Source organism: Drosophila willistoni, assembly GCF_018902025.1.
Source record: "Drosophila willistoni isolate 14030-0811.24 chromosome 2L unlocalized genomic scaffold, UCI_dwil_1.1 Seg139, whole genome shotgun sequence".
Lineage (NCBI taxonomy): Eukaryota > Metazoa > Arthropoda > Insecta > Diptera > Drosophilidae > Drosophila > Drosophila willistoni.
The window spans coordinates 1,804,779-2,071,169 of NW_025814046.1; the positions used below are offsets into that span (position 1 = coordinate 1,804,779).

The 266,391-nt window shown below is 35.0% G+C and overlaps 32 protein-coding genes and 2 long non-coding RNA genes across 39 annotated transcripts; 24 read left to right on the forward strand and 10 right to left on the reverse strand.

Moving 5' to 3' along the window:
- Positions 1-22,096: 22,096 nt before the first annotated feature.
- On the forward strand, positions 22,097-24,841 carry LOC6638504 (V-type proton ATPase 116 kDa subunit a1). Its single transcript, XM_002061451.4, has one exon. It carries the CDS (start codon positions 22,160-22,162, stop codon positions 24,809-24,811), a length of 2,652 nt encoding a protein of 883 aa, XP_002061487.2. The 5' UTR covers positions 22,097-22,159; the 3' UTR covers positions 24,812-24,841.
- A 56,683-nt stretch (positions 24,842-81,524) lies between these two features.
- Positions 81,525-81,959, forward strand: LOC124459797. Its single transcript, XR_006953806.1, has 3 exons — positions 81,525-81,669; positions 81,734-81,819; positions 81,901-81,959. It is a non-coding gene; the product is annotated as an uncharacterized LOC124459797 (long non-coding RNA).
- Positions 81,960-87,436: 5,477 nt separating this feature from the next.
- On the forward strand, positions 87,437-87,712 carry LOC111519102. Its single transcript, XR_002724244.2, has 2 exons — positions 87,437-87,517; positions 87,582-87,712. It is a non-coding gene; the product is annotated as an uncharacterized LOC111519102 (long non-coding RNA).
- Positions 87,713-88,244: 532 nt separating this feature from the next.
- LOC124459821 lies at positions 88,245-89,036 on the forward strand. The gene is made up of 4 exons (XM_047009538.1): positions 88,245-88,453; positions 88,507-88,589; positions 88,659-88,806; positions 88,898-89,036. Exons 1-4 carry the CDS (start codon positions 88,273-88,275, stop codon positions 88,984-88,986), a joined length of 501 nt encoding a protein of 166 aa, XP_046865494.1. The 5' UTR covers positions 88,245-88,272; the 3' UTR covers positions 88,987-89,036.
- A 1,420-nt stretch (positions 89,037-90,456) lies between these two features.
- LOC6638503 (diptericin A) lies at positions 90,457-90,863 on the forward strand. The gene is made up of 2 exons (XM_002061450.1): positions 90,457-90,573; positions 90,642-90,863. Exons 1-2 carry the CDS (start codon positions 90,457-90,459, stop codon positions 90,861-90,863), a joined length of 339 nt encoding a protein of 112 aa, XP_002061486.1.
- Positions 90,864-93,097: 2,234 nt separating this feature from the next.
- On the forward strand, positions 93,098-94,078 carry LOC111518850. The gene is made up of 4 exons (XM_023176813.2): positions 93,098-93,307; positions 93,376-93,458; positions 93,525-93,675; positions 93,753-94,078. Exons 1-4 carry the CDS (start codon positions 93,133-93,135, stop codon positions 93,839-93,841), a joined length of 498 nt encoding a protein of 165 aa, XP_023032581.2. The 5' UTR covers positions 93,098-93,132; the 3' UTR covers positions 93,842-94,078.
- A 6,253-nt stretch (positions 94,079-100,331) lies between these two features.
- On the forward strand, positions 100,332-101,122 carry LOC111518853. The gene is made up of 3 exons (XM_023176818.2): positions 100,332-100,642; positions 100,703-100,785; positions 100,858-101,122. Exons 1-3 carry the CDS (start codon positions 100,504-100,506, stop codon positions 101,080-101,082), a joined length of 447 nt encoding a protein of 148 aa, XP_023032586.1. The 5' UTR covers positions 100,332-100,503; the 3' UTR covers positions 101,083-101,122.
- Positions 101,123-102,443: 1,321 nt separating this feature from the next.
- On the forward strand, positions 102,444-103,228 carry LOC111518854. The gene is made up of 4 exons (XM_023176823.2): positions 102,444-102,658; positions 102,732-102,805; positions 102,872-103,016; positions 103,077-103,228. The coding sequence occupies exons 1-4, from the start codon at positions 102,511-102,513 to the stop codon at positions 103,163-103,165; spliced, it is 456 nt and encodes a 151-aa protein (XP_023032591.2). The 5' UTR covers positions 102,444-102,510; the 3' UTR covers positions 103,166-103,228.
- A 716-nt stretch (positions 103,229-103,944) lies between these two features.
- Positions 103,945-105,732, forward strand: LOC6638502. Its single transcript, XM_002061449.2, has 4 exons — positions 103,945-104,129; positions 104,184-104,266; positions 104,328-104,481; positions 105,643-105,732. The coding sequence occupies exons 1-4, from the start codon at positions 103,955-103,957 to the stop codon at positions 105,729-105,731; spliced, it is 501 nt and encodes a 166-aa protein (XP_002061485.1). The 5' UTR covers positions 103,945-103,954; the 3' UTR covers position 105,732.
- A 1,962-nt stretch (positions 105,733-107,694) lies between these two features.
- LOC6638511 (diptericin A) lies at positions 107,695-108,187 on the reverse strand. Its single transcript, XM_002061448.4, has 2 exons — positions 108,054-108,187; positions 107,695-107,979 (listed from the first exon to the last, which is right to left on the reverse strand). The coding sequence occupies exons 1-2, from the start codon at positions 108,165-108,167 to the stop codon at positions 107,740-107,742; spliced, it is 354 nt and encodes a 117-aa protein (XP_002061484.1). The 5' UTR covers positions 108,168-108,187; the 3' UTR covers positions 107,695-107,739.
- A 3,091-nt stretch (positions 108,188-111,278) lies between these two features.
- LOC6638510 (diptericin A) lies at positions 111,279-111,661 on the reverse strand. Its single transcript, XM_002061447.2, has one exon. It carries the CDS (start codon positions 111,658-111,660, stop codon positions 111,349-111,351), a length of 312 nt encoding a protein of 103 aa, XP_002061483.1. The 5' UTR covers position 111,661; the 3' UTR covers positions 111,279-111,348.
- A 4,870-nt stretch (positions 111,662-116,531) lies between these two features.
- On the reverse strand, positions 116,532-117,189 carry LOC124459822 (small ubiquitin-related modifier 3). Its single transcript, XM_047009539.1, has one exon. The coding sequence runs from the start codon at positions 117,071-117,073 to the stop codon at positions 116,813-116,815; it is 261 nt and encodes an 86-aa protein (XP_046865495.1). The 5' UTR covers positions 117,074-117,189; the 3' UTR covers positions 116,532-116,812.
- Positions 117,190-118,959: 1,770 nt separating this feature from the next.
- On the forward strand, positions 118,960-120,800 carry LOC6638509 (juvenile hormone epoxide hydrolase 1). The gene is made up of 3 exons (XM_002061446.4): positions 118,960-119,458; positions 119,539-119,743; positions 119,801-120,800. Exons 1-3 carry the CDS (start codon positions 119,058-119,060, stop codon positions 120,596-120,598), a joined length of 1,404 nt encoding a protein of 467 aa, XP_002061482.1. The 5' UTR covers positions 118,960-119,057; the 3' UTR covers positions 120,599-120,800.
- A 2,336-nt stretch (positions 120,801-123,136) lies between these two features.
- LOC6638508 (juvenile hormone epoxide hydrolase 1) lies at positions 123,137-124,976 on the forward strand. Its single transcript, XM_002061445.3, has 4 exons — positions 123,137-123,425; positions 123,488-123,687; positions 123,869-124,067; positions 124,139-124,976. The coding sequence occupies exons 1-4, from the start codon at positions 123,219-123,221 to the stop codon at positions 124,922-124,924; spliced, it is 1,392 nt and encodes a 463-aa protein (XP_002061481.1). The 5' UTR covers positions 123,137-123,218; the 3' UTR covers positions 124,925-124,976.
- Positions 124,977-125,553: 577 nt separating this feature from the next.
- LOC6638507 (juvenile hormone epoxide hydrolase 1) lies at positions 125,554-127,347 on the forward strand. The gene is made up of 3 exons (XM_002061444.4): positions 125,554-125,953; positions 126,011-126,210; positions 126,290-127,347. The coding sequence occupies exons 1-3, from the start codon at positions 125,744-125,746 to the stop codon at positions 127,302-127,304; spliced, it is 1,425 nt and encodes a 474-aa protein (XP_002061480.1). The 5' UTR covers positions 125,554-125,743; the 3' UTR covers positions 127,305-127,347.
- Positions 127,348-127,456: 109 nt separating this feature from the next.
- On the forward strand, positions 127,457-128,572 carry LOC6638438 (microtubule-associated protein RP/EB family member 3). The gene is made up of 2 exons (XM_002061443.4): positions 127,457-127,822; positions 127,881-128,572. The coding sequence occupies exons 1-2, from the start codon at positions 127,693-127,695 to the stop codon at positions 128,507-128,509; spliced, it is 759 nt and encodes a 252-aa protein (XP_002061479.1). The 5' UTR covers positions 127,457-127,692; the 3' UTR covers positions 128,510-128,572.
- LOC6638437 (coiled-coil domain-containing protein 130 homolog) lies at positions 128,183-129,594 on the reverse strand. Its single transcript, XM_002061442.3, has one exon. It carries the CDS (start codon positions 129,523-129,525, stop codon positions 128,569-128,571), a length of 957 nt encoding a protein of 318 aa, XP_002061478.1. The 5' UTR covers positions 129,526-129,594; the 3' UTR covers positions 128,183-128,568.
- Positions 129,595-129,815: 221 nt separating this feature from the next.
- LOC6638436 (methionine--tRNA ligase, cytoplasmic) lies at positions 129,816-133,534 on the forward strand. The gene is made up of 6 exons (XM_002061441.4): positions 129,816-130,050; positions 130,171-130,292; positions 130,373-131,208; positions 131,267-131,371; positions 131,429-132,580; positions 132,641-133,534. Exons 1-6 carry the CDS (start codon positions 129,948-129,950, stop codon positions 133,371-133,373), a joined length of 3,051 nt encoding a protein of 1,016 aa, XP_002061477.1. The 5' UTR covers positions 129,816-129,947; the 3' UTR covers positions 133,374-133,534.
- Positions 133,535-134,893: 1,359 nt separating this feature from the next.
- LOC6638435 (protein dopey-1 homolog) lies at positions 134,894-144,359 on the forward strand. Its single transcript, XM_002061440.4, has 9 exons — positions 134,894-135,046; positions 135,200-135,378; positions 135,944-137,203; positions 137,273-137,579; positions 137,638-138,533; positions 138,600-142,879; positions 142,943-143,138; positions 143,203-143,545; positions 143,610-144,359. Exons 1-9 carry the CDS (start codon positions 134,894-134,896, stop codon positions 143,829-143,831), a joined length of 7,836 nt encoding a protein of 2,611 aa, XP_002061476.3. The 3' UTR covers positions 143,832-144,359.
- Positions 144,360-144,608: 249 nt separating this feature from the next.
- On the reverse strand, positions 144,609-147,125 carry LOC6638444. The gene is made up of 4 exons (XM_002061438.4): positions 146,813-147,125; positions 145,052-145,119; positions 144,826-144,988; positions 144,609-144,766 (listed from the first exon to the last, which is right to left on the reverse strand). The coding sequence occupies exons 1-4, from the start codon at positions 146,931-146,933 to the stop codon at positions 144,675-144,677; spliced, it is 444 nt and encodes a 147-aa protein (XP_002061474.1). The 5' UTR covers positions 146,934-147,125; the 3' UTR covers positions 144,609-144,674.
- Positions 147,126-148,077: 952 nt separating this feature from the next.
- Positions 148,078-149,236, forward strand: LOC6638443. Its single transcript, XM_002061437.4, has 4 exons — positions 148,078-148,331; positions 148,396-148,481; positions 148,553-148,709; positions 148,886-149,236. Exons 1-4 carry the CDS (start codon positions 148,145-148,147, stop codon positions 149,017-149,019), a joined length of 564 nt encoding a protein of 187 aa, XP_002061473.1. The 5' UTR covers positions 148,078-148,144; the 3' UTR covers positions 149,020-149,236.
- Positions 149,237-150,758: 1,522 nt separating this feature from the next.
- On the forward strand, positions 150,759-152,065 carry LOC26529991. The gene is made up of 5 exons (XM_023177128.2): positions 150,759-151,024; positions 151,105-151,149; positions 151,222-151,307; positions 151,379-151,523; positions 151,724-152,065. The coding sequence occupies exons 1-5, from the start codon at positions 150,850-150,852 to the stop codon at positions 151,867-151,869; spliced, it is 597 nt and encodes a 198-aa protein (XP_023032896.2). The 5' UTR covers positions 150,759-150,849; the 3' UTR covers positions 151,870-152,065.
- A 193-nt stretch (positions 152,066-152,258) lies between these two features.
- LOC26529543 lies at positions 152,259-153,641 on the forward strand. The gene is made up of 4 exons (XM_015179279.3): positions 152,259-152,535; positions 152,604-152,689; positions 152,760-152,913; positions 153,457-153,641. Exons 1-4 carry the CDS (start codon positions 152,358-152,360, stop codon positions 153,594-153,596), a joined length of 558 nt encoding a protein of 185 aa, XP_015034765.1. The 5' UTR covers positions 152,259-152,357; the 3' UTR covers positions 153,597-153,641.
- A 2,448-nt stretch (positions 153,642-156,089) lies between these two features.
- On the reverse strand, positions 156,090-157,097 carry LOC111519024. The gene is made up of 4 exons (XM_023177617.2): positions 156,784-157,097; positions 156,638-156,723; positions 156,426-156,570; positions 156,090-156,366 (listed from the first exon to the last, which is right to left on the reverse strand). The coding sequence occupies exons 1-4, from the start codon at positions 156,953-156,955 to the stop codon at positions 156,236-156,238; spliced, it is 534 nt and encodes a 177-aa protein (XP_023033385.1). The 5' UTR covers positions 156,956-157,097; the 3' UTR covers positions 156,090-156,235.
- Positions 157,098-161,071: 3,974 nt separating this feature from the next.
- On the forward strand, positions 161,072-162,386 carry LOC111518960. The gene is made up of 5 exons (XM_023177350.2): positions 161,072-161,102; positions 161,206-161,556; positions 161,618-161,703; positions 161,774-161,927; positions 162,156-162,386. The coding sequence occupies exons 2-5, from the start codon at positions 161,412-161,414 to the stop codon at positions 162,323-162,325; spliced, it is 555 nt and encodes a 184-aa protein (XP_023033118.1). The 5' UTR covers positions 161,072-161,102; positions 161,206-161,411; the 3' UTR covers positions 162,326-162,386.
- A 2,945-nt stretch (positions 162,387-165,331) lies between these two features.
- On the forward strand, positions 165,332-166,375 carry LOC111518969. 2 transcript variants are annotated; one of them, XM_023177421.2, is made up of 4 exons: positions 165,332-165,508; positions 165,584-165,650; positions 165,726-165,855; positions 166,138-166,375. In XM_023177421.2, exons 2-4 carry the CDS (start codon positions 165,636-165,638, stop codon positions 166,281-166,283), a joined length of 291 nt encoding a protein of 96 aa, XP_023033189.1. In that variant the 5' UTR covers positions 165,332-165,508; positions 165,584-165,635; the 3' UTR covers positions 166,284-166,375. The 2 variants fall into 2 exon arrangements, with proteins under 2 accessions (XP_023033189.1, XP_023033186.1); XM_023177418.2 differs by having other exon boundaries at positions 165,565-165,650; positions 166,138-166,372.
- A 912-nt stretch (positions 166,376-167,287) lies between these two features.
- LOC6638442 lies at positions 167,288-170,725 on the reverse strand. Its single transcript, XM_002061436.4, has 3 exons — positions 170,453-170,725; positions 167,789-168,241; positions 167,288-167,737 (listed from the first exon to the last, which is right to left on the reverse strand). The coding sequence occupies exons 1-3, from the start codon at positions 170,499-170,501 to the stop codon at positions 167,430-167,432; spliced, it is 810 nt and encodes a 269-aa protein (XP_002061472.4). The 5' UTR covers positions 170,502-170,725; the 3' UTR covers positions 167,288-167,429.
- A 3,709-nt stretch (positions 170,726-174,434) lies between these two features.
- Positions 174,435-184,599, forward strand: LOC6638328 (kelch-like protein 17). Its single transcript, XM_002061435.4, has 6 exons — positions 174,435-174,640; positions 179,678-179,895; positions 180,164-180,347; positions 181,939-182,035; positions 182,091-183,423; positions 183,487-184,599. The coding sequence occupies exons 2-6, from the start codon at positions 179,870-179,872 to the stop codon at positions 183,698-183,700; spliced, it is 1,854 nt and encodes a 617-aa protein (XP_002061471.3). The 5' UTR covers positions 174,435-174,640; positions 179,678-179,869; the 3' UTR covers positions 183,701-184,599.
- Positions 184,600-184,636: 37 nt separating this feature from the next.
- Positions 184,637-187,299, reverse strand: LOC6638327 (prohibitin-2). Of its 2 annotated transcripts, none has more exons than XM_047009477.1 (7): positions 187,279-187,299; positions 186,995-187,140; positions 186,313-186,659; positions 186,018-186,251; positions 185,836-185,913; positions 185,669-185,768; positions 184,637-184,957 (listed from the first exon to the last, which is right to left on the reverse strand). In XM_047009477.1, exons 2-7 carry the CDS (start codon positions 187,125-187,127, stop codon positions 184,842-184,844), a joined length of 1,008 nt encoding a protein of 335 aa, XP_046865433.1. In that variant the 5' UTR covers positions 187,128-187,140; positions 187,279-187,299; the 3' UTR covers positions 184,637-184,841. The 2 variants fall into 2 exon arrangements, with proteins under 2 accessions (XP_046865433.1, XP_023032060.1); XM_023176292.2 differs by having other exon boundaries at positions 187,264-187,289.
- A 6,151-nt stretch (positions 187,300-193,450) lies between these two features.
- On the forward strand, positions 193,451-201,484 carry LOC6638326 (putative inorganic phosphate cotransporter). 2 transcript variants are annotated; one of them, XM_002061433.3, is made up of 4 exons: positions 193,451-193,937; positions 199,682-199,818; positions 199,888-200,973; positions 201,049-201,484. In XM_002061433.3, the coding sequence occupies exons 1-4, from the start codon at positions 193,835-193,837 to the stop codon at positions 201,217-201,219; spliced, it is 1,497 nt and encodes a 498-aa protein (XP_002061469.1). In that variant the 5' UTR covers positions 193,451-193,834; the 3' UTR covers positions 201,220-201,484. The 2 variants fall into 2 exon arrangements, with proteins under 2 accessions (XP_002061469.1, XP_015034710.1); XM_015179224.2 differs by lacking the exon at positions 193,451-193,937 and adding an exon at positions 197,965-198,060.
- A 10,739-nt stretch (positions 201,485-212,223) lies between these two features.
- Positions 212,224-217,950, forward strand: LOC6638343 (putative inorganic phosphate cotransporter). The gene is made up of 4 exons (XM_002061432.4): positions 212,224-212,715; positions 216,029-216,207; positions 216,273-217,349; positions 217,417-217,950. Exons 1-4 carry the CDS (start codon positions 212,670-212,672, stop codon positions 217,582-217,584), a joined length of 1,470 nt encoding a protein of 489 aa, XP_002061468.1. The 5' UTR covers positions 212,224-212,669; the 3' UTR covers positions 217,585-217,950.
- Positions 217,951-218,285: 335 nt separating this feature from the next.
- Positions 218,286-220,517, forward strand: LOC6638342 (putative inorganic phosphate cotransporter). Its single transcript, XM_002061431.4, has 4 exons — positions 218,286-218,466; positions 218,552-218,688; positions 218,756-219,853; positions 219,920-220,517. Exons 1-4 carry the CDS (start codon positions 218,406-218,408, stop codon positions 220,103-220,105), a joined length of 1,482 nt encoding a protein of 493 aa, XP_002061467.1. The 5' UTR covers positions 218,286-218,405; the 3' UTR covers positions 220,106-220,517.
- A 13-nt stretch (positions 220,518-220,530) lies between these two features.
- On the reverse strand, positions 220,531-235,775 carry LOC6638341 (mucin-5AC). The gene is made up of 6 exons (XM_002061430.4): positions 235,657-235,775; positions 227,451-227,492; positions 222,332-225,660; positions 222,105-222,275; positions 221,760-222,040; positions 220,531-221,699 (listed from the first exon to the last, which is right to left on the reverse strand). The coding sequence occupies exons 3-6, from the start codon at positions 225,647-225,649 to the stop codon at positions 220,880-220,882; spliced, it is 4,590 nt and encodes a 1,529-aa protein (XP_002061466.2). The 5' UTR covers positions 225,650-225,660; positions 227,451-227,492; positions 235,657-235,775; the 3' UTR covers positions 220,531-220,879.
- Positions 235,776-249,306: 13,531 nt separating this feature from the next.
- On the reverse strand, positions 249,307-258,247 carry LOC6638340 (multiple C2 and transmembrane domain-containing protein). Of its 3 annotated transcripts, none has more exons than XM_047009478.1 (12): positions 258,130-258,247; positions 255,334-256,004; positions 254,985-255,093; positions 254,710-254,852; positions 254,318-254,527; positions 251,501-251,652; positions 250,925-251,440; positions 250,502-250,861; positions 250,322-250,441; positions 250,059-250,262; positions 249,785-249,992; positions 249,307-249,678 (listed from the first exon to the last, which is right to left on the reverse strand). In XM_047009478.1, the coding sequence occupies exons 1-12, from the start codon at positions 258,218-258,220 to the stop codon at positions 249,598-249,600; spliced, it is 2,865 nt and encodes a 954-aa protein (XP_046865434.1). In that variant the 5' UTR covers positions 258,221-258,247; the 3' UTR covers positions 249,307-249,597. The 3 variants fall into 3 exon arrangements, with proteins under 3 accessions (XP_046865434.1, XP_023033045.1, XP_023033051.1); XM_023177277.2 differs by having other exon boundaries at positions 255,334-256,007; XM_023177283.2 differs by having other exon boundaries at positions 254,985-255,036; positions 255,334-256,007; positions 258,130-258,241.
- Between the last annotated feature and the right edge of the window lie 8,144 nt (positions 258,248-266,391).

Genomic DNA, 266,391 nt, shown 5'->3' on the forward strand with positions numbered 1-266,391 from the left:
GAATGGTTAAACCTATGATGATGAGGGAAGGCTCATTGTGAGGGAAAAATGGCCGCCAGGCTTGTGAAATTTCTTACTCTGTCGAATTGTCTGTCTGTCCGTCTGTCTGTTTGTCTGTTTGCTTCATTTCGTTGTTTGGCTGTCTACAGCAAAATTGAACAATGCCACTCAAAAAGTTAAAGTTCTGTGGGTCAGTAGAATTTTCTCAGGCCGCAATCAGTGGCTAGTCAGCCAGTCAGCCGGCATAGAATAGAGAATGGCTACGCATGCGCAGGCCCCGAACTGAAGATGACTACAACGACGACGGAATGGAATCCCAGTTGATGTTCGTTCGACTTGAAGTTGGAGTCATGAAGATACATCCAACATGCATGTGTGGTACTAATGAAACCATAAAAATCAACCGCAGACACAAAGTCAAGGTGCTGGCCGGCCAGGTAAAAGCAGGGTAGGAGTGGAAAGGGGCTAAAAAGAGGTTGAGAGGGCAGACTGAATGAGATGAAATCTTCTTTTTTATTTTAGCTTTTTTGGTTTACAACCCATACACTCAGGCTGGCTGGAAGTTTTGTGTTGTTATTAACGTGTGTCTTCTGTTGCTCCGTTTTTTCTTCTTCTCGTTTTTGGTCAGAATGTATATATGGGTAATTTGAGTTTTGAGAGCCAGACCTGGGCTGTTGACCACAAAATGTCTTACACAGAGAAAGAGCAGGGAGAGAGTGTGAGTGGAGGGGTGGGGGGAGGGGAACTAGAGTCAAGTGAAGTTGCATGCAAATAATTACCAAAGGAAGGGCAAAAGTTACCGCTGTATGTGTGTGTATGTAAGTAGTATGTCACTCAGTCAGTTGGACAAAACAATGGGAATGAGCCATGCGTTGAGATTAAACATTTCCTGCCTACACACACACACCACATACACAACACACACTCGCACAACATATACATAAGTGAAATCTGTCAAAATAATCTTACAGTGGCTGCTGCTGTTGTTGACACAGGTAATTAAGCTTAATTACGCCATGAGATCAGGTACATATATGCTTCAGCAACGGCCACTAAAAAAATTACCAGACTATGTGCGTGTGAGAGTGTGTGTGTGTACTAATATGCGTGTGTGTCACAGTGTTGTCAACTATTTTAGGGCCTAAAAATGCTAAATCAACAATAAAAGCCAAATAAAATGCTGATTAATTTCTATCTAATGCATACAATAACAATTACCACAGAAACTCATCAATAAAAAATCAATACATGAATTATATAAATTAAATAATTAATTTAACTAATTATCGTCAGCTTCATGTAAATTATTAAACTGAGATAGCTCATGGAAAATGATATTGTTTTATGATACAAATTAAATTAGAGCTTTAAGACTCTTTTAATTCCAACAAAATTTAGTTAAAATACAATTACTGAATAATTTAACTATTTAACTTCAAATTATTTGGAAAAACTAACTACAATATTATTAGGTAATATATTTTTGCTTGATTTATTTAAACCCAAAAATATACACTTTAAGACTGTTTAGTTCAAGTTTTATTCTAAGGTTATTGCAAAGTATAAAAATATGAAGTACATTTTCTACCAGCTCCTTTCAAAGTTATTGTAATGTCAAATATACAATTTTCATTAAAGCTCTATATATATACATATCTGGAGATAGAACTTTATAATTGTTTAACAATTGTCTAAAATAATTAAATGTTGTAGAAGGAAATACTGGAAGGAAAAGAAAATAAATCTTTGTTAAATAATGACAGAAATTTTAGATTTTTTTTTTGGTCTGGCATATTTTTATTAAAAATCTCTTAATTTTGTCTAACATAAATAAATAATTAAATTTACTCCAGCTAGTTAGACATTGTTTGGCTTTATTTTCTAAATCTAAATTTCCAACTCATTTACTTTTTAAAATTTTAAAAACAAAAAATAAAACACTATAGCTAAATTGCCAACACTCATTGTAAGTGACCTCCTAGATAGCGAGACAGAAGTTCCCAACTCTATTCACTGTGAGGAGGGGGTGTGGGTAGGGAGAGAAGGTGAGACAAAGTCCATATACAATATAAAATAAAATGAGGCTAATATGAGTATTTATGATACAAATGCCTCACCACATACAACTCCACTTTCACAAATAAAAACAACACAGAAAAAAAGCTGCAAAAACGTGTCATAATTTTCACTTTTTTTTTCTTGTTGTCACAAATTCTCGTATAACTTTTGCTTTCTGGCCGGGATTTGTGTGTTCAGTATTTTTTTTCTTTTTTTGGGTCGCTCATGACATAACAACAGAAATTTATCACTTGGCGAAAATAAACAGAAAATAAAAATTTACATAAGAAATTGCAGTGTGTGTGCCTTGTGACAGTATCGGAGGGGGCATATCTTTTTGGATTGAGGTTGCTGCTGCTGCTGATGCTGGGGCGTGTCTGGAATCATGGTTTGTGTGTGTGTGTGTATGAGTGTGTCTGGCTATGGCAATTATCATTTTGAAGGAGATCAGCAAAGAAGGCTCGGTATCCTGTGGCATACAGTACCTATGCATATATGTATGTATCCTGTCTATGTCACTTTGTTGATTTTTTTTTGTTCGTATTTGCTCTACGTTGTTTTTTTTTCTTCTGTAGCTTGCCACATCAATGGATAATTTACAAGTCACGTGTGTATGAAATTGAAACAAAATGCGCATAAATTTTGTAAAGACGGCAAGAAGAAGGTAAGACTGGGACAAGGCAGGGCAGGGCAGGGTAGAGAGTAGTAAATGCAGACCCAGGCCATGAGTCTTCGACCAGGTCTCAGTCTCAGTCGCCATCTCTGGATATTTTGCTGAGGGGCTTGTCTTGGCACAACATTTAATATTAATGAGTTATAGCACATAGCCTATATGTTTGACGATGCGTTTCTTTGGTTTGCTTTTGCTTTTGGGGGCTGTCGTGTCTTATGTCTTGTGTGTCTGGCCAGGCCTGTCTAGTCCTTTACTATAAACATATATATGTATGAGTGTATGTTGCTGTTGCATTTAGTTGCGAGGTTCTTAAAATGCGCGACGATGACTGCACTACATGTTCAAGTGGGCAACAATAACAACAACTGACTGACTGACTGAATGACTGACTGGCTGGCTGGCTGAGTGACTAACTGACTCCTAGCCAGTCTGACAAAGGCAGCCATTAAAGGATGTGTCTTGCTCTTGGCCATGGCCAAGTGTGTGTTTGTGCTCTCTCTTTCTGCCTTTGTCTCCCCTCTTACTTTATTCTGTTTCGTTTTCTATTAATGCAGATTTATACACTATCCACACCCTGCAGGCTTTTGTCTAAATCGCCCTCGCCCTACTCCGCCCCCTCCATACAGCTTACGCATTTTAAACCAAGTCATTTCCGTGACATACTTTGCTCTTGGACTTTGCTTGTAACTTTTACTTGTATATCATGTTGCTGTTGTTATTGTTTTGTGGCCTGCAGCCACGGATGACATTAACGCATGTTGGCCATTATAAAAAAAACCAAAAACTGGAAATCACTGACTATCACAGAGATCACTGGCAAATCTATAAACTCAATTAGATCAAAGAGACCAGCATTGCGTTTTGCCTCCAGGTCTGTGGCATTACAATAAAACCTGCACTAAAACACAAGCCAAATATAAATATAGTGGTACATATATAGAACACATATACTATACGAGGGGTGATTCATAAATATGGCATATCTACTTTTAGCAACATTTTAAGGAAGTAAAATCTTTTTATTTGAAGAAATAGTGATGCAATTTCAATTATGTGCTATTTTGAAGCATTTTTATATTATATCTTTAGTCCCCATTCTGATGCTTAAGTATTCAAAAATGTATAAAAATTTGAAGTCTTTGGAACGTTTACTTTAAAATGTCTGAAAATTGTGTTGGTATTAAATATTTATTCTAAGACTAATGATTTTCCAATATGGTTTCGAACAAAAAAGTATTGCTCTATTTAGTATTTGAATTAATTGGGTTCCTGTTGTAGGTAATAAACATAAATTTATCAAAAATGTTTCACATGCCCACTACAAATCTTTAGTACAAAAAAGCATTACTGAAGTATATTTTTAAAATTGCTTTTTAAAATTGTAAATATTATAATGTTCATAATTCATAATTAGAACAAAATTTCTAAAACAACAAATTATAATCTAACTTAAAGAATTCATTCAAAGAGTTTTACATTAATTATGTATCCATTTTTAATAATAGTTTTGAGATTGGTTGTAGTTGTGTTCATTAAATTTCTAAGTGATTATCTTTTACTTTTTCATAAAAGAGTTAGTGATATTGAAGTGATAAAGTGATTAAAAAACCAAGTATGTCTTTATCTATTCCAAATCAAACTTAAGTGATATCAAAAAGGCGTTATTGCTATCCATTCTTTAGAAATGATTTATTGTTAATATACTTTTCCACACACAATGTAAAAAAAGTAAAATTATCTTTATCTTTTTGAATAGATCTTTTAATCATCTTAAACCCAAGTTATATCGAAATGCTATTATCACTAATATTCTTGATAAGAATAATTGTAATTGTTGTTCTACTTTTAAGAAGAGTAAACTAAAAATAGTATGAATAGTTATTAAAACAAACGAATCGATTACATACTTTTTACTTTAGTAAATTTACAAGAAAAGTGAAATAAAAACTACTTCAAAATTAAAAACAAAATGAACTCTCAGATTTGCCAATGTTTAGATTTATAGTAGGAAATCGATTTGGTTGACATTGTATTTTTGTATTTGAATAGAAATAAGAATTCTTAATATATGTTTCCTAAACTCAAGATTGATTTGACGATTTTTGTTGATTTAGCGGGTAACTTTTTACTTTTTTTTTTTATTTATTTTGTTTCTTCTGATATTAATCGCACAACTCTCTTGCCAGCAGTTTGCAGCTGACAGTCAACTGACTTGGCGGAGGCCAAAACTGGAAAAGCGTCAGGCAATGTAATTGACACAATTTGAATTTATATACTTAGATATACCACCATATATATATGTATATATATATATAAATATATATATATGTATGTATGTCTAAGTATGTTTGAAGTTTTCAATGCGACAAATGTGCCGGCAAGGTGACTAAGCCCCCATTCAATGGGAGAGAGAGAGCTTGAGATCCTGTCTGTCTGCTGCCGCATTGGCTTGTCCTTGGATGTCGCCGAACATTAATCATCCAATGGTTGAAAGGGTGTGGCGGCAATGCTTTTCGGCTGACTTTGTTTTAGGCCAATTGCTGAATACATTTGCATACTCACATGATGGAACGAAACGAGTCAACAACGTATTGAACAAGCCCAACCAATGCCACATGCCACACGCGGCTCTCTGGCTGATTAACTTTTTGTAATTTGTATATTAATTAGCCAGGCTCGTGTGGGAGTTACTTAAAACTTTAATTGAAATTGCCCCCTCCCTCTACACCCCAGCTCATGCCTCTTGCCATTGCTTCGGCCAGACAATGCGGATGTAAATGAACCGCAACTAAAATCTGAACTTACGGAAGACCCCATAGGACCGGCAATTTCAACAAAATTTTCAATGCCTCACAATGATGGCAAAGGGCAGTGTGTCAGTTGGCCTGGCTTATGTATTTACTTCGCTCTTTTTCCCCATTTGTGGCTGCGTCATTGGCACCCACGAGTTTCCAGAATTCGAAGATGCCATGAAACCGATATGCTGAAACAACCAACCAACGAAAAAACAAAAAATAAAACCCAGGGCAGCGGCAATGTGGCATGAAACATTAGTGCGGTTGCTTAATTTATAACAATTGAACGGACATCAGAGAGGGTCGACCACATTCACACTCGAGTTGAGTAAAAGTCAGACGCAGAATAGAAAGGTGTAAAATGTTTTTTTTGGCAATTGCCACAAAACTTAAGTGGGCGTGTGCTAGAGAGAAACAGAGATACAATTTGGAGATGGAATGATGGAGAGGCGTGCCACTCAAAACTAAACAAAAAGGTCATTCACTTACGCTTACAGTTCTATACAAATCGATAAACAAAAGGGAGTAAAAACAAAAAAATAAAGTAGATTACTCTCATATGATTTCCATTATTATATTGTCAGTTGGCAGCGGCAGCAGCAGCAGTGAAAGTGTCAAACAAATGACACATAACTGTCACATGAATCTGAACATGAACATGAACATGTGGTCAACAATGGTTCAAGTGCTCAAATCAAAGGAAATGTAAGTACAAATTGATTTATTAAACTTTCCAGGGTTACATTTTTAATGACAAACCAGAAAAATATTTAAGTGTAGGAAATTAAATCATGATGGCAAAAAATTTATGATAACTTACTAGAGACTTTTTCATAGACAAATTCAATTTGTAATATTTAATAACTCAACAAATATTGAAAATGCTTAATAAATCTTTCATGATTAATCTTTTAATTTTAGTGTTCATATGTATATGTAAGGTTAAGATTTATATGGCATCATTTTCTTTTATAATTAAATGAGATTCAAAGTTTCTTTTAGTTCTTCAAACTTGTCCCTATCATATTAACGATTTCATCGATCAAAATGCATGCGTTTAAAATTTTAGAATTTAAACTTTGACATGCAAATCAATTGATTGCTTGAATTAATTGATATAACATAAGTATATACATTGTTTACATCTAAAAACATACACAACAAACATTTTCTTAATTTTTTGTTTCCATTTTCTTCATTTTTTCTTTGATTTATTAAAAAAATTTAGCTGATTCCACATTTTTTTCTGTATCTGCGACAATTTGTTATAATATTTTTCTCTAGTTTATTAAATATATTTAGCTTATTCCATTTTTTTCTGTATTTGCGACAATTTGTTATCAATTTTTAAAACTTAATTCACAAATTGAAAGCAATTTAGCATACTTGGATATGGAATCACAGACTTTATAAAAGTATTGTAAAAATTTAAGTTTCTCGCTAAGGAAAGTTAAAAAATACTAAGCGGCAAAATTTATCTACTTATTTATGACTTAAATATTTCATTTAACAAAATATTGTTAATGGAAGGCCATATCAATTTGGCCCTTATTCATTTTTGATTAACGGATTAGTCAAAGACCGCCTTAATTTGGTTAAAACATATGTTGTTTTGTTTTGTTTCTTTTTTTGTTGTTGTGTGTATTATTTCTTTGGACCACAATTTGTATTTAATTTGTATTCCATCAAAATTTTATTTTTCCAATTACTTTGATCTAAATCCATCAAACGGTAGAGGGCTTTTGTTTATTTGCCACGCCTTTTTCATGCATCTACAGAGCAAATGAATAAATATATATATGTATATATAGTCGAAATATATGTAGGTTTGTATGGTTATGTTTCGATTTTTCAATTTGGCTTTGTTTTGTGGCGTTATTTATGCGCATTTTAAGCTTGTTATTTTTTAATCACACGCCCTTTTTTTCGCCTTCTTTTTGGTGAATCACCCCCAACAACTACCTCTCCTTACCCACCACGGACTCAATCATTGGAGGATATATGAATGAATGTAGGAATGGTTGGTTGGTTGGTTGGGTCCCTCTACAAAGTGAGCTACATTTTCCAATTGGCGTTGCTGTTGTTATGTATTTTTAATGAATATCTTTTCAACACGTTGCAGTTTTTTTTTCTGTTCGCATTCGAAATCATATATTAATCAAGCAATGTTCGCTTCGATCTGTTCGACCCAGTTTACAATTAAAATTATGACAGGCCGTTTTTTTGTTTTGTTTTTTTTATTGTGTGCTCTTTGTTTCCGCTTGTAGTAAAGTAGTCGGAGTTGGAGTCGGAGTTGGAGTTGGAGTAGTAGCTGGCAGCTGATGTTGGGCTTTTCTATATATTCTTTTTTTCTAGGAGGGCCCGCAGTTAATAAAACGTAATTAAAAATTAATATTTAATGCGTGGCCCGCTGCTGTTGCTGGTGCTGCTGCTGCTGCGTGAGGCGTTGGTCAATCTATTAGTTAATCTGGTCTAATAATAGCCTCTAGATACAAGAGCATATTGGATACCTTTATATATATTTTTCCATTGATTAATGACCTCAAGTGGAATCTGTGTGATATACACACATGGTCATATACATATAGTTATACATATATGAGGCAGATCAAATCAAAAATCTTACTATTTGGGTCAACCATGTGGTTAAGTCAAATCGATAGCATTTGGGTCTGATGGGACTCTGATGCTACTTCTACTTCGACTGACGGGCTGACTGTGTTCCTCTTTAGCATATAAATCAAGTCAAAAACTCATGCTCATAGTCAATTGTAATAAAGACATGCCAATCGAGCAACGCCCGCGCCATGTCAGCGATGTCAAACGTTGACGACTCGAAAAACCAATCAACTCAAAGTAAATCAAAAATCATAAAATATTCCAGCCTCAATGCACACACACACACACACACATACAGAGTGTGTGTAGGTAGGATTTGCTAACTGCAGCTGACAACGAGGCAAACCAAGCCAAGTTATAGTCAAGTCAGGCCGTTGCCAATTCATGCCACAGGCTCAGAGCACACTCTCTAGCTCTCTCTCTCTCTCTCTCTCTGTCTTCCTCTTTCGCTCTATTCAACATTTTTGGCTCCCAGGCCTTCTGCCTTCTTCTGCATCTTCTGCTGACTGACTGTATCGTATCGATGACGTTGGTTGGTGTTCTTCCTGCTGCTGTCGCTGCTGCTGCCTTTTATAAATAAAATTTGCATAAATTTAATAAACCCTCTTCTCGTTCTCGGCAAGAGAGGCCACAAAAGGCAGTGATTTTTTGGGCCATGTATGTGTGTATGTTTGTATTAGTGTGTGCATCGCACTTGTTAGTTTTGTGTTGCCTTACGGCCATTTCGGTACCGGAACGGAATAGAACAGAACAAAACCGAATGGTTTGGGTATGGAGGATTTTGTGATTTACCGATTTACCGGTGAGGAGCGGTTTGTCACAAATGCTCCGTTGTCTCACCCAAAGACCCATAAATAAAAAAACAACAAACACACACACACACAAAAAGCCAGTGGCACAAATAATGATGACATTGCCTAGGGAGGAGGTGGTGAAGGTGCTGGGCTATACGCAGCCACGTTCTCATCATTTTGCACGCATAAATCGTTGCAGCTTTGCATTTTTGCCAGTAACCAGCTTGTTAGTCGCTCCAATGACAATGAAGCCCCATCGGACATAACCCAAACCGACCGAAAAAAAAAAAAATGAAAAACCATATTGTCTAGCCTCAGAGGGTCCAAAGCAAATGCTGTTCCTGCTATTTTTCGTTTTGCATATTGGTTCGATGATGATTTCTGGCTTGTTCAATGCTGGCATTTTAATTTGAATAGTTCCTACTGATTGTGTGTGTGCGTTAGTGTGTGTGTGCGTGTGTGTGAATGTGTCCGGGAGGGTTTTTGCTTTTTTTTTTAACATTGCGCGATATATTGTAAATATTTAACTTCCTGGTTTTAGTCAAAAGTGCGGCCACAAATTAATGTCAAAGCCAAAATGTGCAAAATGGCCACGACTGAGCGGTTACAGGGGGTACAGCGACAGCGGCAGCTTCAGACTTGACCATAAATTTTCCAAATAGCGAAAAAAAAATGACAGAAATGCGTTTATTGACCAAATGTGCAGCAGCTCATCGATTACGAGGCCAAGGCAGACACTACACACAGTGCAGTGCAGTGCAGTGCAATGCAATGCAATGCAATGCAATGGTATTGACTGGTGTTTCTTGCTGCCTTGACCATTGCGCATGCGTCGCGTCGCGTTTTGCCTTTTGGGACAAACAAGACGCAGGTTTAACTTGCACACATGTCGTATACGTAATATGTTGTCTATGTTATGTTTGCCATTTGTTTTGCGTCTCTCTCTCTTTGCTTTTCTCTCCTTTCTATCTCTCACTCATTCTGTGTGGCACTTGCATTGCACATACATAAATAAATAAAGAAATACTAAATATATTGCTGGCAATTTATTTATAAACATTTTCCCTGTGAAATGTCGCCCAATCTCAATACCAAGAAGATGAAGCAAGTCGTTTTAGCTTGCGTTGCATGTATATAAATGGCTAACCATTTAAGCCAGAAAATGGCTAACTGAACAGAAAGAAACAAAACTTTAAGGCAATATATAACTTATTTTTTTGTTTTCAAATAAGAACATATCAATTTGCGAGACAAGTTTATTTTAACTCGGTTTGTTAAGCTTGAAATGTAGAGCAATTTGCCACACTTGAAATAAATTCGATTCAAATTACACCAAAAAGAAAAAAAAAACGAGCTTAGCTTTAGTTTAGTTGAATATCTGATTTAAGTTCAAACTAATTGAGCTCAATTAGTTTTAAGTTTCCCCTGTTACTGCTTGCCAATTAAGGATTGAAAACGATATGTTACGTATTTGGAAATCGTGAGGATTTACTTAAATTTTGCGTGTTTTTTCCCCCTAAGCTGTTTTCAATGCATTTTAATGCTTTTAATAGCTTTTTGACTATTTAAGACTTATTTATTGAATAGGGCAAAATAAAATTTTTACATAATCACTTTGAAGTTTATGTTAATCATGATGAAATATCCCGCAAAATGTCAACATTTTTTTCTATTCTCATGAGTTATAAAATAATCGATTTAAGTTGTAAAATATATATTTTCAATTGAAATGATTTAGCATTATTGTTTTGCCCGTACAATTAAAAAAATTCATCAGGTTATTAAAATTAAAACATTTCTATGAAAAGGGGATGTTAGATCGGATCGGAGTAAAAATGTATTGACATTGGCCTTACAATTTTAGAGTGATGATCAAAGTCTGATGATGGGAGAACTTAAGAGAGATTCTTAGAGTCGTTCTTGAATTCTTTAATATTAATGAAGACAAGTTGTATATTCTATAATTTACTTTTGGTTGCTGATTTGTTAGTCATTGGATCTACTGGTAATTGTTTCTCAAACCTTTTTTACTCACTTGTTTTAATGTAAAATTAATATTCTCTTCAAGCGAGCCACCAGACTTGACACTCAATCTCGTTGAATTGAATCTAGCTTTTTATTATTTTATCTCTTACTTTACACAAATCTTTCTTTCATAACTTTAACTTTACACAAATCTTCCTTCCATATCAAATTAGATTACTAGGTCATGGATTTTGGATTGAGCAAACTTACAAAATTAAACGATTAACTAATAAAGCTTTGCATTCGAAACGAAAATAGATTTAGTCTAAAATAGTTATATTTCAAGAACATTATTAACTGACTTTTAATTAATACAAATTTAGCTTAACAAAAAAAAGACAAAACAAAATGGTAAATATGTAAATCTGATACCATTTTAGCTAATTTACCACATTTATTTGGTATAAATTTGCATTTGCAAAACCTTTTGATTTATGACATCTAACAATGGTTCAATTAAAACTTTATGGTAATAAAATCGAAACCGAAAAACATTTTTTTGGTTGTTCTTTTTTATTGATTTACAGATAGTCACCATATTAAGTTTAGCCATTAAGCACTTCTAATAGATTTTGGGTTCGTTTTTTCTTTTAGCCATTTCCTTTGGTGTTTCTCTTTTTGGCCAACACTGACTGTTGGACTTAAAGGCATTTTTTGTTTGCCAAAAACGGGTATCTTTTGCCATGCCAATCCTGCTGCTGCTGCTGTTGCTTGTCTCTAACTGGCTGGCTCTGTTACGAGCATTAGTTTATTTTACTTCTTTTTTTTTCTAAGATGGTTTTTGGCTGCTAAGCGCGCTAAATGTGTGTTACTTCCGAACGTTTGTTGGCAATGTCGTGAGTCTGGTTGATGGCCTGGCAACATGTGAGACAGGGAACAAGGCAGTCAGCCAGTCAGCCAGCCAAACCAGCCGCAAGTCTAATGCATGATTTATAGTAAAATATTTATTTTACTGTTAAGTATACATATATATGTATATAGGTATGTATACAAAGCCGCATCTTTTAGAGTTGGAGTTGGAGTTGGAGTTGGAGTCGGTGTTGGGAGTTTGTGTCTCATTTTGGGTGGGAGGGAGTGAAGACTGGGATGTGGGGACAGGTGGCTGGCTTTACGGCTGTCATTGTTTATGTTCTTATCAGACGTGCTGTGTGTGTGTGTGTGTGTGCATGCAAAAAACTAAAACTCTAACTGTTTCTCTTTAACTTTAACTGCAGCTTGTTAGTTGGTTGCTAATGTCACTCATACGACACGTTGCCACAACACAAAGAACAGAAGCAGCAGCAGCCGTAGGAGATAAAATATTAATGTCAAATGGTAGTTACTTATAAATCAAATGCTATCAGCTGATGACCCCGTTTTCTTTTTTGGCCAGGATATAGCTGTAGCTCTCTGACTGCCGCTTTGGTTATTTTTTCCTTCTTTTTTTTTATGGCTTTTCAATAGTTAAGCGTGTCAAGCATAAATCATTTAACCACATACACAACAACTTATCTCAATCGACTTTGGAAAGCATGATAGTGGGGGTGGGGGGAGGTATAGTGGGGGTCTAAGGGAGAACAGTAATGTGATGGGTGGTAGAGGTTTGAAATCTTTCACTTGCACACAAAATTAAGCCAAGCCAAGCCAAGAGCTGCTCTTGAGCAAAATTATGACAAGGCAAGCAACCCAGATACAGCAACATACACACACACACACACACAGACGCACACTCACAGAGATTGAGGGATGGAGGGATGGAGGTGAACATGTGGGGGTCTGGGGCACAATTCTTGATAAGCATCATCATCGATTTTGCATGAGTGAGCGACGAGCTCACGTTTAAAAGCATTTTGCTTGGCTTAAACAAAAGTGTCATAAATCTTGCAAAAGAGACACAAAAGAACTTGACACAGTGAAATAAATACGCAAGGGGAATTGCAGCACAGAGCACAGAACACAAAAGCCAAAAGAGTGGGCCCACAGCCAAAGCCAGAGACAGAAACAGAGACATACATACGTACATACATATGGTACATAGGTTCATAGCCAATGGTAAAGCCATGGCCAGACCAGGCCCCAAAGCAAGTGACGTTGCCACGCCATACCAGACCAGACCAGACCAGACCAGAAGGATACTAATGCACGTAATACGTTCCACTTGAATTGATAACAATGGGACTAGGGGCCTGGGGCCTCGACTCTGTCGCCCTGGCCCCTATGTCTCTGATGGACAGCTGCTGCTCTGGCTTCTGCTCTTCTAACTCATGTGGGCGACATCGACTCGACCAAGTTCGAGTGCGCGAACGTGAGCCTGCAACAATGGACACACACACACACACACATTCACACTAAAGATGGAGAGGGACCTAGAACAATCTTTACTGCACTATCCATTGTGTCATAAGATGAGAGATCCTTTGAGCAAGTGCGTTGCTCAGTCTATTAGACGAGTCTTTTGTCAACATCTCAGCTCTCTTTCTCTGGGTTGTTTAAGTTTATTCTTGGTAAATTTGTGATATATGTATGTGACTTCCTCTGTGCATGGTAAAATTAACCATTCTTGTTTTAAGCGAACAAACCAAATCCCAAAATTGTTAAGGCCTGGACAACAAAAAACAACGACGAACAGAAAAGAGAGAGACAAAGAAAAATGCTTAAGAAGATTAATGACAAACAACAAATTGCGCTCAATGTCGCATTAATTGAGGCAATGAGGTGCTTGAATAAATGCATGAGTTTACAAAAATAAAAAATAAAAACAAATTAACATTATATGGAAAAAAAAAAAACAGAAACAGAGATAAACCTCAAAAGACTTCTAAGAAAATGCTTGACGAGATGACAAAAGATTGTATGAAAACACTTTAAAATAATTGCCAAAGAACATTTAAATTTTTTACAATTCCAAAAAATGTTTGTATAAATTCAATAATTTTTAATTAGAAAAGTTATCTAAATATTTTGAGAGGCTATAAAATAGTTTTTTAAGTAAGTCTTTAACTGAATTTTTAAGTAATTTTCGCCTTTGGCCTTCAGTCTTTGATGAAGATGCAGAATGTAAATATAAAGACTTAACGATCTCATATAAACTTCTGAAATTCGTACAAGATAATGACTAATAACATTATTCCTTAATATGTTGAAGATTATTCAAAATATATTTAAAAAGTGAAACGTGTCCAAAAAAAAATTGGTAATCATTTTTTATTTCCTAAACTCCAAAACCAATTGTCTTTTTTTTTAGATTTTTCATTTTAACTTGCTTAACCTGTTTCATAAAGAAGTCTATATATAAATTCTTGATCAGCAAACAATTGTAATTACTTAATTAATGATAAGTCATAAAAAATGAAAATAACTTTAAGTCTAAAATTTTTTGCATCCTTCTAGTCAATTGTTTTCTTTCGTTTTCAAACCAGGATAAATAAGTTTCAAAAGCAAAATTAAACCACTGCAATTATATCTCACAATAAATGTCCAAGTGGACCGGGCTATAGTCTATCCATTAAATGAAATCAATAAATCAATCTAATTAGCGTTACAGTATTTTAGTACCGTAGCACTTTAGTGTTTGCTCTAGGATTGCTGTAACGTTGTTTTTTTCCTGGCCTATCTATGGCTTAAGGTCGAAGATTTATATCTCCATATAGTGGCGCGTGTGGCAAGATTCGGTTAGTGGTTAATAGACACCACACCAGCACCACCAACGCTCTTAAATCTCGTACCGTAACCCAACCCAAAACTCAAACCCGACTTAACTTGGCTTATATGTGCTGTCTATTAGCGAAACATTTATGAGCAAATTACGGGAGCGCCGCCAATGCTTGGCCAGGCCACAAAATATGACGGAAAATTATAAAAGAGCGGGTTAAAGATGGTGCAGGAGGGAGTCCAACTAATTGCAGCACCACAACATTTTGGGTGGTGACGGTGGTGGTGCGGCAGAATGCGGTGTGGTTGGCCTACGCAGCCTGCGGCTTTTGCGGTTTATGTATTTTCAGTGTTTTTTTTTTCCGTTTTGTTTCGTTATTTGCAATATTTTTATTTCGCTGTTGTTTTTTATACTTTTCGATATGCAACAAATCAGCGTGCAAATTGTAACATAAAATATTTACATAGACTACACCTCCCTGCCCTCGCTTCTGCACTCGGGGCATTTGCATTTTGTTTATTGCGTTTAATTTGCGCATTGTTTGTGTGGCTTTAGATAATTGCGGGCATCAATTGCAGCCTGCCACTGCCACCCACACGCCCACAATCAAAATTGCCAGGAAAAAGCCGAAAAAAAAAGAAAAACCCACTGAAATGAGTATGCCATGGATAGGGGGATAGAGGGGTAGGTTAAAATGAGGCAGCCAGAGAAACATTCGTTTGCTTTCATTAAGTTTTCAGCGAGCGTCGGCCAAAATGTATAATCAACGTCCAGCCAACTGTCCAAACTGTCCATCTGTCTGTCTCTCTCTCTATGTCTATCTGTCTGTTTGTTTGCATTTCACGCTCTATGGCCTATGGAGGCACCGTGTGATTAATCTCCCACACGGTATGGCTCCACAAACCACATGGATAGATAGATATACATATGTATCCAATGTTATATCTGTAGAACAAATGATTTCCCACTGTTATTGATGATGTGTTGATTAGGTTCTGGAAACCCACCCAACACTGGGTCCGAAAGACAGACAGACAATTTCAATAGATGAAAACTAATCGCGGTCATGTGAATATCAAAGGTTTCATTTTTGCTTTGTTTTCTGCTTGTGTTTTTCGTGTGTAAAGAATTTCACTTTGAACTCGTGCCGCAATTCAAATCCAGGCGCCCTGCTGACTTCTCGTTCAGCTGCATAGTAATACTACGCAAATTGGGTCATGTTTGCTCACAAAAAATATATTGCTGCAAATTGCAGAAAACACTGAACAAAAAAAAAAAAATCATGCAAAAAAAATAAAAGAGTAGGCAAACAGCATGTGTCTAATGAATTGCCATCGATGGGTTTTTCTTTTTTAGCGATTTTTGTATCGAATTACCAGCCACGCAGTTACGCAACATGTGAGAGGATTTATTAGACAGCTCTTGTCTTTATTTTATTATCTTTCAGCTGCTACCGCAACTCTTGTCCATTTTCCAACAGGCAACAAAAAAATATAAGAATTATGAGGAACATATTTTATATTTTGTCAAGGATACTTAAAATTGTTTAAGATAAAAGTTAATTATCGACAAAATAAAAGTTACCAGAAATGACGTCTACTAAAAAAGTTCTTCGACTTCACAGAAAAGTACTTTAAAAGATTGATTACCTTAATAAACATATTCCTAATTAAGTTTTTTTTTTTAACATATAAATAGACGAGATTAACAAATTATTTCTGAAGTGAACCATCTTAAGAATAGTAAAAGTGAATACTAACAAGAATGGTAACTAAAGAACATAAAGGTAAATATGTACTTTTAAGAATTTTAATATTTTTCTAATATTTAGTTCCATGGGTTTCACTTTAGATTAAGTAAACACGCCTTTTAAACTAAACCTTCTCACTAAATCTTAGAAAAGCTTCTCAAAAAATGGTTTGTTTAATTCTCTACATAAAAAAAAAAACAGGTTAAATAAGGTCAATCCATTTACTCTATTCTCCATTGGAGTACATGTCGTTAATAAAGGAATTCATTGACTTTAAAATTCAGTTTCAAGCTGTCTTCTAACTTAACCAGTTTATAGGGTTACTTGATTGATAGTTTTTCAGTATTAACTTTGCATACACGAAGATAATTCTTTTAATTTCAAACTCCTCTTTAATTTGTTTCTTTTTTTTATTATTATATTCTGAGAGAGGGAACATAAATGTAAAACTTTATTTGTAATTTCATGGCAGAATTGCTCGTTAAATTGATATGTTTGGATCTCTGTGATTGTTAGCGATTTTGCTTGCCCTTGATGGTGGGCTTTGGATGGTCACGCCCCCAACTTGCTGGTCAGTCAGACTGGTTAATGGCCTGGCCAATTGTCGCAAATTAGTGGAGGCCAACCTACACACACACACACACACACACAAAGTCAGAGAATTAAGTATACGCATACACAACAAAGAGATTTTTGCAATTGCTGTTGAGCAGGTGAAGTCAAGTGGCCAGCAAACAACACCTCAAGCCAATCACATGAGCACCAAACTAACGGTAAACGGAATACAGTGGGAGAGAGAAAGAGAGAGATGGAGATAGATGAGAGGGAAGAGCGTGCGGTGGGATGAGACAAAGAACCCCAAACAACAGCTATAAACTTTACTGCTACAATTGGCAAATTGAAAATTGCTCGCTGGTGGCAGCAGCCGCGTTGGAGTTGAAGTTAAAGTTGGATATTTTACTTCTTTTTTTTTTTCGAAGTCAAGGCGGAAGCTTTAGTCCATTCCATCGCCCAAAGCTAAGTCATGATGCGTTCCGTCTGCCCAGATAAGCCGACATCATCCATGCCCCAGACGAAGATGCATTTGCCCGGGCAGTACCCCATACTGCCGCGTCTCGACATAGACGTTTCAATTTCAACAAAGCCAACAAACCAAAGACTGATCACGAAGAGGGCGGTGGGAGGGAATCCAGTGAACGAGCAAACGGGCGAACGAACGGTTTTGGCCAATCTTCAAGGCAGACATTTTAATGAAGCCCCCAGCCTCGGCCTCGGTTTTGGTTTTGGTTTTGGCTTTAACATCGGCTACGGCCAGGTTGTAACGGTGCCAAAGTCAGACCGCAGACAAGTCCACGCACTGACGCACTGTCTGAGTCTGTCTCTTGTCTTCCATCTCTCAGCTCTCGTCTCAGCTATAGAATAATGATAAGGTCCATAGTTGTCAGCGGCGTATGCAAAACGAATGACTTAAGCAACAAACTTGATTGTAAGTTGTAAGCCATGTCCATGTCTATGTCTATTTCTATTTCTTATGAGAAGCTAACATAACTTAAGCCAAAACTAAGTATATTGAGAGATTTATGCAATTTAATTGGCATGAAATGAATATTCTTTCTTTTATAACGGATAACTTTAAAGATCCTTGACGCATTTAACACAAATGTCTAACAAAAAGGACTTGAACGAATTTTTGCTTGTGCTAATTAATACAAAAATCAGTATTTATAAGAAATTATTATTTTATATCGTATAACTACTCGTAAACTTTTAAAATGGAAACCATCTAAAAAGATTTTAAATACATTTTTCTCTCTTTTTATTTTTCTCCTTTTTATTTGGGAAGAAAAAGTTTCAAAATTGCTGAATTAATTAGGGAATAGTGGTTCAGCAAAGAAGGTTTTAAATTTTTTAAAGATTTGTCTCTAGGAAGACCTCAATATTTCCCTTTCATGCCACATTTTCATTACAAAAGCAAAGTATTCATATGCATATATATGTATTTATTTAAAGTAATTAATTAAACAATCAACAAATTATATGCAGTACCATTTTTTATGATTTTATGATTATGTTCGTACTGAACACTTTTAATATTTTGAAACTTTTTCAGCCAAATTTTTCATCAAGAAGTATTAGTCTTGATCAAGAAGTCTGCTTAGTCTAATTTCAGTTATTTAATTTATATAAAAAGCGTTGATTACAAAAAACTAACAAAAAAGTATGTAGAAGCATTTTGAATTATTTGTTATTAAATTTTACATTTTTAAGCATTACCCATGTCTCTGTTTTTATTTTATAATTTGCAAGGTTATGCATTAAACTAATGCTAACAAGAAGTAGTTCTCTTCAGTTTACTTTTTCAACAACAATTGAGATATTTTTAGCATGAAATATTTAATGATAGAAACATATTTTGCAAAAGTTTATTCAAACATTATATACAATTTGAATATTAATTGGTCTAATTGGAAGCAGGCAGACTTTCATTAAAGCTTTGATCTAGAGCATGAAAAAATCTCAAAGAGGAGAATTAACTTGGATTTTATTTATGGTAAGAGACCTTAAAACAAATACCGGGACTTGGAAAAAAGTTCCCAAATTACTTACATGTCCCGCAAATACATTTCCCCCTTTGAGCTCTCTATGCTATTTGTTTATTTTCACTGTTTTTGGGTTAAAATTCTTTTCCCTTTTACAGATATGAAACTTTTCTATAGCTATTCTATGACTAAACAATGGAGATTGTCACTTTCAACTTTCGCTTGATGCTTCGAACTGTGTACTGGTTACCTGGTGGTCCCCTCTCTCTGTCAGTCTCATCCACCTACACATGCTCTGGTATGTAATTAAAACGAAATGCTAGGCCAACAGAGGTCCACTAGTCCACTTGATTTTTGGATTACTTTTGGCCACAACACCACGCACTTAATTGCCATAATAAAGCAACGAGAGTCTTGTCTCGTTTCGTCAAGAGTCGGTTTAGGCGTTAATTGTGGGTTCTGGCAAATTACAGACTATGGCCGGGAGTACTTTGGCTGCACTTTCTCTCTTTCTTGGGGCGACCAACTGAATGGGTGTCTAACCGACTGGCTGACTGACTGACTGAATGAGTGAGTGAGTGACTGTTTCCATTGTCTCATTCTGGTGGGCGTGCACTTAATTGCTGTTTAATGCCAAAATCGATTGCTTCTTACCTTATATTGGATTTTGTTTTTTCTTTTCTTTTTGCTTTTCTGTTGTTATTTTCTATTTGAATTGTATAGAGTCTGGTTATTGGACTCAAGTGGACTCAAACATCACCACCACACACAAATATACACATACTGAAACGAGAAAGAGATGAACAGAGAAATGCAAATTAGTTTACATACAAAAAGATACGACTACTTCAACATACAATGAACTCCCGTCCACTTCACTGGCCATGCGCCTTTGGCCACAAATTGACATTGTTTCTAAATGCTTTTGTAGCTTTGGACTCACGCCCAAATTGAGAAGAAGAAAAAAAAAGTTTCAAGAAACAAAGCCACAGCCAACACCAATAAAAATCACTGTGCACGTGCTCCATAATGCCCATTCCCAAGACCAACTCTCATTCGCAGCTGCTGCTGCTGCTGCAGTTCTGAGCCAACACTTTGACTTTGATTTATTGCCTGCAATTGTCGCAAAGTACAAAATTGTATCGAAATAACAACAAAAGAAATAAAGTAAAAACATTGTCCACTTTTGCTTTCCTTTAACAATTTCGGTTACAAAGGTTCCCCATTTCCCCACCCTTCTTTTACACAGACAACTTTCAATTGGTGACTTAATTTCTTCGTTTTCTCTACAAAAAGAAAAGTGCTGCAATAAAAGCTAATGAAATCGAACGGAATCAACTACAGCTACAACAAATTGTCTGTTGTATAGCCCCGACTCAAAGTTTATAGGCAGTCTTAGTAAAGTTTGCCAAAGAAATTATCAAGTGCAGTTTTTTTTTTTCGGGGGGCTTTGGCACTTTTACTTTCTTTTGTTGACCAACCAAAACGAAACAAAAAAAAAAACCCAAACCTATTTTCATTCAGTTAACCATTTTGTTTGGTTTAGGCTATTTTCTTTTTAGCAGCAGCTAATGAGTTGAACTGCTTTTGGCATAAAATGCTCAACAACAACAACAACAACTATGGACAATGGGCCAGCACTCAGACAAATTACAAAACAATTTGTCTTAAACTCTCTTTGACTTTGACTTCGATTTGTATGGGAAAATCTGTTTGCCGCATCTTTTTTTTTTCATTCCATTTGATGAGAAAATAACACTTACAACTTACCAGCAACTAAAATTATATCTCACAAGTTAAACCGAGAGCTTAAATGGTTAAGATGTAAAAACTTTATTAGCTAATTTCTATTGCATTGAGTTATGTAGAGGCTTTCTGTTCCGAAGATTATTTTATGTAGGTTTAAATTTAAATTTTAAATGCTTATCCTTCTTATACATTAAAAGACAACTCAAGAAAATTCTTCAATAATTTTATACGAGTTTCTACATATAAACTATATGTAGAATATAATATTCTTTATAACTGCGTTTTAGCCGTCTTGAGGTCAATAAATCTTACTAATTTACAAGTTTTTTTTATCTTAGGCAACACAAGAGATGAGCAGGTTATCTGAAAGGCTTTTTCAAGTTCAATCATCAACCGATTTTGCTAAATAATTCAGAATTGTAATTGCCATACCTTATTTTGACGCTAAAACTAATTGGGAATTCAAACTAAATAAAGCGAAATATTCTTCATAATTTTTCAGACTTGAACCACATAAGTCTCTTAGTCTTATTACCTCATTGCTTCAAATTGAGAAGTATCCCAGGTATATTTTTTTATACCCTATCTATTTAACATGATTGCAACATAAAGAGCAACTAATTGTTCCATAAATGAAACAACAAGAAGATATATAATCTATCTTAAACAAATAGTTTTCACTTGAAGAACAAAATCGAAAATATGAATTTGTCTAAATTAAATTGACACATAGACTATTTATAAAAAAAAATTTAAAGAAATCAATGCCCTTTTATGTCTTTATTTAAACAAGGTTGGTTGTTGGGAGTGAATTTATAAACATATGAGTCGACTCCATGTAACTTTCAGATTGAATTATGGGTTTGTTAATGATATTGTGCTACTATGTCTAAAGGCTTCTGTGTAATTCTTTAAAAGGCATGTAATACATTCTATATATCCACTTGTTAGTGTCATTCATCTAAATATATGCATTATCTATTAACATAGTTATGGTTGCACATAGTTAGTACATGGTACTACACAGTGCCTTCTGACTTACCCAGGGCAAGAACAAAGACAGAGAATTGTCTGAGAAACACTTTGAGTTACAGAGAGTTACAGAGCTTGGGTATTATGGTTTTGGAGGCGGAATGCTTTTGGCTCACTGTTGCATGACATAGGCGTGGCTGTTGCTGGTTAGATCTTTGTTGTTTTGTTTTTCTTTTTGGGGTTGGGAGTTGCTGCAACTGCAACTTGGTTTTTGGACTCGGCATGCAAACATTACAATTATCGCCGTTGATCTGCAGTTTGTTGCAGTTGCGCTTTGACATGTTTCTTTTTAGCTACTTATTTGCCTTCAAAACAAATATCTAGGCTAAAGGGAGGGAGGTAGGGGGAAAAAAGACAGCAAGCATTGGCTTAAACGTATCAATTAGAAGTGGAAAAGCAAACAAAATCGAACAAAGAGTGAGAAAAAATAAACAAAAATCCCAAAAATACTTGTACACACACACACACACACACACAAATTACCAGCGAGATCATGGCTAAAGCATTTTTTCGGAGCGAGAAAATGGAATTGTGCCAACTATTGCTGCACATGGAGAATGCCTTCAATGTTATGGTAGAGGTTGGTCATCACGGTGGCATACAATTCAACAATGTCTACGATGAGGATCGCGTAATGAATGGTATCTATACCAAAAAAGTAATGCTATGCCAGGAACTCATGCGGATTGTTGATTATCTTCAGGATCAATTAAAGCTGATGGAAATCGATCGAGTTTTCTATCCCGAGGTCGACAGAGACAATCGTCCGTGTGAGAAGGATATTAAGGACTATGACGAACGTTTACGTCGCATGAATATTGAGGTAGCAGCGGTTATGGAAAATTTTCAGTCTCTCATTCGCCGTCGGGCTAGTATAACTGAGCAGAAATTTGCCATAGAAAAGGCTGATAAATTCTTTAGCTCTGAGCGTGGACAAATTGCCGCTCCTTTGTATTCGGAGAGTGTCATAATGAATTTGTTAAAGGACACTGCTGAGGCAGAACCATCTAGCGAACATTTGAATTATATCATTGGATGCATACGAGCCGATCAGTTTCACAATTTCGAATTACTACTCTATCGTTTTTTTGGCTTCAATTTGATGGTGCGTTATTCCGAATTGCCCAAACCCATGAAGGAATATCATGGGTCTAAGGCACAGGAAGTACGAAAATTTGCTCTACTCATGATTACCACATCGATCCAGATACGCACCAAGTTGATTAAGGTATGCCAAGCGTATCATGTTACCATCTACGAGTGTCCTGAGACCCCTCGCCAGAGGCAGCTATTGATTATGGACTTGAACCAAGAGGTTAGGGACTTGGATTTAATATTGCGAAAGAGTTTCGAGATGCGTAAGAATATCTTAGATTTGACTGCTGTCGATTTGTATGTTATGCGCATTAATTTGCGTAAATCTCGCAAAATCTATGATCTCTTGAATCGACTTAGGCTTGTGGGGGGAACGGAAAATCGAAATTATTTGCAGTGCGAGTGCTTTGTGCCAGAATCAGAGATAGATGGCATTCGTACGGCCTTAAAGCGTGGCTCACGTCTGAGTGGCGGAGCAGATGGAGACGCGCCATCGAAACGTGACAACGAATTTGCTCCCAATCCACCCATACTCGTGAAGAGGACACGCAAATTTAAACATATGCCGCCCACATATTTTCGTTTGAATAAGTTTACCAAAGGATTTCAGAATCTAATCGATGCGTATGGAATGGGCGATTATAGAGAATTGAATCCGGCTCCATATACAATTATAACATTTCCCTTTCTCTTTGGTGTAATGTTTGGTGACATTGGTCATGGCATTCTAATGTCTTTATTTGCCACGGCACTGATCTGGAAGGAGAAGAGCATTGAGCGAAAACGTCGCACCGATCCTTCAGAGGATGAGATCATGAATATTCTATTCGCTGGTCGTTACATTATATTGTTAATGGGTCTATTTTCTATCTATATAGGTTTCATCTATAATGATGTTCTATCCAAGTCAGTGAATATATTCGGCTCTAGTTGGAGTTGCCGCTATAATGCCACAACCTTGAATGATATGCGTAATGAGTTGATGATGAATCCAAGCGATAACAAATTCTTTACTGGTGATCCATATATACTTGGCATGGATCCTATATGGCATATTTGTGGCGAAGATTCGATTACCACATTTAATTCACTTAAAATGAAAATGGCTATTATATTGGGCATTGGCCAGATGATGTTCGGTCTAAGTTTAGCGGCTGTAAATTGTATTCTCCTGAAACGTAAACCGGATCTGTTCCTTGTTGTTATACCACAATTTGTCTTCATGACCTGTATATTTTGCTATTTGGTTTTTCTCATTTTCCTCAAGTGGCTAGTATATGGTGGACTAAAACAGCATCCCCATACCGCAGGATGTGCTCCATCAGTGCTGATTACCTTCATTGACATGATGCTTTTAAAGACTTCTGAGCCCTTGGATGAGAGCTGTGACAATGGAATGTTTCCGGGTGAACGAATTGTGGAATATGTATTAGTGGCAGTTGCCTTTCTGGCGGTTCCCGTCCTTTTGGCCGGTAAGCCCATCTATCTGACACGTCGCCAGAAGCAGCTTCACAAGGAGCGAGATATTAAGGATTTACAGCAAAAGGGACGTGATACCATATTGGATATGCGTTCATCATTGCGCTATTCTATAGACTATCAGGACGATTTAACTAACAGTTCAACTAACAAAAATCCAAAACCAGAAACAGTTGACGATGCCGTTGAATTTGATATGTCGGAAATTTGGATCCACTCGGGCATTCATACAATTGAGAGTGTTTTGGGCTCGGTATCGCATACAGCATCCTATCTACGTCTTTGGGCGCTATCCCTGGCTCACGATCAACTCTCTGATGTCCTGTGGCATATGATACTACACAAGGGTCTACATAACAAGTTACCCATTTATTTGGGTGCACCAGTTCTGGCATTTGTATTCTTCTTTTGGGCCATACTCACAATAGCCATTCTAGTGATGATGGAGGGTTTGTCAGCATTTCTGCATACATTGCGTTTACATTGGGTGGAATTCCAATCGAAGTTCTTTAATGGAGCCGGTGAACCGTTTGTACCATTTCATTTTCAACCCTCAACCATACGTGATTAGAATTTTTCTAATAAAATATTTGTAAGTTCATCAAACGGGAGTACAAAATATATGAGAGTGAGACAGAGAGAGAAATCTATAAAATACTTTGTATTAAGGCCTCTTTGTGCTGGTCGTCGTCTCAATCACCTTTCAACATCTTTAGAATTAATTGAAATCCTTTTCAATTAACAGCATACAACACAACCCACGCCACTTGGCCACTTCCTCCATTAGCATGGTGGACATTCCTTTGCAATTAGCATGAACGACTAAGGCCATAAACCAAAGCTAACTTTAAACAATTTCCATTTATTTGCTTTATGCCATTGACCAGCTGCAGTCCTCATGCTCCTCCTTCTCTACCTCCTCCTTTAGCCTTCTCAGTTTCCTTATAGACGTCCCTCTGCCTTCAATGCGGGCGCAAAAGTCGTCGACCCTTTTGTAGCTGAAATGTTGTTACTGTTGCTGCTGCTGTTGTTGTTGTTGTTGCTGTTGCTGCTGCTGCTGTTGCTGCTATTGTTGGTGTTCTTGTCGTAGTTGTTTAGCTTGTTTTCCATACACACAGCTGAGTATTTGCCTAGCTTGGACGTGGACTCCGAGTGTAGTTGTTGCCATTAACACCCACGCCATCTTTTCTGTGTACCAAGTACTGGTGGTGGTGGTGGAACTGCTGTTGCTGCTGCTGCTGCTGCTGATGGTGGTGCTGCTGGGGGCGAGTCTTGGCATAAATTATGAACAGCAACCGATGACGCATGCAAACCTAAGTAGACTTGTTCATGCATAAATAACTTTCGTTAGCCACATGGCTGACTTTATTAGATCTCAGTCAATTCAGCAAGACAAAAGACAGGCATACACCACTTCAATACCAAGAGCTACAGAAAGAGCTCTATGGAGAACGGGAAGGGGACACTGGGTGGTGTTTGGCGGGTGGTTGAATGCAGTTTCATGACCAGTGCAAGAATCGAGCAGGTTTATGTATGGTTTGTGCCTTAACTGTGGCTACGCAATGGCTGGCCAAAACAGGCTTTTAGCCTTAGCACGCGCCATTGTGTTTAAGAGATTGCTGGGGTGGTGCTGGTGGTTAGTTGGTTGGTTGGTTGTGGTTTTGTGGTGCTGGTTTGCTGGTTTGTTGCCTAAGTCTTTTGTTTATATTTGGTAGTTGTGCGTTCTAATGTGCAACGGCTGACTAGAACCCCAACAATGGGCAGCTGCTTAGCGCTTTTATGGCCAACAATTGTCAAGTCTCCTGGGATAAGCGGAGAGAGAAAGAGAGATAGAGTACACAGAACACAGAAACACTCGAAAGACACTGCAAGAAAAGCAAGGTCAAGATTTTGTGTTTTGTTTCATGCTTTGTGGTCGCTTGGGGAAAATCAATTTCAAACTAAAAACCGTCACATTGCCCACGGTTTAAATTCTAGACTCTACCAAGTCCCCGATCTGGACTTTTTGCAGTTGTCAGTCGCATCACGTCACGTTCCTGTGTTGGGTCATCAATTTTTTGAGTGCATTGCTCAGTCCTTTAAAGGGCTAGCTGCTGCTGTTGTCTCAGTTGCTGTTGTCATTGTGGCCAGTTGCCAGTTGGTGTGTGTTGTTGTTTTTTTTCTTTTTTCTTCTTTTTTTTTTTTTGTTGCTTTGCAATGTTGTTGCAGAAGCAACTTTGTTGGCCATTGTTGTGTGCCTGAGTTCTGGGCACTGCCTAGTTCTGCTTTTGGGTCTTTACATGCCGGCCATAACAAAAAAGGTGTTAAATTCAACTCACTGTAGCAGCAAGCGCACTCCAAAAGCTCCAACTCCAATGTCAATGTACGCTCAAGAATTTCTGCCACAGCAGAAGGACATTTCCCTCAGCCAACCTCAAAATAACCAACTCTGAAGCACTTCAAGTGTTTGCCTCACATCTTTAAATATGTACATACATCTATATTCTGTTTACCCAAAGTATCCCAAAAAAACATATACGAAAATCAACAAAAAGATCTCCCCCAAAAAGAAGATGCAGAAGAAGTCAATATAAAGACAAAGCATAACTGTTAACGCTCTTTTTTTTTTTGCTTTGGCTAATTAATTAACTTGCTTCGCATTTTCTTGTTTTGGCCATTTTTGCTGCCAAGTGGAAAAATGCCATTTAATTTGCCGCAAATTGTGCATTGTTTAATCTCCAAAACTGTTTGTTTATTTCTCTCTCTTAATTTAATTAAATTAAAATGGTTCTACACACATTTTTTGCACGTCAGCCGGAAGCTTGACAATTGACCATAAAATAAAACTAATTCGCTAAGGAAAAACTTTCACTCAACTAGCAGAAAACAAAAAACAAAAGCGAAAAAAACAACAAGCAAACAGAATGCATTAATTAAAATTGCCAAAAAGAAATTAATTTTCAACTGTGCGTTAACCGGTTAGATTTCAGATTTTTGATATGTTTTTGTTTTCTTCTTTTGGCCAAAAGGAAAAAAAGTGAAATTTCTCAACTGAGAATCCATTTTTGGCTTTTAGCAGCTTATTAGTAAAACAGTTAGCACAAAAAATAAGGAGAAAAACTCAAAAGTATAAACATACATAAATTTAATAAGTCAAAATCCAAATAAAGACCGAGGCAGAAAGTGAAAGATAAATATTTATAGTATTAGTAAGGAACTGGGGCTAATAATATTTCTACTAATGGCAACATGTTGATGCACTTTTGGCCATTAAATAGTAAATAGAAAAGCATTTATTATTTATTGGCCATTAAAGAAGTGATCTTAAGCAATAAAGTATTTTAGTTTTTTGTCAAACTTTTTTCTCTCAGATGAGAGAAAGATTTTAATTTTCAGCATTAACAAAAGTAAGTCGTAAGTTTTGAAACTGGAATATATTTTAGTTGTTTATTTTTTAATGCAATTATAAATCACTTTGATATATATCACTTAAAAGTTCTTAATTTGAAGTTAAAGTGGGAGTCTTGCTTTCATTATTAAGTTCCTAGAAACAAATAGTTAAATGTACTTTACATTCATTAAGATAACTATAAATAACTTATTTAAAAGAATTTATAAGTTGTTCCACATGTTTCATACATGATTAAAGTAGTTAATGGTTCAGCGACTACTAAATTGTTATTAAATTTGTTCAATAACTTTATTGTTATTAGAACAATACAACTGCTGCCTATGCCAGATAACTGTCATTACTAAATGACCTTAAAATAAAAGCCCTATTAAAAAAAAAAAGTTTAATAACTTTGAACTAAAGTCGAACTTCGAACGAACTTAAAATACTACTTGAGTTAATAATTAAATATTTATTACGTAAATATTTTCGTAAACAATTATAACATAATATGCACCCACATAAAAATGTATATTTCAGTTTTTTAATAACCAAAATTTCTACCTGAGTTTAATACAAAACAATTGGCAACAACAATGACTTAAATGTTAAAAATTTATTTAAGTAATTGACATTTTGATTAAGAAACTATGTGCCAGAGTAGAATTTTAAATTGTTTACTGCAGAATTTATAACAATTTTATTATACCCCGAAAGAAAATGTAGAGTATAAGAAACCTTTCTTTGATCTCTTAGCAAACCGACGACCACACAAACGCACATAAGTATGTATATGTATATATGTATCTATGTGTATATATAACACACAAAACGTTTTGATTATTTTCACATGATGCTTTTTTGTTGGTGTTGTTGTCCGCTGGCATTTTGCCATTCCCGACAAAGTTCGTTGCTTGAGTCTTTTGTTTGGCCCCCGCCATGCATAATGAGAACTTGATAAATTGTGTATATATTATACGCCCGTATATATGTCAATTACAGCACGATTTTTGGCAAATTTCTTACTTCTGTCTGACACATTTCCAGTTGGGTCAATTCTCTGCCTGTCTCTCTACTCGGTTACGACTGTTACCGATATTTATGTCAACGGCGACAATAAATTTGTCAGCTTTGCCGTTTTTTTTTTTCCTTAAATTTTTGAAGACCGTTAAGTAAACGCAATGCATGATTTGTGTTTTGTAATGAGGGCACAACCAGAAAAGAGGAAAAAAAAAAACGAAAACGAAAAAATAACAAGAAAACGTAAAGAAGATAATAAAGACAAAAGCAGAAAACGCGCGAGAGCAGTTCATAAAATATTCATGATTTGCCAAATGTATTTTTTATACCCTCTAACCTTAGGGTGAAGGTTTTGGGTATATATGAACAATATTAATGGTCACTAAAAGTAAGCACCGGCTACTAGATGGCGCCTGTGTGCCTGTTCGGGGTTGTTTAAGATTGTTAAAGTCACATAACTATCATTATAGAGTATATAAACGTCAGCTAAGTATCTTGTCCATTTTTTCCTTTCTTTTTAACAAGCGGTGTTTACTAGCTATTGAGTCATCAGGTTAAAAAATCATAATTTTTACAAATTATATATATATGTATATTCTCTCTCTGTTTCTCTCTATGCTTCACATATTTATTTAATTTAATTGCCAGGTTGCAAATCAAAAAAACATCACGAAATCTTGTTAATCAAAAGCCAAAACAACACAATAACTGAAATCAGAGTATATATAAACAATATGTTTACCGTTAGCATTTTGTTTTAACTACCTACCAGTGTATGAAGAGCGAAAAACAGAAACGAAAAAGTAAATACAAAACAAAAAATTAAATAAAAGTTAGCCACAAAAGCGTCATTGACCAGCCAAGTTTATACACACACACACACACACACACACACACACACACACACACACACACACAGACAAATAGTCCAATTTGTTGAGCTGTCAGGGATGGACTTAGAAGTGACTAGATGAGGCCATAGTCGAAATTTTCTATTTGTTTGAAGGCAAGTTGATGCCTGAAGTTGTAAATCAGCATACATATTATATAATTAAGATATATCAATGACAATTAGCAAATATATTTAATCAATGACATATCAATTTGCCAAAGCAGATATATACATACATAAGTATATATTATGTCTGTATGTCTGCATATGTATGTATAACTTATGTAAGTATCAGTTGTAGTGTAAAGTGAAGATTTGCTTAATATTATATTAAACTTCATACCAATTACATGAATTCAATAAAATATACAACTAAAATTTATAAATGAACATAGTTAAGAAAATAAAGAAACAAAAACTTTTATTATATAACTAGAACTTGGAAAAATCATTTAAAGATTGACTATATTCTGCTATAACTTGTTTTAAATACATTTTCTCCTTTTTAAAAGAAAATTAGTGAAAAGTTATAGTGGTAGAGTAATTATGACTATAGTTTATTAGACTTCCTAATCTAACTAACTAAAAGCAAGTAAAACAGACTTCATTTTCAATAAAAAAAAACCATGAAACTTTTTAAAAAATATCTAAATCTGCTGATCGAAAGGTCGCATACCAGACAAAAAGAAAAGTTTTTATTGTCATGATGCATATTTAATATAATTTGGATAAAAGATTTTGTTGAAACAATTACACAAAGTTTATTTCCGGGGTGAACTTAAGATTTATGAAGCCGCTCCTGTTTAAATTGAAGGTTTGCTGATTGCAATAAGAGAGGGAGAAGTGCAGGTGGTACCATTTTTGACCTTCACTAACGGGCACCCTATTAGAGTGAGTGTGTTTGTGTGCACTTGAAGAGTTTAACTTTACACAGCTTCAGATTCAACTTGAGCACGAAACGAACTTCGTTGGCTGTCAGCCATTTGAGTGACGTGCAACAACAGCGACAGCAACGGCAACAGCAACACTAACAATTGCCCTAACAATGGCGTGCAACAATTGGTGTCAAAGCGCCAAAATGCTACCGACTTGCCAACAAAAACGGAAAAAAATGTTTTTTAAATTGTATTACACAGCAAGGGAGACAGCAGCAGGAACATGGCTATTGGCAAGCAATAAATAATTTGATTATCAGTTTAAAAAGCAGCAACTAATTTCACTAACCTAACTGACCGCCCACGCAGCTCTAAACTTTCCACAAAAAAAAATGAGAAAAAAACTCAAAGTGAAAGAGGCAAAAAGATACGCAGCGAATGAGAGATAAATAGAGAAAGATATGGGGGTAGAGAATTCGTAACGATTTGCAACCGTTTGCTGCCGAAAAACGAGAAAAAGACGTAAAAACCAACTTTGCCCTGTTGATGTTACTGCTGCTGCTGCTGCTGCTGCTGCTGCTGCTGCTGCTGTTTCTGCCCACGCATGCCAACCATCCAACAGTCACATAAATAAGTCACCATCAGAATCGCACCATCAGCTCGTAGCTTGGATGGAGCAGGCCAGGCCAGGCCAAAGCAGAGCGAGCAATAAATCTCAAAAGCGTGGGTCGTTGTCGTCATGGGACAAACATCAGCAGCAGCAGCAGCAGCAACAGCAGCAAATGAGGCCACGCCTCACTAAGTCAATCGTCAGAGTGGCAGAATCAAGTGCGTATTAAGCACAGCATCTCTCTTTCTCTCTCTCTATCTCTTTCCACTACTATTTAAAAAGAAAAGTGAACAGCACTCACATATATGCTGATAATTTGTTTATGGTCCAAAGAACTAGGCCTCATTACCATATGACCAAAAACCAAAAATATAAATATTTAAAAATATATATTAAATAAGCCATTGGCATGTGCCGTTAAGCCAACGCATTTAAATTGGCCTAGAGCTCTTGGTCTAAAGTAAAAATAAATCAAGAACAGGCACATTAGTCATTGAAGAGCTTTTAATCGGCTTGTGGTAAGTATACTTTAAGTGACAAATTGGCCAAACGTCACAGATGAGAGGGCAATGTTTGTGGCAAGCAAACTTTCTTCACCTTTCCCTTGGGTTTCCCTTGGGTTTTGTCGTATACTGTTTTCTTATACCAAGAAAATGTTACACAATTTATTTTCGCAAAAAAACTTTAGTCATTTATGAATATCGATTTAAGTTTAAACTACTTTTTCAACTATTGTTAGTTGACTTACCCTAAAAATAAAGCCAGCCTTTACTTGAGCAAATTAAAAAAGTGCAGTTGCAGTTCCTGTAATGAAAGAGAAAAACGTAAATAAACAAACAATAAATTAGTCATTTGTTTGATTGGTAAGTAAAAACCAGTTTAAGTCAGCCACAAATCACAATTATAGTCAAAAGTTTGACTTAAATTGTTGCATACAAATGATCAATGGCTTTTGTATATTTGAACTAACAAAAACACTTTCTATGACAAATTTGTGGCTACCAAAATTAGACTTAAAATCATGTACACTTCAGACAGCAACAACAATAACAACAACAACAGCAGCAACCACACGAGCTTGTTAACTCATCCAAAAAGTAAACCACATTCTTTGGAGCATTTGAAGAAAGAAAGAGAGAGGGACAGCAAAAATCACACACACACACACAAATAAAACTAACTTACGGGCCATGAACAAACAGCAGCAGGAAAAATTACACATATTAAGACGACTTGAGCATACCCTATATGAAGGGATATGCTGTATTTCAAAATGTTGTATTGCAAATGCAGAAACTGGTACAAATTAACATGGGCCAATAAGAGGGCTAAGAGTTCCTTAGAGTCTACTTCTAGGGGAACTTTCTAGTTCGCCAAATTGTGAAATGTCTGTATATCACAATTGTGACCCATTCCAATTTAACTATGTAAATATTTATTTAAAATGGATTACAATTATACCTTTTTTTTTGCTTCTAATATGTTAATAGTTTTCTTCTACAAACACTAACAACTATTAAAAATGGTTAGTATAAGAAACAACGACTCATCTGTCTTTGCAGTTTAATGTAAAACATTGAGATTCTAGAATCAGGTATCCATCCAGTATAGTGGGTTCAAAACTTTTCGAAATTTCAGACTACACACTGAAAATACAATCTGCTTAACAACAATTTGAAACAATCTCAAGTTTGCTGATTTGAAAGATTCGGAATAAATTTTTGTCTGATCTTGCACGACAAATGAATTCCTGGGATCAACTTTTTTCCTTTTTAATGGCTTTTTTTTGGCTGAATATTCTCATAACTTAAGAAATCAAAGACAAGTTTGAGGCACTTCTTCTTGAGCGTAGATGGCTCTAATCACTTATTAATAGGTTGGTTGACAGACCAACTCAAGATCTATATAGAATTAACACTTTAATAAATGTTTCCTTATTTTCTTTATCTTAATTCATACTTGAAATTAATGATAACGTTTCTCCTCAGATATAAAATTGCATTCTCACTTCATCAAAAGCAGATCACATGAATAAATAGATATAAAATTGTTAGAGATTAAATCAAACATTTGCTCAAAGCTAATATGCTCTGATATCAAGTCAATGAGATGACAGAGTAGAAAAAATGCTTAAATAAAAAGAAAAACATGTTGAGCGCGTGTAGCAGCCAGCCATTGGTTAGATAAGGGGGAAGAGACGGTGGTGAGGCGGTATGTTTTTATTTTTTTAAGTCTTAGTTTTTTGGAGGCGTTCGAGGCGTGGCTGCAAATGCAAAACAACTTTGAAGACGAGAAATCTGGCTACTGTAATTTGTCTGCCCACCATAGACACGCGCTCTGCTCGGACTCCAACTCTTGTGGATGCCAGTTGCAATGATCGTTTGGTGTGTGTTTTGGGTCTCTGTGTGGCCAGTTCGCCAATGTTGCTCTACTTTTGACTAGGCTTACTGCCCCCACCCCCTAGCCACCTCTCTATGTCTATTACTTGGAATCTAACTAACATTGTGCTTGTTGTCGTTGTCGTCGTCGTCGTCGCTTGGCCGCCTCTGTTGCTGAGGTCAATTTTTATGTTGCAGCCATTTTTCAGCGACATAAAAAACACACAAAAAAATAAAAAAGAAATAAGTTCGTTTCGTTAGTTTCCTTAGGTCTGCTCTGGTTTGGTTTGCTTTGCTTTGCTTTACTCTGGTCTGGCCTGGGTCTGGCTCTGCTTGACTTCTATATATGTATTTATATATATACTTTTTATACAATTTTCATGTTGTCTGCTGCACTTAAAGTTACATATGAGAGCTTTGTGTGGGTATTTTTTTAGGGTACTTTCAGGTGAGTGCAGCAAACTTTTTTAACTTGACACTTGAACTGCAACTACCTCCATTGCTTGACACTTTAGTTTTGTAATTAGTTTTTATTTAATTGTTTGACGAAAAAGCCCTTGAATGAACAAAAATAGAGGACACAAAAAATTAGAGCATTGTATGCAATTTTTTCCTAGTTAAATCAATAATAGTTTAACATTGAACGAAAGTTGATTCCATTTTATCAAGAAAAAAAAATATGTTTACGAGCAACCTTGAACTGTATGTAAATTCTTACATATAAATAATAAATACTTTTTTTTTTGTTGTTTTCGAGCCATCCTGGCACTTTCAAGTGTCTGCCAATCAAGGCAAATCAAAATCAAATTATTGACAATAACAGTAATAATACTATCTATAACTAAGTAATAATAACAGCAATACAAGGAGTGTTGGGCTGTTGGTAGAGTTGCTGCTTGTGTTTTTTGCATGTAGCATGCAATGGTTATTGCCCCAGGGCCTCTCCGCTCAAATGGAGAAAAAGTGAAAATTCTTATTCTTCATATATATACATATATATCTATATATATACATATTTCTGCCAGGTGCAACAATAAAAATAACTAAAAGAGTTAGTCGTTTTTGTTTTTGGTTACCTTTTTGCTTGCATTTGATTACAATTTGTGCCGACGACATGTGCCACATTTGCACACAGTAGTTGAAAGTAAAAATGAACTAAAACTGTGAGCATGATGAGTGAGTATAATGATGATGATCATGATGATGATGATGGCATGAGCATAAATACTTTCATATATGTATACATGCAAACAAATATTACAAACTTACTGCTCGGCATGTGAAATGAACAGCAACTAACTAGAACACATGGCAGGCAGCAAAAGCAACAGCAACACTAACAACAACAAAAACAACAACAACTGTTGCTGCATCAAAAAATTGGAGTACAAAAATACAATATGAGCATAAGTTTTTACTTTTCTGTATGAAAAGTTTATAGGTACACAGAGAGGTAATTACCTGTGCACAGCTTGTTGCCCAGCATTTCCATCTACATACATACATAGGTACATATGGATATGGATGTATGTAGATGTATGCAGATGGGAAAGTTTATTTAAGGAGTAGTTATATAGAAAATCTCTTTGTGCAGCCATTACTTTTTTGTAAGGTAAGTTTCATGTTAAAATGGCTACTACATTCAGTTCAATAGAAAAAAAAGTTCTTGCATGATAAACACCTACAAAACAAATCAGAGCTTAACTTCGGGTAAAAGTGAACTGGACTGTAAGGCGATTTTTATTGTTTAATTTGCATATGAATTCATAGTAAGATTTTTGTGGTACTAGTACAAAAAGCAATCCAAACTCACTTTGCTATAAATACACCCACTTTGATATAAATCGCCTTACAAGCAAAATACTCATAGATGAGAAATAAATTGTTTAAAATCTCCTTGGGCATAAAATAATTGTATATTTTCTTATAAAGCCGTTTTATTTGTAACTTTTTCTTATTACAACCAAACGCCGGCAGAAGGAAGACTTAGGAAAGTGAATTGGGGAGAACTTGGTGCCCTAAAGTATGCAGCAGATTGGAGCACTATTCATTGTAATCAGCTAATTAATTTGAACATTTTCTATAAACAATTTTTTTCGGGTATTATTTATGTATTAGCTAGTGGCACTTAAAAATTAAAAATTAAAAATTTTTTTTATGTATGTTAGTAAAGTATGTTCCTTAAGGGGCTAAGTTTCCCCATATTTTCCTAGATGTGCCACTGACTTCATGTATGTACATAAGCGAATTCAATTGGTTTCTGGTCATAAAATATTTGAATATTTCATGGACTTTATGCTCCATTCCTCGTTTTGAATAGTTCTTCAAAATCAATGTTTATATCAGCATTAAGTGAATCATCTCAATCAATTAATCTTCTAAATCATTATTCATCTTAAATATTGGACAGTAAGTGAATAAATATGTATCTATGTATGTACCTCAAACTATGGCAATGTTTGACCAACAAAAACTTGAATTAAAACAGATTAAGACATTCTCAGATAAAGCAAATGTTGTTTCCACACTTTAAAAGCGGAAGTTGATGTTTGCCTTTAAGGTCAAGTTTCTTCTCTAACTAATTGTGCTTACAATTATTTTTTTTAAACAAGTTATTTCTTAATAACACGGAATAAATAATTCTACATAAACATAAATAAAATTGAAGAATTTCTCTAAAAACTATTTGAATGGTATACGATTACATTAATTGAGTAATAAATTGTTGTAGAAAATTTTATAGTCTAAATGAAAATTTAAACGCTTTTCGATCTTTTTCATATGCATTTGGTATAACTAGGGAATTCTACGTTTTCATTTGCATTTCATTGATGTCAACCATTTAAGAAACAAAGATAAAATCTATAATTAAATAATGTTAATTTTATTGGTTGCAGTACAAATTTAAAAATGACTTTGACAGTTTCTAATAACAACTGTAAGTAAAGAATTTTTAACCAGCTATTTAAAAACTTTGCATTGATGAATAAAATAAATAAAATCATCCATTTGTTTTCATTTAATTAATGTTAATTAGTAAAGAGATACAGAGAGAGAGAGAGAGCGAGGGAGAGAGAGAAAGATAGAAGTCCTTTCGACAAGGTCATCAATAGTTTGTTATTAATAATTTCTTGAGAAGAAGTGTAAAAACTTTTTCCTCGGAAAAAGTCTTGACAAGACTTTGGCAAACAATTTTCAAATGTTGCCAGCCATTATGAGTTGTTATTTTCCGCTGGCTGAACGGAAAAGTTTTCATGCATAATGTGAAAAATAAAGATAAAATGGCAATACGAAGGGGAAATACACTAAAAACAGTTTGAGGGCAAATAGAAAGAAAGTTTGAGGGTTAAGAAAGAAAGAAAGTTATTACTTGTTGCAAAAGCCGTGGCAAAGAAAATAAAAAAGACAAAGGTGAAAAACAAGGAGGAGAAAAAAAACTATTAGGAAGCTACTGAACTTGCATCGGTTCACGCATACAAGCATACTGGCTGACTGAGGTCATAAAACTAAAGTCATTGAGGCACAAAGTTCATCAAAACGGCATAACTGCAGTTTTTGGCCAACAAGCAACAAATGAAGCCAAGTCAAAGTAAAACTCAAAGCAGGCCAAAACCGCCCACTCTTAAGCTCCAGTTAAATGGGCCATCCAGCTGGATGTGGTTGCGGCTTTGGCTTGAAGTTGGCGTTCATGGTAAGGGTAATGGGTGTACACACACACACACACACATACATACATAGGACATGGGACACAGGACAGTATAGCGGATCGGGAATGGGCCACTTGCGCGCAAGCTCAAACAATGCATATGACAAACTTTTGTCAATTTATTAAAAAGTTTTCTTGCTCTCTCTCGCAGTAAAGTTAACCTGATTCCCATGAGAGATTGTTTGGGAGAAATTGCAATTGCAGCTAGAGAAGGAATCAGCTCCCAGTTGGACACTGATGCCAGATCATCGTCATCGTCATCGTCATCATCATCATTATCATCATCATCATCGTAATCGTCAACAGAGGCAGCATCATCGACATCAAACAACTTTCGTTGTTGTCGTTTATAAAACGAGCGCATAAATTTATGATAACAAAGGCTGGGCAAAAGGAGGAGGATGCATCCGTGTTGCAGTTGCAATTGCAGTTGGTCGTTTCACTAGCAAAACTGGTCATAGCACAAACCAACAGCAACAGCAACAACATCAGCAGCAGCAGCAGTTATGAATTATGTCAAATGGCATAATTGCCCAGACTCTAGCAGCCTGAGCCTCTCGACAGCTGCTGCTGTTGCTGCTCCTCGTTTGTCGTTGGCGGTTTTTGGTTTAGTTTGGTTTTAGTTTGCTTTGCTTTGGTTTGGTTTCGGTTCGGTTCGGTTTCGGTTTTGGCGTAAAGCAGGAAGCAATAAATTCTATGCATTGCACTCGATACAATTTGTAACTGATAGATAGATAGATGGATAGATGGTAGATAGATGTGGCTACTACGGAAATGCGCACAGCTGTTGCTTTAGCCAATTGTGGGCTCTGGGTTTATTTTTTGTTGTGTTTAATGAACGCTTTTTTCCAGGCCTCCATCTTGGTCTTGGCCTCGACTTTGGCCTGCCGCCCGAGCAGTTTAATTAAATTTACTTAGCTTTTTTTCTCTAACGGTATCGGGCGTTTAAATTGTTGGCAATTTGTTCTGCATGTCGTGGCCATAAATTTGCATTTATCAGTTACAGTTATAAAGGAGAGGTACACACGCACTTCTAACGCCCTCCCCCGAAATTCCTCTCCTCTCTAATGGTTTGAGATCTACATAAATGTATACATTTAATATTTGTTTTACTGTAAATTTACTTTCGCCTGGCACTGAAGCGATGCAAAACAAATTTGTACTCTAATTATCAAGACCATAACTAAGACCAGGTCTTATATTTCACACTCACTTTTCACTGACTTGATGAGGGTCTCTTACTCTCTCTGTCTGTCTCTGTCTCTGTCTCAGGCAGAAAGCAGCTGCCAGCTGGGTTGTCATAATACCAAAACCCCACTCTATACTCCCTGCCAAGATTTTCCCTCTATGTGCTTATGGTCATGCATCTGAATCTGAGAACGCGCGCGCGCGCTTGGTGAAAAGTGAAAAGTCATTATAAAGTAGAAAGAGAGAAATAATATAAATATATATACAAAAAAAAAAAAAAAACACAAGATGTGGAAAAAAACAAAAAAGGGAAAACTTGTGGCGAAATATGAGAACCCTGAAGACTTTTTTCCCCATTTTCGCCTGCCAAATGGAGGGTGGATGAATGGATGATGGCCTCCCATCAAAGTCAAGCCATCGACCAAAAGAGGCAAACCGCTGTGAGAAGCACTAAACTGCAGCCATATTGTTTACAAACTATAGAGTGGTGTGTGTGTGTGTGTGTGTGTAACTGTGTGTGCATTTTGAATTGAGGTTATTAGTAACAAGGCCGCATCTAGTGAGCTAAAAGGGATTGTGAGGGAGTTTTTGCGGAAAGCGAAAACTTTTTTATGCCTTACATTGATTTGAATACAATTGCCCCTCGACCGAGAAGACAATGCAATTGCAATGCCATGTGTAAACTAGGAAATTCATAAATCTACATGGATGTATATTGTTTATGAATAGGTAAATAACACCAGCCAAAACGTGAAAACAAAATATGTTTTCTAGAAAAAAAAATATCTTCACCTTCCCGTCACACACACACACACACACACACACACACAGACATTATGACATCATGAGATTATGAACATTATGATCATGCTACATCATTCCTCATCAAAATTCTTAACATTCGAATGACAATCAAAAAATAGTCATAATTAACTAAAATTAGCGGCTTATAAAATACAACAACAACAATACCATGGACAAAGACCGATATGAAAACAAACATAAATTTTTTGGCATCTGAAAGATATTAAACAATAACAATACAAAATTGAAGTTAATTTGCATGTTTCCAGGGCGTTTTCAAAAGAATCGCTGCCAATGCGAAATAAATTATGTGAGGCAGCATTTCGAAAGAACTTTATTTCGTTTTTTTCTTTTACGAAAATACCCTTAACCGAAAAGGGTATATGGATGTTTTTAATAAAGTTTTTTAAGGGCTTAATAACGAGATAACTAATTAGAAAGAAATGTTTATATAATAAACCCAATAGCAATATCTCGCAGATGGTTTTAAACGAATAGATATATATGCATTCGAAAGTATATTTCATATATTTATCTTAAAGAATATTAAAAATTTATAAACATATATCAATGAGTAACAAAATTATTGATGAATTTAAACTAGGCATATAGAAATAATCCTATATGTTAGGTAAGAGTTTTAATAGAAAATTTCAATGTTGCTTTTCTTTTCGATTATGGTTCTTGATAAAATCTGTCAGATCTTTTTATCCTCAGTATAATTGACTAACCAATTTTTTTATTATAAGTTTATAAAACTCTTTAGTTGACCATTTATAATTTTATACAACATTTTTAAGCACATTTTCCTGTCTCGTTAAAAATTTTAAATATAAAAATGCAATAGGTATTCTCTGCTATATTGTTTATATGTACTAATCAAATTAGTCTAAAACCTATTAAAAATTATAATGAAATAGCTATTATGAAAATCGTATTGAACTATTTTAAAATTTAAAAATATTTATTGAACAAACAATATTTCCAAAAAATCCTTTATATAAAAATTCTTTCCTTGTTATTTTAATGTCAAATGCTATGGAGTCATCGATAAATCTTCCATAAAGTATTAACTTGTATATAGAGTTACAGGTTAGACCTACATAACATAAGGCATAAAAAATGCAGACAAAGTTAGAAACAAATTAAATAAATTGAAATACTCATGAAACTAAAAACTATAACAATCCGAATACCAAATTAAAATTATGAACAAACTGTTGCGTATTTGTGAATAAATTATTAATATAAAAAAGTACTAAATAAAATATTTAATTTTATTATTAAAGAATCAGCAATAGTAAAAGAAAATATGATCTATGTAACTAGCAATTAACTAATCAAAAATTGAAATTAAAACCAAATGACTTCAATGCTCACAAGGGTATTAAAACTTCGTTGCAAATTAAGTAAGCGTATACACCTTTTGGATATATACTTTTTGCGGTCTGTTCTGTATCAGACTTTACTGGGCCACGCCCCCCTCACTATACATACAATACAAGGCCAAATGCCTTTTGTAGAATTTATTACGAAATTGATGCGGTCGCTGGGATGATGTTGCTGTTTTTGTTGTTGTTGTTGTTGTTGCTGCTGCTGCTGCATGTTGCAATCGCTATCAAATGTTAAATAATAAGCACTGACCAAACATTTAATTACAAAAACGTCGCAGAATCTGGCCATAAATTTTCTTTGCTTGCTGTTTTTTTCTTCTTTTTCGTTTGGTTTTATTTTCAGTTTGCCTGCCTTGAGGCAAGGAAATATTCTGAAAATACAAATTGCCACTTTTGTTTTACACTTTTTTGTTTTTTTTTTTTTTTTGGTTATCCATATCCTTACTCTTTAGTCTTATCCTTAGTCTTAGTCTTGCATAAATATGTTTTTATTTATAAGATGGGCAGAGCCATTGCCCAAATAAAAAAATGAAAACTGTAAAACTTATTCAAAGCCAAAAAATTTGTAGCCCTGGCCTCATGGATGCCTTTTGTTCGCTTTTCGTTTCGCCCGGCACTCATAAAGGAGAAGAGTTTACAGCACAAAAAAAATCAAAAAGGGGGAATAAAATAAAATAATAAAGCAAAAAAAAAAAAAAACGAAGGGAGACTGAAACAACTTTGTTGCCGCTTCGTTGCGCCTTTGCAGACTGCGGCAAAGTGTTTGCCTGCCGGACTCGGACTTGCCTTTGGTTTGGCTTGGCTTGGCATGGCTTCGTTTGGTTTGGCTTTTTGTGTAACTGAATTTATTTCGCCTTTTTTTTTGTTGGCCATAGTATATTTTGAGTAGTGTAATACAACTTTGTCGCAGTGCTTATAATGCTATGTAGCCGCTTTGCATCCGTTCTAGCAAAATGGAAATCTATGATTATCAGGAAGAGAAGAGAAATATAAAGCAATGTCCTCTGTAGATATATATATATATCTACAATTATAAATTTGAAAGACTGCACAGCAATGCCAGCTAAGAAGTTATTCAGGTACAAAAAGTAGGTATCATAAATTTAAAGGAATTTTTATATTTTCAAAAGACTTACAAATGGTGGCAAAACGGCATAAATTTGTACAAAATATTTGATCTAAAAGATGTGACTAAGTTTTCGTGATTTTTAAATAAAATTATATAAAATTAACAAGAGGATTTTGTTCTTTTTAATTAGTAAGAGAAATTTCTATTGCTTTCTTTGTTTTTCATTATTTTATTTTAATAAAGATTGTTCAAACCTGGAGCAAAACTTATCAGAAAAAAGTAAATAAAAATGCTTTTGATTTGATGGAAACCTTCCAGAAGCTTTCTAGCTAGCTTTCTAGAATTCTTCCTGAGTTTTTTTATGTGGGGATCATAACATTTATAATTTTTTCTCCAATTTTTAGCTTGAAAGCCGAGCTATAATTAGTTTAGACTCCATTTTTTCCCCTTTTTTCATATTTTGTTTATATCCAGAAAAAAAAAAGTTGGTGAGATATTGCTAAGTCAATCAATATTTAAACCAAGATGTCTGTTTTTCTACTCCTTTTAGTTAATATAGTTGTTTTTCAATTTGAAGCAACGTACTTTTTCTCTTCGCAATCTGTAAAATCTAGTCACTTTTTTTCAATTCTAGTAACTAAAAATTCTTTCTACAAAACCAAACTCAAATATATTTGCAATTCACATATTTTATTTTTTAAATTTCTAAGGGAATTTTATAGAAATAAACCAAAGAAATTTAAGTAAAAAATAGATGACATGTTCTTTTTTCCTTCCATTTAAAATTCTTTAACATTTTCATACTTAATAGTGCATTAAGCCAGAAATACATATCCTATAAAATGATAAAGCCAGATATCCATATCCATATCCTATAAAAGGATTAATTCTAACCATTTGTAAATAATTTAAGAAATTAATTTAGGTTGATTTGTTTTGCCACCTAAATAAATTTACAAAATTGTTTATAAGAACCCGGTTTTTCCCTAGAAAAAGTTTCTAGTTTTTAGTAGAGTGAATCAATTATAAAATTATCTACACAAATGGATTTCCTTCTTCTTCTTCAAAAAAACACACCCACACCTCAAACCCAAACTGATTTTAACTTTAAGTGAGTGTAGAAATTAAACCGCAATAGATTGATTAAGTTTAATGGGAAAAAGAAATAAAATAAAGCCGCTCTGAGAAACTATTTTATATTTAAGTCTCTACACGTTTCTTCCTTGATTCATTGTGAATGACTACTTTTCAATGAATTCTTTAAGAACTTTCCTTTTTAGTTGAAATGTTTTCTTTGCTCGCCATTTCTCTATCCTGTTCAGGTCTTTAAAGTTTGGTTTATTTGCATTCTTTTTGGGTTTTATTATTATTGTTATTAATTCCTGTGGGTGTTTCTCACCTTTTGGCAAATTGCATTCCATCACAGACAATATGCAAGTTATCACAATTTATATTAAAAAATGCGGTTTCGTAAATGAATTCCGCCCCGACAGGCTTTAACGCAATGTGTTTCGGGTTGGCAAGGAGTTAATTTCGTTTTAATTAAAACGCCAAATGTGCAATGACAGCAGACAAGACCAAAGACAACATCATCCCCGGAGAATCATCGGAATTGTCCCAGACAAAGACCTGAATCTTGGTTCCAGTCCCCGTCCAGTTTCAGCTCAATCCATTTGCCACATTTGCTGAGGCAGCTAAGAGTCAATGCGTATACGTAATGTGGCACTTAATGATCTCACAGCTTAAGCGAAACATTGCCCTACCCAAAGTCACATACATATAAACATAAGTGTATATATATACATATATATATGTATAAAATATATATCCACTTACGACTTGAAGCCATTTTAATCAAGCTCTAATAAATTTGAGACGAGTCACTTTATCGGCTACGTCACCAGCTCGAAGTAGTAGTTGTGGTTGTTGTTTTTCTGTGTGCATGTTTATGGCCAGAACGGAATGGAACGAAACGGAACAAAAGAGGCAATGTGGTAAAAAATACTTTGCATGCCTTTATCTCCCCGCAATCGCCCCCTGTCCCTTTCTTACTCACGCTGATACACAAACTGATGTCAGCCAAAGTTTCATATGTCATAATTTTATCAGGCAACATACAAAAAAGAAAAAAAGCAAAAAAAAAGGCACGCCGAGCCAAGTCAAGCCAACCCAAAACGATGATATGCCAAGGTGAGGGGTGAAGTATGAGAGGGTCGGCATGTGTGGTATGGTGCGGAGCGGTGCGGTGCGGTGTGTGTGTCTGGCAACCCTAAAGTGGAAACATTGCGATGCCATTCATGACACGCAGGCATTAAAATCTGCAAAAGACTAAGACAGCAAATGGAGAACGAAACGGAGATGGAGCACATAGAGGACCCAGGACCAGGCCGGGTCGTCGTCGTCGTCGTCATTGCGGCTCAAAGAGGCAGGTGCACATTCGAGTGGAGAGAGAGTGTGTTAGTGTGTGTGTGTTAGTATACATGCTAACAGGTACATTTTTGCCTTTTGCTGTTGACTTTGATTACCACAAGCTCAAAGCGCGACCAGAAACTTAGAGCCGCCGTTTGAAGTGGCAAGAAATGCTGAGTGAGTTAGTTGAACGGAGGAGAGGGAGTTACCACTTAAAGCCCAAGCATTTTATTAACTATTAGTTTGTAACCGGCAGGGTGCCATTTTTAGGACCCTTTCCAACCCGCCCCATCCCTAGTCCCAATCTCCACTGCCCACTGCCTTTTACACGCCAACTTGCAACATATTTCTTCAATTTAAAGGCAACAACAACAACCATGAAAAATATTATGTTATTTTTAACACACTGAAAGCGTGTGGAAAAGCTATTTTTAGTAGCTCGCAAACTGCAAGCCAACTCTATTACTTTGCCCTAAGGAGGCAACTTTTTTTCCCCCAACCCCAACCTTATTATTTTTTGCACTCTGTTCCGTTTTTTTTTTTTTGTCGCCTATAATAATATATACATATGGCCAATAAATTTCGCTATTTGAACGAAGCTGGCGGGGGCAAACTTTACGACTTTAACTTTGTTTTTGTTGCAAACTTATCAGCTTTAAAAATGAAATTTTCATTTTTGTATTTGTATTTACTCAAAAAATATGCATAAGCAAACAATTTGAAATTGAAAACAGAGGCAACACACTGAACTTAAAATGAACAAAAACAACAAAAAAAAAAAAGGAGAGAAACAAAACATTGCCAAGCGAGAAAAGCTCAGCAAACAGTGCCGCAAACACGTTGCACAAACATTGCCTAGACTAGCTAGGGGGGCGTGGCAGGAGGGTGGGTGATACATATCATATTGGAGAGAGAGAAAAATGTGCAAAAGTATAACAGAAAATCTAGTGACAAATGCATTTTGCAACCGCAAAATGTATTACTCCTTTTTTCCCACTATTTTCATTTTGGCATGAAAATTTAAAACACTTTTCATTCATTCAGCGGGAATCTAAATGTGCAAAGTTGGCCAAAGCAATATCAATGCATCGTGCAACAAACAAAATGAAACTAAACGCATAATAAACCACCCAGGTGAGTGAGAGAGGTGAATGGGTGGTGGAATGACAGGATAACAGGGCGGTTTGTTGGTTGGCAAGGGGTTTGGAAAGGGGAGGGGACATTGATTTGTTTTTAGTACAGACAGCTCACGTAATGTGTGTGTGTGAGTGTGTGTGTGTGTGTGAGCGTTAAAATAAATGCAAAAGATAAGGTTAAAAAACTACAAAAAGAAAGAAAAAAAACAAGAAAAGAAAGATTTTGTGGCTGCCACAAAACACACCAACACATTTACTTAGACAGACACACACACATACATATATACATTTTGTTGAAAAGGAATTTACGACTCTGCATATTAAATCAATTGAAAACAAGATGAAAAAACTCAACACTTACGACTTACATGCATTTACAGGGGTGGACTTGATTTCAAAAGATTAAGTAGTACTTAAATGGTAGGTATAATAAGTAATTAGTTGTTATTAATTTTAATAACAGAAAAGGAATTCTGTATGATTTACTAATTACTTCGGCTTACTAAGGTGTTGAGGTTTAATAATATTTGATATTAAGCAAGACTAGACAATTTGTTGTTTGTTGTTGTTAGTTTAGAAAATTGTAATGAAGAGATTCAGAGATTTGTCATCGCCTAAGACAAATCATAGAGAGATGTATACCCAGATGGATAGCTATATGGATATATATAGCTAGATGGGTAGATAGCAGGACAGACAGACAGATAGATAGATGGATATATAAAGATAGTTAGATAGATAGATAGAGGAATAGATTTATGTCTATCCTTAGATGTGTAGATAGATGGATAGATAGATAAATAGATCGATGAATAGATACATGAATAGATGCATGAATAGATGCATGAATAGATGCATGAATCGATGGATGAATCTATGGAGTAGATGAACACATAAAAGGACAGCTAGATGGATTAATAATGAGATGGAGAAATAGGTATAAAGATAGATGTAGAGGTTAAAAGATTTAAAGCGCTGTCTGCCAAATATCACGATGAAATCCTTTAAAAGATACGAAAACTTTGTATGAATACTTATTATGTTAATTATTTAAACTGTTGTCCTACCCATGAGCAGTTTTTTAAATAGTCTCACTTAAGACATTTCTTACTTGGGGACAAAACTTTTTTAAACCAAAAGCTAGCTCGTTTTAAAAGTGAATTACTGCACAAAGTGGAAAACAATTCCTATTGCCCATCTCTTTATGGTCGCCCTTTAAAAAAATGCCACCCTATGAGCACACACAGGCCCACCCTGCGTATGCGTACTTATGCAGAAGATAAAAAGGAAAGAATCAAATGTAAAGAATGTGAAATTGATGGGAAAAACAAACAATTGAAGATCAAATATGCATGGTATTTGTGTGTGTGTGTATGTGTGGGTGTATGCCATCTATGGAATGAAAACAAGAGATAAGTTGGGATTTGAGATTGAAATTTTTTTATTTAATTAAAATTTAACCTTTTCTACATACATACATTCGTATGGATGTCCATATTAAAGTATGTCCATATATTATGCAAAACAGAGAAACAAATGTAAATTAAAAATGCCAAATGGAACAAAGTTTATGTTTTGGGTATCAAAAAGTTACTTTGAAAAGTTTTTTTTAATCCATCTTATGAATCAGAATCTTTCAAACCTGTTGCCAGAATACCAATTTGCAATTACTTACGTGGAGACACAAAATAAAAATAAATTATTGACTTTTTGGTAGAAATTTACAATCCCGATTTATATTCGAGACGAACATTTTTATGGCAACAGTTAATTTGGTTTTCAATAAGTAAAGTTAAAACAGAAGCTTCTCTCTTATATGTTTCTGTATAATACATTGCAATCAGCTTCACTTTTTAACTTCACTTAATCATTATCTTATGCCTTGGACATTTCCGCAGACGCCCTCTTTCCCTTTTTTTTTTCTCTCTGTTGTGTCTGTTTTTTTTTTATTGGTGTTGCTGTCCATTTTTCATTGTAATCCAAAACCCACATCGTTGCTGTGGCTTTTACTTCAATTGCTCTGGCTACAAGGCCGTTGTCGGGCCGTTGCCGCCATCGTCAGAGCTGGGCATCGCCTTCGCGACCACATTTGGCCCCAAAAATTATAAATAATCAAGCAGCCACCAGTCGGCAGTAGTAACCACAGTTTTTCACACTTAATTGGTAATACAAAATATAATGTTACCCAACTCCTTTGCTTTGGTGATAAATTAATGAATATGAACTGCAACTGGAAATCAAAACTCGTTTCGTTCAAAAATTAAAAAAACAAAACAAAGTAAAGGCATTTAAAAAAAAAAAAAATAAATAACCATTTCAAATACCAGTAAAAAAAAATCAAAATAAAATACAACAAATAAGAAGTTGCGGCAGGTCAGTTTCTAAAAGTGTTGAAAAGTAAACTGAATTGGAAATGCAAAATTAGCATAAATTTGTAAATTGTATCAACAAATCTGTTTTGGAATGTTAAAAAGCAATAAATGGTGAATTAATAAGTAACTAATAAGTCTAAGCCTTAAAGGTAACATTTTAATATTTTAAACGACGGCGATTGAAATTAATTGAAAAAAATATTTAATATCCTTTTGATTTTAGTTTTCTTTCTAACTCAAACAAACATATAACTAAGCTAATTATCTTAAGATATAAAATTTTAATACTACTTGGAAAAACTTAGATGGTCATTAAAAATTGATTAAGACATTCATAAGTTCTTTATTATAAACAACTTTGCATCATATTTCATTAATAGTTGTTAACTTAAATGGTTAAGTACATTTATTCGATTTAGAACAAAAAATCATGAATATTTTAGATCTTTTATTGACAATTTGTAAGAATATTCATAATATGCTTTTAATATAAAATCAAAAGCTGTCACTTTTACCTCAATACGCCCCCAGGACTACTGATTTTAGTTATTTTCCATACGAATTAACAACAACAAATTGCATAATGCCATTTAAATTGCAGACGCATAAATGTCACACAAATGCTACAAATTGCCATACCAAATGAACATCAATAAAAGCATTTTATGTGGCAAGTCACTTAGAGATACATTCACATTCACATTCACACACACATACACAGTGATACAAATACATTCATACTAGCTGGCGGCAGCCACTAAACAAACATTTGCAACATGTCTATACATATAGATATACTTTTACCGGAGACAACTACCAAAGGTAAGGTATCGAAAGAGAATGAAATGAAATGAAAATTCCATCAATGATCAATGAATCAATGAACAATCGATTGGAATGAATGGAATGAGTGGTGAATCAATGCAAAACTCTGATGGATTTTTGGGAATGGAGTGTGTGCCTCTTGGCGGCACTTAACATTTCCGTTGTTCTTCTGGACTGAACTGAACTGGATCGTCATCCTGTTTCCATTTCTCATGCGGCATCCGGAAGCTAGGCTTAGTGGTTGCCCATGCACACATATGAGATGTAGTGGATAGAAGCCCACCGGATGTGACTATTTTTCACTTGTTTTGCACTTTTCTCATACAACTTTTGTTTACCTCTTTTTCGCTTTCTAGTCTCACTGTGGCAGTTCAAATATTTTTATTGCTCTCCAATGGGGCTCAACTCAACTGAACTCAACGTCATCGTCATCAACACGAACTAATCGCTTTTTGCAAATGCAAATTTGCATTTTATATGGCTTTTTATGTATGTGTATATATGTGTGTGTGTGTGAGTGTATCAGAGTGTTTTGGTTACTAGTAAATGGCAGACATGGTTGATTAGCTTTTGGTAGGTAGCTAGAACCAAAGCATATTAACTGAGTTGATTATCAACCAGTCAGGATGAACCAGAAAACTTAACAAGAACAAGAGAGTAGCAGGATCTACATAAGTAATTAATTGGATTTCTCAACGAGTAACATATATAGCCATATCATGACCATCATCGTTTGCCAATTGCCAACTTCCTGCACAAATACTTACATACATCTGTAGATATGTATGTTTATATACATAGATATGGATACATCCAGTTGGTGGGTTGGTAAATTGCAAATGTGAGCTAGTTACCATTTGTCTGGCTTACTAATTATGAACAAACTGGCTGTCATTCCCTCTCATGGGAGTAAACAATTGAGCCATATTCCAACCCATCTCATCCTGTTCTGCTCTAGCTCTCTACTCTTCGGAACTGACAAATGACGACAATTGCCTCGCATTTGAGATGCCAACGACAAAATATTTTGCAAATTAAGTCGCTGGGGAGATGTATAACAAAAAAAACCAACTACTAAAACTGCAATCAAATTTACCATGCATTCAAATGCTCATAAATTTCTATATATAAATTTTAAATAATAAATATTGACAATAAAATCACTCACTTTACTAATGGCAAGCTAAACGAATTGCATATTTTTTACTGCTTTTTCAAACCATTCATTTGGAATGGAAACTGTGACAAAATAAAGGTCATTAGATATATAAATGTACTAAAGTTAAGCCATTTATCTTAGCTCCTATTGTTAGGGTTTAGTAGAACAACATGAATTGCATGAAATCTGTACTTAAATAAGAGATTTGTTTTTCTCAATTTTATTGTTAAATTGCCCCTTGAATTTTTGTTGAAATTACATATAAATTATGGACTCCTAGGTCTTAGTACATAACAAACTCAATTTTCAAGAATAAATTAAAATTAACTAATATTTCATTTGGTCAATTTTATAGTAATATAAACTCAATTAAGATTTAACTTTATGTTGAAGGACTAGATATCAAATTTGGCCCATCAATAAAATTTACTCAACAAAAATTTGTTGACTAACTCAAATTGAAGCAATTCATGTTGATATTGATTGAAAAATATTCAATTCAACAAGAGGAAGAAATGAATTATAAATAATGTTAGCCAAAGGTTTCTGATGTAGTAGGAGAAGAAGACGTTTCTTACCAGTTAAATCTAAACCAAAAAACAAAACGTCTTATGTTACTTAAAAGCACCCTCTTGCCATCTGAAGATTTTTCCTAGAATTCTTTAGTAATAGATATTAAAAAAGAAAAACGGAAGTGAGAAAAAAACGTCCATTTCAGCTGTTGTTCTTTCTATCAGTTTCAATTGTGACAATTGAAATCAATTTTATCAATAGAATTCTTGACAAGCAGCCAATACTTAGATGCTATACCAAAAAAAAAAAAAAAAAGGTTTCGTCAGCTGTTACTCGAAGACTTCTTTTTTTTGACCATTTTCTTTTGCTATTGGTTAAGCTGATTTGCTAGGAAGAAAACAAACACGAGACCAGCTGAATGAATGACTGACTGAGTGACAGCTGCCTCTCCAATGAAATATGAAAAACCACAACAATAACAGCAGTAACTGGAAATAAAAACATGTTGCCTTATGGTACCGACATACACATACATACAAACATATGTATAATATTTAATGTTGACAGAGTGTGTGCGATGTGCGGTGTGTGTGTGTGTGCGTGTACATAATCATGACCTTAAACTTCAACTTCAACATCAGCAACCTGCTGCTGCCAGTTCATCATTATGATGATGATGACGATGAAGACACGCAAAAACAAAAAATGAAAAAAAAAAACAACATACAGTGATATAAACAGAGAGAAGGAGATAAAGATGGGGGTAAAGATGGAGAGCAAGAAGTAAAACGAGTGTGGCAAAAGCAAATAGCCGCCGGAGACCATGATGTGGCGACTCCAACTGCCTTTGCCTCTGTCTCTGCCTCTGCTTCTGCCTCGGCCTCTCAGCCGCAATTTGCCTGTTGGCTGTTGATCGGACGCGCAAACGACATGAGCAATTAAAAATTTGTTAAATTAATTTTTGCAAAAATTTCATCTCCCTCATCTACCTCAGGCCAGGCCCTTACCTCACTTTACACACACACACACACACACACACACACATACAGAGGAGTTGGTCCCGCATTTTGTGTAATTCATTAGGAATGGTTCTCGAGCTTTTTGTAGCTCTTTTGCCCCGTTTGCCGTTTATATTGCTACACTTGACATTTTGTCAGCAGTTGGAATATTTAATTTAATTTCATTTTCATTTTTATTAAATGCGGGCTGGTCTCAGGGCTCAGAAAGTGCTTGGGCAGCAGCAGCGGCAGCAGCAAACACGACAGCCAACCTAAGTTGACATTTATTTGTGCATATTGCGTATACGACATGTATGCCAGCATACAGGACCAAAATATTCGCTATGCTATTACGTCTAGAGTTTGGTTGTTGTGTGGCGGTTAGCCAAGTTTGGCAGAAGTTCCAGCGCGTTGGTTTGGTCATGTGGAAATGTGTTTGTGTGTGTGTGCGTGTGTGAGTGTTCGTGTGTGTGATTGTATGTGTTTATCTTCATTTGGACTTTGGCTGCTACTGTAAACTTTTAGACGGATTTAGCGCAGATTGGATTTTGTCGACTTGTATGCCAAGTTTTACCATTCCCTAGCATTGGCAATTCAATTAAAAGACGAAAAAGAAGTTCTAAAACCCTGTCGAATCTCTCCCCCCCTCTGTGTGTTTGTCTGTGTCTGTGTGTGTAATTAATTTAAAACTTGAAATAGGCAAACCGAAAATGTTAATGACTTGGCCAGGAAGTTTTGCAGATTAGCTTGTACCTACAATTAGAACCAAACAACAAATTGGGCACGACCATCACGACGTAATATGAGGGCCACGAAAAAATGCTCCAAACAAAAAAAATTGAATCAAAAAGACGAAAAAAAACCATAACTAAACTCAGTCCTTTTGGTCATATTGTCAAATGCAGCTGCAAAAAAAAAATCGTTGACAGGCCGATTTCTAGCCAAAAGCATTTTTTCCAAACATTCCAAGAAATCTTTTTCTTTTTTTTTTCTGCAAGCCGACTGAAATATTCTCTTTAACAAACCGAACAAGAATAATGAAAAAGTAATTAGTTCTTTTATTGTTTCTTACAAGGGGAACTTCAGGTATGCGAATCACCGATTTGGATGAATTTTGGATATGTTGTAGAATACCCCGTCATTTGAAGCTGTGTGAAATATTTCGGCGCACTATTCTATATTTTCCTAATAAATCGGCTTTAAAGTTATAGCTTTGGTGACTTATAAGTAAAACGCCGAGTGGTCAACAAGCAGGTCAACAAGCAGCTCGACGGTGTAAGGGGTAGAGGTCCTGCCTAAAATCGGCGGAACTATGGTTCAACCCCCGCCCGAAACTAGTTAGTTTTGGGTTTTCATTTTTTTTTGCTTTTTCAATAATTATTTTTGTCTAATAACGTTATAGGTCTTTTGATGATTTTTGATTGGATTCATTTTTTATGCCTTTACAAAAACATTAATATAATATAGACGCAAAAGCATTATTTAAACATGTTCATAGTCTTGAGAAAATATACATACGGGTATCATGTTTTTATGATTTATATCACAGCAAAAAATGTGAAGGCAGAAGTTAATTCGTCTATTTTGCGTCTATATTATATTAATGTTTTTGTAAAGGCATAAAAAATTAATCCAATCAAAAATCATCAAAAGACCTATAACGTTATTAGACAAAAATAATTATTGAAAAAGCAAAAAAAAATGAAAACCCAAAACTAACTAGTTTCGGGCGGGGGTTGAACCATAGTTCCGCCGATTTTAGGCAGGACCTCTACCCCTTACACCGTCGAGCTGCTTGTTGACCACTCGGCGTTTTACTTATAAGTCACCAAAGCTATAACTTTAAAGCCGATTTATTAGGAAAATATAGAATAGTGCGCCGAAATATTTCACACAGCTTCAAATGACGGGGTATTCTACAACATATCCAAAATTCATCCAAATCGGTGATTCGCATACCTGAAGTTCCCCTTGTTAGATTAAAAAACTAACTTATATCGAAGTCTTTTGCATAAAAAGCCAAAAACCCATATCTCTCCTTATTGGGGGATTCAGATAAAGTTTGCCATGGACTTGGCTGAACAAATTTATTTTGCCATGAATTCTTAACTCTTAATTCACTTAGATAGTGACAAAAAGATTCATCACTTCTGGCTAAGTGATATATATTTATAAAAGGAAAAACTCTTAGATAAAGGTGATCAAGGCAAATTAAACATTTCTCAGAATTTAAAAAAAAAATCATTTTTGAATTAAAACAAAACACAAATAGTTTATGATTTCAGAGTAGATCAGTTTAAAAAAATTTTCAAAATACATTTTCTTCAATTTTAAAAATTGTAAAAAATATTCATTAATATTAAATAAGTAACCAAATTTAAGTAATTTTTCCCATTTTTTAGCCCTAATTGCAGCTTTTGCCTAATATGCTCTTCGTTATCTATTAAATAAAGGTAAGACAACCAAAAAAACAAAACCCAAAAATTGCCAACGAATTTCAAGCTTCGATCACGATCAAAACTGAACTGAATTGAACCGAAGTGATCTGAACTGACTGACTGAATGGTTGGTTGACTGGCCGACTGATGGATCTGGCATCACCTGGGGCATTGTGTCAGCGAATCATAAATACATAATGCCAAATCGAAATGGACTGTTACTGTTGTTGCTGTTGGTTTTGTTGTTGTTGTTGTTGTTGTTGTCTGTTAGCCTGGATGGCTGGAAGCTAGGGAGCTCCCTTGGTGAGGCCGCCGATGTCAGAGGGCAACATTTGGTTAAGGTCGCTTGCCTAACGTTTTTTTATTTTTTTGGTTGATTAAAATCTACTAAGCCTCTTCCCCACTGTCTGGCAGAGCTAATGCAAAGAGGAAGCGAGACAATTGCACAATTAAAAATAACAAAACCTACGAACGAACAAACAAACACAAAATAAAAAAAGGCTAAAAGACACACAAACAGTGGAAAATTAATTCAGCTTATGCTCCACACAATTGACAATAATTTCTAGCAGCAGCAACACCACACACCAACAACATCAAATAAAATCCATGCCCATGCAGCTGAAAGTTGAGTCACTTTTAAACCGATTATCAGCCAAACAAAAATGCTTTCAAACCAAACCGGAGTCGAGCCGGGCCAGGCCAAAAACCGGGGCCAACAATTAAACAATTGCAGCTAACCAGAAGAAAAAAAAAACCAAAAAAATGAGAAATATTTATGAGCTAGATAAGCGAAATGTTGTTGCTCTCTCCCTCGCTCTCTTCATATGTGTGTGAGAGCGAGATAGAGATAGAGAGAAAGAAAGAGGGAGCAGTAGCAACTGGCCCCAAAAAAAAAAGCCACAATAATTAAGTCCATAGGAAAATCCGCATAACATGTCAAATGTCATTTGTCTGGCAATCACGATCTGATGATATTGTATTAGATAACTTGCCACTCGCCCTGTCGTTTGTTGTTAGTTGTTGTATGTTGTTGTTGTGTGTTGTTGTAGTTGTCGTTGTTGCCTGTTGTTAGCCAAATCCAATTCAATCAGTTTACGGTTTGGAAATCAATTAAGACTGACAACATTTTACAAAACCGAATATCCACGGGAATTTTGTGCGTTGAAATGTGTTTTGGTTACTCGATACAAATCTTTATTCATTCAGTAAATTGAATTGCTTCATAATTGATTTCAAACCTAAATACAAATACAAGTAATCGAAATAACTTTATATACCTACTTAATACAGAAAGTAATATTTGGTATTCTGCACTTTGATTGCAGACAAATTAAGGACAACTGTCGCCAAATCTTTTATTGTTAGTTTGGAGAAAGCCCAAAAACGTGCTAAATGTTTTGTTGAACTTTTAAACTATTATATAAATATTGATAAGCAAATTGTATCTTATTTTTTTCATTCACAATTTATGTTTAATGCAACTTTGTATATGATATTCATATAATAAAGATTTCCATTACAAAGAACGATTGTTGTTGAACTAAAGACAAAAAAATGTAAACATAAACTTTAAGAGTATTGAAGAAGTAAAAAAACAGCATAAGAATGTTTTTGTAAATATATAGAAAACTATAAAAATAGACAGTATGGAAGATGATCTTCGAAGAAGATTGTAAATAAATTGGAAAATAATCCAAAAAGGAATAAAATCTTATGTTTTCATAATCGACATCGTTCCGGCAAACAAAAAGGTTTAATATCACTCAAAAAACAACAAAAATAAAAACAGACACGTATCGAAAAATGAAAGGATATACATGTGTGCAATTGGAAAATTTAAATATCCTTCAACATCAACTTCAACTCCTTAGGTCAAAACAGTTTAAGGGCTGAAGACTGATCAATCAAAATGGAGATAAACAGTTTATGGTGATTCAATAGGATACAATAGTTCCTTTGAATTCCGGTAACCCAATAAAAATTAGTTTAATCGAATCGATTTCAAGAGCTTTGCATTATTAACTAAGAGTCCATAAACTAACAATTGTATTATTGAGTTGCATTCTTAGTGAGATTATAAATAAGAAAATATTTTATATTTAAAACGGCTTAAAAATGAAAATGATTTTTTTATGTGTTAAGTTGTTAAATAAAAGCTACTGTACATGAAATAATGCCGGAAGAAGGCCCAAGACTTTAGCTAATTTACACTTAAGTTTTATTAGTCAAAGAGTCTGTATGTGGGAATCGATGGCGAGGCTTCTAATGAACCAGAAGCGGGTCATGGGTTCTAAGGCTAAGTTGGAATGTTTATGTAATAAAAAACTTAAGAATAAGTAGCCATATACATAAAATGCGGTAAAGAACTTAACGGCATCTTCTTTTCTTTCCTTATTATTTGGCAAAAGTTAAAAAAAAGTAATAAAATTCTTTTAATAGATTGCAATTGTTAAAATCAAAAGATTTTGACAAATTTTTAACTATAACTAGAAATGGATAAGAAAACTAATTCAAAAATTCTTCTTTAACATCTATAAGAAAGAAAATTTTAAATTGCTCAATAGTTCTTGCTCTCTCGCTCTGTTTCTCTACCTCTTTGTCATGAATGTGCTTCATTGTGTGGCTTGCTTTCATTGAAGTTATTGAATTGATTAGCTTACTTGTCTGCAACACCTGTATCTGAATGGATGTGGGTACATTCGTATGAAGGTGGATATGTATGACAATCATCTCTAGTGCCATTTATGATGAGGAGCAACAGCAGCAGCAGCAGCAGCAGCAGTCGCATTCACTCAACAATTGTAATGCAAAGTAAAGCTCCCCCAGGGCCTTTGCCTGCACTTATGTTCATTCACTGCCTCCTGCTGCCTGATGTTGATGTTGCTGCCGTTGCTATCGCCTCCTGTCTGCCTTCCTCTCTCTGCTTGGCAGCCCTTAGCATCAACATCTCTCAACAATTGCCGACAAATCATTTGGCATTTGACTGTGCTCGTTGGCATCGTTTTCTTTCTTTTTTTTTCCACCATTTTCCCTTGCATTTTTTCTTCTTTTTTTTTGGCATTTTTCCGCTGCGGTTGCCATTTGGCATGTGCCACAAAATTTGTGAACACCATACCCGCGCATATGTCTGCAGACTGCAGTCGATCCATCTATCTGTCTATCTATCTATCTGTCTGTCTGTCTGTCTTTCGGTCGGTCTATCGGTTGTTCGAACGATTTCGCAACCACAACAAAGAACGTTAACCTGTCACAATGTGTATCGAGGTATTTGTCACTTTGGGGCCGATTTGCCTGGATTGTCGCTGTCGTTGGCAATGCAGTTGGCCATTTTTCACACTCCATATGTAGTATTGCATAGTTTCCACTCCACACAACTCCACCCCACCGCATCACACTTCACCTTCAACCTCACAACTGCATTTCTGCTGTATATCTGTCGGTGGTTGACTGTGGGCGCGTGCCCCAAATTGCACTTCATGTCCGGTATACCAAGTTATGTTATATGAAAAACAAAAATCACAAAAAAGATAAAAAAAAAAGCCAAATTCGCATACATATAAATATGTACATATATATGTATTTGACTGTGGAGAAAAAAAAGCGAACCGGCTTCTACATATTGCCAACGAGTGCAACGGCAGCTAATTAAATTATTTACTTAGCTTGAAAAATGCATTCTGTGCAGCAGGTCAACTCTTGTGTTTATATTGCATGTTACCTTTTTTGTTTATTTAAGGAGAGGGAAGGGGTAAATTGAAATGTGTTTGCTCGTCGCTGAACATGTTGGCTCTTCTGTTGTTCATATGTCCAGCTAAAAGGCCATAGACAAAGGGCAACAAAATAAACCTTAAAGCAATTACAATATTAACGTGTCAGCAGCAGTAACCAAAACAAAACGAAATTTTTCTGTTCACGTTTTAATGCAAATTGCAAATATTATAAAATAGTTTCAAATTGAATTTTCATACACTACTCAAAGTAGGAAAATTTTTGAATTTGAAGAAGGTTTGAAGGTTTGGTTTAAATTTGAAGATCACCAAGAGGATTTAGAGTGAAGATATTCATCAATATTCCTAATCTAATCTTGAAATTTACACAACTCTTTATTACAAATAACTCTAAAATGGCAAGATTATATTTATAAATGTAAACATTTTTATTTAAAAACTATCTAGTGGTTAAGTTAAGGGAGTAGAAAAGTTTTTCTTTGTAGTTAGTTAAGGAACTATCAAGTTCGATTGAACCATGATGATTATCCCCAGATATTGTTAAATAATTTGCGAAATATATACAGTTGTGTTAAAAACTGAAACTAAAACTGGTTGAGAATTTTAGATACATGAAGCATAAAGCAGAAAGGTGATTACAATTACGACCATTCAGTTATCTACTAAAGACTTTCAAGCAGGGACCCTAGAAGTTGTAAAGTTTATTTGAAAAAAATGATATACAATTATATATAATCATTGATTAAAGTTTTAAACAATTTCCCCAACTAAAATATACACAATTACAGCTAAAAGACTGATTGTTTTTATAAACTTTATCCATTTATTAGTATCCATTTATATATCCATCCATTTATTCATTTTCATTCTCATATAAGGCTCAATTTTGTTTTAATCTCTTGTTAAATTTTAAACACTTTTTCAAAGCTTAATTCTACATACAATTTGATGTATTTGTTTCTTAATCAATTAACTATACGGACTTATATTCAAAATTTCTCTGTAGGGCATAGAAATATCGTTATAGACAAAATTATTTATATTTAAATTGAGTTGTTTTGAGGTAACGATAAATGAGCAAAGAAAATTATGTAAAAATTGTAAAATGCAATGAAAAATCAACAAAGTTTCTTTTCTTTTTTATGTTGTTTTTTTCCCATTTTACTCGATTTGTTTTTATTTTTTTCCTTCTTTTTTTGTTATTGCCAAAACGTGCTCAAGTCATTGGTTTGCTTTTTTTTCCACTTCTTTTTCTATTTCTCCAGGTTTGTTTTTTTCTGCCTAAGTTTTTCTGTTTGCTGTCATCAATTGGCTTTTGTGTATTGTGTCGAGTTGGGCCTTTTTGTCTATGACTTTATGATGTCTTTGTTTCGCTATGGTTGTATTGATTATTACATAATTATGAGGCCAGGTGCTGTTATGTCTTAACCCTCTCTTTTTTGCTCCTTCTCCCTCTCTCTCTCTCTCTTACTTAGTCTGCATCTGGCTTTGTGACTTTTTTTTCTGTTCATTTTGGCTTCTTTTCTTTCACTTTATACAACAATTCATTCTTTGTTTTGTAATTGGAAGGTGCTGAAATCTTGATATAGAAACTTGTAATTGAATATAATTTGTTGAGATACATTTTTATCGTGTTATTTCTTTTTTTTTTTCTCTTCTTTCAGTTTTTGCCAAATTATTTAGTTAGACATTTTCATCGTATGACCTGAATCTAGAATTGGTAATGGCTTAAACTTTGTTAGAGATTGAGTTGAGGTTTTTTTTTTGCAATTTCTATCTTTTAACACAAAAATTCATTATCATGGCCTCAAGCTAGTTAAATAAATGTAAGATAGAGAGAGAGAGAGACGTGATGTAGGAGTATAAGGTGAAGGAGGAGGCACAGAATATTAAATGCATTTCCCCCCATCTACTACTTCTTTTGGCCACAGAGAGAAAAAGGTACGACGACATGCAACATGTTATTTAAGCGTAAATCATTTCTTGACTTTGCCCAGTTGAGAGGGTTGAGTTCAGTTCGTTTGAGTTAAGAAAAAAAAAATACTGAAAAGAAACTACAGACAACAACAACAGCAACAACAAAATGTAAGTATAAGAAGCCTGCAGAACTTGCAAGTCGAATTGGAATTTCGATTTTTCACAAGTTCACATGTTGCTTCTCAAGTGCGTTGCGCCCTGTGACCATGGAAGCGAAACGATGACGATGACGATGTCGGAGACGACCAAGAAGATGACTATGATCTTAATAATGATGTGGATGACGATGATGATGATGGTGCCGCCAACGCCGCCAACAACTTCTAGTTGTGGCATTTTCCATTTTCATTTTCACACGCGGTCATTAGAGTTGAACCCACTTAAGAAGAGAGTGAGACTTGGGGTCTTGGGATGGTACTCCTTTTGGCCATTTTTCACACAATCGCAGCAGAAATAAATTAAATTTAACTTGCATTTTTTTTCGTTGTTGTTGTTGTTGTTGTTGTTGTTGTTGTTGTTGTTGTTGTTGTTGTTGGCACTTGAAATTGCAAAACAACAACAACAACAACAGCAACAACAAAAGGGCCAGGGCTGTTCTAAGTACTCGCTGGCTGGCTGGCCATGCATGTTGTTGGATTGTTTGCTTGTATATACAAGAATGTATCTTGTAGATACTTTTGCTCTACTCTACTCTACTCTACTCTACTCTACAGAATTGCAGCTCTGAGGCTCTGCTTGAGCGCATTCTGCCATATGCAAATTAAAATTAAAAGCCTTTTTGTACTGCTTAAGTTATTTTCTTCGTTTTTCATTTTCTTCCTTCTCTCGCTAGCCTAGCCACTCAAAGCGAGGAGGAACTTGCTCTTGGACTTGGACTTGGTCTTGATATTGGTTGTTGGTGTTGGTGTTTGGTGTTTGGTATTTGGTTTTGGTCTTCTGCCTATGACTTTACAATTTGTTTGACTTTTTGCGGCCGCGGCGACGGCGGCCATGCCGATAGGCTCTGAAGTGTGAAACATGCCTTCAACTTGAGCCACACACACACACAAACACACACACTCACATAGCAACACATAGAGACACAGATTTAGATACAGATACAACTCAGCACAAAATGACTCCGTACTCCGGCCAGCGACGAGTCCGTCGACGTGAGTTTCTTGGCTTGTCATTCCGAACTCCAACTCCAATTCCAAGCTCCAAGCTCTGACTTCATTCGTCGTCGTCTGGCTGTCGTTTTGTCTCTTTGTCTGTCTCCGTTTGTGTTGGATTTTGAACTTCTTTAAGCGGAAGTTCAAGGCGTTCACTCAATTGTATCGTGTAATGAAATGTTTTATAACACAGACATCGTCTGGGTCTCTTCCTCCCTCTCTCTCTCTCTCTATCTCTGTCTACCTTTAAATCTGTTCCTAGCTTGGCATATTCTAAATGTATTTAACAGTTGCGTTTGGGTCATTGGCTTTGACCGGCAGCGGTCCACACGGCATTAGCTTGAATTTCCTCATTAGCATTAAATATATGTAATATTTATGCAAATATTTACAAAATAACAAAAACTCAATCACTCTCGAAATTCTGTTCACATCATTTGTCATTAGGCGACAGTGGGGTTAAAATCAATCAGTTAATTGATGGCAATAATTAAACTAAAGCAAAAGACCCAAAAAAAAGAGAGAGACCCACAAACAAAACTTCTTCTTCTACTTCTACTTACATTTTTTCTTTTTTTTCGTTTGTTTCGTTCGTCTGAAGGTTGTAGACCTTCACAGAAATTGACGTAACTTATTCGCGTTTATATCACTCCACACACACTCACACACACACACACACACACAGAGAGAGATAGATCCAGTGGATCCATACTGGGAGAACTCCATGGCTATAGATACCATCATCAGTGTCGGCTCACGCAATGAGCAACAAGCTGGCGCGTCAAAATTAATACGTTTTTAAATGCCAAGCCACGCAGCTTCCTGTAGAACCACCAGAAAGCTAACCACTCGCAGGTTCTCCTAAAGCCCTCAAAAGGCTTACGCACATGCGCGTAATAATTATTTTTATTTTCTTACATTTTTTTCATCATTTTTTTTTTTGGTTTGCTTTAGTTTTGCTTTTGCCTCTCAGGTTTCAGGCCTCATAAGTCTTTAAGAACCAAGTTGGCCAAGGTATTTTTCTCTTCTTTATATTCTTTTTTATTTTTTGGACCCAAATGTCAGCACAAAAAGATTACTTGCGAGGGCTAGTCATTGAGTATTGAATAGATTAGGAATAATTGCTTAACATCAAACTTATTTTCGGGGAAATTTAAATTCATTCTCTGCCTCGTGGACTCAAGCGAATAGGTTATTTAGAAAAATGTAAAAAGTAAGAATTTTGATTAACTTATGATTTTGATTAAATTTTTGGAAATTTTCTTAGAACTTTTTTCCAAAAATTAAATACCTTTAATCGAACTCTGTATTTAGACCAAAATATCAATAATCCTACCAATGTAACTCCCATGTTTTCTACCCACTTCATTCAGCGCATCAAGGAAAATGTTCAGGTATTCAGTGCAAAGCTTTTTTTTTTGGAAATTAGGACTAAAGCAAATAGAACTTACTATCTAAAAGCTTTTAAAACGAACTCAGTTCTTGCATATTCAGTTATCTGCATAAATTTTCAATACTTTTTAAAAGACTTCCAAATTTAAAATCGAAACTCTAAATCCATTGTTCGAAAAGTCAAAAAGAGGTCTTAAAATGGTTAAAGTCAAGCTCTTCCTCTCATATTGTCCCATCCATATACTCTCTACTATAGATTTTTTCTACTAAAAGACTCTTTGGATTAGAGAGACCAACTTTGCTTTATTTAGACATCCCTCTAACTAAAAAATATTCCCAATTTGGCCAACATCTCTCTTAATGAGCATTTCAGTTAAGATTGTCTACTAAATCATATGAAAACTCTGAAATTTTTTCGCATATTATTTCGATTAGAACCTTGTACCAATCCATTGAATATTTTAAAATTTTAAATATTATAAGTAGCTATGTTTGTGTTTACATAGACTAAGTGTAGTTTTAAGTGTTTAAACTCATTGTGTTAACCTCGCAAATTAATGATGGGTCCCGGCCCCCAAGACCCAAAAGCGAAACCGAAATGTAAATTGAATTTTAAAAGCCAATTTAAAATGTACGCTTACCTCCTTCCCTTCTCTTTCCTCGTGTACTGACCATAATTAAAAATTAACTTCAATTTAACACTCGCTGGCCAACTTGATTTTTTTCTCTGCTTTTCATTTATATATATACTTTTTTTGTCCAACATCAATTTGTGATAATACGCAATGGCAAATGTGTGTAGTTGTATCTTTTTGTCTTAATTAAAGCATTAACATTAGTCTAACATATAATATATTTTGGTCATTGTTAGCCTGACTTTTTGCCATTTGAAATTTAAAGTAAACTGCATTAAAATGAATGCAAAAATTAATTACCTGTAAAAGGGCAAAACACTTATATACTATTTCCATCTCTATCTCTCTCTCAGTATGCTAATCCAATACGCCCCTAATTTGGACTTCCACTTTGTTGATTTGAATTTAATTTGTGGGCATTCAATTGGAAAATTTTTCAACTACCATCAACCAATTGCTAAATGAAATTTTTCATGTAATTTCATTTTAATGTAAATTAAACAAATCAAAATATAAAAGTTAAAACATATCTTAATGAATGTTTTGAAAAATTTAATGATCTGCAACATTTTTAACAGATATAAGAATATAAGTATTAAAAAAAGATTATTCATTTCAAAAGGGGAGCATTAGTTATTTTAGAAGTAATAGTTTCTCTTAGAGCTTGTCCATTTGTCTTAAGAAATTTCTTTTTATATGATTTTGTATTTTCTATATATTTCTTTTAACAAAAACAAAAGACTTTGAGCCTCTTAACTAATGGGAAAAATAATTTTAAAGTCAAATTGCTCCTCCTTTTTTTTTATCGTTAACTAAAGTCACCAAACTCCCTCAATAATATTCCAGTTTAAGAGCTTATTATCTGTACCTTTTTTTGTATTAAATATATCAATTTGTTTCAATTCAGGAAGTAGTTAACAAATAAATCAAATACATAATAAACCAATTCATATACAAATATTTCTTTTGATCCCTTCCGGTTAATGGTAGATATCGTATTGATAATAATGTATTATTCAAATTTCACAAAACTTTACACTAAATGGTAACAATAAAGTTTATCCATTGTACATTTTCCCCCATTTGTATATATCCATATGTATATTTGTATAGTAGCTATGGTTCAGGCAATTTAAACAATTTTCAATTAACATAAATTAAGCCGACACACACAAAGAGGCACGCACACACATAAATGCAGGCATATCGGAATATATCTGTATATCGGAATTCAAATATCGACAGCTGCCGAGTAAATTTTTGCATACAATTTTATGATTAATTCGCTTGGAATTTAATTGCCAAACGGGCCCGCCAAAATGTTCGCCGATGCCAAATGTAGACAATATACGTTTTTGAAACCCCCCATTTGAAAAACAAAATCATTTCACAAAACATTGTTCAATTTGAAATGCAAAAATGTTTGCCGAGTTTTGTGCAAACGCAACCACCAAAAAAAAAAAACAAAAAACTGAAAAAAGACGCGCGATTTTATGCAAATTTTGCATGCTTGTTAACATTTATTGCCGCCTAGGGAAAGAGGGATGGTGGAGGGAGGTACAAAAAGGTGGCCACAACGCACCACAAAAATACAGTTTACCAGTTTACCCTGTTATCAGAGAAAGAGTCAAAGAGTTTGTTGAATATATTGAAAGGTAAGTTAAATATCAATATCTTTATAAAGTTCTTATAAAGTCTTGATTGGCATTAAAAACCATTTTCTTTATAGTCATAGTCGACTTTTTGAGTCAACTTTTTTTGGGTTGTAAACCAAGACCAATCAGATTGAATCAGATTTGTACTTACAGTTACTAAGATAAGATAATTCCTTATAATGGATAGCATATCGATTAAGAAGATGTAGATGTGGAATCTTTTTAGATTAATCCACGATTACTAGCTAGCATTAACTAGTACCTACCAATTAAAAATTAAACATTTACTAGGTACGGGGTAATCTATGGTCGTTGTTTATACTTCCTTGTTGTTTTACCATAGTTACATTTTGGGCTATTGTTTTGTAGATTTTATTGGTCATAAAATGCAGAGCAAAAGTTTAATTGATTCAAATTGAAGTGTCTCTAGAATGCTGGGCACGTTGTTGCCATCTCTCCTACTTAAATGCGATAAGAATTTTGGAGCTCACGTGTCGTATAAGCATTATTCATTTATGATTGTCTGCCTGTCTGCCTATCTATCGGATTGTATGTCAAGTGTAACTATCTGTGTGTTTGTGTGTGTGTGTGTGCCTATGATTAAATAATTGAAAGATGAAACAGATAGGAGAGCTTACAATGTTTGCTCATGAGTTAAGCATAAAGAGCAAATAATTTAAATTTAATTGCATTTTCTTCCCGAATGAAAATGAATTTTGATATGCAAATTGCAAAGTTAATTGATTGCGAGCAAAAATCGCTAGGGAAATATTATACATTATTAGGGGGGAGGAAAAGAGGGAGAAAGGTATTTAAATTATGCACATTCACATACAGATGAAAAGCAATCAACAAAATTTTTGCTTAAATTACAAAAATAATTTAACAAGGATAATTGAAAAGCGTAAAAATTTAGAAAATCATATAAAAACTGTTTAACAATTTATCACAATTTATCATCAGATGTGAGTAGAATATAATTCATTTTAATATGTCTCCGAGCATTCTTGAACAAATTAACACTTTAATCAAAAATACCATAAGAAACTGAAATTAAAAGAAAAGCAATTTATTTTCTATGCATCTTTAATAAGAGTTTCTCTCTTCGGGGAAACAAAAAGCAAAAACTTAAGCTTAGTTGGAATAAAATGCGGAATAAAATATAAAATAAAATTATAAAACTCACACTGTACGACAAGAGAATGACTTTATATAATAAAGATAGAACTTTGGAAAACAATATGCAATAAAGATTTTAAGCTATCAATCTTCCAATTCGTTCATTCATTTCTATATAGAATTTTGATTCGAAAGTTTTATAAGAATAATTGAGAAAGATTATACTTCGTCTGCCAAACCAAAAAACTTGTTTTTTTTCACGAAAATGTCATCGGTTCTGTGTATAAATTAAAATGTTAAGAATAAAATTATTGTGTATCAGGTCAGTTTATATTGTAGTCTAACTTCTTGACAAACTCACTTGATTTTTATTTTAAACTAGTTCAAAAAATTCTAATCACAACTAGCAACATTAAGCCAGTAAATTGATGACTTTCATTTGTTTATCACAGTTTGATAGCTCAAATTCTAATTACGATTGATACCATCAAGTTATTAAAAATGCGACTAACTGTTAAATACGTTTCTATAAACCGATGAACTTACAACAAATATACTTCAATTGGGGCTAAAATTCTAAATAAATTAAAAAATATTCGAATATTCTAGGGGTTTTCTTATAGACCATGTAGTAAATAATTTAGAAAGATGCTTAAAGAGATTTGCTAAAGTTATAAACAAATCAGAATATGCTGTTTAGTTTAAGAATGGTTTTAGTTTTCGAAAAACCACACAAACAATGCCTTAAGAGAGAAACGACTGAACTAAATATCCCATAACTTTTTCGCAGTGTATTCTTATGTCCCCGGAGAAGAAATGCCGGAAAAACACATCTAGCAAATTAATTGAACAATAAAACTGTTCTGCATTTGCAAGAGCTTAAGACAACAGTCAAAAGAGACAACAGGCTAAATGTTTGATATGGCAAGGTAATAGGATATATACGTTTATATATATAGATGTATGTGTATGTACATAGATGGGTACATATAGAAAACACAAATCCCAATTCGCTGTTGTTGTTGGTATTGAGTTAAGCCACTTTCCTAAAGACAATTTCACTTTCCTCTAGCCGAACATTAACTCACCTGTCTTAAGCTTGTGGCATGTCCATGTGTATCTATCTCTAGATGAGCCTCGTTTGCCCTCTCTTTCTCTCTCTCTTTCTCTGTTGTGAGTGTATGTGTGAGTAACTGATTAATGAGAATTTCGTCAGTCCTGTGTTTTGTTGCTATTATTGTTGTAAGCAAGCTAAAGGTGAAATTTGGTGATTTTTACCTTTTGGTGATAAATTCCAATTAATAATGCAAAAACCACAAATCGAACTGATGGACACATTTACATTAACATTAACATTAACACGCATAGACACACACACAGACACACACACACTCCCACACACAACTATGCGAAACAATATATATGTATATATATATTTCTTTTAGCGAATTTGTCAACTTTTTTCTTTGTTTTTTCGTACTTTCTTTTGACCTTTCCTGCAAGTAAAACGAAAGAGAATCAAATAAATAAAATAGAACAAAAAGGAAATATCTAAAAGATTTATATGGGAAATATGAAAAAAATATATGTTAAAAAAAACTGGCTAAAGTTTTTCCTTTCTATATATGATATTTTCCCGGTTAGTGGGTGGTAGTTGGAAAATGAACTGGGTATGACTGGCTACTAAAACTGTCTCAAGTTAATCGCTTTTATTTATTTTTACCCTGTGCTAAAACAAAAACAAAAAAAATTAAAAAAAAAAAAGGAAAAGAAAAGACTTAACTGCAACCGGTTTTTCCACTCACACACACACACACTCGCACACTTACACACAAACACACAGACACACGAACGCATACCATGTTATAGGGATTTTTGCGCGCTTTTAGCTATTTTCTTCTTTTTAATATGAACTTTTTTTCTTCTGTTTTCCGTTTTTGTTGTTGTCTTCCTTTTGTGGGCAACTGTTGCAGAATTTATGAAAATCATAAAACAAAAGCGAATTTCGCCTCACATATGTATGCAACTGTGTGTGAGTGTGTCTGTGTGTGCGTCCGTGTATGTATCTATCTGCAGATGTGTTTGTGTGGCTTAGGTTGCAGTTGCAACAACAACCACAACAAGCTTCCCAATGTCTAGCCAGGTAGCTGCTGTTGTAGCTGCTGCTCTTGGCCAGGTTAACACGCCAGGTTGGCGACGTCATAAAGTCAGCTGCCGCTTCTGTCTTCGTCTTTTGTGACTTGTGACGCTTTTCTTGTTGTTGTTGTTGCTGGTTTTGCTGGTGTTGCTGTTGTAGCTATATGGTTGACAGTGCACCAGCAAAAGCAACTGCGAAGGCAGCAGCAGCATCATCATTATCATCATCATCATCATCATCATCATCATCATTATCATCATAGTTGCTAAAAGGGAGGCAGCTTTCAAGGCTGTTTAGAAGCCCAACACAGTGGGCTACATTTCAAAAAATAACACTCTTAAATATAAATTTTGTGATCATTGCATTTAAAAAGCTTAACTGAGAATTTAATAGTTTTTTAACGGAGAAGCGAAAGTGCAACAAAGATGTGATCTATGTTTAAAGAGAGTTTACTGATATCTAAGTACCCAAGATTTTGCAAAACTAATTAAATAAATATTCAGAATAAACTTTAATTTGGACAACACTTTTCAAACTACCAAAGGTGAGATTAATGTAGCTAATTCCACTTTTAATTTTCTGATTACAATAAAAATCAACCTGGCGAAAGTTTAAACCATAAAAAGTCACTAATTTATGTGTAAGGCCAAAAGGCTGAGTCCACATTTCTGTGCAAACTTATTTAGAATTCGTTTTTGGCCCCTAAGACTAAGGTTTTTAATTGGGTGGTCTAAAGAATGACCTAGTCAATCTTTGGCTAACTTCTTTTAGCACTCTTAAAACACTTTGCTTAGCCCTTAATGCAAAGGTTTTTTTATTGGGAGATAACAATCATAAGCAATAACTGACCTACTCAATTTTAAACTTTCTTCTACTATTGTGATCTCATGTGCAAACATTTGAAATATCAAAAGAAAATCTTTTAGAGTTAGCTCTATTAATAAACACTATTTGATAAAAAAACGTCAGATAATACCACTACTAATTGTAAATACTAATACTGTTTATGTAAGATGCATCTACATGATTCATTCTCTCGCAATATATGAACACATTCGAATGTTATTTAATTAAATTAAAGGCAAATATGTATTCAACAAATAAGTAAGTATGACTATAATTATAATATACAAATGGTATAATACAATATTTTCAAAAGCACAAACAAGTGATTTGGTTTTTGAAAGTTCTGACAACTCACTTAACTCGTTGGAATGAGCTTTTAGTATTTGATATTCGAATAAAGCATGGAAATCGTTCCAAAATTTGAATTTTTCACAAACCTGAGAACATGGGACTCTGAAACCCGAGTTGAGTTTGGCAGTTACTAAATAGTATTCATTTTTGAAATTTGAAACAAAGATAAATATGAAGTATTTATTTATTAAATAAATTTTTTATTCTTGTCATTCATAATCATTCAATTCGTTTGTGTTTTGTTAAAATGTTGTGTGAAAGCCCTTCAGCTCACTCATTCGAGTTCCTTCAATTTGATTCATTTTCAGTGTCGCTTATACCCGGTCTATTCGAATGTGAATTGTTCTAGTTATTTAATATTCAAACTAGATGCTATAGAAGCTATAATCTATTCAGTTGACCCGCATAGTATTGCTTAGTAATTTATCACATACCAAAACATTCCTTATGCATATAATTCAATTAAGAATAAACGATATTAAGATATTAACCTTTTAAGTAAGGTTTTTCATTATTATTTCGATTCATTCAATAAACAATTAAAGAATAAAGTATAAAACAATAACAAGTCTTTAAAATTTTTCACATTTTTAAAATCTAAGAATATATAAAATTTTAATATTTTGTATTATGAGCATCTTTTTGTCATATTAGCCCAGTGTATATAGACAGACATCTCACACTCACTTAGACACACACACAGACACATCATAAAAACACACACACACACACACACACACACACATACACTCACTGAGACAGTACATACTTAATTTTTGTTTCTTGTTGTTGTTTGTTGTTGCTTTTTTTGTCTCAAGTTAAATGCATTTCTATTTGTTTAAAAGATTTGTCTTAGCATATTTGTCAAAAGACAAAAACAAAAAATAAAACATGTTATAATTAACTACAATTAATTGCTAAAAATTTTTGTTGTTATTTTTAATTTCCTTTACCGTTTCGTATATATTTTGTTGTTGTTGTTGTGTCAGCGTTTGGTTTTTGTATTTTGTTGTTCTTTCGTTTTCGTTTGTTGTTGTTGTTGTTTATTTTTTTGTAATTGCTTTTGGTTCTTTCTCAATTTGTTTATAGAACTTTTTTTGACGCGACGCGATCTAAGTGGTTAATAATGAGAAGACTACCAAACAAATATATGATCGGTTATGATTTTGTTTGAAACTATTTATTTTAATTTAAGCTTCTTCTTCTACTTCGTTTTGCTTCGTTTACTACTTCTTTTGGCCGTCAATATTTGGCTAAAAAACACATTCAACACGCAGCGGTTTGTTCGTTGTTCGTCTTTCAATGGCTGGCAAAGCTCAACTAACTGGCTAAAATGGACTGACTACTGACTCTGGCCAAGAGACCTGAAGCCAAAAACGGCAACGAACTGAACTGGTTTTTCGTAATGCGGCACGAAGCATTGAGTCGGCTAACACACACACATACACACAAAGACATATATTCTCTCTCTCTGTCTCTCTAAGTTACCCTGTCTTATTCTGTCTGGTGTCTGTGTCTAGTTTTGGCTTGTGCTCTTTTAGTTTTTCTTACTACTTATGTTACTATAGTATTCCTTTTTTTCTGTTTTTCATTTTTATTGTTTTTTGGCCAAAACGCTAGTACAATTGGCATTTGGCCAGAAATTGAGAATAACAATTCTTTTTGTGGCCACAATTCAACATAAATGAAGGTAATTAAGCTCTTGGCCTAGTCGAGTATAACCAAGTGTAATCCTTCCTCCTGAACGGCGTGGCCATTAATTATGTTTTAAGCCACTCTTTCAATTGGCTTACGCGCCCTCTCTTTCTCTCTCTCTCTCTCACGAAGTGTCTCCTGTCTCTCTTAAGTGAAACTCTCTTTTTGAACTCTCTTGCAAAACGGAAGTAAAAACTTGCAACTAGCCGGTTTGTTTACCTTTTTGCCCTGACTGTTATACTCATCAGCTGTTATACAGAGAGAGAGAGAAAGAGTGGGAGAGAGATAGAGAGATAAAACAGCTGTTTCACAGTTGTTGATATTTGTTAGTTAGTTAGTTAGTTAGTTAGTGGGTGGTTGCTTTGATAGTACAACAAGGTGAAGGAGGTGGGGAAAGGGGACGGGTTGCCATGACATTTTGACAAATAGGCAAATAAATAAATAAACAGCTTCAAGTGTTTGCACAAATTGAGTCAAATTTTCACTTTTTCTTTGGTGAGTGGATGAAAAAGGACTTTTGCCAGGAGAAAATGAAAATAAATTGAAATACTTTTTTTTTTTTTTTGAGGGGATTTTTATTATTTTGCTCGTTTTACAGTGGAGAGACAATTAGCCTCGAGTTTGTCAAATGGCAATAAATTAATCAATTGTCGCTTTATTCGAGTGGTGTGCATACACACAGTCTGTTTGTGTGTGTATGTGTGTGTGGGTCTGTTTATTTGATTACATTATTGGTTTTTGGCATTTAAATTACATTCAATTGTGTCACTTTTAATGTAGTTAAAAGGTTAATCTTTACCATTGAAGTTCTACTCTGATTGGGAATTAAAGTATTTTCTGGTTTTGTAAAGAGATATTTAAGCTAAAGGTACTCGATGAAAAAGTATTAGGGAGTTCTGAAAGTCGAAAGGGTCAAGAAATGTCAATGTTTATATAAAGCATTTAAATTCGGAATAGGTTTGAAAAGTTTATAAAAAATTGCTAGTTTTAGTTACAAATGTGTTAAGACTCGCCTTAGTCTTATTTATTGCTCACTCATCAGAACAAAATGAGACTTAAATTGCAAATGTGTTTTCCTTGTATATACAAATATATGTATATTTTTTCTATATCCAAAACAAAAACTACACTTCGGCATTTGCTTGCTGTTCGATTGCCCCCATTTAGACGTACTCCAATATCATAGTGACAACATTCCTTTGACAACTTCATTTTCCACATACCTTTTATAACATTCGATATAATGAAACCAATACACAGTTTTAAATTGATCCAATTGATTTGCCTGGCCTTACTTATAGATAAATAAAAAACATTTAAACAAAGAGTGATTTTAAAACAAATGTCTCATTTACAAACAAAATAAATTTCCAAACTGGTCTAAAGTCCTAAACACCTTTAGTAAATCGATCTGAGGATTAAAAAATAATGATATGGCAAAATATCACTCACCATAACATTTTTGAACATTAAAATATCCTACTTATTTTTGTTTCCCCCTTATTTTATGTATACTGTTTCTTTTCTTAAAGTTTTTTTGCTCAACTGAAATATGTTAATGTTTCACTTTCATTATTATAAGTTTTATTATAATTATTAAAATAACTTTTATAGTATAGCTGCCCCATGCTGCGTATACGTAATTTTCTGTTTTGGCAAATTTTAATATACATTCCTATAATTGGTAAAAATACAGAGTTTGTTGCTTCCGTGTTATTGACAAAGACTCATTGGGTCTATATTAAAGTTTATGTGTTTACAATTAACAATTTAGTTTATGTCTGAAGTGATGAGACTCCTTCCTAATCCCCTATAATCAGGTGTCGGATGAATTTTACAGTTTTGAACAGTAACAATCGTTCATTCCCTGATTTTCGCGTTGTACAATACCTAGAATGTATAGAAAATTTATTGAAATGTTATACTATATCGTTATCCTTTTCATTATCCCCAGTTCCACTCTCTATTGCTTCATCGAACGGAAACGCCATTAATGTCGGGGTTCGAACTCAAGAAGGACAGAATTATGGACTTTGAGCTCTCAACTAAGCCACTGCTTAATATATTCATATATTTATACATATGTAAATGAATATATTTGCTTTCTTTTAATGCAAAATTATAATAAATTTCCTAAACCTTGTTTTAAGGAATGTAAAATACGTTAGCTTAATATTAAAATCTCTTCCTGTATGCAAATTTATGTAGTGTGGGTTATATTTCAAATTAAAACCGTGTTATATGTAGTTTCAATCTTATAATTGCTGCAATCATTTAGTGTTAGCTAATTTTGTTACAAAGAAAAATAATTAATTAGGCAACTTAAATAATAAAACTATTCATATAAATTCTATCTCTATATTTGCATTGTTTCCTTTTTTTTTTTGCAATAAATCAAATTAATTGCAAAAGCAAAAACCACAAAAATCAATTGCTAACCTTTTTCTTTGCACATTTCATTGATTTCATAACTTTATTAACACATTTATTAAATTGTCTTTCATTTTGATGCTCAGCAATTTAGTTATTCAGCGAAAGGTATATTGAATTGAGAAATTTTTCCGGTCTAACTACTATATAAATACGTTATAGAGATATTAGTTAAGGGAAAAGAACAAGGCATTAAGTTAATCTAATAGATTATCTTTGGATCCAAAGACTTGTTCCCCGGTTGGTATATATTTTCTGGCTTGAAAAATCAATTTTTATTATAAAAACTTTCTTGAATCAGAATGTTTGTGTAAAACTATTTTCTTATTTACAGCTTTGCCTTACTCACTCGCTACACAGGGTATTTGTGGGTCGGTGACCTCAACATAACTTATTATATGCATTGTCTTTAGTGTTTGTCTGGTTGTTGTTGCTGCCCGTTTGCCAGACAGCATTCAAGCGCGACAAAAGCAAAGTTCGAAAGATAAACGAGAGCTACCGGGCAAAATTGGTTGGAACTGTATGTATGTATGGGTGTATGAATGTAATTTGTGGCTGGCCATAAAAACCTTCCACCTCCTTCTTCTGATGGTCCCAGCAGGAGCCATGGCAAAAGAAATTCCAATTAATGAGAATGGGTATAACAAGACTCTGGATGAGATGTCGTGCATTATTGGGGTTGCCCTGGGGGTAATAGAGGGATATCAGGCAATAAAATTATGCAAACAGCAGGTGCTTTCGACTCATTTGCCTCATTTTCTTTGGCTGACTGGCAATCAGCCAATTTGGGTCATTAGCAGGTGTTGTCATTTTGTTGTTAATGTAGCTAATATCCCCTCTTGCCCCATTGACTCTCTACCCTTCGGACCACCCGTTGATTCTACGAGGGGAAAACCAATCAAAGTTATTAAAACAAAAGAAAAGCGCAGAAACAAAAACAAAACAAAGGCATGTCAAAAAACAAAGTAGAAGAAGAAAAAAAGGTACCCTAACCAAAGTGTAGAAAATTTAATTAACTGCTAAATTAAATACACTTTTCGACTATCCAACTTTATTTTTCAACCATGATGTTGCTGATCCCCAAGAGAATCCGAAAAAAAGAACCACAATGGGGAACGAAGAAGAACACCCGGAGGCATAGCTTTTGAGTTGGAGGGCCCCACCAACCACCCGCGACGGTGGTGCGGACACTTGGTCGTATTCTTAATACCCTCTACACCAGAGATTTTAAAGGGTATATCAGCAAAAGGCAATTCGATCTTGGCATGTAAGAAAATCCTTGTTTAAAACAGCGTAATACTTCTTACTTATATAGTTTTTTTTCATATTTAGTTCTTAGTTAAATCAAAGTTAAGTTTATAGAAGTTTTTTAGTTATCTTATAGCTTAAGCTTATTCTTTTAAGTCGAAGTTCTTTTTTTTAAGATAATATAATTAATAACCTATATATAATATCTATATTTCTCTTGTTTTTTCACTACTTCTCCAATATATATCTTGTTTTATTCGCTCTTTTGATGCCAGCGACATTTGTTTTTGTCAAATATCAAAGATAGTTTATCTTTTCTTTGGGAAAGGGTATTATCAAGTCTATATCACTATTACTTCACCCAATAGAATTTTTTCCCCATTTTCATATTCTTATGGCTGTTGTTGTTGTTGTTGTTGTTGTCATTGCCGGTGCTGCTGGTGTTGCCGGTATTTGTTGTTGTTGGTCGTTTCGTTGGCGTTGTGCGTCGGAAGTTGTCGCCGGCAATCAACAAACCATAACGCACAAGAACCAACGGTATTTCCAACAAACTGCAGAACATTTAACGCCGCTTTGACTGCGGTTCTTATTTATTTGTTTTTTCCTTCTTTTGGCTAGTTGTTTGCATATTGAAATGTGGAAGGTGAAAATAGAAATTTAAACAGCAGCAGCAAAACAAAAAAAAAAAAATAAAGAAATTCATTAAAATTTTGTTGTTGAGCGCGCCCGCTTAACAAATTAGCCAACATTGCCCGAAAAAGAAAAACAACAACAACAACAACAAAAAAGGGGAGAACCCAAAATGAAAATGATTATTTTAATGTCGGCCTACGAATGGATAATAAAACTCATCAAAATTCATCATTGTGAAATTGAAAGAAATTAAACGAATTTGTTTTGTTAATTTTTTTAGATTTTGCCTAATGAAAGAACAGACATTTATAATTGTTTAATTGATATTTGCCTGAAAAGATATTTGTTTTATTTTTTAATTTACATTAAGATTGTCCAAAACCTTAGCTAGATGTGAATTTTTGTCTCGCTTGTTTATAAAACGACAATTTTTTAAAAATTTGCTGGAATGAAAAAATAGTTTGAAAAAGCCAACCCAAAACCTTATTTTTAGCGATAGCGATAAATATTTTCGTTTAAAAGTCTTCAGCAGGAATCTGACAAAAGAAAATGGCAAAGAGAAGTCAATTTTAAAAAAAATGAAAATTGGTTTTCTTTTAGTTAATTTATCCAAATTAACCCAAAAAAACTCATGAAATATTGAATTGCACGTTTTATTCAATTCCAGATCTTAAGAAATTAAATTTAAATCTCAACTAAAAATTTATAAAATTTCTTTTTTGTTGTGTACATTTTTATGAGAAAAAGATTGTCATTGACAAATTTGAGAAACTTGCAAAGACGTTTGGAGAAAACAAAACAAGTTTATTTGGACTATATTTTGGCCGATTTCTAATCAATTTTATCCTAGATTAATCTGAGTTTGACCGAATTTAAAAGAATCATGGTACTTTGTGAAAATTTACCAAAGATATAAGATTTCGATGTTTAAGTGAGAAACTATAATTTTCCCGTGAAAAAATTAAGTTTCGAATTTTTTAAATCGGTCTAAATTTCACAAATATAGTAACAGATTCCGAAAGCTAACAGGTTTTGAGACTTTTTTAACTTCGATTCTTATTGATGGTATGAAATAATGTGCATATGGTATGTGATTAAAATAAACGTAAAATTTAGAAAAAAAAAACATTACAAAATTTTCAATTACAAAGAAAAATGAATCGCTGGCAGTAGTTTATTTTAAAGGGCCCTTTTATTGACTAAAAAGTCAATATTTAAATTAAGATTTCACTCAGTCTTTAATAGATGTAGTATTCTTGTCAATAAAATTAGTTGTTTTATCAAAATATGTATTAACTAATACCTAATTTACCATTTTTAAAACTGAATTTAAATTTACTACAACACAAAATTTCGTAAAAATTTGTTCCTCACTGCTAACTGTTGTCTATGTATATGTGTATTTATCAATAACAATTTCTTATTTATCGATCATTATGAATTGCGATAGAAATCTTTCGAATCGAGGCCATGTATTTTTTTTTTTTTCAATTTTCTAGCCATAAGCTGTCAATTTTATGGCCCAAAGAGCAGCTCTCCTCTTTATGAGTTTCAACAGCCAAAAACAAAACCAAAATAAAAACAAAATATGAAATAAAACTATAAATATACCCCCGCCAGCCCCTCGTGATATTCGTTGGTGTGCCTTAAAACGCACTAAAAACTGAATTTATGTTGATGATTTTTGTGAGTCCAGAGTCCAGGCCAGAATTCGCCGCCGACGTTGGTCTGTGCCAGCTTCAGCTTTGGCTTCATTCCCTGGTTCCCTGGACTAGACAATACAGTTTGGGGCTTCGGTCATCGGACTGCCCACCCAAAAAGGCGGCACCAAATTGCCTAGAAATGCCGTTAGAACTATAATTGCGACGCGAAGATAGCAGAGAAAACATATGTAATAATGTTGGCTTCTCTCGTCTTTAATGTTGGGCTCTATAGATATATCGACAGATGAAATAAAGAAGCCGTTTTGCCAATTTATTGAGTTGTTAAATTGCATTTGATCGAGGTAAGAGCATATTAAAAAGAAATAAATTAAAATTGTGAGCCTGTCAAGTTGCTAACATTACATAACTAACTGAAGTTGAGAGAACAAGAGAATGCGAATGAGTTGAAAAAGAGTTAAAATTCTAGAAGTAGTAGACACAGACAGACCAGACTAATTGCCCACATAAATAAGCAGAATTCACACGAAAATTCATTTTCTGAGCACACTCCACGGTTCCTGCTGCTGCTGCTTCTTCTGCCGCTGCTGTTGAAGACAGTGACGGATGCCACTTCCTTATTGCAAGGTCAGTTGCATTGCCACTCTCTGTCCAGTGTCCTCGACTGTTAGTCTATTCGTTTGTCAGTCTCATGACGTCGCCCGCATTGATTGATGCGCTGCCAGCTGCCGTTAGAAGCAGCAGCAGCAGCAGCATCACCAGCAAATGCAACTGCAACTGCAACAGCAACAGTAACCAGCAATAACAACATTCAATGTTATGGGCCAGATCTGGCCACAGCCAATTCACACCAAATTGGCCTAATCTTCTGGCCAAAAATAGCAAACAAATTGCAATTGCTGCCTTAACAATTTTTGGCAATAATCATAAATTAATGAAATGCAAAGTTGCCGCCACACGCCACAACGCAAAACTAATGCCCGTTAGCAATAACAGCAAACAAAAAAGAGATTACCAGTTGTTGGCCAAGGGCAACAGAATTCGAGCGGTGTAGGAGGGAGGAAGTTGTCTAGCCAAAACTTCAAGTAGATAGTTTTCTCAAACACACAAAAAGGGGGGGGAACCAACTAAAATAATTCAACAAAAACTAAAATTTGAACGGCGATTGCAAAGTTAGTCTTGGCTTTTTGTTTAAATGTAAAATCTATTAAATATTATCTACTCTTTGCTAATACGGCTTAGTTTTTTATGATTTATATATAGAATATTATAAAGTAAAGTTTATTTTGGGAAAAATTGTTCGCTGCCTTTCAGTATTACTTCATCAGGGACGAAATGCCACCTACGACGGTGTTTAAAATTGACAAGAACGATAGTTTAATAGAGATCTAATCAAACTATAATAGTTCATTAGAAAATTATATACGTATGTATGTTGTATAGAATATTCAGAGTTGTTAAAAAAATTCATGAAACAGTCTATCACAAGTACAAAATTTTTTAAATTTCATTAAAAAGTTTTCTCATTTTATAGAATTTTTGCTATATTATCCAAAACATTTGAACTTAGTACTTTTGGATTATATTAAAGAAAATATCTATAGTTCCTAAAACTTATAATTCAACACATTTTATTTTCGGGCTGTGTATATACACAATGTGTATTACACATACATTTGTATTGTTTATAGATATATTAAAACTGTTTGTTTTTTTAATTTTATGAAAACGAAAATGAAAAAGTTTTAGTTCAATTTGTTTTGGGAAAATTATTTGATTAGTTTTGAATTAATTAAACGGCTTTAATATTTTGTTTTTATTGTTTATATTCTTAAAAATAATTTTAAAATATACTTTTAATTATTCTTTACCAACTTTTATTGTCCAACTTTAAAGATTTTGATCTTAAATAAAACACGTATTCTCCAAGCTGTTAATGAGAAGCAATTGGACTTATAGAATCAAATTAATGCATATTAACAAACGGCAGATAAGATTTTAGATTTAAATTAGGAAAACAATGTCAGCCCAGTTGCCAATTAGAAATGAAACAAATGTATATATTGCTATCCTTGCATTTAAAGTAGTATTCCGATATTGTTATGCAAATTCTAATCCCTTGTTTGGCAACAGCGACGCCACTGTTCGACGTTATCGACTATGCTAGCCATATTTATGGGTCCTTAACACTGCCATTGCTGTTGTTTGTGGCTGTTATTGTCCATTTTGGGTCATTTGTTGTATACAATATATAAACATATCTTCTTTTGTATGTTTGCAGATCTTTGGCTTATTGTTGCACATACATAGATGTGTATGTATGTGTATGTTTTTGGGTTTGATGAGGTCGTGTTGACAGGGAAATGAGTTTTGGCCATTAAATAATTAAAATGTTTGTGCAAAATGCACAAAGGAATTTTAACGACTCAATAAAGACATGCAAATAAATGTCACTTACATATATAGTAAGGTAGGGAACGGAAAAAGTAATAAATAGTTAGAAAGGAATAAGAATATATGCATAAATATATATACAAGAATGTACAACAATAACAATGCAAGCCATGCAAATCATTAGAGTGTGTGCGGAAAGAGAAAGAAAAAGAAAGAAAAAAAGAGTTATAAATGGAGAGAAGAAGTGTGCACAACACGGTAGTTGGTCGGTTGTTTGGTGCCCAGTAGTTGGGGCTCATCATTTGGATGTGATTAACTTAAGTACACAAGACATAAATATTTAAACGCTTGCGGTACGACGACAGACCCAAGACCAAGCCCCAAAGAACCTGGCCAAATGAAGCGTGTTAAGAGCCAAGGAAGTTTTCAAGTTTTGCTAAAGAAGAGAAAATAAAGAACTCGGCACTCAGGGACTACTGATGGGACAAGTGATGGCTGGTCGTCAGTCAGGTGGAGCATTAAGCATAAAATTGCAAAACGGTTATATACTTTTTTCTTTTCTCCTTCTTTTTTTTTTTTTTTTGTCTTATGCAAATGCAATTCTTCTGGTGACTTGACCACCTCATGGGCCTGATGGGCAACGGCAATTCTGATTCTGATTCTGGCACCTTGTTGATCAATAATTGCCACACGACAGCTAAATGGGCTTTAATACCATGGTGGAACCCCCCGCTAAACTCCAAGGAAATGCAAATCAAATTCTAATGATGTTGTAATGATGCCAAGACACCAAAACGATGAAGAAGCTGAAGAAGAAAAAGGAATAGAGCAAGGTCTCCTTGACTTGGACAATGCCCAGGCACGCAAATATTATTATATTATTAGAATTGAACATGCAATCTGACAAGTGTTTTGTACCAAAACGAAACATTTCCTGGTCAATTTTTTTACCTGAACTGGACCTATGTATAGCTGAACCTGTGTAGCTAAACCAGAATCAATGTGCCAACTAATTGCCTAGCCAACATAAACATTGTTGGTCATCATTCTCCGATTTATGATTGCAATTTCCTGGTTCCCCCACCCTTCTTTGTGCCGAAAAAAAAAAAATCTGAAAAACACCGTTGCTTTTGTCCGAACATTTAGTGGCCAACGGAAATGCGGAAAACTTGGCTCCAACATCACTCTCATTGATATTCCATATGAATGCTGGAACCTTCTAATAAGGTATTAATAGCTGCTTTGCCGTTGCATTCTCTTGCACTCTTCGTGCTGATGAATTTTAAATACAAACAACCTGCTCATGACAAATGCAACTTCACTTCACTTTGACTTCACTCTGATGCAATATGCTAAATTTAATGTATGAATATGACCAAAAGGTCAGCAGACGCGTGCTGTTCGTTCGTTCGTTGGATTGGAGACTTGGTCTTGGTTGAGGCTGCAATAGCCAGACGTGACCCATGACAGAATGAATATGTATATATGTACATGTACACTGATGGTGCCAAGTTAAGGTGATTAATCAGTTAAATTGAATGCGTCACCCGAAGGGGAAGGCCGCTAAAAGAAAAAAAATACATGTGTTCAATTCAATTATTGGTTCGATCATGTTTATTCTCATGCAATTTGTTATAATCGAAAGCACATAGAATCTATTATCACTGATAAATCTCTATTTTGACCACGAATACTATTTATACATATGTATGTTTATAGTCGGTCGACTTGTCGGTGCTTAAATAGACAAGTTCTAGTATAAAATACGATTTTGAAGAGTTCATTTTTACCGATTTTCAATAACTATTGATTTTATAAATTCAGGATTTTTATATCTCAAATTTTGTGTATATTATTTTTTGAATTTTTTTATAATTATAGGTAAGATCCTCGACATACTACTTCGAAAATCTGCTATATGTATTTAAAAAAGAAAAAAAAAACATATATACACTGCGCGTCATTAGCTTTAGAACTTATCCTATAACGACCAGAAAAAAACGTGCATATAATATCATTTACCTTTGCATCTTCAACGCCAAATTAAAAAATCATTTTGTTTTTGAAAAGATTTGCAAAGCATCTGTCTGATTAAATAAAATAAATTCGATAAATTCTTTATCGATGTATAAAAAATCGCTGTTCTCTTGGCGATGTTTCTCGATGTTGTTGATGTCAATGTTTAGCGATGTATCGATGTTTCACCAAAACATCGGTTTTTGTTTGTCACTTATCAAATTTTGTTATATAATTAAATGAAGCTTTCTTTAAAAAGCCCTTTTAAACCTTACTTAAGTTATAACATAAGGTGCATATCTTTTGGATTGACAACAAAGATAAAGTAAAATCTTAACAGATAAAATAAATTAAATAAGCCCAAATCAGGTAAACGAAATTTTATTTCGGAAAGTAAAGCCCATAAATGCTTTATCAAATAGTTGTTGAAAGCTAAGGCTAACAATAAGAAAAGAGAGACCTGCGGGTTTTAATATTTTATTAATAAATACCTTATTTATTTAACATTCATTTTAAATACTATTATGAGAACTTTTGATTATTAAAAAACAGTGATATTTATTAATTCATCAAAACATCGATGCATCGAGACATTAGCCCGATGTTTTAAAACACCATCGGTTATTAACATTGAAACCATCGATGAACATAGACATCGATGTTTTTATTGAAATTTACATCACTAGTTTCAAATCCCGACACAGAGAACGGTCTCAAAACTTTATAGAATTTAAACGCGTAGGTCGAACTTTTTATTGCCTTATTGAGATCAGTTTTAATAATATAAAAAAATCTTACAAAATTATTAGCGACTTGAAAACCCACAACACTACAAGAGTATATGAACATCGGCGCAAATTTAGCTTCTTTATCAACTTATGATAATCATATTCCGTCCCTGAAGTATCCAAAAAAAAAAAGCTTCGCAGTGTCTAAATTTATCAAAATTATAATTTGTCGGAAAATTTTTATTCATTTGCTTCCCGTTTCAGAACGAACTCATTCCTAGTTTACCGATTGAAAGAGAACTACGTCCAATTTGGAAATCTTGTGAACTTGAAAATCGTGAAAAATGTTACAACGTCTTTTCTTCTTGCAAATCCATACGGGCGGCAAAGTTATTGGTTGGCTTTGGAGTATATTATCGTTCTTGGCAATAGCACTTCTTTTGAATAGTTTAGTAAAAAGAAGCCACCCTGATGGTAATTACAAAATTGAAAACGGTTGTTTTGTATTTATAATATTTTATTTCATTTTATTTGTTAGTTATTTTTTGTGTGATGACCCTTTGTTTGTCTCTTTTTCTGTTTCTACTCATTGCGTCAATTCTGCTCATAGTAGGCATAAAGAAGGTAAAACTAATATATAAGCATGGGCAGTGAAAACAAATTCTAAATAAACATACATACATATAAATTGGTTTTTTTTTTCAGAATTCGCACGTGTTGCTGTTGCCCTGGCTAATTTCATTTGTGTGTTTCTTAGTTGTCAACTACCTTATTATCGTAATTGGGTTATTTGATATTATAAGACATCGCGCTATACATTTAGGCGATTGTGTTGGGGAGGTTGTCTTTTGTCTAATCTTGGGTAAGATCTTTGAATTTAAGAAAATATCGTAATTTCCTCATCCAAAGAAACGTTTTAAAATGTTCTGTTTTCTTTCAGTCTTGTCCATCTACATGTACTATGGAATATACTCGCTCTACAGACATTTAAAGAGTATTCCAGTTTCTACCACCGACCCAGAGACATCGTTGTCAAAATAAGAAACCAAACCCTGTCCAATAAATATTATTATCAGAATGCTATGTAAACGTAATAAAACTTAAAGAGCTTGAATTATTAAATAAAATAAAACACGAAGTTTAATTTCGACGTCAAGGATCATGTTTTTTAATATAATCGTAAGATATCTTTATTTGATAATTGTTTAGATGTAAGTGTTCAAGAGATAAACATTTTGGTCAATCTTGTTCTATTTGAGCTTTTAAAATTTTCCTTTTTAGTTACTACAAATTTAGACTCACTCTTGGTTTTATTCGCCCCGCTTAATTTAGAAAAGGTTTGATTTAAAAATCTCAACTTTCAAATACCTCAAATGTTTGTAACTGAGAAAATGAGATCTTTCCGACCCCATAAACCATAATTGAGTTCTCAGTAAAACAAAAACAATAAAACATATAGCTGACATGAAAACAAATTATCGAAAATGTTACAATAGAAAAATCTTACTTATCTACAATTTTCTTATAAATAAAAAAATCTTAGAAAATACAAAATATGCATGTATAAAGCGAAACTAATTAAAGTAAACTTATTGAGAGAAATAACGATTTTACAATGTCTCGCACTGTAATTCTTTAGCTTCTTTCTCGTCATCACCCTATAATAATCCCATTCCATCCCTGAAATATTTTTGTCATCTGTCTATCCCCAAAAAAAAAAAAAAAGCTTTGCAGTGTCTAAATTTATCAAAACTATAATTTGTCGGAAAATTTAACTCAGTTGCTTCCCGTTTCATTCCTATTCTACCAACTGAAAGAGAACTACGTCCAAAAAACTTTTGAACTTAAAAATCGTCGAAAATGCTAGAACGTATTTTCTTCATGCCTATCCATAAGGGTGGCAAAGTTATTGGTTGGCTTTGGAGTGTTTTATCGTTCCTGGCGATAGCTGTACTTGTGGCAAGTTTTGCAATTGATATGGAGGGGATTGGTAATGAGATAATTGATAATTGCTTTTGCATTTATGATATATTATTATTGCACTTTATATGTTAGAATCTCCTCTGTTATGGAGCATCTTGATGGCCTATTTTCCGCTTCTATTCATTGGTTCGGTCCTGCTCATAGTAGGCATACAAAAGGTAAAGATAATATAAATATCTGCTTAGTGTGAACTAATTTAATATATATAAATCTTTTCTTTTATAGAATTCGCACGTGTTGCTGTTGCCCTGGCTAATTTCTTTTACGGTGTTCTTAGTAACCAATTACATTTGCATCGTATATACCTTTTCTTTTTTTATATCAAATGGCTATGAACTATTTGAACTTTATGAACTGGTTGGCTTTTCTCTACTTATGGGTAAGATTCGTGAATTTAAATTGATATCGGGATTCCTTATCTCAATGAAGCAACGATTTTTTTTTTTCATTCAATCAAAACAACACACATATTGAAATGATCTATTTTTTCAGCTGTTGGTGTCTACATGTACTATGGAATATTTTCACTCTACAAACAATTTCAGCGTGTTATAGTGGCTACCAGCGAGCCAAAGACTTCTCAGCCAACATATGTCTAATATAATAATGGGTCTAACTGATTGATATTTATTAAATTCTTGTCCAATTTCATTTAAATAAATTAAACATTCTACATAATATACCGATTTTGGGTTTTTGATTCATTGACATTCTTAAACATTTTACATTCAAGATATCTTTTGATCATTGTAGATAATGTGGAAAATGATGATGATTTTTTCTATAAATAAATAAAATAAATTTCGTAAAAGTTACTAAATTTAATGTACTCTAAATGTTTTATATTGTCAAAGGTGTTTTAAGATTTTAAAGGGCTTAATTATCTAAACGAAACCTGACTAAATAAGTTATCTCAATTTCAGTTTGGTATTAGAAAAAGAGCACTCATAGATAGATTAAGTGAAATTGGTAGAGGAGTCTTAGTTTGGTTTGCCTTGGAGAATGACCTTACCCGTAAAATACCTATGAGAGTTTGAGCAATGTCAAATGCTGACCAATCGACATCATCGAGTGGCCACTTTGACACACTCAGACAAGGTACGTGATCCCAGTGCAGATGCCAGTCGATAGATAGTTACAGTCATAGTCACACACACCAACAAAGATACACACACACGGACACACACACAGAAGTCTTGGCATACAATTTCAATACAATATTTGAAATAATTGGCTACAAATCGTCATTACGATGCTGCATCGGCATCTAGGCAGCCTAGGCCACAAATTGCAGTTGGAAACTTTGCCGCAATCGTACTAGACACATTTCTTCGTTGTTGTTGTTGTTGTTGTTGTTTGCTGGTGATGTTGCTGCTGTTGACCTACGACACCATCATGTGCCTGTTTCTGTTTCTATTTCTGGTTGCTGCAGTCATCTCTTTGCCTCTATCTTTGGCTCTGCCTCAAACCATCCTGTCAAGTTTCTATTTTTTTTTTGTTTTTTTTTGGTTTGTGTGGCGAGTGAAACTGGAAATTAGTTACTATTGATACTGATAGCAACTGCAACTGCAGTTTTTCCTCTATTCTCTTCTCATTTTTGTAATGCGTTACGGTAAATAGTCATTTTTTTTATTGCTGTTAAGATCGAAAAAACCAAAAAAATATAAATGGTTATCCAAAAAGGTTTTGGGCTAATAGAGCCACTTTGGGTCAGCGAACCAATTAGCTGAACTTGCCAACTAAACCAATCCTAGCATAGGCCCATATATCAGTTAACAAAATGCGGGCTTAGCCCCTCATTCTTATTAGTTGGGGGCTCGGCCAGGTGCAAAGAACTCAATCAGTGCAAAAAAAATAAAACAATTGCCTCTGTTAATGGGCAAAACGTGATTCTGAGGCCAATTTGCATGGCATGGCGACAACTCACAACAACAGTTTACCTTCATTAGTTCAATAGACATTTGGTATTTTTTTGTTGTTTTTGCTTAACTGATTTGAACAGTTTTCACAATTTCCAACATTTGATGCCAATTGATATTGAATTTAATTCAATAAATACAACATTTATTTATTTAATCAGGTAAGCAATTTGTTCTAGAGATGATAGAGGAGTCAATAAAACAAATTATATGCTTCGAGAATTAAATTGTTTATCAGTTAGATCAATAAACAAATATTTTTTAGGCATCTTGTTTCGTTTTTTCGCCTACTAGTTGTAATTCTCAACTAGTTTTAGCATTGTCAGAGTCATATCTGCATAGAAAGAAGGTTTATTGTTAATTGATTAGCTTTTATGCTTATTACTTAAACTACTTGGAAGAGTAAACATATGAAATATAAAACTAAAAATAGGATGATTTAATACTTAAATTAAGGCTTGCGATTCTTAACATTAAACTAACTTTGCTGTTAGCTAAAGAGTTTTGAATTTCTTAGAATTTGTTTTAAATATTTATAACTCAATTTGTTTTTCATTATCTAAAATGACATTAGCCACATTGATTAACTTCCGGTTTTCATATGTTTTCAATGTAGGTTACATGTCACGCTTTCATCTCTAACTTCCCTCTCAATTTAAGCACTCAGTCAGTCAGTCAGTCGATTTTTAGCGCTGAATTCGCATAGGTCACGTGTTTCATGTGGCGCTGGCTCAAAATATCAGCAATTGAACTATAGACATTTTCGGCCAAATGCAGTAAGCCAACAAAATGCCGCGAAATGCTTTTCGGGGATAACCGCTTGAAGAGTATTTTATTTTGTTGCCGTTTTTGGTGTTGCAGTTGTAGTCGCATCTTAAGTTAAGTAAATGTCAAATGCAAATGCAAAAAGGCCAAATCTCTGGGATGTTGCCACCTGCTAACTTTTGCACTTTGCATGGCCAATTTCTTTTTCTTCTTCTCTCTCTGCCTCTCTTTCTCTCTCTTGATGCCTTTTGTTGTTGTCAGTCATAATTAATTCGCTTAAGTTGACTAACTTGACAAAATTTCCAAAACTCTCTTCATACTTTCCACCTTCATTAAAAAGCCATTAGAGACTCACCTGAGAGCAGGGCAAAGTGTGGTTCTAGCCAAAAAAAAAAAAAAAAAACTTTGACCAAATGCAACAGATACATCTTTTCAGTGAGTTGATGTTGGCTTGAATCTAGTCTTTGTACACTTTCCCATCTCTCTCTCTCTCTTTGTGTGTTTCTGTTGGCTGCGTGGGAAATGCCGTCGTCGATCGTCACGATCCAATGGATGTACGTTCCTTTTGTGTTGTTCATCTGCAACTCCTCAAGTACATGCAAAAAGGCAAGTTGATTTTTATCGCAATTGTTTTGGCCTGGCCTGTAACTTTTTCTCCTAGCTCTCTCTATATATCTGTCTTTGTTGTTGTTGTTAAAGCCTTTTGTTTTTTATTTAAACTGATTTGCCACTTGACAAATGAGCGCTGACTGCCACATATGCAATTTAGTAGACGACCCCAACAATTTGTGAGGCAAATTGCAAAGGGGGAAAAGTCAAAAGCAAATGGAACCAACAAACCATTGGATAGAAGGGATGGGTTGGGGTGGAGGGCAAGTACTTTGGCTTTGACAATTTGTGCATTGATTTAGAAAATGTCTGCCAAAATGGCCAAGAAATGGAGCAGCAGCAGCATATGAAAATGACATGGAAAATTGGAGAGAGCAGCAGCAGCAGCATCACACAACAGACAAAAGAAAATTGCCCAGAAATTGGCGGCTATCAAAATACAAAATAAAAATGCAAAAAACAAAAGGGGAAAAACAAAAGCAAATGCTGCAAGAAAAGACATTTCAGAGCAGAACGAAAATTTTTGCATTCAGCTTGCAAAACAAAAAAAACAAACCAAAATCATAGTTTGACCTTCATTGTTGCTGCTTCTAACATTTAAATTTGTTTTAGTTTTTTGTTTTTTTGGTCGTACCGATTTCAACACAAAACGTGCCAAATTTTAGCTGCTAGTAGTAGTTGCTCGTGCAACAAATTTAATACAGTTCAAGTGAGGCAGCATTATTATCAGTGCTTGGGGCTCGGGTGCTTGGCTGCTTGGGGCTTGGCCTGACCCCAACTGACTTTGACTTGGCCCAGCGGGTGTCTGGTGAAGGGCAGACGAATCATAGCTTATCTCCCTCTTGCTCTCTCTCCCTCTCTCTCTCTCTCTAAACTAAGCGGCACTGATAAGCATAACATTTAGAATTTATTACAACTCAAACACTTAAAGTCGACATTGAATTTTTAGACGCTTCGAAATGTTTGCCGTAATTAGACTTATTTTTATTTTGTATTTAATCGCTCTAACTAGAGTACGTTCTATATCAAATATTAACTGGCAGCAAGTAAGTATAAATAAATTAAAGAAATTATTTAAAAATAATTAAATAAATTTGAATTAATTTTTAGACACCAGAAGCTGATCCCACCATATTTGAGTATCATCCTTTTCCAGACTCAACAACAGACATAATTGATAATCAATGAGAGACTTTAATGATTTTCGTTAAAAATGAAATAAACAACTTACTACAATTGGATTTATAAATTGTCTCCTATAAATGTCACAAAAGTTGTTTATAATGTCTATTGCATACTTTTAAGGGTCCAAATTTTCACCTATTCACATAGAGTATCGAAATGCTCTTGCTCACATAAAAAATGTAAACAAAGTGAGTTTGTTTGAGTGGGAAGAAGCTTTCTAATGATGATGTCAACAAGTTGAACATTTGCTAATGTTTGCAGGAGGCTAAAGCTTCAGGACTTTCACTTTCACTCATCGGGAATATTTTCGTCAAAATTTGGATGACGTAAGCCTTAGAGTCCCGCCATAAAAAAAGGTGAAAAACTAGTCAAATTTAGGGTGAAAATTTCATTCACCTAAACATATAATTTTCCTGTATTATTTGATTTAATTGTTACTTTCTTAAATGTTTTTGTGATTTTCGGCAATATTTGATTTCTACACGGATATTCCTTTGACATAAACAAAGAAAGAAAGCTTTGTAATTGTTAGAAAGCTTTTTCTTTCCGAAACAGCCAACTTTGTTTATACTTTTTGTAGTAGTATCTCAGTTGTTGAACCGGAAAAACATTGATAATGTTGAAAAAAGTATTCTGCATGCGTCTCCATACGGCCGGAAGGGTCATTGGCTGGCTTGGGATTATTGGATCAATAATGGCTTATATCGAGGTGATTGTCTTAATGCGTAAAATTGATATAATGGGAACAAATCTCACTGGTGGCCAATTAAGAACAGAGACCAACAAATACATCATAGGTAAGACAAAGCATTGGCCATTACAGAAAAGTTAATACTCATATTGTTTATAGATAATGACGCTGATTGCATACTTTTGGCTATCAACTCCGTCTATCTTGTTTGCTCGATTCTTCTCATAGTGGGCACTAGGAAGGTACAGACTAGATAGTATATAACTGATATAAAACTATGTTTGCTAATTGTTTTCCTATTTACTATATAGAATCGTCATAAGTTATTACTACCATGGATAATCATCTGGGGAATTACCTTAGCACTTGCTATTTTTATAAGCATATTTCGACTATGTGTAGTCTTATCGGAGAGTGATTTTGAGTCTGTAACTCTGATAGGTTCTATTCCATTTACAGGTGAGTACTTTTTAAAGCTTTAAATTTCATTCGAAAACTGTAAAACAATTAGAACAAAATCATTTACACTTTACTTCTTTCTATTACTCAGCCCTAGCCATCTACGTACACTATGGAATAATCTCGCTCTACAAACATATTCAGACTAATAGGGGCGAAGAGGGCTTCTGGCAGGCATAAAAAGAGGTCATCCCAGAGTCACAATAAAACAAATATTGAAATTAAGGAAACTTGGCCAATATTGATCTAGAACAATGCATTTAAAAAATTGTGTATGTCTGTCCAACTCAGACAACAATCAATCATAAGAATTAATTTAGTACAAATTAAAATATATATAATATAAGAATAATAATAAAAGTAGTTATTAAGCTTACGACATAATGGAGAATTTTGTTTGATCGTTTTTAAATCCTGACTTCACATTTGTATGACTGTTGTATGACTCTCATTTGCAGTTGAGGCAAATGTTGTTAATCCAATACCAATATCAATTTTGACGCATGTAGGTAAATCTAAAAATAAAAAAGATTTTTCTGTAAAAACTTTATTTCTAATAAAACTTTTCTACAGATGCCATGTAAAATGGTGGTTGGATCCAAAATTAATCCAAGTTGTGTTTAATAACGCTATTCGGTGTGTTGTATCCCATGATAATTGCCCTACCCTCTCTTAATTAACAAAATTTTATTCATTTTTCCAACCACGTAATTTCTAGTTGTGGAATTACGTCATTTCCGTGTCGAGGTGGGCTTTCGTAGCTTTCAGTTAAGGATAGGTCAGGAATTATTGTTAAGTTGTTTCTGTTTGTTTATATGAGTGTATGAAGGAAAAAGGTATGGCACTAAAAAAGTGGTAGAGTGTGGAAAACCATGGAAAAGTGTTAACAAAAAGTTTTAGTTTAGACTAAATAAGAGACTAGAGCAAGTTGATTATTGGTCTAAACCATAATAGAAGTGAATATTTAAGTCTTGTGCTTTACTTGCTGTATGAACTGATATACATACATATAACAACAGCAAACTTAAAACTATTAATAGCTTGGGAACATTGTAAAACTACTGAAATAGTAAATTATAACTAATTGAGCTTTATTGCCATTCTTCCTTTGTCTGCATAGAAAAATGTATGCCTTTTTCTTTATCCGCGTAGAAAGGATTTTTATACGCTTCTTAAAATAATAGAATGTTGGCATGCCACATGCCATAAGGAATATTCAACTAACAATAAAAACTGTTTCATCATTCCGAAAAGTATAAACAAATATGGCTCATGAAGAAATTAACAGCGCTTGAGAACTGTCAAGTAAAGGGGCTAAATATAGGAAGAGAACCAAAGAGAAGAGAAACCAAATATCAATGACGACATTGACAATACTTTTTCATGAGTTGATAACGAGAAGAGACTTATATAAGCAAATGTCTGAATTAGTTTCTGTCGAAATATAAAGCGATTCCTTATAAATATAGTGAACTATTTATGGTCACTGGTCATTTTGGTCACATTGTCTGTGACCTGTTATACTTTCGTGTCTCAATTGATAACGCTTATAAATGTTCGGTTACTTTGTACAACTATGTATATAAAGCTTGGCTTCTTTCAATTGTCGAAATAGTCTCAATTACTGAATTCAACTATACACATCTTACTATGCAGTTCACTTTCCTTAGTTTGCTAATTCTTGGATTGGCATGTGCCCTTACTGCGGCCTATCCTCAGCCATATCCTGACCATGATATTGTGGTCACTAATCCAGAACCCTTTTCGGTAAGAACAAGAAAGAGAAGGAAGTTTAAAATGTAATTAAATTTCAATTTTTTATTCTTTCTTTTTAGTATTCGCCAGATTTCGAACCTCGTGTTCGCCGCCAATTGCAGTTGCAGGGCGGAGGCGGTGGCAGTCCTCGTCAGGGTTTCGAGTTGAGTTTGCAAGGACGTGCCCCCGTTTGGCGGAGCAATAATGGACGCCATCAACTGGATGCCACTGGTTTATATGCTCATCATTTGCGCGGACCTTATGGCAACAGGCGACATCAATGGGGAGCAGGAGCACAATAACTTAATTAAATTAATTTTTGATTTTTTTATTGTTTTCGGTATTTGATTTGGAAGAAACTAAAATACTGTAAATTAGCTTGAAACAGAACGTAAATAAACGTTGAAACATAACAATAAACGCGTGTGTTTTTTTTGTGACATTGTGCCGAAATGTATTGTGTGTGACCTGCTTTCTTGGTATTAATAAAAAACATGATGATTTCTTTGTATTCGATTGATCAAAGAGCTGGAAATACAAGTGATTTGAATAGGTCTCACATGCAAAGCCCAAAATGTAACGTATGCGTCACGTTGGTCGTTGTCAAATTTCTTGTCCTTTTTTAAGTATTGTAATTTGATTAATAAAACTGCAAAAAAAAAACTTTGCTTGTGTGGTTGACCAATTTCTGATTTCAAGAATATCCTATTTTATTTTGGGACAGCTCTCTTGTTAAAATTTCAGATTTTGTTGGCATTTTCTTAATAGAAATGTAATGTTTTCCTAAGAAAGAACAAAAACACTTGAATATTTTTCTAAAGTGCTTACATCTAGTAAGACTTAGATAAAAAAAACTATTATTATTTCGTAGTTCAGACATATTGGAAAAAAATATTCTGAAAATTTCAATTCAATACAGATATTATTTTTGAAGTTACGCTCACAATTGTTTCGGCGATTCTGATGAAAACTATTACCTTGTTTTTTCAAAACTGTATTTGAAGACGGTGAAGAAGATTTCTCGAAAACAGCTCAAGCAATTGGTCTGAAATGTTTACACAGGCTTAGAATTTAAAAAAGCAGATATTAATACTCATTGTTCAATATTTTAAAGAAATCCGTAGTTTTACATAATTTTGAACATTTTTGGATAAGGTTAAAATTAATAGTAGAGCTACTAATGAAAATATGGAATGTGATATATTCTTTAACTGGAATATATACAAAAGGTAATCCAGAATCATCATGCTGCTTATCCTTTTCTATGCTTAGAAAATTGTGGAATATTTACCAACAAAAATATTGAAAAATGTCTTTAATTAATTTATTATTAATTTAATGTATAATTTTTTTATACATTGAGGGACAAGATTGTCAGCATATCACATCGTGTTGCTCGCTTTACTTATATGCCAAAGTTGTTTTATGTTAAAGCCCACGAGCCACGAAATTGTATCGACGACATGGGAGCTATATAGAAATATTTTTGAGAAGATGTGGTTTGAGAAGCTTTCTGGAAAATAGAAATTGTGATGATGTCAGCTGTTGCTTATCTTTACACATCCAGTGGCTCGGATGTAAGAAAGGTACAAAGCTTCACCACCTTCATTTGCAGTCACTTCAGGACTATATGTGTGAAAATCTGGATTACGTAAGCGCAGAGTCAATAAACTATTAAATAAGTAAGTCGTCCTGCCGACTTAAGTTTACCATGCACCAAATATTTTAATTTATAATAACAAATACAAGTTTTTTTTTAAAAAATTCAGTTTACATGCTCGCTCACTCACATATACATAACTTGGCTATTTTTAGTCCAATTTTTATCAAATTTAATATGTTGCTGGATATTAAAATTAAATTTAGGTGTGCCAAATTTAATTGCATAAGATAGAAAATTAGGGAAGTAATCGGGAAGTAATAAGGAAGTTTTTAAATATCGTGGGCTTAATGGATTTTTACTCAAACAAAATTTGCGTGTTAAGCGAGTGTAAATACCAAATCAATATCGCTAGAATAGACTTTAAGAAAAAAAATTTTGTTAAAATTGAGAGAGTGAAAAGAGGCGTGGTATAAATTTCAAATAAACTTTATCGCTGTACATACTACACGAGTCTAAACACCAAATTTGGTGCTTCTGGCTCCAGGCTAAATGGACTCGGCTTTTGATGATGATCGAGAATAAATCAACTTTATGGTTACATACATTTTGCCAACTTTAATATACCATTTCAACCTAAGGGAGCATGGTATAAAAATTGGTTTAAAATAAGCAAAAACTATTTGGTTTTGTGTGCAAAATTTCATACAAATTTCATTTTTTTGTTTCATCCTATTCAATTTAAGCGTTGCTCTCTCTCTCTCCGAAAGAATATCTGTGAGAATTGGCAATATTCGATTGATACATATATATGTATATGTATATGTATCTACGCAAATTCTTCTGACAGATACAAAGAAAGCTTTGTAGAAGCAAAAGCTTTGTCTCCATGAAACAGCCAAGCTGCATATATTTTTAGTACTCTTTCAGTTTGCGTCGGAATATAATCATTGCCAAAAAAATATAAAAAAATGAAAATGTTAGAGAAATTATGTTGCATGCGGCTACCTACGGCCGGCAAAGTGCTTGGCTGGTTGGGAGTCATTGCAGCTATCTTGGGTTATATACGGATTGTGTTATTGATGAACGGAACTGAAGTTACCGTGGTTGTTGGAGACACTATACAGAAGCAATATGTGCAGATAGGTAAGGGCAAAGCAGTTGCAATTCCCAAAAAGTTCGGTGTGTTGTATGTATATATAATTATTTTCCAGATGCTGTGACCGGAAGCATTGCTTTGGTTATAAATTCTTTGAATTTACTTATCTCCGTTCTACTCTTATTGGGCATCCAAAAGGTATAGCATCATCACTTAATCTCAAATGAATATGTTATTATATTGAATCGCTTTAATTCCATATAGAATCGTCATGGCTTAGTATTGCCGTGGTTGATATTCAACGGTTTCGTTTTGGCACTTTGCGCAATTGCCTTTGTACTCGCGATAATAGGATTCTTCGCATCAGGCGATTCTACCTTACTGGCACTTTTATTGGGCTATTCTCTTGGTTTGGGTGAGTTGTGCTGAATGAAATATATTACATTCTTTTCTAAACTTAAATCAAATTACATTAATTACTTCTATGCTTAGCCCTGGGAATCTATATCTACCACGGAATACTCTCGCTTTACTACTACTTAAAGGAAAACGGTGGCCCTCAGGGTTCTTGGCCGGCTTAGATATCAGAATACACTGCAGATCCATAAATATATTAACTACGCCAAAAGAACAAAAAAAAAATATCCACTTGTGCATTTAAACATTCAACTTTTTTATCTTTGCTACTTAATCGTACTGGACAATATGCATAAATATTTTAAAAACAAGTATGTTTTGCATTTAATGCATTTATAAATTTGACATAATTATTTTCGCTATATTATTATAAGGAAAATTTGAAAATATGCATAAATGTTGTTTATTATGATATGTGTGTGTGTGTATTAAAAGTTTTTCAAACTCAGGGAAAAATAAAAATAAAATAAATGATTCCAACTGTACATTTTCTTGTTTTATATATTAATAGAATTAAAACGTTTTTTTTTTTTTGTTGCATTTTATAGAATTACGTCATCGGAAATAAGGTGGGGCCTTTCAAGCTTTCAAGGTTCTTTGGTTAAGGGCAGGTCGGAAATTTCTGTGTGTGTGTGTATATGTTTTGTGGAAGAATGATGCGTTTTAACCAGCTGGAAATCGGTTAAGCTCTTAGTGTTTCGAAATCGGTGAAATTATCGATGTTTTTCATGAGTATTGTAAGCGCTTCGATTACTGCTTTTTCACAAAGGGCATCATTACCTATAAACTATAAAAAAGGGCAGGTCAGTTTTATGAGTGATTCCATGACAGCCTGTTGCTATGTTGGAGCCACACTGTCTATGAAACCATCCATGAGCATAGAGAAATACATGGCAATGGAATCGAATGAAATGCGATTATTCAATTAACGAATTTCCAGCTGGGTTTCTTAAAAGCGCAAAATGTTTGGAATTATTCTTTGAAGTACAGGCGAATCGGCGAATATGATGTCACAATGTTTGATACACAAAAAAAGGCATTTAGGCGGCATCAATATGGAGCTTTCTGATAGACGCTGTGAAATTGAAAGCTCTTCTTTAATATATATGGGAAGAGCTAAGCAAACTCATTGAAATCAGCCTAACAGCTAAACGAATCATTTCGAAACGTAAACCGGTTTCAATTTTAAACCCTCTAAGAATTTTAAAGGCTATCCATATTGCAATGTATTTATTTAACAAACAAAGCAGACAAAATTCCCAATTGGCTATCAGAAATTGTCTTCTGTTGACCTTTAGTTTTCTCGCTAAAAAGTCGACCGATTTTAATTTCCGTTGCAGTCTTAAACATTGAGTTTCTCTATGAAGTAAGAAACAGAAAGGAACATATTTCTATTTGATAATTAATGGCAAATGTCTTTACTCTTGAATACTCCCATGTTTGTCCTATTTGTAAACATTGCACGAAGACAACGCTTCGTAATAAGACAGAATGAAAAAAAACACAGACGGAAACATTATTTACTAACCACGGTGGTTTCGCTTGTATTAACTTTCTCAGGTGGAGTTAAACCATTGCCAAATTTTTACTTTTCCCTTCGCTTAAGTCAACTTTGGAATGTTAATATAGGAAAGTCGGAAAGATCCATTCCCACTAATGTAAATTTATTATGAATCACAACATAAATTCTATGCTATATCTAACAAGCCGTTTTCTGAAAACTTAATTTCTATTTGTCGTTCTCAAATTTAATTCCTTTCCTGCAAATTGCATTTGATGCATTTTACAAATGAATTAAACTAATTTTTTTTTATTACAATTTCTTTTTACAACAATCTTACAATTAAATGCAAACAAAACATAACTACATATCAGTATTTCTTGTTTTTTTCTAAACATTTTATTCTCAGTCTATCTCCATCTGTCTCCATCGTCCCTTACAAACCTGTTAAGGCTACTCGTGAGCAGAGATATTCGTTGCCTCAATAAATTGAATTTCCCGTCGAATGAGATATTATTAATCAAAATTGGACAAATATTGGAATAAAAGTAAGAAATAGTTTCTAGACTGTAGATTATCGTCTATTAAATGTTTATGGGAAATCAATAAAGAAATATCTATTGTCTCGAATTAGGTAATTGTCCATCAGTGTCCTTTAGTTTCATTAATTAATTAAGTGAAAGCTTTCCAAAATATCGCCCAAGAGAAGGCGGGACTTCTACAAAACTATTAATATCTTAAAATAGTGTTCAGTTAAACCATGCATATACCCAACACAAAATATATTTGTTTTCTTTTTATTTCAGAGTTTCTGCATGCCGCTTACTAAAGCTGTTAATATTACAGGTTGTTGGGAATCTTTTCTTATCGTCTTTCCGCACATTAGTGTTTCCGGATTACTAAAAGGAGTAAAAAAAAAAATGGGAGGAACAAAGTGGTCATTTAACAGAGCTAACATCTTTGGGTAAGAAAAAATTTATTCATTATAAATTTATGCACGTTGCGCATATTTTTTAAATGTCTTTACATCACTTTATGTTTAATATTGAGAGAGCATTTAAAGCGCTATTGATTCATTTTTCATTTTTTTGAGTGGGTGACAAGGGTTTCGATTTGGGTTTGTAATTGCTAATTGTTTTTAGCTGATTAGGCGTTATCAAACTCTTGGGATTTTGAGGGAAGTATTTGCTTTTGTTTATAGTATGTTTTGTATATTCTTAAAAGCAGCAGATGTTTACTGAAATCGACACTTTGTATTGCTGGTGCCCTATTTATTTCTGTGATTGCTTTATTCATTTTCTTCATTACTAGCAGAATTGAAATTATTTTTTATTGAAATTTCTGAATGTAAATTGTAAATAATTGATTTCGGCTTTCGGTTTATTAAAGAGATACATGATTCACTTGCTTTAAAATTCCAAATTTTGTTTCGTGAAAAATTAACACCCAACTACTTTAACTGCCTAAAACTTCTTATTCGCCAAGCCTCGTCCAAGAATCTCTTCAATCTTTGCTAAATGAAAATGAAAATCTTTGGACTTCTTCTACATCCTCGAGTATATATGTATATTGAAAGCTTTGAAATATCAGAGGAACAAAGCTGTGTGTTGCTCTTTGTTTTATTTACATTGCAACATTTCAAAATGTTGACAAACGATAAACAACAAACGACGTATGAAAGCTTAAGCCCTGGTGATCTCAGTGCCGGATTAATCCATTTAGTTCTCAAGATTTTAACGCAGGATAAAAAGACATTATTTTAAATACATGAATATTTAAAACACTCAAACTTTTTTGTATGTATGTTTGTGTCTCACTTTAAAAAAATCGCTTTAAATTAATGATTCAACTATAAATTTCTTTTGAAAATTGGTTTAAAATTAACAAAGTTACACAGTTACAAGTTAGCAACATACGATCATATATCAGAGGCTCAAGGCTATGTGTTGCTTGTTGTTCTGCAGAACGACATACGATAAGCAACAAGCTCGCTTTTAAAAATTTAAACCCTGGTGTTCTCGCATAAGTTCTTATTTGTTTGAGTCACATCGGTCATATGCCATTAAATTTTTAACCAGTCTCAACATTGAACTCAAATCCATCGGATCTGTCTCAAAACTAAATTCAGTTGACAATTTTGTTTGGAAAAAATTGAAGATGTTGCAAAGTTGCTGCTTTATGAGTCTCCATACGGGTGGAAAGGTCGTTGGCGGGCTAGGAGTTGTTGGAGGAATCATTTCCTACATAATTACGATTTGCGTAATGGGCAGTCCAAATAACACGGCTGAATATGGTCGTTCATGTAAAGCAACACAATTTCAATTTTATTTCTGTTTGTCTCAAATGTAAATTTATTTGTTAGTCGTTGCGACTGGATGCTCTTTGTTGGTTGTAATTTTTGTGCATTTAATTTGCTCGGCTCTTCTCATTGTCGGCGCCAATATGGTATGAAGCAAACAAATGACTGAGATAAAACTGTGATTCTTAATTGCTTTTTAATTTTGCCTACAGAACCGTCCTGGATTTCTGTTACCGTGGTTGATCTGGAAAGGAATTTTCTTAACATCACTAATAATTTTACTATTCGATGAAATTTGTAAGAGTACAGTTCCGCCCAGACCCTTCTTTGCCGCTGTTCTATATTTGGAACTGAGTATTTACATTTACTATGGAATACTCTCACTCTACAAACTTATCAACGATACCGATGGCCGAGCTGGACATTTTCAAGCATAAGGATGTAGAACTTATTCATGCAAAATTAAACAAATTTTTTTTTTTTGTTCTTGAATAATGCATTAAAAATATTTGATTAAGAATCAATTAAATATATATATTAATAATATGTGTATTTTGTGTTTGTGTGTTTATCAAAAAAGTTATTTTATTAACCTTTCGCCCTTATTTCCGTTTTTATTTCAGTGACTAGAATGTTAAATACTATTTCCCTCTAATTGTAAAATGGAACGCTTATCTTATATACCCAAACTCTTGGAATTTGCTGATAAATGAGACCAATTTTTTTATTGCTCTCTTGCTTTTTTAAGAACAGGAAGCAAAAATACACTATGTATTTTAAAAAATCTCGAAAAAAAAATTTTTTTGAAGTGGAAGTGGAATATACAAAGCAACAAAAACTCACGTAAATTCTCGTTGCGTTAATTTAGAGCCGTGTTAACTTAAGCCGTGTCGTACATATTGTATAAACTAGCCATTTTTTCAGCTATTCATATTTTAGTTAGGGGCAAAATATTTGTTCTATCATTTTATCTAAAAACACAAATCCATGCATAAGAAAACATGCCACATATAATGAAATGGTATACTTATTTTGTAAGATAGCGAAATAATACAGTCAGTCTTGTACCTTTGTTAGTTGTAGGATAATCTAAAATGAATTCGTTTTTTGCCTAATCGTTTCTAGGGAAGCTATATAATTTGCGTTCATTCCAGCAATGCTTGAACTAAAAGTCAGCACTACAGTTCTAGCACATTAGAGGAATTTTGATTCACAGCACAGCTAATCGTTTCTAGGGAAGCTATATAATTTGCGTTCATTCCAGCAATGCTTGAACTAAAAGTCAGCACTACAGTTCTAGCACATTAGAGGAATTTTGTTTTGTTCCAGTGAGATGTCGAGTGCAGCTTTTGAGTCACAACTGCCGAACTCTTAAGCTGAACAAATATGCTGAGCATTAGTATTTACTTATAGTTATATATTTAGATTTAGATTCATATTCCCATTTATCTACTTAGATTTTGTTTGTTCGATCGATGACTACCCCTGACGAGGAGTAAGAACAAGATGGAACCAACATCATAATTTATATTTACATAAGTACGTCATTCAGGTGTTTGGGAATCTTTTCTTATCCTTCTGCCGCACAGTGTTTCCCTATTACTGAAAGGAGTTTAACAGATTTAACAGAGCTAACGTTCTTGAGTAAGAGAACAAATTTATAATTTCAACTTTTTCATTATATATTTATCCACCTTGCGCATATTTTTTAAATGTCTTTACATCACATTATGTTTAATATTGAGACAGCATTTAAAGCGCTACGTGCGAGACACAACAAACCTCTTCATTCAGCAGCTCAAGCCTCAATGACCTCTCGTTTCAATAACTGACGGAATATGATGCATTCTTTTTACCCATATCTTTATTTTATTAGAGTCATCCAGATAAGATAATAACATTTTAGAATTACTCAATGTTTTTCAAAGAAATTGGAAGGACTCCCTTCTTATTGCTAATCAACATTAATTTTTATTGAAATTTCTGAACGTAAATTGTAAATAATTGATTTCGGCTTTCGGTTTATTAAAGAGATACATAATTCATTTGCTTTAAAATTCCAAATTTTGTTTCGTGAAAAATTAAAACCGAACTACTTTAACTGCCTAAAACTTCTTATTCGCTCAGCCTCGTCCAAGAATCTCTTCAATCTTTGCTAAATGAAGCTAAATGAGACTTCTTCTACATCCTCGAGTATATATGTAAAATGGAAGCTTTGAAATATCAGGGGAACAAAGCTGTGTGTTGCTCTTTGTTTTATTTACATTGCAACATTTCAAAATGTTGACAAACGATAAACAACAAACAACGTATGAAAGCTTAAGCCCTGGTGATCTCAGTGCCGGATTAATCCATTTAGTTCTCAAGATTTTACCGCAGAATAAAAGGACATTATTTTAAATACATGAATATTTAAAACACTCAAACTTTTTTGTATGTATGTTTGTGTCTCACTTTACAAAAAATCGCTTTAAATTAATGATTCAACTATAAATTTCTTTTGAAAATTGGTTAAAAATTAACAAATTAACACACCAACAATGTTTTTAAGAATTTTTTAAAATTTATTTTGGTCAATTTACCAATTTAATTAAATGAATTAACCAGATTTTTTGCTCCTAATTGCTAATCCTGCTTTATGACTAAACCGGCACTGAACAAAAATCGGCATCGGAAAAAAGCACCCAATGATTCTTTGTTAGCAACATACGATCATACATATATCAGAGGCTCAAGGCTGTGTGTTGCTTGTCGTTCTGCAGAAATTGCATTGCAAAATGTTGACAGACGATAAGCAACAAGATCCCTTAAAACCCTGGTGTTCTCGCATAAGTTCTCATTCGTTTGAGTGACATCGGTCATATTCCATTAGATTTTTAATCAGTCTCAACATTGAATTCAAGTCCATCGGATCTGTCTCAAAACTAAATTCAGTTGACAATTTTGTGTGCAAACTTAATTGTATCAAAAATTTAAGGAATTAAACTCTTTGACCTTTTAAGCGAAAAGTTTCGAAACAATACAAGATGTTGCAATGCTGCTGCTTCATGCGTCTCCATACGGGTGGAAAGGTCCTTGGCTGGCTAGGAGTTGTTGGAGGAATCCTTTCTTTCATAAGCGTAATTTACTTAATGGCGAGTGGAACTAAAACGGCTGGTCATTCATGTAAAGCAACGCATTTTCAATTTTATTTCTTTTTGTGTCAAATGTAAAATTATTTTTTAGTTGTTGCGACTGGATGGTTTTTGATGGTTGTAATTTGTGCGATTTTAATTTGCTCGATTCTTCTCATTGTCGGCGCCAGTAAGGTATAAAGCAAACAAATGACTGATTGTGAGATAAAACTGTAATTATCAATTGCTTATTAATTTTGTCTACAGAACCGTCCTGAATTTCTGTTACCGTGGCTGATCTCGAACGGAATTTTTTTAGCCATATCTATAATTTCACTATTCGTTAAATTGTGTATGGGTATAATTCCGGCCGAATCCTTCTTTGGCTCTATGCTAGGTTTAGCCCTGAATATTTACTTTTACTATGGAATACTCTCACTCTACAAACTTATCAAGGATACCGATGGCCGAGCTGGACATTTTCAAGCATAAGGATGTAGAAATTATTCATGCAAAATTTAAAAAAAATTTTTTTTGTTTTGTTCTTGAATAATGCATTAAAAATATGAATTGAATATATATATTAATAATATGTGTATTTTGTGTTTGTGCGTTTATCAAAAAAGTTATTTTATTAACCTTTCGCCCATATTTCCGTTTTTATTTCATTGACTAGCATGTTAAATATTTCCCTCTAATTGTAAAACGGAACGCTTATCTTATATACCCAAACTCTTGGAATTTGTTGATAAATGAGACCAATTTTTTTATTGCTCTCTTGCTTTTTAAAGAACAGGAAGCAAAAATACACTATTTTAAGACATCTTGAAAAAAAAACTTCGAAGTGGAAGTGTAATATACATATCAACAAAAACATTGAAATGAACATCCAAATGTTGTTTCTCACGTAAATTCGTTAATTTAAAGCCGTGTTAACTTAAGCCGTGTCGTACATATTGTATAAACATTTTTTCAGCTATTCATATTTTAGTTAGGGGCAAAAAGTTTTTTCTATCATTTTATCTAGAAAGACAAATGCATGCCTAAGAAAGCATGCCACGTTGTATAATAATCTAAAAGCAATTCGTTATTTTGCCTAATCGTTTCTAGGGAAGTTATATAATTTGCGTTCATTCCAGCAATGCTTAACCTAAAAGTCAGCACTATAGCTCTAGCACATTAGAGGAATTTTGTTTTGGTCCAGTGAGACGTCGATGTATCAAGTTTCATATTTAATTGTCGAGTGCAGCTTTTGAGTCACAACTGCCGAACTCTTAAGCTGAACAAATATGCTGAGCATTAATGTTTACTTGTACTTAGATTTAGATTCATATTCCCATTTATCTACTTAGGTTTTGTTTGTTTGATCGCTGACTACCCCTGACGAGGGTTCACAAGATGTAAACAACATCATAATTTATATGTAAGTACTTTAATTCTCAAAAAATAACAACCAGACGAATGGTCTTACTTTGGCCTTCCATTGTTGCTTGTTAAAATAGCGAAAGCGATTCAATTCACTTTGATGTAGAGCCACCAAATTTCCTTTTCTAAGGTGAGCCAAATCAACCACTGCCAATTATACCATTAAGTCCTGTGATCAATAATAGAACTTAAGTTGATAATTATATCAATACATGATAGTATGGCATACGTAATATATTTACATACTTCACATAGTTGGATATCCTATCTTCAATTAATGCCAATTTCTATTACCAAGATCAATCTTCAAACTTAAGTTGGCAGCTCCATAAGAACAGAATTGCCACAAGGCTGAAAAATCAATTTAATGGTCACACTAAATTAAATAAATTTCACTTGCCGCTTAAATCAGTCTTAAAAATTATTGCGCCAGGTCAACGTTGCGCTAAATTCCTAATCTATAATTTTAAAAAAGAAAGTGTAAACTAATCCGAAATGTTAAATGGCCTGTTTTGCATGCGCCTTCATACGGCTGGAAAGGTCGTTGGTTGGCTACAGATTTCAGGTTCAATACTGGGAATTATTTATCTGTCGATAATCCTATCTGTGCATCCCCCTCCTAGAAATGCTGAGCCGGAACTAAGTAAGGCAAAAAATATTTATTCTTATCAAATTCTTCATCCAATAATTGCTGTTGTGTTTTATATAAATTTTAGTTATTGGCGTATTATTCACTGCACTCTCAATCCATTTTCTTTTCGCTGTCCTGCTGATAGTGGGCACTCATAAGGTAAGGATCAGATAAGCTATAGCAAGCTTTTCGTTGGGTTTTAATAAATGACCACATTTCTTTTAGAACCGTCATTCATTGCTGCTGCCTTGGCTGATCTTAAACGGTATTGGTGTAGCGATGGGTATCATTAATTTAATATTCCAAACAGCATTCCGACCACTGACAGCAAAATATATGCCCATTATAGCTGTGAATGCTGTAATCGCAAGTAAACTACTTAAAACATCGGCGTCATACAAACAAATGCTCTTACTTTCTATCCTTTCAGCTCTTAACATATACATTTACTATGGCATATACTCGCTATATAAACACATTCAAGCTACTAGGAATCAGGAGCGATCTTCTTTAAAATAAGGGATGCATCAGACTAGTTGGAATAATGTTATTTAAAGCATTTCCATTGTATTTCATAAAAATTAATGAGTAAAACAAATTCTGTTTCATACAGTATAAATTTTGGTTATTGGCTTATCACGAAAAGATGCGACTGTGTTGTTTGATTTAATCGAAAGGGCGACCCCCCTAGCCAAAAGATAATCACAATCACAATTGATCACCCTAGAGAGTATGCGAGAACATTCTCTCTCAAGACGACAGTTTTAAAAGTACAGTATATGCCAGCTATAATGATACTCAAGCAGTACTGCTTCTTTATCAGCGGAATATCGTCATGATCGGCATCTACTGTACATATATTTAGTTGTCCACCGTTGCGTATGCGTAATTTCAATAAGAACATGCATGTCTGCACAACATATCTGATAAATTATATCCTCGGCATAAGTTGTGTCTAAATGCTAGTAATAATAACGTAGCTCTGGGCTAAATCTAGCATAGATCTATAGGTTCTTTATAAATCCACAACATATTGGTCTCCGATCAGATTTATTGAATAAATTTGAAAGCCATTGAAATAATCTGCTTATATCAGATGAGATTTAAACAAATTTAACTATGCCGTTTAACAGTCAATGAACCTAATGAAACTTTCAGATAATCAGTTTCTTATCTCGATAGTGTTAGTGTTAGTGTGATTAAAAGCTTCACAGTAACAAAAAGTTCTCGCTCGTTGGTTATTAAATTAAACATTTGGCACCAAAATGAATTCAGTTGTCCATTAGAGTGAAGTGAAAACCAGGCAAAATGTTGGAGCGACTTATTTTCTTGCGTATCCGTATAGCCGGATTGGCCATTGGTTGGTTAGGATGTCTTTTCTCATTTGTGATGATGGTCCGCATAGGCATAGCTCTGGCATATGGTGATCCCATTGCAGACCATTTTGTGGTCACCTTTACGCCTGAGGAAAAAGTACATATGGGTAAGTAGAGAAATATGATGCAAATTGATTAATTAATTTAATATTTAATTTCAGATCATGTAATTGGGAGCATTGGCTTGGTATTCTTTGCCTTGAATATTCTTTGGTCTGGCTTGCTGATAGCTGGCATTATGAAGGTTTGAAAGAATTTTATAACCAAATTACAAATTTATGACAGTTTTCTGTTTTATTTTGCAGAATCGTCATCTAATGCTCTTGCCCTGGTTGATTAAATATGGCATTGCCCTGGTGGTTTTTATAAGCTACAACTTACATCGTGTGAATAGATTCATTGAGTTACAGGGATCAATCGATATGTTGGCATCACTGACACGCTGTGGCGTAGGCATAGGTAAGTTACCTCCGATTCGTCAGTGTTCTTTCCATGCTAATTTACGACTGCCTCAAAAATGAAATTAAGATAAGGGTACTATCAAAATTTCTAATCGTTTACTAATGGCTCTCAGTCTAGATTAGACACAATTTTACCGCTTATCGCTTAACTACATAATTTTATGTTAATATTGCAGACATGTCAAGTTGATAAGCAAATAAGTTTATTACCACCCAGAAATGTGCGCTCTGGCATGAACGACAATTTTTTAAGGGTGGACTTTTAAAAAAACTAAACAATCTTTTGATTTCTTGACCTATGCCAATGCTGAGTTCTAGTCCGATATTCCATAAAATGATGAAGCAGTGCCTTATTAAACATTTAGCTGGATAAGCAAACGCTCCGGGTCACGCAGAAACGTTTGATCACTTAAAGGATGATTTATCCTTTATCCATTTCACAAAACACAGTCCGAGCAAAATTTAATTCAAAAATTCAGAACAAAACCTAAAGACTTTGTGAATCTGTAATTTTTGAACCGATTTTCAAAAGTGATATCTTATTTTAGTGCTTTGAAATTCAATTTTAAATTGAAATTGTTGTCTTTTTATTTATAAAGTTATCTCTCCAAGCAAGACAAAATATTCAAAAAATCGTTTATTTCATGCAGCTCTGATTTAGTGCATTTTTGTAGTGTTAACAAATTCAAACTTTTATTTTAAAGTTATATTTTCAAACTGCATTCAAGAACTTAATTTTTTGCCAATTTTCGCAAATACATAAATATAAATATACGTAGGTACATACGAATTTTCGATTTAATTGATATATGTAGAATAGGTTAACCAGGTTAACCAAGAAATATTCTTTCTAATCGTTTGTTAGTTATATACAATTTTTCACACATGGAAAGTGATTTTATAATTTTCTGTAAACTTATAATTTTGTCATTTTAAAACAACACCCAAGTTCCTAGTTCGTCTAGGACTTCCAAACCAATACGTATCCTGAAACTGAAACTGATCAAATTTCGATATTCAAGAATGATTTCTGTACAAAAAAATCGATTGCCCACCTCAAATAACCTGTTTCCGTCACCAAAATTATGAGCTAGAAACCACCATAATCTAACCCTTAAATCTAATATGAACCAACTAAACTCTTAACTCCTTTTTTCAGTTCTCTGCATCTATATTTACTACGGAATGTTCTCCCTCTATAAGGATATACAGAAAGTCCGATACCAAGTTGTTCCTGTGAGGAAATGAAGTCAATTTACTAAATTATTCCATACATAAAGCTGCAGCTTGATTAATTTATTTCATTTCTCATTTACAAAATATTCATTAGTTTTTAAACTTTCAGTTATAAAATGAAAAACTAAACATGTTAATAGTCATAATTTTATTTTTAACTGATCTACCACCAAGTGTTTTCTTTTAACTATACAGAGTTTAAAAAAGTTTAAAAAGGAATTTATCGGCCTAATGAAATATTTATGATATGATATGGTCACTCGATCTTTATAAACAAAAGCATTCAACAGAGAAAGATGACGCTTTCTTCTACAAGTTGCACACTTCTGAACAAAATTTATATACCCTTTGTGCAAGAGTATAACACTAATCTTTTTGACAATTATGATTATCAAAAATGTTTATATATGGTTACCCTGAAAAGCTTTACAGATGCTCGCATTCATCAGAGAGGCCTCTCTAAGCAAACATAAAAGCTTATTAGGCTTAGAATCCAGCTCGAATAAAGACCACGTAGCGTACATAATATTAATTAAACAAGATTATTTAAACAAAAAACATTTTAGGCGACTAAAAAATACCTTCTTCGACTAGAAACCAGATATATTTAGTTAGCGTCTGAGTGGTCTAAGAGTATCGAAAATGTTGAAGCGTCTGTTTGGGATGCGTCTCCATAAGGCCGGCAAGGTCATTGGTTGGTTAGGATCTTTTGTCTCATTCCTAGCGATCATGGTTCTATTAATAGCTTATGGAAATCCTCATGTGATTGCAAATATCTGGGTTGTACTAGATCTTCCACAAGAGCTTATTTATATAGGTATGTCGATTAGATGGTAGTGGTAAGTTTGTTATCCGCGTTTTTATTTCCGCATTTCTATTTCAGTGGTCCCAGCTGCGGTGTGTGTTTTTATATTTTGCATATTGAACATATTTTGGTCGATCATGCTCATTGTGGGTACGACAAAGGTAATGATTAAATATAGATATTAATATAGTACAATTTTAAAATGAATCTTTGTTTTCGTTTGTAGAACCGTTACATATTACTGACCCCCTGGCTGGTTGGATTTGGGTTTGTCCTAATGCTTATGATAAGTTTTAATTTTCTTGCTTTTTGTATGATAATTTCGCATGGACTGACAAGTGAGATCTTTATGCTGATAGTGTCTAGCTTAGTCATGGGTAAGATAATAGTTAATACACTAGACAATTTAACATTTTTTATGATAATGCTTTTATTTATTTTTAATAGGATTGATCGGCTACATATACTTTGGCATATTCTCACTTTTTATGCATATAAAAGTTAGCAACGACCAATTCGAAATTTAAACAGCCCTTATGAGACTCGAATATTGCATTTTGAATTGCTTAAATGTTTTATTTCTATGAATTAGTTTATTAAACGTACATGATTCCATAACATGTATGTATGTATGTATACATTGTTAATCAGGTTCAATTATCAAATTAAAGCAAAACACATTATTAAAGACTTAAGACATATCCAAACTCCAGAAGTTCACAAAAAAAATCTTTTAAAACAAATATTAATTTGAAGATTTTATCCTACTTTTAGCTTAAATCAACTAAATTTAAGAAAGGATTATTTTGTACCATGTAATTAATTAACTTCCTCATTAAAAATGTAACTCATTTATTTATAACCTTTATTAAAGTATCCTTTTGTCTTCCGTTTTGTTTCTCTGAATTTTGGAGTTTCCCTTAAAACTGACAAACAAAAAAAGTCAGAGAAGTTTAGCTTGAAAATTGTTTCAACTGATTTCATTATTTCAAAGACAAGACTAAGTAAAAAATAAACTTTTTCTCAAACAGCTAACAGAAAAACTCTAAAAATTATTTAAAGATATGACTAAGTAAAAAGTAAACTTTTTGTCCAACAACTATCAAAAAAAAATGTTGAACATTATTAAAAATCGTTAAAAAGTTTTCTTTTTCCAAATGCTAGAACAGCTTTAATAATTTATTATAATTTATTTAATTTACTTCGCTAATTTTACTAAAACCTAAAAGTATATTGAGCTCCTGCTCCCCATTGAGGGCGGCTGTTGCCATAAGGTCCGCCCAGATGCTGAGCATATGAACCAGTGGCATCCAGTTGATGGCGTCCATTATTGCTCTGCCAAACGGGAGCACGTCCTTGCAAACTCAAATCGAAACCCTGACGAGGACTGCCACCGCCTCCGCCCTGCAACTGCAATTGGCGGCGAACACGAGGTGCTTCGAAATCTGGTGAATACTAAAAAGAAAGAATAAAAAAATTTAAATTAAATTTAATTACATTTTAAACTTCCTTTCTTTTCTTGCTCTTACCGAAAAGGGTTCTGGATTAGTGACCACAATTTCATGGTCGGGATATGGCTGAGGATAGGCCGCAGTAAGGGCACATGCCAGGCCAAGGATTAGCAAACCGAAAGTAAACTGCATTTTGAATTGCTTAAGGGAGAACAAAATGTCTTAGACTGATGTGACAAATGAAAGCAGTCGAGCTTTTTATAGATGCAGGCAGCTGGTTCGAAAATCTCTGAGTCTTATCTGGTTGAAAGAAAGATTCCCGCTCGGGATTCCCATACTAAGACTATGAGACACCTAAACGATGTGTCTCTGAATGAAAAAAAAAAAAAGATCAGTGGTTCACAAGTAGATCCCCGATGTGGTAATATAATATTATTGATAAGCCACTTGTGTAAATGTTGAGAATTAAAAAGTGATTCCCAATAGTGAACAAAGTACCTACAATTTCTTTAGCTTTATACATTTCTCAAAAATGATTACACACAATATAATCATATTTTTAATATATCCCAAGAACGATCTATTAATCCAAACATCTGATTAAACAAATTAGTTATGTAGATCGAATATGCATAAATTTATTTATTGAATAATTGTTGATTTTTGCGACCTTTTGATTGTTAGTTGTATGATTTGCCGGCTCGAGGTCAAACTGTCGGGTGAATAAAAACAAAATAAAAAACAGTTTATTAATATATAGGTTTGTAGGTTTGCGAATCAACAAAACATTAGTTTTTATTTTTGTAAAACTGCATTTTTATGTTAAGCAAATGGTAATGGTGGTAAAAAAAAATTTAAGTATTTTAATTCATAAATTAATTACATAATGATACTTTCGGTTAGTTTTTGAATACTATCGATATTATAAAATTTAATACATTATAATTATTGGGTATTTTTTAAACTGAACTCACAAAAATACAAATTCACACTCGATGGAACCTTCTTGGGGGACATACATATGTATATGTATGTATGTAATAATAAAAATTGTTATTTAATATCACACGAACAAAAATATTATTATTAATAACGTTTTTCTCTACCAAGTACCTCTATAGCTTTTTTGAAATCATTATCATCAACCATCATCAGCAACGATTTGAAATTTAAAACTAAACCACAAACTTTCATCAAGAATTCTCTTCTGATTAAATCTGATATATTTTACATACTTATATCAGATATAATACATACTTATAAGTATGAGATATAATACATACTTATATCAGATTTAATTGAGTATATGTTAGAACCTTGCAAAAATACATTTGATACTACATACCTTAAATTCAAATTTACATAGTTCATTTTGATAAACGAATGCATTTGGATGTATTCTTCTCTATGAATATTCATTACTAAATAATTAGAGTAGCCGAAATGTTGAATATAGTCATGCAGTTTTTAATATGAAAAACCTGGTTGTTTTGTAATAATAAGGTTCTAGAAATATTCAAATATAAATTATATGCGAACACCTACCCAAATTCGTATGACTGCTTAATAATGTCTCTTCTAATAATGAGTATAATGTCAAATGCGACTAACTTATTGCACATTTCGATGTGGACTAAATATTCCTTTTTTTCTGAACCGGGTTGCCATCTCGAACCAATTTCTTTACAGAATACCCTGCAATCTGTGATGATTGCTGTGGTGTGATGATAATTTGACTCAACCTACATAACTAGCTACCTACATATGTGAATATATACGAATATTTACTCATCAGTTCAAATATAAATTAATGAAACCATTACATGATAGTTATTTTCCAGCATAAATAAGACGGGAAAATGAAAAATATACATAATTAAAGCTTTTTACTTTTTTCTTGTCCTTACTTTGTTTAAAACTCATTGGAGAAAGTTTCGGTTCCACAAATATACAGACCATTAAAGGGGAGAGAGCGCAATGTCAATTGCGTAAAAATCTGACCACGTAACATTCCTTTTTGGATACAGGGTATAAAATCAATAATCAATAAAAATATAGAAAGGAAGCTGATTTTAATATATATACTAACAAGGGAAGTACCCAAACGAAAGGGCTTACCGAGAAATCTATTGCTTTTCATGTTATTGTTACTGGAAATAGGTGTGCTTAAATTTTTCTCAACCCTTAACCTCAACCCCAACAATTCATTTCATCTCAATTTAAAAGGGCAGCTCTAATAAACACAACAAATAAATAAGCAAATTACAAAACAAAAAAAAACCATTCTGTATTCAAATAGGCATAAGAGCATTAAAAGCAATTAATGGTAAATTTTGATTGGAAGATAAAATAATGTGAATGATATATGATATATGAATGATATGATGCTTACATCTATGGCAAACGTGAGTTAGAATACATTTAAATTTTATGAGTTTTGTATTCGACTAGTTTGTGCGCAATATCTGATATTTGTGTGAAGTACATGGCAAAGTACCTCTTCCCTTTCTTAACAACATTTTTTTTTGGTACATCATATGTATATGAGATCATCCACATGATAATGCATTATATATTTTCTACTATATAATAAAGCAAATCACATATGCAGAATGTAATAATCAAGTCCAGAATTCCTCTGAAATGTTCTGCACTATGATTTTGTGTGCGGCAAGGAACTATGCATATTTAAAGATAGACAAAACGAATCACAATACACAAAACTTGCCATTAAAAATTGTTGGCTACCTAAGAGGAGTCTGTCTACATAGGTTTGGTGAAATGTGACATCATCTGCCATTTGACAAGGTCAGCGTATTTCCTTACTTTAAAGTTCTTTATTTTTCTTAAGTAATCCCCAAATGGGAATCCAAAATTTACCCATAAGTTGAATTTTATTATGAATCAGCAATGGCAGCAGCAGCCGCAACGCCTACTACCTGAACCTTCGCTTTCGTTGGTCTGCCGTAATAGTTAATAAATGAATATTAACATTATTTGTTATACGTGTATGTGTGTTTGTGTGTGTTTTAATGTTTTAAACTTTGGCTTAATCTCTTGGATGATAAATTTTCATAGAAGATTCTTTTGACAGTTTACGCAATAAATCCAATTAGCAAAAAAAGCATTTTGTCTCGCCTGTCATCGTCATTGGCATGGGTATTGCTTAATTTCTTATTAACAAACAAAAAAACAAGAAGATAAAAAAACCAACCAAGCATAAAGCACAGAAATAACATGTACATTTAAACAAATTGCAAGATCATCTTTACCTAAGTAAATAGTAAATTCAAATATTAAATGTTCCGGGGTAACTGAACGTGTTCAAGGATCAATCTTTATTTCATTCGACAGTTCGAGAGATTACATGTAATCAAAAGTTGGGGAACCTATAGGTATAGATGGTACCAAATTCATGTCTGGCTGGTGAAGTGCCACCAGGTCCACCATAATGTTGACCATATTTTCCATATAAATCCACCTCATGTCGCTTATTATCACTGGTCCAGACATTCTCACGTCCCTGCACATTAATATGAAAGCCATCGCCACGCTGTCCTCCGCCACCGCCCTCGAGATTGAGGAAAGGACGTGGTGTGGTTTGATCCTCCGGTAAGGGAGAGCTCATGCCCATGCTCATGATGGCAAAGCAGCAGGCCAATCCAATGATAATTGTAGCCTTCATCTTGCAATTCGATGACTGAAGTCTCCTTCATTTCTATGCACTTTTATACGTGTTCCAATTGGTAGGGACCCCATAAAAAGTAAATCCCCCTGAGGGGATACAAAGGGCAACAAAAAATCCCCTCATTTGAACCACTTTTTTTTGCTGTCTGCTTCTTTGTTTGTTTAACATTTGCTTTGCATCAGTGCATATGCAATACATATGTATGTAAGCCTTTGACAATTTTACTTTTGCAAAAGTTCAATTCGAAAATGTAACCCAAAAGTTTTTCTTTTCTCTTTTTTTACATTATTTAATTCTCTTTACACTCAAGGGTATATTCAGTTTGTTTACAATGCAGAAATGGAAATTCTTTCAAGCATAAAAATAACATATTAAAATTGAATTTTGGATTTCAAGTGAATCCCTTTGTTATGGATACCGAAAGTCCAGGACGTCGTATTTTTATAAACATAAAAGATACAGGAATGGAGTAAAAAATTAAGTCCCAGACCTTATGTGAAAATATCATAAATTTGTATTTAAATTTTTGCTGGACTCTGAATTTTATTTGAGAATCTAAGACGAGAGCTATTAACGAAAATTTCTTTACTTTTAAGTCTCTAATTATAATTATAATCATAATTATTTAACATAATAGAAAAAAGGAAACAATACAATGGCATTAAAAGCTTAAAAAGTTTCTACAAAAATTTAAAAATTCTATATTCATTTGAATGTTCTAAGATACGTTGCTGGATAAGGACTTATTTTCCCAATCCAATGTACATATAAGAATTATAAAAATTGGATAAGCAATTTTTAAGAAATGCCTAAATACCTTCAAAGTCCGTTAAAACGTGACCCAATTATAAAAATGCTGTAACAGTGTTATTACATTTTTTTTTTAATCAGAAAGCTAAAACAAAGAAGAAATCAAAATGCACAATTAAATTTGTTTCGTTTTTATTTATGTAAATTATTTATTACAAATATTTTAAAGTACCGCTTTTAGGCTCAATCGCAGTCCTAATCCTTTGGGGCTTTAAGGCAATTAAAAGGCTTAAATATTTAGCAACATCAACAGATAACAAAAATATTCAGAACAACAAATGTATGTTACCCTCGTATACATTTTTTAATAACAATCGATTAGGGATTTTAGTGCATTTAAATGAAAATTAAGTTAGATTGGCAAAGGTCTAACACAATATTAACTAATCAAAAATTGTTTGTTATCAGAATTATGGAAATTAATGATTCGGTACATTAATGTACCCACAAACATGTATACATAAAATAGTCTAAGAAGTCAATATTTATAAAAATGGTATTAGATTAGATATTTAGATTTCAAAATCTAGTAAAATAAATATACATAAATATACATATTTCAGATGTTTAAAAATAAATTATACTTATTTAATAAATTAATAATCATAACTACTAAGGAAAAGCAAAGGCAATAATATTTAAAATGTGTTTCATAAAAATGTTCCATCAGTTCGATTCCAAAATACTTAGAAAGAGTATAAAAAATTCACAGAAAGTTGTGCTTACATTTGATGTTTACTTTTCATCTCACACAAAATACATATATATGTTTGTGTGTGTGTATGTTGGTATGTAAAATTATATTTTTTATTTCCAACATTTTATTTGTTCATTTCGATTTTTACCTCCGGCTGGCTGACTGCCTCTCTGACTGGCTATCAGTAAATAGCCGCCTGATAAGGCTAGGCCACTGAAATAAATATTGTATATTTTAATTTTGTTGAAAACAGTTGTGCAGCGGATCTGGCAATCGTTGGGTATAGAAAATGCATTCACAATTACAATTTGCGGCATATATAATTGCAATTTCATTGCTTGTTGTTCTCATCTGCGAATGGGTAAGTATACTTTGCAAATCGAAAATTCATTTTTAAAGAGTTTTCGGTCAACTGACAACATTTAATTTGCAGCCAACACTAACAGCTGCCCAGGATGATGACGTTTTACTGCACATCGGTGAGATGGGTACAAAAACGCCGGAGAAATCGGAATTTCCAGTATGGGACGATGCCCATGGCGAGTGGAATGTAATGGATCATTAATTAATAAGTTTTCAAATCAAGATATATCTAATTAATAAATAATTCATAATTTTACTTTTATTACAAGACTAGACAATCTTAGCTGAAAAGGAGAGCATATGTAAAGCTAATTGTCCACATCAAAAGCTATTCACAGGCTTAGTCGTAGTCAGGCAATCGTATAGCATCATTTGTTATACCCTTGCAAAAAGGGTATATTAATTTTGGTCAGAAGTGTGCAACGCATAGAAGGAAGCATCTCCGACCATATAAAGTATATATATTCTTGATCAGCATGACGAGTCGAGTTCATATACCCATGTCCGTCCGTCCGTCCGTCCGTCCGTCTGTCCGTCTGACCGTCTGTCCGTCTGTCCGTCCGTCTGGATCAACGCAAACTCCTCCTAGACCGTTGGAGCTACAGAGCTGAAATTTTGCATGTAGGCTTGTATATACTGCAGGCGTTGTATATCTCGGATTCAGCCGGATCGGTCCACTATATCATATAGCTCCCATACAAACCGCAAAGTCACGAACAGTGACTTTTCTCAATAACTTCGTTATTTTCTGAGCTATTGTCGTGAAATTCAATATTGGTGAGTTTATTATACATATAAACTGTGCCAAATTTGATCAAGATCGGCTGACTATATAGCTCCCATAGGAACGATCGGTCGTAAACCGTGACTTTCTTCAATAACTTCGTTACTTTTGACGCGATTGCTTTCAAATTAAATATTTGTTAGTTTAGTGTATCTGTTAATGACTGTGCCGAATTTGATAAATATCGGGTTACTATATCATATAGCTCCCATAGGAACGATCGGTGGAAAACAGTGACTTTGATCAATATCTTCGTTATTTCCTATGCTAAGATTGTAGGCCGTTCTTTCGCAAACATTAGCCTTTTTGGCTTAAACCTTTTTCCACTTTGATGGCTTTAGGTAAGGAAAGAGTTACCAAAAAAGTTGCAAGGGTATACAAACTTTGACGCGGTCGAAGTTAGCCCCGGCCCTCTGGTTTTTAATAGCATTTATATATTTCGTTTGAAAACTTCTGGATCAAAGTTTTTTCAATAACAAGGAATTTATGACTCATAACTTCATTAAATTATATATAATTGAAATATTTTGTATTTAAATCCCAAATTGATAGCAGATGCAAACATAATGTCTATCTAAGGTCATTGAATAATAAAATACAAACAAATTCTCGTTCAGAGTCTAACATTAGACTTTGTTATTGAATTTCTTGTTGTTTAGTCAGTATTTAATATTCTAAAGAAAAAGAATCAGTTTTAGATTAAAATAATATCAGGCAGTAGGTCCAAATTTTAATCATTCTGACTTAAAAGATAACAAAATGTGCAAAGTTTTAAGAAAATTCTTTGTTTTCGAAGATATTTGTTGCCTACTTTTGGGCTTACTCATCAAACTTGTTTAATTTCATTTGTGAATTTATTAGTTTGAATAATTAAAGAACTAACCCTAAAAGTAGGCAACCAACAATATAACTATTAAAATATTTTGCCCACAAAATTGTAGTTAGGAGGTTTACAGTTTTTTGGGCACATTTGCAATCAAACGTATCAGAGTTAATACCAAAATAAATAAAGTTTTTCGCTTTTTGTCCTTATGATCAAATAATATATGGAGGTTGACCCAATTTTCATTTCCGTTGTTTTGAAATATTTTGAAAGTATAGTTTTGGTTGTAGATGTGGATTAGACAATATTATAAGTAATTAAAATAAATATTTTTAGTCAAACTATTTTGCCATATTTCGTAGTTAAAATAAAGAAGAATGACTGACTTTGGTAGTAATAGGCCTTAACCATAAATTCTATACTGAAAGCTTCCTGAGATCAACACTATTTAAAATTGTTTAATTTGTCTTTGTTATTATAAACATTGAAGAAAAATCATCCATTTCACTTTATTATACCTGTAATCGACTTTAATTGCATGTTTTGTTTGTATGTAAAACAAAATGCATTAATAAAAATACTTTATTTCCTGTCAAAACTCTCATTAAATTTCAAGAATGCAACAAAGTAGTGTATAACAATTTTACTTTGACTAATGGTACACAAATAGTTGTTTTCGAAACATTTTGTTCAAATTCCATGAATGAATTTTAGTACTAAGAATTTGTTATCTTAAATAGTTTTTCGATAATCACCCATTTGTTTTTTGTATGGTGCGGAATAATGTGTGAAAGTTTTGTTTGAATGAAATGCGAAACGAACCCTAAAGAAAAATCAATTCCTTAGTTCAATGGACTTTTACGATGAGTGCGTGTCAGGCTGGAATAATTGTGGCCATTAAAATTCAAGCGTGGAAGAAAACGTAAAACACAAAACTGGCACATCCAAAACACTAAATAAGTGAGCCGAGAAGCCCAAAAACTAACAAATAAAACTAAAGGCAAATTAAGCGGCAATTAATGGTCGCCCAGGCATAGGAATAGGCTCCGAAATAGGAGCAGGAGCTAAAGCTGGAGCATTGGAATTCTCATGAAGCCTTGATAGCGATCGGTTCTGAGTTGTTTTTTCAATGATTTTGATTTCAAGCTGCCAAGTTTGACACGCTTTTGGGCCCAAGTGCTTAGCCAAAACGCCATCAATTCGATTTCATGGTGGCACGCAATCCAACAAACTGAAAAAAGAAAAAGTTTCTCTACTGCACTGCATCAGACGTTATAGAGAATATATCGAATGGTAGTCCTTGCGGCAATGTTGTAATTGCGTTAATTTTACCTCAATTGTTTTTTTCCCCATTCCTTAAATGCCACGCCCCGAAAACGAAACAAACTATGTATATATGAACGAGAAAACATTTGTATATGTATAGCAGAGAAGGCAAACAAAATCATTGTTAGGGGGTTGCATGACATCCGGCACTTTTGTGTCTAGCTAAGGGCTTTCTCCGTGCACTTGTGTTTGTGTGTTTGCATGTCGACGACATAATTGTGCGCCTTACAATTTAAACAAATTATCCTGCCGCCAGAGCGCCTTTGATATGACAAGTGCATGTCCTGGCCGGGCATGCCCCTTTCTAAGAAAACGTAGCACTTCTACCGCAAACAGTTCATTGACCTTAAGCAATTTGGCCAACACCAGGCCCATCGCCATGTTGTTCCACCTCATTGACCATGTCTATCTGATCTTGATCTTCCAATTGCAATGAATCGGCTGTGTCATTCTCTTTAATTTCATATCCATCGAAAAATAAACGTATCGAATCCGTAGCCACACCCTTATCCATACAATAAGATTCCTTCAATGGCATGAAACGTCCTAAGCGATATATCTCAGAGGTTCCATCTATAGTCTGTACTTTTATAGCTATAAGCTGCATGATTCTAATTTTGTAATAAACGAATATATAATGAATGTGTTATTCTGATTTTGTAATAGACAAATATATAATGTGTTATTCTGATTTTGTTTGGATATTATTTGAATTGTTCATTTACACGTGGCCTACTGATCTGTTTTCTCATTTGTTTTCCATTTCATTCAATATTTGGGCCACATCATCAAATGGGTGGAGAAGGGCAGAGATTTATAAGCGTCGCTACCAAGTGGAAACTAATAAATAAAAATTCTATTTCTCTAGACGATAAGATAGCGTTAAGTAGTTGAAGCTGCTTCAATTTGCAGGCGTACGCACCCATACACGTACAAACGATGAGGCTCATCGTATCTCAAATGAAAAATCAATCGACCATTCAGGTAACTCTCACACGAAATTTTACCATGGGTGATACATTCTAGCAAGAGCTTAAAAATTCAATTTTTTATATAAAAATTCAATATAGTGTTCACTGAGAATCTTGTCAAATTATAATTTTAATTTACGGTTTTTAGAAGTACATAAAGTGTTGAATATAGCCAAACGTAAACCTTTTGATTCGCTCATGACATCACGTAGAACTATAAGAGAATTGTGAAGTACAATCGAGAAAGAATGGATTCAAAATAATATTTGTACATATTTTTTAAGACTGTTATCAAAAATAATGATTTTTTCCTATAGAACTTATTTATTTCTAGATTTACAATATGTTCTTAGATACATTATCAGCAAATTTTATGGTGGATAGATCATTAAACCTTTTCATCGTATCATACTTATAACCACTACAAGAAAGTGAATAATTCAAAAAGTAATTTAAGTTATCTAAAACGAAAAAAGTATTTCAAGAATTGAATATGAATCAACTATAAATATCTGTTAAAGTGCCTTATAACTAAAAGTACGAAAATAGATCCAAAGTGGGGCATCCTCGTTGCAGGAAATGAAGGAAATATTATTTCTACAAAGCATTATTTTGCCTCTAAATCGACTAACAATAAGTTGTATATATCCCACACTGATTTCCACCGAAAGTGATTCAATATCAAAAACTTAATTTAGATTCCATTATATTTTTTAATTTGTCAATAACCAATTCTTTCATTGCCTGTTGCATACTTAGGAATCAAATTTTATCCCTTTTCTTATTTTTTCTCTAAATCTACTAAACTTTGTGTATTCCAGGCTGATTTTGTCCAAAAAATTGAATCCATGTTCTGTTTAAGTTTTAGTTAGATTCTCAACAACGAATTCTTTGACCACTTGTTGCTATATTAAGGGGAAAATTGTTCCCCTTTCATACTTTTCCTTTAAGTCTGTTAAAATGTATGTAGGCAAGACCGATTCCCCACATAAATGATCTAATTAACCCTCAAAAAATCAATGCTCCAAAAATTTGTTATAATTTGAGAGAAACTAATGTTGTGACTGCCGATTCCATACTTTATGAAGCAAACTTTTCCACCTACGTTTGCCCTGGCCTATTGGAATGTATTTTAGCACAAAAATAAACTTAATATAGTTAAGGTTTGAAAACGATAATAGATACTAAATATAACAGATTTTTACAAAAGTTATCATGACTCGTCAATATGAATTTCATCTATGAAGACAGTTTGTTGAATTATTGAATTAGGCTTCCCCCTAGCATCGATCAAAGGTTGAAATTTAAATATTAAAAATGCAAGTCATCCACCAATTGAGCCCATTGTACAGAGATAACTCACCGTGTGCTATCTATATGCCGCTTGAACACATATACTCACTGCTACATATATATATATATTTATAAATATTCTTATAGTATATTTTATTGTTTTTGTTTATTCTTTCGTATTTTTTGACTTAGTATACCCGAAATGAAACTTGCATGTGTCAGTTTGGCCACGACGCGCCCATCGTTCGGACGTGTTTGTGAGAGAAAAAAAGAAGACTGGGTCTTGGCCGGATCGTTTACTAATTTAAATTCTAATCACTAAACAGCATGAAGTGCTTGCTAGTATTCGGACTGATTGTGGCCGTATTCGGTGCCTTTGTTGGCTACGGATATTTGCTATTTACTGATTTTACACGGCCACTGCCAAAGCCCGAGTTCAATGATAATACCTATTGGGGAACCGGCGATGGCGACAACTATATAGCCGATGAGGAGATCTATGAATTTAAATTGCAAGTGCCAAGTGAGGATATCGAGGATTTGCGTAAACAATTGAATCGCACACTTCGTCTAACCGAACCTTTGGATGGCATTGCCTTTGAATATGGCTTTAATACCTATGCCCTGCAACAGTTTGCGGACTATTGGCGTGACAAGTATCTAACAGTTTGGGATGAGCGTGAGGAGTATCTCAATTCATTGAAACAGTTTACAACCGAGATACAAGGGTGAGTCTCTGTCTGTGTGTGTGTGTGTGTGCCGATAATTCATTATCTATAAGGTAAATTCTTATCGTTTAATTTCTTAGACTAAATATACATTTCATACACGAACATGCCAAAGAGGAGGCAAAGGCCAGAAAGCATGTCTATCCATTGCTTCTTCTTCATGGCTGGCCGGGATCGGTGAGAGAGTTTTATGATTTTATTCCCATGTTGGGCAAGGATCAGAATGTCTCGGACTATGCTTTCGATGTGGTTGCCCCTTCACTGGTGGGCTTTGGCTTCTCCGATGTAAGATTCAAGTTGTAAGAATTGGAATATTTTATTGACCTTGTTTATTTTTTTTAGGCTGCAACTCGTCCTGGTTTCAATGCTGCCGAAATGGCCACAGTAATGAGGAATTTAATGTTGCGTCTGGGCTATAAGGAATTCTTTGTTCAGGGTGGTGATTGGGGCAGCATTATTGGCAGCAATCTGGCCACACTATATCCGGAAAATGTGTTGGGTTATCATTCCAATATGTGTGTGCTGCATACTCCTTTGGCTTTCCTCAAGGGCATCTATGCCAGTTATTTCCCCGAAAAGGTTTTACCCTCTCGCTTCTTCATCGATCATCATTTCCCACTGTGGGAAAAGTATGAGGGACTGCTCAAGGAGAGCGGTTACTTCCACATACAGGCCACCAAACCGGATACCATTGGCGCTGCCCTAACATCTAGTCCTGTGGCCCTGGCCACTTATATATTGGAAAAGTTCCAGACCTGCGCTGGACCGGGTTTGGCCCAAGATTTTGGAGCCATTACCACAGTCTATGGCCTGGAGGCTGTTTTGGATAATTTGATGATCTACTATTTGAGTAATTCAGCAACCACGGCAGCTCGTTTCTATGCCGAGAATGTGTCCAAGGAGTACAGAGCATTGCAATTGGATCGCGTTCAATCGCCTGTTCCCATGGGTTGTGCTCGCTTCCGTAACGATTTGCCTGCGGCTTTCGATTGGCAGCTGCGGGACAAGTTCCCCAATCTGAAGCATAGCATGTATTTCCAACAGGGTGGTCACTTTGCCGCCATGGAGATGCCTTCCATGTTGTATAATGATTTCACAACCTTTGTACGCAAACTCGCTTTGCATGGTGAGACTTTTTAGGCCAAATTTAATTGATGTTTCCATGTACATACCCACCATATTATATTTAGTTAGAAACCTCCATCAAAGCGTAAAATGTTTTGTTAGTCAACTGCCTCATTTTCTATTTTGTTTTAGAAATATTTTGTTATACCTATAAATTTAAAAGAAAATGTAAGAAAAACGACAATCAAATACAATTTAAATAACTAAAAATAATCAACTTTCTATGTTTGAAATTTTAAGGAATTTTTTGGGTTATTTTTAAAGAATTTTTTATATATTATAGGACTTGGATATCTAATATCTGAGTTCTAAATCGAACTTTATAAATGTTTAAATAAGATTTGTAGTATAAGTAAATGTGGTTTAACATTTCAATATTTATCCTATTTTTAACTCTTAATCAGTTAGCAAAAGTTAACATTACGTAAATTAATACAAATGTCATAGTGAAAGGCAGGAACAGTGAAATTATTTTTAGTATGTGTTCTTAACGACATTAGTACCTATCTAAAAACAATGACAAGTCATTGTCAGGTTTTTGTTCTTAGCCCTTTTAATCTTTGGGCCAAAGTCAAAAGTAATCCGAAATGCAACAATCATAATTGCCTAAGTACCAAAGACCATTCCAAAAGTGAACGACCTGTTTCATTTCGCTGCTACGAGGGTGGGTTGAAAGGTTTTTGTTTATATCTTCACAAAATTCATAAGTTGTTTTCTAAATATAACTTAAACTAAGTAAAACTTTCTAAACTTTCTATTATTAGCAGAGTTTGCTAAATTACTGAGGAGCTAAAATGGCCATACTATATCTACAAAGCTAAAACTAGTTGGGAATTACAACTACATATAATGCAATTAAAATTACCTTCATCAGAATATTGACCTCAAGCTGACTTAAATGCAATTTTCATTTAAATTACACAAAGATCGTAATCTAAACAAATACATCGTTCTCTTTATTCTTAATAAAAATTAAATAATATGTTAGAACATTTTTTTTTTCAAATTACTATATTTCTACAATTTAGTTAGTAGTAAATTCAAATACTATTGGCACAATTTTAATTTGTGTTTATTATTTTGTCTAGCTGACGATTGATTAATTACCCAAGTATATATTTTAATACCAAAGTAAGCATGACAAGGCGAGAATACCCAGCACTTCAGATAGTTAGACACATAATGTCAATCAATTTAAATTATTTCCAACTTTGTATTTCTCTCGCTTAAAAAATTAAGTAACACTAATTTACAGTAAAAATAAAACAAACAAAAAAAAGCTCTTTTATAGGAAATGAAAATCAAATATTTTTTTATTGTTAAGTATATTTAAAATGTATCCAGACTTGGATAATGAATAAATTCGTTGACATCAAGAATGACTCTCTTTTTTTAGATGCTTTTAAAGAATTCATTTTTTAACTTTTTATTTTTATTAATAATAATTTTAAGTGGCTTTATTTATATAAATAATGTGGGCAATTGTAGTCTAAAATTTATTGACTTTACTATTGTCTAAAGACAAAATTTACGTTTCTTTACATTACCTTACATTTTTCACAATTGTTTTTAATTACAATTCTTGAATTTCCTCTTTGAAGGTTCACATTTTTCCTTTGAGAAAAAGGAGTAATTACAACAGAATTACAAAACCTTAATTTATTTTTAAAGGTAAATAATATATTTGGAAATATTTTTTTAAATAAAGTACAATTTGTAAGAAAAATTTTTAAGAAAATATAATCAAAATCTTAACAGTAAAGTAAGTAGTGATCGAAACTGTTCTGAAAAAAAGGAAATTCACAATTCCAGAACAACTTTTTTTATTTTTCTTTAAAATATATATAAAATACTAAGCTGATGTACGCAGTGGACGGCGGACGAAGCGGACGGATCGGTATACTATAACATATAAAAATTGATTAAACTGAAGACAGTGAAACATTGTACTCACTGTCGAAGTGATTTGTCAGTCTTAATACACCACATATTTACATATATACCATTCATACGAGTATATTCATAATTATACAATCAATTTTTTGTGATTAATTCTTACGAAATACAAAAAAAAAACAGAATTGTAGTTATTTTTGTATATAATTGGATATAGCATTTATATTCAGGTACATATGTATTTATTGTGTACTGCAAATTTCGGTTTCTAAGAAGCTTCTTTATATTTGACCTTGGCATAAACGAATTGATAGCCCCACAACGGAGGGGGGAATGCCATCCACAGTGTGGATCGAGTAGGCCAGTGGGCCAGTCGAGCAGAAAAGCTCCCCCCTGGAGCATTTTGTTTGATAAGAGTCTCTGTGATTGATCAATTGAATTCTAAGCGTGAATTGTACATAGACAATTGCAGATTATGGGGAATAATTTGGCAGAGTCATGTTAGCCGGCAAGCTTTTTGCTCTACCCCTAACCCAACCCCCGCCCCGAAACGACGATGAAATCAAACATTAAGCATGACAAAGCTTCAAAGCTTTCAAACAATGCCGATCTTACATTTTCGTCGTTTTCTTTCTAAACAATTTAGTTCAATTTGATCTTTCGTGCCGGGTGGACGCGTTTAGTAGTAGTTTATTTATATATATACTATACATAGATATTTCTGATCCCCTGATACATTATGGCAGGGGTGGGTAGCACTTTGGTTCGTATATCAGTTGCAGGCATTGCAATTTTATTTTTCGTTGGCTATAAAAACTATCGGGACTTATCAGCTCCTGGCAAGAGACCCGATTTAGATACAGAAGCCTATTGGGGTCCTGGAGACAAAGCCTTGTACAAAGAGAACAAGGCGATATTGCCATTTGATATAAGTGTTGATCCAGCAGTAAGTATCTATCCCATATCTGGTGAACACTTAGTGTGATATCCGTTCGCCTTTTTTCTCAGATCATAACCGATTTGAAGGGCCAACTGAGTCGACCTTTGAAATTGCAAGAACCTTTAGAGGGTGTTGGATTTCAATATGGCTTCAATTCCAAAGAACTGCGTAATGTGGTGAAATACTGGCGTGACACTTATCTAAACAAATGGAGCGAACGCGAGGAGTATCTTAAGAAATTTGAACATTTCCAAACAGAGATTCAGGGGTGAGTTATAGTTTTTTTTTTTTGTGTTATGCAAACCATCCAGCTCCGGGTCAAACTAATTATGCGAAATGAGAAAGCTGAAGATGGAGATTTAAAAATAAAATAGTGTTACCTAATGACTATATTAACCCATCGCCCATTAACCTTTTCCCCCCCAATATATGTATTTAATTTTTTGTAGACTCAAAATGCACTTCATCCACGCTAAGCCCACCAAGACGACTGGCAAAAAAGTGTTGCCCCTTTTATTGATGCACGGCTGGCCGGGCACAGTGCGTGAATTTTACGATTTCATACCATTGCTGACCACCCCGAACGATAAGAGTGATTATGTATTCGAGGTGATTGCACCCAGTCTGCCCGGCTATGGTTGGTCTCAGGTAATGAAACTTGTGATAAAGAATTATAAACTTTCTAAAAATAAATTTAATGGAATATTTCTCATCAACAGGGCTCCTCTAAGACAGGACTCGGTGTGGCTCAAGTTTCGGTGATTATGCGCAATCTGATGTTACGTCTGGGATTCCAAAAGTATGTGATTCAAGGCGGCGATTGGGGTTCTCTTATTGGGTCAAATCTGGCGTCTTTGTTCCCTGAGAATGTTCTGGCCTATCATTCGAATATGTGCAGCAATAACAGTCCCATGGGTAGCATTCAATTGATTCTGGCATCCATATTTCCCAGTTACTTTTTGGATAGTCAACATGCTCACTTCTATAAGGGAGCGGGTGATTTGTTTGCCCACATTCTGGAAGAGATGGGCTATGCCCATATACAAGCCACTAAACCAGATACTGTGGGTAGTGCCTTGGTGGATAATCCAGTGGGACTTGCTGCCTATATCATTGAAAAGTTCTCCACTTGGACGAATCCCGCTTTTAGAAATCTTGAAGATGGTGGCCTCACGAAACGTTTTACCTATGATCAGCTATTGGACAACATTATGATATACTATGTGACAAATTCTATAACCACATCGATGCGTCTATATTCGGAATCGATGAACAAGTCCCAGTTGGGTCTGAATGTGGATTCAGTACCCATTCAGGCCAAGGCTGGTTGTGCCCACTTCTTGCACGAATTGGCCCATACATCCGATAAGCAATTGGCCAATAAGTTCCCAAATCTTATCCATACCACACATTACACAGACGGTGGACATTTTCCAGCCTTTGAATTGCCCGAGACTCTATATGCCGATTTTACGGCATTCATTAAAAAAGCAGCTTTAGTTTAAGTTTACATGTTTGGCGTTGGTTTACGAAATAAACAAGAAATAAATAAATAAACATAGAGACTGTGTTTTATGAAGAATTCTTGCAGAAAACCGGTTGGAAACTGTTTGAAAAGACATAACAGCGAAAGAAAAAAAACGAAAGTTTGAAGAGGGTTTCGTTTACCTGAACGTTTTGTAGATACCTATGTATATATATGAAGAGAGAGAGAGGGGTGTAGGTACATGGATGGAATACACAATCGTTTACAGGAGCGGTTTGCGAGAAAAAAGGTGGCCCTTTTAACTAAAAGCCTTAAAATTCTGGCAAAGAGCAAAAAACTAGAAAGAATTTGGACAAAATTTATTTCGCCACCCCCCCACTTCTCTAAATCCGTCCCTGATCGTGAGTATATATTTATTGATGTGCAGCTGCGACGCAAAAAGTAACAAACAATTAGTGAGCCGGCAAAGTTTTAGGCTGAATACATGAAAAGCTTTTAGGTAAATAAACAAAATCTACCCGACCTACACTCGGTCTACAACGACCTAAACTACACACTACACTTAAGCAAAGTGATCATCATGATGAGAAAACTTAAGTATCAACTAGTCTCAGATGTAGGGCATTCAAAGTGGGCACAAAATGTGCCTTATCATCGTGCGCTGGTCGAAGTTCTATGAGCCGGCTCAGTTTTTAGGTTCTATTGATATGCTTCTAAGGCGAAAGCTAACTGCAATCTCAGCGAACTGATTAGACGACGACACTTCACACTCGGACACAGACACAGAGAGAGAGAGACAGTCGGTCGGTAGTATATTAGCGACTTTGAAACCGTCCAAATGTCACCTATAACACGGATTTTGGTGCTCCTCCTGGCCATTGGAGGAGGCATGGTCTATAAGCAGATTAATCAATTGTGGGGCGACTTGCCAGCCCCTAAATTGGATCTTGAAGAATGGTGGGGTGATGAGGCAGCACCAAAGGATTACGAAGCCTATGTGGCCAATACATCAGAAGTGATTAACAATCGTCTTAGCTACCCGGAGGCGGTAAGTTAACTAAACTCGTTAGCAGTGAATGGTACTAAAGAGATTTGTCTAATGTAGACTATCGAAGACTTGATCAAACAACTGAATCGCACTCTACGTTTGACTCCACCCTTGGAGGGTGTGGCCTTTGAATATGGCTTCAATAGTGACTACTTGAAGGAACTGGTTAAATATTGGCGTGATGATTACCTGCCGCGTTGGCGAGAACGTGAAGTGTTCCTCTGGCAGTTCAATCAGTTCACCACCGATATACAGGGGTAAGATAGCTTATCTAGAAATATTTTGTTGACGTCTTGTGTGATAAGTGATTATAATATACATACATACATATTTCAGACTACGCATGCATTTCCTTCACCTAATGGTTTATGATCAAAACAAAGTGGGCAAGCAACACTATCCGGTTTTATTACTCCATGGTTGGCCAGGTTCCGTGAGGGAATTTTACGATTTTATACATTTGCTGCATCAATCGAATTTGGATGAGAACAACAAGTATATATTTAATGTGATTGTGCCCAGTATGCCGGGTTATGCCTGGTCGCAGGGCACTTCCCGTCCTGGATTGGGACCGGCCCAGGTGGCCGTTGTGATGCGTAATCTTATGTTGCGTCTGGGCTATAAGAAATTCTTTGTTCAAGGCGGAGATTGGGGTTCTATTGTTGGCTCCCATTTGGCCACCTTGTTCCCTGAAAATGTATTGGGCTATCACTCGAATATGTGCAATAATCTGAGTCCCAAGAGTCAGGTGAAGGGTCTATTGGCCAGTTTCTGGCCTAGTTTATATGCTCCCAGTGGCTATGAGGATTTCTTCTTTCCCAAATCTCGTGAATTTAATCATTTGATTGAGGAGAGCGGCTACTTCCATTTGCAGGCCACCAAGCCCGATACCATAGGAGCTGCCCTCACCGATAATCCAGTGGGTCTGGCGGCCTATATTCTCGAAAAGTTCTCCACCTGGACGAATCCTGGCTATCGCTCGTTGGCCGATGGTGGCATCACGAAACGCTATAAATTGGATGCTCTGCTGGATAACTTAATGATTTATTATTTAACCAATTCAATAACCACCTCACAGCGTCTCTATGCCGAGGCTTATACCAAGGAGCAGCGGGAATTGCGTTTGGAACGTGTTCCCACTTTAGTTCCGACAGGATGTGCTCGTTTCAAGCATGATATAATGCAATTCCTGGACGTACAATTGGAATATAAATACAAGAATTTAATTCATAGCACATACTACAAAAATGGAGGACATTTTGCTGCTCTCGAAGTGCCGCAGGTCCTCTACAAGGACTTTATCGAATTTGTTAAGAAAGTGGAACGTAAATTTAAAATTCCAACATTGTAAATATTTTTATTTCTTTATGTGAAAATAAACAAAATATTTGTGACTGGAAAGGATATTTGGGAAATCTCGGAGAATTTATCGTTTCCATCGATCGTCATCTCTAGGCGATAAATTGTCCTGTTGTGTGTAGTGCTGTAAAACACCGCAAAGCTCAGATCAGTAGAAGCTTTTGCCAGAAGCGCATGTCTCGAAAGAAGGAAACGTAAAGAAAAGGAAGGAAGAGAGACTGCAACTAAATAATTTTTTTAATTTGTCAATTTTTTTTGTGTGATCCATCAGAGCAGGCTGGACCTTTTTCTTTGTCGTAATATAGTAAATCGTAAATAGAAAAGAGTAGTATATAGAAAATTGTCTTATTACTCCATAATATACAAAACAAATACTAAAGATGAGCGATCTCAAGTTAACTGTAGCTTTGACCAGTGTCAACTCGGAGAATATGTCGCGTCACGATATGCTTCAATGGGTCAACAATACAGTCGATGGACAGTTCAAAAAGATCGAAGAGCTATGTTCCGGTAAGTCGTACCCATTCTCTAAATTCGAAATGTCCTCTTGAATATTTTCTTCTTTCAGGTGTAGCCTATTGCCAGATGATGGAGTTAATATTTCCCAATTGCATTAATCTGAAGCGTGTCAAAATGGCCGCCAAATTGGAACACGAGTGTCTACACAATTTAAAACTCTTTCAAGCCGCCTTCATACGTCTCAAGCTGGACAAAACAGTGCCCATTGATCGTTTGATGAAGGGACGTTTTCAGGATAATTTTGAATTTTTACAATGGTTCAAAAAGTTTTTCGACTCGCAAGGAATTGGTAATTTGGAGAATTTAAAATCGGCAGCCAATACCGTGAAGCCGATTAAGCCGCGTTGCTTTAAGAAAGAGCCCTCTCCAGTGGCAATCATTGAAAATGCATCCCCAAATGTCGTCGATATAGACGAGTTAAATGGAGAACTTCAAACATTGTCCATTAAATGTGGAAGCACTGCGGAATCACGCGATGAATGCTATGCCAAATTGCGTAACATTGAAGTGCTATTGGATGATGTGATGAAGACAAATCAGCATATGGAGTTCTGTAAGCGTTTGTGCGCCGTTCTCTATGATCAAGCGCCGGAAGGGGCCAATGATAGCAATGGCAGTGCCAATGCCAGACCCAGCCTGAGTCCAAGACCAGAATTAGTCAATCAATGTACTGAATAATTACAACTTATAAGACTTATATATGTATTTACATTAAATTTTTGAATTATTATATACCATCAATCAGGTGAATTATCTTCATCCGAACAGGTGGAAGAGGAGGAGCTGGCATAGTCTCCTACCAAGCTTACAACGGGAGGTTTCCCAACTTCTTTTGACTTGCGCTTTATACCCAAATCCTGCAATTGCAACTGTGAGTTTAGAGCCTTTTGTCTCTTGGTGCCCCCAAACGTGGTTGTGGTGGCGCCTGGAAGAGCTGGTCTTATGAGAAGATCCAAACGCTGTTCAGCTTCCCTTTCCAGGGCTGTTTTGGTTTGCAATTTCATTAAGGCTGCCATTTCACGATCCTGTTTGCTCTCCGGCAGCAAAGCTATGTCCAGACTACTTTTGGCCAAAAGCTGACGATCCAGTTCCTGTTGCCCTTTGATCTCTTGCTTCTGTTGTCGGAATTCGGCACGTAGGCGACAATTTGCCTCATAGCTATCGTCCCAAACACTTTGATTCCGTTCCACAAGCTTCTGTAGCACTGGTTTGGCATCGCTTGCCGCCTTGACATCTTTGGCCTGATGTTCCAGCTTATACATGGCATCGTCGAAGAGCCGCTTTTGCACTTCTTTGGTTTCTGGCACCACCTGCTCATTTTGTAGCGGATCCCACCGATTCTCTTGGCGGCGTGCCCCGGAGAGTATCGTATAGTCCAAATTACCAGGATCTGTTTGAATCTCAAAGTGATTGTCGCACAAATGGCATTTCATGCGGAATTTGTAAATGGGAGTGGAGAAGTACATGCCCACCTTGGTCTTCTCGGCATTGTAGCGGACACCCATGCCAATGTGATTCTTGCAGCCATCACACCAGATATTATAAGGCATCTCGAAACGTATTATGATGATGCCCATGTGAATTTTACGTGCACGTTCCCGCAAGGCATGGGTGCCGCGAAACTTATTCAATCCGCCCTTCTTAGGATCATAGTCCGGCGGATAGTATTTGTTTTGGCCCTTGCGTTCTCCCATTTTTAATGATTTTTAGATAAATCGCTTCAAACGTATATGAGAATTGTATACAAATAATACAAATGTAAACAGCTGATAGTGGAATCCATCTAGGGATGGGTGTTTTTTACTTTCCACATGGACACGAAGCCATCAACTATCGAAAATGGCATATTAATATAATTATTGAAATATTAAATGAGATGAATACTTAAATCTTTTTTGAAATTTTTCTTATATGTAATGCATTTTTTCAATTGTCACTTTGGGTGTGTGAAGTCACCCATCTCTAACCGCAAAAATTGGCATGGCACTATCGAGTTTGGTCCCATCTCTAACAGAGCATGCTAGCAGACCATAGCGAAAATTTTTTTTTAATTTAAACCGCATTTATTGCCACGTAAATTGAATTAAAAGTAGTTAGATTGCTTCTTCGGACCACAATGATCATCTACACGAACGAGGGCAATCCATTGGGATTACAGCTGCAGATACTAGCCAAGTTTGCGAAGCGCGAGGTGCAGGTGCAGTTGGTTAACCTAAATGGTAAATTCTTACTCCATTGATGCGGCAAATCCAATTGGATTCATTCATATTGCATGTTTGAATATGCGGGCGATGACTCAAAATAGTTTCTGATGCAATAACTGATTAATTTTACCACAGATTCAAAATACAAGCATTTGCTGGTATTACCCACGTTGGAGCTGGACAATGGATTGCAATTATTCTCAACGGCAGCCATAGCCAAATATCTTCTAGCGGATGAAGGCCAGCAGAGGGATGAGGTATAAGCGGAGGAGTGACCTTGAGGGCAAGGTTAAATCAATTTTGTCTTAATTCTTATTCTAAACTCTTATTTCTCCAGTGGCTGGAATGGTCGACCACATTACTGGCTCCTGCTTTGGCCCATCACATGGGTGTGGGCCATAAGGCCGATCCCAATGCCTTGCCTGTGCTTAATGGACTGGTAAAGAAACTGGATGATCATTTGAAATCATCACCATATTTGGCTGGCGATAAAATAACATCAGCCGATTTGGCTGTCTGGTCACTGTTGGCCCCCGATGGCACTCTCAAGGGTGCCCAAAATGTGGATCATCTGAGGGATTGGTATGGCCGTTTGAAGGTTTTACCCGAAGTGCAGCAGGTACTGCAACAGCAGCCTCTCAAAGATCTCAGCTTCAATGCTCTGCAGCAATCCAATCGATATGGCGGCTTACATCACATCACTCTGAAGCGACCCAGTCTTGTGGATGCTGGCAAACTCCTTGCAGAAACTGGCAACACATTGGCCGACACCATAACCGATGAGGAAATTGAAGCGGCACGAACAGCCTTCACTTATGTGGAGCCCAAGAAACTGCTGGAGCCACGTACGGTTCTGCCCAAGGCCGGAGAACGCAATGTTCTGATCACTTCCGCCCTGCCCTATGTAAACAATGTTCCTCATTTGGGTAACATAATTGGTTGCGTTCTATCGGCGGATATTTTTGCCCGGTACTCCCGTTCGGCTGGCTACAATACACTCCTAATCTGTGGCACTGATGAATATGGCACAGCTACCGAGAACAAGGCTCTGGCCGAGAATCTAACACCGCGCGAAATTTGTGACAAGTATTTCGAGCTGCATAATGCAATTTATCGTTGGTTTGGCATTGGCTTTGATTACTTTGGACGAACCACCCATCAGGAGCAGACAGAGTAAAGCATACAATAACATTGGCTAAAGCTGATCAAAATAAATTAAATCTCATTCCAGAATTGTTCAAGAGGCTTTCAAGGATGTGCACAGTGCAGGATATATCATTACGGAGAGTGTGGAGCAGTTGCTCTGCCAGAAATGTGATCGGTTTCTGGCTGATCGGTAAGTGATTTATCGCCTTTTAGAAAATTCTTGTAATTATCTTATGATATTCAATAGATTTGTGGAAGGTACTTGCCCACATCCAGGCTGCGGCTATGAAGATGCACGTGGTGATCAGTGTGACAAATGTGGCAAGCTGGTAAATGCCACAGAATTGATACGTCCACGTTGCAAGGTGTGCAACAGTGCTCCAGTATTGCGTTCCTCGGATCAGCTATTTATTGATCTGCCCAAGGCGGAGCCCAAATTGCGTGAGTGGGTGGACAAGGCGGACAATGGTTGGACTCACAATGCTCGTGTGATTACCCGAGCTTGGCTACGTGAAGGTCTCAAGCCACGCTGTATTACCCGAGATCTGAAATGGGGTATTCCTGTGCCCCATGCTGGTTTCGAGAAGAAGGTCTTCTATGTGTGGTTCGATGCTCCATTCGGTTATGTGTCCATGACTAAGCGTTACACCAAGGATTATCAGCAATGGTGGCAGCCAGCCAAGGGCACTGACGTCGAGCTCTTCCAATTCATGGCTAAGGATAATGTGCCCTTCCATTCGGTGGTGTGGCCTAGTGTCCTCCTAGCCATTAACAAGGGTCACACTTTAGTGTCCCATATCATGGCCACCGAGTATCTGAACTATGAAGATGGCAAATTCAGCAAGAGTCGAGGCATTGGTGTCTTTGGCAATGATGCCCAAGAGACTGGCATACCAGCAGATGTCTGGCGTTTTTATCTCGCCTCGGCTCGTCCAGAGGGTCAGGATTCGAGTTTCAGTTGGAACGATTTGGCAGCGCGCAACAATTCCGAGTTGCTCAACAACTTGGGCAACTTTGTGAACCGCGCCTTGGTCTTCTGTGAGAAGAACTTTAACAGTTTGGTACCAGAAGTTGTGCTTACCCAGGATGAATTGATATTGCTGGCTCTAATCAACAGAGAGTTGCGTGGTTACATCAACTCCTTGGAGAAGGCAAAACTACGTGATGGTATACGTCATCTACTAGCCATTTCCCGTCATGGCAATGGCTATATGCAGACCCAACAACCTTGGGTCCTGCTCAAGGGCGATGAGACACAGAAGAAGAGAGCTGCCACGATTATTGGCTTGTCCGCCAATATAGCCTGTCTGTTAGCCAATCTCCTGTTCCCCTATATGCCATCCACTGCAAGAACATTGTTCGATCAGTTGAATTCCAAGCAAACAACTCTCAATGCCAGGTAAATCAAAGTTCAATTCGATCATCGAAGAAATAAATAAAACTTTGGATTTCTTTACAGCAAACCTTTGGCTACTCTGCTCCTGCCAGCTGGACACAAGATTGGAAAACCTGCACCGCTCTTTGCTAAACTGGAACAGGCCTTCATCGATGAGCTGAAGGGTAAATACGGTGGAGTTCAGGCCCAAACTGAGTCAGCGAAATCCGACCAATTAAGTGTTGCTGATCTAGAGCAGGCCATCCAAGCGCAGGGTAACAAAGTGAGAGAACTTAAGGCCAGCACCAAGGATAAATCTGTTTGGCAGCCAGAAGTCAACAAATTGTTGGAGCTTAAAAAGCAACTGGAGGCTGCCCAGAAAGCTGCTCCATCTGCTGTCCAAGCACCCACTAAATCTGGTACTCCATCGGTGCAGGATCTAGAAAAAGCTGTGCAGGCTCAAGGCGAAAAAGTGCGACAACTTAAAAGCAGCACAAAAGATAAGTCTGTTTGGCAACCCGAGGTAAATGTATTACTTGACCTCAAAAAGCAATTGGAGGCTGCCCAAAAAACTGCTTCGGCTGCTCCTGTTCCTGCGGCTTCAGCGCCAGCTACACCAAATGGTGAACAGGTTAAAGCGCTGGAAAATAAAATCGCTCAGCAGGGCGAGAAGGTGCGGACCCTTAAGGCCAGTGGAGATGCTACGGTTTGGAAACCAGAAGTCGAAATTCTGTTGTCACTGAAGAAGGAATTGGCCACACTCACTGGTGTACCAGCAGCTGCTCCGGCGCAGGGCAAAAGCAAGAAAAAGAAGTAAACAATGGAGGAGGCGGAGAAAGATTCATTTCTCTTTTCAGTACACTATTCATCCACTTTACCTCAAATATTTCTAATCAGTCAAGGACTTGCACATTTCTATTCATTTTGTTTAAGTTTTTCGTTTTGCATTAAAACAATTCTTTGTATTTATTTGCTTAATGGCTTAGTAATTTATTGAGTTTGTGAACAGAAAAATTAAAACTTTATAATTGACTTTCATATAACAAAACCGTTGATCCTTACAATTTGGAAATCTTCGAAAACCATATCCGACTGTGCCTATCGATAAACTTATCGAGGGCTCGTCTTGGTGGTGAGCTGAATTAAACGATATTTCATGTTTAAGCCGAGGTTTGTCGTATGCTTAAGGTTTGTTTGTATTATTTAAATATTATACTTATTATTAAATTTCAAAATTTAACACATAAAATTTATTTGTAAATAATAAACCATTTGAAGATATTTTTCTCGAACACTCACGAGTACGTGCTGTACAATAGTGTCATCACTGGTTTAATGAAAGCTATCGATAATTTTGCCATGTAAAATCAAACACTCGGGAAAAAACAAGAAAAGTGCAATAATTAAATAATGTAAAATGTATTAAATTTAAACAAAAAAGGAATGCTGTGAGGGTGAAACCAATTCAACAAAAAAGCAACAACAACAAGTCCGTTAGTGGTAACGAAATGAGATAAAAAACCAAAATAAAAACAAACAAAAGTAGTGAGAGCCTCTTCGTTTTCTCCCAGACTTCTCTTCCCTGCCCCACTTCTTAGGGACCCATCACGAGCAAAAATATTCGTCATCAGCTGGTCTCCAATTTGCCCCAGTAGCCCCCCTTGTAGTCGAAGTCTGGGGCAGTGTTAGTGCAATTTTTATAGTTACGATTTATTCCTGCCACGCGACGCGTTATGGCAACATCATCGTTAAAATTTCTAAAAGTTTCCCACAATTACACATTGTAAATAATTTAACTGTAAAGTAAAAAACAGACCAAAGAAGGTGGCGAAAAGCTACGCTTCGCTTGGGGTTAACAAGGTGAAATTTGAAATTTGTTTAGAGATTCAATTAAATGGAATATATAACACTTATCTATGTATACATTGTCATGAGGGGGTGTGTGTGTCTATGTGTATGTGTGTATATAAATTCACGTCAGTCAAGAAACAAAGAAGAGCAAAAGCTGCCCCTTCCCCGCCCCCTTAATCCACAATCTCACTCTGTTCATTTTTTTGGCTGCAACTTTGGTATCGGCAGATGATAAGACCATTTTTATTTACCACACTTTTCAAAAATGCATATGAAAAAATGGTGGGTGGACAGAAACAGAAACAGGAGGAGAACAAGTAGAAGGAACTGGGTTAAAAATTTCAAGGACAACTTTTCTGAAAGGGGGCAACAAGTGGTGTCTGCTTTGATTTATTGATTTATACTTACTCCTCTTCTCGTTAAATTTTTTCCTTTTTTTCGCAGACTTCTTAACAAATCCATAAACGAGTGGAACTGGCCGTCGCCATGGAGTCTGCAGACGCACTCATGGAGGAGCAAAAGCTCATGGCCGAGGCCAAATATCGTAATTATATGACGAACATAGACAAGGCACTGCGCAATTTTGAGTACTCCAGCGAGTGGGCGGATTTGATATCGGCCCTAGGCAAACTAAGCAAGGTAGTAAAACGTGAATCAACCAACAGCTATGGAGTCAAAGAGCTACTCCACTAATGTGTTGGTATTTATCACGCCACTGATTCATCATATATTCCCATGTATAATATGACCGAGCTCTTATCAATTTTGTGTGTGTTTTTTGTTTTCTCGCAGGCCATATCAAGCAATACCCAATATCAGGTCATACCCAGACGACTGAAGATTGCTAAACGTCTGGCTCAATGTATGCATCCAGCCTTGCCATCGGGTGTCCATCTCAAGGCCCTAGAAACCTATTCGGTGATATTTAGTAAAACTGGTCCAGAGAGGCTTGCCACTGAGTTCATTTATAGGTTCGTATCGCGGCTTACTTAATATATTAGTAATATGGACAAATATCTTGAGGGAAAAACAGTTTTACATTTGTTGTATTTGCGTTTTAAAATTGTTACTTTTTATTTTCTTTAAGCTCTGTTTATTATCAAAAAACTTGAACTTGCTTCTCAGTTTGTCTTGCGGATAAATTAATCGCAGTGGAATTTAAGAGATACATATAAGGTTTTAAATTGTTTACCCTTTAGGAAAGTGGAATCAAAAAGTAATATTTAAATCAACATTATAAATTATTAGTTTGCCAATTTAGAGTTGTCTCTGAAACTGTATCTTTTAAAGCAGCTAGCAACTTTTAATTGAATTAAATTTAGTCTGTACTTGTGAATTTAACATTTACAAGCAACACGAAACGTGTTTTACATAAAAGTTAGAACAGGAAATCAGATTTAAAATGTTATTTATTTAAAAATTTTGTTTAGCCCATGTTAATGAGAGAGCCAATAAGTCAGTGGAAAGTCTTTTATTCTATCCCAACTAACTATATCGTATTATCTTAATGTTAACTATATTTTCAATTCTTTACAGCGCTGGTCTTTTTCCACTATTGGGCTATGCCGCCATGAATGTACGACCTGCCCTGCTGGCAATTTATGAGACTTACTTTGTTCCATTGGGCGATAAGCTGCGTCCCGCTTTGAGCGGTTTTCTCAATGGTGTGCTGCCTGGCTATGATTGTGGTCTGGATCATTTTGAGCGGATCAGTGTATTGTTGAAGCAGGTCTGCAATGCAGTCAATCCCATGCACTTCTATACAGTACTCTGGGAATCGGTGGCCAATAATGCTGCAATACGCTTGCCCGCTATTACCTATGTCCTGGAGCATTTTAATAAGCGTCTGGATATGCAAGAGCAAATCTATATTATGGGTCACAACCATGAGATTATGATGTCGGCCTTGTGCGCCTGTCTAAATGATTCACTGATTCTGGTGCAGCGGAATACATTGGAGTTTCTTTTGCTAGGCTTTCCCATGCATACAATATTGCTGGGTGAAGATGATCTGGTGAAATTGGTGACGAATGGCTTGAATACCATACTGAGACGTGATATGTCCCTGAATAGACGACTCTTTAGTTGGCTATTGGGTAGTGAGGTAGCCAAGAATTCACCCACCTATGACACCTTATCGCTAGATACAGCCGGAGCAGGGCATCCTGATGATGAGCCCGAGCCATATTTTGTGAAACATTCGCGGAATATACTGATCAAAGCATTAATAATCACTCTGAGACTAAGTTTGGAGTGTGCTCCCATGGACTTGAAACCATATAGAATAATGCTATCGCTGCTCGATAAGGCAGAGATTGGCAGTGCTGTGCTGGATTATGTCCTGCACGATATCATACGCACCATGTACATCTCCAGTGGCAATGCAGAGGCTTTAAAGTCTGCAAATCTTCTATTTGCCACTTTCGATCCGGCCTATATCTGGAGTTATATGACAAATATTTTTGAACGTGCCTGCAAGCAGGCCGATTGCCATCAATCGGCTAATCCAGGCAGCGGATCAGGTGCAGCAGCAGAAACTAGCGAAACAAGTAAATATGCTTGTGAGGTGGGTTCTGGTGATCCATGTGTAGAGGAGATTTGCGTTCTCACAGAATTTCTGCTGGAAACTGTTTCTTTGGAAATGTACACCGATACCACACGGGTCTATCTGCCTAAAGTATTTCTGGTTATTACCCAATTGCTGTCACTTCATATGGATCAATTGACCAGTAATGAAATTACTGCATCCCTGAAGCTCTGCATGAAGATTGTGTCCCGAGTGCAGCCCATGATCACGTAAGTTAAAGCGCATCTATTGAATTGTTTGAACATAATTGCCTCTTACTCTCTCTCTTATTAACACAGTAGCCCCATCAAATTAAACAAACTGGTTGAACACTGTGGAGGTCCTGAAACTTTTCGATCGGATGAAAAGATTCCCTTATCTTCAGTAACTGGCAAAGATTCCGAAAACATTACAAACAGTAGCTCCTTGGAGAAAAGTAAATCGGATTCGCGTCTCAATCAATTCGCCGAGAATTCGCTCAACAGTGCAGAGCCAAATGATGAAGAGCTAATCAGGAGATCAGCATCTAATCAGAGCGTTGGTCGTCAAAGTCCCAGTAAAAAGAAGGCAAAATCTTTTTCACGTCTCAGTGAATTAGATAAAGATGTAAGTTGTATTCATATAAAAAAAAAAGGAAATTAAAATTATAATGTACTAATTGCAGATAAATGCCTCCGATACGGGTCAGCAGTCATCATCAGATCTGGATACTCCCAGAAGCATTAAGAAGATCAAGGCAAAAGCAAAGGTTCCCTTTATACGCAGCAGCCCCAAAAAACAGAGGCCCAAAGATATTGTATTGGCCCCACAACCTGTTGCTTCTCCTGCCGTTGAGGAAGGTGAGCCCAAAAGCGCTCCACCCACAGAGCAGTCGCCGCAATTCCAACTTCATCTTCTTGACGAGGAGACCAAGGCCACCCAGCAACGTGGATTTTCGATATTGGAGAAATGTATACGTCAATATGAGATCTTTTTCGAAGTTTATTTGTCTCGCAAATTGCTGAAAATCGAAGCCTCAGATGCTCCCGTCAATGAATGCTCGGTTAAGGTCCAAGTCCAACGTACTGTAAGCAATTCCTCACACACGTCCAGTATGTTTCTTGTGGAACAGGTGCTAGAGCATCATTGCCCGAATCGTATGTCACAAATCGAACGACTCTTTGGACTGCTCCGAGTGGATGTGGTGCCACGTTCGAAACAATTGCAACGTCTTCTTAATCGCTCACTGCCTTTGGCCAGTGCCAGTGAACTGAGCAGCGATAGTGAGGCTACCGAAGAGAAGCAAAACGAAAGATTGCCCATCGATAATCAGACGCAACGATGTGTTCAACAATTGGCCGAACTTCAGTTAAATTCTGCCCAACGTAGAGCTATCAAATTGGCTGCCAGTCTTCTAGTTGAGATGTCTACATTTCCTAATTGCAATAAGCACATTGTCTTGGATAAAAGTGAGCCCGAGTTGCCCAATTGGCTGAGAGTTTTGTGCCTGGTGGCTTGTTTTACCCAAAGCGATAAGGAGCTGCAGGTGTCGGCCATTACCACGCTTTTTGATTTAATTAGGTAAGTAAAAGAAAATCAATATAAAGATAAATAGTTAAAAGCTAATTTTATTATGTTTACCTTAAGCTTGCTACGCTCTCAAATAGAGCACACTACGAGCCCTGGCGTTACCTTTGTGGTAATGTTGCCTCTACTGAAGTTTGGTCATGTCAGCTATTTGGAACAGGAGACGCGAGTTTTCCAACTTGTTGGCTCCATACTCTGGGATTATCTGGGCACTCCCGCCGTAGATGCTGCTCAGATAGCAGCATTACTTCATCAATTGCATAGTTGCCTGGAAAGTGGACTTGTGGAGACGGTTATAGGAAATCGTATGCAAGCCCAGCATCTGCTTCAAGTTCCAGCTCAGCAGGCAATCTTTGGCAAGGCGGCATTACGGAATTTTCAAATGGAACGTCTTGCCGATGCCAAGTTGCTGTGTCCCAGTGAGTCAATAGACCGACTTAGGGAGAGTCAGGCTCGCAGCTTTAAGAAATTCGAACTGCTCTGGCATCTGGGCAGGGAGAAGCAGACAGTTTTCGAGAAAACTCTGCTAAAGGTGCTCGACACACTGGCTTTGCCGCATTATATGTCTGAACGGAGCTTTGTCACAAATTGGCTGCAGGCCTCGCTGCTACGCGGTGATTTGGCTAGAGTAACCAAGCCTCTGTATAAGATCCTATTGTCGGCCAGCTCCAAACGAGTAGGCATTGTCCATATGCAGCAGTTGTATCGTGAAGTGGAAACCGAAACTGCTCCCAGTTTTGAGCGGGATGTCTATGCCATTAGTTCGGAGCAAGGCAATGTAAAATACCATCATATGGAAACGGCTAGCACCGGCAAAAAGAAGAGTCCCATACGTAATCTGCCAAAGAAGATTTTTGTTACTCTCAGTGGGGGAAAATCAAATAAAACGTCAAACTTTGTCAGCGACAAGACTGCAGTTAGTGATGCCAATCAACAGCAGCAGCAACAACAACAACAACAACAACAGCAGCAGCAGCAGCTGCAAGATGTTAATACGATCGGTCTGATTATCAATCCCCTTGAGAATGCTCATGATTTCGATGATGAAACCGATCTGGAAGAGCCACGCATTGAGGTTTTGCACAAGACGAGTGCACCGCTGGAACAGAAATTGGCCAGTGCGATGAATGAAAACGAAAGTGAGACGCAGGCACAGCCGGAAACAGAGCCTGAACAAGAACCGTCACTACAATTCGACAATGATATAACAGACAATTCAGAGAGCACGGATGACTTTGAATCGGACTCGGAACTGCGTGCCACTAGCCTGGAGAAGGAAGATAGCTCCAGTGAGAAGATACCACGATTCGTTGGCGATGTCACTGATGTTTTGCCCAAAATCGAAGGCGTCAAGAGTTGTAAAACTTATCGTTTGATACGTGAAAAGACGCCTGGCGATGGAGCCGAGCAGGAGCCGGAACATGTGGATGCCCTGCCAGCAGATGAGTATTTCCGAGATGATAAAAAGGTTGGCAAACGCAAGAAACTGTTGACCAGCAGCGAAAAGAAACGTTTGAGTTGCATATCCAAGACATCCACGGATAGCAATCACAGCATGTCGCATGTCGAGGACACAGAGGCCACCGAACCGGATGAGGAGTCTACCATAAATGTGGAGGATAAGCGTCGTAATCTTAGCCTGGAGACAAATAAAGTGCAACCAGATTGGCAGAAAACCATTGAAAAAGGCAAACAAAATGTAGAGATCCTGCGACAGAATGCAGCCGCTGCAGCAGCAGCAGCCGCCGCAGCTGCCGCCGCCGAGGAGCAAGTCAGTCTGAAGAGCAGCAGTTCACATCAATTGGCCGATTCGGCACATCTCTATCACACGCATTTTCTTCTCTACTTGGGCATTTACGATACCCGACAGACTTTGTATGCTCTGCAGACGCTGAGAAATATCATTTGCTGCGACAAGAGAACTTTCCTGTGTCTCTCGATCACCACATCCTTCTCAAGTGCCAGTCTGAAGCAATTGCTCATACGCCATCGCAAGAGTATATCGGGCAAAGGATTCAGTGGCAGTGTTGGTAGCTCAGAATACGCTCAAGGCTATCGCGGATGCATGCAACTGGAGCTGCTGGTCACTCTGTGTTTGTTCTATGCACGAGGTTACTTCCAGCGCGAATCTCTGGATGCCCAGCGTCAGCCGCCGACATTGCAGGACATAGTGAATAATCGTAGTATCCAGCTGGAGAGCATAGAACTCTTGACATTGATTTGCTCCGAACTCATAGAGATTGTCAAGGGAATGGGCAGGGGATTGGCCTGTTATATAGCCGATTTGCTAGCCCGTGCAAAGTTGCAAAAGGTGATGCTACACTGCCTCAATAGCTCCGTGTGTAGTTATGCTCGTCGCAGCAGTAATGCCCACTCAGCTGGTGGTAGCTATGCGGAACAGGTTTTGGCCTTCAACGATCCGCAGGATGATCAATTGCATGCAGATTGCTTTCAACTGCAATTGCTGCGTCTTCTGCTCGCCGTGATAAGGCTGGAGCATGAGGTACATCAACTTCGGCAGGATACACCGCCGACGGCAGCTGGCGAGGATTCCGCTGGCAACGCCTCACCCACACGACTGTCCGAGGGAATGGCGGCCAATGTTAAATATTTGCCCAATTGTCTCATCAGTCAACAGCCAATGTTCCTGGCCGCAGTTCTAGGTGCCCTGCAGCAGGAACGTTTGCGTCATTTGCATCGCAATTGGACAGATTTGGTGACATCCTCGTTGAACTGCTTTACCTTTGGCTCCCTCACCAACATTGTGATCAGTGTGGTTCATCAATTGTGCAACAATCTGGATCGTTTGGGCAAGCTAACCCTTCACCAGCAGCGACATTTTCCCCCGGACTATGTGCTCTCTCAGTTGGAAGCGGTGACGATATTGTGTCACTACTGCCTGTTGGATAATACCCAGCAGACGGCTCTATCGCATCTTTTCAATCAGGCTTATCCACAGACAAGCTCCTCGGCCCAAAGTTCGAGCACGGGTCAACTTCTCAATAGTATTGTACACTCTTTCCTCTCGGCCAGTGAGTCGTCAACAACAGCGCCAGCGCCACGTAATCCTCAATTGCAGGCTGCTCGCAATGCTGTGCTCTCACACCTGCCTCGCATTATGACCAGTGTGGCAGCCATTTGGGATAGTGAACTGGGCCAATTGCGTCCAGTCCGTCAGCAACTGCTCGAGTTTCTATCGCCCGTCTCACTGCATCATGGGGCGAATTTCCTGGCTGCCATTGCCGTTACTTGGCAACAGCGCGGAAATAGTTACTCCAATTCGTCATGCAATAATTCAATAGCCGAGCAATTCCAACGCAATTCCACACTGCAGGCATGTCCCGCCCAGCTCTCATTGGTCTCGCTAGTGTCCAGCATCAGGGTAATGCCAATGGATTCGTTTGTCCAGACGTTGCATCAAGTGGTTAAATCACCACCGCCAATACATAGACCACCAGCCCATCTTAGCATTGAGGTTAGCTCACTGGAGTTGTTCTATTTCTATATGAAATCTGCTCCGGCGCCACAACTAGCCGATGCCTGGAGTCCGCTGTTAGTTCTTATACGGGATGGCCTTAATCTCACGCCGCCGGCCCAATTTGCCTTGCTGATGTTGCTCAATGAGTTTGCGCAGCGGTGTCCCCAAATGCCGTTCCAGGACAAGAAGGAGGTTCGCGAACTGCATGATGTGACGTCACGACTTGTGGACTCGCTGTCGAGTGTGGCCGGAGCCTGCCTGGAGCAGACCACATGGCTGCGACGTAATCTTGCCGTGAAAGAGGATACCGATGGCATGGCCAAGGACAACTCTTTGGGCGGAGGCATTCAACAGTACTCGCTGCAGGCACAGAGTGTCTTAGCGGGAATTCTCTCCAATCTTTTGGACGTGGCCTATGGATCACAGGAGAAGGACAAAGTGGTTACCATTGTGACCACATTGCTTTATAATATAACCCCCTATCTGAAGAATCATACGGCCCGGAATGTGCCATTCTTTTATGCCTGCTCCGCATTGCTGGCCAGTTTGAGTGGCTTTCAGTATACAAGAAAAGCCTGGCGAAAGGATATGCTGGATTTGCTACTAGATAATGCCTTCTTTCAAATGCACATCTCATGCCTATCCTTCTGGCGTCAGATTATGGACAGCCTGATGACCTATGACAATACAACATTCCGTGAACTTATGACCAGGGTGTCACTCTCTCAGGCAGGAAGTCTCAATATATTTGCCTCAAGGGATCAGGAATACGAACTGAGAGCAATGCTGCTCAAGCGTCTGGCCTTTGTGATATATTGCAGTGAGTTCGATCAACACAACAAATACATGCCAGACATACAGGGTAAGATTGAGAAGAGAATTCCATGGAAAGTCATTCCAATTAAATGAAATCAAACTTTTGCAGAACAATTGGCCAATAGTTTGCGTCTGGTGCCATTGGGTCCTTCTGTGCAGGCCGCAGTCTTCTTGTGTTTCCGTGTTTTACTTCTTCGCATGTCTCCAGACCATGTCACGTCATTGTGGCCCATAATCATAGCCGAGATGGTGCAAGTTTTCTTGCAAATGGAACAAGAACTCAAGGGAGAGAACGATAGCGCCAGGTAAAAGACACTTTGAAATTTCTTTACTCGAATGAAGCCTAATCCATTTCATGCTATCTTTTAGCCAACAATCGCGAGCCATTGCAGGTACCGATGCGTCTTGGTCTTCCAATTTGGGTGCCAGCAATGGTCTAAATGCACAGACAGTAATGCAACATTGGCGTTCGGTACAATTGGAGGCTTGCAAGCTATTGGAATTGGGCTGTGTCCTGCCCGCCACTAAGTTGCCACATTTTCAAATGTACCGCTGGGCATTTGTGGGCACCGAATTCGATGCACATGAGGAGGAAGTCCGTTTACCCAATGGCAGTATGGAGAATTTGGCCCAACTGCCCAGTGCTCTGTATGTGCCGCATGTAAGACGCGTGGCTCGACTCATGGACATGAAATACACTAGCCAGTCACCAGTAAGTTCCCAAATTGCTTTTTAATTTGACATCTGAAGCATTGAAATGTGTCGTGTTTTTGCAGCTTCTTCAACGTCCACGAAATCGTCACTTGATGCTTCATTTCCAGCAATTGCAATCCCTGCAAGAGCTTTATGCCTTCTTCACCACATTAGGCATCGCTTGCCCACAGCCGCAGAATTTCGCTGACACAGAGCTCGATGTGAGCAATTGTTTGCAAGAGATCGAAGATGTGTTGGCCCATGATTTTCTTGAGAAATTACCCAGCATCACGACGCCTAGATGAAAACTGGCCACAGCCTACAGGCAGACAACGCAACAAATGACGACGACAATGATGATGAGCAAATCTCAAATCGAGTTGGAACTTAATCTGGGTGGTAGACATGAATCTGGTATCAATCAGGGTCAACCAGCGCGCATTTTTGCTGCTGTTCAAGCGAAACTTACCACAACAACCACAACAAATGCCGAAACGAGCTTCATGCAGACCAACAATAATAAGAAGACCAACTTTCCATTCTATGTCTAAGTTACAAAAAAAAAAAAAAAAGAAAAAAGTAAAATCCCCAAGCAAAGTATGATATCAATATAGTTAGCTAGATAAAGGTATATATGTATACATCTATGTGAATGTAGTGTGATTAATCGTTTTAAATGTTTAGCCTATATAGCATTAATAATATTTAGAAGAGTCCCCTCTGTATGTAATTGTACTATACGTCTGAATGTACTATATCTATATGTAAAACTTACAACTGTTGATCGATGCGAATAATATAACGATGAATGAGCGCAATGTGTTTAACAATGAGCACTATAGTTTTATTATTTTAACAAAGTCGGGTGAAAATAAAGATAAGAATAAACATTCAACCCTTTAACCCAAGCAAAAAGATAATATAGTTCGGATTTCGCATGAAATTGCAAAGTAATCAAATTTCTGGGAATTGAATTTCCGTTTAGTATTCTCTGAATTCTCATATGAATCCCTCCCCTTAGAACTTATAACATCGTGCTATTTTATGTTAAGTAAGCATAATATTTTGTTTTATTAATTTGCAAAAAAAAAAAACAAGATACTGGGGATTCCCCTTTACAAATTTTATAATTCGAGAGAAACAGATTCTTAAACAACTGCGGCACTACGGGGACTAGAGTCACTGCCCTTGAGTTGCAGATAATAAGAGTAGACCAGTCGAGCGAAAAAGGCAAAGATGACTGCAAAAAGAAAACATAGAATGAAAACCTGTTCTCAGGTACATGCCCTTTTAACTTACAGAATTCAATAATATAAATTAAAACAGCAACCAAAACATTCGTTGATCCTGTGCTCTCGCGAAATCCTCCAAAATGAAAGATCGCTCCAAATATGGCAATGGGAAAACCAATGGCCACAATTACTGCGTATATCAACCAAGGGATAACCCACTTGTAATCGGGCTATAATAAAAGAAAAATGCGGATTAAGTATTCTTAAAATCGGGTGCATAAAATAGAGTTAACCTTTCTGCAAGCAACCAACAGGCAGACATTGGCAATCACGGTTAAAGCGAATCCAATAAAGGTGAGTGCTACAAAAAAGAAAAATTAGAAACCCAAAAACATTGTTAATATCTCTCTTCTCAAAATAGATAGCAAAAATGTAAGTAAACACTAAAACAAAAGTCCACAATCAATTTTACGATAATGGGGGCCAAAAAAAGATTTCCCAAAGAGATTCATTTGATGCCAAACTATTTAATATTATAGAAATATCCTTAATACTGTAACTAAACTAACTAAGATTTTAATTTTCAACAGAATGTAAACTTTGATTTTCTTGGTATTAGTACATACATATGTACATATGTATTTATCAACCATTACTTATTCAAGCGAAATGATTGATTTAGTGTTCTTAGATCCCATTACATTTGGCACAATGGTCAGTATTTCCGCCTGTACAATGTTATGAGTTTTAAGCGAAAAAAAATTTGTATAATTTATCAGTTTTTGTGAATTTAACAGGTGCGAACTTTTCTAGTAATGTATTGTTTCTATTAAAACCACATTATCTACATATAATTATAGTATTCCGAATAATCTGGCTGGATTGAAAAAGTTTAGAAAGTTTAGTTTTTATCGGATTTTCATTAAACATGTATTATTCGATGAAGAATTTAATATAATTTCATTCGTATTTAAAGAAAAAAGTAGTGTGGGATTAATTAAAATCGAAAAACGGGCCAGAGATAAAAAGAATTACATTTCCATTGGTCACAAAACGAATGCTGGGGTTAAATTTTTTACTTACTTTTTTCTTCAAAAGATACATAAGTGTATTTAAAATATCAAACATTTTAGAAGGATCGTGCTAAACACCTATCGAGCTCAAAATTGGGGCTATTTCTTCAAGGTTTTTTTCCTACAACGGAGAAAGTTAACATGACGACATTTACGAGACATCATCTATGTAAATACAATAACCAACAAAGAATTGAAAAAAATTCTTCATTAAGTTTCTTAGTAGCCCAAAGAAAAACGTGCTAGCCTTGTGACCGCGGCTGTATGTATGTACATATGTATGTATATACTGAGTCATTTGATATTACCTTTTGATGCATTAGTGTACCTATATGAATGAAGAAATACTATTTGTATCTTTGCAGGGTATATATATTTACAATGTTATAGCGTCACACATTAACTGCAATAGTCATCAAGAAATTCAATATTTTCGACTCGACAAGTTCAAGTTCTTTGGACATAGACAACGAGTTTCAAGTTTTCCGTAGAGTGTAATTAAAATGCAAAAACTTTTTGACTGAATTAATGAAATTAACAATGAACTCTATAGTATTTTGTATATACATATATGTACATTGTACATATATAGACAATGTGAGCTAATCGGTCTATGGATTTGTCAAATTATGGCGTCATTACTAAAAATTCCAAAACAATTCAGAAATAAAATAAACTCATCGCCAACCACGAGAACAAGTTTCGCCTTCACAAGTATTATCTCATGCTTTAAATTTGTGTCTAGTCAAATGTATAAATGTACATACATACATATGTACATATATATACGTATGTTTTTTTTAATTCTATTTCTTTTTTTGTTTTTAACACAATGGAACATGTATTTACATATATAAAAGAAAAAAGACCCATAAAATTTGTTTATAGAAAAGACACAACAGCAAATAGCGAGACATGAGGCGCTTCGCTTCAAAAAATTTTTAAAATACAAACCAGAACCACGCCTTCAATTTCACTTACCCGAATGGGAAATAAAGATGCTGAGTACAACGGAAACTAAATAAAATATAGAAATTCCTAGACACCAACTGCGTAACTCTGTATTACAGGGTCCCTGATCGACACTAAGATTAACTTTCATTTTGGATGCGGTGTTTATATTTTGTTATTAAGAAGAAATGACACTGAAATTTAAAACTGCCTCCCACACGCTGACACACAAACAAACGGCGAAAGTCAGAGAGAGAGAAAGATATTTCTATATATGTATATATAGATGCTTATATATATAGAAAATAATAAACGATACGAACGCGTCAGTCAACAAAATAAAACTGAAGCGGTCCCAGTCGGGCTAAAAAGAAGCAAAAGTTGTTTTACATATAAAAAAGATGGAGAGTAACGGAGAGCGCAGGTGTGAATGCAGAACGCGTCGGCAGAGCAGCGGTGGAGAGGGCAGAGGTTTGACACATCAGCTCCACTCTCCCATTGGGGGCCTAGTTTCACCTGGTCACTCTGAAAAAAACTGTTGTCTATACAAAATGCATTCACCCAATATACAATATAACAGACTGTTGGCAATTTAATGTAATTTAAAACGAATTTAACATTTTTAAAATTTAAAGTGAACAGCAAAACTCAAACTTATTGATATTTATTAATTGGTTTCGTAAAGATACAGTTTGCATATATTTTATGAACATAAAATTGATGGAACAACAATCAAGGTAAAAAGAACGAAAACGAAATAGAAAGTTAAACATTTCCTATGGTTTTCAGTTCTATAGCTTTTCTTCGAGACCTTTGAGAACAAAATTAGAAGTGCAGAGATTTAAAGTTTTCCTTTGAAACAAAAGCCAAAGAGGCTAGCAACAAATTACAATTCAAAACACAAATACTTTTAAAAAACAGGCAAACACTTTAAAATCAGAGTCAATCTAAACATTTGGAGATTCGATGTCGATTCAAGAAGTTTACTCTAGTGTCTGGGTTCCAGCTTATTTCTGTCGACCTGTGTAATATTTCAGCTTTTAGCCTATAAATAAATAATAGAAATTTATAAAAGTAGATTACTACTATAACTAAAGTTATTCACAAAGAAGTTTTAAGCCGTAAAATAACCTTTTAAGGTTGAATGATCTGTTGGAGAGGGCTAACTGTAACCATGGGTGATTTGTGTCATCTGGTCACTTTGCAAAGTAGCTTTTGCAAAGCTATTACATATACAAATGCAATTACCAATGTACATACATATATAATATATCATATCCATTGGGGCCTCTTTGTTAGTTGCAATCTAACTGCGCAGAGAAGTGTTGTTTCAGCTTTAACTATTAAAAATAACCGGTGAAAATGTTAACCAAGCTCTTTTGTTTTCGGCTTAATACCGCCGGTGTCATTATCGCCTGGATAGGGATAGTGGGCTCCCTATTCACGACCATCATTCTTGGCATTTGCCTGGGCAACATTGATGAGCTAGTAAAGGCAATGGTAAAGAGTTGGAATGACCCCGATATTACAGAGGCAGAAATTCGTCCATGTAAGAGAACGTAATAAAATAGGGTTGCAGGTGTAACTTTTATATGTCTTCCATTCTGATTCAGACGCTATTATTGTACTCAGCATCTATTTGGCTTTGACTGTGTTACAAATGCTAGCTTCGGGTATGCTGCTTATCGGAACGAATAAGGTACATATATATACATATATATGTATGCAATTTGACAGTTGATTCACATTTATTTACTTTTTTCTATATAGGAACGTCATTTGTGGCTCCTGCCCTGGCTGTTTAACAATGCCATTTCCCTAGCAGTGGGATTCATTTACAACCTATCCTTGTGGATAATGTTTTTGTCGAAACACATGTCCTTCCTTAGTGTTCTTCCCTCCATTATACTATATTTCCTGTCTACTGGTACGTACCTCTAAATGACTCAGACTCATTTATTATTGCATTTATTTGCAAAAAGCTCTTGTGAAATTATTGGCGTATAGCTGATAAGCTTCAGTTTAATTTTCCTCGCGTGAAGAATGATGATAATTGAGTTAAAAATTAAAATCTCTTCTCTCTTTACATTGTGTCATTTTCAGCTTTCAGTGTGTATATTTTCTACGGAATATACTCTCTCTACAAACAAATTCAAGCCACACGGGAGGAACAGCGGCCCTTGATTTCGAATCAAGATCAAGTTCATCATATAAATCCCAATTACACTTCAACTTAAAAGAAAAAAATATTCGAAATAATCATTTGGATATATGTATATATTTGTGGTTTTTCCGATATGTACCTACTGAACAAATATATACTTATATATTTTCCTTATGTTGATATTTAGCGATAAGCCAATATTTGTTTTTATTATACGCATATATCTTATGTACCATATTATATGTATACCTATTTTTCTTTTGTATTAAAAGGTAACCATTCTATTCATATCTTTTAGATTATTATTTATAAGTTACAGGTAATATTAAATTTTGAACATTTGCTGAGGGCGGTTGCTATCACAGATCCCCACTTGCCCTCTTGCCATCTGGTCACCCATGAAAAAGAGTTTAAAAAAGCTTTTAAATTGTAAAAGTTTAGCTAAGCCGGCAAGTTCGGAACAGAATCATAAAAATTAGAAGGTGTATATACTTATAGCAAGTCTATTCCGTGCTTATTTTAGAATTATAAAAAATGTTCAAACCTCGAAATTGGATGCGTTTACAAACGGCTGGCCATGCAGTTGGTTTCTTGGGAATGCAGTAGCTCAATTCCGATGTTTTTTTCCCTATTTTATGCTCTAAAAAAATCTCAAATGAAATGGCGAATAATTTCCAAGACATGGACAAAGACAAATTGTAAATTGAGGTAAGTCAAACAATACATAATCTTTTCTCTGTTGTTGTTTTATTAATTAGAGATTAATCAGACAGCATTGCCCTGACTCTCATGGTAATCAATGTAATATAGTCGATCCCACAATAGTAGGCACAATAAAGGTAAATAAAATGTAAGTCCAATTGTAAGTAGATAAAAATGTCTTATTGTCCTATTTTAGAATCTTCACTTATAACTTTATTTCACTATAAATTCCACTGTGGTGTTAGTGCTTATGTTTCTTCACAATATATGGGCTGTAATATCGGCAAAAGGATCAAGTCAAGTGTTGCTACTGATAATGTAAGTGCATCTATCTATGGGTAAGATACGAATTCTCTGATGAGTAATAGCATTCTTATCGCCCACAAAAAATACAAATCTATACACATGTTTATATAATATATACTATATATATTTACAAAATATGACAATGTATGTACATATAATAAAGTTAATCTCTCATATTATTATGAATGCCAGAGTACTCTCTACAAACCAATACCTATCCAATTTATGTTAGTCTCTGGGTAATCATTTCATAAGCCAACTCTCGTTTTTTTCTCTATTATTTCGCAAGCTATTTATTATACCCTGGCTCGATTTATGTTTTGTACATAAAATATTTCATTTCAATCGGAGAATAACTTGCTAGCTAGCTAGCAGGCGTCTGAAAAAGGTCCTTGAGGTGATATCCTGAAAAAAAATTTGAACATGAAAAAGCTGTCAGCTCCTTTTTATTTGCCAGTAGAGAAATAGATTGATGGTAGATTAGGGACAGTTTCATAGGAGCTTAAAAAATTAAGATCATTGACTATTTCTTTCTAGGCTGTAGTGACTGGGTGTTAACACTGGACTACATGGCGGATGAAATACATAAGCTCATATGTTCCATCTAAATTTCTGGTTGAGTATTAAAACTCAGAATGTTTCATTTATGTACAATTTATTTCTAAGTTCATAAATTAAAATGTTTGAATGTCCCATTAAAGCTTCTCTTTTTTCTAAAAGCTTTTCAATTAGCTCGTCTTTTGTGTTGTCTTTAGTATCTCTGGTTACTCTAACAAAACATGTTTGCAAAAGCTCTTCACTTTTGGCATTTTGCAACAAGTAGTAAGTGTTTGAAGTTCAACCAGATACATTGCGTGTCAGTTCAAAAAAAGTGCGAAAAAAAGTGAAAATAGAAATGGCAAAATTATTAAATGAAGTATTTTGCATGAGTCTTCATACGGCCGGCTTTGTCATTGGTGTGTTAGGATGCATTGGCTCAGTCCTGATGATGTTCATCATTGGCGTAGCTCTGTTTGGTGCCGACGAGTTGGCCAGATCGTTTGCCAAAGATGAAATGGACAAGTTTGAACGTAAGAGCACCCAAATCTTTATGGTAATAAGTTTGTATGTATCTGGTTTATTTTGTGTTTGTTTCCTACTTTTTCTACAGCCGTAGACGAGAGTATGCAACAGAGGGAGGAGCATTACCATACAAGTAAGATAAAGACATTTTTTGGTCGTTTTTTGCCAATGTTTAATTAATTATTTATTTTTATTTTTTGTTTAGTTATTGTTATTGTTTTCAGCTTTTTCTTAATCAGTGTTATCTGGGGTCTAATTTCTAACATTCTGCTCATTCTGGGCACCAAAAAGGTAAAATAACATAATAAAATTGTTGGTTGATACAATTGTATATGTTTTTATGGGTTTCTTCCTTTTTTCAGAATCGTGCCTCGTATATTTTGCCTTGGCTAATTACCTCAGCTATTGCCATGTTCTTGACTTTCATTTACAAAGTGTTTCTTTTCATAAGGTTGGCAGGATCTAACGAAATGCATTATGCCCTAGTGGGTTATACTATAACTCTGAGTAAGTTACTCTATTTCAGTAATAGCACATATTTTCACAGATTTCTTCATAAGCATACTGATTAGAGTATATAATATATACATACACGTGTACATCGGCTTATTGGCTTATTATACACACATATTTTTGACTGTTGGCTACTCTCGATAAACTTTAATCTTTTCAAAATTTAATTTATAAAAAATTAATTTTTTTTTCAGTCTTAAATATCTACATTTTCCGCGGCATATTTTCGCTATACAAACATATTCAGGAGATCCAGAAACAAGAGCAACCTTTGAATTTACAAATTGACAATGAGGCTGCCCATCCGACTGATACTTATCCCATTTACTCCAAACTTTAAGCAATTTGATGAATATTTTACACCACTTATACCTCAAAAATATCTATTGTTGTTCATATTATCCAACATATATACACATAAGTATATATTTTTTATACTGTTTAACAAGCGGCTTGATTTACGCAAATTTACAAATACAAACAAATTCAAATTTATTTACTAATAAATTAATGGGGTTATTCCCAGAAAATATTAAAATTTTGCACTTTCACTTCAGGGGAAATCTATATGAACTTTGAATTTTCCCGCAAGTGTTTGTCAGCTGTTTAGTGATGGCAGTTCTTCGGAATACATAAAGTTTTTGCGTCCATCTCTAAAATCGATGTATGTATATGTGTATATCTCGGCTGGCCTCTCTCGAAAGTTCTAAAAGCTTTTCATTTTTTCTCGCAGTCTTTTAATTGCGATCGAACTACGCAGCTAAACTGTTCTCCATTCGCTGAAATATTCGAATTTTTTCGGAAAAGTAATTGTGAAATTATTGAAAAATGTTGAAAGGAATGTTCTGCATGCGTCTCCACACGGCTGGCACAGTCATTGGCTGGTTGGGATCCATTGGCTCAATTTTGCTGATCATCGTTCTGTCCTCCGTTCTAATAAATGTAGACACTATTGTTTGTCGAATCTCAACCAATGATCATGTGGATCCAGATGCAGCTCATATGAGTAAGTAATCCACGATATCGGCAAATTTGCATTTAACTTATATGTATGTATTTTTTTTTTCGTTTTAGTGATTGTAACTGTTTGCAGCATTGGACTGGCTATAGTTTTATTGAATTTCCTATCTTCGGCACTTCTCATCTTGGGCACAATGAAGGTATTCGAGTTGTATATATATATTTGGGGGGGTGGATATGTCAATTCATTGAATTTTCTTTTCATTACAGAATCGTCATTTGTTCCTGTTGCCTTGGCTTATTAATTCTGGCATTGCCCTTGTCTTTAGCGTCATTCAATCCCTTGTCGTCTTAGCTCTACTCGCTCAAAGTGCTCCAGCGGCACCAATTTTAATGTACATAATGATGTCCGGCTTAGGCTTGGGTAAGTCCACTTCGCAACAGAAACAGCTCGTATCTTTAATGGTTGCACAACTCCCCCATTCATTTTTAAAGTACATTCGTGGCTACGCCCTTGTCTACATTTTTATTCAACAATTTCTAAGAATTCTCTCGCTTTGCAGAAAAAATCAGTATCAGTTGTTTTATATACTATATATATATATATTTCTATAAAGTATTATGATAACATTTCAAACCCAAGCATCTTGCCATACACTGGAAGTTTCTTATATTCCAGTATTACCCGGGGATTTCCATTTTGTTCTCATTGAATGATTATTCAGCAATCTGCCTTTCAATGGTGTTCCTTCATTGTTTACATTCATACACATTTTTGCTTAGTCTGCATTATATTAAATTTCAAAAAAAACACAGACACCATTATAAAGACTTTGCTTTGTTGTCGAAATCTAATGCTTTCTATCCTCAACTAAGCCAAATTCGAAATACTGATTGTCTCAGAAAGTGCAATATAAGAATAATGTCAAAATGAACTTTTGTTAATTTTCATTAATCTTTATTTCAGCTTTGAACATCTATATCTACTATGCTATATTATCGCTCTTCAAACACATTCAGAATATTCGTGACCAAGAAAGTCGTGTGGTCTTACAACCACAAGTCGCTCATCACACTGAGTCATATCCTAATTATGTAAAACTCTAAGCAATTAACTTTGCATTAAACATTGTCGAATATTGCCCTTCGAAATAATATTATTACTTAAATATTATCCAGTTTATTCTTTATACAAGCATCAAGATTATTGCGCCATATATATATAAATTTATATCAACATATTAATAATAATTGGCATTTTCCAAATAAATTCTAGGGGTTATTTCCAGAAAATTAATAAATTGTGTTGCTACATTAGTGTTATTAGGTGCAATTATAATTTACGTATTAAATGATGTATATAGAAATGTAGATACACGTCATTTATTAATCTGGTTGTGAAATTCTATAGAAAATAACAACAGATTGTACAACCTGATATTTTGTATATAATACGATTGTACATGAGTACAACCACGAGATGTGGTTAAAAAATATAGATTCAGTACACAGAGCAAGCATTTGGCGAGAGCTTTAATTGAAATTGTGATTATATAGACAACTCTTGAGTTACAATTACCTTATTTAACAAAATTTAATTGTTAAGCTACTAAATCTGGCCTCTAACTTATTAGACAAACTTAATTTACGACTCAGAGATCTTAGACCCATTTTTAATATCCCACAGATCAAGTCGCAGTGGATTGGAAAGAAAAGTTAATTATATAAAAATTATGATATATGTCTTAAATATATTAACTTTATTTGACAAGCATGTTTCTTACTTATAACTATTATTTAACAAGGCCTTTAAATGTATTCAAAGATTATAAGAGACATTTTACGGTAAGTTGACGCCTTTTAAGATATGTCAAAAAATTAACTGAAACTACTTGGTATGAAACATGCTTCAAACATAAGTTTATAATGAATTTAAATCTTTTCTTTCTCTTCTGTGAAGAAGAGGCTGTGGGCGATATTTTTTTATATATAATCCATATAAGGAAGTGATAGTTCACTTGAAATAAAAACAAGAAATGAAAAAGCTTCGCAACGCCACATTATTCGATTTCATTAAACGGTTCGATCAGCAATCTAATGAATAGTCGATAATTCTCCACCACTAATAAAGGTATGCATAGATTTATGCGAAATTAGATAGACAATTTTTGGTGTTGAATTTGAAGCTTGGTATAAATGACTAAAACGGAAAAATTTTGACTATTTTACTCTTACATAACATATGTACATATACATGTGTATAGCGAGCAAGAAAGCTAAAAAGTGGTTTGTGGACACCACCATCAACATCATGCAATAGCTTCCACAGTCCCCGAATCTCAATCCAATTGAGAATTTGTGGACTGATGTCAAGAATGCAATTCCCACCTGCAACCCAACATCAAATGAAGCACTTTGGATGCGTGTGAAAGAGAGTTGGGAAAGGATTCGTATTGCTAGATGCCAGGATTTAGTGGATTCCACGCCAAGGAGCGGCCGTAATAGCCAATAAAGGATACTCAAGCAAATATTAACAAACTAGTTAAATATTTGCCATTTATGTTACCGACTTATTTTGACCTAAACAATATGACAAGTGAATATATTTTGAAATACTTAAGAAATATGGAGTCCTTGTTGATTAGTTGAATCAAATCATTTTATGTTTAAAAAATTCAGTTATTTTTAAAATTTTACAACTTTGAATTTTGCAACATCCTATGCCACCCAGGCGTATACGTAATTATAGAGTTGTGCACACCTTTAACTTAATGGTTCATAAATAATCATTTGTTAACAAAGCTTAGTTCTTTTTCAATTTAAAATATAATAACATATATATATAAGAAAGTAGTAAAGCGATCAGGTAATAATACAGGTCATGATAGTCGATTGAATAATAGATTATAATCATCTCCAATTGTTTCTAAGTGTTATTAGTTTAGTTTAGTTTTATTTTTACATTAAACTACAAAAACGTATACGCACGGTATGCTAGGTAAGCTAAATTTTAATAATAGTTTTTCGAATGATCAGAATACTGTACGTACTAAAGGAAGTTTAAAATTTATTTGAAAGAAATCCATACCTAAAAAAAAACAAAATATTGAAACCTCAGTAACTAATGTTCCGGCAACGAACTCTTTATAACTCTTTTATGAAACATACCAATATAAATATTTTTGGGGCTAACGTATTCAGAACCATCTTATTGCAATTTAGTTACGAAATCAATTTGGAAATTTGGGATATTAACTTTTAATATACAAAGCGCGTTAGCTTTAAAATTTGTTAATGATTATGAATAAAAAAAAATGGGTATTGATATACTTTATCGAATAATTGTTAAGTTTCAATTATTTTTGTAATTAAAAGTTACCAAAAGAATTCTTTAACCTTAAAAATAAGAAACAATTTTGAGGTATTTGTTGAATCAATCCGACAGAGTAATCAATCGCGCTGTTTAGGAAACAAAACTTAAACGATAAAACCTTTTCCAGTATTATGATATTATTCGAATATGAATATTTATTGACAAACTCCATAACTCACCTTTTATTTTAATATTTTTCAAATATATATTTAAGAACATGGTAGACGAGATACACATAAATACATATATACATACATACATATACAGAAATTGCAAATGTTGGCCAACATCAAGAATATTTAGACATCAAGACATCTTTAAGAATATTTCTGCAGAGTAATACTGATTTTTTTTGATATATTTGATCAAGTTTTTAAATAGAATATAGTCCAGCAGCAGTTTCGGGATTATTTTGATCACTTGATTCAATGCGAGGATTGGAATTTCCTCGACATATCTGATGGTACAGCGTATACATGCCAATGTATATGTATATAGTTATACCTAAAAATAAAAACCCAAATTGAGGTAAGCAATTTAAAGAGCATTTAGCGAGTAAATACCTAGGTATAAAAATGAAATTGCAGTCGGTAGAAATCCGGCACCATCAAGAAGAACATTTATCAATAGACCCAGACAATAGCAAATATTCAAAACGATCGCCAAGCCTGTAATAGCCATCCATGGCAACATGAGGCCAGGTCGTTTCTACAACAACAAAATGGGGTTTAATGATATCATAAAAATCGTATATATCATTTGTGTAATTAAATACCTTTCGAATGCCCATTATCAACATACTGGCTAGCACAATACTAATAACAGATCCTGCCAAATACAATTTCAATGCGTATGCCAAATCTGTAAAAGATATAACTCAATTTATTTGGTCAGATTTCAACATCAAGGTCAATAATTTACCTGAACGCTTGACTTTTTCGTGTATATATTTCTCAATTGTACGCGCAACTTCATCAATGTTGGCCAATGCGATGACATTAAAGAATATAACTGTACTCGAAATTGCAATGTTCATGCCACCAATGACATAACCGGCCGTGCTGAGACGCATACAAAACAATTTATTTATCATTTTTAACAATTTTTTGAAAATTTGAAACAATTGTATTTCTCCTTGTATACCCTGTGCGCCGCGTAATCAGAAAGGAATAAGTCGATTATGAGTGCAACAGGTCAATTAGAGTATCGCCTTTGGACAAGTCAACCAATGCAAGTCCTGCTGCATGATGACCTAGTTATTATAAAAGCTTTAAACTAAGAGCTGTCAAGGTGGGTGCTTAGCTTACATATATTTGACAACGTGATTAAACTACTTTGGCATCGCTTATGTTGTTGTAATGTAGCTATAATCAATCAAGTTTACAGTTTAATTATTTACAGGATATCTTAAAGTCGATGCATTAAATAGTGTGCATATTCAATAGATACAGATTTTCTTGAGTTGCAATCAGAATTTTTCTACCTACACAAAGCTTCTGGGTGGAGCCGAATGGAGTCACTTTAGTGCATATCGTTTGACCATCGTATGCAACTGCCATCACTAAGGTCAATAAATAATAGCTAATGAATTTAAATTTATATCCAATATTCAGGAATATATTTGTTGATGTTGAAAGTTTTTTAACTTTACAAAACTTTCATAGTTATATGGCTTTTGTGTCTTTTCAAATAGTTTTAGAAACTATTAAAATCGTTTCATATTAAACAGATGCGGTGAGCGGTAATTTTTACAGTTAGAGAGCATAGCAAAAGCTTAATGCAAAAGCTCTCTATCTATCGAGCGGTCACACTACGTCAAATTAGTTTTCAAATTCTGCACAATTTAGTTGGCTCACGTTGCGTATACTTTATTTTCAAAAAAGTTACAAAATTTTTGGAAAAAAGGAAGTGCATAAAATTTGAAATGCCAAAAAAAGTCTTGACCTTACCAGTTGGGAAAATTGTTAATTCAAAAAAACCTTCAACTTAAGGCTAATTTGTAAAATTGTCGCTGCCGCTTTGAATTAAGTCTGGAATTTCGAGATTTATCTGATAAGAAGACAACAATTTAGGTCTTTAATCTTTTTGATCTAAGATAATGGTCATTCGTTTGTTGCTGGCAACTTTTTAACGTGGATTAACGTGGACATAGTTTTGGGGGGAAGACCCTGTATTAGGTTAAGGTTTGAGGTGGTTTTTTGACTATTTTTACAACTATATGTAAAAATAATTATTGATCAGTATTGATTACTGTAAAGCAACTTGTGCGCGTTTTCAAGTGAACTAACTTACTATTAATTCAAACCATTTCAAAAACAAATTCTGAAATAAGTCTCTGCCAAGAACTTTTTAAATGGAACCCAGAAAAATCATAAACACAAATAATTTTGCAGTCCAATTCTTAGATTACAAAACATTATCGTGACAAGTTTGTGATTTCTTTATGCTCGGTTCACCATTTGCACTCGAAGTTTTGCGACGACAAGTCGAGAAATCGTGCAATAAGTCATTTAGTTCAACAAAAATCGCATCTAAGGTCTATATCATCGTAAATGGCTAATAAAGGCCCGCAAGTGTTTGCCTTCAATGGGCTGGCAAGAATTGGATCACTTCTGGTTATTACTGGCTTGTCGCTAATTCTGTCTACAAACACTGAAATTGCCCCAAAAATGCACAATCTACAAATCTATAGTAAGTGGTAAACTAAATAAAAAATTTTCATTTGAAACATAATCCTTTACTATTCAGATATTCTGGTTAAATACAGTATTGCCTTGGCTATTATTGTTATGAACTTCCTTGCCTCATTTCTGGTCATAGTGGATAGCATAAAGGTGCAGATCAAATACATATACTCCAATATAAGTATATCAGTAGTTTCTTGTTTTTATAGCGAGCTAATATATTGCTGTTATCCTGGCCTATGATCTGTGGTATTGCATTAATGCTGATCTTCATTTATGACTTGCTTCATGTCGGTTTGTTAGCCTTGCTAGGAGTATTGACAATAACACAAGCCTTGTTGGCAATAGGTATCAATATTTTACTCACAGGTAAATGTAGACTTACCCATTAACAAAGTTCAAAGAAATAATAATTGAAAAATTTATTTCAGCTTTGAACTTATACTTTTACAAAACTCTAATCACAGTATTTGAAACATTTTCCTGCCAATATGGATATAATGTCAATGAAAAGAATCAAAATTTCAATATGGAATCAACGTCGCACTTACGTTAGTCACAAACATTTTATTGATAATATTTTTACCTTACCTTACTTTCACTCCAGATATTATAATTTTGTGATATGAATGAAAAATTTAAATAATTATAAATTTGGTTTTCTGCAGCATAATGTCGCTTTATAAATATAAATGGAATAGCAATATGGAGTACTATCATGTGCCAAGTCTACATATATTAAAACACATTATCCAGAAGAAGGGTATAGATTGCGAAGATGTCAGGAGGGCAAGTAATATGATTTTGTTTGCGACCAATAAAAATTTACTCATCCTCTCATCAACTTACAACTGTCCATTCTATGGGCAAGTTTTCGTCTTTTTAAAGAAATTAAATAAAAGCTGAAAAGGCAAGAAATTTCAGTCCAGATAAGCCACAAACGGAGTGGAAGAAACGAATGGAGAAACTTATTCTCTATAAGTAATTAAGTGATTTGGTGAGAGAGTCACCAATCAACCACAGAGTTCTCAACAAACTACAGAAACACGATAAAAATATAAATTTATAGATTATAGATTGATTTCGATTTCTCAAATTTCAATTAAACATTTGCTTAAGAGCTTGTGAGTTGCCAGGTCGTAGTAGTTGATTGAGGATAAGAAATGGACAAGAGTAGCATTAGTTCCTTAGGGATTTTTGGATCTTTACTTGGTGTCACCAATCTATCCATGGGCTTATATTACTTATTACTACTGCCCTGGATGATTAGCTTTGGCCTTACAATAGGACTCTTCTTGAATTCTTGCCTAATTGGCGCGTTACTGAAGGATTTCATACTAAACGTGGCTAAGGAATTGATTGAAACTTTAGTCATTGGTCTACTCACGGGTAAGATATACATAAAACAAAAAAGTGTACTTTTAAATTGAAATATTTTTTAAAAAGTTCGCAGTTCATGCTCATTTTAATCAAAATTGTGAAAGAAATGAACTACTTATCAGTTGAAGTAATTGTCATAAATAGAAAAAAAAATCCATTAAATATTATTATAGTTGGCCTTCAATAATGCCTATATCGCAATTCGATAAAATGTTGTGATTATTGTTATATTTCAATTATAATCATATAAACAATTTCATTGAAAGCAAAAACCTTTTACTTCCACAAATCATTCCATTTCAGCACTGAAAAGCATTTTCAAGGGAATAATTCCAGGCAAGAAATAGAATCAGATTTATTAACAGTATCAAAGTATTTGTTATGCAAAGGAACTCGTTCAAATTGATTGATTTTTCCTTATCCTTATATAATAATTTGTTCACCTATTTATATAAAATTAATAACATTATTTGTTTGTATTTTTGAGGGATTATTTGATTATATAATTTCTATAAGAAAGTCATATAGATTAAATAAATCTTCTTAATATTATAAAATTTTAAGTTTTTTTAGATTCAAGCATTTTAATCACTTGAATTTTTAATAATTTAGTTAATTATTATATTGATTTGTACACATTTTAATTAATGTAATTGTTAAACCTCCACTCAGAAAATAAAGAAAATGTTTTTTAAGGCTTCAACAATTGTCGTTAGGTTAATCTTAAGTTGTTATGTATGTGGTTAAACGCGAGGTTTTTTGTTTAATACTTATACCAAATATTGCTTCAGCAAAAGGTCATAAAAGTATTACTAATTTCACGTCAGAATTATACTTGGAAAATATTGGAGATCACGAAAGCGAAAAGAAATTCGCGAATAGTTGGCGATTTATCCTAATTCTCCTCCTTTCTCTCACTCCCTGCTGGACACCCTGTAGTGTGAATTGATGTACTTTAACTGGAAAATTTTAAATATATCTTTCGGTTTATATCACATTTTTTTCGTCCACACTTGGCATACAAAATTCTAGGTTAGTAAATTGTTTTTAAAATGATAATTTACCATAAAGTTACGGTTCATTATCATAAAAATAAACAACCAACAAATTATTGAAACAAGAATTATTCTCAAAGACTCTACCCCTCTCATCTGTTGGAATACGGAATTCAAATGAGTGAATAATACTTAATCAAAGTTTATGCATATAAAAAATCATTTTTGTTTTTGCGCTTTTTAAAATAATCAAATATTTTGCAAACATTTGACGCTTTTTCTAGGTTTTTGATTCTGCATTTGCAATCGAGCTTTTCTAGAGTGAAGTCGTTTCGTTTCGGCGGTCTGTAAAATTGATAAGAAACGTGAATCATTAGGTTTTGCCTACTTTAAACAGAGGCTTACAAAATTCAGAGAATTCTTCTTTAGTGAAAATACGTAAAAGTTTGGGGTTTTGTTTGTGCTGCATTTGGCTGTGAAATCTTTAAAAATGTTACAAAGTCTACTTTGTATGAATCTTCATACGGCCGGCAAGGTTATTGGTTCTGTGGGGACTGCTGTATCCTTCGTGGCCATAATTTTCCTTTCCACGGTTGTTGGGCATGATGTTGCTTTAAGTAGACTGGCGCTTCAAGGTAATATACACATAAAAGATTTTCAGAAATCACTGATCTCATCTCCGAACATATGTTTCAGATTATGACTATAACTCTGGAGTTTGGTTGATTTTAACTGTGTTGTTTTTCTTTAGCTCCATTTTGCTTATAATGGGCACCATGCAGGTATAGAATATATTAATATATATACACATATAAACAAAAAGTTTTTGTTAATGAAAAATTATTCTTATAGAATAAGCACTTTTTGCTATTACCCTGGCTGCTTATTACTGGATTTTTCATAATAACGTTTGCCCGTGTTGCATTCCCACTTTATTTCAAACTAATGATGCCAAAAACTTTTCGAGTGCAAATGATGTGTAATGTTGTTATTGGTATGATATTGGGTAAGTTGCTTATAATTTAAAAAAATTCCCATGATTCCTACTTACCTTAAGTATTATTAAAACATGCCAATTTAAGTGTGGCAAACGTAAAACAATGAAATATAAATGATTACTACTAATTATTAAATGATCAGTAATAATATACAATATAATAAATTTAAATAACTTTTCTACTTTTAATTCTTTATTAACATAATATAAATAAATATTCTTCTAATTATATTTCAGCACTAAAAATGTACGTCTACTATGGTATTTGCTCTCTCGTCTATCATATTAGGCAAATTCGCGCTGAAGGACATTCGGAAACTTTACAAAATAAAAATTTTTATTCTAGCAACCTACAGGATACTGGCTTTTATCCGATCGACGGTTATCCATATTATAGCAAAATGTAATTTAGTCATTTTTACAATACTATATTTTTTTTTTAAATGCAATGATTCCTTGTAGCCAATAAAAATTTTATTCATTCATTTCATTCCTGCATAAATTCGTGCCACTTTTTTTTTAGAAAAACTTAAGAGACAAGTTTTTATTTTTGCTAAATCTTTTTAATCTCTTCATTGAGATCCTCATTCATCACTTATTTTTGTTGATCTGGCCGATAAACCTCTTGATCTCTATAATTGTTTTTCGCCTGATCCTGATAATTGGAGAACACAAAAGGAGCAACTCGGAAAACTCTGCATATGGGAATAGTTAGTCATCCACAAAAGCGCAAAATAAAATTCTCCATACATATCCTTATAAACTTCTGAATATTTTAATTTATTTAAAAACCGATTATACTCTAGCAATAGGCGGAAATACAAACCGGAATAAAACATTCCTTGGTTTTTCTCCACATATTTGGGTATTAAATGACTCATGTTCAAAGAATTTTAATTGGTCCAGCTTTGCTGTGCGATATATTCAAGGCTTAGTTTTAAGCTGCTGCTGTTGTTCTGGTTGATTACAATGTTTTTACCCAACCAGTGTTCCTGTCTATTAAAGTAGTGACGGCTATTGGTCCACTCACATGTAAGTATTTTGTAAATCATTTCAAAATAAAATTTCAATGTATTCCTAAAGTCTAAGCAATCAAAAGCCGATAATACTATATGACTCATTTAAATAGAAATAAACAAAAATATGCTTTTTATCAACAATATAATGCCAAACGATTGGCCTTTCAGAGAAACAGGCATATAATTTTTGGGGGAATTGGAAGATTTTCAAGTTGCGCAGTTTGTAGTTTTCTTTAGTTGGGGTTTTATCAAACACAGTCGGGCTCTTGTATCGTGAAGACGTTTTACTTGGAATTAAGTGAAATTAATTACAAAAGTTTGTGATAAAATGTTGGAGCATGTGTTTGGCAAAAATCTCCATGCTGCCGGCAAAATCACTGGTTATGTGGCAAGTGTTCTAACATTGCTGATCATCATTTTAATGGCCATTGCAGTGGGTTTTGACATTGCATATCGTGGCGGACCTAATTATGGTAAAAATTATAATTGATTAATATTTTTGCTTAAAAATATATATATATAAGTATATATTTTTAGGAATTAATTATGTCTCCAGACCTCTTTTGGTTTTCGCAGTATTGTTTTACCATAGTTCGATTTTGCTTAAAATAGGCAGCAAAAAGGTATATGGAAATACAGACATATGTTCAGATGGGATAACTAATGCCAATTGATTCATTGTAGAATCGACACTTAATGCTGATACCTTGGATGATAAATGGTTGCATCTTAATGGTTATATTCTTTTATGTAACTTCTATCCCATTTAGTCAGTTATCTGGACCAAACAAGATAGCGATTCTAATTAGAGCGGTATTGGCCACTCTAATCATATGTAAGTTTTCGTCCACGCCTCTGATTTATTATAAACTTTTCAAATTATTATTCTATTAAAAGGACTGTATCTTTTAAAAGAGAGAACTAAAAGTTAATTTTTTTACATATATTTCAGCTTTGTTTGGCTACGTTTTTTATGGCACAATATCGCTATTTATTCATATCAAAGATCGTGCCACCAGGGAGAAACGAAAAAACAGACGAAGTGAAAATGATGATCACCAAGTTGACGAATTAGGAATGAATGAATTAGGATAACCTAATTATGTCAAACTCTAATTAATGTTTTGGTTTCAGCAGAGTTTTTTTTTGTACCACTTTAAATAAATGTTTTTTTTTCACTCTCTAAACTTCAAATTTTATTTTTCTAATAAGTATTTAGAATTTATATTTCTGCATTATGAAACTATATAATAATTTATTAAGTTTAACTAACTGAAAGGTGTCTTAATTAATTATATACTGAACGAGTACAAACGGTGTACTATATCCTATGCTTGGCGTTTTTAACTAAGTTTTCATATCAACTATGTATATTCATTGTTTGTATCAAAATTGAAAGAATTTTAAGTGTTTTAATGTCGAAGAATCTATTTGGTGTACTTCTCAGTACTATTGTTAAGGTTGGCTTTGCTGATCGTCATTGTAACCATTGAACTTAAACTAATATATAATTCGAAATTAATTTAACTGTTTTGGATTATGTAGGAAACTCATTTGAGACCGGTTTCAGAATGTACGGCCATTGGGGAAGAAAAAGTAATTACCAATATTCTCATTATTCACTCCCAAATATTTTAAAAGAGCTCTATTTAAAGATGTATTATGATATTGTATATTGTATTGTTGGCAAGTTGTAACGATTTTTGAAAGTGAAGCTTGTTTTTATGCTTTCAAACTTTGATTTAAATTGTAAATTACACAAAATATTAAGGCATCTATTTAAGAGATAAGAGAGACAAAAAATGCCATTATACAGCAAAATATTCCAATAATTCCTAATTTTATGAAACTCTAATTTGTTTAATTTTGAGAGTATTTCAAAAATGCATGTCTTTTTTTTCAAGTTAGAATTATGTCTTTTAATTCGTAAAAAATCATCTTCTAAATATCATGATTTTTTGATCAAACCGATTCGAAATTAACCTTTTCAAATATTCAAGTTTTTGATTTTATTTTAAAAATTAATTTTGAGCTTGGAAAACCTGTAACCCATCAAAGTTGGTCAAAGAAAAGTGTGTTGAACTTAACTTTGATAACGAAAACGATTTGAAATTAAGAGCAGAAAGTGCGAAAATAATGAAAAATGGATTTGGTAACGAGAGCTTCTGTTCAGCTTTTGTTTATTCCCTTATATGAGTAATCAGTCAGAATTTAACACACTAGTAACAAAATCTAATGATCTGGCAACACATTTTGAAAAATGAGAGAGAAACAGATTGAAAGCTTCGAACGGCAGATTGAGTCGTCTTTAGAATATAAAGCGGCCACACTACATGGAATCGGACTTGAACGTTCAGTTGTTTATACTTAATTATTCGCGATTTTATTGTTTTTTCCCTTATCTTTTTATTAAAAAATTTTTGAGAATGTTGAAGAGCCTCTTCTGGGTGAAGCTTCTTGCGGCCGGCAAGGTCGTGGGTGAGGTCGGAGGTGTTGCATCAGGCCTGGGGATTATCCTTCTGTCCATAGCAATGTCAATTGATTATGCATTGCCTAATTGCACAGTTCATGGTAATATTGACATATTCTTTATAGCTTCATCTGTTTGTACTAATTGGATTTATTAGAAACTTATGTTTTGCTTAGCATTGCTTTGGCCTATACCGTATTGTTTGGCATTAGCTCATTGTTACTTATAATGGGTATCAAAAAGGTATGAGACTTATACATTATGTATTAGTAGATAATGCTATTTATTAAAACTTTATGAGTTGATTTTGCTTTATAGAATTGTTATCAATTGCTAATGCCATGGTTGTGTCTTGCCGGTATTCTTCTAATTTCTATAATCTTGTGTTTATTTGCTGGACAATTAACTGTTATTGAACCTTTTTTGCCGTTCATCTGGCTACTTACAGGTAAGTAGGTAAAATGAACGTGATTGAGCTAGTCAAAAAGAGACTTGAGCAAATAAATATTACTTGAATCAATCAAAATGTGATGCAAAAATTGTTTCTGCTTTGCAATACTAAATATGTATATATTTTTTACCCCTTATCTTAAATTTTATATGCACATATACATGCAATGTATGGGAACAGACTTAATAATTTTTTTTAATAACACAAAGAGAGTCGAAGCTTTTAAATATCAATAAACTATAACAATTATGATATCATTTTATTTAACTTTCTGTTTAGCTTTGCTCTGCTACGTGTACTATGGAATTTTCTCACTCTATAAACGAATTAAGGCTATCCATCATGAGCGTCTTTTGCAACAAGAATTTGAAAATGTTAAGCAGACAATGAACAGGATGCATGGACTCTATTATAATAGACCTTAAATAGCCGTAGATAAGCAAGGTGCATTACTTTGTCTAGAAGTACCTAATAGTTGATAAGTAACCAGTATGCACCTATACTTATTTCTTGATTAATATAATAAATATATGAAAAAAATATTGGATTTTTGCTTTAATGCGACGTTAACACTACAATATATTATATGAGTCATCGCTGTAACCCGCTTCTGAATAATATGGTAATAAATCTCACAGCCTAGAAGGTAAGGTTACAGCTTCTGACACTTAAGTTTTTTTTAATTAAGTTGATTATTTAAATGATACTAGGGACGGATCTACGGGTAGTCCAAGGTTTTTAGAACTTTAGGTTTGATTCCTGAGTATTAAACTACTCAGAATTTTTAAGTCTTCGATTACTTTTGACCCATTAGTTTACGATTTGAGTTCCATTTGACGGCAATTTCGAATGCATTCTCCATTTTTTAATGGTCACTTCGGTGGCTGATAACCATGTAGCTTATGTGATTAGTTTCTTAACAAAATGTTTTTAATAAAAATATATGAAAAATATTGTTTCTTTTAGTTTGGAACGGGTTATAAATAAAATCCAAAAAGTTGTGAATTTTAATACCTTGATCAATTTTGAGAATCAAAAAAAATCTATAATAAAATACAGAAATTAATTTCAGCCGTCATTTCAAATCATAACATTAAAAACTGTACCAAAGTGAGCTAAGACATCTGATTAGTTAAAATTTATGGCGGTTGGATTCGGCCTTAGCTCCCCTCACATCATCAGATAGATGTCCTGATATGGACTAACCTGTTTAGCTAGAAGATCTAACACCACAGAATCAAACTTTCCATTTTTATTTGCTTACCAATCTGTATAGAACCACAATTTCCATATTTGTATAATTTGAATTGAACTAAGTATTTGGGTGAGGAATTGATTCTCTTTAGTAGAAAAAATTCATGCTAACCAATACACTAAATGAATTCGTTCCTTTGGATTTGCTTTGCTTTTGAATATTTATTGCTTTTTAAACTACACACATACATACATACATACAATAATTGAAATTTAGGATATTTATTTGGTGGGTTTCTGGGATAGGGGGCAATTATGTATGATTAGTTGAGGCATTCGTTGTAACCCAGACCAAGAGGCATCGTTTACTCTTACTGTCATTTGCCTAAACCCAGCCACATATAACTGGGATCAATGAATTGCGATCCGCGATATCCTTTGGGATTTCGTGATACCAAAGACCGAATCTTTTGTGATGGTCGATATGCCATGCGTACAGCTTGCAATAACTTGGAATTGGGTGGTTCCGACTCCTCTGTTTGCTGCGCTGTGGGATCCGGAACCTGTTGATGGGGATGTGTGCCTTCAAGCAATTGCGCGTCAGCCTCATTTAGCTGGGACTGCTCGGCAAAGCGCACATTCTCCTCGAGCCGATTGAAAAAGTCTCCCAGACTAGTCATGACTCCTAAAAGTACATCAAATGAAAAACTCGACAGCTTAGATTAATTGAACTCACCAGCACTAATAGAGGGCCTATATCGAAGACGCTTAGGATCCAATTGTTTGCGTTTTAGAGTGCGCAATTGACTTGGCCAGACATAGGCATAAGGATACCGTGGTTGCCCTGGTTCTGGTACATTTTCCAGATTTTGGGGTGGCCATTGGATGGGCGTTCGTTTGAGTTTCACTCTAGTCGAAGCCGGAGATTGATACATTTGTTCGAGTTGCAATTTCTTTAGATTTTGCCTTTGCCAAAAACGCCAACGCCGATTCAATGCTGGGAAATTGCTGTCCTCATATTCGCTGGCCATTTCCCCAACTGCTGAAGTTTTTGGCAATAGGCTTCCGTTGTCAACGAAATTGTCGGTTGGGTATGACGTTGCCATAGGCCAAGGCCATTGCCTGTTCTCGCCCCAATCTGTATCCCAGGGGGCACACTGACTGATGGGCATTGATTGCAATGGTGCGACTGTAAAATTGGGGTAAGGAGGAAAGAAGGTTAACCTTTTGTTAATTGTCTGCACCCCCAAAAGAATTGATTAGATCGACAGTCTTAGATATGGCTAGTCAATTTCCGTTCGAGCACTGAAAGATTTTAATTGCTGATTGTGCAAATGAAATGTACTTTGAAGGTCATGTCACAGAGTTTATAAATAAACAAACACTTGTTTATGGCTACATATAAATTGAAATTCTTAAATTCGATAGTATAAAGATCAGTTGTAAAGTAAAAATTAAAAACATGTAATACGAAGGATTCACTAAAAGTTATACTTCAAATTATGTGTAATTTTTTTAGTTCATTTTTTATAAGTAAACCATAAATCAACAAATTTATTTAAAACATTCATGAAATTGGAAAAATAATCTGTGGTTTATAAAAGAGAAACTTCTTTAAGCGCAGGAATATATATATCTTAATATATATATATAAATCTCGTGCCACAATGTTTGTGCTCAATGGACTCCTAAACCACTTAACCGATTATAATAAAATTCGCACACCATGTGCAGTTCGATCTAACTTGAGAGATGAGATAGTATAAATCTCAATTTATAGTCGCAATTTTAATTTTTCAAAAGCGGGCACAGCGAAGCGTGGCAGGGGTTCTAGTATATATATAAATGTTTGATAGTCAAAACTAATTCAGACTTCTTCTTCTTCTCTTCTCCACATAAAAGTTAGACTTCAGTTGCAGATTGCAAATTGAAAAAAAAACCAACTATTTGAATCCAAAGCTTTGGACTTTGCAAAGTAACATAAAACAAAATATTGTTGCCTACTTATTGGGGTGAATGGGGTGAGATCTTTATGACGTTTAGCGTCTTAATTAAAGCAACAGCAAAAAAGTAAATATAATATATGCAGCAAATTAATGAACGAATTATTATTAGCACATATCTTAGTTAGTACTTTAAGTAGGCTCAGAGCCGAATTTTATCTTAAAGCATGGACCTAGGACAACTTAATGTTTCACAGAGACTCACTCTACCGAATAAAATAAACTAAATTTATACTTTTCATTCATTTATTTTAGCGTACAAAAAAATATACACATAATTTTTGTGCAATATTTTTCATTCAATTAAATGAGACAAATACTTTCTATAGAAATCCTTGTATTTTGGATAAAATGTCTTGTATATTTGGTTTAGTTAGTTTTAGTTTTAACATTTAATTTAGGATGTAAACGGTCTTATAACTTAACGTGTATTATTTTATAATCCACTTCAAGTTTTGTAAAATTCGCGCAGGCAAATGAGTAGTAACTTCAGATAAATAATTTAATATTTATTTTAGAATTTTCATCACTAATTGTACATTCTAGTGTTATTTCTTTTTTTAACGATTTGTATTGATGAATCATTAATTTGGTTACAATTAAGATATAGTTACTTTTATGAAACCACAATAAAAGAATCGAAATTTTTGCACTTTTTCATTATAAATCACTTCGATTAAAATTAAAATTTTATATTTTTGGGTTCAAATAGTCTGAAGTAAGTTTAAAAAATTCGAATGCAAAGATGAATTTGTATGCATCATGCCCTATCCGCGTTTTAGAGGCCACAAATTGACCACCTTTAGAGTTCTATATATAAGTACTTCGTTTCAATTAGTTTTCAGTACCTCATATATTTGTCTTTATTAGAAGTGACTTAAACGAATCATTAAAAAAATTTTGATAGAAGTATTAACATAAAGCATGGCATTTCTTTAGTAATAATAAAAAAATAATTCAAGTTCAAAATTATAACATTACTCGGACTTTGCAATTCTCAGAAATGACGTCAAAGGGCAAGACATGTTAATTTGAAGTCGCAGGAGTGACTACTCTTTTGCAGTTTTTATCTCAAAAAATAAAAACCGAAGACTTTCAATTATTTGACCATTGACTACTACAAAAAAATATTAATGCAAATTATAAAAAATGTAATTTTGTTTGATTTATTTAATATATAACATGTTATTTTGCTTCCAAAAGTTATGGATTCATGACAAAGTCAAAAATAATTGGAGTTCTTTCATTTGTTGATGAAGTAAAATAACTATTAAATGCTGACTAAATTAAATACTAACTAAATAGGTAATTTGCTTCCATTTGATAAATATTTTCTATTTAACTTACACAATATTTCCTAAAGTAACTAAATTTTATGTATTATTCACTAAACTTACCTGCAATTAGCAAAACCAGCAACCAAATTTGTCGCATTCGTGACAACATTTTTTGTGTTTGTTTATTCTTGTGTTGATGTTGAAATTGAGTTCATTAATTTTTAATAATAATTAGACATTTTAAAGTAGTTTACACAAGACATCTTGAGTAAACAATTTCAAGATGATTTGCTAGAACTGAACCCCCACCAAAGATCAAGTTGCACGTAGTGAATGAGAGTGGATGTGCTTTATTAATGTAGCCGTAGCCGGAGCCGTGGCCGAAGCCTTTGAAGACATGCGACAACTGATACTGATGGCTCTGCCAATGCAGGAAGCTGTTTTTATAGCCAACCTGAGGACCAAAGACCAAACTGTGTGCCCTCGCACCTGTTGCCCGTGTAACGGTTTGACTGTGTTGCCGTGGGACATGCGCAGCAGCTGGGTAAAAGGCGGCCGGGTTGCTGGCAGGAAGTAACTCTAGCCACCATTCAAACGCAGAAGATGTCAAGCTAGTTGAGCTTCGGGAAGTTTTCACTTTTAATATGCACACCAAATGACTCGACGCCAATTGGACAATCTGGCAATGGGGGGTCGTATCTGGTTATCGTGTGTCGTGGCTCCTATAAGACACTTTTGATTTCTAGTCACTTAACAAGGCAATAAGGGCTCAGGTGGTCTAAAAAGGATTCAAGTGCCCAGGTTAGCAACACACACACACCACATACATACAATTATCCTGTCCTTTGCTTTACTTTAGTGTATTGCGCAATTTGATTTCAATTTGAATATTTAGGTATTGCATTTCATCTTGTCCCATGATTGATGCGGTGGCTTTAGCATTATTGGTAGCGGCTGCTTCTCCTGTGTCCCTAATGTGACGTCAAAGGATTTCTCAAAAGTATTTACATAATTGGGTCAGTGGCTGGTGGTTTACCTTTCTTTTTTGCTCCGCTTTCTCTTCCCAGTTTCGTTTTTGCTTTGTTTTGTTTAAGCCAAAACCCCTTTTGGGGACCTTCATTGTGGGTCCTTGTTCTCTTACATCCTGGCTGCTCCTTTGACTGCATCGGTAATTAGGTTTGTGTGTGTTTGAGTCTGCAGTGGACGCAACTGCTTTGTGAGGCGTTAATGGACAACTTCAATTTGTTGGCCAACTTTTTGTGAAAGCATTTAAAAAGTTTCCCTGCGAAACTAACTATCACAAGGGCATTAAAAGGCAATAGTTCATTCATTTTCGTTTTCGTTTTCCTACACTTACAATTAGAGTAAAGCAACGAATAAAGCACTTACTGTTTTCCAAATGATATATAATTATATAGTAGTTAATTGGATTTACTAGTACTAAGCCAGGTAGGAATGTAATTATTTTTTCTTCACCAAACATCTTCAATTTGATTATTTTTTGATATAACATTTTTACAGTTTTATTTGATTATATTCAATTTTAATTTTTTGTATTTCGTGGCGGCAGACAGCATTAACATTGTGTTATTCAGAAATTTGTATCTCCAAAATTTTCTCAAAAATATCTTCTCAAAGAATCTTTTGTCTCTAAAGTAATTTCTTATTTTCTATAGCAAGTTGTTCCAGACGAAATAGTCCCGGAAATAAACTTTAAAAATACTTTGCTTTCCAATGTCAATTAACAACATAACAATTTATCATAAATCTTTTATCACATCGGATATTGTCTTTTTCCGTCAACATATTTTAGCCATTTCATTAAAATGCATATATTACTCAAAAAAGCAAAGTTTTAGATCATTTCGATAATGTTTTGGTTTTGTTTCAGCTTCAAAAAAATATTTAGTTCCTATAACAAGCAACTTTATCATTAAGTTGAAATTATTAGAAAACGTAAAAAACATTTTATGGCATCTAATAAAATGACTTTTGCTTACGTTTTTTGAATGGGGTTGGCCGTTGGTCGATGGCGAGTGCTTTTGTCCTCGAAGAAGTGAGCGAGATAGCCTATGCCATGCCTTTAAGAATTTTATTTGTTTTATACGAATTTATACTTCATAAAATACATTTTATTTTTCTTCTATTCAATTGTCAGGCAATAATTAAATGAATAAATACAATTTAAAAGTGTTTCTCTTATCAATATAGTCACACAATTGTTCTTATGTAAACAAATCAAAGGAAACAAAAAATTTAGTCTTGTAATATTTTTAAAGTGTGGGAAATAGTTGTAGTAAACTATCAAACCTAACTATATTTTACAAGCACTGGTAACTAAGGCCTTCGGCTTAGGCGAAAACTACATCCACGCTTTAGCCTGGGACTCGAACTTGTTCAGTTGACTTAATAACTGGGCCACTTAGACAACTCATCTACCGAGGACTACCGTAGTCGTGTAAGTTTTTGCAAATTGTTTAAGATAAGGTCTAAGAAAGCAAGCGGAATCATCTAAAATTATTTATTGTTAATAAAAGTTATATCGCAATTTGAACACCCTTTAACACATTTTAAATCTAACACATTGATTCAGTATTAGTATTCATAGTATTCAGTCAAAAGTCTAAAGATTTACAAATTTATGTTTTTTTAAACTTTTATAGAAATTATGAAAATAATTTTTGATGGTTCCGACAATTTTCCTTAGACCAATTTCTAAGCAATTTTAAAAAAAGTTGTGTTGTGTGTTGTGTTGAATTTACCATATTTCAAGTTAGTATCAAACAATTACACATTTAAAAAAATTAATTCCGACCGGTATTTTTTTTTAAATTTACAAACAAATAAGGTAAAGTTAAATTTAAAAAAAGGGATAACTTGAAGGTAAAATAAGCTTTTTAAATACACGAAATTAATTAAATTAATAAACAAATAAGAGCTCATTGAAGTTAGGATTAGTGGGAAATACTTTGCTGCAAATTTGAAAATTTTTTGTGTAACTTAAAAAATATTTTTGCTAAAACTGCTTGCTTGTGATTTCTAATTTTTGGAAATAGAACAAAAACTTTCATACATAGTTTGAATAGGGATTCCCGGAGAGAAGGAAAATAACCCAATCTTCATTCGTTGAATTCAAAATATGAACTGATTTTATTTACAAAAGTACGGAGTTTATTTAGGAAATCTTAGGCTCTAGGAGGTAACAATTGTTCTTAAGGAGATCTTATTCTAGTACGACTCACACCCACGTATTCGGGGGTTGAAAGATTATTATTATTTTGGGCACGGCGTCGGCCACTTGACATCCTGCCGTTGTGATCGTTTTGGGTTAGTTTACAATTACAAGTGTTTGTTCCCACAACATGTGTGGCTGATTGTAATTCTAGTCATATGCTAGGTTAGTTGTTTGTGACAAAAGTACAGTTGTATTATATTTTCTTTAGTGCATCTGATTTGGTGAAGCCGCTTCAGATGGACACGATGTTTATTCTTAAACATAGTTACTTATTCGCAAAGTTCAGAATTTTTAAAAACTACTCTCGTAAAATTATAAACGAAATACAAATCGAAAAATTAAAATTATTGTACTTAATTTAATGCATTTAGTTACAGTTAATTTCGTATGCAAACTTCTATACGATTTCTATACTATTGCGATTCTTGGAGCCGACGTTTTATTTTCAAAATGTTATTGTTCCATTTCCAATTGAGAGCTTTCACTCAGTGTTTCGTTTGCCATGTTGGTTACAAGCTTTACTTAGTGAGAGAGCAAAAAAGCTTCGCATCAATCGCACTCGAGCTGTTCTCTTTTTTCGCTTTCTTTCAGTTTTTTATAAATTTTATCTATAAGTTAAGCTTAATTGTACATAAAAACTTTACTGTACTACAATTTGTAACAATTAATGTATTAACACTCATATATAATTAATAAAATATCACAATTTTGTTCGAAATGTGTCATATTTTTCTTCGAACCACATAGGGAGTGCCCACTGTTCCAAGAGAAAATTCGCTTTGGCTGTTAAAATCGAGTATTGCTCGTCGGGTGTTTAGCTCATCGTCGTCTACGTCGCGCTTCGCATCAGTCGTACTTGAGCTTTTGTGCCGTCAAGTCGTGTTGGCCAAGTTTTATTTGGCTTAAATAATTGGCTTAAATCAGTAGTTGAAATTTCAGTAAAGTGACAAGACAAACAAAAGTGAATCGAAGATAAGACTAAAGGACTCAAGAAATAAAGTGAAAAAATAAATACAACTTTTTTATAGATAAAAAGACAATCAAATTGAATCCGTGAATTGGTGATTAAAAAGGTGCGGCAGTTATAGATATATTCTTTTTGGGTTAAAGGTTGCACACACACATGATGATACTGGCCAATGCAATTTGCTGGGCCCACGAAAATGAACACTCCCAGACCCGCAGAGTGGAGAAATGTTGTTTCTAACCCACACAAATGCGCAGGCTCCAGCTGAAACGGCTGTTTTAACATTTCCCGCGCTGCGTTTTGGGTTGACGACCTGGCTCCGAGTGAGAAATGCCGGCTATGCCTTCTCTCCACCTGCCAGTTTTCCATACACTTCACTCACTACACGCTCATTCACTCACTTTCGTTAGGCTCATTGACCAGCAGTTCTTTTCTTTTTGAGGGTGTCAGACAATTGACCAGCTATATTCAGTTGGCCCACGTTGCGTATACTTCACATCACTTAACTAAGTATGCCTCTTCTCTGCCTGTGGGTGTTGCTTACTTAACCCACATACATTTTACCTTTTTGTCGTTTTTGGTTATGGTTATGAGAGGGAATTTCTTGGCCCAGCACGCATTGGCACTTGATTTTTGTATACTTTTTTGTTGTTGTTATTTTTTTTTGGTTGTTTCTTTGCTTTCTTGTTCGATCGGTTTTCAAGGGGGACGCTCTCAACAGTCGAAAAAATGTGCTAAATATTTGTACAATAAGAGAAAAAATAAATAAATGTTCAAGTTTAACATTTTGTATACTCTTTCGCTTGAATATTAAGCTAAATTCTTTATTGTTTCTTAAGATTGAGTGAAATTCTTCTTTTTTCACATAAAATCTAAAACTTGAAACTTAAAACATAAAAAATTATGTAAATTTTAGTTAACTACTTAATAAAAAGAGACAATAATGTTTATATTTTTTAATAAATTATTAAAGAATAATAAACATGTAATACTTATGTTACATGGTATTATTGCTACTAAAGTTTACTCAAAAAATCTCTTATCTCTATGTGTTTATTTATTTAAACAATTGTTTTTATCAGCCAGTATAAACTATGAGAAGAGGGAAAAGAATGATAGTTATCTTTACAAATGGCAAAAAGTAATTGAATTGGAAATCAGAAAAAACTAATTGATTTTTATAAGTAGGTCCAGCACGAAGTTCTTTTATTTCAAATCTATCGGTTTTTATAAGTAGTTATGAAATAAAAGAACTTAATGTTAAAAAAAATATTTGTTTGATGAATAATAATTACCTAAACACAATAAACATTAGTGATTTTTTATGCAATTTGTGTTGTTCATTCATCATCAAAGTTTGAATTACAAATTTAGCTAATTAGATAATTGCAAAGACTTTCATTTTCATATACCTAACAATCATTATAAGTATGTATTCATTTAATTACTAAGCTTCTTAATTTATGCATATTGTATATAATAGATTGCAAAATTTTTTCTAACGAAAAATTGCTTTGGTCTTTTGAGACCAATTCGTCTTGGCTCTCCCATCATTATGGCTTACTCATTCTATGTTAGCCGTAATTCAAGATGACTGGACGCTCGATTTCCGCTGCAACAAAAACAAGAAGAAACAAATGCCAACCAGTTAACCTTGACTCGATCAAAACAATTGCAATTGTAGTAGCTTACCCCTTTCTGTTGCCATCTATCACTTCATCATCAATGAAGCGTGCTAAGAATGAAGTCTTAGTAGGATAGTTACTAAACTTTTTGCATAACCCAAAGCCGTTCCATTGTTTTGTCTCAGTTTGTCACGTGGTTGGAGGAGCATAAAACAAAAAAAAAAAACAAAAACAAAAAAAATGCCAAATGTGCCGGAAAGTAGAAACATTCTCATAAGCAACCAAACAACCGGTTCAATGTTTGCACAATTTTCGCTCATTTACTACCCTATACCCGAAAAAGTAAAACCAAAAACTATTAACTGGGGTATATGAGGTGAACAGGCATTTCAAAGCAAGTCAATAGATTGGTAATTTCTTTATGAAAATTATAAGTATGAGATATAAGATGGTTGTAATAAATTTAAGTTCGTAATACAAATATTTAAGAAGTGTTTAGATAGATGAAAATACTTACTTCGTAAAGTAGTTCGTTTATTGTTTTTATGAAAAGTTTTCTGAGATTATGGCTATCTAAAATTGAAGATTATTCAATATAAATACATAGAACTGTGTTTAATGCGTGTTATAAGATTCGCAGATATACATAGTTTTACAAAATATTCAAGAGTCTTCTGTAATTTTTTTGAATACATGAGATTAATCATAGATTGAAATTTCTTAAATTACTTTATCGTGAGCATTCAAGATTCTTGGGAATTTTGTTGGAATACAAACTTTATATATTATTGAAAATTTAATTAGGAAAAGGTACAAAATTTCTTTAGATATGATTTATTTTCAATTTCAAAAACTTTTCAATTTCTAGACTTGATTTAAAATTTAATTTGTTCTTTTCAAGTCATATTTAAACTTTGGTTTTCATTTGAGCTCAAGTATTAAAAAATTCTCATTTATATTCTTTTAAAAAATTTTATCTAATTGAGCTTTTGCACAGGGTATTTCATAGTCGTGTCTCCCATTTAAACGTGTGTGAAGTTTTTTGGTTTCGTTTTGTCGCCAAGTATTAATATTTTACTGAATGGTAGGCAAAATGTTTATTTTTTTTCTTCTTTTTGCTATCGTTTACCCTCTATTATTGGGTGACTACGTGTGGAGCATATATATATATATATACGTATACCTAGTTAACGTTCAGTCTGGCTTTTTGGCTTGTTGTTGGGCTTGTTAATTTGAATTTCACACACAAGCAACCACACTCACACACACACACAAACACACACTTGATGGTGCAGTGAGGAAAAGTTGTTCAGGTTGGCGGCGTTTTATTTGATGCCCTTGCCAAGAGGGTAAATGTGTTTGGATCATAAAACATATACTCCAACTATATATACTTCTGAAATGGGTAAATAATGCAAGCAATGGCTAGTTTAAAACAACATTATCAAACAACTTTCCAAGACTTAATTGTAATTACTAATAGATTGTCAAGTAAAAGCAATTATTCGTGGTATTCTCTTTTAATACTCACTAAAATTATGAACATGGTTAAAGCAAATTCTATTTTAAAACTATGGAAACGAAATCAATCAAATATAAAATAATTATCTTTAATTTAAAACCATTTCAAGTACTTTTTCTAAGGGCATAAATACTTCGTTTTAATAAGAGTTACTTGCTCTCTTTATAGCCCATTGATCTTCCTTGTTGCTGCTTTCCTTTTGATTATTTTTAGTAATTTGTATGATAAACTTTATTTAGATGATTTATTTTTAAACGAAAGCTTAGCCAACCCCTCGAGGTTAAGCGAGGAAGTTCTTCCTGCTCTTAATGTTTCAGGGTGTGGGAAAATATTCATACATCATTTTTTATTGTTTTAACCACAATGTAAGACCCGTTACAACCGCAAGGTGTGTGCGTGTGTGTGTGTGTGTGTGTGTGTGCTGGTTAGTTTGCTGACCCTGGCTGAGTGCCTTTAATTACTCATACGCCATGTGTGACGACGATTGCTCTCAACTGAAGCACTGACCCCGCCCAAAAAAAAAAAAAAAGAACAACAACTAACAGCAACATGTGCAACGAGTTCTAGTTCTAGTTCTTTTGTATGTGGGATACGCCTTCGCGTTGGTGGTCTAATGGCAATAACTACATATGCCCAACAGAAATCCAAATGTATGCCTAATGGGGCTTCTTTTTCCATAGACGAAGGGCCATTGCCCTGTCAGCACAATTGCGCCCTCAAGCATGGCAAAAAACTACATACAACGCACAGCGAAAACAAAACGAAACCAAACCAAAAACTAAAAACCAAAAATTGTCGTTAATTTGTGTTTGTTCGTCTGCTTGCAAAGTGAAATTTGTGTTGTATATTTTTTCTTTTTTTTTGTCATTTTAATCGTCTGCTATGTTTTTTTGTTAATGCAGCAATAAATTCGTGACGTTGTGTCGAGGCGGATAAACAAATTGTTGACCCCAACACGAGAGACAGATAGACGGGCAGACAGACAGACAGACAGAACTTTCCAAGCGTGATAAGATGGAAATAAGTAAAAGCTTTTGATTTCTATATACCCTTACCCTTGATATGAGGTGAATGTATATACCTATATACTTCTTTAAGATTCAGGAAATATAAATTGTATTTTATGTTAAATAATATATATACGTGTCTGTCTATATATGTTCCTACATACATACTAAACAAAACACATTAAAAATTTATATTTATATTTAAGGAGAATTAGTCCTAATTATAGCTACTTAAGTTTTCCCTACAGAACAGACACGCATTTAAAATTTATAATAATTATTTTGTGAGCTAAATAACAAGAAAATAAATCGAATCCAAAAGGGAATTTATGAGAGAATATTGAATAAACATTGTATAGTTGTTTAAGCCATGGATGAATCTAGAAAACATTGTCAAAGGATTTAGATTTTCGGCTCGGTAATTGTCGATGAAGGTACTTTGTTAGTATGTGGAGGGAGTTTTTCCCTTCTGGATCCCTCTCTGGGTTAAGCTAATAACTAACAAAAGTAAAGCACATACAAAGAGAAAAACTAACCTCTTGGACTCGAAGTGTATATTCCTGGCATATGTTTCTCTTTACATTTCTCTAGATTCTAGAACTTTGTGATTAAACTTTGTTAAAAAGAAAACTTTTTGTGAGTTCTCTTTTTTTTTAAGACCAAACAACATTAAAACATGTAAAAGTTTCTCCTTGGTCTCGTTTTTCATTTGAAAATGCTTTGACAGAAATGCGCAAATTGCATGCGACAAGCAATTTGACTGAGCCATATCCCGAGCCACATCCTCTTTCCCCTATAACAATGCTTCTGTTATTTTTTTGAAAGGACACACTTAACCCAGTTCGGTTGTTTCCTCTTCTCAGATGCTTTTGCCGCATTGTCATAACGAAATGGAATGATATCATGTGACCTAAATTCTATTCTAGCTGCGGGTGGCTAACCGCTACAACAATTACCTCAGTTTATTGATTTTTGCCTCTTCATTACAGCTAAAGTTGAAGCTAACAAAAATACTGCCAAGAAGAAGAAAAGACTGAACCGAACTGAACTTACCAAGAAGGACCAAAAAGTGTGTGTATTTGTGCAGGGCCATGTTTTGAGCCCGGCTGCAAGTACCACAAATTGCGATAAGGAAGGAAGGAAAAACAAGAGACGCTACGGAAAAAAGAGCAACCATCGCAATGTTTTTGCCTGTGAAATCAAATCTGTGAGTAAATAAACCGAAAATGGAGACTCAAGTAGTAGACATTCAACCCTCTAGAAAGACAACGCTGGTGGGGTGTGTGTGGGGGGGTCAGCATAACATAACATAACATAAACATAATCCACCCCCATGTGCTCATGTATGCGGCGTCATGTTGTCGCCTTCTCATCCAACCCCTAAAAAAACATAAACATTGTCGACGTCGTCGTCATCATCATCATCTGTCTCATTAAAGTCACTCATAGGAATTCAACTTTGTTTTTTCTCATAGCTCTGCGGAGGCAAGTGGCAACAATGAGGATGTTACCACCACTAGCAATAATTCCACACAAACGCCCAGCGATCTTAGCCCACCGGGACCAAATGAGGAAGTATTGCCTCAGGCACATCATCAAAATCCAGGACATTGCATTGCCTCCTTTGCTGCCATCAATCAGATGAGAAATAATGCTCAGGTAAGCAGAAGAAAATCCAATTTCTTTCACCATTTGCTTATATGAAAAGGTGAGAAAGGCAAGTAGTCAGGTTTTCATATATGAATTCGAAGATTGGTTTCAGTTTATCGATTTATCTTTGCTTTTCTTTACGAAACTGAATTTTTGAAATCAGCAAATCAAGCTTGTCAAAATTTCTCAAAAAGTTATTAACTGATATTTCAAACAAAAAACATCAGTTCTTTAAAATATTATAAATTGCTGTTTATATTATTTAGTTTCAATGACAAACAGGTTTAACATTTAAAAAAAAAACGATGAAATTTTCCTTTAAAATGACACCAAGAATTTGAATACTTTTCTTTCCTTTGTTGAGACATGAGATTTAGGCATCCAATATAGACAAATTGGGTTTCCAATTTTAGATGCATATATGACAATATATTCTAAGTAATTCGAGAAACATTTTTGTCCATGTCTAGAATTTCTAATCTTTATACCCTGTAAAAAAAGAATACATTAATTTCGGTCAGATATGTGCAACGCTTAGAAAGAATGGAATATGAATGTTTCAATGAAACTTTCATTTGAATATATATAAATCAATTTAGATTCTTGTGGATAGTTTCACAATTTTAGACACTTAATTCAATAAATGTTAAAAACAAAAACCTTAGGGATATATCTTAGTTGCCAGTGCTTGTAAAATAAAGTTGGGTTGATGGTTTACAACTATATCCTATACTTATAATAATAATACTGACATATAGTTCTATTAGAGCTCTATGCCTCGAGAGTTATTAATCGATTGTCATATAGTTAAGAAAATAATGAAAACTCATAGTTTTTTGAACATTTTTGGGAAATTTTTTCTTGAGTCTAAGTCATAAAAAACTTAGAACTACTCATAAGTGGAATAGTAAGTTTCAGTATCTCAGCATAATTAGACATGAGTCCAATCAATTGTGACAATCTTTCTATTTAGTTTGTCAAGTCAACTTTAAGCTAAAAATAAGAATTGACTAATTTTATCAATTGGACATGGACATGTGTATCTTCTAATTCTGCTAATTGACATTGGCGTGAAACGTTTTGTAATTAAAATATGTATTTATTTAGAAGACGCGTGATTGAGGTCGTCAGAAGTTAAGTTTGTTTTTTTTTCGTTTTGTGGTTTCACATGGCGTATACATAATTTTTTGTTGTGTGTTCTTTTTCGGTGAATTAATTGCCCCATCCCCTGTGGGTGGGTGAGGCTATTAGAGCAAATTGCCGGTTCTTTTTTTTTTAGTGATAAAATGAGAAAAAGCAAAAGCAAAACGCCAAGAAAATAAAACACGAGCTTGAGTAAGCCCAAATGATGGGCGGGGGTGGGTGAAATTGGAGACCACCCACTTCTTGGAGGTCGGATGATGTAAGCGACACTTTGCCATTTAAAAATTTGTATATAATCGAGGGCAATGACTGGAGCAGAAGGCTCTGAGACTGAAGAGATGAAGAGCTTTTGTAAGGATTCGAGAGGGCGATGGGAGGATTTTAATCGGATTTTGTGTCTGTCTGGGTAGTGCTTGATGTGTCAACAAGATTTCACTTCCTTTCGTCTCGTTTACAGCTCTGCGATGTACGCCTGGAAGTGGGCGGGGACACCATCAATGCACATCGTGTGGTATTGGCATCCGTTTCGCCATACTTCTACGCCATGTTTAATGGTAAGTTCGATAACAAGTAAAATGGAACTCCGTATAGTAAATTTCTCTCTTTTAGATGACATGCTGGAACGTACACAGGGTCTAGTACGCCTGCACGATGTGGACAGTGGAGCTCTGCGTCAGCTGATTGACTATACCTACACGGGAGAGATAACCATTACGGAGCAGAATGTTCAGGTACTGTTGCCCGCATCGGGTCTCCTACAAATGCATTCAGTACGCGATGCCTGCTGTAAATTTCTGCTACGTCAATTGCATCCATCGAATTGCCTGGGCATACGTAGCTTTGCGGATGCCCATTCCTGCAAGGAGCTGCACACACGCTCCCACAAATATGCCCTGCAGAATTTCCAGCAAGTCGTTGGCACCGAGGAGTTTCTGTTGCTGCCCTTCGAGGAGGTCAAAGAGTTGATATCGAATAGTCAATTGAACATTAGCTCCGAGGAGAAAGTCTTTCGGGCCGTGATTAATTGGGTGAAACATGATTTGGCCACGCGACGATTGCATACGGCCGAGCTGATGTCTCATGTTCGTTTGCCCCTGGTGAGTCGTGACTTCTTGATGAGTTATGTGGAATCAGAGACTCTTATGCGTGACGATAGCGAGTGCAAGGAGCTGCTATTGGAAGCCATGAAGTATCATCTGCTGCCGGAGCAGCGTAGTCTGATGGGTAGCCAAAGAACCCAGGAACGTCGGCCGGAGGGCATGAAACCCTATGTCTTTGCCGTTGGCGGGGGAAGTCTGTTTGCCATTCACAACGAGTGCGAGGTATACAATCCGCGTAGTAATTGCTGGAGTCCCGTGGCCCCCATGCTGTGGCGTCGCTCCCGCTCAGGTGTGACGGCCCTGCATAAGCAATTGTATGTGGTGGGCGGCTATGATGGAGTCAGTGATCTGGCCACCGCCGAATCGTACAATCCGCTCACCAACAAGTGGAGCAACATCACTCCGATGGGCACAAAACGCAGTTGTCTTGGCATTTGCTCGTATGACGCATTAATCTATGTCTGCGGTGGTTATGATGGAGCCTCCTGCCTGAGCAGCATGGAACGATATGATCCCCTGACTGGCATCTGGAGCTCGTGTCCGGCAATGAGCACACGTCGTCGCTATTGTCGCCTTGCTGTCCTGGAGAATTGCATCTACAGTCTCGGTGGCTTCGATTCGACCAACTATCAATCGAGTGTGGAGCGTTTTGATCCACGTGTGGGTCGTTGGCAGCCAGTGCCCAGCATGACAGCCCGCAGGAGCAGTTGTGGAGTGGCATCGACAGATGGACATCTCTATTGCATTGGTGGCAATGATGGCACCATGTGCATGTCCAGTGGCGAAAAATTCAATTTGAGAAGAAACAGCTGGGAGCCAATAGCCGCCATGCATTCCAGAAGGTAATCCCGTGTGTACTTTTTGGGTAATTCCTTGTTTAATCGTTTGAAATGTCTTACTTTTAGATCCACACACGAAGTGGTTGAAGTGGAGGGCGCCTTGTTTGCCCTGGGCGGCAATGATGGCAGCTCATCGCTCAATTCCGTGGAACGCTATGATCCGCGCCTGAACAAATGGAGCGTGGTGAATGCCATGGTGGCCAGACGCAGTTCTGTGGGAGCGGCAGTGCTCGAATGTTTCCACCTTGAGCGTGGATTGGTACAGACGACGAATTTATGACCCTTGGCCAGCATCAGCGAATCCTTCGCCGCAGCTGCAGCGAGCGCCGCTAGTAGCAGCGCCAGCAGCAGCAACGGAGGAGTTGGAGCAGGGTCAACAACAAATCAACCCACCAGCACTTTGACAGTGCCCAGTCGGGCAGAAGCTGCCGCCTTTACGGCCAACATTGCTCTGAGCAGTTCAGCTCCGTCGGCTAGCTCGACATTGCGGCGCCATAGACGCGACACTCCCGGTCTGGGCGAGAGTCGACGGGCCAATAGCAATGCCAGCAGCAGTGGCAGCGAAAGTGGCGGCAGCACCACAACCAGCAGCTCCGGAGGTGGAGGTGCAAAACCTCCGGCAACTGCCTGATCCTGGTCTATGTCGCGGCATTACTAAATAAAATTAAACACATTTAAAATACAATACATACAACAAAAAGCTAATCCCACACGCCTAAATGCAGGAATTTGATTGATTGATTGTTCGAGTTCGTTATTATATGGAATAGATCTAGAATTTATGGAATTAACCTAAGAAGCGGCAGGAGCAGCAAACTCAAAAGATGGTCTTCTTTTTTTTTTATTATTATTATTCTAGAGGATGCGGAGGAGCGGTATGAAATTGCTCAACAAAATCAACTCAGACAACAGTTGAAGCTATAAATTGAAAACATCATAAACATATTGAAAAGTCTTTGGCTTCACACTTTACACAGACACCTAAACCTCTATATATATCTAGTCAAAATCTTTTATATACCCACAACACGGACACGATACACGACGACTTAATTAAAGTGCCGCAAAAAAACAGACCTGAGAGAGCAGAAGCCGCCGCCTGCTAGCAAACTACATACAACATTATGAAGCAACCTAATCTGCCTACAATTTATATAGAAGATAAAACCACAACAAATTTCTATACATACATACATAAATGATATACTATATACACTCTCTTATGTACTATTCTTATGTATTTTATACATGCAATTATATTATTAAGTAAATGTTTCGTATTTGAAAAAAAACAACCAGAAATTCAGATTTTACTTCAAGACTCATGTTGGTCAGTTGATTGGTTGGTCAAAAGGAATAAGTGGATATTCTTGATTTTGTACTAGGATCTGGAACTCAGCTCAGGTAAAAGTAAGTGGTATTCACATCAAGATCTTCGCCGTCGAATGGGCCACATTGCCCACACTTTTGTCCTCCAGCAATGTTTGGTTGGTCAATTTGCGTGCATCCAACCAATTTTTGGGCAAGGCCGTGCCAACTGTAAAAATTGATGATGAGGATTAGCTTGAATTTAGGGGAAAAGGTGGGTAATAAATTGTATATCTTGTTGATGTTGGTATTGACAGTTCTCAGTTACGCATTTATTATCAGTTTCCGTTTTAAGAAAAATTCTTGATGGGGACAAAAAGAAATAACTTTAAATGCTGCCGCCAAATCTTTGCCTTGCATTGCATCATTTTCTCATCGTAGTAAGGAAGGGGGCTACTACAGTGTCATCTCTTGGCCATATTTTTTAAAAAGTGATGTGAGATGAAGTTATTTTCAAAATAATATGGACACATGGATACACCGCTCACTCCACAAACCTTGACAATGATAAGATGAACGACAATGCGCCGCTTGGCTGTGGTTAAAACTAAACGGTACTTAGGCACTAAACTTGATAATAGTTAACAAATAGAAACCCTTTCTTAATCCAAATCGCCGGCTACTGTATTGGAGAAGCGGAGAGAATAGAAAATAGAACGAAATGTATGCAGAAAGAGATATTAAAGATGGAAACGTTTTTTTGTTTGGAAATTATGCAAATCACTAAGATCTAGAATAAGTGTTTGTTTGTTTGTTTGTTTTTGGGCCAATTACAAATGGAACCAAAATATTCTCTCAACTTATAAGTAAACTCTTATTTTTTTCTTTTTGTTGTTGGTTTCATTGTTTTGTTAGGTAAATCAAAACGAGAGCTATTTACTTTTGTAAACCTTCTCGGTCATGTCATCGAAGCCAGAGTCCTGAATGTTCAACATTAGACTGTCGGCCGACAGGTAGACCTTGTTCTGGGAGCTGGCAATCTGCGAAAAATTAATTAGGGGGATAATGTGTATAGGAAATTTTTTAAAAGAGTTTTTAATGTCTTACCGTGCGTGCAATGCTCTGGGCAGCGCGCAGCTTACGCAATTTCAAATAAGCTGGATTCTGTTTAACGGCCAGACCTAAGTAAACATATCAGTTAAGGTGGAAACCAAAAGGAAAATTGGCATAGAAATAATTGGCAATGTTAAGTTAATTAAGATAGGTTTAAGTTTTTTGTAAAAGGATATCATTTTAGCTGCCTCGGCTTCACCCTCAGCCTGGACAATCTTCTGTTGTTTCTCCTGCTTGGCACGCTCCACAAAGAACACGGCACGCTGGGCCTCCTGTTGGGCCACCTGTTTGGCCTCAATGGCTGCTGTGTATTCCTTGCCAAAACTCAATTCAGTTAGAGAGACATCATCTAGGATAATATTAAAATCACGAGCACGATCCACCAGCTCCTTACGGATCAACAGGGAGACCTTAAAACGACAAAATGAATTAGCATCTAATTGGAACCAATTGGATTGCAGTCTGACTCACCTGTTGACGCTGTGTAATCAACTGGGATGCATTAAATTTGGCAATCACACTCTTGAGGACTTCGTTGCAAATGGAAGGCAACACTTTCTCATCATAGTCCACGCCCAGTTGTTTGTGCAGGAAGGGCAGATTAAGGGAATCGGGACGTGAGAGTACACGCAATGAAATGTTAATCATTTGCAAGTCTTTGGATCCAGTGGGCGATGAAATTTTGCGTGGACGAGAGCGAATATCATAGATGATTGGATATTGGAACCATGGGATGCGTACGTGCAGACCCTCAGAGTAGATGTCATTCTGGATACCACCAAGGCGGCTGAAAATGATTGCACGGTGACCGCCCTCAACTACATGGGAAGAAAAAAACAGAGACAAAAATGATGGAGTTGGTTATGCAATCAACGAGACCAATAAGAAAAACTCATAAGGCCACTGGGATCATCTCCAATTGTCGCCAGATTTGCATTTGCATAAGTGTCTGTGTGTGTGTATGTTTCGTCCAAGTGTAGGCCGGTTCATTGTGCAAGACGTGCTAGACGTTATGAAATCCTACACAGAGATACCGCAGCACTCATACAAATGCAAACCTTGTTGAGGTTATGTCCATATGCCGCTAAGTTTTATTGTATTTTCCCTTTGGAAATACTCCGATTTACTATTTCATCACTTTTTGAATGCTTACCTGTATACAAGGACTGGCTAACACCATAGGCGGCAGCACCGACAGCAGCCAAAAGCTTTAATCCAATTCCCAATCCGGGTGGGCCACCTTTGCCCAGTTTACCCGCAAGATCATTTAATTTGCTTTGTGCCATTGTGATTTGTGTTCTATAAACGTAGAGAGAATTTGTAATAGATCTAGTAAACTATAAAATTAGACACAGACAAATGTCAATGCAATATAATGCCGGAAAATAATGAAATAAAATTCGGACGTAAAATTGCACGCACGTTATGTCTATTTACCTGCTAGAGATGAGAAAACAATAACGATAATATCGCTAGCTTGGCAACCAAATCTCATCGGAGTTAATCGATAATTCACTGCAAATACCGATAGCTAGTCATATGTATCGGAGTTTGTTATCGAATGGCGCCATATTTGAAAAACAATTTGATAAGTGAATGGAATTTTTTGATTCATTAACCAATTTAAAATCATTGAATTAAAATTAGTTTTTTTTCTCAGTTAATAAGTCACTGGCCGCTATGTCGATGAGAGTAAATCTGTATTTTTAGCATATAACTGCTGAAAATTGCTACAAATTAAATTATAATTTTTGCCCAGTTGTCGCATACTTCCCGTCTACCTGAGCGTAAAGGTATGTTAATCGTAACTTTTTTGTTCAACTGTTAGTTTTGAGCAAAATTTATTGGACAACCCAAAAAAACCTTATCACATTTTTTCGTTTCGTTCTCTAAGGCTTTCCCAGTTTTCGAATGCTTTGACAGCATGTTTAGTTGTATTTTTTTTTTGTTTTGGATGTTTTGGCTCTTTTTTTTGTGGAGTATGTCACGATACGTAGGAACTGATATGGTCAATTGTTTTATGACTTTTCGGTAGCCAAATTGTTCATTAATGGATTTGCAATTAATATGTAGTTATTTATTTCATGCTTTGCTTTGTGGCCATAAGATAAGATTAACCAATTTTTTTAAATACTGAAGTAGAGCCATGTGTTTATCAATTTACAAGAGCTACGTACTTGTCTATACCAGTGGATTTTTTGGAGGCCCTCTTCAAGTGCAAACGTTATGTGTTCTTATTTTGAATCAAAGTGCACTATATACCTATATATATATTATTTTTTTTGGGATTATCCAGAAATATTAGCCATCAATTGACGCAAATGACACTTGGCTCATCTAGAAAATTGATCCAAATTACGAAATTTTTAAAAACCTTTATTGTAAAGGTTTTTCACACATACTTAATAATTTTATGCTCTGTTTGAAGAGCCAGGGAAATCACAAGTTTACTCTTAACAATTAAGAACAATTGCAATGAAATAAAATTAAAGTACCTACCTGATTATATATACATATATAGAAATCCCCGCGTCAGAGAATCATCTGCATATCGAATGTAAAATGCATAAATGATGAGTTTGGTTGAAAGACCGCAAAACCAAAAAACCAAAATAAACTATACCTATATATACCTATTTATTTGTTTGTATGTATTGGCACAAAACCTGGTTGGAATAATTAAGTTTTGCCTAGAGTCAGCCTATATAAGGTAGATGAGGAAGGGCAGCTGAGGGCAGAGGACAGGTGGGTGGGGACCAATCAATGCCGGCGCTTTGCGGCTCTCCATCGTATCATCATGAAGTGAGTGTTTAGTGTGTTTGTGTGTTTAGTGAGCTGTTTTGTGCGTTAATCGCCATCAAAAAATCGTCTATCAGTATCAGACGGTAATTAACATGCGCAACAGTCCGCTCATAGATTACTTTTAATACTCGAATGCTTGCCAATTTTTTTGTTTAATTTTCCATTGAACGACAAAATACTTGAACTTGAATTTACATACGTTATATTTGACCAATTCAATAGCTTTGGCCAAAAACCGATTCACTACAGGAACTACAAAATACAAACTTGACCAAGTTCAGGCACGTTTCCAAAATTCAAAATCGTCACGATTCATGTCTGTGTGACAGGAAAAATACATAGAAAGAAGAGGAGATCCAGGGAGAGAAGGAGATGGGGTGGGGCATTATGCAATTACTAGTTAGTTAGTTGCTATGTAACCAATTCAGTTTCCTATAGTTTGTATAGAAAATATGTCAAGCATTCTAATTGTCAGCTCTCTCTCTACCTCTGTATGTAATTGCATTTGGCTTAGTAATTATATTTGAACCAATTCAACGCCCGTTTTTCACTGCTCTAACATGACAAGTGAAAAACAATAATAATAATAACAACAAAAACTGTAACTGCAACTGCAAATGCAACTAAAAACAAAATTCACAACAACAAAATAAAAAATCCCACATACATCTATGTCTATACTAAATTTAATTAGAGTTTTCAGTTCACTAGTTCAAGTTCAAAACATTTGCCGCATCATTCAAGATGCCCGTTGCACGGCCTTTTGCACCGTTCGATTCCCATCAGAGAGTTCCACTCGAGACCCCATCCCAAATGAATTGACTTCTGATTACACAAATGATTTAGTAGGTACAACAAACATCTTGACAAAAACATTAAGACAACATACTTTGTCTAACTTGACTAACAATAAGTACATACAATGAATCATCTAGTTAAAAGTTAACAGCTTTCTAAATACATACATCATTCACTAATAGTCGATCGTATTAAATTACTATAATGATTGATTTTTCACACTTTTGGGTGTTAGCATAGATTATAAACGAATTGTTTATGTCATTTCAATATTGACGCAAATGCTTAACTTAACTAAACGTATTTTGACCGATTGTGCTGTTATTTTTAAAAACTTAGAATATCATGAAAATTATTCATCAGCTGATTTACTTTGAATAGTTGAATAGTTATTTACTTCAAAAGAGAGGCTAATGTAGCTCATTTATCCTTATGTAAATCTATTAAAGCCATATATTCTTAAACAACTTTATCATCCTAAAAAATGACAAATATTATAGGTATTATATATTATTGCATAATAACTAGGTACTATTACAAGTATCTTCAGTGTGAAGTCTAAGTACAAAATATGTATTTGGTTAATAATAATACCTACACATACAATTTATATTAATATTTTTAAGATCTTTAAATCTAATTTTAAAAGTCAACAATTTTATTATAATTTAAAAACAGATGTATTAAGTTTAAAAACCAACATTAGTTTATGATTGAAATAAAACCTTTGTTTAGTCACTCAGAAAAATGGTTCTTGTTTCGTTTCGTTTGTTTAATTTTGTCCATAGTTTCAAAATATAAAAATTAAAGAATCTAACTTTGGCTCTGCTTAAGGTCATATACACTTGTAGTATTTTGAAATTTTTAATTCGATTTTTTCATACAATTTTCTTGAATGAGTTACCTTTCTTCTCAATTATATTTGTATTTCAACCAATTTTTTTACTTTCTTATGTGAGTTACAAACATCTCATAAGTCTTATAGAACCCTCTACAATGTGTAATAATACAGTATACGACTTTAAGGCTAGACAATAAGTAAATTTTCAAATGAACCGATAAATAACCCATTTTGCTCTACCATTTCTCAGCTTTTTTCCTGGGAACATACAGATATTATAGGGAAACCATAAAATATGGGGCCTGAAAGCAGACACCATTTAATAATCTAAAATCAAAATTAAACACCGAAGCATATTAGAATTATTACTTATTTTGTTGCAACTTAGATAAACGCTTTTTTCTTTCACTACAGAAATTAGCTTTAAATAATTAAAGTGATTTTAATGACTCTAGGATTCAATCTTATCAAATTCAAATATTGCCAAATCTTAAATATATTCCAAATATTCTTAATATTATTCTTAATCCTATGCTTAATATTTGAAATATTATTAATTATCGAGGATCGAATTTGTATGTCAAAGGTTAAATCATAGTTGCTTCATTTTTGAGTAAGTCTAATAGCACTAAAGTTCTAGTCAATTTTATACAAATATATAAATTTTTTATTAAGCGTTATTAGACTTAATCAAATATATTATGAATACCTACATATTTCATTCAATGGATCTTGAAGCTATAAACTTTTATATAGGCAAATTTTTTGGCACTTTTATTAATCTGGACTTTTTATTATCCGTATATAATGCGACCCTAACTAATGGCATTTAAAAGCTGAAGCCATTTATAAATGGCATTATATCTAATAAGTAGAAAAAAAGTTCGCGGGAATTCCCAGAAGAAATTGTTAAGTTTACTCGAAGCATAAATTTGAATTCGTGTAATTAACTTGTAATTAGTTAATTCAGTTGTAAGTTTCTTTGCTAAATGCTAGTCATCAAAATATTTCCACTTGCTATTCATTTGTTTATTTCTTAAATGTTTGTGTTGTTTTTTTTTGGAAGTCGTACATATTTGATCGTTCTATATAGTTATAATATGTGATTTAAATCGTGATAATCATTTTAATACCTAATGCCCGAGAACGAGATCACAAATAAGTCATGACAATGAGATTAACTAGAAGGAACATGTCCATTAAGACTCGAAAAAGGGGTCTGTGAATTGCCCAAAACATTTAGCGTGGACTTTAAAGATAATTCATTACCTTTTTGGTTTTTTATTTTTGCTACTATCTCCCTTTTTGAGTTGTCATCGAATGGGAAAACGATGTCAAAGTGGCTAAGACATGATTGCCACACAACGGAAAGTACGTCAAACGAATAGAATCGAAACGAATTGCACTTGTCTTTCTGTGACTTATCTAAGTGCTTACACGACCTTTTCTTATATTAAAAGTGGCAGATCTGATTGAAAGACTCTACCTACATATATAATTTACCTTATTGTTAAACTATCTTTTTCGTTTTCTAATGAATTAAAACGCTTCAACGCCAAAAAGCAATAAAGTGCTAAGTGCTTGCGGAAACAGATTTCGAATGTTATTATTTATTGATTTTAGAAATTGAAATTTTTGAATTGTAACGTCTAAAAACAAATAAATCCAGTAATAACTAACTGCTGAATAGACAAAATAAATAATACAAATAATAATCACTATTGCTCTCGTATAAATTCCATTGAATCAGCCAGGCATGAACTATGTATATACATATTTATGCCTGGCTAAGAATTTCTAATCAGCCACAACACACACACACACACACACAGACACACACAAAGAGTTAGTTAGTTAGTTAAGAGGGGAAAGCTTAATCTTTAGTATAGTTCTAAGTACTTGACTAAATTCAGGAGAAAGTGAAAGTAAAAGAGTAACGACATGAATGTCAAAAGTTTACGTTCAGGTATGTCAAATATGGGAAAGAAAAAAAGAAGTTACAAACACTTATACACACACACACACTCTCACACTCACACACAGTGATCACACGAGGCTTTTAAGTGATTGGATATATTAACCAGTTTGCAGCTACCATTAGCTTAGAGTCGGGGGATACCCCTCTCAAATAACAATACAAGACGTCACAAAATAATGAAGTAAATGAGTCGTAGCGACGACTTTGATATACCATGCACCAAGTAAAATAAAGACCAAATGGTATGTTAAATTCGTTTCAGATTCCTCTTTAGCGCATCAAACGCCTATTTTCCTACTTTTGGTTATCCTAGTTTCTGTGTAAAAACTACTAAAATCTATATACCAAGTTTAATAGCTGTAACATTTTAAATCTCGGAGATATAGGTGTCCTTACTTATGGGATTGTGACCATATATGCCTATTTTATAGAATTTTCATGACTTTAATATACCAATGCACTCCGACCGAGTGCATGGTACAAAAACTCAGACAAAAAAACAAGCTGTCTACCCAATCTCTTAGGTGGAGTTCCCAAGATTTCATTAACCGAAAACCCAAAAGCAAAATAGCCATAAATAAAAATGGTTTACTAAAAAATTTTCCATTGGCCCATTTCGAGTGCGGTGTGAGGATGATATGTATATATATGTACCTATGTATGTAGTGTTCTGCTATCATTATGTCAGTTTATGTCCATAGCAGCATCGACCACCTAATGATACACTTTTTGTCAATGTACATACGTAGGCACTTGAAGTACATAGAGTTCTATGCTTTGTGGTGTTATTACGGCCCTGGGGAGCCAACTGACAAGCTCGTGGTTCAATAATCTAAAGAAGATTCTGATAAGATTTAAACAAAAGTATACACGGATATTGACTACCCATCTACCCACCGGCCCACACGGACTGTCCACGGGCCACACAAGTGTTCGGCGCTCGCGTACCTTCGCTCAATTCCGACTCAATTTCAAGTGGAGTGGAGTCATTGTTGTTGTTTGTTGTTGCTGCTGTTGCTGCTGGTGATCACTGACAAAACTGGCAAAACGCTCGCTGAGGAGCGTGTTCAAGTGCGCGAGCGCAGAAAGCGCCACCAGGCACCACACACAATGAGAATACTCAAAACCAAAACAAAAAATCATATAAATGGAATCCCCAGCGTCGGCTCAGCGTTCAGTCGGTTCTGGAATTGCTAGCAAAGCGGGCGTTTGGAGCGGCAAAAACCTAAAGTAATAAAAAATAGTTAGAAAAATAAAACAAAAATAAACAATAACACAATTTGTTTGTTAACATGCTAGCAATTCCTCCGAACAATTCTCTACCTCAAATTCCAATTGCTGGGCAAAAGTAAGAAGTTCCACGCCAAATTAAGAATCAAAACTCGTAAAAACGACAAACACAAGCGAAACGAAACAAAACACAAACAACAACAAAAAATAAATAGTGCAACAACTAATATACATACATATATATATATATAGCAAGTTTACTATATTTATATATATAAAAACCAACAAGTGCCCATAATAATTATATATACACATAAGTAAATAAATCATTTAACATCGTCATAATGAGGATCATTTGCTGTGGCGGTAATAGTGGCAAAATGGACATGAAAAACAATTCGGACCCCAAAAAGGGTGATGAGGCGGTAGCGGAGACCGAAGGCACATGTAAGTATTGAATAATATTACATTTTTGATAACATCTATCAATATACTATTAGATAGTATTTATATATGTAGATAGTTAAGTGGGCATTAGATAAGCCAGAAGTGGGTAAACGCAACGGATGCACTTCATAGGTGAACCATCACTGGAAATTTCATTACACAAGTCGAAAACCACTTAAGTATACACACTTTTCTAAAATATATTAATAGCAGGAACTAGTCATGCTCTAATTTAACCTTTAAATATGTCCTATTAAACGTTATCAGACACAAGAGCTCCTTCATCATTTAATCGTGATTAAACTTATCGTAGCAATAAACATTATGCCTTTCATTTTGTTTAAACTATTTGAAAAGGTAAAAACTTTTAGTTGGCACGGGTAAATATTTAAAAATACATTAAGAACAATATTGATTCTTACTTAACAAAAGTCTAGCAAAAGAGATTTATTTGTATTTCAAATATTTTTCCAATTTTTAAGTGGTTGCAATTAAAGTTTTAAAATTAACTTAAAAGCCCCTAAAAGTGAAAACTGTTTGAATAAATGTTAGTCTACTGAATATCGTATTGACTGAATAGTTATTCTTTATAACAAATATTCAAAGTAATTGAAATTTTAATTAAATAGAACCACAGATAAAGAGAAGAAATACACAATTGATCAGCTTTTGGGGTTATTAAAAAGATAGTTAACAAATTAAATGTTTAATCTACTTTACATTAGAACAGTAGCTGCCAGGACTTTCAGCTCTAGGATTATTAATATTTTAGGTATTCAAATTTTTACTGTTAGTCAATTTCGGCTGATAAAACACTAAATTATTTTCATATTTCCAAAATAGTGAATCATTTTTCTGCTCGTTTTTTACTCTATGAAGTTTAAACATTTATTTGATGATCTGTGATCAAGGAAATGACTGGCCAACATATTCGGCTGACTGATCAGCAGTATTTGGCCTAAACAAAAACAAAAAAATGTGTTTCAATATCTAACTCATTATGGTTTATTTTAACTAAAATTTAATACACTCTTTTAGCCTTTAGACTTTAGTATAGATAATCATATTAATATGCATATAGAATTACAATTATAAAAGAATTTTCTAAGCCAACTCCACTTTAATATTTAGAAGTCAAGTCAGTTTAAACTAAGTGATCTAAAATGTCATTTTTTGAAGTAAATTTTTTGCTGCATTTATTTATTACATTTTCAATCTTTCTTATATAAATATAAGTCGATTTTTCTTTGTTCTAAAGAACTGATATTAACTTCACTAAGCCCTACAAAGTCTTCATACGTAAGGTTTAAGTAAAAGCGTATATAAAGAAGCTTACCTAATTCAGATTAGTCTAAATATTTTCTCTCCCTCTCTCTCTCTCTGTGTCGCTGCTAAATCTAGAGCAAAATAAATGGGTAAAATTGTAACTAATCAGCTAAATTTATAGCTTATGTATTGTATAGTCAGCCATTGATCAAAATGAGAGAATGTTAAGCCAATAAACATTTGTTTTTTAAGATCGTTTTACTTATAAATTCATTATTCCAATTCGGCTACTCTCTGAATTTCCGAGAATTATTTTGCGGCTGGCCAACTTAACAAACATTTGGCTGGCCATAACCAGATTTGTATTTTAAATGAATTGTGAAAGTAATTACTCAAAAAAACAAAGCAACACTCACACATAGACATTCTCTTATTTGGCTTATACAAAATTAGTTATGTGTGTGTGTTGATTGTGTTTTTGTCACTTCAGCGTGTGCCACACACGTTCCAATTAAAGGTGTTTAAGATTTTCATTATTGTTTGAATTAGTTGATATATATTTATTTTAATTATTAGACTGAGAAACTGACCTGGACCTGAACTTGGTTCAGGTCGTCTATGGCGCCTCATTCAGCTTGGCTCAGACAGACAGACAGGAAGCTAGTGGCACTTGTGGTTGCAGTTGCACTTGCTGCTGCTGTTGGCCATAAATTGGAATATAAATTGAAATTCATCGTCAAAGTTTAGTTCGTATGCAAATTTCTGGCAAACACAGAGTTTGTTTTGTTTGTGTTTTGTCTGGCCATTAGAGAGAGGGTCAAGTTAGGAGTCGCGCGGGGGCCACAAATGCTAACAAAATACGTAGATACCGACAGGCAGTCTATATCATACCGACAAACGACGCACTCTCTCTCTATCAAATAAAATCCAGTTTAGTACCGACGACTAATGAGCAATATAAACACACACACACACACACACACACACTCTAAATTGAGATTCTAGCTATAGATACGTTCTTTTAAACAATTAGAGCTTTGGGTGAAGGGGTTTTGGGGGAGGCAGGTATTTAATGTGAGGGGAAAGAAAGTTTCATATATGGCTAAAACATAAATCTCAAATAGTTCGTTTACAAGTTGCCGATTATGTTCCTGTTTTGACTAAAATATATATTGCATCAAAAGGAAAGTCATTACAAGGGCCCCTCCCCCCAACTCCGTCCTCCCACTAAATTACACCTGTTTCATGCATTATAAATTCTGTTCTTAATTTACTGACAAAAACCGCAAAATTTCATTAACATTTCATTTATTTATATATATTTTTATATCAAACTTATTATTATTACAAAAATCTTCCGTCAGTATGAACATAAATTACGCCTGGAATTTCAAACAATAACAACAACAACAACAAATATTCAAATTTTGCAAGGTAGGCTGGCGCCTAGATATATGAGGCGCCTGTTTGACGCATTTTCTAATGGTTGACATCCAGCCGTAGTCCAGGCCATCAAGTTTCTCTATACCCCCCAACGCAGATCACACACAAATCACAAATCATAAAAACTTGCTCTACGGGTTTTTTTTTTTGTGAAAGATATTTAAAGGTTTCGCGACGGCCGTACACATCGCCAAAAAAAAAACCAAAAAACTGTATTGAAAACATGGCCAAAAAGCATGATAAGCGCCATAGACACGCTTTGGTGGTGTTTCAACTTGATTGCGGTGACACACATTGATTTTGAGCCACTTAAAGAGAGTTACGGAGCATTCAATGGCGTTATGACTTAGACCATTAAGCAATGATAACCCTATTGACAGCTTGCCTATCTTCTATATCTTTGAAGTGTGTTAGCACGTCGCGTCGGGGCATTTCAAAGTCGTTCTATATACTTTTAGCCACCAAATGACGTTCAAGAGTTGTGTCTGGGAACCTCCAAACTTATTGGGCTCTTATCTAGCTTTTGGGCCACTTTCATTCATCGTTCCCTCATAGTCTGGGAATTAGCCTAATTCGTGTTCTAAATTGCCACAAAATGCATTTTCAATTGCAATTTTAATTGCACAAAACACAGAAAAAAAAAAAATAAAACATGAACTCTAATTGCCTGCTAATTGTTTATGCATTTTATGGTTGATAGCTTCAAGTTCGTTATAGCGCAGGCGTACCGTAGTCAAAGCTTTTTTCTGTTGGAGGGGTAAAAGCTTTCATTATGGTATTGCCAGGCAAGAGAAATAAACGTTGACATTCAAAATGCATATTCAAATTCAAGTTCAAAGCTAACGGCTAATAAATAAATTTCTATAAAATAATTTTTTTTAAATAATAGCAATAAATTATCAAGATTAATATGCGACAACAAATACAGATCAAAGTTTTTTTTTTCCATCATCATCATCAAGCATCATGCACCGATCATATGATGCCTTGCACTTGATAAGACACCAGACAAAAATAAAACCAGCCCCCAACCTCAGCCCCAGGCCCCGTTTTTAATCAGGTCCGCATCTAGAAATGAACTTTATTTGAGAACTGTGTCGAGTTCCCCCATCTAAATGATGCTGTTGGCGTTTGCTGCTGCCTCTGTTGATTGTTTTATATTACCAACTTACTCGGCTGGCACGAGGCAGAGCGATAGAGGCAAAATTGTGTAGCATCTAGAGTGTAATTGAGATTTGTGTTCACCTTTAAGATGGAAACGCTCTATCAAATATCCATCAGTTAGTGCATAGGCTCCCAACGGTACAGAACAGAACAGATCAAGTGTGCAACTATCTAAGAAGAATCTCAGTTTTTGATTTCGAATTAAACATGGTGAATAATGTGGTGAAAAATCGACGTTTTGAAGATGAAGGTGGGTTGTGTCATTCAATTCGAAAAAAGAATTCTAATTCATTTATTCTAAACTAAGTGTTTTCATGTTCTTTAAAGAAAGAAAGACTCAACTATTATTCGAAATAGTATAAAATTAGGAAAAATCCTCTCAAATTATCCAAAATCATTCAAAAATGTCCGAAAATCTGTTAAATTTTCAGAAAATTTCTGAAATTATGGAAAATGATTTAAAATTTAACCATATAAATTAATTATTCTTACAATAAATGTCAAAAAAATGGTGTCTAAAAGAAAATTTTCTTCAAAAATTCTTAATGTATATTATCCAAAATAATTTAAAATGATCATAAAATCTCTGAAATTATGGAAAATGATTCAAAACAATCCTACAATATGTCAAATTATATAAAATCCTCCAAAACTATGCAAAATTATGCAAAATTTTAGCATTCAAATAAATTTGAATTTGAATAAATATGCAAATAGATGAATTTCTAACGACTTCAAGTAGATTTTAGATTCCTTTTCTTTTTGTCTCACGTCATTTAAAAACGAATTGTCTTGACTTTCATTTTCTAAAACTTTTCGTGTTTCAATTCTTAACTATTTGCACAGACATTTTTTAATTTGTAAGCTCTGATTATAATTGAAGTTAATTTCGTAGTTAATTGCAGTCCAGATATAGCTCTGCTTACCCATTGTAGACGTAGGCTTGGGCCATTTGCCTTTGCTTATCAAATGAAAGGAGATAAGACTAGATCATCATTATATTCCATTCATATAAGACGAGCCCCCTTTTTCTTTATATTTTTTTTGCGCTCATCACTCCTAGAACGAGCGAAATTAACAGAAGTGTGAAAAATTTTAATCCTGAACAAATGAAGCCGACTTACAATTATTGCAGTCGGAAGCAGTTTGAACCAAAACAAAATTACATTGTTAAAATTACATATGTAATTACGTATGTATGTAGATTTGCTTATCTAAAAAAGCACTTGACACTAAGTCAACAAAATGCAACTAAACTTTTGCTGCCAGTTGATTATGACATCAGAGAGTACATTTGGTTTGGGGTCCATTTTCTTTTTTTTGGCGCCAGAGATAAAAAAAATCGTGTGAGAGGAGACACTCATAGTGGAATTTTTTCTGTATTCCCAATTCAACCCATTAAGCCAAAGTAGTCCAAATGTAAATACCAAAGCAAATAGATGATTATCTGCGAGAATCTGTCGTCGTTTTTGTCGTCGCAGATAAGGGATGATAAATTTAAATTAAAAAAAAAACAAAAAACGCTACTGATATATAATACAGAAGCAGTTAAGAGGTGGCCAAGTGACGCCTTCTGCCGAGAATGAGAGTCTTGTGCGATTTATGGCCTGCAAATCCAGTTAAAAGGGGCTGGTTATTCATTATGGCACTACGCAAAAAAGTTCTACACGCTTACGACCTACAGCTGACCTACATGAAGGTGGTGGAAATAGTTACTGATAGCTAATCGTCATAAGACGATTACCGATTAGATGAGCTGAAAATAGACAGAGAGTCAAATCGAAGATCAATTAATATATGTATTATACTCTACAAAATCAATATTAAAGATTACCTAAACTAATGAATGGCATAACTTTTCTTGGTTACAGATTCCGGATTGGGTGTACGTCATTTTCAAGCTTTCCTGCTTTTCTGTGGTCTAACTGTGGCCTATGCCTCGCGTGTCAATCTCTCTGTGGCCGTGGTGGCCATGACAGATGCTGCCAGCGTTAATCCCGATTATCCTGTAAGTATTAAGCTTGGATTAGAAATAAACAAAGGACTTTTCACTAAGTTGTATTCGTTTGCCTTGCAGGAATACGATTGGTCGGAGAAGACGAAATCCCTGCTGCTGAGTAGTTTCTTTTGGGGCTATGTCATCACACAAGTACCAGCAGGTCAGCTGGCACGAAAATTTGGTGGCAAAGTCACTCTATTGAGTGGTCTCTCCATTTGTTCGGTTCTAAACATCCTGACACCTCTGTTCGCCGATCTCGGTGGCTGGCAATTGGTTTGTGCCCTGCGTGTGGTTGAGGGCTTGTGCCAGGGCTTCGTCTTCCCATCGGTTCACACCATTCTATCGGGTTGGGCCGTACCCAGAGAACGTGCCACCCTGGGCACTTATGTATATGTGGGCAATCAGTTTGGTACCATCGTTATGATGGCCACCAGTGGTGTATTGGCTGCCTCAGCTGGCGGCTGGCCAAGCATATTCTATGTCTCTGGCGGAATTGGATGCGTCTGGGCTGTGGCCTATTATTTCTGGGGTGCCAGTTCACCTGCGCAATGCAAACAAATCTCACAGGAGGAATTGAAACTGATTGAAATGGGTCTCGCTGAGGAATCGTCTGCTAGTGCGGATCAACCCAAGGTGCATTTGTCTACCCCATGGCTGGCTATATTCAGCTCACCTGCCTTCCTTGTCCTGATTGTGGCTCACAGTGCTCACAATTGGGGCTTCTGGACACTACTCACCGAAATTCCTAGCTACATGAAGAATATTCTTGGCAAGGATATCAAATCGAATGCTCTACTCTCAGCTCTGCCATACTTCTGCATGTTCTGCATGTCCTTTGTCTTCTCAGCCATTTCGGATCAGCTGAACAAACGCAATTGCATCTCCACCGTTACCAGCCGTAAGCTTTTTAACTCGATTGGTTTATGGATTCCCATGGTTACCCTGATTGGTCTGGCCTATGTCGATACCGATGAGAGCACCACAGCCGTGGTCCTTCTCTGTTTCACTGTGGGCATGAATGGTTCCACCTATTTGGGTTACCAAATGAATCATATTGATTTGTCGCCCAATTTCGCTGGTGTTCTGATGGGCATCACGAATTGTGTGGCCAACATAATGAGTATTATTGCCCCACTTTTGGTTGGCTTCATTGTTACAAATGAGGTAAGTCAAAAAAGCTCTCAGATCTGACCATCTATATAACATTTCTAACAAATATCTTTCTATTTGACATTGCAGCACGATGCCACGCAATGGCGTGTGGTCTTCTTTATTGCTGCCGGCGTCTATCTGGTGGGCAATGGACTCTTTGTCATCTTCGGCAAGGCCAACATTCAACCCTGGAACGACCCACCAGCATCTAAGCAAGCTCGTCGCAACTCTTCTCCCCAGGTGGAGTCGCAAAACTAAACTGAATTTAATGACTTATAACTAGAGAGAGCCTATGTGTGAGAGAGAAAACCGCACTAGTCAACTAGTTCACTTTTTTCCAACCAAAACTCAGTTGTAATTTCCCTTTCCTTAATAGCTTCTGCCTCTGTGTATAAGTTTTTTTTTTTGTGTAAATTGTATTCCACATTATGTATATAAGATTAGTTTAAATTTTAGCTTTAAGGCCTTGTTGCATATGTGTATAAATGTTAACAAAATGTAAATAAGATGTATAAAACAAAAACCACAATGTTTTTCTATGGGAAGGTTTGGTGTGTGATTGTCCACTCGAAGCTAATGATTACATCAATCAAATGGAGAATTATTGCTCATTCATGTGTCCAGAAGCAAATAAACAAATGCCTACTAGACAAATCAGAATGTAAAGGCAGAGATATGGTTGTAATGTCAAAAAAGAAATTCGTCTAATTGACGAGTCTCTAGTTCTTAACTTGTTTTAATCCCCAGTTAGGAAGCCTTTAAAGTGTTTCTGCAATTTCATAATATTAACAAGAATGGAAATTCTAACTTAACGAATATAACTCAAAACTCTAAATTTTTATTGCAATAACCCAACAATTTGTATATTTTTAGAAATAATGTATAAGCAATATATAACATGGTCAACTTTTAAGTTGAAAGCTGTGTTATTCTTTTCTTGGATTCTTCCTAGTGGCCTAAACATGGAAGTAGTGGTAAGGCTGATTTGAAGTTGAGATATATTGCTCTATGTTCATGATTGTTTTTTTTAACAACTAAAATCGACCTTTATCATATATTTTATAGGAATATTTATAAATATGGCTTATTCTAATTAATTTTTTGAACGATGTTTACTTCATCCTCTTCCACTGCGTCAAGAATTGTTCTTACCTTTACACTCATTTTCTTTTTGTCGTACAGGATGCGTTAGCAACAGCTATAACAAGTATATAAAAAGTACAAGAAAATTGTAATAACAAATTGCAACAAATTCGGTGTTTATATTTAAAATGTTAATAAAAATTGTAAATATTATTATTCCTGATTTTGATGGTCTTACTTAAAGTAACTTTAAAAAAAATACTTACGTAAGTTTATTTATATATGGCAAACTTTTCCTCTTCATCAAAATGTCTTACCCAAATATAACGCATACGCAGCGTGTGCCAGCTATGCGATGATAAAACAATTTTAACACAAGAAATAAAGCTGAGATTAATGACAGATGAACCTTACCAAATTTTAGTTTAAGAAAAAACATGGAAAACAGTTATGGAAAAAACATTATAAATAGAAAAACTCTTAATGGGAAAAAAACATTTGCGTAATATGTGAATTTTGTACCCTATGTGCTTTAAACGAGCAATAATTAATGATTTAATATTTTTAAGCATATTTTTTTGCTACTTGGTAAGTTTGTTGGATGTTTTTGGACCACTCTAATGTATGCATATGTATGTGTTATGTGTATAACGCTTATTACCTACAAAATTAAGTATACGCAGGAAAGATTTCCATGTTTTTTTGCAAGTACATACAACTCTCAGCCTAAAAGTAGACAACAAAAAATTTTAACTTGATCATTTTACACACAAGCCAAGGTACTTTCTTTTGATTTTAAACAACCAATAAAATATATTTATTTAACATGAATTAAATTAAAAATTAGAAATTCTCACTTCATTGGATTGAAAATTCTAACTTCATATATAATCATGTAAAATATTAGTCTTTTTTGATAAGTTTAAAAAGTTCTTTAAGTTTTGTTATGTATTAATCAAACGAAAATCTTAATCAATGATCAATTACCAGCTAATTATAGAGATCTGGATAGAGGTTTTAAAATATATAACCCATCCCCATAAGTAAAATCACTTTGTGTAACCAATTCTAAAAATGATCATAATGATAATAACAATTAGAGATCTACAACTAACTACATAGCAAAATTTTGTCTCGCCAGTTGTCATTAGTTGCACACGTGTAGTACATAGACGAAATGTAGTAGCCGGCAAGCATATAAATTGCAATCACTTAAGTCTCTATCCATAAAAGAAACTCTCTACTAACGTGTAATAAAAAAATTAAGAGTACAATGTGTTGTGCACATTTTATGGTTTCGAACTTGCTAGTAGCTCGAACCACATGGAGCTCGAGAGCTTGTTGATAAGCAGAATTTAAATATTCTGAAGCACGCGATATAGTTGAGTAACGAGACCGGACCATATATGAATATTTATATAAACATTATATACTATATACCTATATAAGCCACTTGGCAAGCTGCTGGCATAAATAAACACACACACACACACACACACACATATACAGCTCCAATGGAATTATAATGATAAGTATTTAAAATTCAATCTCGTGCCAAGAATGCTGTCATTATCATCTGAGATTGAAAGTGAGCTGTGAGATGGTGGCAAAGGATAATTAAAACCTATAAAAATTTCCTTCCACTCACATTTACAGATAATAAAGCTATATACATATATATATATATACTTATATGAATTTATATATACAGTATAACAAAAAGTAAGACAAACAATCACAAGAGGCTAAACGATAACAAAATCCATTAAATACGAATTTTAAAGCATTTATTTATACGACTTTTGTCAAGTGCGCAAGGAAGGGAATGGACACGAGGAGAGAGAAAGAGAGATGTTATCATTCGTTGAGCTACTTGTCATATCAGCACTCCAGTAGGTTGCAAATACCCTCTAGCGGTAGAGTATAAATAAGGTATATTAATATTGTAATTATAGTATTAAGGAAATCACATCTGTCGTTAATTAAATCAGTTGTATAGGGAACAACTTTAAGGCATTTTCTCTAGTGACATCAACTTTTATTTGTTCTTATAAGTGCATACAAGTATTCCAATTTTCGGCCAAATTCTTTTTGTAGTTACTTTCTTTTGCACACAAAGTAATTAATTAAGACTTCAATAATATTGCAGGAGTATTAATTTAAGGGTCTTTTCACCATTTGCCCTCGAATGCAAGGGTTGTGATTTGCGCAAACCGGAAGTAAGGATACTTTCCATTCCTTTAAAGGGATTTGTGTATTATTTGGCTTAGTTTAGCTTCTTCATGTATGTAAATCTTTAAAATAATTCTCAATAACTCTATTGCTAAATCCAAAAAAAAGTGTTGAATAAAAAAAACTTTATAGTAAACAAAAGTTGGTTCTGTTAATCAACTATTTAAAACTTAGCTGACTTTAGCTAAATTCGAATACTTTCCTTTTAATTTGAGAAAAGTTTGCTTATCTGTCACAAAACAAGTGAGACAAATAATAATTTTTTATTGCCTCATTGGCGTGCTTTCTTTAGAAATGCCATATAGAAACTGAGTCAACTTGTATTATTCACAAGTTATCAATGGAACTTGAATGTATATATGACTCTCTAATTTCATACTTATACATTATACCATAACATTGTACTTATAAAACGTACACAATAACTAATGAAATGTATGAAATTAGAGAGCTATATTTTTAAGCGGCTCTTTAAATCAACAGCAACATGATTATTAGCCAGCAACTTTATTTGTTAGCAACATGTTTCACAACAGAAAGATTAATTCTTACTTAATTTCACAAAAATATACCAGCTAAAACGGATTTTCACATCTTACCTTATTAAATATATAAGACGAGGCTTTTAAAGTCATCAGCAACATAAAGAGGCTATCAAAATGTTGAGCCAGCAACATTTGTCGTTAGCAACATGCTAAAAAGAACATGGTGAAGAAAAGGGCTGGTCAGAATTTTAACATCCTTGCCTTATAAGCTTATTAAATGCATAAAAAGAGGTTCCAAAAAGTAAACAGCAAGTTAAAGAGGCTGCCAACATATTTAGCCAGCAACATTATTCGTTAGCAACATGTTTGGCTAGAGAAAAGGGCTGGTCAGCATTTTAAGAACGTGTGGGTATCGCAAAGTCGTCACCGCAAACTAAATTATGGACTTTGTTTTTTCTTTTTTTTGTTGGTTTTCATGTTAGTTTTTTTTTACTGGGCGAACAGCTTTATCCGCTCGTCAGATGCAATTCTTGATTTCAAACGATAACTGAATTTAAAGTGCGTGATTGTCTGCCGACTCAATATGAATCGGCAGTTTTTTAGTGTGTGTGCTTTTACCCCACCCCCAGTGGTGAAATCGTGAGTAACAGCTGGCCCCCGCCGCACTCTCAGCCGCCCATTTGATCGCACTCTCTCTCTCTTTCATTCGTTCCCTCGGCTCCACCAACTTTAGGTTTTACGTCAGCTGGCAGCAGGCGTTAAACTTCGTTTCAAAAATGGCAATTTCGCATACTCACACACACACAGACACGGACACAATGAAAGATACAGATACACAAATAGATTTTTTATATACATTTTGCAATATCATTTTGTGACTCGCTTGACAGCATTGAACATTTGCTTATCACGTGAACGACAAGTCGTTTCGAAGACGTCGTGTGCGAGTAAGAAACGTGATCAAAGATCAACAAGAGACTGAGAGAGAGAGAGCGAGAGAACGAGAGAGAGAGCACACTTGAGAGGGAGAGCACTAGAACGTGAGTGAGCATGGGGCGGGTTGGGACTGTGGGTGGAAGGGGGATATATTGAATGCAAAATGGCAACACAATTAACACAATGTGGCGCTTATATTGACTGCTCTTGACTTTGGGTGCGCTCTCTCTCTCTCTCTGAGTCTCTGCATTCCACTCTCACACTCTCTTTTAGTCTCTCTCTCTCAGTGTTGGGGCCGGTTATGGCCCGTGCTCTGGCTAAGGTTATCGCAAAATTATTTTGCACAAAAAAAAAATTAACAAGAAGAATAACTCAATGTTGTTTATTCTTTATATTTGCAACAAATACTATTTAATTATTTTCTATTTGTATTATGTAAAATTCTCTCTCTCTCTCCATCTCCAAATAGTCATCTCTCTCGCTTTTTATTTTATTCTGGTATGAATGTTAATCAATTGTTTAACTATTTCACAATTTAGTTTGAAACTTGTTGTCACTTTTGTTTTTTATGCCCAGTCATGGCAATAGTTTTTTTATTTTTTATTTTAATGAATAAAGTCATAGACCGTTGGATAGATAAAATGTACTTTGGCTAAATGATGTCACAGGCGCAATTATAAATCAAAAGCATGCCATCTAGCCGCACCTTCTATGGCATGATAAGATCTCCGTTGAAATGGATTTTCAAGTTAAATGTAAGATAAGCGATTCTGCAGGGGTAATGCGTCCGAGATTTGTACAGTGACTAAAGTTTAATGCACGTTTACCGGAAATCTTTTGGCTTTTACGGTTAAGAGATCACGAGTTCCCCTGTTCATCATATGAAGGCAGAAATACCCTGTACTAAAAGGGTAGGATATCAAAGAGCACAGCGACATTGCTCCTGAAAACGATTTTCAAGTAGTTTTTTCTAAGTAGAACTCGTCGAAAAGCCTAAACAAGCATTTTTTTTCTCTGTGTATCATTTTGGCTTAAAAGTCTGAATTGTTAAGGCCCTTTTGTGCCTTTATTATAGGAAAAGGAAGCGTCCTAGTTGCCACAATTCTATAATGAAATCTGCTTATCCTAAATTTTGGGGTCCCTATAAGAATGATTTAAGTTAATCGGCCAAAAGGGAGTTAAGATTTTGTGCGTTCCTCTTTGAAAAACTAGTTTCGACAAAAGAGTGCTTAAAGTTTTTCATTTCAGTCTAAAAAAAAATAGTTTTAAGGTTTTAAATAATTTGAACTTTGCAAAAACTATCGAAAAAAAAAACAAAGTGTGGCTAATAATTTCCATCGAAGGATTTACCAAGACTTGAGCCACATATGTATGTTTAAAGTTGGTCCCAATCTATTTGCATTCCCTTTGAAATTATGATCCTAATCGAATTGTCTGCTAAAGAGGTAATGTTTCCCCTTCAAGAGGTCTGATCGTACACGTATTAATATAACTTAAACTGCTAAACTTATCATTAAGTAATCCAATGTATCTGTTCCGAGAAGTAAGTCACACGGTCTTTGTTGTAAACAGGTGAAAGTAATTGCTGCTATTTAAAGAATATAAAACTTGACTTCAGACGCAACGGGCCTTATGTAAATCCCCTGGAAGTCATCTCCAATGAAGACCGAAATACATCGTGAACAATAAAAAAAGAATATAATACAGTTGATTTTATTTATTGCACCTGATAAAGCTAAAAACGGTCGATACATATGTAGTTACATATAGCAATTTTTTTTATTGCATAGCTCAAACTATTTGATTTAGCCTGGTTATCTACAAATGAACTGAAGTTATCACTATTGACATTTCGACTTTTCTATCCATAACTAAGTTTACTTTAAATTTGGCCAAACATTTTTTATAATAATAGAATATAATTAGAATATGTTTTATCTACCTGTCTGATATATTAAAATACATAATTGTCATTGCTTTAAAAAGGCAGAGGCCTGGACCAAATTTAACTATGACTATCTTTATGATCAATTATTTTGTGCTAAACATATCAAGCATACCTATGTATATTTCATCTGTCTGTAATATTTACAAGCCCGTCTAGGTCTAATTATTATTTTATGAAGACGTTCTAGAGTTTAAAACCCCACACCAATTAAAAGACAATTCCAACAAGGATAATGGAAAGAAAGACGAACTCCTTTAAAATGTTTACAAAAAGCAAACCGAAAATTAATATTCACTGATATTTTGGCAGTCTTAAATAAAAGTAATTTAAAGTCTAACAAATTATTCATATGAGTGTTTATTGTACCTAACGCCCTCCAAATAATGAAACGATCTGATTATAGATTTATTTATTATATATTATAATATATATAATATTTCTTAGCTGATTTTGAAATTTTTGATCTCATTTGTATTGGGTAATTATTATATATTGATTTTATCTTTTGAGCGAATTTGTGCGAATTTCATTGACGCAAATATTCCACTTAATCTCGAATGTGTTTATAGGTTTGACTATCCATTTAAAGATACGTTTCTAGGAATGAAATAAAGTCATAGTTTTGTAAAATCTTTAATAAATTTCATATTTGCTTTTACATAGTTAAAGTTTATTAGACAGAATTAAGCTTAGTTAATCTCTGAAAGGAATTATCTATATGACAGTATGACAGATATATTATATAGTCCTTTCAAAGCAAGTAGATATATATGCAGATAAATATTAAATAGCACATCAAAGTTTTCTATATTTAGCAGCAATTTTTTTATAGTTTAAAGTGACATTTGCACTTGATGCAGGGTATTTTAATGCATTATCATAGCCAAAAAGAAATCTCTTTATTTTTTTTTTTTTCAAAATTTAGGTGATATACAGACACAAATATATGTATATATATATTTTTGTATACGTATTTTAACTTGTTTATATATATACACGTATCTATTCTATTTTCAGATTCTAATACACCCACGGCAAATACATAGTAAAAAATTAAAAGTTTTCTTTCAATAATTTTTCATAGCCAATGCATTGCCATGCACTGAGAGAAAACTAAAGAGATTTTCAATGTTTATTTCCGGTTAGCAAATAAGAACATTTAATTTAAGTATTTCCAAAATATTTTTATATTTTCTTACATTTTTAGACAGGAAATGAACACTTAATTTAGAATTCGAAGTTTCTTTTATTTTCGTAAGAATTAAAAAAGAAGACAAACTATTTTTAACCCATGAGTTACCAAGTCCAATTCCAAAATTGCTTATTTCTATAGATATACAAGTATCACACTTTATATTTAATCCGATTAAAATATTGCTAAAAATATATGATGACATTTTGATTAACACTTTATTTGATTAACAACAAAATTTCCATTGACGAGATGAATAAACTGGGAAAATTTACGCATTTATTTTCTCTCGGTGTGAAAATAATTAAATAATATTTCTTTCCTATTCATTTCATTCAATGTTTGAGTGTCTTTGACAAGCTGCCAGCTGATTGACCTACAGACCTCTTATACGAGCCCCCTTAGCACAACCCAGCCCCGCTAGCCTTCAGATTTCTTAGACATATTTTTCCCTCCCCTCTCACCAATCGTATGCATATACTGGCTCTAATTGGCCATGTCCAAGAAAGGTGCTAACTAAAAATTACCAAGTTCCCAAGTTATGCGACACGCCCACCCTTTTGGCCACATTGCAAACAAAGCAAGTGCAAGTCTGAGCATAATTGTTTTGTCACACACAATATAATTTCCATTTGGTTTGCTGATCGATATTGATATGGTGGAACAATTGAACAATCGGCATATTGATTGGGTACAATTCAATTATGATTCCATTTGGTTAGATAAATTTGCGCTTAGAATTTGCACAATTGTCTGGGTCTGCGTGTAATGAGATATTTGCATAATCATTTAGATGTGCATAAATATAAAAGAAAAAAAAGAAATAATCAAATCAAAATTTGAAAATGTTTACTCGCTTTGTTTATAACATTTACACTAAGCATCAATGTGTCGCGGCGCCCCATCACCTCAAACAATGGACCCACGACAAAAATATTTCAGGAGGTGGAGTTGAAGGCGGATTAACACTGGAAGAAACCCAGAAAAGGAGCTGCTTGGTGACAGGTAACACACCTGTACGAATTATATTTGATTTGGCCACAAGGCGAATGCAATTAGAACAAATTGTTGTGTAGAATCAAGCATACAAATTTTATTGTTTGTCTAATATGTATGTATGTATGTATCTCTGTGTTACACAAGGCGTATACGTAATAAAAATAAGTAAGCATTCTGACTGGGCAATTTACATCTTTCAGCAGATGGAGACAAGCAGCATTTTAATTACCTCTTAAGTAAGTAAGGTGTGCTCTTACATATCAAAATGTTTTTTAGTCCCTCTCTATCTCTGACGTCAAGAGAAACTAAACGGATGATGGAGAAGATCGTCAGAGTGCCATTTGTCAAATGGCATTAAATAATTGGTGATAAGCGATACGCTGCTGGGTAATTCGTCTGACTGAAGTGGGCGTGACGCATCCTTATTGATTAGATTTGATTACATCAACCAAAAACAAAATGAACTCAATGTACCCTCGGAAATCGAAATCACAAAGAGTCAAATGACTTGTCAAGTGACATAAAGTTTGATAGATAGCATTAGCACTTAAAATTCGCACTCTATTTTTGTAATATTTATTAATAACAATTGATTGAAATGTCCTTTTTTACTTGACAGATAATAAATTACAGCAAATCAATTGGCACTTCATTCAATTCTATCAATTTCATTGAGTTGTCCCTAATGGCTTGACACTTAATTCATTTACAGAGTTCATCGAAGATAAGGAAGTTATGGATTAACTTGGAATCAAAAACTGAAATTCCAAAGTGTTCGATTTTTCGTTCAAAATAAATGTCTAATCAAAATCCTGGTACGAATGTTAAGGCTTAGCCCTGATAACAGTCTCGAGATTTATTATTTTTTTTTTTTTGTGTTTAGGTGATATTATATTATTGGCGAACGTGCATACACAAAACGTGTGTCGAATCGGGGCCTTATCATTAGAGAATATATAGAAACTGACACTGCATTTCCACTTGCCCCTATCTGGACACCATTCACCCGGCCATATTCATTATTATGCCTGTCCCAAATGATTACCAAAATGTTAAATGCCGCTCTTCCTCTACTCCACTCCTCTCCCCATTTCGCTCAATGTTCTATATAATGTATGTATATATATTCTACTGTTTGTCAGAATCAGAATGAATTTGCACGCACACTTCATGGCTAAGGGATTGTGGGGGCATGGTTCGGTATGCCGGAGGGGAGGGAGGGCTCGACTTTAAAATCAAAGTCTACAAAATATGCCGCACTGATAAGCTTGAATAATTTGTTTAAAACATTGCTATTGAACAAATATAAATACTTATTATTAATATTGATAACAAAACGCGGAGTAGAGAAAAATGCTTAAGAAAAATAATAAAAAAAAAACCAAAACAACTTTTGAAGAGTATTAATTAATTTTCGATAAAAATCATGTCACTTGGAATTGAAAAAATTGGATGACTTACTATATAGAAATGGGTTATGTAAGTTCATGATCACGATAATAATGTCTGTCGATCAATTAAAGGTTATTGCCTATCTCGCTCTTCCTCTTGAAAATCAATATAGACATACTATATGTATATAGTAAAGATTCTGCTTTTATCAGTAAAATGATGACCTCGTCTCATTCCAAGTCTTGGATGCTGGCACCTTCCGTTATCAGTAATATTAAATGGTTCGGAAACGACTAAGTAGTTCTGTCAACGGAGTAGACAATAGAAGAGATCTGTATATGGTGACCCCGACGTGAGTTCATGCATATTTCGATTTTCAATCAAGTGCATACTAGATGTAACTGCATTTTAGAGAAAGAGAGGCAAAGAGAGAAAGAGAGAGAGATAGTGATGGTAAGAGGAAGTTCAAGAGATTTGTGACTAATTTTACAATACCAAAAATTTTGTATATATGTACATATTACAAACGAAAAACAAAAACAAAATACTCAGAAATAACACACAGTGAGTGTGGTAGGGAAATGCAAAGAGTGAGGTAGGGTGAGAAGAGGCGATGGTGTATGTAGGAGCAAATTGATAACTCATTGATGTGAGAGTAAGTATAAGTGTTGGTGTTGTTTACATATTGACATTCGCCGGCCCGTCACCCAGAGCCAGAGAGATAGACAGACAGAGAGAGAGAGAGAGCGGGAGAGAACGTCAGCTATGCGAGCCAGAGAGCACGCACACACACACATGTATGTATGTGGGAAATGTATCTGTAGCTGCCTGCGTGTTCAGTTTTACTGATAGCAACTCGAAAATGGAATTCACGCGATACACATGTTGCTTGTTCGCTCACTAACTCACTCTCTTCTCTCTCGCCCTAGTCCGCCCCGTCGCCCGCTTTGGGCCGACGAGGCGATCTTATTTATAAAAGAATCGCCAGCCGTTAGCCATTCAAGCAGTCGCAAACGCTCACTAGAATCAACCGAACAGTAAATTCGTCCGGTGGTGTCGTTGTCGTCGTCCTACCAACAACAACACACAAGAAACAAAAAAAAAAAAAACTATACCAACCAGAAAAAGAAGAAGTAGAGGTTGTGCGGGTTCGTTAGAAAACGCGTGCCTAACTTTCCCAAAACCCAAAAAAAAGAGAGTTTTTTTCGTGAAAAACCCTCCACATGTGCTTCCAACCTAGTTAGATGAAGGAACCGGTAAATGAAACACGTTGTCCAAAATATTTCCAGTGTTAATTTCATAATCAACGCGTGCTAGACTAAACGAGACAAAACACACAAGTGAGAATATCTTTTGAAAGATCTTCTCCAAAAAATTCACAAAAACAAAAAAAGGTCAATTAAGCGTATTAATTAAATAATTACTCCCGCGCCGCACACTCATGACCACCACTCTGAATATGGTGAAGACTGGAAAATACGCCAATGGTAAGTACAAAAAGTATTTGAAACAAGATGCACGTGTCTTATATAAGCCTCGCCTTGAAACAAAACGACTTTGATCCGAGCTGATGTTGTTGTTGTGGTTGTGGTTGCTGAATGTGCCGGAAACAAGTTGCCGATTACGTTGAGAATTTTCAGAAATTTTTTTCCATTTTTTTCGTTGTTATGAAAATGCCATATAAAGCGAGTTAGTGAGTAAGTGAAGTGGAGTGGAGAGTGAGCGAAACGAAATGTATCTAACAGATGCATATATACTAAATGCATGCGTTGGCATTAAATTCAGAGCTAACTGAGGCGACCTCCACTGCAGCTGCACTGCATCATCATCATAACATGGCCGATTTGGATAAGAATCCAACAAAACTTTAAAAACCAATTTTTCTGAAAATGATTCTAACTACGACTGAATTTGAATTACTTTTTCATTTGTTGAGATGTGTTTGTGAATGTGAGAGATTTTTAGCACTTTTGTCACGAGAATGATAAAAAAAAACAGAAATGAATAAAATAAAAAATAGAAATAGAAGAGAAAAGAATATAATAGAATACTTATATCTATATGTGTATATACATACTGAATAGTAGGTAATCGAAAGCAGACAGCAATATTTTTTGTTTTTGTCGCCTCCTCGCACAAGCAAAGCAAAAGCGTGTGCCAATGAAAAACTGATGAAAAAAATTTAAATATAGTAGATCCGACATCTAACTGCCTGAGTTATGGCATAGTGTGTGTAGATTGTGTGTGTGTGTGTGTGTGGGTTTAACTTATAAATTTTGTCTTTGTTATAAATCCAGTGAGTTAAGTAAACTTTTACAATGTTCTTTTACACGCATTCCCTGAATGTTTTGTTAAAGAAGGGAAAAACTGGATGATAGACTGGGAATCTAGTCTGAAATCGGAGAGAGAGGGGCTGTAATAATTACTTCCTATCTTATCAACTGAACAGACATTTTGCTAGTATGTATATAGTATGTATGAGCAATCTATAGAAATGCTCTTTTGTTCATATTATTATTGTTTTTGTTGTTGCTGTTATTTTCCTTTCCCCTTTTTTTTTTTGTTTTTTTTTCTGTTTTATCGGACAAAAATATTATTATATAGCCTGTGGTATAGGTAGGTTATCTCTAACAAGTTTGATTTTAGTTATGTCCTTTCATAAAACACTCATACTCAAGCAAAAGTACAGTCAGATTGAGGCAATTAATCAAAGAAAACTGGCAAAATGCGAATAATTTTTTTTATATTTTCATCATAAATGTTGATTGATTGATATTGGTCGAGGAATATACACAAACATTTGTATATAAGGAGCTAAAGCAATCTTAATTGCTGTGAATTGAAATTTTTTTTTTTTTTGGAAATCCAAAAAAAGAAATGAAAACAAATAAACGAACCGAATGGCTAATAAACTATGCCACGAGACATTTTGCCACTTCACAAAAATATATTCTTGATCATCATCAACATATTATTTTGGGGAGTCCTACTATCTTGACCATAAATTTAACGGGGTTACAGTTACGGCTGTCTCTGTGTCTCGGAGAGATACCCGTGAAGGAGCGCCCCAATGGAGCACATTGCGTAAATAAATCTAAAAACGTGTCAGATAAAGCGTTTCAAGTCTCACACGACCAACACACAAAAAAAAAAAAAAACCAATGATAAAGTGTGATTCAGTTCAATAAACAGAGAGTGAGTGGGAGAGAAAACCATATCGAGAGAGAGGGAGAGAGAGTGGCAAATGAGAAAGAGCGAGAGTCTTCTGGTGGGTGCTCCAACCACACAAACTTTTTGGATCACAAAGTTCAGTTTAGTTTAGTTTTTGTTTCGAATTATTACGTCACAATATGCCAGATCTCTTAAGTTTTGATGTTGAATTCTGTAAATTTTAGAAATTACTTAATTACTTATTGTTCAGTTCAGCTCAGTTCAATAGACCCCAACGAAACGGCCTGGCAAGGCCGACTGGCCCACCCAACAAGGTTGCCTTTTTTTTTTCTTGTGCTGTTGCAACATAAACTTTGTTTTAATCGAACCAACTAACTAACTAACTACATACATATGTATGTATGTATATTGACCATTTATGGAGAGTTGAGTTAAGTGGTTGTTGTTGTGGTTCGGTTTTTAAAAATAGTTAAACGAAGGGAAAATCCCCGTTGAGTCCGTTTGAGTCTGTAAGGCACGTGAGGGTCGGCCGATGCTGTGGTCTCTATTGAGAGAGAAAGAGACAACAACAACAAAAACAGGTAGTGCTACTGCATGTACAGCACCGTCATGAGGCCGTCAGTAATTTGCAGTCGAGTGGGCGTGTGTGTGCGAGTGTCTTCACTCTCTCACACACACACACACACGTCTATATATGTCTCTGAGTATATTGTGTGTGCGAGAGAGTATGTGCGAGTGCGTGAACAAGATTTTGACATAGTCATAGTGTTTTATAAATAAACGCGCCCCACATACTTACATGGTTACCGGTTCGTTCGTACGACAACAGCGACGACGTGCAAATGATCAGATCGGGGGGAACAGAAAAGTGCAGAACATCGATAGGGTCCAACCTCTCGCTCACTCACTCATTCACTTATGTACCTACTCACTCCTCTGGCAGTGATAAGAACACAACCTTCTCCAAATTGAGGTAAATCGCAGGCGCCCCTTCTCTCTTGCTTTTTCTCTCTCTAATCTAAATCGGTCGCATTTTGGCCTTATCTATCGTACTTAGTTTACTTGTTGATACAACAATATATATTCAACAGAGATCTAAACGAATGCATTCATTGACAATTGAATAAAGAAGACATAAAATAACTTGGATTAGTATTTAAATTCATTCATTTGATTAAAATACTACTAAAGACTCTGAGCACTTGGAGTTGTTCAATGACTCATTCGGTGTTGTGAAAAGCAATCAATGAATACATTAAATATTTTGAGTACCAACTGTATGAATGCTAAAGTAGAAGGAAAAAGGACGATGACTTACTCAAAACACTAAAAATAATCAAAGTATGTTAGGTTTGATCCAATTATCATTCACTAATTCGTAATGTGTATTACACATGAAATGAATATACTCTTTTAAAAGAATTTACATAACTGATTGAGTAGAATTTTCGGTAGTTTTTTACTAGTACTCAGAGTAGAAAATTTGAATTTATTTGAAGGTATTCGAAGAACCCTCTAATGCACATATAGGGAACAACTAAACCACATAACCACAACCACCACATTGCTCAATTTTGATCAGCCGAAACTAATTAAACTAACGAAAAAAATTATTCATTGGTTTTGCAGAGAGATTCATTGGCGTGCGGCATGTCCAATGTCTTCTATGCTTTTTCTGCCTATCCCTGGCCTATGCCTGGCGTGTTAATCTTAGCATGGCCCTGGTGGCCATGACAGGATCAGATGCTCCAACGTCCAATGCAACCGCGGACAAAAATGAAACCAACAGCAATGCCACACTGGAAGAGGTGAGATATAATTTTCGATGTAATTAAGGATCTTCTCTAACTCTCTCTCTCTCTTCTTTTTGCAGATGTTTTTCTTTACGGAGACACAAAAGTCCTACATGCTGAGCAGTTTCTTTTGGGGCTATATAGTTACACAAGTTCCTGGTGGTTATGTGGCTCAGCGATATGGTGCTAAGATGTTGCTTCTAAGTGGACTACTGGCCTGTGCCATGTTGACTCTGCTGTCGCCCATGGCTGTGCAGTATGGAGGATGGCAAGCTCTCTGTATCGTTCGATTCGTTCAGGGTCTGACACAGGGTGCAGTGCATCCGGCCACCCATTCGCTGCTCTCCAAATGGGCACCAGCGCACGAGCGTGGCACACTGGCGACCATATGCTATTCTGGATCACAATTCGGTTCGATTGCCATGTTGGCTCTGAGTGGAGTTATTGCTGATTCGGCGCTAGGATGGCCAGGCATCTTTTATTTGGGCGGTGCAGCTGGTTTCGTATGGATGGTCTTGTGGTATGCCTTCGCATCGAGTACACCAGAGGAGAATCGTTTGATATCAGCAGGAGAATTGAAATACATTAAGGAGTCTCGAACCCAGGGAACTATTCAATCGGCAGAGACACTGGCACCCACACCATGGGCTCAGATATTCTCGTCGAAGCCTTTCCTCTCACTGACGGTGGTCCATTGCACGCACATGTGGGGCTTTTGGACTTTGCTCACTCAGATTCCCAGCTATCTGAAGTACATCTACGGTCAGGAAATTAAAACAAATGCCCTTCTCTCCTCCCTGCCCTATGTGGTGATGATGGTGATGAGCTTTTTCTTTGTCTGGCTATCGAAGGTGCTGGCAAATCAAAAGTCTCTGTCGTTGTCCTTTAACAGGAAATTCTTCAATTCCATTGGACATTGGATACCAATGTGTTCGCTGATTGCCCTGGGCTACTTGCCCCGGGAAAATTTCTACACAGCTGTGACTCTGCTTACGCTAACCGTGGGTATAAGTGCTGCCACCTATTTGGGCTTCCAGGTGAATCATATTGATCTGTCGCCAAACTATGCTGGAACCCTAATGGGCATTACGAATGGAGCTGCCAATGTTATGAGTGCGTTAGCTCCTCTGGCTGTTGGTTGGATCGTTACAGATCCGGTATGTATACTCTAGCCATTTAAAAATTAATGAAAATTGTGACTTATTGAAGAATTTATTTCTACAGGAAAATGTTAATGACTGGCGAATGGTTTTCTTCCTGGCTGCCTTCTTCTATTTCATTGGTAATCTATTGTTCGTGATCTTTGGACGTACAAACATTCAGAAATGGGATTCACCCAATAGTCCTGTGCTCGATGTGGAGGCTGCTGTTCCTCTGAAATCGAAAAACTAGTCGGAAATTGTTGAGTCACGTAATTGACTAAAAAATGACAATTATTGTCAGGTTATTCTAATTTATTAATTCTGGTGGAATAACTGACTCTTTCTGACTAAACCAATTAGTCATTTAGTGCGCTAAGGGCCTGAATAGTAAGAAAAAAAAAACAAAAAACTATCATATTATTGACGATCGCGTGCTTCCATTAGCGATATTATAAGTGTAAATTATTTTAATTATTAGTTTCGCAGTATTTTTCCAATTGTAAATAGTTTCTATTGAGCGTTGAAGAGTCCAAAAAAATGAATGATGAAAAACATAAAACAAAATGTTGTCATGTAAATAGAAAGTAATTGCAATCTTAATTTAGTAATTGTTATGTTTTAAAATATAAGTTAGTTGTAAAAAGCAATCAAAAAAAAAAACAAATATTACAAAAAACAAACCAACTTGTGATGAAACTAAAAAAGGCAAACAAAATGAAGACAATGAAACAAAAAAAGATAAAAACAAACAAACAAACAAAAAAACAAATAAAATCAGCTCAGAGTTAAGCTGAAAACAAGTCAAACTAAAAACAAAATTGCATGTGTTTTATTTAAAGTTGGCGCTTTGGGAATATAACAATATATCGATAACATATCGACATCTCAAATCGATAGTTGGCCACATTTTGCTCCGATTAACTATACTTATCGACAGTTTGCTCCGATAACAAATGACATATCGACAATCAGCCGTCCACAACACCCACACAAAGACGTTGCAATGTTTTGTCTAATATAATTGTCATTGTCTCATTTCCCGCGGGCCAACTCAGCCTTTACGACGTGGAAATGGTGCTGGGCTGCTTTGGCAGCTGCTGTCGTGGTGGCTACACAAATATCAATCAGACGGGTAAGTGATAGTGCTCTCTATCTCATTGTAGTTAATGTGAATGTCAATGTTGTTGTTATTGTTTTTGGTTTTGTTGATTTGCCAGGCCCACGATTTGGTGTGCGTCACCTGCAATGTATTCTTGTATTCTTTGGCCTGGCCGTGGCATATGCCCTGCGTGTTAATCTTTCGGTGGCCATTGTGGCCATGACAGATCGCAATGCCAGCAATCCAGATTTCCCAGTAAGTATAGAAGATAATAAGCTATATTACTGACCCATCCGCTAATCTTTGTTTGTTTTTCTTGCAGGAATTCGACTGGGACGAAAGTGTCAAGTCCTACCTGCTGAGTAGTTTCTTCTGGGGCTATGTTGTAACTCAGGTCCCGGGTGGCTATCTCTCCTCTATCTATGGAGCCAAATATATGTTATTCTATGGAGTACTCATCTGCTCTTGTTTGGGACTGCTGACGCCGTTTTGCGCCATGACAGGTGGTTGGAAGCTAATGGTATTTTTGCGCTCCGTTCAGGGCCTCTGCCAGGGTGTCATTTTTCCCTCCACGCACACATTCCTCTCGAAATGGGCGCCTGCCGAGGAAAGAGGCAGACTGGTGGGCTACTGTTACTCCGGTTCGCAATTCGGCACCGTGATAATGCTATCGGTGAGCGGATACATTGCTTCCTCTTCGCTGGGATGGCCCAGCATTTTTTATGTACCCGGTTGTGTGGGTATTGTTTGGGCTTTTGTATGGTTATACTATTGCGCCAGCACACCAGCCGAACATGCAGGGATAACGCCAGCTGAACGAAGGCATATCGAGTACTCTGGCCAGGCAAGACGACCCTCGGATGCAGGACGCGAATCTACACAATCTTCAAGCATTCCATGGTTGAAAATATTGACTTCAGGACCCTTTTTGGTCCTGGTATTGGCTCATTGTGCCAACAATTGGGGTTTCTGGACATTGCTCACTGAGATTCCCACCTTTATGAAAAGTGTCCTGGGCATGGATATTAAAAATAATGGTCCATTGTCGGCATTGCCGTACTTTGCCATGATTTTGTTGACTTGTATGTTTATTTGGTTATCGGATGTGCTCAAGCAACGTGGCACTGCCGTGCCCCTGAGTTTCTCTCGCAAATTCTTCAATACCCTGGGCATGTGGCTGCCAATGGTGGCCCTCATCGGCCTGGGTTACATTACAGAGGGAGAGGCAAATGTTAGACTGGCCATAGCTCTGCTGACCTTGGCAGTGGCCACAAATTCTGCCACATATCTGGGCTTCCATGTGAATCATATTGACTTGGCACCCAATTATGCTGGTACTCTAATGGGTATCACAAATTGTGCGGCCAACTTTATGAGTATATTAGCACCGCTCATTGTGGGCTTGATTGTCACTGATGAGGTGAGTTTAAATAATGTCCCATTTCCATGACAGAAATATTATAGATTTTCTTATTTTGTTTTGCAGACAAATCCTGCACAATGGCGCATTGTTTTCTTTTTTACCGCCTTCGTTTACTTTATGGGCAATACATTGTTTATGCTCTTTGGACGCACAAATGTTCAACGATGGAACAATCCAATGTCAAGGACAAGTCAATCTGTGGCAACTCCCGAAATGGTCGAGGAACAGTCACCGCTCATAAGCTCATAAAATTAGGAAAATTTTGAAATGTGAAACTTTTGTACCTACTTGTAATCATGAGGCAGGCATTCAATGGAATTGATGGGTCGCTAATTAGAATTAAGCAATATTCCTAAGATGACGAGGTCTTAATGTGGCAGCGATTTCAGCATGACTTCAATTCCTATATACAATTACATACGAAAATTTGCCTTATATATGTTAATATGACTAGCACTCGAAACATAAGACCTCGTATAATTGTATGTTGATCTATTGTAATTGTATTACTAGATATAGTTATACACATTCTCTCAAAAACAATGATACATACCTTATATACATACATATATATATATATGTATATATATATACATGCTATTTATGTACCTAGCTAATTAATCATAATTATATATGTTTACGCTTTTTGAGTGTATTTATATTTTATTTTTTTTTATTATTATTTTATTATTATTATAAATTGGTTAGTACTCTCGATTTTATGTATGGTACAAGACTTATGCTGGCTATCCTGATATTATGCTAACATTAAGCGCTATCAACTAAATTCTCTAGACGTTGGGGAGAGGGATCGGGTAGAGGATACGATATTTTAGGGGATTTCGATACCTATATAGGGATCAAATTGATCGGACTTATACTCTTAAAAACATAATATTCGTAGTTAAAGCTAAGTAATTACATGCGGCTAGCGGTTTTTGTGGACCGCATCCTTATGTCCTTTTATGTACATGCTGAATTCTAAGTTTTACCCCCCAAATTGCATTTTGGGGCCGCTTCTGCTCAGTGCAATTTGTGATTGGCGGGCAAATCCTCGGATCGTATGCAACGTCCCCGATAGCATATCTCCGTTTCGGAGGTGACTTTGGTGGATGTGGATGTGGCATAGACCACATGCTCCATCAGATCCTTGTGGAAACTATCGTTGTTCTCTTTTACTGCTGTGGCTGCTGTTGTGGTCAGATCCTCAACAATTGGCTCTGTGGTCGTTGTGCCCGCCTCCATGGATGTGGTGGCGGTGGCTTTGTTACGCTTAATGCTAGTGTATTCCTGGCGACGTTTGCCTACAGCAGCCAGAGCTGCGGTGACCGCCTCATCTTCGCTCTCTTCGATGGCAAAGAGATCGTGCAATTGTTTCTTGACTTCGGAAAATATGCTAGGCTGGGTCTCCAGGTCATCAACATCCGCTGCCGTGTCCATGCGACGAGTGGCAGTCTCCTCACTCAAGGGCGGCGTGGTCAAAGCCAGAGTTATCTCTTCGGGCTTTGATGTGGTCAATTCGTATTCCTCTGGTGTTGTTGGCGCCGGAGCAGTTGTGGTAATAGTTGACTCAGCCACTGTAGTGGCCTCAGTGGCGGGTGGAGTTGTAGTCTTCTGCGATTCCTCTTTAATGAGAGCATTGAGCAGTTGGGGTCCCAGATTCTGGGATTCAGCTGTCTCGAAATTCTCACCATTATCCGAGCCACTTGAGACACGTTTCTTCCATTTGCCACGACGACTTAGACGGCCAATGGAACTACTGCTGGGTAACTCTGTGGTTCCAATCTGCTCGGGTGCCTTACCCATCACTTCCTCCAGCAGTTCGGCAAAAGATTTCTCAGGTCTGCAAAGTAAATAGGGAGGGAATTAGTTTCTCATTGGGTTCTGAGATCTTTGGTCTTACTTCAAGTTGGGAGCCTTTAGGGTGGTTCTTTGACTGCCACCCAAATCAGCAGCTACGTTGAATTCGTAGGTTTCGGGTTGTTCAGTGGGTCCCACGGTGACAATATCAGGTTCATTTTCAAAATTGTGCGTTTCGGTCTTATATTTGGGATTCAATGGCTTAAAGCTATTGGTGTTGGCATTGGCATTGCTATTGGCAGTTTCCGAAGAGGGCGACCATTGAGATTCCTGTCCTTCCAGTTGGAAAGGTTGCTTATAACGACGACGTTGAGTTATGGGGTTCTGTGAAGGATCAGAATGATATAATTTTATATAGGCGAAGTGTTCGGGGTCACCATTTGCTTACCTCTTTTTCCCTCTGCTCAGGATTGAAGCGACTCAATTTACGCAGATTTTGCTTTTGGGTTACAGCCTCGACCTCTTCCTCGGGCGCTACAGTGGAGGAAGCAGGATGAGCTGGACGACGCTGGCGTTGGCGTACTTTGACCACACGTCTGGGTGGCAAACGGGAGCGAATCTGCAGAACAAAGAGGATTAGAGGAACTATAATAACAATTAAATGAAAAGACCTACCGATGGTCGATCCTCTGATGGGGTTGTAGTCGTCACTGGCGTCTCTGTGGTTGTTGTGGTGCGGATTCTTGGATAATTACGACGCACGAATGGCGATCGTCTCGTTGTTGTAGTCGTTGTGGGTGTCTCAGTGGTTGTTCTCACTGTGGTGGGACTTGGTGTGGTTGTTGGCGGCAAAGTCGTGAAAATTGGACTCACTTCGTTACGTATGATGGCCTCTGTGGGATTGAGATCCTCCTGATTGGGGAAATATCCTGGTCCATAGTTATCCTTGGAGAATTCATTGTAATGCTGAGCAATCTGCATAGGTTCCAAAAGATTGACAGGGAATCCGCTTTGATCGTTATCAATGCTGTTGCTGGGCGTCACTGTATACACCTGCTGGGATTCTGAGGCTGGACCTTCAGTGGTTCCTACATCATAGGAACTGGGTATGGCTGTGGGACTAGTAGGCCGACGTGATGAGCCCTTGAAGATGGGATAATTCTGCTTAAGGACATCTCGTTGGTAGTCCAAATCCTGATCCTCACTGGGTTTGCCGTTCTTGGAGCCCTTGTGGGTCTTCTTTTTGGTTTTCAAAGTCTCACGCTCCTCGGTCGTGGGTTGATAGCGAATGCGATTGGGATTGCGTAGCAGAGGATTACGTGAAGTTGCTGGTCGTCGGGTTGGATGAGTCACCTCTTCGCCATTGTCTTCGTTGCCGGAGTTAGTTGCTACCGCATTAACCCGAGTGCCATAGGGACGTCGAATCCGATGGGCAGGCAACTTGCCATTAGACTCCGACTCGGAATAAGACACCGAAGAGGTAACAACCTTAGAAATGTTTGGTCTGCGTGTACGCAAGGCTGGACGACGAGTGGGTCGTGTTTCTGTCTCTGGTTCACTTAGTGGAGTTGTCACAGCCGGCAGTTTGTCCTTCTCCTGAAGATTATTGACCAAACCGGGAATGTCAGGCGTCAAAGGCGGCAATTCCGAGGGCACATGATAAGGATTGGCATCATACTCCACATTGCTGTTATCAAGGATCTCGTTCTGATTGTAGCTGGGCCTGTGATTAAGTGGAGCTTGCGAGTCCACTTGGTAACCCACATCTGAGGTGGTCACTGGCACTGCTGATGGAGTGTAGACGGTGACACGGTGCTTGTTCTTTGTATTAATCCTTTGCGTCGTGGTGGTAGTTGGCAAGGGAACTTCATAGTCCACTGAAGTGGGTGTGTATTGAACCTGCTCAAATGGAGCATTCGTTGTATGGGGACGCTGACGGAAGGCATCCTGCTGACGGAAATACTGCTTCATCTGCAACTCTTCCTCGGTGGTTGCAGCTGATGGCGGACGCGTGGTCAGACGAGGCAGTTGCTCTTGTAAGGGCTGGTATTGAGGATACAATTGACCATTCGAACTGGGGAACTCTACCTGAGGACGTGTACTGTAGGTGAAAAGAGATTGGGGTGCAGCTGTTGTGGTGGTGCTTGATGACGTTGTCGATGTGGTCGAAGTGGAGCTGGTAGAAGTCGAGCTTGGTTTGCTGGACAACGAATTGAAGAAGTCGTCTCCACCGATTTGATTCAAAGTGTCGAAGGGATTTTGCGTCTTGGCTGGCGGTCTGTAAACAGGTTGTTCCACTTGCACATGTTGTGGACGCTTCTTCTTGGGACGATGCTCCTGCTTTGAGGGTAATTTCGGGGAGTTAACCTCTTGGATGCCATCCTGCACATAGAAATAGCTGAACTTGTTGCCACGTCCGGGTGTAGGTTGCGGCTGTGTGGTACTTTCGAAGGGATTGCGAGTGCTACTCACGGCAGCGTAAGGACGCTGAGGACGTTGAGGAGATTGAACCAACTCTGGGACATTAGCCGAATCCTTGGCACGATTAACCACAATAGAACCCACATGTGGTTCAGGCAGAAGAATCTTGTTAAAGCCATTTGGTGTGCGATAGCTGAGAGGAGCCACAAAGAAGGACACATCGCTCAAATCACGAGTTTGAGTTAATTGTGAGAGATAAGGCAGATCAAACTTCACGTATCCATCGGGAATGGGCATGCCAGCGGGACCCACAAAGATATCTGGAGTCTGTTTTGTCGGAGAATCAATCACAGAGATAGAATGAGCATTCCTCAGAGCTCCTACGACATCGGCTTGAGTGGGACGCGCACTAGAGCGCAAAAGGAACATGGCCAAAGGCGGTTGATGGGCCTTGGGTTTGGGTTTTTGTGTTGTGAATTGTGGTTGAGACTGGCCAAAGCTCTGGAAAATACTTTGTGGTTGCACGGTGGTTGTGCTGGGTCGTGATGTTGTGCCAGAGCCAAAGTAATCGCTACCCACATTGGGATCTTGGGTATAGAACTGATTGATCTGATAGGGATTCACAGCAGGCAAGCCGGAATTCACATTGAATTTGTTAACCTCAAAGTTGGATCCTTGTTGCTGTCGCTGTTGATTGTAGAGCGTATCATAGGGAACATACAGAAGCTGCACTTCCTGCTGTTGACCTCCTGTAGTGGATGGAGCTCGAGAGGGCACTGCGCCGGGTTTGTTCCCACCGAATAGAGATTCGGGCTCTGGATCGACGGGGAAAACTTGTGGTGTGACGCTCTGCAGCGAGGCTTGTGTGGGCAGAGGTTTGCCATGCGATTTCAGTGGTGGCAATATATCCTGAACATAGTTCTGCTGATGCAATGGCTTACTCAAAGCCTGTGCCAGCGGCTTCTGTGGCAATGTATGGAATTCCGAAGGGAACTGCTGTTGACCAAACAACGATGGCGGACTGAACAGCGATGAGGGGGGAGCTGGCTGAAGACCACTGCCGCCAAAGGAATGCTGAATTTGATAACCTGTCTGCAAAGTGGGCGGTGCCTGAGCCTGTCCAGCCTCATTGTTATGGAATGGCATCTCAAACTTGAAGAAAGACTGCGAAGTTGGCTCCTGCGATGCGCTGGCCTTCAACGATGGCGGCAACGGTGGTGGAGCCTGTCTTAAAGGCAATGCCTGGGGACTAACCGAATTTGGATATCTTTGGAATTGATAAGGGAAATCGAATTGCGATGCACCACCAGCTGATGTCTTGGTTAATTCACCAAAGCGACTACTGGGTGGAAATGATTGTGAATAGGTCAACACACGTCCATTGCCAGACCGATCCTTGGAGGCACTACCATCCACTGGCTGGGCCAAAGGTATCCAATCCAATGAATCCACATCGGTATTGGCCACACTATCCAATTGTCTTGACCATTTGGCCGAAGATTCCTGCTCCTGAGCCTGCGTCACCAAGAGAAGGCAGAGCCCAACGGCTAAAAGTTGCATATGTCGCTTCATAGCCAAGGTGCCTAGAAATGCAAAAGACATTTAACGTTTAGACAGTTTTTAGTTGGCCTATTTCATCAAACTTAGAATTAAATGCTGTTCCAATTTCTCTCCTAACCTTTACCTAACCCCTGAGAGGCCAAGCCCTTATAAAACTGCTTCAGCAGATCATGGCAAGGTCAGTGGGTGGACTTGGGCCAGCAATTCTATTTCATTTGCATTTTAACGATCTATTCAAGTGAAAGGTCTTTGCTTTGCTAGTTTTTTTTCCCCATCTCACTCTCTCACTTTTGCCGTAAATCAAGAGATAATTATAGTGGCTATAAACCTGGCCAACCCGTCATGAACTGCAACTGTAACTGGTTGGTCCGTACAGCAAAACTAGCGGCCATAACTACTGCCATCCAATTGCCATAATCGTGTGCACTTGTTTTCATTTGACCAATGCAAAGAAATTGCCATAGTTAATATATACTTATATATTAAAATGATAGTCAACAATTTCCAATGCATCATTGATCACCGCCATTATCATGGCCAGACACAAAAGCCGCAATCACAAACATCAATAACTGACTGTGCAACGAATCCGATTGATTTCCTCATTATAGATCGTTTTGGATTTTTGCATATGAATCTTTCTCTGTCTCTCTCCCTAATTGCATCACACACAATCGATTTGAATCGAGAGAAGAGAAGAGAAGAGAAGATTCGAAGGCTAAAACGAAAGTGACCAAACCTGACCACCTGATCAACCGCCACTGGATAAGTGAGCAACTTGGCTAGCTGCAACAGAGCACTTTCGTTTTCACTTTTCCAGTGAATTAATCGCACATATGTTTTGCGGTTTTTTTTATTTCGAACGGATGCCCGAGCCAGCCGCATTAAATGGGTTAAATGAAAGCAAAAAACAAAAAACAAAAAAAAAAAATGTATATACCCAGTTAATGCGAAATATCGTAACCGAAAAATAAACGGAACTTCCAGTTAAGCTGCAACTAGACAGAGGAAGAAAGACAGAAAGATTGATGGAGATGGTAACAAAGGGGGTAGCAGCAGGGGAGAAGCCAAAGCCAAAGAAAGTTCATTGAGTTGCTTTACATTCATTACAACAAAAGAAAGAAGAAAAATAACATCATAGAAATTAGACACACTCTTGCGGTCGGTCAGTATTGTGCCTTGTGCAGACAGAAAGAAAAAAACCCGTTGTCAAATTATTGTCACACCTCAATGCCCCTAGCAACTTGCAACTTGCAACTGCAGCGACTCGTAGTGCACTTGAAATTTGTTGCAAAGTGCACTCTTTGTTTCTCATTGAAAGTGAAATGTGACAATGCCCTCCCGTTTTGTGCAAAAGGGTGGCGGGGGGTGGGGGGGACTTGTATGCCCTTGTCATGTAATTTTCCTTTCATTTTATAGCACATTTATCTCGTAATATTTCAACATCAATCGTGTGGAGGGGTGGGCGGCAGGGGCAATGGAAAGAAAGTTAACATGACTATGACTTGTGGGCGTGTTCGCCCAGGTACTTGACTTCAGGTACAGCATTTTTTTTTGTTTTTCGTTTTTCAATATTAATTGCAATCGAAATGTGGCCTAGCCGGATGTTAGACGAATCCATTTTAATCGGCTTAAAGTCCATGCCGAATTAGGAAACTATTCAAAGATTTCAATTGCGTGTAATGGGATTAGCTTTGACATTGACATTATTTCATCGGTTTGCTGATCATTTGGGTGTGATTTAATTGGTCTATAGACACGCCCGCACTACTAGAAGATCTATAGGAAGGTCAGACAATTGTTTGTAACTTACCATAAACAGTCACCACAAAATAAGGCGTCAAAATGGTAATAACTGCAAAACAAAAACAAAAAATGAAATGATGAAAATCTAATTATAAATATGCAAATAATGCCGAGTTACAAAACTTGAATTAAAAGGTGAAGACGTACTTATGAACCCAAGTGGGATGAGTTTGCTGAATATTGCATGGCTTTTGGTTAGACATCATTTGCATACCAACTAATTTTGGGTTAGATGGCAATCAAAATATGCAATATTTCCAGTGGGTAGATTTATTTTATTTAATGAGGAAGTTAGAGCTCAACTTCTAGGTTAACAAAATAGTTTTTATTTAAACAAAAGTCATATGTATGTTCTGTGTAGGAGAGAACGTATGATGAATAACCTAGCTTATTTTAGAAAGAGACTATACTAAGTATGTTTATAGTGCTTTTAAAAATGCATATAAAATATCTGGAAAACTATATAGAAGATCTTTTCAAAAGAAATGTTTCAGTTTGTTGGAAACGAATTTATTACTTTATTATATTAAATAAAAGAGCTTGTAGAAGATCTAAAAATCTATGAAAATCAGAGCTTTTGATCCAAATGATATTGAACAGCAAAGATTTGTAAACTTTTATAATAAATATCAAAATCTACATCATGATGAATAATTTTTAACACTAAAGATTGAAAAATTGATGCAAAAAGCAATAAACATACTAAAATTAAGGTCAATCCCACAGTTGAGATTAGCTTAAGAATTTTATGAAAAAGATTTGATTTAACAAGTTGTAAAAACTTCAAAACTAATTCTAAAAATTTAATATGAATAATTTGAATTTGCTTGCTTAAAGCAACGTGAAGACAGTCGAGTCTCTATAATTCGAAATGGCAAGGGAACAGATTTTTTTTTACGAATTACAGAGTTTTTAAATTCCAAGAGACGAAGTTTTTTCAAGACCCGCAGTTTCTTACGAAATATTGAGGTTGTCGATTTAGCGAGGTACGAATTTTCGAGACTCGACTGTAATTTCAAATATATAAATGTAATGCGATTAAGCTCCAAGTCAATCTTTAATAGATTATTTTAAAGGCAGCACGAAAATATGACCAGGTTGTTTGTATATCTTCAGCAGATTCAGTTAAAAAAAGCACCAGAGTAGCAGTGACCATATGATAATATCTTTTAAGCCTAAACTTGTTGCGAATTGCAATTAAATGAAGAGAAAAAAGAAGCGAGTCATAGAATGCTATGACCAATTTTAAATTTTAAAACTTTAAAGTTTTTGTGTGATGGACTTAACTGATCATTTAAGTCATTAGCAATTATGTCTATAATTTCTCATAAAACAAAGTTTTTTTTGAGAATAGTTATTGAAATTATAAAGTAAAGGTTTACGCCAAAACAAAAACAGCCACCAAATCACAGTAACCATAAATTTTCAAAACGAAAGACTCAAGTTCAGAAATATAAAAAGTTTTGTTATTAAATAAATTTGAACAAATCTTGATCGAAGCCTTACCCTCTATGATATATGTACTTAGCTTATGGTCTATTAGATAAAATAATGCTAAATGCTTTAAGTAAAGGCTTTTCCGAGAAGTGACTTTAAATTGCCATACATTTTCCATAATTTAACATTGTTAAATTGTCAGAGTCACAAAAATTCACAAAGGGTAAAATTCATGAATCACTATGTCTATGCAAACTTTAATAATGTCTAAAATGCAAATTCAGCGTTGGTGGTCGCAACTTGTTTGATTTTATCACAATTCCGACATGAAAATCATACCAAATATAAATTTGTTTTGTTGATGCAATGTTGTCTGTCATATCGTATGCATAAATATTGTAATTATGCACTTTTGCAAATGCAAATGGATTTTAAAAGCAATGACTTAAAGTTTTCTTTTCATATAATTTGCAATGCATCGGTAACACATGAATATTTAAACAATTATTTACCTCAGTAAAAGTCAATGTGATTAGATGCAGTCTGCCTTATGAGGGGAATAAGTTGAAGTAAGTTGAAATTCGTGAAAATGGAAATTTATGTTTAAATATATGAAAGTGCATATATGCAATCAAGAGAAGTAAAAACTTTTGACCAAAGAAGAAAAACGAACTATACAAATCATTTGAATAATTTACTTTAGCTCAGAATATTAGGTGCCATTTTTGGGGCATTATTTTTTAGTCAGAATCGAATAAGAAATTGGTGTAGTAAAAATCTCTTTAATACCTAATTATAAATTCGAATTTTGCCAAATTTGTTTATAATAAAATCGCCTAAAGTTATTACTTTAGTAAACAAGAGAAATTTTTATAATCGTTTTGTTTTTTGTTGTCTTCTTTTAATGCCATATGAATGTTAAGGCCTAGGTCATCTTAAATAACGAAATATTTCAAAACCAATTGGGACAAACTACTTTAAATAATTACTAATGATTCTGCATATTAAAAATTATATTTTGTGGCTTAGTTTTAAACAATTTGCAGTTTGGAAATTATGTCTTCGGAGATAATTTCATATTTTAGCCAACTTTAAATTGAATGTCTTGTTTTCTTGGGTCGAAAGTGTTTGGCAAACTTAAAAGTAAAAGAGGGTTACAACTGACCCTTAGCTAAATGTTGCAATGCTGCAGAAAGACAAAATAAATTATATATAAATTCAAGTCAAGTTTTTAATTGCATTTTGTCTGACTGGACTTGGGGGGGGGGAGGGACTGCAAATCAACGCCTCGTTCGTTTGTCTCTCAACGCAACGGCTACGCTTTGTTGACTTCAAACAGACTAGATACAGATACACCTACATACAAACGAGACATGTGTATTGTGTGTAGTTAATGGATTGTTTTTTTTTGGCGAAATAATGGCAACGCCTGCAGATTCAATGCAGACCACAAGAAATCCAAGATTGCAGACCAAGAGCAGACCTGAAGCTGCTGGGTAGTTATTAGAGCACAGCCAAGAAAACGGAGAATGAAACCACGAAGAAAAAAAAAACCAAACCCACCAGAATGTGCGTGCTTGACCCACAGACAGACAGGCAGACAACAAAGTTTCAATTTATATCCCATGAGTCATTTTCCATCAATTGGCAATATTTGGCTCATATATGTTGCCATTGGCAGTAATTGTCAGTTGTTAACTTGGAAATTGTGCAATGGGCAACGCACGAAAAATTTGTCAAGCGAGTGACTGCTACCCCGCTGGGACAGAGCCAGAGACTTGGAGTTGGTTTTTTTTTTTTGGTAATTTTAATGAACCTTTTGCACAAGTCAGTCACATATTAAGTATTGGGCTTATAACTAACCGTGTGACTAGCTCAATTGGCATACATAACCGCTAATTAAAGCAGAGCCCCGTTACACATTCGGGTTCAAAGCAGATCAAAAGATATATAGATACATATTTTTTGGCGCCATCCATCTGCAGTGGCAAGTGGCAAAGAGGTGGAGATAAAAAGGTGGAGTGGAGTGGAATGGAAACGGCAAAAATTTATGGCAAATGCTGCCTTTCTGACAACGCATAAATTATGCAGTGCCATTGAACTCTGTTTGGGGTTTTCAGATTGACGTTCGAGTTCGCTTTGCTGCGATTGGAATTGAAGAAACACAAACAGCAACAGCAACAACAACAACAAAAACGAAAGCCGCAATGAAATGAAATGCATTTTATGTTTCATGGCTTTGGGGCGTATACTCGATTTGGTTTTGCTCGTTAGCCTGCCGGAAAATTCAATTTTTTCTTTTTTTGTTTTTGGGGGCGTGCACCCGTTGCCCCCGCATTTGGGCTCGAGAAACATTTTAAATACTTTTGCTGCTTGTTTCACTAATTTCTCAAATTTTATGCCGCAACGCACACACACACACACACACGTCACAAACCGAACGTGAAATGAAAAAAAAAAAATTATTAAACGAAATGTAAATTTCACTTTCCATTTATGTTTGCTTTCCAAATGAGGAGGCACCTGCTCAGAAACCCTAACATTTAGGTAGATATAACCATGTTTTTTTGATGTGCGTGTGTGTTGGTATGTGTGTGTGTGTCTACCGCCCTTGCGTAATCTCAAGAATTTATGTATGTTTGTCGTGAAAGCGAAAGCAATTTACATTTCTCCACCAATCAATTTTGATTACAAAACAAAAAGCCCGAAATGGAAAAAAAAAAACGCCAAGCGGATGTTAATGAATGAAATTCACAGTTTAAATTGTTTACAAATAGTTTTAAAACAATAAAAAAATACAAAAGAGTGAGTTTATCACCCTTCATCGTTTGATCGATTTAAAAGTTTGTTGAGGGGGGAGCGAGCGGGGGAATAAATTGCGCAAACGATGAGTGGCAAAAGTTAATTACAAACTTTTTGTTATGGCCAAATTGCATTTGCAAGAGACTTGGAGACTAAAGCCAAAACAATGTGACAATTGCAAAATCAACTAAAAACAAAAAAAACTAACTAACTAACTAACTAAACTACTTATATGAAAAACCATAAAGCAGCAATGTTGACAAAACAAAAGCCCAACATCACCACCAACACCAACAACAATTGACAAACTAGAGCAACTTGAAGAAAGCAAAAGTTGGCCACAAACATCAGCAGCAGCAGCAGCAACAACAACAACAACGACTGGAAAAATATTGTATGTATGGTTAAGTCTGGGTCTCTCTTACCCCCCCTCTCTGTCTCACTCTCTTTATCTATCTATCTGTTGCAAGACTTGTCTCAAGAGGCCATTCTGGCTGTAGCTCTAGTTTTGTGTTTTTCTTTTTTTATGCAATCTGCAAGCAATCTACATAAACCAGACTGAAGTAAAGTCAAGCATAGTAAAATCCAAACGCAGTTGGAGTTAGATTTACATTAGCAATCAATCCCAGCACCGGCAACTATCAGTCCCACATCCGTGACCAGTACAAAAGTGTGAGAAAAAACACCAAACACATGGGCCCCTTAACAGGGGCGTATGTAGAGGAGGAACGAGAAGTCAATATATATTTTTGAGAAAGAGAAATCAAGGCAAACAACAAAAGCATATCAAAAATAAATTAGATTTACTGATAAATTATGATTACTTTTTTTTTTTAAAAGTTTCAATTTTTAACCCATAAAACTCTAGAGCTCTAGCTGTCAGGGCACTAAAGAAATTTATGGAAAATTTGGATATGTATTTTCCGGTTTAGTGAACTCTAAACATTAATTGTTCTCACACAGATTACGACATAGCTACATACTTATATATATAATAATTAAGACTTGTCAACTTTTCATCTTCACACTTTTGTTTCAATTCCAAAAACGACTTGTCAATAAAACTTATGAAAACGAATCGATTATGCAGATTTGCCAAAATAAAAGATAATTTTTTATCAGTGGTTTCAAATTTGTCTAGAGTTATGCCAAATATCAAATGTTACTTTCTATAAACAACGAAATATAAATTTAAACACAACGAATATTAAAATTTACTTTCCATTACTTATACTAAAATATGTTATGGGTTACTTTTAAATACTTTAGAAGTATGTCTGAAACTTTATCAGAGATTGGTTCTAAAAGGTCACCGCACGAATACTTTAATTAACTTTCTTTTAACTTTATGTAGGTCAATTTTCATATCTTATACAAGGTGGCGCAAAAGAAGTCATACGGGCAAAAAGAAGTCACCCGTTTTTTTCTATTTTTTTTTTTTTTTTAACTTTGATTCTGTTTTTAAATTATGTTTATTTAAACATTGAGAAATTTACCAATAAATTTACTGGCCAAATAAACATAAGTTTTTTTTATTTAGAAAAAAATTAGAGCCAAACAACATCGGATGACTTCTTTTGCGCCACCTTGTATATATGTTCAAATTTCTTAAGCTTATATATTTATTCTTGTTTAACATATACAAAGCTTGTTATTATTCGAACCAACTACAGCCAATTTAAATTTGTGGTTAAAAATATCATTAATATTATTATATATATATATATTAAATTTATTATATTTTTATATATTAAAAATAATAATATATATTATTTATTATATTTATATATATTAAATTTATTTTATACATTTTGACAACTATGAAAGTTGAGAACAGAAAATTTAGTTAAATAAAAATAGTTTTACCAAACGCTTCAGGATATTTAATGCCAATCTTTGTATTATATTATATAATTGTTTTAATTTTCTAAGCCTAGTTTTGAGATAAAATTTATTGTGTAAATTGTTTGGATACAGTTTTATAACATTTTAGTAATAGGCGAACATTTTACAGTTCGATAATTTGTGAATTTCGTATTTTTAGTAGCCACTTTAAAGTAAGTAGGTTAAATCTCAGATGAAATCTCCGTATACAATTATTGTGAAATAAATTGAATTGAAATTAAAGCAAAATAGCGAAAGCATTAAATTTAATATTAATATGTATACAAAAACTGCATTGAAAATAGAACTAGGGATACCCAAAATATCTAAATTTGAGTTTCTTTGTTCTTCTACTATCAATTATTTGAATACGAAGAAGAAAGTCATTAATAGAATGTAGATAATACAATTAAGCCACTAATACTGTAGACAAAAAAAGGTACTGATTAGCTCTTTTCATTAGCTCCTTGCTTAAAGTAAAGAAATCCCAGCTACGTCCATGGATATGAGACATATTAGAAACGTGTAGATATAGCTCACGATTCTGCATGCATTCGATGTGTGTTTTCTGCTGTTTTTGTGGTTTGTTATTGATTTTCGTCTGATGTAAGTTTGTGGCTTAAGTCTTTTGTTTTGTGTAAATGGTCGGAAGGAACGTGAGACGGGAGGGTAAAGATAAATGGATCCGTATGTAAATTTAACAGCCTTGACAGGCACGTGCAGGGCTTTCTGTAGCTACTGTGTGTACACACACTCACACACACACTATTGTGTAGAGTAAGCCAAGGCATTTGCACGTCCAAGTGTTTAGTGGCTAATTTCACTTTCATTCGATAAAGGCACGCGTCTTGGCCAAATAATAAATAAACACATCAAGCGCCACAACACGACGGAGGAACGGGACGGGACGGATGGATGGACGGATGGTCACAATGAAGAGAAAAAGTGAGTTTGAAGTTTAATTTTTCTACCATTTCTGTGTTTTTTTTTTATTTTCGTTGTTGTTACTTGACACTTTCGCAGCTCTTTTCCTTTTGGTTGGTTTTTTTTTTTTGCCCAGTTTTTTTTTTTTATTGGCAGTGGTCGATGAGGCGGCTACGTGATTTTTAGCGACAGAGACGGAGTGGCAGGTAGCGGGTTGAGCGAAAAAGAGACTGCCAAAGGCCAAAGCTAAGACTCAGTTGGCCGGCCGGCGGGCATCGCCTGCGTTTATTGTAATTAGAAAGTATTTAATTTCGAAAAAAAAAATGCTTATACACACACACAATGAATAAACGAAATCAAAAACTAAAATAAAAATTGTGAAGCACTTGAAGCAATTTTCGCTTTCATGTTTTACTTTCTGACAAATGTAGACATTAGCTTCGTTATGGTCATATGCCACACACACACACATGAAGATGGCTTATGGCTTATGGTTAATGGCTGATGGCAGATAGAGCAACAACAACAACAACAATAACGACAACATTGTCATAACAAGTCGCCTCTGCCCCTACCTCCCACTGTTCGCCTGTTTGCCTATGTAAATTTAACCAATAAACAAGATTTTTCTTGTATAAAATAAAATTTCTCTGCCAGGTGAAAATTGGGTTAATGAAGTTAGAAAAACTTTTCAGCCAACTAAATTGTAAGTCAAGGAAACAACAACAAAAAAACGAGGCATTAGCATAAAAGAATGGGTCATTTTACTGTGTGTCTTCCTCTTCCTCTGAGTGTTATCTTTATGACATGACTGAACCATAAAAAATAAAAAAAAAAACTCTTCTGGGATGTCATTAGGTCTCCACTTCTCCTAATGTGGTCTAAGCCATAAGTCTCTCTCTCACTCGCCCTGGCTAAGATTGCATGCCAAGTGGGAAGCGATTGGAAGTAGCTAAGGAAAATCAACTGCAAAAATTTCCAAATAATTAGAGCATGAAAATAAACAGCCAATTGCCAAGATGCCTCGTTTGTAGCTATTTATTTTTTCTATGCTTTTTGTGTGTGTGTTTTTTTTCCTACAAAAGCAAAAAAATTTCTATTTACCATTTTTGGCAAAAAAAGAAAAAGAAAAAAAAAAAAACTGGCGCAATATCTTGGCCACTTACCCAGCGGTAGTTGCACTTAGCTCCTGCTTCGTGTGATTAGTCGATGTTGTTGTTGTTGTTGTTGGTGTTGATGGCTTCTTGTCTGGTCTCCTCTCTTTTCACCGCTTAATTCAATTAATGTTTTAATTTAATTTCTTCTTTTACTTGTGTGTTTATTTTATTTTTTTATATGTTGTTGGTGTTTTTTTTGTAATCTCCAACAATTAGCAGCTTTGGCGCTAAATGGGTAAGAGGGAGCCAAATTGAAGTTTTCACTTTTCTTTCTGCAGTTACAAAAATTTCAAACGACAAAAAACCATCATAACTATTAAGCACTTTCGTTGCACTGTGCACACTGGTTTGCTGCGTTTTTTTTTTTTACAGTTACACTGTGTGAGTTTTAGCCGGAGGAGCTGGTAGCTGACGCGTCTGAATCGTTGGCATGCCGTTAACAGACTGAAGAAATGAAAAGCCTCGCTGCCCCAAAGTAAGTAAGAGTGATCGGGTTTTTTTTGTTGTTTTTGTTGTTTTTCTTTGCCTCTGTCGCTGCCTCAGTCGCTGCCACTGCCACTGGCTCGGCTGCTGCTGCCGCTGCTGTTGCTCTTGCCGCTTTTGCAGTTAACAGCAACCACAACAAAAGCAGCAGCAGGCAGCAGCAGCAGAGCCAAAAACAAACCGCTTAAGGCCCAAAAGTGGCTCAAACCAAATTGTAGCTTGTCGCCCCCCAAAACAAAAGACTGAAGCAACAAACTTGCCAAGATGCTTCCCTCCTTTTTCATTTCTGTTGACATTATTGTTTAGGAAATATTTTAAATTGAATTTGGCCACAAGAATTCAATATTCATATGCAGCTTCATTATGGTTATTGAAATTCTTTATTTATGTCTCTCAATTGAATGCAAATTAGTTGCGGCTATAAATGTCGCTTAACTTGTCTAAGTGAGCCAGTTTTGCAATGTAACCACGACAACTAGTTTTTTTTTTCTTCTTTTTCTGTCGTGCTTGCTTGGTGTCTTTTATCTATTTTATTTCTTTGTATTTCTTTATGTGGCTGGGAAAATCGATTTGTTGTGCACCGTTGCATATGTGTCTCATGATTCATGATGGCCAATCGCCGACATCAATTGAGACCCAAATAAGAAAAAAAAAAAAACAAAACAAAGCTCCATATAATTCTGACTCATTGCCAGCTTCGATCTATGGCCATCTAGTCTTAATTGGCTTAGTACTCATTGGGGCCACTCAAGGTCGGGCAATGTTACAACAAAAATTCCATAATGAGTTATGATTTTTAATTGATTTGTTTGTTTGATCTATGCTTTTTACAGGGTGTGAGGGTATACAAATGGAGTGATATGTTCCACTTTTTAATGATCTGCAGACAAATGTTAAAGTAAATCGAATAAAGTCTTTTCAAATACATAAAACAAAGTCGCATAAAGGTAAAAACAACATTTTATTGTTTAGAATAAAGTCTTTTCAATTAAAACACAGTTTCAATTAAAATCTGAAAAAATTGATTTGATCAACATTTATTTAATTAAATATTTTTGTAAAGCTAAAGTTGACAAAGTATTTTAACAAAAATTATATTAGATTTATTAATGACGTTCTTTAAAAATTATTTATAATTTTTTAAAAATTTCTATGTAAGTTTTTGGCAAATACTCGTCCAGAAATTTTCAGGATACATTCACTCAATTAGGGATTATGAAATGAACTAGTATATTTTAAAAGGAAAAAGAATATTATTTTATTTCACAATTTCACAATTTTGTTCAAATTTATATAAAGTGTATATTTTTCAAAATTTTCAAATAATCCTCTTTCAGCTAAAATGTTTTAAAAATGTTTCTTCCCTTTTTGATGCCAGAGCACTCTGTCTGCCAAAATTGTTTTGACCAACTGAGTACCTTTTTTTGTGTTGTAACCTATTTTCTAGCACTATATGACCAAAAAATTGTTTAAGTTATTAAAATTATATACGTTTAATTCCAGAATTAATGATAAAAAGATTCAAATTTTAATGGCACAAAAAAAAAGGTTAAAAAAGCATGTTTAACAGCTTAAAAATTTCCTTGTTAAATGTAAGACCCTTAAAGCATTATTTATTAAAAACTCAAAGATATCTATTCTGTATACAAAAATTTTACTTAACATATTCTTTTTTTTTAATTTAGTATAATGACTTTTTACATATTTTGTATACTTTTACTTTTTCTAAAACATAATTCTTAAATTCATTTACGTTCTTATTCTTCTATTTTATGATTTATTTGTTATCACATCATTGTTATTATGCAAAAAGGAATGTATATATTTTGTGTATTTTTTGGTTTTATTTCCTTATTAGCTACATAAATTTTCTATGATTTATTAGATAGCTTAGTCATATAAGTTTTTCAATATATTTTAAAATATAAATTTAGAGAAGCAGTCCTCGGTAGATGAGTTGTCTAAGTGGCCTAGTCATTTAGTCAACTGAACAACGAGGATCTGGGTTCGAATCCCAGGCTAGTGTATGGATGTAGTTTTCGTCTAAGCCGAAGGCCTTAGTTGCCAGTGCTTGTAAAATATAGTTAGGTTGATAGTTTACAACTATATCCTATACTTTAATACAATACAATACAATACAAATTTAGAGAATTGTACTTATAGATCCAAATGAAACTATAGGGAAATGTACATACATATGAACCCAAAAATTGGATATCAGATAGATAATCAAATTAAAGACAATACATTTTACTTTTTTTTTTAACTGTAAAGCAAATCGTTTTCAATTAGGCTCAAGTTCAAATAATAAATCCAATCACTAAATGAAACCGACAGAAAACAAAGATCAAGAAATGATTTTCAAAATTCAAACCACGTTAGCATAACAATTTGTAAAAAATGTAATTATAAATCGAGGGATAAGTCCATTTTAATTGAAGTCAAAAAGTAACATACTTTAAACAAGATTAAAGTTGGTTAAGTTAATGGAATAAGTTTTGTTTTAAGCTCTGTCTAGGGGAAACATTTTTCAAAGTGTTTTTGTTTTTTTTTTTTTGTTTTCATTTACTCAGCAAATTCTTGCCCTTCAGTTTTCATGAGTCTTAGTTTCTTTTGTTTACATATAAGAATCGGAATTGGAATTGGCCTTAAATGCGCCAATGAAGATATTTCTATAAAACAATTAAAAAATTCTCATCTCAGCTAAACAATTTCCGCTATACAATTGTTTGTTTTAGTTAATATCTAGTGAGACTTTTTATGGATCGTGGAAATAGCAGATTCAGTTAATTAGCATATAAACTGACAGAGCGTATAGCAAAATTTAGGCATTAGATAATGATAACACCAACAACAACAACCATTTTAGTCACACTGATGCGACTTGTCTGGCAATATGTTGGCCTTTTTTTTTCTTTCATCATTCATCTTTCAATTTGCAATTGAAAGTGCATTGACTGGCGAGAGTTGGTGGCAGCTTCACCGCAAATTCAATCAGTCAACTTGTCATAAAACTCACCTGTTTGGCCCATTCCCCCACGCACACTCACACAGTAGATAGTAGGTGGGAGGGATATGGGGGGGGGCATAGATGAGTTATGTATGTGGCAAAAGAGTTATGTGATATGCCGGTGATTAAATTTACCTTCCTTTTTTTATGTTTTTCAATTTATTTCGGATTGAAGTCATTCAACTGTGTGTGTGTGTGTGTGTGTGTGTGTGTACAAGATGAAATCAACATCCGTTAGCCAGTTTAGAACGCAAAACTAAAACCACTTTCATTTTCTATGCGATCAGCATGAGTAAGAGAGAGAGAGAGAGGCTGAGTGAGGGAGAGAGAGAGGGTGAGTGAGGGAGAGAGAATCAATCGAAATCAGACAGCAGCGGGGAACAATTAAATCAAATTGCTATCTGCCTTCCATGTTAACCTTTTCACAGGTGTCAGACATGCCAGAGACATGCTTTTGTTTGGCATCTTGTTGGCCAAGTGCTCGGTTCGAGGGACGGTGGAAGGGAGCACTGATGCAGGTGGGCGTCTCACACGCCCAAGGCGAATGAGCCAAATGGCAAAAAAAAAACAAAAACAGAAATGCCAACTGGCTTAGTTTGTTAGTTAGCGACCTTCAGCCTTGTTTATGAATTTACTTGAATCTGTTTTCCCAAGCTCTGTGGAGTCGTTTTTCCGAGAGTATGCGGAAAAGACTCTTTGCCACAAGATTTGCATAAAATTCAAGTCAAACATTTTGGCATAGTTTTTCCCACAAGCCACAAGATAAATAAACTTAATTGAGTTTGTCTTTTGTTGGTTTAATTAAGTGTAGAATTTTCGTTTAGCCAATTTGGAGCAGCAATTTGGCAAAGATAGTCAGAGAGAGAGAGAGATAAAAAACTGATGCAACTATTGACAAGAAAACATAAATAACAGTAATTATGTAATAAAGAAAGCAGGTGGCTACACGGAGTAGAGTTAGCCAGGAGAGATCCAGTCGATGCGTCGACGCATCGTCGTAAGGCGAATGTAATTTAATTTTGTATTTTTTTTGGTGCACGAAACTGCAACAACTTTTTGCTGTTGCTGCTGCTGCTCTTGCTGGTTGATGATTTTGGTTGGTTGGCTTGGTCGTTGGCCAAATAAAAACGAAAAAACGAAAAAAAAAGCACTTCCTGCTCCCAAGCATTGGTCAAAATCTAAACTGGATTGCCTCCAGAGTTACCCCAAGAGACACAGAAAGTGTTGCTATGTGGTCATGTCTCTCTGTGTGTGTGTTTATTTTTATTAGGAGTTTGTCGCCTGAGTTTCTTCCTTGTCTTGAAGCAGATTTGGGTTAGCTAAACATTTACTCACCGGTTCGAGCTGTTCAAATTGTCATGTTGATCTCACCGATGTCGACTGATAGGTGACCAAACTGCCGATAGGGTAGATTGACTGGGATATAACACACAAATGTGGGGAAGGAGGAACATGAAAATCTTTTTTAAATCGCAACTATTAAGCTCTTATCTAAACATGGAAAATCTCTTTTACATATATGAATTAAAAATTTGGCATTTGCTTTAGCTGTCAATAAACTTTTTTACTATACTTTTTGTCTAATTATATGTTATATAAATCAATTGGTAATAACTTTTTTCTGTAGAGTTAAAAACTATTCACTAAATATTAAAGTCTATTTAAGTGATATTACATAATTTATAGGTAATATCTGGGAATTATATTGCATTTTATATCTTCCTTTTTGCATGTATTAAGTTAGGCTCGTGTTTCATAATATATTTATTAACCTATTTAATGCCTATTTAAGTATTCAAACTACTTTTATTAAATATTAATAGATTTTTATGAAATTTCTAGCCCTGAAACTGACAGAGCTCTTCTGTCAATTATAATTGATGTTTATCTAATAATTATTAGATAAAATATATAATAATTTTTGAACCTTTTTTTTCATAATGATGGTTATGATGGTTTTTGAGTCATAACTTGTAAGTTAATGACCATTAAAAATGATTTGTCACTAACATTGTCGAACAGTTTAATTAGAATTATGTACATAAATTTACAAAAATTTTCAAAAATTCATATTTCATATATAAATTTATTTCCATGAAAAATATCTTGTAAATTTTTCATTTAAATATAGGATTTACGAGGCCTTTAAAGTGAATTTATTCTACTGAATATTTTAACGCATTTTCTGCTGCTCACAAAAAAATGTATAAAATTCCTAATGGCATTATTTTTAAAGTGTAAACTCTAATTTCAGCTATTAATCTCTTGGGATTGTCTTTATATTTTCGGACTTTATTCTTTTTAAAATTAATTGCACATGTGGTCTTATTGCCTATATTTCGAGAGAGTGTGCCCGTACCCCGCCCCAGTATATCATACCCTTTTAGTGTGACCAAATTCGGTTATCGGGGGAATAATTCGCTTAGGAGATGAGCGGGCCAATTTTAAATATATTCTTAATGTTTACAAAAGAAAAGTATGCAAAATATATTGCAGGAAATTTTTATATAAAGAAAAAAAGATATTTTATATAAAGAAATTTTAAAATGTCCTTTGGTTATGAGAAAGTCTTTATAGACATTTTTAAAGCGACAAGACAACTGAAGAGTTAACAATTTGTGGAACACAACGAATACTTTTCCAGCCTATTGCATACTTTAAGGGGCACAGTTGCCCCAATTTTACAGCCCTAGATCTACCTAAGCGTAAAGAACATCTTATGCGCCTTTTAAGCTTAACTTTAGTATCTAATTGAAACATTATTAATATCAGGGATAAGCCCATGGTCGGAATATCAAATATTCCATCGGATTTGGAATTTTCTACTGCACTTTAATATAAGATCTTTAAAACACATTAGCTGACTATAATATAAGATCTTTAAAACACTTTTGCTGAGAGCATTCATTCGTCTTGTTTCCCTTAATGTTTACTAATATTTATCATTCCAGCTCTCTGGCAGGTGCAATTACAATTTTGTAATACGGTGACCAAAAAAAACAGAAAACAAAACAAAAAAAAAAAAACTGAGGCAAAACATTTGCTTTAAACGGTCATCTGGAATGTACATAATTATACACACACTCACACACACACTCACACACACACTCTACATACATGTGTATAAATAATTTTGGTTGTTGTTGGTTTTTATTTCCAACACTTTCAAAAAGATTTTCAATTTCTCTGGCCACATGACGACAAAACGAAAATCGACAATTTAAACTATAGGCCTCGATGCCGACAATATACATACCTATGTACATATATCTGTTGGTATATTGGAATGTTATAGCATTATGCATAATAATTATGCATGAGACGTATTTAAGAGCGCCAAAGCCAAAATCCAAAAAGCCAGAGCCAAACTTAGAAACGAATTGAAAGGCAAACGAAATCGAAAACGAATCGAATTGAATCATTCCAACAAATTGACGGGGGGTAATTTCACTTTCCTTTCCCTAGTTGGTAGTGCAGCGACTGATTAAACTGACTAACTGACTGGGCTTTCAGTGCATTGCATATTAATTTACCATGTATGTTTATGTGTTTTTCTTGTTTCGATTCAGTTTTTTTGAGTGGCCTCTTCAGTTTGCATCCGATATACATACATAGATTAGTGTGTGTATGAGAAAACCCATAGAGATAATTGGCCAAAAGCAAAAATAATTATTTCAACCCAATGAAAGTAATTATCGAGCCAAACATTTCACTGCCAAAAATAAAATCAAAAAAAAAAAAAAGAGAAGAAATGTAATTCCAATTACGTGCTGCCGGAAATGAAATTATATTACTGCCGGCCAAACGAGTCAATCATCATGTCACACTCTGCTCAGTCTGGCACACTGAGCTCCTTTCCTACCTACAGACACACATGAGTGTAGATGGATCTACGCTCTGGTATGCAGATAAAAAAACGAGTTTAAAATTTACTCTACAATGAAAATATCTCATCTTTCAGGAAATTGGGTCATTCTGTGCCATCGAGATTTGAATTCATTCATAAAATGTTTTAGCAGAGAAGGACAAAATTTAATTAAAATAAAACAAACTATTTTAAGATTAATGCATTTGCCAGAGACTTATGAGGTATATCGAAAGTTTAAGTTTAGCAAAAAATGCGGAAATATGAATTAAGCTATTAAAAACAGTTGTAAAAGTTGTGGTACGTACCGAACTAAAAGATATGGCTAAAACTACATTTCATTTCAGAGTTATCAACCTCTTTTATGGGCACAAAACTGACTGTTGTAAATCAAAATTTATTCATCGATTTAACATTTATTAGGAACTTGAACAATTTATGAAAATATTAATGGTATGCAGTTTTTCCCTTATACTTATACTTTTTATCAGTTATTGTATTGAAGTCGGCTCAAGGTTCAACTTCTGTCAGAATAGTATTTCAAAGGTAGCACAAAAAGGTGAGATGGCTTTATATGTGTAGCAAACTTGGTCAAAGAACTTCAGAATTAGTTAGATATTTTTCATATTTTAAATAAATTAAGTTATTTAAATTTTAAACATGTCAGTGTTTGATAAAAAGATTAAAATCCCTTAGAAATTGTTTGAATAAAGTTGGAATCACAAAATATTATTTTAAAGAATTATAAAATATATCCAGTTCTAAAAATCTTCAATTTTTTTTAACCGATTTCTAAAGTTCATTTATCTACTTTTTTATTGAAAGAAGCCGTTGACCTTTATTTTGGTAATTTATGGCAAAATATTGAGACCAACATGATGTTCTTCAAAAATTGAATTGAAATTAATTTTTTCAAAATTTCCGATGGTTTCCTACCGCATTAATATTAGTTAAATTGTGCTCATAATTAGATTAAACTTTCAACTCAAAATTGACAACAACAAAGTAAGCACATTAATTTAAAAAAAATTTAATCGTCAAAAATAATTTTTTTGATTTCTGCAAAATTATTAATTATCCTTATCCTTGCGAATCTTTTATTCTTACTGATTTTGAACCATTTTGAAAAATCATATCCTTCTTTTAAATTTGGGCCAAAACCTCAAAGACTTATAGTTTTGCCAATTTTTGCAAAAGAAAACCTGATTATACACAATTATTCATAATGATTATGCCTTTAATAAAAGGAGTTTAAGAAAGGTTTCAAAGTTGTTCTTGTCAGCGCTGTATCGAGGTATTTGACGTGAAGAGTCTAATATTTATATTTTACTTTAAATTGTCAATGGTTTTGTTGCTTTATCTGGGACCAGGATTCAGCATTAGATTAGTGCTAGATTATAGCCGACTTGAAATAGTTTTCTCAGGACTATCAGAATTTTCCAGATTGCCATTTTGCAGCACACTACATAAAAGAGGCCATAAAGTTGTTTCCATTAGTGTATTTTATGACCATTTTGACCTACCACAATAAGCAAAAATGGCGTCCATCTTAAAGATGCCTTAGTTGACATTGGTAATTTGAGTTGGGCTCGTAAAAATTGTGCTTCTAGTCAGTTAAGTGTCAACTTTTTAATGTTTTTGCTGACCCACTTTTCTTATAATTGAATGGAAGTAAAACTTCCTCCTTAGACTTCTGTTAAGTAATCGCTAACTTTCTGGGTTCCGCCTTTGCTCTGGCACTTCAAATGGCTGCACCTAGTATATACAGACAAATTTCAAATATTTGTTATTTCAATTTTTTGAATCACTTTGATCGTTTTGAAGTGTTTGCTTTGCTTTGCTTGCCTGCTCGCATATGGTGGTGGGTGAAATTTTTGCTGTTTGACATGGAAATTAGTTGAATAGAAACAATAATGTTTTGCCTGCCTAATGAGCATTGTACAATGTGGCGTATACTTGATACGCACATATGTACACATACACACACACACCTTTCTGGTCAGGTTGTTGTTTTTGCTGTTGGACCTCTTCATGCTTATAGTTTTTGCGCTTTAATGCTTCACTTTCTTGTTGGTTTTTGGTTTTTTTTTAATTTTTTTTATTTTTGGGTTGTAAGTGTAAATTGTTAAAAGAGACGAGCTCTCACTCGGTCAATGGTGCTGGTGTTGTACATAGTTATTGTTGCTGTTAATGTTAATCATACGCTGAATTGCACTTTATGGAGTTAGATAAGGTGTTGCTGATGTCAGGTTTGTGGTTTACTTTGATTTGGTCTTTCTTTCTTGACAATTGACAAGCATTTTGGCCCTCTTATGCAAGCACTTTAAAAAGGGGGGGTCGCTGATGTCCTCGTTTTTCAATTTGTCTCGCTTCCCAATTGAAATGCACTTAGCCTAACGCACTGCCAGAGTGTAACAGAAACGACCCATCATCATTATCTGATGGCATAATGACAAAATCATGACAGAAAAGCATCATCTTCTTGTCTCCGTTGCCAGACATCGATTTCTTTATTTCGGGTTGCTGGTTCTCTTGGGTGAAATCAAGTCCATGCGTCGTTTTTTTTGATAAAGCATAACGTCGTTGACGCCAATGGCAAAAATAAAGAAAAAAAAATGTATATACATTGCATAAGATCCAGGCCCCCGGACAGGCCAAGACAGGCCCAGGCCAGACCGGGCCAGGCGTTCCGTAAATTGGCCGAGATTTGCGAAACGCAGCTCCAACTTCAGTTGCAATTTCATGCATGTCGATTTGATGTGAACAACAACAACAAGCACATCGGCTATAAATACAAACATATGCATATATATATATATATATAAAATATTATGATACAATTGAACGCATCTCAAAAGAAACGAAAAGAAAGGGCAAATCAGTTCAAGTTGCTTTTTTTTTCTCTTTGCAGCACAAATAAAAATATCAAATTGTTGGGTATTGCGAATGCTTCAGGGGTAAACAAAAACCAACTTGAAAAAGAAATACATATACTTATATATACACATAAATATTTATAATAATAATAACCAAAAATAGAAAAACCAAAAAAAAATATATATATGTATATATATATTTGGAAATTTCGCGTGCAAATTTTGTTATGCACGATACTTGGCGCAATTGGCAAATTCGAGGCGCAAATCAATAGAAGAAAAGGTCAATTTCAAACCGAAACAAGCTGAGCAAATATTATAAATGAAACTAACTGAAACCAACAACATCTGTTTATCCATATGCCATGTACGAAAATAATAAAGTGTTTATCGAATCGGTTGCAACAACATATTTCCATTAATTCAAAAACAATAAGAATATCTGAATCAAACAGTATTCATTTGAATTTTAAAATTGAATAGAAAGAAATCAGATAAATTTGATTGCAAAATTGATTTATTTTTTTAATCAAACAGATTACTTTTATGCAAAATTAGGTCAATTTACAATATATAGTTATTAAAAAGTAATTCATTTTGCAAATTCTACAAAATGCAATGGAATCAATCTACTTACTTCTTATCAAAATCACTTAAAATGTATTTGAACATTAAAATGTTCTAATATGTCGCAGATCATTTGATTTTTCTTTGTTATATATTTTAAACAGAAGACTGGACTAACTTTGGTCATTATAAATACCTTTGAATAACTTGAAATCCGATGAATACCTTTAAATACCCTTCCCTCAAGCAAATGCAACCAATTTTTGTGTAAATTGAACGGACCCAGGGGGTGTTTTGGGGATTTAGTCAGACTCCCTTTAGGACTAAACTAAATCGTATACCTCACGAACTGTTACAGTTTCTTTTTTTAGTATGGTTCGTGTATGTTAATAGAATATTAATTGTATTACCTATCCATCTTTTAAGATACTTTATATTTCTAAAGCATTTCTCGATTGGATTCCTTCTATAAATATTTTCTAGAAATTTTCAAACTATTTTCTAGTAAATTAAGATCTATTAAAGTATAAACTAAATTATAAACAAAATAAATTTTGCCTTCACTTTTGGTATTTTCAAAAATATTATTGAATTTATGTTTCTATATTTTAGTTTTCAACAATTTGAAAAATTAACTACAATTAGAGATCGCAAAGATGTAACTATAACTCTCAAGCCTTCCTAAAAAGGCATTAAAAAAATAATAAAAAAAACAATTTAAATCTAAATCAAATGTTGAATGGTCATTTTTGAGTTTTGTATTATTTTTTTAAGTATTAAATTCAATGTAAAGATGTTTTTTAGAAATGTAAGAAACGATAACTATTAAAAATAAATTGAATTTGAGTCTTATATTCATACCAATTTTTTATTTTTAGTAGCTAGCTTTCTTTACCCGTTAGTTATTATATTATTTTGTATAATAATAAATAATAATAAATAAATAAATAATTTTTTACTTTTAAGGCAGTTATGTCTTATCGTCGTCCGATCCAAATGAAGCTAAGATATATAATGAGAGTATTAAAAAAAATACAACGCGAAGTTATAGCACAATCCAGACATAAAATAACAAAGGCTTTGAAATCGTACAGTTTTATAATCACTGGCTGTATTTACTTTCACTTTCACCTATTTTTGGCATTGGCATTTTTGGTCTTCACCCCATTTCTCATTGAAGGCCAACGAAAGTAAAAACAAATTTAGTATGGTAAGTTTCTTTTCGTAAGCTTTCGTGTGCTTGGTAAGAAAGCTGCTTTTGATCTACCAAGCCACAGAGTAACAACAACAACAACAATAACAAAAGCGGATTGAAAGAAAGCTTACAGTTTTAGAGTAACTCTTAAGATCTTTCGAAGAAAAGTTTAAGTGATTTGTTGGGCCATTGTAAATAAAATATGAGAGAGAAAATAGATAAGAATCATTATTGTCAAATTTACTAGTTTGTGGGTTTATATGTTTAACAGAAAATAATGAGGGCAAACCACAAAATGGTTTTGACTTGTGCGTTTCTACGATAAGACTGCCAAAAAACTAATGGACTTCCATTTGGAAAATGATAGTGTCAAATTTTGTTTATCCAACGATTTCCAACAATTTCTAGACTTTATATGAACTAGATAATTTCTTAACATAGCTACTTTTAAGACAAAAACCTTAACTTACCTTTAGATGAAACTTTGAAAGTCATTGCAGATATTTTGAGTAAATGAACAGTTTGAGAGCAACAGTTTGAAGCCACTGTTCGCACAGTTTGAGAGCCACTCGAGTAAAACAAAAGATTTGCATTATTTTCTTTTTTTTAGTTTTGAGCGAAATCCAAAAATATTTTTTGTATTATTTTGCTGTTCATATTTTGAAAAATAACAAACTTAACTTAGGTGCTAAATATACATAATAATTAATTGAGTTTTTGTTTTGTTTACTTGTTTTTCTCTTGGTATATATATATATATATTTTGTATGTATATATAAAAAACTCTGTTGTTCATCATCTTGATCATATCGAATCGGATCGGATTGGATTGGATCTCGTTTTGGTTTATATTAATTTAACTATTGTTTCTTTGTGGATTACAAAATAGTTTGACTATCTAAAATTGATCAGATCATAATTCGGAGTGGATTACATACATAAAATTTTTGCAATTAAGTACAATTTATGGCATTTGGTTTTTGTTTGCTCTTGTTCATGATTATCTTAGACACTTTTAAAGGTATATATTAGGTAGTTAGGTATTATATACTATACTCTATATATATGTATGTATATATGTAAATAGGTAAGAAAATGTTTTGAACAATTGTTTGGATGAAATTATTTATATATAAATATATATAATTGGTGTAAATAAAAAGCATCCTTAAATCATTCATTGTGCAATTGATTTATAATTAAGAGGTAAATATATAAATATATATTCGATTATGGGAATAATTAAGTTGATTGTGTATGTGTGTGTGTGTGTGTATGGGAGGTGAGTGTTTGTTTCTGGGGTGGAGCTTCAAAAGGTCAAATGTATATTTGGATTAAGTCACATATAATTAGTATGCCTAAGTAGCAAATTCTTTCGAAAAATATCACAAATTGAAATATACATAATATAAATAATTTAATGGCAAAAAGGAATTGCTTGGTTGTTGTAGCCATAAATTGATGTAATCTTTTTTTTAAATTGTTAAATATATATATAGTATATATATATATATATATCTATTTAGATGTGTGTATTTGAGTAAAGTTTTAGAGTAGAGATAAACCTTTAGGTACCATGCAATGCTTTCAATAAAGTACAATTTTCATCATTTTTTTTGTTGCCTAACTTTTTTTTTTTTTTTTTTTTTTAGTGTATTTACAATAATAATTGAGTGTAAATAGTTTTTTTCTTTTCTCTTTAAGCAAACTAACTTGTTTTTCTTATGTTTGGTGCATTTTTAAGTGTGTGAATGGAACATTAATTTTTTTTTTTGGTGTCCTAATTGAATTCGCTATGGCTCAGACTCAAGCTTTTGGCCTGGCCAAATTTGTGCTTCAGTTGACTGGTGTTGGCCCGGAAGCGCTGCATAAACTGATAATGTGAGCCACTCCCACCACTTCCACTAGCGCTGGTCATTAGCGGCTCCAATGCCGCATCAGCGCTTGTTATAGACTATGATCCTTTCAGTTTCTTTTTAGGATTATTCCGTGCCTGATCGGTGGGTGCCGTTGGAGGTAATTCACGATACTGATTCTGTCAACATGAAATAGGAAAATTAGTTATACATTTTCGTAGCATTTTAAACACTTGACTTAAGGGATCAAGGAGATTGAAATCTTGAATCGCTTTCATTACTTACAATCTCCTCGTTGTCGGGCACACGTGATAGGAAGTCTAGCAGCTCGTTGTTTGGTATCGTATTTGGTCGCAATATTCTCCGGGAGAATTTCATAAAGCCCCAAAATAGCAGGAGCCAACGCAATGGCACAAAATGCAAAACCAAAATGGCTCCCAATAGCAACACAACAGCCAACCAAGTTAACTCGGGGACGGAAAAGTTGAATGTGCTTAGAAGAAAGGACAAAAAATTATATTTAAGATATAACTCTTTGGAAATCTCTTCATCTACTTACTTAATGGTGCTTTCGCCTAAGGAGGCCAAATAGCCAATTGTATTTTGTACAGTCTGTGAGACCTCTTGAATGGCCTGCAGACGTTCTTTAATTGACTTCTTTTCCTCTTTCTCCTTATCATCATCATCATCCTCATCGTACTCGTAATCATAGTGACCAGCACTGGCATCTGTAGTGCCCGTAATTAAACGTATCAGCCATTTTCTATAACAAAGATTAAGATTAGTTAAAATCTATACACAAGAACATATTTAATGACTTACTTTAGTATAATTAGCAGTAGAACCAAAGGAACTGTCTCTAAATCGCCATAGACACAGGCTACTATCCATAGAACAAAAGCTATGCTCGATCTTATAGGTGATTCCCATTCAAAGCAGCTCCTGTAAATGGAAAATTCCATTTAGAAGTCACCAATTCATCAACTAAGTAAATAAACTTACTGAACATATCGGGCAGCATCTAATATATCCATTATAATCTCCTTGAGACGATTAACATTGCGTAGAAACAATTGCCTTTTGAATTTTGCTTCTTGCTGTATAAGTTTTTCCTCCTTGGGTTGCAGGGCACGGCAGACAGCTCGGATTTCATTCCAAACTACGGTCAATTCGAGTTGAATTTGCGGAGAATTGCCTTTGGCTCGCACACAGAGATTCTTATCCTTTAGGGTATACCAACGCTTGACGCCACTTTTGATGCGCAACAGAGGAATGACCAATTTGCCCAAGAACTCCACACGATGATCGCGATCCTCGTCAAAGACCGTGATCTCCAGAACTTGTGTAATGTCCTTGATGTTGCTATGAGAGAAATGCATAAGAATTAGTATAAATCTCATTTAGAAATAATTATTCAACTCTTACAAGGTAAAAATCTTATTCCAATTCGGCGTCAATGTCTTGTATTCCGTTTGCGTCTGCAGACGAGCATTGCCCAGTTCGAGAACACAAAATGGATCCGATTTACCACCAATATCCGCAGCAGCCAAACCTGTGGCTCCGAAGACCTTGACTGTCAGGTGACCCACATCACGTAGATTTTGCAGGCAGCGCAGGAAACGATAACGATCGCGTAATAGTTGGGCTTCTCGTGGATCCTCTTTGAACGCCTTCAGATCACTTATGGTCTCCAGAGCTGTTGTGCCGCTTATGGTAAGCATCAGGAAGACTTCTCCAGAGCAATCCTCCAATTGTCGCCATATGCCGTGAGTTGTCTCTCTCTGGAATACACTCAAATCGATAATGGCCTTGCCATACAGAGTATTGCGATTCCATAGAGCCAACTCCAGATTCTGATCCTCATCGAACAAATGCAAATCGAATTGCTCCAGCCAACGCTCTGTCCAGGAAGACTTGCTCTTGTATTTCTCATTGCCCAATCTGTAAATGAAACTTGGGTCAGTTCACTTCAATTCAAACTAATTCATTCCAGAGACTCACCTAAATTTAAAGTGTGTGTCAATCAGCTTACTGCCATCTTCAGCCAGTGGCAAATCTTTGGCCTTCACCAGTAATATTGTAACCACAGAGCTCCAGATTTGTGATTTCAAACGCTTCGATGACTCGGCCAATTTCGAGTTGCGTTGAAAATGCTGAAATAATAATAAAAATTAAACAAACAAACAATTGACAATTGTGTCACTTCATATAGACAGATGTGTATGTATGTATGTTGGTTGACCTCTTTAAATTCCTCACTAGCCTGTTCCAGTTGATCTCGCAGTTCGCCATGTTGCTGGCGCAGATGTTTAATCAACATGTGTGAATACCCTCCAGACCAATTGGAGCCCAACATGATCGGCAAGAAAGCTTTACTTGCCCCACGACGTTTAAACAATGACTAAACCCGGCACTGGCAATCGCACAAGGTGCGAGGGCTTGGCCCTGAAGTAACTCTATCAAAAACTCATGGAGCAAGGGTGATATTGAGTGAGTACAACTGGCTTAACTTCAATTTTCCCGGTTTATTATGTGTTTACTTTGACGTTTAAGTTTAATACGCTCTCAACATGCCATACATTTAGTCATGGGCACTCAACAAGCGTTCAAAAGTCAACTCAGACAGCTTTCCGAAACTAAATAACACTCATTCATAACTCAACGTAGGTCATGTTTGTTTGTGGTAAGAGACAGACAGAGAAGGAGAGCAAAAACTGTCATTATCAGTGGCACTTCATCATTAAAACTTTGCTCATTTAATTGCGAAAGTAATTCAAGACAAGGCAACGACTCTTGAATACTCTTTATTATGTCTTGCAAATGAATTGCGCTATTTTAAGACAAGCTTAATCTAAATTAATTCATGTAATGCATATCACAATTTATTGACTAACGTCATTACATTTTGATATTATTGGCATACATTTAATTAATGAAATTATCATTTAATTAACTTTTTCCATTGCCTTCAATGTCATAGAAGCCCCAACACTATCGATATTACTAATCTCCTCAATCAATTCTGTCTAGAGCTAATGAAATTAAGTTTTTTATTGAAATTTTTATTGCTGTTAATTATTATTATAAATCATTTCATTATAATTAATTGATTTCAATTAAATGCATTGAAATGTGAACATAACTTTTTTTATTCAGAAATGTAACAAATTTTTGCTATTTTTTAATGTCATTAAAGTGAACTTTAATTAGCATTTGTTTCATAATTATAATATGTTCTATAATAAAAGCATAAAGTGTTATTAATGCTTTCACAATAAAAACTATTTCTTTTATGTTTATGTCAGGGTATATAGTGGTGGTCATGAATCTATGACGTTTTCAGTTTTCGGACTTTCTGATTTTCTCAATTTCAACTAAATTACTGAAAAACTATCAAAAAAATAAGAAGTTAAGTTTAAAATCTGTAAACCGTCATATTTTTGTGACCACCACTGTATACTGTATACACAAGTACATATGCAATTCAAAGTTCTTAACTATTCATCAACTAATACAATGCCATGAAAATAAAAATGTTTTCAGAATTTGTACCCTGATTGAGTCTTTGATTGAATTGGATATCTGGTTATGAATCATAAGTATACATAGAAGGCAATTTCAAAAAAAAGGGTTTATATAAACAGCAAGACTGTCATCGGTCCTAACCAAAAACTACAACAAAAGTATTATTTATTTTATAAATATTCCTTTCTTTAATATTCCTTTCTTTAAATGAAAATATTTGAAAACAGAAAACTACAACAAAAGTATTATTTAATTTATATATTTTCCTTTCTTTAAATGTGTTGAAAACAGAAAATATTATATGTAAGATAATGTTTGCTTTTCTAAATAATATATGTTAATTGGCCCATTCATAAAAATAAACTTTTAGATTAAATTAATTTTACTTTTAAAGGTTCATAATGAAAACTGGGTTCTAGTCGGCTTGAGGTCAACAAATCTTATGAATATATAAGATTTTATATTATAGCCAACAGCAAAGGTTTTTTTTAGTTTTTGTAGTTTAAAAGGTTATGGGTTTTAAATAATGTAAAAAACATGAAAGTTATAAAGAACACATTAAAAAAACAAACACTTGAAATTATTAAAAAAAGAGAAGCGCTTTCATTTTGACAATAGGTTAATTGAATAGTTCTAGCTTAAAACAAATAAATCGAATACTTTGGTTTATAACCGGAAAATTCAAGGTCGTGATTTACTTGGTAAAGGGTATTTAAGATTCGGTAAGTCTCACTTTAACTTGGTTACCCATTTTACACTTTTCTCACACCTACCCAGCAACCAGTTATTCCCTTTGTATTACTTTTTAATTAAAATCACAAAAAAACACTAATGAGCTTTACCTTTAGGGCTTATTTGCTTTTAGTTTTTGTGTTAAATGAAGTGAAATTTCCAAATAGAAAAAGAACAAGCAATAATATAGAAAAGATGTGTATAATTTTTTTTGCATTTAACTAATGACATTGATGCTGAATAATATTTAATAGACTCTACATGGTGATTGCCTTTGTGTGGCACATTGAAATCGATTGCCATAAACTACCTACCACCTACCTCTACCCTCTTAAAGTCAACTAAAGCTGCTTGAATTGGCTTGTATTGCCCCCTGTTTGTCTACCTCTCCCCCTATCTTCTCTTAAAACTTTTAGAAGGGTCAGAGAGATACGATAGCAGATACATATCTATCTTGTATCTGCTGTTACACATCAGAACAGCTGATAAATAGGCGATAAATTGTTGCTGCCAATTTGACATTAGACTGATGGATTTATTGATATTTCTTCTTCTACTTACCATTTCCTTATCCTCTTGACTGCGTGGCCAAAGTGTTAAATTGATGAGTATCTCACCCATGCTGCCACGTCCGCCGCCATTCCCATCACCATGATTCGTATCGCATAGCTGCAAATGGATATCTTCCGCTTTGCCCAATTCCAATTGGGTTAGATCTAGTTTGGCCGAGCCCATGAAATCGTCCTGCAATCCCCAGTCGTAGTCGAAAACCTGTACCAAGAAAATTAAAAACGGAAATTGATTTCGGTTTTGAGATGTCACAGTCACAGACAGTCCACAGCAGACGAGTTCAATTGACGCTGGGAAATTGGTTTTCCGTAATTGGGTTATGTATGAACTGCCTGCTATCATTTATGATGGGTGTCTCTCTCTTTCTGGTCTTTGGTCTTTACCTTCACAATGATTGGCTGAAAGGGGTCCTCCACGGGCACAATGAACACTTCGTCCCACACTGGATTCAGGTCACGGTGTATGGTTCGCGACTTGTGTAGTAAACGTCCGCCAACCTTGAACTTAACATAAGGATCACTTAGTCCTGCCGCAGAGAAACAAAAGACATAGTTTTTTTTTTTATTTTCTTTTAGCATTGTGCATTGTGTCAAGTGACTGCTACATTAAATATAAAGGAGGATAAAATGGGGGTTGGGGTTGTTGAGTCTTGGCTTACCATTCTTATCCATGGCCACCAGGTCGCTGCCAGATTTGAGATGCACACGCAGCTGAAAGAAGACGAATTGACGTAATTGAGCCTCTCGCTTGCGACGCAGTTCGTCGGCCTGCCATGGCAGGATTTTTAGTAGGTTGTAGCAATCGATATCGTTGCAGTCGATTACAGTTGTTGGTGCAGAGCAGAGCAGAGAGCAGAGCAAAACCAAAAAAAAATCAGACAATTCATGTTCAAAAAGAATTTTGTTAGTGCGCTAATGAAAAAGCCAATAAATATATTTATTCTAGACTCAAAAAAGAAAGCAAGCAAAGCCAAGCGAAATTCAATCAACTGATTGCTTCTTACTCACCTGCAGAGCTTCCAGTTGATAGTCACTTGTCTGATTCGAACCAGATGGCATAGTTCCATTCCCATTCTCGGGCTGCTCATCGATTCGTCCCTCCATGGAGCCACCGAAACGTTGTATTACCTGAGCCATTTTTGCAGTGGCTCGAAATTCACGGGCCAGGGGAGAGCCACCAATTGTGGTGGACCTATGACGTGGACTTTGAGTCACGGAACTGCTCTCAGAGCTATAATCGGCGGCATAGTCGGTGCTCTCTTCGAGAAAGTCACTGGGTGACTTACGGCCAAGACGATCTTTACTCTTGGCACGACTCCAGCGATGTTTTAGATTATTGAAGAAGCCGTGCGTCTTCTGGAGTACACCGACTCCACTGGCCACACCCGACGTCGACGAAGAGGAAGCTGCTCCCAGATGCTGGGATGCTGAGCTTTTGGTACGTTTGGGTGAAATTTGCGGCGATTCGTTGTTGTGTAAATCGTGGCCATTCAATTCCGAGGCAGATTTACTAAGATGCTTGCCCAGACGTTGTTGATGCTGCAATTGGGGGGATCCGTGTGGCGAGATGCGCCGTGTGGCTGGTGGCGATGAAGTGCCATCGACACTGCTGGCGGCTGTTAGGCGACTGTTGCTGCTGGAAGGTTGCTGCTCCTCGCGGTCCACGTAGTGAATGCGTGCTGCTACAAGAAAAAGAAAAGGATGCCCCAACAAGGAGTGGGCAAGGGAGAAAGGGGGAAAATGTTTAGTATTATTCCATCAGGCACGCAACTTGCGTGGCAACTACATGCTACTATAAATTCAATTTGGCAATCGATTTAACAACAAATTCAATCAAATGGAACACACACACGCGGACAACATGTTTTTGCAATTTTCATTATTTTCCCTCCATAATTTTTTTTTTTCACATATATGACATCATTTTGGTTGCCATTGCCACGGTTGACCCCTATAATTACTTAGCCAGCTGATTATTCTCATTTGTGTTGTGTGTGCCTGCCGTCAAGTGCCTTCAATTAAAAACGAGAGAGAAATGTTGACTGAAATAAAATGAAAAGAAAAACATATCGAAAAAAAGAAGAGAAAAAAAATACAAAAATAAATAAGTAAGCTTAAGATATTTAAAACAAAAACCAAAAAAAAAAACTACCAAACAAACAGCTTTAGATAATATATAGTTTCGTGGTCAAAGCAAATGTCTTAATCAGACATTATTTGATTCAATGAAACTTTGATTTATGTTAAGCACATTTAGCAAATTCAACTGCTAAAACGACAAACCACACAGATATTTATTTTTCTTTCTATTCTTTCCAAAGCATTCGGCAGGATAAACTGATTTAAGACATCCTCCTGACCATATTATTGAAGATATAAATTTGGGTTTGAAATTGAAAACAAGCTAGCATTTGCCTTTTTCAGCAACTATTTATCGGTTGGCTTTACCTTACGTTTAACTCGCCCTTTGTTGGGATACATCTAAGCAAAAACCACTAAACAGAACAGCCAAGTTGAAAAAATTTAAATATTTGATAAATATGTGCATTTAACATTTCAAATATTTATATATTAATTCAATTCATGCCTTCCCTGAGTGCAAAAATGCGGCAACATGGCGTATACGTGATCACTCAACAACATTTTTGTGAGCTGTGAATAAATGGCTACAAATTTGAAAAGAAGAAAGTATTTTTGCAAACATCTTTCTATCTTTCGCCCCATGGAAGAGGATCAACAAATGTCGAATTAGCTGCATATTTCAGTTTCATTCTTCGTACTGACTTGGCAATATTTCATACCATAAATTTTCGAGTGACAGATTTTGCCAAACTTGTTAAAGTGATTTAAACCATTCAAAGGAGTTGCTTAAATATTTTTTAATCTTAACTATCTTCTAATGATTCAAGTTCTTTCAGAGGAACTAATTAAATCGATTTGAATCGAATTGAATTAAATTTTAAGATGAAAAATTATGTTTTTTGCAAGTGATGCCGTGTTCTTTGTCTCATAAATGTTAGATATATGTTATTCTCATTTTCTCCGAATTGTATATTTTCAGAGTATAAATAGAAAGGGAATAAAAAATAATCTTTTGTTTGTATTTTTGTTTTTGATTGTCTGCCCAAAGATGAATAATCTTGGCTTAGCCGCACGATTGTGTACGTCTTGAACCATAATCTGTGGTATATGTAACTCATAGGAGTAATCCTTTGCCAAACTTTGTTAAATTGCCTTGTCCTTGAGACCAGGGTGTGTGCCAACAAAAAAAAAAAAAACAGACTGTCACTCCTCCGAACGTTGAAACGAGTTTGGTAATAGGCTATGCCAAGTCTAGTCTCATAGACGCCTTTAATTCACGAATGCACTGCAACAATTTAGTTAAAATGTATTCCAAAATAATTGCTGCTTTAAGTATAGTTGATTACCAATCACGGAGAGAATAAAAAGCCATAATTTCGTACTTTAAAAATAGATTAACTAGAAATCTTCAAAAGAATATTTCCATTAAAAAGTGAAACTTGATACCAAAACTCGGCGAACACTTCCCCAAAAAAGGGGAAACAAATCTCAATTGTTGTTCACTTTGTTTCTAACTCGAAAGTAGTTGATTTTTAGCTGCTTTTACTTACTTTAAGTATACGAGCCCTTAACTTTAATCAAACACATCTTAAAAGTTCAATGTCCTTTAAAAGAAAGCACTCTCTATCTAATCCTTTAAGAATAATTTTCTACCTTTAAGTCGTCTCAATGCCGTCCAAATGCATCTTTATAAATTATTCAAAGATAAAACACTTTATTTACCTGTAGCCGGAAAAATGCGATTTATTTGTAGGCAAAGAGCGTTCGTTTGCCTCTTTATTACCGATTTGGATGTCCTGCCAAACTTGGGCATGGCATGGCCTTTTGGGGTCTAAAGCAATTGCATCATTAAGGCAATTGAAATGAATGGATAATGACAATCGGAATAAAAGATAAAGTTGGCAAAACGTACACACACACACAACACATATAGATACATAGGTTATATGGTGTATCCTTTTAGTTAGTTAGTGTTATCCTTCCGCGGCACAACGAACTGCACGGCAGCAGGACTTCCGCAGGACTGTTATGATATTTGGCGAAAAAAATTGTGAACGGCTGAGCAAATGTAACTGAAACTTGGCGCTTTGGCATTTGTTATTGTTAACGATGCCTCCCCCCTAACGAGAGAGAAAGAGAGAGAGACCAGGACAAGCTTCGGTGTCTCTCTCTCTCTCTCTCTCTCTCTCTCGCTCTTTCTCACTCTGTTTCTCTGTCTGTCTGTCTGTGTTATGTGTGTTTGGCATTGAATTACTTTTGGGTGGTTTGGGAGTGATGTCGGTGGTTGCGGCGGCTTTTGCATTATTAATGTCTTATGTTGCGATGCTGCAACTTGAATTTTTTACACAAATTGGAAAAGCGCCCAACGGTGGCGTCATAAAATGCATAAAGGGAGGCGTGCCCACCATTTTGGCCCCCAACTCTTGTGTGTGTGTGTGTTTGGGTGTCCATCCATACATCCTTCCCAAAGCTTTACGCATCGCCTCAAAGGAAAAGCTCTGCAACACTTTTCCTATATATAAACTTATATACATATCTATATTCGTGTACACTTTGCAGTTATCATGAATGAAACAAAGTTTTTGCATAATCCTCCAACTAACCAACCAACCAACCAAGCAAGTAAGCAACCCACCATCAAGTTAGTTGTAATAACATTTAAGTTCTGCCAACAAAAACAAAACCGAAATTACATTTTTAATTAATTAAATTTGTTGCCTTTCGCCTGCGGCCGGAAATTACAGATTTCCTTAGGCTATCTAAGTGGGTGTGTGCTTACTCTCATTCCACAATCTTCTCACTTTAATAATTATTACTATAGTATGTATATTTAGTTTGCATGACAAGCGTTTTGGCGTTGATAGCTTTAGGAGACCCATAGGAGTCGCCTTCATGGCCCAAGGGAGCACTTTGGCATTCCCATAAATATGCCACACATTTGCTTTAACAGCTGTCCAACTGGGTGTGCATGTGTGTGTGTGTGTGTACTTGGCTCTAATGAAACAAGGGACTTACTCCAAGCCATATGCTAAATGTGCTGCATTTTCTTATTTTGCATATGGGATAAAGATAACTCTATTCAAGATTTGATGAATACAATTTTCACTGTGATAAATAGTTTAAGTCCCAAGAAATTGTTTTTAAATGATATCTGAGGATATTTATAAAGTGTTAAGAACTTATCCATTCCTAGCCCATAAAGAAATATCCTGTCCTCTGATTCCGCTTAAGCTCACCCCAGACTTATCTCATAGATCAGTTTTGGGTGAACTAACCAGAGAAAACATGACTATTAAATAAAGGAAAACAGAATCTAGATTGTCTTTATCTATAAATTTTTTCGTCTTTTCCATTTGAATATAAATTAAATGGCTTTTAAAACTACTTATTTGGCTGCTCATAACCTAATTGTCTTTTTCAACAAACTTTAAGCAAAACTTAGCTCGAACATTTTTCCATAAAAAAAATGGTATTTAAGAAAGCTTTGAAACTTGGTTAAAGGCAAATCGATTAAAACAATGTACATCCTATAAAATTTACATGATTTTATTTTGGTATAGGTTTTATGTTTAAATTAAAAATACTTGGCTTGCAGTTTGGCTTTTGCTTTGGAATTTTATTAATAAATTAAATGCTTTCCTTTTTGTTATGTCGAAAGGAATGAAAACCCACACACAGTATCAGACAGAACTAGGTCAATATTTTGTGAACAAAAGTTTGTGGTAGTTGTGTTTATTTTGCTTTTATTCAAGGTCCCCCCATTTTATGATTACCTTTGATAATATTTGCTTATTGTCCATTTGGGATAGATTGCAAATCAAAATAAAAATAAAACTATGTATATATTCAAGGTCAATAAATAACAACTACATCAGAGAAAAACAAATTGACATCATTCAAAGGATGACTTTCCATTTGGGTATGCTGATTTTATGTAGCAAATCTAAACAGAGTTTGTGAAAAAAATGGCGAATAAACTAATGGTAAAGAGGGAAAATGTGTTTTCTTAAGTGTAAAAAAGCTAATTTACTGATTGTTTTCTGCATACTTTAGGGGGCAAATAACCAAGATATATCATATTTCTATTATAAACACTAAATTAGATTTAGAATTAATGTATAAATTCTGTGTAAAAGCTGTCTGATGCTGAGACAACACAAATGAAAATAAAAAATGGCAAAGAAATCTTATTTGATCTTACATTCGGTTCCCTGAACAGACTAATGAAAACGCCAAAGCTGATAGGCTTCAAATATAAATATGGCCGGAGCAATATTTATAAATTCTTAGAATCATTTTGCAATATAGGAAGAGTTTATTTGTGTATTATAAAGTTTAGCGGATATAATTGATGACGAAGTGGTGGTGCATTATGGTCCGACTCATCAGTGAAGTAATTCCAATAGAAGCCGACGGAAAGTCACTATATAATCAAGAATATTGAGTCTAGAGTCTTAAATGAAATATGTAGAAGGCTTTATGTATATCGAGTTCAGCCGTGTCTGGACTCCTTTACAGAAGCATCTACAACATTTTCTCAGAAATACTTGGCTTGCAATTTTCCTGTCACCTTATAGCTTTTAATCAATCTTCATTAAAATATGTAGAGTATTTCTAATCAGCATGGGTGAATTTTTTTAAATGTTTAACCAATGTTTTAATTAACAGAGCTGCTGTAATAACACTATCAATATTAAAATAGGTAAATAAGGTTATATCAAAATCTTTAACATTTATAGAAGAGTTTCAGCTTCAAAATGCGCATTTAGTTAAAAGTGTTGTCAAAAATATTTTAATTTTTATGATGATGATGTCTCGATGGGTACGAAATAAAACATTGAATCGGTATACTGGAATAACGTTAATTAGAAGAGTCAGAAAAAAACAAGAAAAACGTGCTTAAAGCAGTTCACACTTGATTTAGACAATCATTATAATAAAGTGAGAATGGCAAGCGAAAATATACATTTGACATGTGTTAAATATTATGTAAATGAAATAATATATGAAGAGAAGGAAGACAATTTAGATCAGCATATTAAAAGTCGAGCTACTGTGATGTCTTTTCGACTTGCCTACACTCTTGTTCTAAAATAAAAAATAATAATCCAGAATTAAACTATTTTGCCCCAGCCATAAATATTCGACTCTTGAGTGAAATGTCATATAACCAACATTTTGTTATCAAATCTCATTATCTCTATATTGTGATAAAATTGGAGTGGCGCGGGGAAAAAAGGACAGCTGTCCGTTTCGTTTTCCAAGCTTTTCCCTTAACTATTTCTCTTATTGACCTTTGCTATCAAAGCAAAATTTGACTAAAATGAAATAACTTTATCATCTAATTGCCTCAAATAGTTCAACATTTGCAAACAAATCATCAACTAAAAGTTTAACCGAATCCTTTCATTTTGCGCAATTTTCAAACTTTTTATTTTGCCAATTAAATTGAAATTGGAATCAAATTCAGCACCAACTTTTTGGGCCAAAATCATTTACTTGATGGTGACCTCGTTGGGCCATTTGTATGTACATATATATGTTCATATGAAGTAGATAAATGTTTGTAATTATATATTCTCTGATCTAATTTGCCAGTTTTGAATGACTTTTCATGACTTTTCTCAACTGTTCGGTCTAATAAACTTTTGCTCTTTTTTTGCCCTTTGTTTCGGTGTTAAATGCAATTAGCCAACTCTGTATACAGGCAAAAAATAAACTTTTACGTTGGTATTTTTTATTTGTTTTCGTTCTTTTTTCTTTTCTTTTATGAAGAGCAAAAGTTCTTTGAGATTATCGTAAGCATTTTATATTGCTTGTCCCTGCACACACTCGGTCAAGACATTAATCGTTCATCGGATTTTCCTGATTTTTCTTTTTTTTTTACGACAAATGAAAGCCATGAAAATGCGGGGTCTGGGTCGTTTATATGTATTTTGTGTGTGTGTTTGTTTTGGGTCTGGGAGGCCATTAAATTAAACGTCATTATTATGGCATTACACAAACACATCGAGTAAGTCCATTCATTAGATAGGTATACATTTCCATATCCATATCGGAAATTGTTTTAGTCTAATCAAGCAATTTATTATATTGACTTTCATATTGGATATCAATAATGAATGTGGCGATATTTGGTTTTAGCGTATTGCTTTTAGTCAATATATCAGGCTACCGAGGTCAACAATCAATTATTTAGACATGGGTCAGCAAGTGTCATATCTTTTGCACATGTCGGCAAAATAAAAATTCAACCCATCGCACACACACCTGCACACACCTCCACTGGCCGAACCACCCAAGAACCCACCCACCCACTCACTTGTTATTTGTCATATGCTCACCTGTTGAGGCTAAAATGTTTGTATATTTTCTTTTATTTCATTTCTTTCAATTTTTGCCTATGACAAAATGGTAGAGAGTGTGTTTGGGGTAAGACCATGCCCCATTCCGTTCACCTTGTTGGCTTCACTAGTGCCACTTTGTCAGCGGTGACGTCATTGCTGTTGCTTTTCATATGCAAGGGAAACTGGCGTCATGCGGGTGAATGATTGACTGACTGACTGACTAAATGAATGACTGAGCCTGACTGCCAGTCAGCTGAATGTCTGGCTCACCCGCAGGCAATCGCAGCTTGTTTTCGTGTTTTTCTTTTTATACATTTTCATTTTTTTTTTTCTTTTGTGTTTAAGTGTTTTGAATACCCTTTCAGAAGGTTATATTTAATTTAGGCAAAAGCAGAAAGGACTATAGTGCAATTTGTACATACAAATCTTAACTTTTAGCTAAAACTCTTTAATTTTATGTCTTCTTGGCGAATTTTGTTAAACAATGTTTGGTTCGGTTGACGCCATAAAAACATCTTATAACCAAAATGAACCCGGGTAAGTCCATTAGGCCAGCCAAATAAAACCTCCCCAAAATAAGAATAGTTTTGGTTTTCATATTGGCGTTTTTTTTTTTTTTTGGCTTCAACAAAAGCTAACTTTATTTAGAATATGGATTCCTCCCAACCATGGAAAGCCAGTAAAATAGCGTATCAACTCCTATGATGTGGAATGTCGGACATCCCCAATATAGTTAATAAAACTCCTTAAAAAAGGTAATTTCTTAATACATGCAAAATTTTAAACTTTCTCAGGAATTTCGTAGTCTTTTTTAAATAAGGATAATCTTTTATATTCGTCCTATAACAACTCAAACCATAAGCTTACTCTAATAATAGTTTTCCTACTCAAGAAACGAAATTTTTAAAATCAATAGTTATCTGTACAATTACCACATTCGCTTTCTATATATTAATATTTAACACTGAGTAGAAATGACCACTTATTAATTATTATAATAATAATTATTATTTTTTGATATTAATTTTTCTTAACTATAACTTTAAGATGCCTTGAAGTAAAGAATATTTACAATTGAACCAAATATCAAATCTAAATGTCATTTTATTGCGTTTCCCCTTATATTTCTAGATAAAAAATTTTTGAGACATCTTGATTCAACGGCCTTATGCCCACGGAAAGCAATTTGGAAATTTTAAGGGCTTATAAGAAGCCATTTTTCAAGAATCGGATAAATTGGACATTGAAATGCTCCAAAACACGCTTAATTAAATGGCAACTCGTATATTAGAATTGGTAAAAAACAGAGGAGAGGGCTATTCAATCGTTTGAAGCTGTTTCAGTTGGTTTTTATTTTTCATTTTAAAATTAGGACACAAATTAACAATTTGTCCCTGTTACTTATTTCGTTTGAAAATATTTTGTTTGCTTTTTTCTAATTTTGCCCTAAGATTTTTTCCATTTTAATGGGCTGAAATATATTTGTAAATTTAAGAAGTTTAATGATAAATTTATTTTATTTTAATATCTTTATCGGTTTAGTTGGTATAAATAGCAATGTAGTGTCCCACTTACTTAATTCGTGCACCTTATATAAACTTAAATTTTTAGTCACTTAAAGCACTCGAAAGTTTTTTTTCGTATTGTTCTCTAGAACTATAAATGACAGTATTAGAATTTTTGTCAAGAGCAAAAAGTTCCTCAATAAATAAATGCAATTGGTTTGCTAGTTATTCCGGTTTGAAAGCAAGTTTTGTTTTTGTTTCTAATTAAATATTTTTACGATAATGTTTAAGTACTCTTTGGTAAATACTTATTAAAAATATTTATAGAATTTCCATAAGTTTCATATTTTTGCCCCCATCTGATGGGCGAAAAGACTTTTGTCCTCAAATTGCAAAGCATTAAAATTTGAAGCTTCAAACTTCACCAACATTCAAAAGGGTATAGAACTTTCGATATGAACAAATTTTTAGTTATAGTAGCTTCTGGTTTGTTGATTGTTGCTGGCAACGTTGCTTGTTATTCTGGACTTGATTATCATGTGAAACAAACACGCAACGAACCTTATCAAAAACTTTTTTGCTGGAAGAATAGTTCTCAATTTTCATGTTATTTGGCATAAAATTTAATCGTTCGAACTGGTTGGGGAACCATTGAGGCATGACCCAAAAGGTGAGATAGAAATTTAATTTTAAAAACGAAGAACGTGTAATAACAATAGAAATTAAAACAGCTGTCTAAATTTAAATACCATATGGAGGCAATTTGCAGGTTATTCATATTTATAATGCTGAGAAATTGGCAGGTTTTTGGTTGTTTTGTTTTTGTTTTTTTTTTGTGTATATTCGTTTTTGTTCCGTTCTTTATGGCATACTTCAAAATTTCACAGCATTGGAAAAAAAACGTTCTTCACTTTCGGTTTTTTCTTTTACATTTTTTCCTTTTGCCGTGATGCGTAAATGAGTTTTTTCTTTTTTCTCGGTAATGTTTAGGTTGGTGATGAATAATTCATGGAAAATTCTTGTTTTTACCATCTCGATTCAGTTTTGTCTTTCAATTAAATTATGCATGATCATTTATGCGTATTTTGTCCTTATTCCGACACTGTAAATAAAGCAAAAGGATATATGTATGTAGGCATGGCGCGAGGGCAGCCTGATGTTTGGAGTCAGCTAAGCTCCAATTTAAAGATGTCTCTGTCGAGTTTTAATCCTTGGCAACTAAAAGATACCAAACTGTGTTAAACTGATGCCAACGAAAGTTCTGCTGCGGGATTCGTTTCCACACAAGACTCTATATCGATTGCCATGGTGAGGAGCTAGGGAATTAAAAGCAAGGACTAAAAACTGTTTGTTGCTCTGGCAAAATTGAGCTTAAACATTTTTTTTCTAAGAAATTCTTACGCTCGTTTAACATGTGACTAAAAATAGACAACAAACTTTGAAGCATTAACAAGTTGTTGAAAGGCCAATTATAAATCGAAAAATATAGAGGTCTAAAGTTGACTTGAAGTTACTTTCCAACCGAACCTCGCTTACTGCAGTAAAAGGGGGCTAATGCCTGATTGACAGTACTTTTTTTTGTTGCCCATTAAACCTAAGGCTGGCGGCCATCATAAATGATGCAGCTGCAGTTCCACTTCTTGACCATTAAAATCAAAGTCCTTAAAAGTCCTCACATTATTACGTCACAAACCTAAAAGCCAACTTAATTACATCAAAGTGCGGAGGATTTTATGCTAATGCCTCATAAGCAACTGTTAAAGAGCTTGGATTAAGTCTGATATAGAACGTACTCCAACGTCGATATACATACATATGTGTGTATGTATGTCAGTTGTCTGTTTTGTCGTGGTCGTGGTCCGTGTGCCCATGTCTGGGTAAACATGGCCTCGAGTCATTCCATTTTAATTAACTGGCTTACCTTTGTGGCCCATTTTTTCGCAGGCGTGTTGAAAGTCTGTGCAAGTAATTAAAAAGTTCACCAAAAAAGAGAGTAAAGTAAAAATGATAAAGAGAATTTTTTGCTTCACACAGCTGCCATTTCAAGGACAAAGTATAACACACTTTTTTCTCGATGACTTCAATTTACCAGCATCCTGGGACCCCCATGATATTTCCTATTCCATTTTGAA

Bases quoted from the DNA above. Each gene is read 5' to 3' on its own strand.
- LOC6638504 (XM_002061451.4), top strand. From the start codon at position 22,160: ATGGCTAAAGCATTTTTTCGGAGCGAGAAAATGGAATTGTGCCAACTA.
- LOC124459821 (XM_047009538.1), top strand. From the start codon at position 88,273: ATGTTGAAAAAAGTATTCTGCATGCGTCTCCATACGGCCGGAAGGGTC. The intron at 88,454-88,506 runs GTAAGACAAAGC...TATTGTTTATAG, and splicing joins GACCAACAAATACATCATAG to ATAATGACGCTGATTGCATA. The intron at 88,590-88,658 runs GTACAGACTAGA...TTTACTATATAG, and splicing joins TCATAGTGGGCACTAGGAAG to AATCGTCATAAGTTATTACT.
- LOC6638503 (XM_002061450.1), top strand. From the start codon at position 90,457: ATGCAGTTCACTTTCCTTAGTTTGCTAATTCTTGGATTGGCATGTGCC. The intron at 90,574-90,641 runs GTAAGAACAAGA...CTTTCTTTTTAG, and splicing joins CTAATCCAGAACCCTTTTCG to TATTCGCCAGATTTCGAACC.
- LOC111518850 (XM_023176813.2), top strand. From the start codon at position 93,133: ATGAAAATGTTAGAGAAATTATGTTGCATGCGGCTACCTACGGCCGGC. The intron at 93,308-93,375 runs GTAAGGGCAAAG...ATTATTTTCCAG, and splicing joins GAAGCAATATGTGCAGATAG to ATGCTGTGACCGGAAGCATT. The intron at 93,459-93,524 runs GTATAGCATCAT...AATTCCATATAG, and splicing joins TCTTATTGGGCATCCAAAAG to AATCGTCATGGCTTAGTATT.
- LOC111518853 (XM_023176818.2), top strand. From the start codon at position 100,504: ATGTTGCAATGCTGCTGCTTCATGCGTCTCCATACGGGTGGAAAGGTC. The intron at 100,643-100,702 runs GTAAAGCAACGC...ATTATTTTTTAG, and splicing joins TAAAACGGCTGGTCATTCAT to TTGTTGCGACTGGATGGTTT. The intron at 100,786-100,857 runs GTATAAAGCAAA...TTTTGTCTACAG, and splicing joins TCATTGTCGGCGCCAGTAAG to AACCGTCCTGAATTTCTGTT.
- LOC111518854 (XM_023176823.2), top strand. From the start codon at position 102,511: ATGTTAAATGGCCTGTTTTGCATGCGCCTTCATACGGCTGGAAAGGTC. The intron at 102,659-102,731 runs GTAAGGCAAAAA...TATAAATTTTAG, and splicing joins AAATGCTGAGCCGGAACTAA to TTATTGGCGTATTATTCACT. The intron at 102,806-102,871 runs GTAAGGATCAGA...CATTTCTTTTAG, and splicing joins TGATAGTGGGCACTCATAAG to AACCGTCATTCATTGCTGCT.
- LOC6638502 (XM_002061449.2), top strand. From the start codon at position 103,955: ATGTTGGAGCGACTTATTTTCTTGCGTATCCGTATAGCCGGATTGGCC. The intron at 104,267-104,327 runs GTTTGAAAGAAT...TTTATTTTGCAG, and splicing joins TGATAGCTGGCATTATGAAG to AATCGTCATCTAATGCTCTT. The intron at 104,482-105,642 runs GTAAGTTACCTC...TCCTTTTTTCAG, and splicing joins ACGCTGTGGCGTAGGCATAG to TTCTCTGCATCTATATTTAC.
- LOC6638511 (XM_002061448.4), bottom strand. From the start codon at position 108,167: ATGCAGTTTACTTTCGGTTTGCTAATCCTTGGCCTGGCATGTGCCCTT. The intron at 107,980-108,053 runs GTAAGAGCAAGA...CTTTCTTTTTAG, and splicing joins CTAATCCAGAACCCTTTTCG to TATTCACCAGATTTCGAAGC.
- LOC6638510 (XM_002061447.2), bottom strand. From the start codon at position 111,660: ATGAAGGCTACAATTATCATTGGATTGGCCTGCTGCTTTGCCATCATG.
- LOC124459822 (XM_047009539.1), bottom strand. From the start codon at position 117,073: ATGCAGCTTATAGCTATAAAAGTACAGACTATAGATGGAACCTCTGAG.
- LOC6638509 (XM_002061446.4), top strand. From the start codon at position 119,058: ATGAAGTGCTTGCTAGTATTCGGACTGATTGTGGCCGTATTCGGTGCC. The intron at 119,459-119,538 runs GTGAGTCTCTGT...TTAATTTCTTAG, and splicing joins TTTACAACCGAGATACAAGG to ACTAAATATACATTTCATAC. The intron at 119,744-119,800 runs GTAAGATTCAAG...TATTTTTTTTAG, and splicing joins TGGGCTTTGGCTTCTCCGAT to GCTGCAACTCGTCCTGGTTT.
- LOC6638508 (XM_002061445.3), top strand. From the start codon at position 123,219: ATGGCAGGGGTGGGTAGCACTTTGGTTCGTATATCAGTTGCAGGCATT. The intron at 123,688-123,868 runs GTGAGTTATAGT...AATTTTTTGTAG, and splicing joins TTCCAAACAGAGATTCAGGG to ACTCAAAATGCACTTCATCC. The intron at 124,068-124,138 runs GTAATGAAACTT...TCTCATCAACAG, and splicing joins CCGGCTATGGTTGGTCTCAG to GGCTCCTCTAAGACAGGACT.
- LOC6638507 (XM_002061444.4), top strand. From the start codon at position 125,744: ATGTCACCTATAACACGGATTTTGGTGCTCCTCCTGGCCATTGGAGGA. The intron at 125,954-126,010 runs GTAAGTTAACTA...TGTCTAATGTAG, and splicing joins GTCTTAGCTACCCGGAGGCG to ACTATCGAAGACTTGATCAA. The intron at 126,211-126,289 runs GTAAGATAGCTT...TACATATTTCAG, and splicing joins TTCACCACCGATATACAGGG to ACTACGCATGCATTTCCTTC.
- LOC6638438 (XM_002061443.4), top strand. From the start codon at position 127,693: ATGAGCGATCTCAAGTTAACTGTAGCTTTGACCAGTGTCAACTCGGAG. The intron at 127,823-127,880 runs GTAAGTCGTACC...TTCTTCTTTCAG, and splicing joins GATCGAAGAGCTATGTTCCG to GTGTAGCCTATTGCCAGATG.
- LOC6638437 (XM_002061442.3), bottom strand. From the start codon at position 129,525: ATGGGAGAACGCAAGGGCCAAAACAAATACTATCCGCCGGACTATGAT.
- LOC6638436 (XM_002061441.4), top strand. From the start codon at position 129,948: ATGATCATCTACACGAACGAGGGCAATCCATTGGGATTACAGCTGCAG. The intron at 130,051-130,170 runs GTAAATTCTTAC...ATTTTACCACAG, and splicing joins GCAGTTGGTTAACCTAAATG to ATTCAAAATACAAGCATTTG. The intron at 131,372-131,428 runs GTAAGTGATTTA...GATATTCAATAG, and splicing joins GATCGGTTTCTGGCTGATCG to ATTTGTGGAAGGTACTTGCC.
- LOC6638435 (XM_002061440.4), top strand. From the start codon at position 134,894: ATGGAGTCTGCAGACGCACTCATGGAGGAGCAAAAGCTCATGGCCGAG. The intron at 143,139-143,202 runs GTAAAAGACACT...GCTATCTTTTAG, and splicing joins GGAGAGAACGATAGCGCCAG to CCAACAATCGCGAGCCATTG. The intron at 143,546-143,609 runs GTAAGTTCCCAA...GTGTTTTTGCAG, and splicing joins AATACACTAGCCAGTCACCA to CTTCTTCAACGTCCACGAAA.
- LOC6638444 (XM_002061438.4), bottom strand. From the start codon at position 146,933: ATGAAAGTTAATCTTAGTGTCGATCAGGGACCCTGTAATACAGAGTTA. The intron at 145,120-146,812 runs GTAAGTGAAATT...TCTTTTTTGTAG, and splicing joins CATCTTTATTTCCCATTCGG to CACTCACCTTTATTGGATTC. The intron at 144,767-144,825 runs GTAAGTTAAAAG...TTCTTTTTGCAG, and splicing joins AATTTATATTATTGAATTCT to TCATCTTTGCCTTTTTCGCT.
- LOC6638443 (XM_002061437.4), top strand. From the start codon at position 148,145: ATGTTAACCAAGCTCTTTTGTTTTCGGCTTAATACCGCCGGTGTCATT. The intron at 148,332-148,395 runs GTAAGAGAACGT...ATTCTGATTCAG, and splicing joins AGAGGCAGAAATTCGTCCAT to ACGCTATTATTGTACTCAGC. The intron at 148,710-148,885 runs GTACGTACCTCT...TGTCATTTTCAG, and splicing joins ACTATATTTCCTGTCTACTG to CTTTCAGTGTGTATATTTTC.
- LOC26529991 (XM_023177128.2), top strand. From the start codon at position 150,850: ATGGCAAAATTATTAAATGAAGTATTTTGCATGAGTCTTCATACGGCC. The intron at 151,150-151,221 runs GTAAGATAAAGA...TTTTTTGTTTAG, and splicing joins GGAGGAGCATTACCATACAA to TTATTGTTATTGTTTTCAGC. The intron at 151,524-151,723 runs GTAAGTTACTCT...TTTTTTTTTCAG, and splicing joins GGGTTATACTATAACTCTGA to TCTTAAATATCTACATTTTC.
- LOC26529543 (XM_015179279.3), top strand. From the start codon at position 152,358: ATGTTGAAAGGAATGTTCTGCATGCGTCTCCACACGGCTGGCACAGTC. The intron at 152,536-152,603 runs GTAAGTAATCCA...TTTTCGTTTTAG, and splicing joins TCCAGATGCAGCTCATATGA to TGATTGTAACTGTTTGCAGC. The intron at 152,690-152,759 runs GTATTCGAGTTG...TTTTCATTACAG, and splicing joins TCATCTTGGGCACAATGAAG to AATCGTCATTTGTTCCTGTT.
- LOC111519024 (XM_023177617.2), bottom strand. From the start codon at position 156,955: ATGATAAATAAATTGTTTTGTATGCGTCTCAGCACGGCCGGTTATGTC. The intron at 156,571-156,637 runs GTATTTAATTAC...TTGTTGTTGTAG, and splicing joins TGATAATGGGCATTCGAAAG to AAACGACCTGGCCTCATGTT. The intron at 156,367-156,425 runs GTATTTACTCGC...TTTTATTTTTAG, and splicing joins AATTTCATTTTTATACCTAG to GTATAACTATATACATATAC.
- LOC111518960 (XM_023177350.2), top strand. From the start codon at position 161,412: ATGTTACAAAGTCTACTTTGTATGAATCTTCATACGGCCGGCAAGGTT. The intron at 161,557-161,617 runs GTAATATACACA...CATATGTTTCAG, and splicing joins AAGTAGACTGGCGCTTCAAG to ATTATGACTATAACTCTGGA. The intron at 161,928-162,155 runs GTAAGTTGCTTA...ATTATATTTCAG, and splicing joins TGTTATTGGTATGATATTGG to CACTAAAAATGTACGTCTAC.
- LOC111518969 (XM_023177418.2), top strand. From the start codon at position 165,364: ATGTTGAAGAGCCTCTTCTGGGTGAAGCTTCTTGCGGCCGGCAAGGTC. The intron at 165,651-165,725 runs GTATGAGACTTA...TTTGCTTTATAG, and splicing joins TTATAATGGGTATCAAAAAG to AATTGTTATCAATTGCTAAT. The intron at 165,856-166,137 runs GTAAGTAGGTAA...CTTTCTGTTTAG, and splicing joins GTTCATCTGGCTACTTACAG to CTTTGCTCTGCTACGTGTAC.
- LOC6638442 (XM_002061436.4), bottom strand. From the start codon at position 170,501: ATGTTGTCACGAATGCGACAAATTTGGTTGCTGGTTTTGCTAATTGCA. The intron at 168,242-170,452 runs GTAAGTTTAGTG...CCAATTTTACAG, and splicing joins GCTGGTTTTGCTAATTGCAG to TCGCACCATTGCAATCAATG. The intron at 167,738-167,788 runs GTGAGTTCAATT...ATGTACTTTTAG, and splicing joins TAGGCCCTCTATTAGTGCTG to GAGTCATGACTAGTCTGGGA.
- LOC6638328 (XM_002061435.4), top strand. From the start codon at position 179,870: ATGTTTTTGCCTGTGAAATCAAATCT. The intron at 179,896-180,163 runs GTGAGTAAATAA...TTTTTCTCATAG, and splicing joins TTGCCTGTGAAATCAAATCT to CTCTGCGGAGGCAAGTGGCA. The intron at 183,424-183,486 runs GTAATCCCGTGT...TCTTACTTTTAG, and splicing joins GCCGCCATGCATTCCAGAAG to ATCCACACACGAAGTGGTTG.
- LOC6638327 (XM_047009477.1), bottom strand. From the start codon at position 187,127: ATGGCACAAAGCAAATTAAATGATCTTGCGGGTAAACTGGGCAAAGGT. The intron at 186,660-186,994 runs GTAAGCATTCAA...CTTCCCATGTAG, and splicing joins TAGCCAGTCCTTGTATACAG to TTGAGGGCGGTCACCGTGCA. The intron at 184,958-185,668 runs GTAAATAGCTCT...CAATTTTTACAG, and splicing joins GACCGAGAAGGTTTACAAAA to TTGGCACGGCCTTGCCCAAA.
- LOC6638326 (XM_002061433.3), top strand. From the start codon at position 193,835: ATGAGGATCATTTGCTGTGGCGGTAATAGTGGCAAAATGGACATGAAA. The intron at 199,819-199,887 runs GTAAGTATTAAG...TTTGCCTTGCAG, and splicing joins GCGTTAATCCCGATTATCCT to GAATACGATTGGTCGGAGAA. The intron at 200,974-201,048 runs GTAAGTCAAAAA...TTGACATTGCAG, and splicing joins GCTTCATTGTTACAAATGAG to CACGATGCCACGCAATGGCG.
- LOC6638343 (XM_002061432.4), top strand. From the start codon at position 212,670: ATGACCACCACTCTGAATATGGTGAAGACTGGAAAATACGCCAATG. The intron at 212,716-216,028 runs GTAAGTACAAAA...TTGGTTTTGCAG, and splicing joins GACTGGAAAATACGCCAATG to AGAGATTCATTGGCGTGCGG. The intron at 216,208-216,272 runs GTGAGATATAAT...TTCTTTTTGCAG, and splicing joins GCAATGCCACACTGGAAGAG to ATGTTTTTCTTTACGGAGAC.
- LOC6638342 (XM_002061431.4), top strand. From the start codon at position 218,406: ATGGTGCTGGGCTGCTTTGGCAGCTGCTGTCGTGGTGGCTACACAAAT. The intron at 218,467-218,551 runs GTAAGTGATAGT...TTGATTTGCCAG, and splicing joins CACAAATATCAATCAGACGG to GCCCACGATTTGGTGTGCGT. The intron at 219,854-219,919 runs GTGAGTTTAAAT...TTTGTTTTGCAG, and splicing joins GCTTGATTGTCACTGATGAG to ACAAATCCTGCACAATGGCG.
- LOC6638341 (XM_002061430.4), bottom strand. From the start codon at position 225,649: ATGAAGCGACATATGCAACTTTTAGCCGTTGGGCTCTGCCTTCTCTTG. The intron at 222,041-222,104 runs GTAAGCAAATGG...GATCCTTCACAG, and splicing joins CTGAGCAGAGGGAAAAAGAG to AACCCCATAACTCAACGTCG. The intron at 221,700-221,759 runs GTAAGACCAAAG...TTTACTTTGCAG, and splicing joins CTAAAGGCTCCCAACTTGAA to ACCTGAGAAATCTTTTGCCG.
- LOC6638340 (XM_023177277.2), bottom strand. From the start codon at position 258,220: ATGCCCAAGTTTGGCAGGACATCCAAATCGGTAATAAAGAGGCAAACG. The intron at 250,263-250,321 runs GTAAGTCATTAA...TCTTTGTTATAG, and splicing joins CTACTGCTAATTATACTAAA to AAAATGGCTGATACGTTTAA. The intron at 249,993-250,058 runs GTAAGTAGATGA...CTTTCTTCTAAG, and splicing joins TTAGGCGAAAGCACCATTAA to CACATTCAACTTTTCCGTCC.